The 265,150-nt window shown below is 40.6% G+C and overlaps 14 protein-coding genes across 30 annotated transcripts; 5 read left to right on the forward strand and 9 right to left on the reverse strand.

The window, feature by feature from the left end:
• Positions 1-10,777: 10,777 nt before the first annotated feature.
• Positions 10,778-40,973, forward strand: tacc1 (transforming, acidic coiled-coil containing protein 1). Of its 4 annotated transcripts, none has more exons than XM_061042161.1 (14): positions 10,778-10,941; positions 28,636-28,745; positions 31,066-32,545; positions 33,032-33,067; positions 33,381-33,444; positions 34,059-34,251; positions 35,219-35,283; positions 35,686-35,829; positions 35,924-36,000; positions 36,137-36,180; positions 37,254-37,417; positions 37,509-37,615; positions 37,725-37,845; positions 38,909-40,973. In XM_061042161.1, the coding sequence occupies exons 3-14, from the start codon at positions 31,137-31,139 to the stop codon at positions 38,972-38,974; spliced, it is 2,490 nt and encodes an 829-aa protein (XP_060898144.1). In that variant the 5' UTR covers positions 10,778-10,941; positions 28,636-28,745; positions 31,066-31,136; the 3' UTR covers positions 38,975-40,973. The 4 variants fall into 4 exon arrangements, with proteins under 4 accessions (XP_060898144.1, XP_060898143.1, XP_060898141.1 ...); XM_061042160.1 differs by lacking the exon at positions 10,778-10,941 and adding an exon at positions 15,232-15,588; XM_061042158.1 differs by lacking the exon at positions 10,778-10,941 and adding an exon at positions 26,866-27,534.
• Positions 15,650-22,920, reverse strand: aggf1 (angiogenic factor with G patch and FHA domains 1). 3 transcript variants are annotated; one of them, XM_061042164.1, is made up of 16 exons: positions 22,846-22,920; positions 22,698-22,761; positions 22,338-22,525; positions 20,983-21,082; positions 20,676-20,884; positions 20,278-20,409; positions 19,983-20,183; positions 18,469-18,904; positions 18,203-18,314; positions 18,013-18,064; positions 17,811-17,912; positions 17,552-17,717; positions 17,348-17,427; positions 17,125-17,252; positions 16,945-17,044; positions 15,650-16,838 (listed from the first exon to the last, which is right to left on the reverse strand). In XM_061042164.1, the coding sequence occupies exons 3-16, from the start codon at positions 22,515-22,517 to the stop codon at positions 16,593-16,595; spliced, it is 2,244 nt and encodes a 747-aa protein (XP_060898147.1). In that variant the 5' UTR covers positions 22,518-22,525; positions 22,698-22,761; positions 22,846-22,920; the 3' UTR covers positions 15,650-16,592. The 3 variants fall into 3 exon arrangements, with proteins under 3 accessions (XP_060898147.1, XP_060898148.1, XP_060898145.1); XM_061042165.1 differs by lacking the exon at positions 18,469-18,904 and adding an exon at positions 19,705-19,774 and having other exon boundaries at positions 22,698-22,913; XM_061042162.1 differs by having other exon boundaries at positions 22,698-22,912.
• A 1,815-nt stretch (positions 40,974-42,788) lies between the features above and the next one.
• LOC132977535 (lysyl oxidase homolog 2A-like) lies at positions 42,789-72,289 on the forward strand. The gene is made up of 14 exons (XM_061042166.1): positions 42,789-42,992; positions 45,398-45,702; positions 48,891-49,066; positions 57,652-57,860; positions 60,334-60,550; positions 61,926-62,109; positions 63,867-64,018; positions 64,101-64,268; positions 67,151-67,316; positions 67,592-67,832; positions 68,086-68,201; positions 68,349-68,485; positions 68,851-68,962; positions 71,089-72,289. The coding sequence occupies exons 1-14, from the start codon at positions 42,838-42,840 to the stop codon at positions 71,157-71,159; spliced, it is 2,409 nt and encodes an 802-aa protein (XP_060898149.1). The 5' UTR covers positions 42,789-42,837; the 3' UTR covers positions 71,160-72,289.
• Positions 69,246-76,442, reverse strand: r3hcc1 (R3H domain and coiled-coil containing 1). Its single transcript, XM_061042167.1, has 8 exons — positions 76,045-76,442; positions 75,053-75,190; positions 73,594-74,080; positions 73,320-73,495; positions 73,081-73,151; positions 72,906-73,001; positions 72,605-72,731; positions 69,246-70,765 (listed from the first exon to the last, which is right to left on the reverse strand). The coding sequence occupies exons 1-7, from the start codon at positions 76,140-76,142 to the stop codon at positions 72,622-72,624; spliced, it is 1,176 nt and encodes a 391-aa protein (XP_060898150.1). The 5' UTR covers positions 76,143-76,442; the 3' UTR covers positions 69,246-70,765; positions 72,605-72,621.
• Positions 76,443-77,209: 767 nt separating this feature from the next.
• Positions 77,210-83,857, reverse strand: golga7 (golgin A7). The gene is made up of 6 exons (XM_061042168.1): positions 83,782-83,857; positions 82,860-82,982; positions 82,624-82,776; positions 82,414-82,515; positions 80,176-80,234; positions 77,210-79,418 (listed from the first exon to the last, which is right to left on the reverse strand). Exons 1-5 carry the CDS (start codon positions 83,788-83,790, stop codon positions 80,187-80,189), a joined length of 435 nt encoding a protein of 144 aa, XP_060898151.1. The 5' UTR covers positions 83,791-83,857; the 3' UTR covers positions 77,210-79,418; positions 80,176-80,186.
• Positions 83,858-84,448: 591 nt separating this feature from the next.
• Positions 84,449-87,030, reverse strand: rplp0 (ribosomal protein, large, P0). Its single transcript, XM_061042169.1, has 8 exons — positions 86,881-87,030; positions 86,480-86,587; positions 86,194-86,369; positions 85,872-85,959; positions 85,375-85,521; positions 85,079-85,264; positions 84,846-84,986; positions 84,449-84,668 (listed from the first exon to the last, which is right to left on the reverse strand). Exons 2-8 carry the CDS (start codon positions 86,531-86,533, stop codon positions 84,513-84,515), a joined length of 948 nt encoding a protein of 315 aa, XP_060898152.1. The 5' UTR covers positions 86,534-86,587; positions 86,881-87,030; the 3' UTR covers positions 84,449-84,512.
• A 5,493-nt stretch (positions 87,031-92,523) lies between these two features.
• On the reverse strand, positions 92,524-124,233 carry LOC132977540 (paxillin-like). 3 transcript variants are annotated; one of them, XM_061042172.1, is made up of 14 exons: positions 124,004-124,233; positions 105,070-105,242; positions 104,858-104,943; positions 104,441-104,580; positions 104,067-104,262; positions 103,834-103,981; positions 101,618-102,994; positions 100,424-100,693; positions 99,813-100,142; positions 98,054-98,212; positions 96,640-96,813; positions 95,233-95,314; positions 94,999-95,147; positions 92,524-94,912 (listed from the first exon to the last, which is right to left on the reverse strand). In XM_061042172.1, the coding sequence occupies exons 1-14, from the start codon at positions 124,014-124,016 to the stop codon at positions 94,646-94,648; spliced, it is 3,564 nt and encodes a 1,187-aa protein (XP_060898155.1). In that variant the 5' UTR covers positions 124,017-124,233; the 3' UTR covers positions 92,524-94,645. The 3 variants fall into 3 exon arrangements, with proteins under 3 accessions (XP_060898155.1, XP_060898153.1, XP_060898156.1); XM_061042170.1 differs by lacking the exon at positions 124,004-124,233 and having other exon boundaries at positions 105,070-105,273; XM_061042173.1 differs by lacking the exons at positions 99,813-100,142; positions 100,424-100,693; positions 101,618-102,994; positions 124,004-124,233 and having other exon boundaries at positions 105,070-105,273.
• A 4,283-nt stretch (positions 124,234-128,516) lies between these two features.
• myl2a (myosin, light chain 2a, regulatory, cardiac, slow) lies at positions 128,517-131,117 on the reverse strand. Its single transcript, XM_061042174.1, has 7 exons — positions 131,049-131,117; positions 130,439-130,531; positions 129,797-129,872; positions 129,528-129,632; positions 129,365-129,443; positions 129,096-129,144; positions 128,517-128,844 (listed from the first exon to the last, which is right to left on the reverse strand). Exons 1-7 carry the CDS (start codon positions 131,049-131,051, stop codon positions 128,740-128,742), a joined length of 510 nt encoding a protein of 169 aa, XP_060898157.1. The 5' UTR covers positions 131,052-131,117; the 3' UTR covers positions 128,517-128,739.
• Positions 131,118-133,463: 2,346 nt separating this feature from the next.
• On the reverse strand, positions 133,464-170,013 carry cita (citron rho-interacting serine/threonine kinase a). Of its 6 annotated transcripts, none has more exons than XM_061042176.1 (50): positions 169,899-170,013; positions 169,519-169,641; positions 169,253-169,394; positions 168,319-168,494; positions 167,035-167,136; positions 164,817-164,959; positions 164,331-164,424; positions 164,046-164,252; positions 163,667-163,820; positions 162,155-162,344; positions 158,217-158,322; positions 157,565-157,708; positions 157,247-157,366; positions 155,813-155,983; positions 155,433-155,486; positions 155,295-155,348; positions 154,874-155,014; positions 154,616-154,741; positions 153,984-154,079; positions 153,282-153,398; positions 152,493-152,602; positions 151,190-151,364; positions 149,286-149,483; positions 149,000-149,053; positions 148,265-148,462; positions 147,799-147,992; positions 147,546-147,681; positions 147,319-147,423; positions 146,973-147,113; positions 146,665-146,772; positions 146,351-146,546; positions 145,692-145,853; positions 144,892-144,915; positions 144,284-144,421; positions 143,545-143,725; positions 143,340-143,431; positions 143,116-143,220; positions 142,716-142,885; positions 142,291-142,335; positions 140,633-140,713; positions 140,404-140,539; positions 139,738-139,877; positions 139,485-139,577; positions 139,269-139,377; positions 138,938-139,066; positions 138,764-138,844; positions 138,594-138,672; positions 138,133-138,315; positions 135,889-136,276; positions 133,464-135,501 (listed from the first exon to the last, which is right to left on the reverse strand). In XM_061042176.1, exons 2-50 carry the CDS (start codon positions 169,618-169,620, stop codon positions 135,478-135,480), a joined length of 6,414 nt encoding a protein of 2,137 aa, XP_060898159.1. In that variant the 5' UTR covers positions 169,621-169,641; positions 169,899-170,013; the 3' UTR covers positions 133,464-135,477. The 6 variants fall into 6 exon arrangements, with proteins under 6 accessions (XP_060898159.1, XP_060898158.1, XP_060898160.1 ...); XM_061042175.1 differs by having other exon boundaries at positions 154,616-154,744; XM_061042177.1 differs by lacking the exon at positions 144,892-144,915 and having other exon boundaries at positions 154,616-154,744.
• Positions 170,014-171,181: 1,168 nt separating this feature from the next.
• On the reverse strand, positions 171,182-173,402 carry LOC132977544 (beta-crystallin B3-like). Its single transcript, XM_061042186.1, has 6 exons — positions 172,963-173,402; positions 172,516-172,597; positions 172,279-172,394; positions 172,057-172,189; positions 171,834-171,976; positions 171,182-171,662 (listed from the first exon to the last, which is right to left on the reverse strand). The coding sequence occupies exons 1-6, from the start codon at positions 173,241-173,243 to the stop codon at positions 171,356-171,358; spliced, it is 1,062 nt and encodes a 353-aa protein (XP_060898169.1). The 5' UTR covers positions 173,244-173,402; the 3' UTR covers positions 171,182-171,355.
• Positions 173,403-173,490: 88 nt separating this feature from the next.
• On the reverse strand, positions 173,491-191,466 carry tnks1bp1 (tankyrase 1 binding protein 1). Of its 4 annotated transcripts, none has more exons than XM_061042183.1 (11): positions 191,304-191,466; positions 188,285-189,217; positions 184,252-186,451; positions 180,177-180,470; positions 177,366-177,475; positions 176,402-176,510; positions 176,139-176,283; positions 175,859-175,989; positions 175,552-175,754; positions 175,366-175,451; positions 173,491-174,401 (listed from the first exon to the last, which is right to left on the reverse strand). In XM_061042183.1, exons 2-10 carry the CDS (start codon positions 189,205-189,207, stop codon positions 175,376-175,378), a joined length of 4,191 nt encoding a protein of 1,396 aa, XP_060898166.1. In that variant the 5' UTR covers positions 189,208-189,217; positions 191,304-191,466; the 3' UTR covers positions 173,491-174,401; positions 175,366-175,375. The 4 variants fall into 4 exon arrangements, with proteins under 4 accessions (XP_060898166.1, XP_060898165.1, XP_060898168.1 ...); XM_061042182.1 differs by having other exon boundaries at positions 177,366-177,471; positions 180,170-180,470; XM_061042185.1 differs by lacking the exon at positions 180,177-180,470 and having other exon boundaries at positions 191,304-191,464.
• Positions 191,467-203,041: 11,575 nt separating this feature from the next.
• Positions 203,042-204,727, forward strand: LOC132977313 (axonemal dynein light intermediate polypeptide 1-like). Its single transcript, XM_061041847.1, has 6 exons — positions 203,042-203,162; positions 203,408-203,547; positions 203,625-203,794; positions 204,012-204,190; positions 204,420-204,584; positions 204,692-204,727. The coding sequence occupies exons 1-6, from the start codon at positions 203,082-203,084 to the stop codon at positions 204,725-204,727; spliced, it is 771 nt and encodes a 256-aa protein (XP_060897830.1). The 5' UTR covers positions 203,042-203,081.
• A 2,068-nt stretch (positions 204,728-206,795) lies between these two features.
• Positions 206,796-211,159, forward strand: LOC132977545 (protein unc-119 homolog B-like). The gene is made up of 5 exons (XM_061042187.1): positions 206,796-207,240; positions 208,161-208,274; positions 208,476-208,575; positions 208,768-208,940; positions 210,339-211,159. The coding sequence occupies exons 1-5, from the start codon at positions 207,015-207,017 to the stop codon at positions 210,449-210,451; spliced, it is 726 nt and encodes a 241-aa protein (XP_060898170.1). The 5' UTR covers positions 206,796-207,014; the 3' UTR covers positions 210,452-211,159.
• Positions 211,160-221,755: 10,596 nt separating this feature from the next.
• On the forward strand, positions 221,756-245,873 carry LOC132977546 (RNA-binding protein Musashi homolog 1-like). 2 transcript variants are annotated; one of them, XM_061042188.1, is made up of 14 exons: positions 221,756-221,916; positions 222,492-222,532; positions 223,249-223,330; positions 223,485-223,569; positions 232,094-232,135; positions 232,640-232,732; positions 238,755-238,803; positions 239,497-239,579; positions 239,670-239,787; positions 240,922-241,002; positions 241,552-241,608; positions 243,085-243,144; positions 243,326-243,480; positions 243,559-245,873. In XM_061042188.1, the coding sequence occupies exons 1-14, from the start codon at positions 221,852-221,854 to the stop codon at positions 243,625-243,627; spliced, it is 1,080 nt and encodes a 359-aa protein (XP_060898171.1). In that variant the 5' UTR covers positions 221,756-221,851; the 3' UTR covers positions 243,628-245,873. The 2 variants fall into 2 exon arrangements, with proteins under 2 accessions (XP_060898171.1, XP_060898172.1); XM_061042189.1 differs by having other exon boundaries at positions 243,586-245,873.
• Positions 245,874-265,150: the final 19,277 nt, after the last annotated feature.

Consider the following 265,150-nt stretch of genomic DNA (forward strand, 5'->3'; position numbering starts at 1 on the left):
TAAGCTCTCAATTTGTACAAAGTTTCAGCGGTAGATAACTGAGAAATTCAATAATTCACCTTTTTTAATGTCAAATGAAGGCAGTCATCACTTCTAGCTCAAAGCCTGTTTTGTGACCAAAGAGTTCAAATCTCAAGCTGCTTTAAGTTGATCAACTCGTGACATTAAAAGGTTTGTCTTTTGGTTTTGGATGCAGCTCTATTCCAGATAGATATCCACTGTTGCACATCTGTTTGTGTATAATTTAATCTGTTTAAATTCTGTTTTCTGCAATAGGCTAAATGTTTCTCTTCCACTGTCAATCAATTCAGTATTCACTCTAAATCAACAAAAAGAGAAAGGAACAGAAACGTTCAAGCTGTCAGGACTCTTCAGAAGTAGCCTATTGTTCCTTTTTGTCAAAGGCATTATGGCAAAAAATTAAAATCAGCCTGAGAGATTCAAGCTGAACTTAGGCCTAGTGGTTTTAATGTAGCCTATCTTGGACTGATCTGTAAACAGTCATCATCGCGGGTACTGGTGACGATGACCGTTGAACTCTGATGTTTTTGTGCGCGATTTTGATCCCACAAACGGGAGATAATGAGGACGATGAAGAGGACTGTCTGAACGAGCTGAATTAATATTGTAAGTGAGCAACTTCTGTTTTGCTGTTGACTGTAGCCTAACGCTAGCTAGAATGTAACTGTAGGCAAGCTAGCGTTATGCATGCTGTTTCCATAGAAACGTAAAAGTTATTTTCAATGAATGCTGAGGTTATTTGCATTTGTTCACAGCTAAATGCTTTTTGTGGCAACTTTGATTCGGAATGTAATTGTTTGTGTTTTAATATAAAATGAAAAGGGTAGTTAATATAAATTAAATGAAGGTGTCGCTAAAGTTGCCGGGGCGGCTGTGGCTAGGTTGGTAGGGTGTTCGTCCATCAACCGGAAGGCTGTGAGCTCGAGCCCCACCTCCTGCGTCAACATGTCCGTTGTGTCCTTGGGCAAGACACTTAACCCATTAGTGCTCGTATGAATGGGAAAGTCACAATCACTACATGGTGTGAATGGGTGTGATTGGGTAGGTGTGACGTTGAGCAAGTGCCTAATTGAAAAACTAGAAAAGCGCTCATGTCCACTTATACCATTTCGTTTCAACCAGAAGAATTGCTATTGATAGTTTGATATTTTATTGAGCATAGGTGTCACAAGGCAGAAGGTTTTTCTGATTAATATAATGCAAATTTTTTTACAAACGTAGAATATATTTTGGGTTTTATTGATTGCCGTTGTGTTTTTATTAATACTCTTGGTTAGATTACCTGCACCTGTGTAGCTTTGTTTTATAGAAACGACGGAGACAGAGAGCCAGACGCTACCGAAGAGAGAGTGTTACGACATCTGTTATCATTGAGGAGGCGGGGTTTATGACCTATACTGCAGCCAGTCAGCAGGGAGAGCTCTAAAGATAAAAGCTTCACTCTACCGGGGAGCTTGTCACGTCCATTATGTTTACAGTCTATGGTTACGATGCAGAATACACGCAGCGGCAGAGTGAGGAGCTCTAACAATAAATGTTAAGACAAGTTTAGTAAAACTGAAAATCCAAATCGATTGTCTAAAATGTGTTTAAATGAATGGATTTAGAGGCTTATCTTTCCACTCTTAACAATTTTAGGACAAGTGTAGTGTGATCTTAAAGTTAGATCTTTGTAAGTAAGAACTTTGATTTCAAGAATCTCATTTAAAGTTTTTTTCTGAGGAAGAAACATAAGAAGAAAGTTAAGAAAATAAATATGAACTTTTTTCAGGAATTTGAAATCTTCTTAACTTTTGTTTTAAGACTGAAGTTAAGAAGTACGGAGCCCCTCTGGTGACATTGGTGAAAATTTTATAATTTGTGGCCACAAAAAAAAAAATTTGTGGCCACAAAATAATAATACAGTCGGCATCAAGGGGAACGGCCACAAACCGTCACATCCAGTTAGCGATGAGGGGAAACGTAATCAAACCGCTAGACACAAAGCTGAAGGGCTGCTGTATGCCCTTCATCACTACAAATAAACTGTTGTTTGTTTTTTTTCACAATATGTCCCCTTTAAAAACTTCCAAACCCCATGCTGAACCTCTGACTTGATTAGATGGCTGCTAGTCCATTTTCAAGAGTCCCAGTCAGTGACAGTTACTGACACATGTAGGACAGGGTCAACACAATAAACTTGACCTTCACATTTATTGATGTACAAATTGATTGATTGGTTTCAAAGAATTTAGAGTGTCCAATGTTTGATTGAAGGGGAAACCGGAGCACTCGGAGTAAACCCTGTCAGAAGTGGTAAGGAGGGCAAGAAGACAGAGGTAACCGCTGGGTCGCCGCGTCGTCTTCTGCACTCAGATGTTAGTGGAGTCTTTAGGGAGGTGTTTGGTGTCACGGGGTCAAGGTCGGATAAAGAACTCAGTGAGTGGGAGAGGGTCACAGATTTTGGGGGGAGATTCAGATGTCAGATGGTGGGAGTTCATCATCCTAATTGTGATAGGGCTTCACCTGTATGTAAGTGGTCTTAACCTGTGGTTCTCTCTTTGACAAAGGCATGGGCTTAACAAATGACATATACTGTGGGTCTGGTTTTTTGGAGTCCTGTGTAGGCGGTTCCATGATCTTTTCGTCCTTCGTGGACCTTAATATACTATTCCCCATTTCTTTCATGCGCCGAATGGACAACTTCGTGATTCCTGGCTTCACTTTGGATTCAGCTTGACTTTTTGTTGTCTTCTCCAATTGTACTCTTAGCTGATAGATTACCATCTTCTGCTCATCGACTACCGTCTGCTGCTCATGGCTGTGATTCAAGAGGTAGTTTCTGTCGGTATCAGATTTTTTAATTTGTTTGACCAGTTGCAGGTCCTTTATTTTGAGCTGTTTCTTCTGGACCGCAATAGTCTTTTGATAGTCATCTTCCTTTTTTTGGAAACAATTCATCATGAACTTGTGGCTCTCTTTGTCTTCATCCGTGCCCACTGTTTCATCTCCGTCAGTGTAACGATTACAGAGAGCGATGGCTGCTTTTCTCAGCATCTTTGGATCATTCAAATGAGGCTTGCATGAACTTATGGCCTCCTCCATTCTCTTTTTTATGGTCTCCAGTCTGTGGTTCGCATCCTTGAGCCTATTTGTTTCTGTCTGTTTGCCTTTCCCTCTCAATTGCAGAGTTTTAGCTTCTTCCTTCAGCTTCACGTTTTCTCGTAATGCACTCTTCAGCTCCACATCATTTTCTTTGAGATTTTTCTGACTCTTTGTGTAGTCGTCCTGTAGCTGCTGATAATTCTTGGTAAGATCATCATTTAGCACTTTTAAGATAGCATTCGTTTTTGCCTCCTCTGACAGTTTCTTCACTAACTTTGCTTTTTCACTTTTAAGTCTGAGTATCGTATCTTGGCGGTTTTTGATTGTGATTGCGTCCTTTGCTTGTTTTTTATTGAAAACCTCAAGCCTATCCATGAGATGATCCACAGTGTTTCTCTTGTCCAGTTCTTCTTTCATCTCTCTTAACTGTCTCTCAACATCTAGTTTTTCGCCCACTACAGTATAAACTTTTTTGTCCATTGCTTCCTGTGTTCTGGCTTTCTCGCCTGCAATGACCGTTTCATGATTTGTTATAACATCATTCAAGTGCTTCTCTTCTTTTTTGTACTTTTCAAGCAGCTCCATTTTCTCTTTCTTCTCTTTCTCCATCTTGATCACAAAATCTTTAATCTGCTCTTTGTACATTTTGACTGCTCTATGCACTTCCTCCTCCATCTTTTTGTTACACTCTGCCAGCATGAATTCTTGATCTTTCTCATGCTTCCTCTTCTGTCTATCTGACTGTTTCTTGTGGACTTCGTCCGTTTGACTTAACAACAGCTTTAAACGTTTAAGTTCACCTTGACTTTGTGAATGATGAGACTTGACAATTGTATCCCGACTCTCTAAGAGTTGCTTATTTTCCTTTTTCAGGATAGCAATTTGCTCACCTCTGTCCTTCAATTCCTTCCTCTGTTGATCGAATTTAATGTTCGTTTCTCTTTTTTCTTCAAGTAATTTGTCATATTCAATGGTCTTTTCTATAAGTCCTTTTTGCGTGCTTTCCTTTTCTCCGTCCTTGATGTTGATTAACGCCTGCATTTCTTTTCTGGTGTAGGTATTTTTCGTTTCCATTTTGTTTGCTTCCATTTCAAAAGCCTGTTCCGCACGTTTTGACAGTTTTGTGGTTGTAAACTGACCCTGTATTTAGCTCTCTCAGAACGTTTTGATGTGTGTGTCTCTTTAATAACCTCTGTGGTCTGTCACGTGACGTCATCAAAGCGCTTTGATGACGTCACGTGATATGATCACACGAAAGTTCTATGGTGTTTCGCTATTTTGTTATTTTACTATGAAATGGTTTTGCTCAGTGCTCTCTTTGTAAACCAGCTTTTAACATTTTACATCCACAGAGAGGAAGATGACCAGCCTAGGGACCCAACAATCAATAACACGTTATTTTCGCGTTAACTCATTAATTAATTATCGCCGACAATTATTTTATCTCGCATTAACGCAGTTTTTATTATTTATTTTCTTATTGTAAAAGTCTGTTGCTCACTGGCTTTTATTTTGTTAAATTCCATCGTGAGCGAGCCTAGTATGTTGCTTACTGCTGCGCATGTCTGCTGCGGCGCTCACAGGAAACAGTGTTGCCAATTTGGCGACTTTCTCGCTAAATTTGGCGACTTTCCAAACCCCCTTAGCGACTTTTTTTCTTTTTTCGACAAATCTAGCGACTTTTTCTTGTGTTATTGGAGACTTTTGTGGTGTAAGAAACTGACGTGAAAGCACGTATTGCTCTGCAGTTACTGTCCTCAACGAGCAGCAGGTGCTGCCGTGAGCCCCTCCCCCTTCCAAAAGCGCTCACAGGCTGTCAGTCAGAGAGCAGAGAGGAGACCCACACCACTCTGCGTCCAGACTGCAACGAATGCAATAAGCTTTAGTTTTGTATTTATTTGCTTTGATTACATTGTTTAAGTTGAGAAGTACATTTACAATAAAAGTGCGCTATACACTACTTTTTAATTCATTATTGGATTTTGCGTATAACAATGCGATTAATCGCGATTAAAACTTTTAATCGTTGCCCAGCCCTAATATTAACCCCAACAAAGATTTAAAGAATACCCCTAGATGAAACAAACTTAAACTGTGTAATTAAAAATAGACTTATAACAAGAAATGTACATAACCCGTGCAGGGATAAAAATATATGTGTAATTTAAAGCAAGAACCTACAAACAGTTGAGGAAAAAATCTGTAATTAGACCTGAATATAAAAAAATAAAAAAGTGTTGACCTTTTGAAGTTGTTTATATATGTACAGCAATGTTTAAAAAGCAGATCGTGCAGAGTTATCAAAAACAGACATTAAATAACAGGCAGTGCAAACATTAAATTACAGGTGCTATTTAAATAATTGAGGTGATCATTAAAGTGTCCAACTAGAGGCTGACTCTTGGGACAGCTGTGCAGATGGGAAATGGAAAAAAAGGAAGATTTAGTCCAAGTGTGTGCTTTCCCCCTGCCATAACCGCAAGGTGTTGTACAGACGTATGGCCAGGGGGACAAAAGAGTTCTTGAGTCTGTCTGTGGAACAGGATTGTGACAGCAGTCTGCCACTGAACACACTCCTCTGCCTGCTGAAGGTGCTGAAGGTGCTGAAGGTGCTGTGCAGAGGGTGGTGGGTGTTGTCCATGATGGAGAGCATTCTGTTCAGGGTCCTTCTCTCTGCCACTGTCACTAGAGAGTCCAGCTCTGCGCCCACCACAGAGCCAGCCTGTATTTTACACCTAAAGTTTTTCTCAGCAGTAATATTTCATATAACATATAAGATCAGGGTTAATTAAATCAACACAATCCAAAATCTGAACATACAGAACACAAGAATTTGGAGGGGGATTGTTATATTAGGCTGTATTAGTTTAACTGTAGCTTAATCAACTACTAAATCAACTCGCAAGTGCCTTTGTCATGTAAACTGTTCATCTCCTCTTTTTATCATTTGGTTACATTTTCAAAACATCAACATACCATTGTCATCAGATGATGTAAATTTGTAAGTCGTTCCAGGATCATATTATTGGAGAAAAGTCATCCTAGTAAGGCCTCTTGGGAGCAGAGAGGAACAGGGGACTGGAGCTTATCCACTGTGTCTGTAGCTGGAGGCAGTCTGATGAGTGAGTTCATCCTCTGTACACAGTCTGAAATGCTTGACTTGTGTGCTGCTTGAGTTAGACTTTATTCAGGTCACAATGACACTAAAGCTGTTAGAGAAAGCAACTAAGATCAGATAAACCTTAATGATCCTCAAAGGAGGAAATGTTCTTGTAACAGCCGCTCAACAGTAATGTTAAAGGAAAGAGAAATGAAGACGTATGAATATTTGGAATAATACTTGTTGAAAAACTATGAACACGAAACATACTTTTTGCTTATTTAGATAGGACTAGGATGGTTATTGCACAGAAAATGGAACAGCTTGAGGACTTCACCACCACGAGAAGCCCATGCAGCTAGGCAGAGCTCACATAACCCCTGAGGAGCATCTTCGATGCAGAAGGCCGGGTGAGTGCCTTTATTGTGGCATACTAGGACACTTTCTCTCCACCTGTCCCATTCAGCCAAAAGACAGGGCCCACCAGGAAGTGTGGGGGTACTGGTGGGTCAGCACAAGTCCTCCCCTGGAGGAAACTCACGACCAGCAGGTGGCGCTACAGGCTGGAATTAAAGTGGAACTTTTGGAGAAACCCTTGACAGCCTTAGCAGTGGATGGCAGACTACTAGCTAAGGTAACCCATTGCACTGAACCATTAACACTGATTCTGGTAACCACCGTGAAACTATCACATTAAATGTCATAACGGCCCCATCAACACCTCTGCTTCTGGCTCACCCGTGGCTGTCCAAACACAACCCTCAGATAGACTGGTGGTCAGGAAGAATAATGAGCTGGAGCACCCTCTGTCATTCTGTGTCTGCAATCCGCTTTATCTCCTCCAGGAAATGTCCCAACCTTCTCAGCCACTCAACCGGAACAACCAAATCTGTCAACCATCCCTGAGGATTATCACGATCTTGGTGAAGTTTTTAACAAGAGTAAGGCTTTCTCACTGCCCCCACACAGGCCATATGACTGCGCAACCTCTGCCTTCCAGCCGCCTATACAACTTGTCTAAGCCTGAAAGAGAGGCCGTGGAGAAGAACAGCAGGGAGTCCCTTGCTGCAGGTATTATCAGGCCTTCCTCTTCCCCAGTGGGAGCAGGTTTTTTTTGTTTGTTTCAAAGAAGGACTCCTCTCTCCGACCCTGCATAGATTTTAGAGGATTAAACAACATTACTGTTAAGAATAAGTACCCTCTGCCTCTCATTGATTCTGCTTCCTGCAGCGTGTCTACGTGTCGAGCGACTAGAGGAGACCCTGCGAGGGAAGCAGCAGGCGTGAGCAGTCGCAGATGATCGGGACAATTTGCTCACTGTTTTATTTTGTTGGAACTGACTGACTTTTAGGCTCATACGTTTGCTGGACATTTAGCTCTCCCTTGATTTATCTGACTTGTATTCCTCTCTTTTAGCCCACTTTTAGCATAGGTGATTTAGGACAATTTTATTATTTTATTTATTTTGAAGTAGGTTTTAATTTGGTGCAAAGTAACGATAAATAAATCAGTTTTGCACTGTCAACATTGCTTTCAACCCGATAACCCAAACGAAACCTGTCAATTAAATTCTTTACTCTTTTTAAATGACCACATTTCACCCCCTTTTACAGTACCTTACATAGGCTCCAGTTGAATGATCATAGTCATTATTCAGGTAAGGGGACACATGATAATTTAGAATTTGGCTAAACTGATGGAGATAATATGAATGAGCAAAAAAAATCCAATGTGAAAGAGATGCTACGAGACAAAAAGTTGTATTTTGTTCAGTTTTTTACACCTAAAGTTTCAAGAGAGAAACTTTAGGTGTAAAAAACTGAACATTGCAGCCTAGAAGAAGTTGGAGGGGGATTGTCATATTAGGCTGTATTAGTTTAATTGTAGCTAGGATTTAATCCAGTCGCATCCCATTAATGAAGGTGTACAGATTTATTAACGTATAATTTCTTACCCTAAAAGGACATCAATAGAGTACATCTTATGTTATATTCAATACATTACATTAAATACATTATAGTGTGATTCAAAACTATATACTGTATTACATTCAGACTATGGGCCTACATTGAAAACTCTTGATCCCAATAAACCTAGTCTCCTATAATCTCTGGAAAGAACGGGCTCCCTCTGCTGGAGAACAACATCAACTGCAACCATTAACCCTCCCTGTAATATCCCCGTGATTTTAACAGAAAGGAAGAAAAACATTCTCTGAGCCCTTAAAACTGCAAATCTCTGTACCCTAAACCTGTAACCCCTCCAAACACCTCTACCATCCCAGATACACCTATTATGTTGGCACTACTTAATGTGAGATCACTCTCAAACGTGAGATCAGCTGTATCCCTTTTCCTGCAGAATGCATTTTTTTATGGTGATATTCTGCAGTGCAGCGTGGACCTGCAGAACATACACTGGCAGCCCTGTGAGTTTACTATTTATTTGTGTCTTTATTTAGCTACAGTGTGAATGAAAGGGTGTTGAGAGAGGATGCATTAATGATGAAAGTCCAGTCTTTTAGTGAAAGAAAGAAAGAAAGAAAGAAGCCACTAAAGAGAAAGGACACATTTGTATCTCATCACATTGATACAAAAGTACAGCTCTTAACAGTCCACTAAACTCTACCTGACTTTTGCTAGAGCATTTGACAAACAGTGTTTCCCTGAGACTACAATATTTATCCACACTGTAACATTACTGATTGTAAGTCCACATCAAAATTGGGATTAAATGTGGCTGTTCAGCACTGGTGGTGAGCAAAAAAGATGTCAGGAGGCAGAAATCAATGCAAAATAAGGTGGTTGATTTATTAACCAAAAATAGCACAAAACAAAAGTCCCAGGTAATCTAATAAAACAACTAGATTACATAAATTGAAAGAAACCACAGCCTCACAGCAAGCTGCCACCAACAAACATTTTCCCCCCAGACTCTGGCTGAGTCTGGCTTTATACAAGAAAAAACCCAACTGGCCTCACTCTGTCCAATTAAGCTCAGGTGATTTCACTCAGCCTAATCACTCTGCAGGCCACAGTCAGTGTAGGGTAGGTGGGGGCAGGTGAAAGGTATGGGAGAACCTTCACTCACCCACATCACTCTGCAAGCTGTAGTCAGTGTAGGGAAGGTGGGGGCAGGTGAAAGGTATGGGAGAACCTTCACTCACCCACATCACTCTGCAAGCTGCAGTCAGTGTAGGGAAGGTGGGGGCAGGTGAAAGGTATGGGAGAACATTTTCACACACACATACCTGTTTTTGTCGCTCTCAGACAGAAACATAGAGTATGATAATGCGTTACAAATTGAATGGAAACGTTTTTGCATGTGATGCATTAAAGCTGTTTCAAATCAAATGGTTTCTGCTATCAGCAGCAGGAGAGAGACATGTATAGCAAGAGTTCTGCTGTAGTTGTCTTCTCAATAAAAGCCACTAGAGGGAGACATCAGTAACTGCATGATGATTCTTTTTTTTTAAGATTTTTATTTTTGGGCTTTTTGGGCCTTTTTTAATTCAGAGATAGGACAGTGGATAGAGTGAGAAATCAGGGAGAGAGAGAATGGGGAATGACATGCGGGAAGGAGCCACAGGCTGGATTTGAACCTGGGCCGCCCGCTTGGAAGACTATAGCCTCCATATATGGGGCACGCGCACGAACCACTGAGCCACCAGCACCCCAATATGCATGATATGACTCTTGTTTTAATCATCAACCTCTCAAGCAAAAAATGTATATACAAATTGAAGTTACGATACCATCGCTTTATCAGATGTGTACCTTTCATTTGATTTGTATTGTAGGCGACATTTTATTTTTCCATTATTTTATTTGAATTCAGTGCAGAGCAACATCTATTTGTCATCAAATTCATGTAGAGACAAGAATAATAATAATAGTAATAATAATAATACTAAAAATACTGAGCAAATGATGAAAGAAAGAATAAAAAATAAATTTATTCTTTTTGTTGCCCTTTTTTTTTTTTTTTTAAATTGTTGTTGTTGTTGTGTGTGAATGTTTTTGTTTATTTTAATTTTTTGTAGGCGACATTTTGATACTGAAACACCAAAGTATCAAAACTGCTTTAAAGTAAAAGTTCTGCATTTTATTGAATCCAAATTACAAAGAGTAAGCATTAAAGAACACTTACAGTATCAAAACTAGTCATAATGCAGATGTGAGGGATAAATGGGGTTAACCTATGATGGTACTTAAGTACAAAAATTAAATGAATGTACCTACTTCCCTTTGATGACTGAAAGAGGGAAACATTAATTTGAAGTTTAACTTATAAAGCTGCTGTATGAAGCTACTACAGTCTATAGCAATAAAACATTCTTAGCGAAACATGGAATTATGAATAGCAAAGGTGGAAATAAACGGAGCAGTATGCATGGGATTGATAAATAAAGCAGTTGAGAATGTCTTTACTGGTAACTTCCACAGCGTAAAGTGTGACAAAACCCTGTAATGCTCTGAAATCTGCTGTGTCTTTAAAACCCACTCTGTACTTGGCTCTTTGCCCAGAAAGTTCATTTCCCTTTTCCCATTCAGCCACATGGACTAAGCTCCAGCACGCAGAGAGAACAAGTATTTTCACTCGGAGAGAGCGGCACCTCCAACTGCAGTCTGAGCAACAACTCTCAAACAGGACTTTTACGGACCTCTTTCACTTTCCGAGGACTTTAAACATCCCAGCAGATCTGTCACAGCCCGTCAGCCCTCCCAGAAGTCAAGGTATGATTTACACTAAATGTGACAGCCGGTCTGTCTGTTTGTCAGGTGCCCCGTTACTCCTATCACAGTGTGCTCAGTGGAGTATGTGTGCTTTAGTAACTGTGTGTTTTCTGGTATTGATCTGCTGACTTTTGTACAAATGTCAGAAGATTCATTCAATGTGTTATGTTTGGTTTAAAGAGTGCTGCCGCCATGTTTGAACTTTTGTATTTTTGCATTAAAACACAAAAAAAATCTATTTTCACAAATCTCTAATTCCTGTCACAAGTAGATCTAGCAGTTTTTTTGCGGTGATAAGTAGCTGTTTAGCTGTACATGTTAATCTACTTGTGTTCATTCATGCTACTCTCCTGAAAACTCTTAAGACAAATGCCAGGTTTTTAAAAAAGTTTTCCCACATGACATTCGCCCTGGAGGAAGAGTTCAGCACAAATAAATGAATGGAAAGAACTTAGAATAAGGTTCAGACTAAAGTTTCCCACAGCAGGCAGCAGTTACCAGGCTGTATAAACAGGATGCTTGTCTGCACACACACACACACACACACACACACACACACACACACACACACACACACACACACACACACACACACACACACACACACACTTGCCGGTTGATGCTCTGGTTGAGTGAACATGCTGAGGTACCAGCACTGCTATCAGTGCTGTTGATGTAACGAGCAATGTGACGTCTTTGTCCATAAAGTGAGCGCCTTGTTGTGTATATCTGGCTCGGAGGCTGCATCATGTGACTAACTGTGCTGCTGAGGTTTCTGGAGGATTTTTCTCAGAATATGAGGTCATAGGGAGTGAGACACACCCAGAGGCCCGGGCTCTGAGCAGGAAGGGCCGAGGGTGGAAGACGTTGAGCTCTGACTGAGTAAGAAGAGTAGGAAGCAGTAGTTGTGTTGGAATTCCCATTCAGTTTTGGGGCACAATCATTTTAGCGTGGATGTGGTGTTTATACTCAGACACATGGCAAGAATGGTCACTTCACTTTCCTCTCAAATATAGAAACAAAAACCCCTCTGAAGGCTTTAAAATAATTACATAACATACTTTTTTGCAAGAGTTTTCTTCCTGCACATAGTGTAATTTCCTAACAGGAAAAGGACCTTATCAAAATGGGTTTGAACACTTGGCAAAATAAAAACATTCACACTGGAATGTGTCTGGAATGAGGATAATTTCCTCTCAGCTCAAAGATCAAGCTGGATGACTTTTGAACCCATGGAGGCATTTAAACCCCAACATCCTGACTTCTCACATGAGCATTCACATTCAGACAAGTGTATGGTTTGTACTAGAAGCTCTTCTGTTGGCTTACTGAGGCCGTATTCTGTGTTGTGACTTATCGTGGCTCAGTCACCAGTGTAGACACACATCGCTGGGAGGGCCGAGTGCAGCCCGGAAGTGAAGTGAAGTGAATTGGAGGGGGGAGAAGTTGAGTCAACACAAGGCTGTTTCTCAGACTTGTGGCGCTTCTGGTCTCGTGGCTCTCAATAGTCACAGACAGAGATTGCGATAACAGGACAGACGCAGACAGACAGACACAGTGAGGATAAATGAAATGAAACTAGCAGGGAAGGTTGATTTTCTGCCTCTGTCAGGAAAAAACAAAGAAGGGAAATAACTGAAACAACCTTCAAAAAGACTTTTGCTGCTCTTCATAAGAGATTTATTAGTTTAGTTTATTTGAATCTGGGACAATGTACAAAATAACTGATTAGTCTCAAGAGAGAGATGCTTTGTACCAGATATAGCTAACTAGCTCATCTCCATCTGTAGTCCCTGGGCAGATGATGGCAGATGTAAAATACAGATCAACCAGTCATCTATACACACACATGCACACAAACTTTATAAGAGAGAAAAAGAACACAGAAGAATATGCCGGTGTTAAAACATTATGTACATGTTTCACTGAGGTGGAGAAAAGTTGTCGAGATGACAAATGAATGCTGCCCAGAATGGTTCTTTAAAATCCATTTTCTTGACTTCATGGGAGAAAGAGTGGATGTTACAGTGTTTACTGGGTGTTTACATCAATGTAGGCTACAAAAGCACAAAGGCATCAAGGTTTTGTTTGGAAAAAAGGGCTGGTTCTGATCATCAGAAACATGCTCGTGTCAACCTTAATCTGATACGTCTTTCATCAAGATTACTTTCATAGATTGGATAGATTTCCCTTTTTTTCCCGGATGTCTCCACCACGTTTACTGTCCACATGGCTTTGACAAAACATTTCACTCAGTAGAGGGGCGCGGACTACAAAGAGAGGACTCCTTTTTGTGGAGCTTTTGTCTTCACTTTGTAGCACTCACATGACTGCTTTTGTGAACACGATATATTACAAAAGGTCAATGATATTTCACAATAAGCTGAAAATACAATACAATAAGCTGTGGTCAGCATGGGGCAACTCAGCACATAATCTCTTTACGCACACAACTGCAGTTCAAGATTTTAAATAGTGCAACCAACATGTTTCCTCGCTGAACCAAAATTACAGACTTCAGTTACAACCAGCCTAGCCCAGCCCCAGAGCACGATGGAAAGTAGTAGAAATGTAGAAAAGAATGACGTCTTGCCTTGTGTTGTAGGGAAAAGATGAGTGATGGTGATGGAGTCTCTTTCCTAATATCACTCAGTATCACTAGACAAAAGTCTTTACAGTCTATCAGTTGATGTCAGGCTCAACAAGAGGAAATGTGTGGAGAACTCCCCTCCATCCACAGGGCGGCACATGGGAGTAAGAGATTATACTGTTAACACTTCATTTCCAATCATATTCAGCTTCGAACGCCGAAGAATTGTGCAACCCAAAGCCGTCAAAGCATAGCTGGTTCCTACTGCTTCAATTGTTTCTTTTTAAAGAAATGAAGACACAATGCCTTATCACACAACAACTAATCTGAATACCAGATGTAGCTTCTTAAATGCTGATCCTGAACTCTTACCAGTTTGGTCTCCAAAAGTTGTAGCCCTTAAAGAAGTTCCAAACCCTGAGAAAAGTCCAAAGTAGTCCAGAAGACTAAATCACATTAAACCTATAGCATTCATTTATTATGTGTTCAGTTTATCTGAGTTTAATTCATTTAATTTAATTCAGTTACATTTGTTGTTTTATTGAACCCTTTTTTATTCAGTTTTTTTTATTCATGTTACAAATATAGCATTGTAAGCTTAAAACATTTAGCTTGATTTGATTACATTTTAATTATATGATAAATCATTTTATTTTGAGACTGACAGTGTGTTCACTTTGCATGGGTGTGATAAATGCTATTTATAGAAAGTCGATGCTTTCCTTACCTATACCGTCAGACGTATCTTGTCATCTGTCATGACATAAACCTTATCTATAAACCTGAAACAATCTTCTGACAACAGAAACATGCATCTGTTATCTACAGATAGGAGTCACTCCCTTCTTTTTTTAAATGCAGGACAAAACTGTTTTCACAAGTCTGTGTGATTGGCTTCATGTGTGTGATGCAATGTGTGGTATGAAAGTGGGTGACTCCTGCCTGCTCCTTGAACTTTGACCTACAGTATGTTGAGGTAGACAGGGTTTTCATTTTTAAAACATTGATCCTGATGTGATGATGTAACATGGCGAACCTATGGCTCCCTTTGTAAACTCCAAGTAGATCATTTTCCATGTTTATTTTGTTGAACAATAACATGCTGTAAACTTTTGTTTTATTGGCATCACGGCAGAGGCTAGCTGAAAATTCTCAATGATTTGTCATTTCTATGACTCTGTTTCAACTCAGAACCAAAAGTCTAAGAAAACATGCTTCCACTTGCCTGAGGGCCTGGGGGAAAAAAAGTTGCATTTTCTCACTGCAAGCTAAAATTAGGAATGTTCTCTGTGGGAATAATGTGTACTGACACTGATCATGTTATATTAACACTCCTGTGTCGAGTTGGAAAATGACATTTCAACAATGCCAGCCAACAGAAGAGATTGAATCACTGGTTTGGTATCATAAGCATGCAAGAGGTTAGGGAGGGAACTCAAATAAGCAGATTTTGGCCTGAGGGACTTTGAATCAATGCATGTTTCACTCAATAACATCTGAAGAAATTACATTAAGAAGAACCTGCACCTGAAAGAACAGTGGCCCAGTGTTTGCTTGAATGCTCCTGCAGTGTGTGGAAACTGGTCAAGCCAGATCTCTAATGAAAAGAAAAAGCCCTGAGCCACATCTTCACCCAATGTTTGAATTCACAATTTATCTCATGACTCTCATTGTCTTTTTACGGCTGAGACTTTCTACCCAACATAACCAGGCACAGAGGACGCAGGCTGAACCCACCCAGTTTTATAACTCTACAGTATCGGCTGCTCAATGTGTAATTGCAGTAAGAGCAGCTCAAGCAAGGGAGGAGACTTTAAAGAGGGAGGGACGGTAGGATCCACCTGTCAGGAGAGAAGAAGAAACCTGACAGCACAGTGACTGAATTTACTGACGAGTCCAAGAGGAACGCAGGAGCGTATGCCAACTCGCTAAAGGGAATGTACTGCTGTCATGTTTGGTTGTTGACTGTAGAGAGAGAAGATCAAAATGGGTGGAAATATAAGTCAGAGGAAGAACAGCAGGAAATCCAGCTCAAGGAGTCCCGACAACAGTGTCATGTGAGTCCATTCTCTCACCTGTTCGATGCTGACGTGATTTAACAGAAACTTGAAGAAAATCTGTTGACACTCACTGTTTATTCAGTGACTTCAAACAGAAGTGGAAGTTGTTATTCCTCTCTCACGTTCGTAGATAGTTACACACAGTAAAGAGTGAGAATATGAAACATAGTATACTCTGTTGTAAGCTACAATAACTGAGCTTGTAGCCACATTTGCATTCTTTTTCCGTTCGGTGCGACAGTGGCGTCTCTTCAAGTGTAAGCTTGCACACACATGCAAATATTCACACACCCTCGAAATGAACCCACAGATAAAAGACTGCACACTGATGGACTGTTTGATGTGTTTGCTCACTGCCCTTACGCAAGTATGTGGATGAGTCTCTCCATATGCTTTAGAGCAAACAAACCAAAGACTGTAAAAGAGGATGTGATGTTGGCAATGAATCAAACGAGAAAGTTTTCAAATTTCACTCTGCAACATTTACTTTAAAAAAAAAAGAGCGAGGGAGAGAGAGAGAGAGATGGTTTTAAGAATGTTACACACAGTAGTTGTGATTGGTTTAACATGACGAGTTAGGGGGTAGTCTAAACAGATCCAAAATAGTCTCTTTCATAGCACGATCTCATTATGAGAAATATCGCTTCACTGTTCACTGGAGGCAGTTCATGTTGTGTTGTGAGGCCCGGTGGCCGCTCTGCCCTCTGCAGGTTTAGACTACAGACACATGGACCATCCTCACACACAGCTGGTCTTCTTTTTGGACTTCAAGTGTTTCCAACAGTTCAAACAACACGTTCTAGAAATTGATTGTGACATCATTGTGGTCACGTTCAGTTCTCTTCAGCAATGCTTCCTCACGCTGAAGGCTGAGCTAAGCCTAACTATCTTACATTCTGACTTAGTTTGCAGACAAAAGAAAAAAACTCTTTTCCCATATCAAACATCCCAGCTTATAATTTCAATATGAATATGTACAGCGTAATCTATTACTAACTTTGTCATTCTGTATCAAAACCTGGTTGTGTGTCTGCCGTCCCGGTCTCCTCTGATCTGACCCAGGATTTGGCTGAGCTGTTCTGCGGTGTTTTAGGGGACAGTAGGTCAGGTTGGCACGTATCAGCAAATCTCTCTCGTGCTTTCTCCCAGTTCTTCTGAGACTTTGATTTGGTCAGAGAGACACTATCCAGGGACACGGCAGCAGCGGCCCCCAAACCCGACTGAGACTTCCTGATTTTCAGTTCAATCTGTCGAGAAATGAATGAGAAAATAATGAGACAAATACATTACACTGTTTCAAAATACATTTAGTCAAAACAGATTCTACAATAAGACAAAGGCAAATGGACTTACCGGGGCTTTCATTCCAGTCCCCCCTTTACCCAGTCCCTCCCCTTTCTTCCAGCCCATCTTTTCCAGCATTTTCCGTCCTTTATTGACTTCACTGATCTCCCTTTAAGACATCAGAGAAAATAATGATCAATTCATCCGTTGTTTTCTTCTAAAGCGGTAAGACGTTGGCAATATACTTACTTATGAACGGAAGCGGGTGCATCATCTCGCTGGAAGACACCCTCACTGCCCACCGTCTGTCTCCTAGACTCTGCTCGGTCCTGGTATTTTGGGTTTTTCAAGGCTTTGGTCCCCTCAAATTCGCTGCTCTGTTTACAGCAAAGCACAGAGGTGTTTGGCTTTGTGAGGACAAGAAGTGATTTCACAACTTAAACTTACTGCTGCTAGACAAGATAACACTGACCTGCAGGCCATATTTAGCCTTCATCTGCTTCAGCTCCTTTTGTCTCAGAGCTTCTTTATCTTCTTTGGTGAGAGTGGGGCCTGTAGGGGGATACAGAGGAAATAGAAATCTCACAGGGAGGAACGGTTTATAAATTGAGAAACATTCCAGGCTTTTCAAACAGTTTAGCAACAATATATTTCTACAGGTCTTTAGGTGGTTCACCTGTTGTCTCCTCTCTCTTGTGCTTGCTGAGGTGAGCCATCACCTGACCAGGCTCACAGCCGTCACAGGTATCAGTCCCAGAGTGTATGTGGAAGGACAGCACGGTCTCTCCCATCTTCACCTCATCCCCGTGCATCAGTGCATGTGGCTCACTATTTGTTTTTGGCTGTAGAGGAAAAGATTTGTTGAAGATGTCATTTCTGAGTTGAAGCTTTATGGTTTTTTAATAAGAGTCAGAAAAGAGAGACAAATAGGCCACCTGTAAGATCCTGTTGCCGTTGATGACGGTTCCGTTCTGGCTCCCTTGGTCCACCAGCATGTAGCCCTGCAGCTCCTGGTCGAAGTACACCTCTGCATGGAACTAAAACCAAACATTTCATAATTAGAGAAATATCACATAACTCTGTAAAACACCATTTAATTGTTAATCCCTGTAGAGAAATTAAAGAACAAGTGGATACCTTGCTGACTCCCATCTCTGGTATTCGGACTGCATGGTCCATGTCTTTCTCTCTGCCACAGAAAGAAAGCAGGTTGTCTTCAAAGCAGCTGGGTTAATGTTTCTCAATAAGGCAACTTGTTTCTAAACCCCACATTGCCACTTTCGAGTGGTAGGATCAAACCTTTAGTTCAAAACACAAAAGAACAAACCTGCCGATGGTGGCTGGAGAGTCAGCTGTGATGATGAACAGAGTGCCCACCTGCAGCACTGGAGATCTGACCACTGTCACTCTCACACAGGGTGGCCAGATGTCTTTGCCAGCTACAAAAAAAGAAGCCCACATCATAATCAAAGGTGCGCTTTCAGAGAGCAACTGATTTAAGTGCTTTAAGCTTCCTACCAGATTAGGTCACTGTGCCCAAGAATTAAAAGTTAAGATGTGTGCTCTGACCAAGCTCTGAATTGTTCCCCTCACCTTCCTGTATTTGAGTCTCCATTTCTAACTCGGGGCTTCTCTGTGAGGGCGAGCGAGAAGTTGATGAGACCGAGGGAGTAGACTCCCACTCCTCCCTCTCTGACTCTGTGATTTCACCCTCTTCCGGTTCACTGCTCCCCTCCGAGTCGTCGCTTTGGGTCGAGCTCTTTTTCTTCCGCTTTTTTGACTTGGATTTCTTTTTTTTCTTCCTTGATCCACCTCTATCTTCACTGGGTGAACCGTTTTTCTGTTTCTTTCTCTTTGAAGAGGATTTGTCTTTCCCATCACGGCGATTTGAAGTGTCTCTTCGTGGTGCCACATCTGGGCTGCGAGACCTTCGCTTCAGTTTGCGAGGTTCTATGGTCCTTTTGGTCGTTTGTTTTTCAACCCACTCAGTTTCTTCTTCTTTCACCTTAGCCTCATTAAATGCCAGTTCCTGCCATCAGACAGTCAACAGTGAGATCAACATCCTCAGTGATGGTCACTGACAATGGGCTTGTTGGCTTTGTAGTTCCCATATTCCATTTCATGTCTGATACTGTTTTGTGCACGGTTTCAGTCTTCATTCACTTTAGGCCCTCACCAAATGTAGTGATTTAATATGACTTTATATTATTTTTATAGTACAGGTTATGAAATCCAAAAAGTTCTGGGGACTTTTGGAAAGAAACTATCCACTGGGGAATTCGCTGAGAACTACATACCATGGGGACTTTTTTTCAGTCTGCAATTGCACCGCCATGAGACCTACTCTGGCACAGGAGCTAAAAAGGTTCCTCTAAACGTGGTTCTAGGAAAATAGTTCATAGTTTCTGCGGTGCAGAATCAATAAAAAAGCTGGAGGGTTCCAACGGTTCCTAGTACTATGAAAACATTCCTGGGAAAAGCCTATTGAGTCGTTGGGGTTCGTTACACTACACAGATTTTAACAGGTTTGATAACCTATGAAATAAATTAGTGAATAGATCATTTAAGTTCAACCTTACTTTCATAGTTTGCATGATCACATTGTGTTGCAATGTTATCACTTATTGTAGCGCTCAGCATTGACCGCATGACAAGCTTTTAATCATATTCACATGTTTAAAGTGTTGCTGTGTGCATAAACAATACCTGTCATGTTGAGTGTAACTGTGTGAGCGATATAGGAGTAATTATTCCTACAACTACTGTATGTTGACATAAATCTGATGGATTATGGCCAGATTTTAAAATGGTTTATATTAAAAGATGTACCTCTGTGGGAAGCAGTTTTCCAGAAAGAAGAAATCTTCATTTTAGCCAATGAGTTAGTCACCTCTTGCACCTGGGTCAGAGGATATTCTTTTAGTCAACTAGCTTTAAATTTATACAAAAGAAAAATAAGCAAATATTTGAAGACTGAGACCAAAACAAGCATGTAGATTTGACACATCACTGTTTTTAGGGGAACTACAAAGTCAAAAGCCAGCTGTCGACAATCAGTATAAAATGTATTTTTGAATGCAATCGTTAAAGATTAATGTGTAAGATACCTTATCATCCTGGTGTGAGTACTTCTTGGACCCTTTCTTAAACTTTCTGCCTTTCCTTTCAACGCCGCTGTTGTCTTCAGAAGGCTCTGCAGTGGTTTGTGCAGCAGGAACCTCAATCCGGGAATGAAACTGGTAACGTCCACTCTCTGCATCACAGTAGTAGTAAATGCCTGTGTTGGCATCATAATACAGCTGACTGGCCTAAGGTTAGAGAAAAAAAGAAAGTGTTCAGTCGTAATCCACATTTTCACTTATAGGCGGGGTGATTTTAATGAGAAGGGTGTTTGTGACAAACCGAGTCGTAGTAGAAGCCTGTGCTGTGGTCATAGTACATGCCAGTGGTCTCATCAAAGACAAACCCAGTCTGTGTCATGGCTTGTTCAGCGGTGGCCCTCAAAATATCAGCTATGGATCCTCCATCACCATCCTGAAAGAGACAATTGCATGCCCATTTACCACAGGCTCTAGTCCTTGAATTGCCGAGTTCAGCTAACACTCTTGCAGCTTTGACATGTGTCATTCCCCACTCCCTGTCCCCAACTTCCAACTCTATCCACTATCCTTCATGGTGGAAAAAGGCTTCAGAGCCAAACATCTTCAAAGAAAATTCCGACACATTTATAGAAACAATTTTAACATTTATATAAGCCCTTCTTCAAGGGACTAATAGTATAACTAACTCTTTAAACAAACCTCTGCTGAAACTGCAACACTGTTTCCAGCTTGTTCTGACACAACTGCAGCTGCATTAGTTGTCGACACCTCAGCTGCCTCACTGCCATCAGCAGCAACCACTGCTGCCTCTGTGCTCAGGACTTCCTGACTGTATGAGGCCTCTGTGTCCTGGGTGCATGAGGCCTCTGGGTTCTCAGTATAGCCGCCATAGTAGTAGTTGTAATAATCTAGAAAGGAAAATTGAAATATTTTGAACATCTTACTCCTTTTCTGGCTTAATGAGACATTCATTAGGTGTATAAATGTAGTTTAGAAATTAACACACCAGTTTCTGTCCATACATATTCTTCTGTTTGAGTTTCACAGTCGACTCGGCCCTTATCTTTCTTCTTCCGTTCATGAATCTCAGCACTCAGCTGGTCAACCTGAAACAATACATTTCAAATGAATTCGATAAGCAAACTTTCTTGAAAACTTTACAGTAAAAACATAACAGAACTCAGACTGAATTATTTCAGGGTGTACTGCAGTGTGACAAAGCAGACTTGAACCATAAAGCTGGAAATAGAACATCTTTCTTTAGTTCACACAAATACACTTTTATTCAATCAGTGTTAAGAAGAGCTTTCTGAAAACGCAGCACATTTGATGAACATGGATATTGGTTAAAATATATTATGAGGCTGTCTTCTGTCTTCTTTTAAGGTAAAACATCCTTCCTATATTTCTGAGCATTTAACCCCTTATGAACCAGGACGCAGTCTGAGATCCTCTGGCAGAGCACTACTGGCTGTTCCAAGGTCCAGGCTGAAAACTAAAGGGGAAGTGGCTTTTACTGTCACAGCCCCCAGACTTTAGAACAGCCTGCCAGAGGAGATCAGACATGCAGAGTCAGTCCCTCGTTTTATTTCTCTACTAAATATATTATTCTACAAAAAAGCTTTTACCCTATGGTTTCATTTTGCATTTAATCTTGCATTCTATTAGTCTCAGTGTTTCTCCTAGGTTTACAGTGTTGGAGGGGTGGGGACAAGCCGACATGCCGACACAGCGACACAAACACTTGAAGGAATCTTGGTGTTCATGTGTTACTTTTAATGACAGCTGTCCTTTACTATCGGAAAGGTATCCTTAAATGACTTCTTTCCCTGATTTCCGACTCTATCCACTATCCTATCTCTACAATAAAGGCCCAAAAAGCCCAAAAATAAATCTTTAAAAAAAAAGACCAATATAATGGTAGGGGAAACACTGCAGTCTGCTTTTATTGTCTGTTTTATTTTACTGCCATGTTTGCTTTTATTGTCTGTTGTGAAGCATTATTTTACCTGTATTGAAAACTGCTATACAAGTAAAGTATTGTTATAATTATACAACCTAAGACTTATAACAAAGTGAGATGTGTCAAGATCTGCTGAGCATTTTTCTAATACCTGACAATACAAAATAAAGTTATATTGCATAGCATAGAAGGTAATATTTCCATTTTTACCAAACTGATTTTTTTGGGGAGATTTATAAACTCTAGGTCTGATATTAAGAGTGTTTATATTGACACTAATGAAGGGCCTTTTCGCCCCCTTTTGTGTACATAAACAAACACACTGCCTTGAAAAGCTCTGAGCCACCTGCATAAAGAGGCCCGTCTTATTTATTATATAAAGGTTGTCGTGCGCTGACCTGTTTCCTCAGGTCCTCGTTGTAGCTCTCGGTGCTCCTCTGCAGCCTTTCTGACTGGTTCAGTTGTTTGTGTAACTTGTCCAGCTCGGCCCGGCACTCACTGAGCTCCTGCTCTAAACTCTCCACTCTCAGCCGGAGATCAGCGAAGTCAGTCTGCTTTTCCCCATCCTCCTTCTCCATCAGTTCAACTGGAGACGAAAACATTCAACCGTATTGCTCAGGCAGCGAAATAAAGTCTTTCGAAAGACGTAGCACTTGGGCAGCAAAACTTATAGTTCAGTTTATGAATGAATCGTTCAACGCAGGACACTAAACCAAGCTAACATTATCATTAGCTTCGTAACAGTAAGGTACATTAACTTTTGCTTCGTTTTCGTCTCCTCCTCGGCAGTGAGTTTTCGGTCAGCCCGGCACATGAACCGACCTGAAAGTTGAAAATAGACATTTTGTAACTGCCCTGTGTTTCCAGCAGAGCTGAGTACATGTTTGTTGATAATAAGACAGTTACAGTTAAAACTGATGTTATGTTTACTGTCCCGCCTGTTCGCTACCGCCATTTAGCATTACAGCTAACTACGTCATAGCGGAAGTGCTTCTTCCTCGGGTTTGGCGGACTTGTGTATAATGTGCACAACTCGGTAGTCGGAGAGCTCTGCTGCCCCCCATCGAAGCAGTAGAAACTTTATTGAATCTAGTTGTAGCTCGAAATTTGGACTTAAAATCTCTTTTTCAATTTCTAAATTGTTTCTGAAAATAACTATGGAGCCCGGCAAGCGTCACTAAACTACATATTGTACTTTGTCTGCTCCTACTGTTGACACTTGACTACCTAATTGTTTTTTTTCTGTTATTAAGGAGGGCATTTATGACATTAGCCTGTAATGCATGCTCGTATGATGGTTAGCTTAGCTTTGTATTGTCATTCAGAAGTGTAATTGGCTTCAAACTGTCTTTTTATTGTTAAATTTTCTTGTCAGTGGTAAGAAATTTCTAAGTGTAGCCTATCGAAATATATGCAACTTAGTAGCCTAGCCTATATATGTTTTACAGTGTAATAATAGCCTATTAAAATAACATGAATTACACAACAAGGGAAAATCACAAAAAGTTAGGCTATTCAAATAAGAACAGTAGATTTATTTATATTATTTTTTTTAATATATTCTTAATTTATTATTCAAATTATACAAATAGGTAAGCAGCATTTTCACAATCGCATTCGTTATTAACATGTCATTCTGCATTATCACCACTAGATGTCAGTGTGGCACATTGATTCTGCTATTTGCTCCCAGTATCAATTATGACGAGTCCTTTTTTTCCCTTATAGTAGGCAAAAATAACTAACTAACTGTTGAAAACATTGTCTCATTTGCTTTTTCTCCATTGGCATTCCTCTATTTCTTCTCTTCCTTAAACACGCACACAAATTCCTCTGGTCACTTTGTCATTTACTTCCTTCCTCTGCATGTGTGTCTTATTTACACCTCTTTACCACCTATTTACATAACAGGGTGGCTCCACAATTGGCCTTTGAAAATGAGTACAGTCTCTAACTATGGAAAGGATTTTTAAAAGTAGTGTTAACAGAGTGTAACTATATCGTGTTTGTGTGCTCATGTTATCACTGCATTCCTTCTGAATCATCTGTGAAGTTACAGAGCATAATTATTGTCACTGGATGTGAGGCCTGACATTGAGGCTTAAAATAAATGTGTCTTGAGTCATGTTTTACAGAGACAGGCAGAGTTTGAGCAATTCAGAATAACTTCACAATAGTAGAAAAGAGCCAGATTGCTTTTCTTTCCTTTCAATATTCGTGACTTTCTTTTTTTTTTCCAAAACGGCCTATGCCGTCCTCCCAGTGTGTTTGAAATCTGAGATCTTTTGAGTTTTGTTTGGATTTTGGTGGAGCATCAGGCTCCTTGGCAGGAGTTGTAGTGGTGGTGGTGGTGGTAGAACAGCTTTGAAGTATATGGGGCTTTATCTTGAAACACACACAGCTGCTTCGTCAAGCTACCTACTGATGTTTATTGATGCCATTTTTAGACTAGACATCAGACGTAGAGCTGCTGTCTGTGAGCATTGTTACTGTGTTTTGAAATGGGTGGAAAATATTTGTGTTGCTCATGTTTCTTTTTTTTTTTTGATTTACTCTGAGTAAATAGTTGTGATTTTATGTTAGAGATGGTAAAATGATCCCTTTCTTATGTAACCTACTGATCCCTGGCTACTGACCTCTGGCTAACCACTGGTGCAGAGAGCACTTCAGAATAAACAGCGACTCAGTGGAAACCAAGAGTTTAATGCTCTTTTCTTTGACAGACATGGAGAAAAATAACTTCTACAGATGCAGGAAAACAAACCTCTGTCAGACTTTCTCAGGTGTTGTTACTTCACTTATTTGAACGTGTTGATGAAGGATTATTGGCTGCCTATGCTGTGCATGTAGAAAATAATCTTTTGTTCTAATAAGCCTCAGCTCTCCTCTGTGACTCATTGACTTCAGAAGCCTGGTGATTATTAATGACAGACAAGAAAGAGATACAAACCCCAGAATAAAGGAAAAGGTTGACTCAGAGAGAGATGTGATAATGTCTTTGTACTACCTCCCGACTACTACTTGAACATAATAAATGCAAGCAGAGATTCCCCGTGCCTTAACTGTCGCCTCAAGCTCCACCAGACCCAGACTTTTAATAAGTGGGCAGAGGACGAACCCCACCCTTTCTGGTTCCATGTGGAAACTCTGAGCCTGACTGAGGCACGATTTTCTCTGCTTCTCTGGTGGAATTTGGGAGGAGTTTAGTTGCTGCATGGCCAAGCCAGACCTTGAAGGAGCTTCTGGAGGGGGGAAGAGTTTTATAAAAACAATACACAGAGGATGCATTATCAGGCTCTATGAACAGGCTCACAAAACCAAAACCCTCAGGTACACAATCCAGGTGGACTTATTGTAAATGTACTAAATCATATTAGCCTAAATGCACACACTTTAAATACCTGTAAAGGACCTCAAAGTGGCAGTTTTTTTTTTACTAATAATATCGATGTTAACTTCTGTGAATTTGCATTTACTCAAATACACTGTAACTGTAATAATATTCATAATGTGATTTATTTAGCAAGCATTTTTTAGCAAGCATTTTTAACAGATTAACTAAATTAATACAATAATATTATAATAATAAATAATAAAATCAGGCCACTTAAGTACAGATAATTAAAAATAATCAAATACTATACAGTAAGATTATGAAATAAGTTAAAAACAAGTTTGAAATAAAAAAAAAGCAAGGCATAAAATATAAAATTTTCAATTAACTTATCCATGTCATTAACCAATTTCTTGAAAGATGAGTTTGAATTTTTATTATTATGTCTCTGATTCTGCAAGCTTAGGTTGTTTTAGGTTAATTTCAGGCAAAAGCTTGGTATTCTCTAGTCTTAAGAGACCTAGGAACAACATGCATTGACCTGGATGTTGGGATGCACTGTGGCCCATAGGTGAACAGCAATTAAGAAAAATAATAATGATGAACTAAAATTAATTCTTCAAGTGTTTATTAACCAGGAACTACCAAATACTAATTAATCTGGGATTTGTATTCATTTGGCTTTAGGACATTTTGGGACCTCCAGCCCTGGATTTCTGAGAGATAAGACAAGGTTTTTCTATGCTTTTAAATGGTACATAGATCTGGATGTGATCCATATGATAATTACTTTAAATGCTGTCTTTGCAGTCTGAATGTCTTTGTATGATAGTGTGTGTAAAAAACAACAGCAATGGGCCCAGCATGGAGCCCTGGGGAACACCACTGGTCAGAGGGTACCAAATTGGTACCAAATTGAGAGCACTGATCACAAAAAAATGTAATTGTAATATCTGAACCAGTTATTAGCAATAGATTATTTTTAGTAGTTGTAACTTGTAGATGTTTTTTTCATGAAGTTTGTTTCTCTCACATGTCATAGATGATTTACACGAAAGTCCTCTGTTGACTAACTCAAGTTAATGTCTTTTGGCTTTATTTTGGTAGCATTTGTTTATTTAGAAACATTCTCTTGTGCAAAACATGGGAAGGGATGTGAGGCTTTCTTTCATTTCCTTTTCCTTGATGACTTCAAACAATTTATACCTGTGTCAGATGGTACAATGGGGTTTAAGCTTCCATTATTATTGTATTCAAGGCAATTATTCCCTGTCAGCGCTGTGGTTTGAACTGTTACCTCAGACAAATTGAATCCAGCCAGGTAGATCTCCCGAGGCTACCCAACATAACTGGTTCTCCTGGTCATGCTTGCCTGCCACTGGATGGGAGGGACCGTTAACTGTTAAACTGCCCGGGGGAGCAGAGAAGGCTTAAAAATCCAGCTCCACATTCCTATCCCCTCTTTGGGCTATAAAGTGTGGACAGTGGAGCCCCAACAGTTCAGCTCCTCCTCCTCCTGTGTTTGTTTTTTGACTCCCTCCTCCTGCTTCAGAGTGCACGAGCGGTTTGACAGGGACGTACCATTCTCCGACCACAGGGGAGCTCATTTGGTTGAGTGCGGAGAAGCTGTTTTTGTTTTTAGAGCTTCAAGCTTCCTGCCTCCCCTTGCTGTGCTTTCTGTCAGTGGATCGGCCCGAGGTGGAGGGGAACAGTTGGAGGGGGGTTTCAGAGGAGGAGAGAGTGAGAGCAGCATTTGGGAAGCCAGCTGATCAGAGCTGAGGTATTCTACCACTGAGGCAGAGGGAGAGGGGTGCGTGACTGGAAAAACAAGAGAAGATAGAGAAAGCAGCTGCAATTTCTTTTGAATTTATGAGCAAGCATTTGAAAATATAGGCGCGGAAGAGACATGTTTTCTCCTTTTCATGAGAAAAATAGAACTCACACGAAGAGAAATGCTCTTGGGAAAGATGTGAAAGCTGTTGGCAGTGTGGGAATCTGAGGAAGAAACACACAGAAAAAGGATCTTTCAGACTCACTCTGGAAACCCCATCTACTGACAACCTGAATCAGCAGAGGGTTGAAGAACCCCCTTGGTAAAGAAACGGAGGGATGTCTTGGCTGTCACCAGTGTCATGGGCCAAATGGACATGGACAGCAGTACGAGGTGGAGAGGAAGAGGAGGAGGCCAGCGGAGAGAGGGAGCAATTTGGAGAGAGAGGAGAGGAAGAAGAGGAGGAGGAGGAGAGATCTCTAAGCTGCAGGCAAGTGTTGTGCTGGAGCCCCAGAGACCACTAAAACTGTGATTCACACTGTCTGGACTTGCATATTCACATGTGTGATCACGTGTGCTTGTGTGTCCACCTGTCAGGTCGAGGAACCTCTTACATTCTGAATATTAGTTGAAAAGGGCAGATGGAAAAAAGGGGCATAAACGTGTCTGTTCCTTTTTTTCATCAAGGATTTGTGTTTGCATGCAGAAATGTCAAATGTGTTCTAGCTGATCTGACATGTTTCCGGCCTTGCTGTGGTTAAACTGTTCTGAATGTCTTCGCTGGTACATCCTCATTGCTGTGGCAGCACACACTCCCAACACTACAGCCAGGTAGTTTAATGATGTAATCATTGCTCACAAACATGGCACATGCCTTACTGTCTCTCTGCTCCTCGTGTTTGCTCGGATGTGATCTCCACCATTGTTTTCAACTCAGTAAACAAATCGTTCACACTTTCTAGGTTGATCAGCAGTTATTGAATCAGAGCCACGTGGATATCTGAACTACAGTGTGATGTGGCACCCTGAAGTGATCAGATCACACTGACTGTTGCTGCACTACGATGTTAGAATGTAGTTGCACTGTTATTGAATCTTATTTAAAGATGGATGTGCAAATAACTCGTATGCTGCTCAGTGTCATACCTCAAACTGTAAAGGGCTCATAATGTTACAGGAAGGAGTTGGCTGCTTCATTTCCTCTTTCGATTACTCAATCTTTATACACTAAACATGGTTGGCTTCAGCCCTCCAAACAGCTTTGTAAGGGAGCATCTGTCTCGCATGAAAGAACACATTCACTTTAAAGAGGTTTAAAAGGCTGTTAAACTCTGTCTTATACTCTGGTGCTCTAAATCTGACAGAAACTAAGGTCTTGTACTTGCTCACGTAGCACATGTCCTTGCTGTAAGTGCAGTTCTGTTTATTCAGGTGTTGTTTACAGTTACACTGCCTGTTAGAACTGTCTGAGTGTACATAGTTTCAGCATTTACTCCTCAGTTATGTAAGTATCAGTCCGTCATCCAACAGTCTAATGTTTTTGAATGTTTGGAAACTTCATGCTCTCTTTCTCCGTGTCTCTCCTCCACAGCTCTGACTCAGAGGGGCATTTTGACACTCCTGAAGCAGCAACTCCTGTCCGCGCCCCTCCCACCATCCCAGGAGAGCTGGAGAACAACAACACTGATGCAGGCAAAACTGGTGAGGCCACTGCTGAGCATAAAAGACACACTCTCACAGAGAGAGAGAGAGAGAGAGAGTGAGAGATAAACAGAGGAGAGTCAGCATACTCTCTGAGACGTAAACACACTACCTTGGAGTTGCAGAGAGTTCTCATTATAATTGCAGAATCTGAAACCGATTGGAAGACGTGCCTTTTCAAGCACACATAACATAGTGTAGACGGGGGGGTCCCTTCCTTGAGTTGCCATGGAAACAAGAGTCTTTTAATGTTATTGTGAGTGAACCCACATTACATCATGGTGCAGTGTTTGTCTCTCTTCAATGAAAGGGAAAACAATTCTAAATGTATCGTACGCCTAAGCCATTGTTATTAGTTAAAGAAAATGTGATTTGAACTTTTGGGCATTGTAAATTCTACTTCTGTGTCTGAACTCGGAATCAGGTTCTCCATGTCAGAGTAATTGGATACATGTGCAGTCTGACTGTTTTAGGAATGTATCAACCTGTTGCAGTTTAGCTTAAAAGGGGAATTTACCTGCCTTTTTTTAAAGCACTGTACCAATAAGAGAATATTGGATCTACTCATGGCTCATACAGATGTGTAATTTCAGTGTTTTATTACAGGCACCTAAGGCTAATGATTACCTAAACATGTCCTGCATGCTTGTTATGTGAGCTGGTATGCACCCTGAGAGGATTTTGGGTGCGACGATGGCGGAAGCATCACTGTCATTTGAATCACTAAGAGGCGGAGCTTAAAGTAGAGTCAGTGTGGGAATGGCCTTTGCTCTGGAATTCAACAGGTTCAACAAAAGCTTTGGTTCCCCCCCGTTTTGTGTTGATTACTGATAGAGGTCACAGGGAAGGGAGGGACTGAACAAAGCTTGTTATCTGACTCTTTAAGAAGCAGGAGGCCATTTGTTTATGTGGGGCAGTTCCTTATTTTCTCAAATTAAATTGTTAATGTTAATGTTAATGTTAAAAGGTTAATCTGTATGGAGCAATGAGGGAGTTCACTTTTGACTCAGCCACAAACATCTGCTTCTGCTGCGGGTGTGAAAATCCCAGCAGCGTTTTGTTAAAATGCCACTAAAGAAACTTCAACATGAACATGCTGATGGCTGTGTTTGTCTGAATGCATCCAAAGTCTCCGTTACTGCTTCAGCATCAGTGTGTATATTATTCAATTTATATAAATATTATTACGATTTATTGCAGGGTTAGAGACTATGATAGAAACAAAAAGTTAACCTTAATTGATAACACTGATACTTGGGTGTTGTGTTGTATTTGTCATGTAGTAAAAGCCACTCCACTGAGGTAATACATGTACAGTTTATACTGTTTTGTGATGTTTTGGTTTTCAAAAAAATATTCCAAATGTTGCTTTCAGCTCAAGAACATCACAATATAAATGTTTGTTTGGCTGAAAAAAAACCCCAGCTACAATGCACAGGAAGATGCTCTAGATTTAGACAACTTTATGTATCCCAGTAGGGCAATTCAGTTTACAGCTCACCAAGCGACATAAATACACACAATACAAACAGAGTGGTACTAGTCATACTAAAAACAAGAAAGAAAATGATGAACAAAACAATTTTATTAATTTTTTTTTAAGTTTATCAAATTTATATTACACCCCATGGTTGAGGTATTATTTCAAGGAAGCTGAGTGGCATGTCCCCGTGCTCTGACATGTTTTGCCTTTACAAACACAACAGTGAGAGAACAAAAAAAGGAATCTTATACCTGCCTATTGAATATGCATGTGGTGGATTTAGTGAGAACGTGTTTCTCTTGGCATGTCGGATTGCAGGAATACTTTGAGGGTGACACTCTGGCGACACACTGATCTGAAAGGAAGTAGGTAGAAACACAGCAGGCCGTGCTAGTATCCTAGCAACATAATATTACAGGAATATGGGAGTATGGCAGCCGTATTGAAATATGGTGATGTGTCAAACTGTTCCCTGGAGGCAATAATTACACAACCACCACCTCTGTCCCCTGTTGTTCACTTAAACAAATAAATCATATCTCTCTTTTTACTCTCTTCTTTTCTTGAGCAATACTTGGTTTAAATGTTGTAGCCCTCATAGTAAGACATCACCATGGCAACAGCAGTTACTGGATCAGTTGGCTGGCTTGTAACCAATCAGACATCACCTACATCTGAGTACAGATTGATTGGAGAGATGATCATTGGCAGAAAAAGTGTACATGCTGATTTAAATATACTTTACTTTATACTTTATTTCAGACCCATAGGTCCATATCATTATAAAAATGTATATATTTTCTGGTTAATGTTTTATTATCTCATTTCTTTGACCAGATGTGGATCAGGAAGAGCACCTGATTGTGACTGCTCCTTTCGAGGATCAGGATATTTTTCTCAGACACAGCATGGGTCAGGATGAGCCGACGGTCCCCATGGGTCGCCCGCTAGAAGTAAACATCCAGACCCTGGAAGCGCAGCAAACAGAGAGTCTCCCAGAAGCCTCGAGCTCTGTGCCAGACCCTGCTGCTGCATTCTCAGTGAAGGAAATGCCTGAAGCGGCTAACAAATGCAGAGTGCCAAAGTCTGAGCCACACCAAGCACCAGTCCCTGTCCTAGTTGCAGATCCTGTCCCAGATGTGACTCCAGTTCTAGCTCCTGCTCCTTCTGCTGCTGCTGCTCCTGCTGCTGCTCCTGCACCTCCTCCTGATCCTGCTCCTCCTCCTGCTTCTGCTCCTGCTCCTGCACCTCCTCCTGGTCCTGCTCCTCCTCCTGCTTCTGCTCCTGCTCCTGCACCTCCTCCTGGTCCTGCTCCTCCTCCTGCTTCTGCTCAAGTTCCGGAGCCAGACCTAATCCAAAGCAGTGAGCCTGAGTCCAAACCAGCTTCAGAGCCCACTGTTCAGAAAACAGAACCAGTTTGCATTGACCTGGAAAAATCAGAACCTGTTCAAAAGACTAAATCCAGTAAGTCCAAGCCCCCATCGCTGAAGCTGAAGACCTCTATGAATGAGCTCGCCCAAACCAATGAGGAAGAAGAACTTCCTGTTCCCCAGGCCTCGTACAAATTTAACCCTGACCAGCTGGATGACAGCTTTAACCCCTTCACAAGCGGTGGATCTAAAATACAGAACTCTCCCCCGCCTTGCGGTCCGAGCTCTCTCCCCAGACTAGAGCCTCTCGGTAGCTCGTTGTCTGACTGCGAGGCCAATTCAGCAGCTTCAGCAGAAGCAGAGACGATGGAGTCATTATCGGAGCCAAAGCCTGTGATGCTGGAGTTTGGTCTGGACAAGGAGACGGTCAGCAAGCCGCCTCCGAGGAACTTAGGTGGCAAAAAGAAAATCAGCAAACTTGCAGTTAAGAAGCAGAAGCCCAAAGGATCAGAGGCTTCCTCCAAACCTGCACCAGAACCCACAATTTCAGAAACAGATTCTCAACCAGCACCAGAACCGGTATCAGAACTTCCCCCAGAGCCTTCTTTGCCAGTTTCAGACTCTGCCGCACCTTTGAACCTTGACGACGTTCCCATTCCTAAAAAAGGAACATATAACTTTGATCCCAGTCAGTGGGACGATCCTAACTTCAATCCATTCGGTAGCAGTGGCAGCTCTCCTGGGCTACCTAAGGGCTCCTACAGTTTTGATCCTGATCACTTGGACGACTCTGTGGACCCTTTTAAATCCACCAAAACTCTTAGCGCAGAGGACTCGTCCAGTAGTGTCCCACAGCCGGAGGTAAAAGTGAAAGATGGAGGCAAACCGACAGCAGGGGAGAAGAAAGTGAGGCAAATTCCCAAGAAAAGCAAAGAGAGGACAATCAAGTAAGTCAATGTTTTGTTGTGCTGCTGAACTTTCAATTTTGTTTCATTTGCCCCCAAAAATACAAATGCACATTTCATTGTTATCTATATTCTCTTTAAATTTTCTCCAGAACTCATTATTTCTTTGGATGATCGTTATGGTTGGATGCATACTACACAATGCTTTAAGCACATGCCAGACACTTGCACATTGATGCAATTCCCATACTGGTTATATATAGACTTTCAAAAGGAGCTTCTAGCTGTCGGTGGTCGGCACTATATTTAGTTTTTCCAGGTCCGTCTGCATCTTGTGTTTCTTTTCAAACTTGAAACTATCTGCTGAGATTCTAACATGCTGAGCTGAACCCTGTAGTCACTCACACACTCTCCTTTCTCTGTTCTTCATCTTCTTCATCAATACCCCCCTCATCCTTCATCCCTCCTCTTCCTGTCTGTTGTGCAACCCCCCAAAACTCTGCTTTCGTCCTCCACTCTTGGCCTCAGGACATCTGAACAAGTCAAGTTTCTCTGTTTTCTGTTGTAAGTACTCTCTCACTATAGACGCTCTTTTTTTTCCCCATCGCATGCTTGCTTTCCATTTTACACTCATCGTGGCATGTGCTGCGTTAGAACTGCAGTGCTTAGGGAGAAAGTGAGGGAAATAAATGTCTGCCTCTGTGTCACCTCACCTGCTACATCTGCAACCGTCTTGTGTCCCTTCCAGAGGTCTGGCACATATATCTGTTATAGATATGAGAGGGAAGAAATTAAAGTATCTAAGGAAATGCTAAATCTGAATCTCTGAATCTCTATATTCTGACGGTTTTGTTTGTATCATGTGCTTGCCTTGTAGGAATTCCTGTAAAGTTCAGAAGTATGACGAGAGCCAGTCCTTGGTGCTCGATGTGTGCAATAAGGTACCGTGTGACTTTGTGTGAGAGTGTTGTGTCAGGCCGAAATGTTTCACCTTACTGCAGTGACGCCGCAATGTCCATTATTCAGCAGCTGTCGCACACTTTGGCCTCGCTTCTTTACACACACACACACACACACACACACACACACACACACACACACACACACAGAGGAACACACACATAAACACGGTAACACAAGCTGACAGGAGCATCAGCAGTGTCTCTGCAGTGCCTGTTTGGCATGGTGACAGATCTGTGACTTATCCATCTGCAGTCCATTATTAGAGAGCTGCTCCTGTGTGCCCTCCACATTATCACCTCTGATAAGATGTAAAAGATACAGGAGTTGACTTACTGTTACACAGATTGTGAAGGCAAACTATTGTTGTGACCACCCCACCATTATAAAAAAAATTGGTGATATCTCAACGATTGTTTTAAGTGACTTTTATGTATAAAAAGTACTGTATGCACTCAATGCTCATCAACATTTCAACTCTACAATTGTACTATTTTCTTTTCTTTAAAAAAAAGCAGTATTTTCATTTACTCAGCATGATTTTTTAAATGAAAAATCCAGGATTTATGTTAAACCTGTTGAATCTTGTCTCCAGGAGGAGGACGAGGTGGTGGTTCAGACGCCAGAGATCACTCAGCGGGTTCATCACGCCACAGATGAGGAGAAGCTTGCTTCCACAGGCATCATGGGTCCAGCAATAGACAGCGAGGAGGAGGAGAGAGAGGAACCTGAATGCTTCAAAGCATCTGCCACGATACAGCCGATCATTGAGAAGTCTGTTTTGGATGGTATGTGCTGGAACCCTTTTCATGTAGAGAACGAGTGTTTAGAGCTCATTTAGACTTCAGTGGAAGGACTTTCTGTTCTTTGTTATCTGTTCATGAAGCACTGCATGTTTTATGATGTGAAGAAAACAGCACAAGTAGACTAAATGATACTGATAACATGTGGTTTGTTTGATTCCTTCTAACTTTCTAACTTTACATTTGATTCTTTTTATTTAAGAAGACATTTTCTCTCTTCACGTCCTGTCTTCCATTCAGAATTATTTTATTGAGTATTATTTTATAGATAATCTATTTAGGTTAAGTGTTTGCATGAAGTGTTAAGGATGTAGCCATGGTCAGAGGAACAAAGAGACAAGAAAAGTCAGCACACTAAATGTCTTTCAAGTTTTCTCTATCTGGGTAAGAGTAGCGTACAAGACAATGATGGACACGTTTCAGCACTAGGCTTTCAGTGTGCTGACTTTTCTGTCTCTTTTTTAGCCTTGTTGCGGTCGTGCACCTGAAACGTTATCTATTGTTGAGTGTGCTCCTTTTTTTCTGTTTGTGATCAGAGGAATGCCTAACTGTAAAATGACAACAAGGAGACTGAGACTGTAACATAAGAAGTTCTGTTAGACTATTGGAGAAGGAAAAACAACCGTCGAGAGGAGGAGAAAAATAGAGCAAGCTTGCACAGCAAACCACCTGTCCTGGATATAGAAAGTTAAAAATATAACACTTGCAAACACACTAAACAAATGCTTCACACAGTTGGGTTTAAAAACCAGTCTGTGGCAAGTGTTGCAGGTATAAAACAACATTTTCTTATCTTGGAAACAAGACGATTCAAAGAGAAATGAGGCTCAGGTAAGCTTTTGACAGATAGCCTTCTTTGTTGATCTGTTTCTTTTTTTGTTTCTTAGGTATACCTCATACGTTCAATAAACATTTCTAAATCAATTATGTACTTTTTCTTTTCTCCTCAAAGGTGCTGAGTTTAAGACGTCAGATCACTTTGAAGAGAAGGATCCCTGCAGTCTGAAGGATGAGACGGTAAGTGGACTATAGAGAACACAGAGAGGGATCCCTATATGAATAATTCAACATTACCAGCTTGTTTTGCACTTATTGTGCTATATCTCAAATAGGAAAGCCAAAATACTATTTTAAACTCTTATACTGGTTGCTGACTTATCACCTGCTATTTTACCATCATACATTTTAAAAGTTGTGACTCACACAGTTTTTGTCTTAGAGAATCACACTTGCACCTTCAGGTTATCCTGAGGCTTGCTGAACAGAATAAATAAAGTTTAAAACTGTTTTCACAGAGCACTCCTTGCGGAAAGTAAAATCAGCAGCTGAAGCGATTAGTGACCATAAATCTCCTCACAAAATGTAAAGATCGTGGATGTTTTTGTCAGATCTCAAACTAAACATACACTATGCTTTCAGCATGATCTGCAGAGTGAGGTGTCCATGAGCCAAAAAGCAAAGGTGGCGCTCAGCGACACCACAGGCGTAGCAGCTCTGTCTCAGGACAACATACCTCTGAGTGAGATGGACAAGGCCGCAGTGCTCACCCTGATCAGAGAAGAGGTACATCACTGCCACACAATCACAAATAAGGCCTTCACAGCGTTATGCATTTATGTTTCTATACCTGGAAACTAACATCCTGTCTTTCAATCAGATCATCACTAAAGAGATCGAGGTCAATGAGTGGAAGAGGAAATACGAAGAGAGCAGAGCCGAGGTTTTGGAGATGAGGTATAAAGCATCACTGTTTCTTAAAAGTCTAGCTGCATATTTTAAGATATTGTAGCACAATTGTGAAAAAAACAACAACATCTGAATAATTTAGAAAAACATAGACGAGTGGTTAACTCTGCTTTAATCTCAACAGGACAATAGTTGCAGAATATGAGAAAACAGTTGCACAGATGATTGGTGAGTTGCGGCCACCTGGTGGTCATATTTTCTACATACATTTTTTTTTTTAAATACAGAAGGGTGAAGAATGTTATTGCTGCAGAAAGCCTCCTTATATCTTCTTATATATTATGTATTATTTTATATTATAAGAAGGCGTTCTACATACACACTGTTTTTTGGCAGTGGAGTGAACATTGTGTCAATGTAAGGATGCACATCAAATGTTTATCGCAACTGTCATGTCTGGCACATTGTGTAGTGCCTGTTACAGTACATAAGATATTAAATTAAATTGAACAAAGACCTAAAAGGTTTAGCCCTGCAGCTTCATTCTTTGGGTGTAAACATCATTGTCAAAGTTGAGTAAGTGTAGCCCTTTTCTGTTGATACATCTGGAAATATATTTTAGAAAAAAAAAGATTTTGGACCAAATTTATTGACATGATTTCTTCTATTGGCCAAAAGCACCAGAAAGCATTCTGTAGCGACCCTTGTGAAGTTCTGCCAGCCCTGTGATGCAACATAGAGGTCCTAAAATATTTAAACATGAGATCTAGATCTGTTGAACTTTTCAGGAATCTCACCTTTGCAGTGAGAAATAGTTATTTATTGTTTCAATTTATTTGAGAATGGATAGTCCAAGATGTTACATTAACATGATTTTTTTTTTTAAAGGTTAAATAGCCAAAGACTAGTTTTTCATCTGCAGTCTCTGGCAGGTTTATGTAAAAGGTTTCCTAAAATAAATGATTTAAAAAACAACAAATCAATCCTGCTGTAAGACACAAGACACAGTTATAAAAACTGCAGATAACTTGTTTTGCTTTTTTTTCGTATGATTTGGGTCACTATCCTGTTGTAATTTATTACTACTGCTTTTTATAAAAACATGTAAAAGTTTCAAGCCTAGCTGGACGTCGACACACAAAAAGTATCCTCTAGGCTCGTGCTTTCTTTTACACACAGCATTAACAACTTAAAGATACAAAACCAATTGTAGGATAACAAATGACTATTTCTAAAAAGCCACAGAGTAAGGCCTCTTGCTTCATTAAAATCTAATACTCTGACTCCCCTGTTGATTACAGAGGATGAGCAGCAGCAGAAGACTGTGTCCAGCAGTAAGTCTGTCAGGCAGTTGACTTTAGAGAGAGATCAGGCCATAGCTGACCTCAACTCTGTGGAGCGCTCCTTTGCTGACCTCTTCAGGAGGTACGAGAATATGAAGGGAGTCCTGGAGGGCTTTAAGAAGGTCAGCAGAGCTTCAATTTAAATGTCAAGACATGCTATGCAAACCAAAATCACTTAATAGAAAAATCACCATTCTCTTTTTATCTTTCCAGAATGAGGAGGTGCTGAAGAAGTGTGCGCAGGACTACCTGATGCGGATCAAGCAGGAAGAGCAGAGATATCAAACCCTCAAGGTGCACGCTGAGGAGAAACTGGACAAGTAAGCTTCCAATTCTGCAGTTCCTGACTCCCTTTAGATGATTCACAAGACCTGTTGTTAATCCTGAAAACCTATTTGCCTATCATCTTCTTCACTCCCTCTCCAACAGGGCTAATGAGGATATAGCACAGGTACGTGCCAAGGCCAACTCTGAAGGTGTCGCACTCAACGCAAGCTTGAGGAAGGAGCAGATGAAAGTGGAGTCACTTGAGAGAGCTGTCCTTCAAAAGGTAGGCTGACTGCAATATTATCACCTGTAAGATTTGTCTGTGTGTTTATTTCACTGAAAGGATTAGAGTGTTGTAGTTTTCCAAGGTGAAGACTAATGTACCTATACATTTCTCCAATACCAAAACCTCTGTTTTTCTGTCCCTTATTATAGTCTCCATTAGTGAAAGGGATGCAATTCTCGACTTATCAGCTTTTTACTTGTTGCACTTGTATAAAAATGAGAAACATTTTTCGTTCTTCTTGTTGAGAACAGCACAGTGGATTAGCTTGTTAGTATAAAAGTTGCATCTGCTGCAAGGCAAGGCAAGGCAAGTTTATTTATGATGCACATTTCAACAAGGCAATTCAAAGTGCTTCACACAAGACATCAAACGCATCACGACAGAGGAAAGAAACATTAAAATTAAAAATAAAAAAATCACTGAAATTATTAAATCTGAAAATATGTTCAAATAAAAATAATTCAAATGAAATTAATTGAAATAAATAAAGTAAAAATATAAAAAGAGTTTAAAGTTACAGTGCAGAGTTAAAGTTTAAAATCTGCAATAGATGCACAGATCCCTGCCTACAGATTCAAAGACTTAGATGATACCATTTGTTATCTAAACATGGATGAAGTCTCAGTGTCGTCACCCATTGGTTTTTGAAGCGGACTTTCGAAGCCCATCGATGGTGGTTGCCATATTGGAAATGCTGTCTCAAACTAACTTTGTGTAAACCTAGTAATAGACAAAGAGCTGGAGCTGAGGACACGAGTCGATATAATCAAAAGAGATGATTGTGATAAAATAACCCCCCGGTGAGTGCCGTTACATTTTGAGATAGTCAGACCTAATATATTTATTTCCTAAACCAGGCTGTATATATATTTTTATAACAAATGTAGAAATTGGACTGTAGGGGCTTTTGTAGCCAGCCTCCAGTGGACACTCGAGGAACTGCAGTTTTTTGCTCTTCCGGACGTCGCCTCTTTAGATGATAACTGTAAAAATTGGTGCTTCTGTTCTGTCATTTTTGCATTACCCTCTGCTTCTTACGCTGTCTCGCCGTCTCTCACAGAATCAAGAAATCGAGGAGCTCACTAAGATCTGCGACGAACTGATCACCAAACTGGGAACAGGATAAGAGGCCTTTCATCAACTTTAAAGATGTAAAATTCTGTACAGGATCACGGTCAAACACATGACAACTTTTCTTTCTTTCTGATTTTATTTTTCATACATTTAAACAGAGAATGGCTGCAGTCGCTCTTTTTTATAAAACATAAAAGTGAAACCAGAACAATATGTGATCAATGTGTTGATCGTGTAGTGGCAGTTTGAAGAAGCACAAAATGATCATGACAAAGTATTTTGATTCATTTAAAGGAGAAGTGCCATGACATGTGGAGCTTTGGTTCAGGGTGTACAGTAAAGGTAATGTTATAGATGATCCGTTTTTAGAAGTTGACCCTCTTGAAGGTGTATACATTCAAAAATTCAATTAAGCAAGTATGTTTCTTTAAAAATTCACATTGCCACTTTTTGGGACAGAGCACGGACATCTTTACCAGTGTGTTTTCTCTGTGTGTAACTGCTGATGATACAGTTTAAAGGCTTTATATGTGATTTTTTGATCCAGCAGATGTCGCCCTTGAGCACCAGCATGAAACCAAAACAACTCGCGGTGCATTGTTGTGTTAGCATGCTAATGCTAGCGATCTTTATTATGCTTGTATCTTCACACTGCATGTAAATTTACCTGAAATGAGCGTGATCTAGAAACACAGTTAAGCAGTGAGTACAGTATGTTATTCTTCTTTTCTCTAGTCCCTCAATTAAACAACTTTTATACACGAGGGGAGGAGTCAGCCGGCCGTCCGGGCGATGTAAACAAACTGAAGATAGGACTCTGAAAACTCTGAAAACATCACAGACAGTGGGACTCGGGTGTTACACCCATTGTAGACAGTCATGACTCACAGAGTTATTTTCAGAGGATATACTTGATTTATATTATATTTAAGTGTGAAAAATCACATATAAAGCCTTTAAAGAAAGAACACTTTTCTTAATCCAGTACCTGAACAGATCATGTAGGATTAGTTTTCTTGCCTTTACATTTTCCCACTCCAATTTCTTTTTGGATGCAGATTTTTTTTTTTAGATCTGCAGGTTATCTTCTTCTGTAATATTAGTCAAACGATTTCACATGTAGTCTTTGGCTTTTTTAACACAAGGTCACATAAACAACATGTGATAAAGTTCTCAGTCCTGCAGTTTGGATTTCATGAACAATATGCCCCCCAAAAATCAACGGGATTGTTAATATGAAGAGCATTTAAATGAATCACAATCTAAATGATTTTCTTTATTTTTAGTAATTTGATGGTTTGACAGTGCTGGTTGGATCTTAAGATCAGTTTAAAACTGAAGTAGTGAAATCTGCTCTTATTATTCTGTATTATTCAAACAGGTGCCATGTTTGATTTCCTCACTCTGTGTTTGAGTGTTGAAAAGTTAGAAACACATTCTGTCCCTGCCATGTAGATATACCGTATATTTGACTGTATTCATACTTGATCTTGGAGTCCAAATGTTGCTGCTGTGCCTCTATTTTGTAAAACTGTTGTTTCCAAACTCTGTTTGCCAAAGTGTCATATGAAAATATATCTTTGATGATCAAAGTATTCTGAACAATAGTTAACCATCATGGGTTTGCAGGTTACAGTTTATGAATGGGCATACTTCAGCCACATTACTTTATAAGGCAAAGCTCTTTGTTTTTGGTAAGCATGAAATAACATCTCCTTTGCATTTTCTGGTGTGATTGAACCTGAAGGAGCACTCAAGTGCACTTTTAGACAGAAGTGTTTCAAATGTAAATCTTCTTTTTCATCAGCACAATCAATTGCCAAATATCACTTTAAAATAAGACTGGTTTGTATGTGTCCCTGTAGTGCTGTTACATTAGTCTGAAGGTGCTTTTTAATGCAAGTTCATTGTCACAGTACACCATGTGTAAATGTTTATATTTTATCATGAGAATATTTGTAAAATGTAAGGAATAAGTATACCCAGATTGTATGTTAATGGATATATTTTGTGCATTTCTGAATAAATGGTAAAGATTGAGTGTTACTGAAGTTTCCTTCTCTGCTTGAATTCTTTCACATTTGAAACAAACAACATCTTTGTTGTATCCAAGTTTACTGTTGCTGTAAGCCCTGAGCATAAACAGAGGTAAACTCAGACATTGTTATTCCTACAGGTCAGCCAGAGGCCAAACTTCATCTTTGTTTTCTTGCTTCTGCATCCCATGTACTGTCTCTTTTTTTAAACACATCATTAGTGGCAGTTTGTTTGTGAGTCAATGGCCTGCAGTTTCCTCCGGCAGTGTGATAAAACAATGTAGTTAGTAAGTCATAAAAGTTTTCCGAAGCTGTCTCTGTTCGTGTGAACTAATCTACCACAGCGGCTTGGCAGTATTTGTAAGCAGATGTCAATTTCTAAACATTTTAAGGTAAATTTATAAAACCAAATTAAAATGAAAAATCACATCTAAGTGGATTAAATCACAAACTGGGACTCCTACCAGTGTTACACTTGCTCTTATGTGTTCAGTCTGGTTGTAACTTCCTGTACTCAGGAGATGTGCTTCATATTTTGTATTGGTTTAAAAAGACAAGCAAATTTACTCTAAATGAACAGTAGAACATGAAAGCACAGGAAGAGGATGACTGTTACTAATTGACTACATGTAAAACAAACACTGGCAGAACTAAACCTGGTTGTAGAGAAATCTAAAAATGTGATACTTGATCAGTACCCTATTCCTATATCTGCTATGAATATGCATTAGACGTTTAAAAAATAAACATGCATGGTGATGGTGAAATGATTAGAATTATTAGACAGTTACGTTTCTTTTAATAGGCCTATCACTTAGGCTATTTAAACTAACTTACATGTTGTGTGTATATAGCTCTATGTTTTTAAATACACGTACAGTCTTGACATATTTTTAAGAGTTTTATCAATTTTTCCATTTACTCTGCCCTAACTTTCCCAGGGTAAGTCTTTGTTGCACCTTTTCACCACATGGTGGTGTCCTGATACACAGCTGCACCTCAAACACAGACCCTGTCCTGCTGAGACCTTCAGGAGAGATTTTCAAACCAGATGAATCAGAGGGTCCTATAGACATCACAGAAATGCAGTTATTCAATCTCTTTTGATTTGTTTTGTTTGCCTGTCATTAAACATAATGTCAGTCATAGCATGATGTGAAGATATCAAGTGGATTTAGATGGGCTTGGTTGACAGAAATCTCGTTCACCGTTCTCGTGAGTATGGATAAACAATGATACATGTAACGGGAGGCAAAAACTAATAGAGTCACAAGAGTTGATGTTCAATTAAATCAGCTCTAACACGTTACAGCAGTCACTTGATTCCATTTGAATATCATTGATAATGTTGATTTAACTTTAAGGACACCGACCAAGGACCCTATATCACTTAACCTTCTTACACCCCTTGATTCAGTGTTAATTATAAAAAAAAGTTCACAGCCAACCTTAATGTGCATTGACTTTGTGATGTTTTAGAATGTGGGGCCATTTCCCGATGTTCACATCTTCAACTTTGAACACATTATATTGTTTTATAACATTATATTGTCCCTTGTCAAAGAGTGTGCCCTTTACATCAAAACTAGGGTACACTTAACATATGTATAAAAACAAGGGAAAATCCTCAGAAGACAATCATATATTAACCTTTTGATTAAAAAATGTAAAGATACACCATTATCTTATCAGTGTCAGTTGTTAGCCATTATGCCTATATTTCAGTAAATAAAAGTTATACAGATTTTAAATGTTTCACAACCCACACATGCAGTCTACTTTCAGCTCATGTGGACTGTTTTTGTAACCCTGGTGATTGAGCAGGAGTGGGCGGGTCCAGGATGCTGAGGCGAACTCTGATTGGCTGCACTGTTTGCCGATGAGTGGGACGGGCCTGCCAGCTGTGAGGGGAGCAGAGTTAGGGGTACTAAAGGGGACAAAGAAGCGCTGCTTCTCATCTCATCCCCTGCAACAGGTTGGAAACCTCAGGGTCTGCTCTTGGAAAGGCTGTGCTGCTTTTTTCCGTCTGTCAAAGTAAGTGTTTTATTTCACTTTATAAGGTATTAGGCTACTATATGCATATCTCAGACTTGTCCTCCATTGTTGTGAAGTTGTTTCGCAATTTCATAAATGTGTAAAACATTAAGACAGCAAAGTTCCTCTAGAAGATGTACAAAATATTGACATTTGTCTTGTTTAAAGGTTATATTTTTGGTTTTCTATTTTCTATTTGTCTGCTATTTTAGTGTCGCTGCTGGCTAAAGTTAGCATAGTTATTACCTAAATGTTGAACAGAATAATCATCACTAAGCTCTTCATGTCGCTCTCATAGGCCTACTGATATTATCATGATTTCCATGAGAAGCAAACATTTTTTTTATTACTCCATGTCAGTATTGGAATCAGTGTTGTTCAAGGCACTTCATTTTTGATTAATTCTTTTCCAAAAAGAACAATGGGCTATACACTGTAAGAGCATTGGCTTTGACTGAGAGAGAAATAAATTCAGCATGTGGAACTTCGGGTTTTCCCCTTGATTTGACAATCTTGGCTAGAGCTTTCACTTATTGTTTGGCAGCTTTGCTCTTGTGCAAGACTTCATGTGTAAAATTATCTGCAGCAGTCACAAAGGCTACAAGCTGGTATAGGCAAAGTTTCTGATCCAGAAACTGGAGTTATTGAGTAACAATCCATTTACAAGCTGCTATAGGTAGAAATCAAGTTTTTGAGCCAGATTAAAGTGTAAACTGTTAACATTCCTCTGCAGGAAAGTGGGTGTGTCTCCTCTGGTTTTGTAAACTGTGTTATATGTAACATACATCCAACAGATTCAAAAGAAGTGTTCACTTTTCATAAACCATTAGGCCTATATGAAGTTGACAGGTGTGGACCAGAGGGACGATTGCACCCTCCAAGCTGTTTTAGAGTAACCTCTGAACCCTTGTAGGTTAGTTTAAAACCTACAGCAGATCCTGTGACTCTAACTGCTGTAAGTAGAGGCACTCTGAGAGTAAATATAAAAACCCATCTGAAAGTTGCTTCTTGCCTCTGCTGAGCTTGTTCCTTTCATGGGAAGATGAACCAGATGTTTCAGATGATCACAAGTGGCGTCTGGCGCACTCTAGGGGTGTCCTTTCAAGCTTGTACAATCTGCAGTTTGTTTGGCTGTTTCTATGACGTCAACTATGAAAGAACAGCCCCCCCCCCCCCCACCCCCCCACCCCAGACTCAAGACGTGGAGGTCTCCTTACTTTCACTGTCTTCCTCCCCTCCCTTAACTCCAAGAACATTCCTCCCTCCGGGCTTTTGGTCCCTCCCTCCTTTGACACTTTCATGGTTTGCCATGAAATATTAAGGTAGAGTCAACTTTTCCCTCCGACCCTCGGTTAAACAGCCTCCAGGCACAGATCAGCAGACAAACGAGAGGGGCAGCACCCACCCTGCAAGAGCCCACGTTTGCTCCTCCATTTGGCTGTCAGAGAGGCCCTAACAAAAACTTTTATTTTTCTTACTGGCAGTCAAATGGATTATTACTGTTTGCTCAAAATACTGTCAAGCTGTGGCGAGTTCTCTACGTGTTTTACAAGCTTCTACTTGTGGTTGCATGGAGGCCAGTTAGGGGTCCTTGGAAGTCTGATGATGGCCAATCCAAAATGTTACTGCACAAGACTTCATACTGAAACTGCTCACTCGCTCAAATGATGGACTACCCACATACACCACAAATTACTGTCTGCCTGTCTTTTGATAACATTCAGCCCACGGTTAAACTCTTTGGACTTGGAAGAAGTTACCATTAAGTCAAAGTTTTAAACGCAAACTGTAAAACAAAAATAAAGGTTGAACTGCTCTTATTTGTTGTCACTTAAGGCTGACTAACTCTACAGAACAGAATAGTCATAAAAGCCTAGCAATACCTGATAATGCTTCTGGAGATTCTTTATTGTTTGCTCTGAGAAGCTTTAGTGAATATATCAATAATGTGTTCTCTCAGCTTTGAATGCTTTTTAAATTGTTTGTTTTTCAAAAATGACCTTGGAGTCAAATTTACTGTTGAAAGCTCACAGTGATGTATTTTGAAATCAACAGCTTTAAACATTTTAGTGTGTGTGATGTACATACACCAAAGCAAATACTTTTTGGATAAAAAAAATCAATAACAGCAACCGAGATGTCAGCTTTATTAAGCAGGAGATTTTTTCTTCTTGTAATTGGAGGATGTTATTTGTGTGTTTGGAAATGTAAATGTAACAAGTGTCAGTTCATCAGATATATTTTGAATATTTTCTTTTGACAGATAAAAATACGCGAAAAATCAACAACCAAGCTCAGCTCTTACTTTAGCTCTAGCTAGTTTTAGTTCAACGCAGCTTTTAAACATCCTCTATTTCTAATCCTCCTTGTGTGTGTGTGTGTGTGTGTGTTTTTTCTCCCCCTAGATCACTGCCCCTGTCCTGCAACATGCTTCGCCCAATCACCATCCACTTTCTTGTGTCCACCTTGATGTTAATGTGGCCGCTGTGCAGCGCCCAGCCAAGCTCTGGCACTCCTGTTATCCAACTACGTCTAGCCGGGGAGAAGCGGAAACACTACGAGGGTCGTGTTGAGGTTTTCTACAATGGAGAGTGGGGGACGGTCTGCGATGATGACTTCACCATCCAAGCTGCTCAAGTGGTGTGCAGAGAGCTTGGCTTCATTGATGCCGAGTCCTGGTCGCCCTCTTCCAAGTATGGACAAGGAGAAGGTAAGAAAACTAGTATCTTATTCATTCAAGCGCCTGGTCATTTTAAGGGTCGGATTTTAAACTTGTATAATTGAATCAAAACCCCCAAGGACAATATTAAAGTCATCTTTCCTCCAATAAGTGAGGCAAGAGTTTAAAGTTTTCATCTCAGCAAACATTCAGCTGTTCAACCACCAATATCAGGGAAGAATATCTTTAAATACAGTTCCTTATTTTCCATTAATAGCCTTGAATTTGGAACTCAATTACTCCTGCCTGACAGCTTATACCCTCTGGCACTGGTTTCCCTATTATTGGTGAACTTCGACACTCCAATCAGGTCTGAACTTGAGTGGTTGGGGGGTGGGGTGGGGTAGTGTGAGTGGAAACACTGAGTGTGAAAACCAGACACACACACAGACGTAATCTCATCTCCTCCTGCTTTGTCTTGAATAAATTCCTGCATCAATGAAAAAACACTGATGAGATTCTTGACAATAAAAATGATGGCTGCTGGCTGCTGCTGGTGAATGTCAGTTTGTGTCTGTTAATTAACTCTGTGTCCCTCGTTAAAAGCACATGTTTTCCCACCGGGAACATCGGCCACATCCAGGAGGCTGCTAAGTAATTAAATTAGCTACTTGCTTCCCATTGCAACAGCTCCAAGAATCCCATTTATGAAGTAATATGAACTTGAATATGTACAAAAAAAGCAATTAATAAGCAGTTTTATGTCTTCACTGCCTGTGCCATCACACAGCTGTTTGTACAGCTTGTTATCAATGCAGCTTAAAGATTTGGGAGCTTTAAGATACATATGTTTATAAAAGTGGACTACAAGACTCTTGTGTCTCATTGAATGATGAAAAATTGCTGTGACAGGCGGGGCAGGAAGTTTAAACTGAGTATTCAATGTGTTCTGAAATAGCATGCAGCCATTTATAACTAAAATTACCAACCGTTTAAAGGCTGATAAATAAAAAGCTTTTCCTTTTCCTGACAAGTAGATGTTTAACTTGTGGGAGGATCATAATGAAAGCAGAGTATGTTAAAGGCCAGATTAGCTGTGAGCATGTTCATGTTCTCATGCTGTTCTTGGAGACACATTTTCCATTCCCAATTATGATGACCTACACGCCAGTGAAAGAAACCACCAAATGTTTTTAATTGAAGACATCACTACCTTACTAGTAGGAGGACATCCTTTTTGGATGCACAGTGGTTTTTCCTGCAGGCATGTTAGAATCTGCTCCTCAGCTGCCTTTAAACAACTATGATTTGCAATTGTAAAAAGATTTGTGCAATGTGTAAAAAATACCAGAAAGCGGAATACAAGAGCAACAAACTAATATGCATATTATTTCAATGTTTGGAGGAACACTGTTGTGTCTAGTTTGTTTTCATTTTAAATTAAGTCTATGTGGTTGACTTCAAGGGAACATAAAAGCTCTATTTAACTGAATCATGGTTCCCTGTGGGCCCAAGTGTGGTGGAATTTCTGTAGTTATTTAGATTATTAATGTCAGTCACACCTGACAGAGTTCAGCTATTATTAGAACACCAAGCTTAGACAGTGACAACTGTTCTTCCTGATATTTGCAAGGATGTTTGGTAGACTTATTGTCTGCTCCAGTGTTATAGATGTCACAGTTTAGTCTAGGTGGGTCAATGTGACACGACCCTGATAATGATAATGTCTTTTAGGATATATGCGATGCCTTTCGAAAAGTTCTGCAGATGTTATTGAGGAAGACACGAGAACAGAAGTGTGATGTTGAATCATGTCTCCTCATGAGTATTCATCTGATGTATAAACTTTCATCAACGTAAGCCATCTGAGTCAACTGAGTCTTATTGTATGGAGTCAAGTCTTAATAATTTCCTCGACACTAAGTTGTCAAAAGTATCTTTCCCTTTCAAAACCACATGTTTAAAAACGATGCAAATGGTTTTATTTTAATCAATGGCATCCAAAAGTAGCGAAGCTTTAAACACTCTTGAGATCTTCAGTCATATTTTTAACTATAAGCTGACACAGGCGAAATAGAGAGCACTGTCTAAATTGCACAAAGACGTGTGCAGGAGACTTCTTTTTTTGTTGCCTTGGTATCGAAACCGGTTTTGATTTGATATCGTTTGATATTTGCTAGTATCTTTAAAGCTAATATTTGAGTTTGAATTCCCCTGATTTATTCACTGGCTTGTGAACATTCCCATGAGGCCTGCAAATGGTAGATATTACACAGCAATCCTGATGAATTCCAACTGGAACTGCTGAGTCATGGTTAAGAAAAACGTGAGACCATTAAGACCAAGCTGGTTCTTACTTGGATTCAGCTCCTGAAGTCTTGGGGTAATGATCTGTCTGCCAAGAGGAAACAACGTGACCAAATGACACGCAGTTACTTCCTTGGTATGATCAGGATGTTGTTCAGGAACGTGTTGAGACTGTCCCAATGATGAGCAGCCTGTTGGTTGTTACCATGGCGACAGGACTGCGGTTCCCCCCCCCACGGCTAAGTCGGGACAGACAGCTGGAACGCAGATGACAACATTACAACATTTATTTGGCTAAATTTTAGCTGTAACCAATGAGCCAGTTTAGGTTGGAGACCAAACACATCTCCATGTGAATACGTTTACCGTGTCTGTCAATGGACTTGAGTGGAAATGCTGAATTAGATTTCAAAAGAGGATTACACAAAACTTCCCACCGTCAACCAAGTTACATATTTCCGCATGATTATTTCCCTTATAAGGGAAAGTTCGGACTGAGACTTGGGCCCCTTATAGCTCAGTGTTAAAAGATTGGCTCTGCAAGTCCCAAGAATTTGATTTAATTGCCTGATAAATCAACATATTAGACCACAGTGAGAAAATCAGGGCATACATAAAAAAAAAGTAGATGTCCTGCCATCCAAAAAGTAGAAAACAACACAGATCTAGGGTTGAAACTACAGTATAGTGATTATTTAAATGGATGTTATTCTTTCTAGTTCAATTTGGTAAACAAGGTGATGCTCCTTTTATTAAAAAAGTAATCAGAAAAAACCCCAATATGGCCACATATAAACCTCATGCTAATCTCCTTCATCCACTCTGACTGAACTAAACAATGCAAAACAAACTCCTCACTGGATCTGCTTCAAAGACAATCTGCATCTCTGCGTATTGCCATTTTCACATAGCTTCGTCTCTTGCCATTTCAGGCCACATCTGGCTCGACAACGTGCATTGCACTGGTGGAGAGAAGAGCCTGGCTCAGTGTGAGTCTAACGGCTTTGGAGTGTCTGACTGCAAGCATTCAGAGGATGTCGGAGTGGTGTGCACGCAGAAGCGCATTCCTGGCTTCAAGTTCATTCGGAACCAGGCCAACAACGATGAGGTATGTAACGTTCTCATAAAGAAAGTCACTCTCAAATAAACCTGCACACCGTAAACTATGGACTATAGGCTTTTATACTTAAACTAATGTAAACACCCAGGGTGGGATCGCTTGATCACATAATTAATAACACTCCAGTAGCAACCACACCTGGTTCAAGTACACACGTGTAACTCAAACAGATGTTAGGAACAATAAAAGAGGAAGAAAGGATAGGCTTAGGATGAAGGAAGGAACTTATCGGGTGCAGACATTGCGAGGCTGAGCAGTTAAAAGTGTTTTCTTTAAATCCTTCCAATTTTCCAGACTGAGCCAGACAGATCAGAGGACTGAATGTAATGTCTGTCTGATTTTCTGTAATTATTAAGAGGAGCATTGTAAAATAAATCATAGAATCACGTTTTTGATTAAATCAATTACTTTCACACCCCTGCTCTAGATCTGGCTCTCGTAAATTAGATACAGATCAAGACTCAGCTGCAGCAGCCGTTTTTCAAATCTATCAATGAGTCTTTGTTAAAAGTTCTTAGTTGTTTCTAGCATGTTTCAAAGGAGGGGTTTGCTAAATCAGGTTGCTACAGCTAAGCCTATGAGGACTTTTTTTAAATTGATTGCTTGTAAACATTGTGGCACAGTCGATTCAAATCAGTTGCTAACCACGTCAACGGGTGGTTCCTGTAGCTTCATTAGCTGTAACATGCTACTACTGTAAAAGGACAGTTTCAGGGTGCTTAATTATATAGCAAACTTAGTTAAAGTTGTTTGAAATTCATTCACACAACCGTGTTAATCGGTCAGATAATGAATTACAGTGACCAGTTGTTTCGTAATTCAAGGTATATTGTGCGGTACATTATACAATACAATTTAAAATATGATTTCCCGTGTTTTAGGCAATTAAGCTAACTAATTAGCTAGAGAAAAAACAGTTTAAACTTGATATTCAAATAAGTGTCTTGTAACATTTTATCCCAATTGACTTATTAGTATGCCTGCAAACTGTCCTTGGTAATGTATAAACCTGTACATCAAGCCAGTGGAATAGTTATCCTATAACAGTACCCTCCAAAGTTTGCACTAATGACTTTACCAGGCTTCTATTAGTCTAACTCGGCCCACACTAGACCCCCACTCTGCCGCCGGGGAGATTTTGGAGATGACTCAGAGAGAGGGAAGACCATCCTGTCTGGCTGCAGAGAACGCCTTTGTACCGGATGGAAAGTCAGTGTGGGTTTGTGGACGTGACTGGAGAAAGGGAGGGAAGGGAGAACAGGGCTATTATTCAGGCTGTCAGAGAGCAAGATATTTAAACACGTTCCCATGAGGGGTTTCCCTATTAAAACCAGACAGACAAGAGATGAAGCAACATTTCTTTGGAAGCTAACAACACTGTGGATGTTTTAACACCATGACTGCATTCATACCAGAGTGCTTTGCTTGTTCATATTAGAAGGCTGGTGGGAGTTTAACTCTGTTACAAGAGCAGAGCCTATGTTTTTTTACTGGATTCAATTAAGACAACACACATCTGAAATCCATGTGAAGCCTGTCTTTCTCATGCCTTGATGTGTCAGGAAGAAAAAAGAAGATTGGAGAAGACAGGAGAAGTTTTAATCATGAACTACTGAACCCATATTCACAACTTTCTTTAGTTTACAGTCATGTCAGCAGCACCCTCTTGTTCCCTATTGGTCTTGTGTATTTAGTGTCTCGGGGGTGTTAAGTCCCCCACCCTGTAAATATTTCCACAGTCTGGTAAAAGCCATTTAAGTCGCAGGGGAGAGGAATGGTAAAGGTGCAGCTACACCTCTTTAACCATGCTTGAGCTGACGTCAGCAAGGGGCAGCACTGTTCCTTTAATCTGTTTACTCACAGCATGAATCGACATTTTGTATTCGCAATCTGGGAAGTTAACACCCTCTCTGAGTGAGCACTACTGTCCAAGTAAAGGTCAGTGCTAAAAATGTTGAGCAGCTGTTTGTTTTACTTAAATGAGAATCCTCTTAACGTGAACATGATTAAATGTATATGTTTGAAATATGACACGTTCAGCTCAACAGCACATTATATCTACTTTAGGCTGTTCTATAATCACTGATGTTCATGTTGATATATCCTGAATCCGAGTGACAGAATTTGGAGTGTCAGCTAGTTCTTCTTGTATCAATGAGTAGTAACTTTATATAAAGATGGACAATTCCATCTCCTCCCATTGTAAAAAAAAAAAAATGAAACTAAATATCCCTTGCGACACCATCCCTATCTTGCACTGGTGGCATCATTTGGCCTGTCAGAGTCTGCGCAGTAGTAATTGTCTGGTTGAGCCGCACTATTGACATCCTGCAGTTAAAACACACATTAACCTACAGATAAAACAGCAGAAATGCCTCAAGTTGATACAGTTGACAGCAGAAGGCATTCTTGAAGCAGACATTCATGGCTATGTAAAGTTGAATGGCTCTTGTGTTGTGTTTGTTACATTTTCTTTTGATGTTCCTCCTCTACTCTGCTAATCCAGAGCACAAAGCTGTAAACATGATGTAATTTTTTTTAAGCATTAAATAGCAAATTAATACTTATCTTCTGAAAAGAACTAACTTTAACGACAGACACCACGTATGAGAAATGTTTATTCAACGTGTATTTTAGTTTTATAGTTTCACCCATGTCCCATCTGTTAGGATGAGAGGGTGGAGGCGGAGCTTATGACCTATGACTGCATTCAGCCAGTAGGAGGAGCTCCAAATGTGTTTGGCTTCACTTTCGGGGAGCTTTCATCTCATCCATCTTTTTATACAATCTATGGTGTTGAGTACTTTTTCTATACTGTGAGGCAGGATAATTCTTAAGCTCACAAAGTTACAATTATTTTGTTTTTGTGAGGGAGACATCATGAGAATACTTTGCAGTATATGTGAATTTGAGAAGATAGAAGTTCAGCTTTGACCACAAATGATATGTCTACTGAAAGCACCAGTCTGTCATTAATAAAAAACATCTGCTTCTCCTGCCAAGAGGTGCAACTAAGGACATGAGCCCCAAATGTCATCAGGGCATCAGCTTCACAAAATGTAAAGAGACTTCTGCCGCAGTAATCCTGAGTGTCTTTTGCAGTCATTTCAAGCTCCTTTCAGAGCCGCCGTTTAGCTTCTGACCTCTTTAACCTTTGTCTTGTCTAAGCAAAAGCTGTCTGCTACTGACCCCTTCTCTGAAGATAAAAGCCATGCCTCTCAACATTTCAACCTCTGTCTCTGAGAGTTACGAGAACATTCATTCCATTACAACAGTCCTCTCTGAAATCTGTTATATTGGAAAAAATAATGGGAAGTTTTGCTTCTATATATCTTTTCTTGACTCTAACCAGTTTCTTTATTGTTCAGCCTGTGTGTGTTAGTGTCAGATGGAGGAGATTATAACAGATGCAGTCTGTGAGTCAGTAGTTCTGGGAGATTACATTCGACAGCAGAACCAAACCCTACGAAGCCAGGAAACTTTGTTTATCATCTGCTAGGGACTTTAATCCAACTCTGCCATGTCTCATTGGGATTCACGTGTTAATGGAATGCTGCATGTGCCATCAGTGCCCACAGGATGATATTTTCATACAACCCTTTAATTAGAAGATGCCTGAAGTTTTATTCTCTATATGTGAGATGTTTATGAGAGAGGGGGACGTGTTATTTAAGGATAGTTACATTTTTATTAGGAGTCATCCCAGGCCGTCTCACTCTGTGGGTTTTCCTAAAAAGCTGTCACGTAAATACATAGTCTCAGACGGAACTGTCACACAGGTAAGCATGAATCCCTCTTATTTGAAACCTTTTGTTTGACTTTTAAAATAAAGTTAATCAGCTTGCAGAAGCTCTTGAAGGTTTAAAGTGTAAATCCATCTCCTATAGAAGGAGGAAGTTGTGAAAAAGATTGAGCCCCTAAAAGCAGCTGCAAGTTGCCCAACACTTGGCGTGTCAACTTTCACCCAAACATTTAGATCCAGATTCAACACAAAGACGTCAGACGCCAGTTGTGATAACAGAATGCAGCAGTTAAAAGCCTTTCCATTCTTTACACTTCTACACAGGGCAAAGGTCGCACTTCTCCATTAGACGCAACAGTTTCTTCTTACAAGACGTCAGCTCTTCACATTCACTCCTGAACAACAAAAGGAAACCCGAGCCAAAGGTGGATTTTGCCTCCAACATGATGTATGTGTGAGGCTTGTGAGGAGGAGAGGGAGTGAGGGGAGAAAAGGTTGATGCGATCTGGAGGAGACAGATTCACCACATGTTCAACAGCTGGATCACACTGTGGCCTCAGATCTCCTTTTGGGTGCTGAGTGCCCAAAATCCAGACTTAAATCATACATAACTGAAATGTATGATTAACCATCTGCACATTGTTCTAACGGATGTGCATTAAACATGTGCTCTGGGACTTATGTTTCAGATATTACATAATAAGACCGTTTGAATTTAAGATTTACTTTGAAACAGTGTCTAAGAGAGAAATGTTACTTTAATGCAGTTGGCATCTGGTTTATTGGAGATGCATTAATTATAACCTGCAGTCCACAGTAAATTGTACAGTTATTTTATGTAAAGATAGATATAGGGATAGCTATAGGGGCTATGTGTATGAGTATGTCTCCCAGTTTGCCATCACAGTGACACAATGTCTTTAAATACCTGTGTTTGGATCAGTAGCTGTTCAGATTGAACTTATAAGATAACACCTTTTTGGTTAGATGGGGCTTAGCTACTTCTACTTCATGAAGCTTATTGTTGCTCTAACATTTTCTGTTCAGTGTTATATTGAAGGGATAATCGTTGACCAAGAATACAAATTATCTGTCATTACAATCTATTGAACTATTAATTCAAACACGTTAGGTCACTTTGAAGGCAGACCGATCTTTTGAAATAAGGCTACTACACATTTATTTATGAATTAAAAGTTAATTAAATTAGGGCACTGGTTGGCTTAGTTGGTGAACGGAGGCTGTAGCCCTCCAAGCAGGTTTGAGTCTGACCCATGGCTTCTTTCCCCGTATGTCATTCCCCACTCTGTCTCTGGTTTCCTACTCTCCACTGCCTGATCAAATAAAGGCATAGAAGCCCAAAAGTAAATCTTTAAAATTAAGTAAAAAAGTTATTATACTATAATAATAATTTTGCATTCTAAGTAATTTTTACATGCAGTATGGCTTTTTATAATACAGTCAGTTTTAGGTGTGTGTGCTTGTATGTTTGCACATCTGGTCTAGTCTAATGTCAATAAAGAGTCTTTACCTTTTCATTTCCATGATTGGTGCACTACGCTAGCTGATAGGTATTCCAGATGCAAAACACACAGATACACACACACACACACACCCGTTCTCAGTCACTTCAGGCAAACGTGGGGCCAGTGAGGCAGAGAGATTGGGGTGGAGCAGATGTGAAAGTCATTTCAAAGAGCCTCGCTGTTCTCCTGCTTTTCATCTAAACTGTGGAGTGATTATCATTCATACGAACATGTTGTGTAGGGTGGAGAAGGGGTAGGTGGGTGTGTGGGTGGGTTGGGGCACGTGCAGATAAACGTGCAGCACGACTGGGAGGCTGAATAAAGCAGAAGAAATGCACAGTAGTGGAAGCATTAGTCAGACACTGGCTAGACCACAGGCTCATGTTCACACAACTAATGAGTGAGAGGACCCAGTCTGAAAAACAAGTCTGATCTCCAGTTGGAAACAGTTCAGTAATGGTTACTTCACACACTGTGAAAAGAGCTAAATGGAGGAGGATTCCTATTTTTGTAGGTCACCACAAGTCTAAGAATGTGGGACTTTATTTACTTAATAATGACAACATTTATTTAAATAAATAAGTCATGAGTAGTGTGTTTAGTGTGGGTTAGGGTTTTCCTTAATTCATTATTTCCGACACAGCCAGTCATGCTGAAGTCATCCAACTTCACATTTTTCATGTGAAATATTGGCTTCCTAGGCTTTTTACAACATATAAAGAGAAATGTCTATGAGCTCATAGAAATGTCCAGGTAGCCTTAGCTTAGCTCAGCTCAGCTTGAACACAAAACCCCAAAAGAAAACAGCTAGCATGGCCACAAATGTTTACTTTATTTATTTTTCTTTTTTTTTTTTTTTTTACAAATAATACATGATGATAAAAGAACATCACACATGCTGGTTGAAGGATTGTGTCACCTTTGAATGACCCCAGCTACCTGTGTGTCCCTTCATAGTCTTTATGCTATGCTAATTAGAGGCATGTGGTTGCTTCATAATTACTATGCAAATATAGAAGTTAGATTAACAATCCTGTGATGTAGGCTAACTCTTGCCAAGAAGGCAAAGTATTTTTCTAAAATGTTTTTTTTCCCTCTCAGAACATGTAGTACTGTTTTTTTGTAACATCATGGGTTCATGTTCTTTAGGCTGTACAGTAACTTTCCATCATTTTTCCATAAATAGAGCTAAAAAAGTGACCAGTGTATAGAACTGGGCCCCTGCCAAGCAGGATTATGCTGAATGTATGTCTGGTGGTCTGGGTTTGTGGAGGGGGGAAATGTCTGGACTGATCCCAGCTGTGGATGTGTTAGTCCTCTTCCTTTAGCTCTCACACATTCAGACGGCGAGTTTCCTCCGTCTGAGCCAAGTGTAACACTGGTCAGACACATCTCTGTCCCCCATTTCAAACTCACCTCGTGCCCTTTTTCCTGTTTTTTTTTTTATTTTTTATGGTCACACCTGACTGCACTTTGATTTCTCACGTTTTTCTTTTGGATTCATATTTTTTATAAGTCTAGCCAACTATGTTATGATATTCAAGTTTTTCTAATTGTTTCTTTGAAGTTATGTGTCTAATTTACTTTGAGATCTGTATATTGATATTATCTATGTTATTTTCATCTCGTTTTTGTATTCAAGCAAAAAACAAAAACAAATGACCAAGATTGTTGAGGTTATAAGTTGAGAACACGAGATCCCTGATCACGATCACGTCTCCTCACCCTCGCCTCCTGCCAAGCACAGACGGAAAACACTCTGTCATGCTATGGCCTGCAGGAATCTGTTCATGAAAGAGTGGTTTTTACCCGCTCTAACCGCTGCGGTCAGTAGGAGGACGGGGGTCACTGTAGAAACAGTCTGACTTAGTCTTGGCTCCGCCTGTGCAGCAAACTTTGGGGTATAGAAACCCTGAAGCCTTGAACATTCCCTCAGGCTGACGCCACCTCAGGAAACCACCCTGTGGGCGAACGTTTAATATTTCTGCCTGGATGTCCTTTTTTTTTTTTTTTTTTTAAGCTGGCTGTGTCAGCAGTTACATACCACGGAGAAGCTTAGAGTTTTGGCTCTTTTTGGCACCCATGGTGCAGCCTCACACCCAGCCAGGAACAAACTATATAAGCTCGGGAGGGAAATAAACAATGGCAGGGTTATGAGGTAGTTGTTTTCCCATAAAGCCATGGGGGTCATAGGTTACCATTCCTTATTGATTTAGGAGTCTTCAAGACACGTGATATCCTAAAAACTGTGGCTTGTCACCCCCGGTCTTGCCAACAGCCCTTTATAGTAGACTGTGGACCACCCACAAACACTCACCTGACCGCTGTCACCAGCTTCTGTCTGAAATATCTTCTTTCACGATCAGAATTTCAGCGACAACATTTTCTCTTTCTAAATTCTAAAATAAGTGCAAGTCTTCCAAATCTTCCAAGTTATCCCAGCTCCTCTCTGACATATTCAGTCTTGATATCTTCTAAACATCCGTGTTGGAAAAATAGTAACAAATCTCTTTTTGTGCTTTAGGGGCTCACTTCAGCTTTTCAGTGTACTTATAAATAAAACTAAAATACATTGACATGTTTCACAACATATAAGCACAATATTTGGTAACTTTTCACAAGGAAAAGCCAGAAGCAACAAAAATGGTGGAAAAATTCTAGACATTCATGCAAGCCTTCAAACGTTCAGCAGATAGGATCTGCAGATTATTTCACTTTTCTTTATGCACATGTGCAAACTGTACAACCCCTTTAAGACGAAACTTGTTAGCATTCCTTCACAACACAAACCTCATTTATGACTCATAGGCTGTACTTTATTTACAATAAATCAAGTGGAACAGTCAACGCCAAGTGCAAAGAAAACTACATCCTGTCAGTGACATTCCTGTCTTTTAGACAGATCGTTCTTCATTTGAGAGCATGTTTACTGATTATATAACAATGTTTGTAAAGCAGTGCCTTTCTGTCAGTGTGGTTTATGGAAAGTTGAGCCTATCTCTGCACGTTCATGGAAACATGATTTAGAGGGAAATGAATGAATCACCAAATGTATTATAACTCATCCTGCAGCTGTGTCCCACTAAATAGAAACTCAGCTGTAGAAAGGGATTTGGCCAATGGATGACTGATGCGTTTCCTGATTCTGTGAATAAAAATAAAAGTACCTCTAAAAAATTGAATTCAACTCTAATGTTTTGAAGTCTTTGTGCACTGCACGTATCTCCAGATATTCTAAAGGTTTCTTTCTGTACATGATCTTTAAAGCTGAATGATGAAATATTTTCTCTGCTGTGCTTTCTCAGGGCCTGACGGTGCAGGTGGAGGATGTGAGGATCAGGGCCACTTACTCCCACAGGAAAAGGATTCCCATCACGGACGGCTTCTTGGAGGTGAAAGACGGAGGCAAGTGGAGACAGATCTGTAACGAGGGCTGGACGGAGATGAACAGCAGGGTCATCTGTGGCATGCACGGCTTCCCCGTGGAGAAACGCTTGAACACCCGACCCTACCAGTGAGTAATGGTAACAGCAACAGTAAGGTTTAAATGTGGCCTATTAGATATAATGAAATTCTACACGAGTTAAACTTTTACATACAAATTAGCTTTTGGTTGAGTAAATTACAGTTTAGGTAATAGGAAAATAGTAGTGCTACATAAACAATGAATCATTTCAAGTTTTGACCTGTTAACAACATAGTCCACAGAGTCCTCTATTACACCTTTGTGTAAAGATGTCATTCGTTTTATGGTACATTTTTTAGCTGTTGCTTTTTTGTTTGAGTCTGTTTGGGAATGTTTTGTCGAAAACAAACTGACACTGGTCATCACTCAACCCTCCATCCACTCTGCACACTGAGATTAAACAGACGTGAGCTGGAGATTCTTGTCAAGCAGCCAAACACAGCCAGAGGAAGTTTTAGAGGGTGAAAGATGGCTCTTTCTGGGAAACGACTGAGTGCAGAACGCTGTGAAACAGTGGCTTTTTTGGCTTCATCTGATTGTTTCCCTCTGAGCACCAGTGTTAACACGCTGTCCTTCTTAAATGTCATAACTATGTAGCCTCAGACAAAGCCAACTGTTTCCTAGAACACTATATGTTTAATCTGCTCACATGGGCGGTGAAGTCTAAAAAAAAACAGACTCTGACTGCACATTAGATCAACCATGCAGAAAAAGCTCCTGTCCTTGTAACAGCAGAAAGACAAAGACATGTTCCTTTTTTAAACGGCTGAGTCTGAAATATAAACTCAATTCATTTCTAGAAAGAAATGTGGCTACCTGGCGTACAAAAAGAACATCCCTTGGTTGTAGATATGCAACTTAGTTATTTTTTAATCAATATTTAACAATGAATTAATTGTTTAGTTTTTAATATGTCAAAAATGGGGGGATGCTCATCATAATTTGTAAAGCCAAAGGAACCTCCTCAAACCTCCTAAATCCAAATGTGCTTCTTTGACTATCATAAATGACATAGAAACTCTTTATATCTGAGAATCTTCAACCAGAATCTTGTTTTAAATTTTTATGCTTGAAAAATGGTTCAAGAAATTGTTCATCAATTTTCAGCTAATCGATTAATTGGAGCTCTGCTGGTTCAGAGAGGTATACTCAATTAATCAGTTTATTTTAGTTCATTAGGGTAAGGGTCCAGTCCTTTTTTTATCTTCTGGAGCCGCTAACCATCCACAGTCAAAGTCAACCAGAGAGCCATCAGAATTTAGCTGCAAACATTTTAACAACAGGGTAATCATGCAGGATGTGGCTGCACAATCATCTTTAATGTTTTGGGCTTTTCGCAGGATGAAAATGAAGACTAAGAAGCTGACTTTGATTAAAATGTTCCTGCTTTTATAGCTATGGGAGACATGAGCTCATCTGAATCAGTGCAAATAATACATGTGGTAGCATTTGAACAAAGGGAAGTATCAGATGCATTGCACCAGCAGAGAATACTTTTTTGTTGTTTTTTGTTTTTCTCATTTGAAAGCATGTGATGTTGCTATGGTCCTACATGGTTTATTGTTTTACCCCAGAGAAAGATCTTATTGAATCTCTAATCTGCAGATCAATCTTTTTACTTAACTACTAACAACAGTCCAACTAAATTAAAAATTCTTAATCAGACACATCATCTCAATTTCACCCACACAAACTTGTTCATGTTTTCAAAACATCTCAGAGCTACATTCTGTTTTCAGCATCTGGATAAGCTGCATGAAGGGCTATAAATGAAGCTTATGCTGGTTTCATTTCATGGTCTGCTTCTTCTGAGGCCCTGACCAGCTTCAAGACCCACTGTTATTGGGGTCTTCAATGACCCCGAGTTGATGACTTCCATTCAAGTATGGAGGTCACAGGGATGTTAAGGTATTCTCACAACAATTACCCCCATTGTGCTTCACAGAATAGGATGGACATTGTTCCTCACACTTTATGGCAAAACGTCTCTCTTCCAATAAAACAGCTGCTTCATTTTTAGGTGCAGTGTGAGAAAGAATGGTCAAATATTTGATGTGCTCTTTCTTTCACATTGAAGAAACAATATCGCAGGCTGACGCACTGACATGCTGTAAACCATTGCGTTTAGATTTTTTACATTGTCTTTCTTTGCCATTGTGCAGAGTGCTCTTCAAACTGTCTCGACATCTGGATTGTAAAAGTGCAATGAAACTTAAGTGTTAGATACCAAAGTCTTCCACCTGTACTTGAACACACCAAAGGGAACATTTCAAAATAACATATGCTGCTGAAACTCCATGCCACAAAGACATAACATAAGGTAATAGAGAAGGATCAAGATGATTCATGTCCACTGTGTTGGATTTTCTCTCTTACGCAAGTTTCCAGTCAGCAGGTTTTGGCTTGAACATACACATATACAAATTTCTTGTCGTTCATTAACCCTTTCAACATGCTATGTATTACGGTGTGACAGTGACAAGCTAAAAGTGAAACCTGTATTTGTATTCTTCCTTCTCAGATTGCTGGCCAAGCGTCGTAAGAAGAACTACTGGGGTTTCTCTGTGAACTGCACGGGCAACGAGGCCGACCTCTCTGATTGTAAGCTTGGCCCGGAGATAGAGCTGAAGGGCAACCTCACCTGTGAGCACGGCATGCCTGTAGTGGTCAGCTGTGTGCCCGGACGTGCCTTTGCTCCCAGCGTCAGCGCCGGCTTCAGCAAGGCCTACAGGGTGGAGGTGGGTTAGATTATGCACACTTAGGGTTAGCGATTTTTTTCTTCACGGAGAGAAAGTCACTTGTACTTGAAACTAAGCTCCTTTGTGTGTGGTGTTTGGATAAACAATTGTTTAGTGGTCATGTTCAGGGATGTAGGTTTAGGTGAATGATTTTCATTGGATATTGGGGATTTTGTTAGACTGAACAGAACCAGATGCATGAAAGAGTGTTTTATATCAGAAGAAGACAATCTGTTATCTAAGATTATTTCCATTTCAAGTGTTACCTTGTGAGAGAACAACAACAAACTAAAAACTCTTCAACAGGCTGAGAAACACTTTTATGGTGCCATATGGATGATGTTAGTTCCACACAGTGCAGATGTTTCACTTCTCGAATACCTTTTTGTAGCATAGGTCTGAGTGTGTTCAAATGAAAAAGCTGCTGTTGATTCCAAAGGGCTCATTTTAATCTCCAAATCAAAGTCTGTTTTCTGTTCTGACATGCTGCTACATCATTTAACAAAGCACGTGATGTAGCAGCTTCTTCTTTAAGGTGGACACAGACGTGAGTCAGTATGAAACATTTTCCTATAATTAATGTAGATTTGAGTCCAGTGCTGGATTACAACATTGCCTGCGTATTAACAAAAGGGCTCTGTAGACAAACAGCTGGAAACATTTGAGTGGATGAATGCTAAACATCTGTCATAAAGTATTTCAAATGTATTCAATCGAACTGTTGTTTTCCCACTTAGTATTTATTGTATATTAATGAGGTGTTGCTCTGGTAAAACCGCTTTTCTATCCAACCTGCAAAACATGGAAAAATCTTAACATGGTACAACCAGATAAGACACACACAGTGTTTTTATTCCTTTAACTTGTTTTATTTGCATCTTAAAAGAACATGCAGCAGTGTGAGCCTGTGGCAGATTTTGTTTTTTACTCTTGATTCATTATTACTTATTCAATGTATGACAGTTTCAGAATAGACTTTTTTATTTTACTGAAGTTGTTGATGTTACATCTATAGCTAGTCTCAGCGTCGCTTATTGCAATATAGTGTTAAGAGAGGACGAAATGCTCATACACTTGCTCAAAAGCCAAAATATTTATTTAATCAGAACATTTCGACCAGAGGTCTTCTTCAAGTGATCATTTTTGGTTTGTAAAAGTTTTTTCAAAAAAATTGGAGCATTTGAGCGAGTGTGCAGGCATCTCTTCTTCTCTCTGCTGTTTGTGTACTGCCCTGCACCCGCTGTATGTGATGTGTGTATAACTAGCCCTTTTTTCTAAAATGGAAGTTAACCAACCAAAGTAATTATACCCTAAAGATGAAACATATTTTTTTCTGTTACATATTTACCAACTTTTTCTTTGACTGTTTCCATAGCAACCCTTGGTGCGTCTAAGAGGCGGAGCTATGATTGGCGAGGGGAGAGTGGAGGTGTTGAAGAATGGGGAGTGGGGAACAATTTGTGACGACAACTGGAACATTAGAGCTGCCACGGTGGTGTGTCGGGAGCTCGGCTTTGGGAGCGCCAAAGAGGCGTTGACTGGCGCCAGACTGGGTCAAGGTATGATCTACAGATGAGTCTCTGTATAATAATACACCTTTATTCAGCTGTACTGTGATAGAATGGTATAATCATTTAAAAGTAAAAGAAAAATGTAAAAATACTTTTGAGAAGGGATGAGTCATCATTTATAGGTCCTTCTATGGTGTAGAAGTAATCTTTAAAAAGTTAAAACGCTTTGGCCTCTTGGATAAATTGGCTTGATCTAACACTTTAAAAAATGCCAAAGATTATTTTAAAACAGTCATTTACTAAGCTTACAATTTACCATTCCAACAATCTTTTTAGATTAAAGGATCCTTAAAATGTGTGTGATTATCTATTTTATGAATTAGAGCCTCAATAATCCAGATTTTTTTGCGCTTCAAATTAAATCAGGGAGTTATTCTGTTAGCTCACTGCTGACTCCAAATACTGTAACAGTGGTGACCACAGTGACCTTCAGTAATCATCTTGCCTTAATCACATTTCACATTTACAGCATGTATCACTCAACAAAAGTCCAAACAAAACTTGAAGCAGAACTCATTTCCAGCTGTGAAAATGAAGGTGTGGACTTCAACCAGCCACATCCACCTCCACCTTATCGTTGGCCTCTGTGTCCCCACCTGTGTTTGTCCACTTCAATCAGTCTAGAGCCTAAGTCAGCACATAAAGACATGGGGAATGTATGGAGTAGCACATTAATGTTTATACCCTGACCTAGATCCTGATTCTGGGAAATGTAATACGCCACAGCAATATAAAAATCATATGTGCATCGGTGCAGTTGTTCCCTCTTAGGCCTAATTCTCACAGCGAAACATAAGAGTGCACACAATGTTCCAGCAAAGAAGAAAAAAACAGCCTTTATGGGTTCCAGAGGAGGAATTCTGTTATTTGAGCTCGCACAAGGTTATTCCAGGACTTTTCTGTATGTGCTGACAACTGGTTTCTAAAACTGGTGTCACATATAGACCGAAGACTTGGAGGAGCTGATTCTGTTTGTTTTCAGAAGTCACTGAAGTGGACAAATCAGGAATGTCAATGAAACTTAAATGGTGCTTTGTGATTCCCAGATTTGTGGGAGTTTAGTTTCCAGATGTAGCTTTTATACGGACTATACATTTCTCTTTTTACATGTTCTCTTATTTCAGCTTCAAAGTGATACAAACTTAGGCTGAGTTTATTTAATTATTGCAATACTGGTCATTCATTTAATACTTAGGATATATATATTTGTCCTTTTTCATCAGTCAAAACAGGAAACTGGCTATGAGATATCGGCAGAACTGATTTCATCCCGTTGTCATTTTATTTTCCTTCACTGGCTGCCACTCAGGTTCAGTCTCTGGCTGTCGTCTCAGAGACTTTCCTCTCCAGTCACATTTGAATAAAAACCAGCATGGAGGGAATACACACGCATGTTCTTGTGGAAAATCTGCTGGCACACCCTTTATTTTTTATCTCTTGAAAAACAAAAAGGCTCAGAGGGGATTTTTTATTTTTTATTTTACAGGCCTCTTGTGTCTCATTTTCATCTGACATGGCCGACTGCTTGTTTCCTTTGTGCTGCACATCTAGAAAAGAGAACATGTGAATATGCCCAGACTTAAACACACACGTGGGCTGGGCCACTGCTTTTGTAATTAGGGAATACACAAACAAGATGTTAATGCTCCACCTGTTTGTCCATTTTTTTGTCTCAGAAAGTTTAGTCATGAGTTGAACTGAGGGACCTTTTCTTATATGTGCCTGATGTTTTTGTTTCCCTGCAGGGATGGGGCCGGTCCACATGAACGAGGTAGAGTGCTCTGGCTTTGAAAAGTCGCTGACAGAGTGCTACTTCAACCGTGACGCTTTGGGCTGCAGCCACGAGGAAGACGCAGCAGTCAGGTGTAATGTTCCTGCCATGGGCTTCAAAAAAAGAGTGAGTGCCTCTATTTACATTACCAAAAAAAATAGACATTTTTTACAGAACTCGAGAACACATTTGTCTTCTCTTTCCTTAGCTGCGGTTAAATGGCGGCCGTAATCCCTATGAGGGTCGTGTGGAGGTCCTGGCAGAGAGGAACGGCTCTCTGGTGTGGGGCACAGTGTGCAGTGACAGCTGGGGCACCATGGAGGCCATGGTGGTGTGCAGACAGCTAGGTTTGGGCTTTGCCAGCCACTCTTTCCAGGTCAGTTCCTACAGTATGAGTAAATGTTCATCTCCACACTCACTTTCAAGAATCATCTTTAAAATGAGCTTATCTTTGTGACAGACTTAAAGGAGATAGTTTGAGAGGCAGTTAAAGCTTTGGCACTCCTTTATGCTTCCATTACGGTTCATTTCATAAGATTTTGGACAAAACACTTTGAAATGAAATTGTATGAAATTGTGTTGTGGGAGACTGTTCCCTGCAGAAACTGAGATTTCAACAACAGAACAGCAGGTATGAGGTTAGCAGTGAAACTTTATGCAAGATAATAAAGGGATGATACACACTTTTTAAACGTAAAGACACAAAGAAAGAACATAAAACAGACTTATCAGTAGAAGGTCAGAAGCCATACAGTGTATACTTTGGCCCTCCCCTTCATTAGCTGGAGAGAAAAAGTACTTTAATATTTGTATATACAATCTTAACTTCAGGACTGTTAGAATCTTTTAGGAGTACATCAACCGTTAAAAGTATAGGAGATAAAATTCAGTTTACAGCCATGTGTAATACGGACCATAAGAAGCCACTATGGCATTATTGCTATTTCAATATTCATGTTTTGGGGAGGCCATTAACTCTCACTCTAAAAGGCTTGAGATTTATTGACCCCAGAGGGCAAAGTAAACATGTGGCTGTCTTGGAAACATCAAAAACACACAGTCGGTGCTGAGTGTAGGTCAGCGATGGTAAACCTATGACACAGTTGAGCTTTAAACTCCTCAGCAGGAGAGATGGGGGAAGCCTTCATTAGCTGTTTGAAGTTTGATGGAACTTTCCACTTCTTAAGCCTTTGGGCTTTAGTGGAATATTTTGGCAGCGTCACAGTCCTGTCCTGCTTACGTTTCCTCTTTTTATCTCAAAGGAGACGCCAGTGGTTCCTTTATGTCACAAGGTGACAGGCTGGTAAAGTGAAAGCCCCCCCCCCCCCCTTGCATTCTTTAAATATTCTTATTGAAAGGCTTAAACCTGTGTTGTTGTAAGTGTGGTTAATAGAAGATGATATAGGTCTGGAAAATATGTGTGAATCATGATAACAGCAGGAGGTTTTATGAGGGGAACCTGGACAGGATCTGTTGGAGGCAGTTTGTCTCTCTAAAGAGTGTTTAGGACAATTATGGGCAATGTTTTTCTAATGGAGCAATACGTAAACATGTCATTATATGTTTGTGGTTGTGGTGGAATTTCTGTAGTTATTTAGATTATTAATGTCAGTCACACCTGACAGAGTTCAGCTATTATTAGAACACCAAGTACAGCTTAGACAGTGACAACTGTTCTTCCTGATATTTGCAAGGATGTTTGGTAGACTTATTGTCTGCTCCAGTGTTATAGATGTCACAGTTTAGTCTAGGTGGGTCAATGTGACACGACCCTGATAATGATAATGTCGAGTACAGAAGTGTGATGTTGAATCATGTCTCCTCATGAGTATTCATCTGATGTATAAACTTTCATCAACGTAAGCCATCTGAGTCAACTGAGTCTTATTGTATGGAGTCAAGTCTTAATAATTTCCTCGACAGTGGTCACTGCTGGAGCCCTCGCCCTTTAGTCAACTACAATTCAACCTTATCATTCTCTGAAGAGCTGTGAAATAAAGTGTCTACTTGTGATTCAATTATTTCCCTTTAGAATAAGTAAATTCTGTGCCGAGTCAAATAACCAGGTGATCACATCATAATAACACGTCCCTTTGTCAGTACATAAAAGTTCTTAACAGGAGGCTCAGGAGCGATAAATGTCTGCTCTTTGTTACCACAGCAGAGAGGCTTCAGCCCCTCCAGAGACTCTTTCCTGTCTGACTTTTAAATACTTCTGCAGGCGAAACCCACCACCACATGGAACAAATGACACAGAGCTTGAGCTATACCGCTGCATGTCTGTCCACCTCAGCCCACCATCATACCTCCCACATCCATATCCCTCAGCTCAATGTCTTCCTCATGAATCCCCTGCTTCCATGGAAGTTGATGGAAAGTCTTCTCTCACAGGTCATTTCCCTGAAGTCTGCGAAATGCTGTAATAAGGCTGAGTCAGCAGAATATCTCCTGCTCTCTGTCTGTGTGTGTCTGTGTGTGTGTGTGTGTGTGAGAGAGAGTGTGTGTGAGAGAGTGATGAACTCTGATTAGATTTTCCTTGTGGGACATCTGACATTAAATGTCTGCAAATTAAATGTAGGAGAAAAAAAACAAGTTAATGTTTGGGGTTGAAACGCTCCCACACAAACTTCCAAAACAGCTTGAGCATGAGATGCTCATCTTTTTGATTCAAATCAGCTGTGGTAAACAGAAAGGACCTACGAAATGAAACTGAAGACATTGCAGGATTAAACTGATCAAAGACGTTTAACTTATTAGTTTGGGTTATGACCTTACAAAGCAGAACAAATCACATTTTCAAACATTTTAAACAAACTTTGCCAGCTGCTGGATCTATACGTTCCCTACCAACATCCAAGTGATATCAATCTCCCTATTTAAGGAGACTCAACTTGGACTCGATCACTCGGCTGCCCTGAAGCCTTGGCTAGTCTTCAGACCTGAAAGGAAAAAGTGACATGACCTGGGAAACCCACAGATCAATAAGAATAGTGAAGAGAGCAACAGACAGGCCCCGCATATCCCACAGCTTGAAATGTTAAACCCATCAGGCTTTGCATTAAAGGATGTGAGTAATGACGAGGCAGTTCTAAAAGAAAAGGTTGAAATAATGCTGTGATTTTTTTTAATTGTGGAGTTCTCTACAATGCATTTACACTTTTTCTCTACAGTTACAGTTCTGTCTGAACCCGCTCAGATGCATTTGGTCGATGGGCTTCATCTCACTCATATTTGGTAACTCTGCTTCTCTTTTATCAGGAAACTTGGTACTGGGCAGGAGATCCCACAGCTGATGCCATTGTGATGAGCGGAGTGAGGTGTTCAGGGACAGAGCTGACTCTGGATCAGTGTCTACATCATGGGAAACACGTCGACTGTAAGAAAGGAGGGGGACGCTTCGCTGCTGGGGTCTCTTGTACTCAGAGTAAGAAGCTTTAAGATACAATCCCTGTGTACTTTAAGAGTCTTTTAATTTTTCATTAAAGACATTTAGAGAAGTCACATTATGAAAAGCATTGGTGTATATGATCAAATGAATTATGCACGAGTTACATTAGTTTCTCCACTTCCAGGTTTCTGGTGTTTTGTGTGAATACGCCAGAGAGGACCTGGTGCTATTCCGCTACTTTGAAAACTTTTAAAGTTTGCTGATTCAGTCTGTTCCTAACCACCACATTTCTTGTTTTCTCTCCCTCCCAGCGGCCCCAGACCTGGTCCTCAATGCCCAGGTTGTGGAGCAGACCACCTACCTGGAGGACAGACCAATGTACGCGCTGGAGTGTGCCCAGGAGGAGCACTGTCTGTCCACCAGCGCAGACAAAGCCGACCCCAGGTCTTACCGTCGCCTCCTACGCTTCTCCTCCCAGATCCACAACAATGGACAGTCAGACTTCAGGCCGCGCGCCGCTCATCACTCCTGGATCTGGCACGAGTGTCACAGGTGAGACTGCAGTTAAACTGTCTTTAGTTGGATGCAAATAAATGATGGTATCCAATAAATGAACAATCTAGTTTCCTTTAAATTCCTGCATTCCTCTGACTTTCAGGCTTATTCCTGCTTTAGTCTTTCTTTAAATGCTGTCTGGGCTGTTGTCATGGATTAGTGCATGTCAGTTATTATGAAGCTTCTAATTATCGTTATAAATATATACGATGTTTGAAGATCATGGTTTTCTTTCCCTTGTTAAATCCAGACATTACCACAGCATGGAGGTTTTCACCCACTATGACCTGCTGAGTCTAAACGGCACCAAAGTGGCCGAGGGTCACAAAGCCAGCTTCTGTCTAGAGGACACATATTGTGAAGAAGGTAAAGACACCTTTCTTACTTCCTGGTTTATTTTTTAGGACATACTGTGCTTCGTGTAGTCCTATTCTAGTTCCTTTCTTAAAGTAAAAACATAAATAAATCAGTCTCATCCAAAATATTCACAACGTTGTGGAATGTTACCACCAGGTATCCAGAAGAGGTATGAATGTGAAAACTTTGGAGCGCAGGGCATCACGGTGGGCTGCTGGGATACCTACAGACACGACATCGACTGTCAGTGGATTGACATCACAGACATCAAGCCAGGGGACTACATCTTGCAGGTAAGACATGTTGTCTGCCAGTCTACACCTAGTAGATCTACTACATCTGTGCTGGAAAGATCATCTCATCTCCAGCCAGCTTAGACTTACAGACCAAACATATACCTCAACTTTCCACCTCTCTGCATCTGCTTGAGTTTGGCATTCAGCCTAAGCACACTCTTACTGAGACATAAATAAGAGAGCAGGGGTTGTGGAAGGACAGACACTAAATTTACAACCACCAGATTGGAAGACATAGCCAACAAAGAAATATCTCTATTAGTTGCGTCATTTAAAACTCACTACCAGTTAAATCTGAACTTCTATTACTAACTCTATAGTGTTGCTCTCAGATGTTTGACAAACATTTTTGATTCCCCCAGGTTGTGATAAACCCGAATTATGAAGTGGCAGAATCAGATTACTCCAACAACATTATGAGGTGCCGCTCCCGTTACGATGGACATCGGATATGGACATTCAACTGTCATATAGGTGAGAACTTTACCTGAAAATGATCTAAATCTGACAGAAACATACATAGCTTGATGATAAAGAACTTCCAATCAAATGTTAAATATGACTTTTGTTTGTCCCCTTTACATTGGGTTGTTTTGATTCTAGTCACTGGATACATTTGAGTGGAAATATGTTTAAAGTGAGTCACAGCTGACACTTTGTAAACTGATATTTGCCAAGGTTTTGTTCTAAATAAGAGTCAACAAGATACAGAATGTCCCTACTCTCCTAACACATTACTGACTGCTGTAGACGTTCATAACAACTGAACAACTCTGAAACTTCATTCACACAATTAATCAAGTTTAAAATAAACGTTTCAATGGAACAGTTCCACATTTATTTCTATAATCCACACTTCTTTTTCCTGAAACTCTTCAATAAATGCAGTTCAATTCTACAATATTGGACGCAAAACTGTCCTGTCACTCTCACATCAGGCACATGTACATAAGAGCATAACATGTAAACATCCTATTTCAGTGTGACAAAAAAATGAAACAGTTTACATCTTCTACTAGATAACAAAGTATAGAATTCTCTCTGAATAGCGTTGTCCCTTCAGAGTCTTACCTGTGCATGAAGAACTTAGAGGTAAGACTTGTGTTAAGTCAATGACAGCGAAACAAAAGAGAGTATAGGAACAGATTCATACTGTAGGCATCCAAAGCACAAACTTTAGTTAGTCAAAAACGGTTAAATTTGTAATGAGGAGAAAGACACTAAACATTCTGCCTCTAAGGAAACAATGCAGAGTTAATTGTGACACAAAAAAAAACACTTGAAAAATAACTTAACATCTTAGAACATGTTTACAAAAAATAAGAATCTTTAAAATGAACTACAAAATTAGAAAATAACTATTGAGTCCAGTATGACATTAATGTGAAACGCTGTCTTACCTTAGTAACAGATCTGATTCTGTTAATGAAACTAGCTTACATTTATGAATTGGAGTCGTTTCCTTCCTATAAAATCTGGCCGTGACTCCAGCACACAGTGTGATCAAACATCTTTAACCAAGTCCTGAGAATCAATCCTTAAGAGAATTACAAACTAAGAACCAGTCTGTAGGATTTAGTGACATCTAGTGGTTGCAGAAGGCAACAACTCCTCTAATACCTAACAAAGAATCACAAAGACCGCCGGCTGAGCTAGATTTGTCCCTTTTGGGCTTCTGTAAGTACATTAAAGTGCAAAAAAATGTTCTCTGTTTAGGAGGACCCACTAGGTACAAAGGCTTGTTTAAATTTACCCAAAACACAACTATTCTTGTTTTTAGGTTTTGAACTAATAAACATTTGAATAACTATTAAATTAATCAGTGCCATAAGAAACCCTAAATCTTACACAATGATGTGAATGAATAACTGCTTGTATAGATTTACTATATCAATCCTACATCACTTTGGCAAAGAGGAAACAAAAACCTCTTTCTGGAACACCCTTGATACACCCTTCACTTTCAAGGCAACACGTTATCCAATCAGATCAGAATAAGCTATGTACTCCGATTTTATCCAATGATATCAGAGTAATTCATATTTACTTATGTAACACTTGTGCACCATCGTTTTATAAAAAGTGATAGGAATCACATTTTGAGTTTCCAAAGGTGTCTGGGACAAGCTGCATCTTTGAGGCTGTAGTGATTTAGTGTTCAGATCGAGATCTTAGACTTCACCAGGATGGGTCTCGCCTATCAGTTATAGTCACTCTCTTCACACTCTGGAGCCTCTTCAGAGTTAGAGTGAAGGGAGGCAGACCTCTACTGGATCCCTGAGTAGAAAAAAGAAAGACTGTTGGAGGCAAATCTCAAAGTTACATTTCACTTTTAGAAACAAAAAGTTGGGCTGACTAAGAGAACACTTACGGGTAAAGGAAATAAATTTGCTATTAGAAATGATAGAAACATGGAAGGATTTCCAGCCCTGGATACTGTCAGAACTTCTTGTTCAGATGTTACGATGTTGACAGATCAAAAAGGGATTGGCACCGTCTTTAAATTTTGATTTCTGATCAGCTGCTTCAGCATTTGATTTGTGTTGTGAAACAAAGTATCGCTGTCGTTTTCATCTTTATTTCCCCGTCCAACTCCACAGGTGGCTCACTGGGTTCAGACATAGACGACATGTTCCCTGGATTGCTGACCAATCAGCTTTCACGCAGGTAGACCGAAGATGGACAGCGCGGACGGATATTAGGGGAGTGAATATGAATATTTGACAACCACTAGAGGAGCGGTGCTGGATTGTTGTTGGGCTCAGGGCTCAACCAGTACAATGGACAATGACTTAATGGGAGAACAAAGTGCTTGCTTACTGGATCTACTACATTCAGCTTTACCAAAGTGTTCTTATCTCTTCACTGCTTCATGCCTTTGTTGTCAGTGAAATGAAGGTTTTGATATGGTGCTTATCAGGAGAGACAGGTAGCAACCACATAACTTATTCTATTAATGATGTTAAAAGTTGCCTTCAAAGCCAAAGTGTAAGGAGTCTGGGAAGAATCTCAAACCAAAAACCACCCTCATACTTTGACTGAATTTTCTTTTGATTGATGCAAACAGTCTTCTCCTGAATTTTGGTGCTACAACTGACTGCACTCTATGTTTTTCCTTAATTCTTCCACAAGATTAGAATTGAAAACAAAGACAGTATAATCTTCATTATACGAGCTATGATTCGAGAAAAAACAAAACCTCCTTTGTTTATAATTCTGTATTAAACTATTAATGGTGCTGAATTGAAACCCAAACTGCAGTATGGGCTACCAGAAGCTGGATTCATTTTGTCATACCTGTCAGAGGGCCTCGAGTGGTGAATGCATTAGATATTTAGAGATATTTATCACAAGTGCTGGTTGGATTGGTTCCTAATTATGATTTTCAGTCATAAATTGTCAAAATTGAGCTGAGTGGGAAGGTGCTTCTATTCCAAAGATTTTGCGTTCCACAAACTTGAGCTTCACTTTGCTAAATCTTTTATTTATTAATGTTTCATTCTTGGTTTCCTTGGTAACATGCTTTGTACATCCAGTCAGCTTCTTCCTCAGTGTTGTTACATCATTACCATCAGGGACTATGATTATATTGTGGTTGTTCTGTAAAAGCCACAAATGTATGTGAATATGCCTCCTCATTGTTTTGTAAATTAGTTTGTTTTTAATGGCGCAAATTCAAGAGTCCTTAATTTTGAAAGGGTACTTGTTACTTGCTTGCTGCCTGACTGTTTTATTTTGTATGCATGGGTGAATGTGGGAAAGTATTACATTTTTTTAAAATAAAAAAATGGTCAAAGCAGATCCCATTTATGATGTTGAGTCTTAATGTTCCGGGGTAGAAGTGAAACAAAGACCAAAGGTCATGAGAGACATAGCAGCGACATAATAGAAATGTACCGAATACTACAGTAAATGGTGTTTCACATTCTGTTAGCTGATACATGTGTTATGTGTCATCCTCAGATCATCAGCAAACAGCGATAATAGTTATAGTTGAACCATCACCACATCTCTAACAATGTCAGATTTGACCTTTCCTGGTTTCTTTTTAAATTCAATAGTGTGTTGATTTAAAATGCTTATAACTTTATTTGAACTTTGGTTAGTCGTGTTTACCTGCATTAGCCGACACTTTAGTATTTCTGCACTCTGCTGCGTCCCTGCAGCCCCAAGGCTCTGCTCACCATCCGCTGTGCAACAGCAGAGTCTGTCCTGGGACGTTCCTTCACTGGCTGGATAAACTCTGGAAGACAGCACACCCACAACCATTTGATCCAAATCCTCCAGTGCTAAAACTTAATTATTCACAGAAACCCCAGAAAGGCTCCTAAATACTAACAAAGATATTACTCCTTAAGATAAACGTTCTTTACTACATCAAGCATTACATGTCAAATAAGTTAAGTAGATTCTCTACCTGCATGTCGAAAGGCTTTGCCTTTGGCTTTTCTACTCCCTTTAGCCAGAGCTCTTGCCTTTAGCAGCGGATGGGAGATGGAGAGGGCATGAAGTGCTGTAGAAGACATCGCTATATGTGAGCACAGTCATTCATTATTTAACCTCAATCTGTGCACTGTAGTGAGTCTTTTTACCTGCTGACTCACTGGAGAAAACCCCCAGGGCATGTGTGTTATCTATCCACTTGATCTTCATTCCACCATCACTGTGACAGACAGGGGAGTCATTAGTAACTAGATCACCTGTCTGAGATCATCTAGATAGGAAATTCATTAGGGTTTTGCTTAAAGCCACAGATGTAAAGTGTTAATCACACACATTAGCTACAGACACAAACTGACAGCTGGCTAACAGGTTCAGGCTCTAAACTTACCTATACTCAGCGAAAGCATCCAGGAGGTCATCTGTTTTGAACATAGGAGGGAAGTTGTAAATCTCGATCACATGGCGAAACTCATCCGGGTTTATATACACGTTCTCATACAAGGAGTAGTCGTTGTGAACATGCTCAATGGAAAAAGCTACAGCCTCTTTTATATGTGCCTTGATCTGTGGCCCAAATAAAAAAAGAGAGAGAAAATGAAATATGAATGTTAATCCAAAAACACTTTAGCACAGAGCTGTGGACAATAACTCTATGATCATACCAAACTAGCAAGATCTTCAGTGTCCTCATCCTCCTCCAGAGTCATGTCAGCAAAGCAGGCCACAGTCTGGCCCCATACGAGGGGCTCAGCGTCATGAGGCGTCTGCAGAATCTGAGGACAAAGCTCTGAGCTGTCAGAAACATGACTGAGGTTACTGTCTGATGATGCACTGGGGGCCGTTTCCTGACTGGCTGTGGGGGAGGACATGGTGTTTTCTGTAGTTTCAGGCCTGGAACAAGAGTCAGGTGAGCTGCTGATGCAGCTATAGCTACTTGAAGCTGGCACAGGTAACTCTTGGTCTCCTGAGGGTATCTGGGAGTTTTGTAAGGACAGTCTCTTGCGAACTGCTCTTGGCATGTAAAGTGGTTTGTCTGGCCTCTTCGATGCTTTGCTTCGCGGTGTGCTCGAATGTTTGGTCTTGAGAGTGCTCTCCATCTCACATGGGCTGGTGTTGCCTTCTGGGTCACTTTCTTCCTCCCCCTCAAGCCTACAGGAAAATATCAATGGTTTTACAATGAACAACTAATAAAAGTGTTCCACAAAAAGATCTTCATTTAAACTGTGATTTAGAAGATTAGACAAGAAAAATCTTAAACAAAACACATCAAATCTAAAAAGGGGAAGTTCAAATACCAAGCACTGTGTCCAGGATGGTTATCGCACATCACATACAGAAGATTTATTTTTTCAATAAAAATTGTGAATGATAAGATTATCATCATCATTATCTACAGTGAGGTGATCGGGCACTACTACTACCCGACTTCCCTTACACCCAGCCTCTACCATCCCACTTTGTCATCCCCACAACCACCGCCGCCCTCAGTCATGCACAGCCTGCACCGACCTCCACCTCAGCGGCGAGGAGGTGTGAACAACAGGAACTCGAGGAATACAAAGAAGAAATCCTTCCTGCGTCTTATCACATCTCCTACGTCCCCATTTCTCTTAACAACGAGTATGCTCTTTTACCTGCTATTTTGTAAAGCACCCGAGATAACACACACTTAAATTGGCGCTATACAAGTAATGATTGATTGATTGATCATTATCTCTGGATAATATATCTGACTGTTCACCAACATAGGCATCAAAACCAACTTTGAATTTGCAAGAAGTTTAAATAGTTTGCTGATAGGGGCGCTGGTGGTTCAGTGGTTAGTGCGCGCACCCCATGTACGGAGGTAATAGTCGTCCAATCGGGCGGCCAAGGTTCGAATCTGACATGTGGCTCCTTTCCCGCATGTCATTCCAAACTCTCTCTCTCCCTGATTTCCAACTCTATCCACTGTCCTATCTCTACAATAAATGCACAAAATACCCCCAAAAAATCATCTCAAAATAGTGCTGATAAATTTGAGTCTATAAAGAACTGTAGCATCAATACAACTCAACAGTATTTTGTTTCTTTTAAAGGGTTAAACGTTTGAAAATTCAGTGACATATTTTTGTTTGGTACCTGAGCTCAGAATAGCAGACCACAACCTGACGACACCAGCTGTCTCCTACTGAGAAGGTAGTCAGGTCGGGTAGGTCCTCAATGGTCTGGTGGATCAGGTACCGTAGTGTGCTGGGTAGAGGGGGGAACAGGAGGACCCTGGGTAGAGACACAAAAGGTGTTACAGCACAGAAAGAAAATAACAGCATATTTTACTTTAAAGGTTTTAAAGAAAGTTTTAGATAACCCAAACTTTGTTTCAGCATCAAGGTGACTTAATCATTGAGTTCAAAAGTCGTAGACTAAAATATCTAAAAGCACAAGACATTATATGATGTGTGAAATAAAGAAGTATATGATAGCATGCACCATTTCTATATCAGAAGTACATGTAAGCAAATGTGTGGCAGTAACTCACACTGCAGTGAAGCATGAGTTCAGATGACCCTCACTCAGGTGCTTCTGATCTCATCATCAGAGGGTCGTCAAATAAATCAACTGTCACCTAGTGCCTACATGTTACAAATATGTCGGGGTCCCAAGCTTCCAGGGAATCATTGCTTATGATGTAGCATTGTGACAGTCATCAACATAACACCAGAACTATTAGAAAATGTCAGAAGTCAAACTGCTGTTCTGGGCAAAGAGGAGCTTTTCAGTTTCAAATCATGGCAACCCTCAAGGTTTCAATGAACTAAATGAAGCTTTGCAGAAACTGGAGGAGTTGTGTCCACAGCAAGATCACTGAACGTCCTAACACCATCAGAAAATCAATCATCTTTGTTCCCCAAGAGATGGAAAAGTAACTCTATCACAGGTACACTTTGTTAAATAGAGAGGGCCATAATGATACACTGATGAGAATATTTCTAGGGGGTGTTTGTCTAACTAAAGGAAGATAGAAGAGAGATGCACAAATGATTTTAACACACTTTGCCTAACCAAATAAAAAAACACAGTACACACACATAAAAGGCTAACACATTACTGTTGTTATTAGGTGTAAACCATACCTTTTACGGTCGCTCTTCTGTTCGTATATTCCCACCTCTTCTTTGACATGATGCACAAATTGACACTGCTCCTTTATGGAAAAACTGTGAAATGCCATCGAAACAAGGAAACGGGTCCTGAGGAGGACAATGTTCGGACAAATATCAAATTATCTTCTTAATTTAGTGGCAAAACATGTCCATCACTTGATATTTATAGCCTATGATACAGCACAAGCTTATTACAAACAGTACAGTATGACCGGCTAGTAAGCAACCATAGTTAATAAAACTACGCTAAATTAATATATCTTCGTAAGTTAAAGTACATTTGAAATGAAAGCTATGTTTTTTATTCCCTCACATAATGTTACACCAAACGATACTAACTTTAAAACAAAGCTAACAGGCTTCAGTAATCGAAATTAAATTGAGTAGGTACTTGGCAATTCGGATACAGCCACTGTTGAAGATGCTAACTAGCTGTTTTTTTTTTACCCTCCGGAAACTCAGGAAACAACCGGCTATTTTGGAATTTGCTCATATCCGGTGTGATTTTTTCAAAATAAAAGCGACCTCCCCAGGGGTGTGTGCAGGGCATAAGCCTAATGTCATATTTACAGTATATGGTGCAAGGGTTGTAATGGGACACTGTGGGACACCCATGAAATATGGTTGAAGAAATAAATACTTCACAGACAGTTCTGTAAGAGAGAAATTGGTTTCCGAGAGCAGTCAGACAATGGAAACTGTAGAACACCATATCTCCATTTGCATTACATACACTTTAGATAGGGAGAAAAACGATGTAAGGAATACAAAGACTAGGGATGTGAGGAAGCGAATTCAGGATGCTTCATCATTTTTTTTTTCAAGGGAGACAGGGTTGATTTTTTTTAGAAATATACTATATATAATATATATATAATTAAATACATTTAATTTGAACAATGTAGGACGAGCTGACTGACTCTGAATGAAATATGGCAATAATGTGTTACAGGAGTAGAAGAAAAAGAAGAGTCCATACAGAATTGAAAGCAAACTCCTGCATATTGATTGAGCACTGTTTTGTTAGCAAGTTTTCTTCTTTTAATGTCATTTTTGGGGCCCATGCATGTTACAATATGATATTCTTTCATTGCCTTATGCACTCTGATATTGATGTGAAACATACACATAGAGATTTAAAAGAAAAGGGTTATTTAATCAGAGAAAACAGTATTACACATGTAAGAAAGTACATCATTTGTATCAACTGCACTCTTTCTCAATTCTCAGTGGAGTTCAGAGAGTTTAAGGTTTCTGTGGTGTTTAGTGATGATGGAAAGGGAATGACATTCACGATAAAGACAGTGATTAATGAGAAATATAACACAGGGCTGTTACATGATTGGTGAGATCTAGTGCAGAGCCATGCCATTTATTTGTGATAATATAATAAACATGCTCCATCTTTGAAGTTACCAAAAACTGTGTAACAATGTGAGTTCAGAACTCCCCCCCACCCCCAACAAGTCACATTCATTCACAGGTAAGATAACATTTGCCTCAATGAAGGCTACAACCTCTTAATGTTAATACCTGCACTGCCCAGAACATAATCACTGTTTACAGACTGTGCTAACCCCTAACTCCATCCCAACATATTCCACGTACATTTCTTGGCGACTACAGATTGACTTTATATCATTTGCAAAAAGAGAAAAGTCCAATCACTCATATTACCCATGGTCAAGAGTACCCTTAAACACAGTGGCCCTCACTTATCAAACATACGTACGGCAGAAAAATGGGTGTACGGTCATTTCCACGCAAAGTTCGGCACTTATCAATTTGGACGTGAGCGGAGGGTACGCTCAAATCTCACACCAGGTCTCAGTTCGTGTACGCACGTTTTCAACTCAGTGTGGACTTACAGTGCAGTGAATCTGTCTGTGTCGGAGAATAATTAGATCGTACTATAACAGTGCTTGTTAAGAGGGATAGATAGAGGTTCACAGATTTACTGTTAGATAAGATATCACAAATGAATTTTATATTACGCTTCACCTCAAACGATCTCTGTAGACTACATCACTTTTTAAATAATGTTGCACATCGCGAGCTGTCAGGTGATTTCTTTAGTTGTGTGTTTTATTTGATGAATTTTTGTTTGTTTAATCGATTTACTTTAAAGATTAAAGATTAGAGAGGCTGCTTTTGGTAAATACATGTTAAACGTTCATGTACACAGGAATATCACTGCAGAAAATACTGAGACAAATTAAAACAGAAAAACTACAAACAGTTACTTTAAAAGGACAGAAAAACTTCCAGAGGATAGTAAACACAACTTTTAGCCTCTGAAGTATGAAATATTTAGGAATACAGAACATTAACATTAATTAATCGGTATGTCCGGAGATTAAAATAATAAATACGCTGATGTGCCACATGCGTAATTGCGCACAGCACATAGGCCAGAGACTACATGTGACATAATAACAAATAAAGAAATCTGGAGGCTGTAAGACGGAGTCAGGACCTTCTTTTATGTAAGTGTTAAATTCTTATGTTTGGAAAGAAGGCTAATCGGATGAGAAGTGCACATTGCACAGCGTTTGATCAAACACTTTATTCATGTGATGCAGGATGTTTCAGGTTTCTCTTCTCGTTTAAAGTCTCATAAATGGCGAGCTGCCAGTGCAGCCGACGTTATCCGACACAGATGCAGGTTCGCCTGTACAACTTGTGCCTGATATTGAGGCTGAACCGATGAAGGAAGCTACTCGCTCCACGATCTGGGATAATTTCAGGTGAGGGACGGCTGGCGTCCTCCGGTCTGCTCCGGGAGCTGCTTCTTTTAAGACCCGCAACACTAGGATATATTGTAGTGATCGTATGGTCTGACCAGGTTTTTTAACTCTTTACCGTATTAAGTATATCCATGCCGTAAACTCTGGGGGCGAGGACAGCTGAGCCGTGAATACATAGGGGCGTGGTATTTAAATTACGATCGTTTCCAGCCGCCACACTTATCAACACCTGATCTTGCGTACGCTGTGATCAGCCAGATACGCACGTTTCATAGATCCCACATGGACTCTGTCGTATGATGATTTCTACACCCAAATCTGCGCTGGTTTCTACACCAGATTGATAAGTGAGGGCCAATGGCACCATTCACAAAGTCTTGGTGAAAGTCATCAACTGGGACATAATTGATATATCACTGCATTTGTAAAAAGACGTAAAGACACTTTTATAAACTTAAAAGGAAAGGCAGACGGTAGAGTATTTATAAATAACAGAGAAAAGGATCAGATCAACATTATGTACATCCATTCGGGTGGGGCAGATGTCTGGGTATGTGCTGCCACTGAGATGTAGAGTATCTGGTCAGAATCAGAAGCCTATACAGAGAGGAGGAGAGAAAGGAAACGGCTTTACTATGGGTACAGACAACCAGGGCTCCAGTGTCATCATTGCATTTACCCATCAGCTTATCTTTTGCAATGCAATTCAACAATTCTACCACAAACTCTTCACAAGGTGTTCCTCATATTTTCCTCACTCTGTTAACATACATGAGAGGAGAAAACCCTTTAAATATAATGCACCTCCACCCTCACCTACTATGATTTCAATATGAAGAAGAATCTCATTGAGATGTCTTTTCTGACAACGTCACAGATTGTCATAATGTCACAGATTGTCATAATGTCACAGCTGATGGCTGATTGTTTTGAGAGGATGGTAGTAAATAATCGAGCTGAATGATTAGTGCGTATCTTACAACAACTGTGTGGAACTTAATGTTGCATCCTTTGTGGTGAAGTGGTTCTGGATGGTTCCTCTATCTCTTGGTAGTGTGTAGAACTATCTAACCAATACTGCTACAAGGACTATGCACTTTGAAACTTTATAGGGAATTTAAAGGAAGGCTTTTATTTTGTGAGCTGAATGCAGCCCAGTCACAGAGGTGACACCCATGTAAATGACTTACAGAGATAGTCAGTCTTCAGGAAAAATGTTATTGTTGACATACGCATTAAATCCCTCCTAAGAATTCTGGTATTTTTATATTATAAAAAAAAAAGTCAAATTCGAGCTGTACAGACCTCAAGGCGACCTGACTCGTCATTAATAATACATCAAAGAGAACCATACCTCAAATGTCTTTATCTTCCAGAGCCAATACTTCTGTCTTCAAAGATGGTGATTTCCACCTAAAATACATCAAGTTGAGGAAAATAATGCTTCATTCACATCTTTGACATGTATAAAACACTAAAGGTGGAGTCAATAGAATTGTTTAATTCTATTTAAAACATTTAATGTTTAAACATTTAAACTGAGCTCCTCGTCCCGGCTCATTGGCTCGAAAAAGTACGTACCTACACTACAAGCTAGGCTAGCACCCTCATTTTAGAACGAACTCTATCAGCTCGGCGTTCCGCCTCACTATGATTATATTTTCTCTGCATTGACACTGAGTCCACGTCCGTCATTTTCGCTGGTTTGAATCGCGTCCAATCTCTTAATCATCTGCTAAACTCATGTGCGCTGACAATGGCTAATGGAAACACACCAGATCCCCGCCCAGAAACGTCCCACAGAAAAAACTACTGACTCTATCTTAAACATTTTTCTACCCCTCTGTTTACTACCACGTCATCACATGGTGAATCTAATTGAACTTTTCACTCTGTTATTGTGAGACACACTACACACACATGGCCCAAAAGCAATAACAGGACCTATAGATACACAACAATGGACAGATGTCAGAGTGAGGGGGAGCTCAGGAAGTAGAGTTGCATTTCTCCACTTCAACCACTTCAAATTCCATACTTGGTCTGAACCAGAACTTGAACAAGAAACCCTCCGGTCCCAAACCAGAGTTACTACTTTGGCCAGGTCTGCTTTGGAAAAGAGGTTCTTAATCTCAATGGGACAAAAGGAAAGAGAGACTACAGACTGAGCTACCGCTGCGCTAACTACGGCTGATCTAAAATACAGACAATAAAAAACCTCAAAACTGTGAGTAGATTAGTGTCATTGAGCCTCATTCACTAACTTATGCGTAGAAATGTCTTTACTCTAGATCAGTGGTTCTCAAACTTTTTAAACTGTGTACCACTTCCGAAAATATTTGGCTCTCCAAGTACCACCATTATGGTAGATGTTAAAATACACTGGAGGCCTATTTCTACACACTTTTCACGCAAGAGGCAAACTAATTCATAAAAAGAATATTATTTATTATTGACTGTTGGCAGCCACACTATAGGACTAATAAGGGCTAGCGCTAGAACTGGCACTTAAACTCCACACAACTCTGACATTTACCCAAATCAAAAAAAAGTGCAGAACAATAAAAATGACAACTTTATACCAACAACCTGTTTGAGAATATTTAATCTCCAGTGTTTCCCACACAAAGACGATACCTGGGCCCAAGTATATTTCCGACCTGTTCTTATTTATTTTTTCATTTATTCATAAAATTGCTGCGTGCGCGAGAGAGAGAGCGCGTGAGAGTGCAGGCGCGCGCTCCGCAGGCTCTGTGCAACCAGAGCCGCTGTATTATAAGTCTCTGCGTTCAACATAGCAAAACTGCCTTTTACAAAAAATCTCGACTCCTGCGGAGTGTTAAGACAGCAAAATAGAGCAGAATCACATCAGCTTCAGAGCGAGAGAGCGAGAGCGAGAGGGTGAGCGACTGTCCGTACATGCATCAAAAAGTGAAGCTTCTCCTGGCTCCGTTATGTACAGCTGCTTGCTTGCTTGTGTGCTGAACTCAAATAAATAACAGAATATCTGTTAATGTAGGCCTACAGCTGCTTGCTGTTGTTTCAGTACTGAACCATAACGGCATATCGAGTGGAACTTTTCAAAACGTGAGGCGAACTCCTGTTGTTGTTTATGTCTGTGTGCGAGCATAAATTGAGCAGATTAAAGTTGTTTGTTGCAAAAACTAGATTAATTTAGAGGGGAAAACACATTTGATATAAATACAACTCAATAGATACAAGACAGATAAGATAAGAGTATGACAAAAATAAAAAATGTAGTTTTATGCTGAAGAGGGTTTTTTTTTATATTGTGGAAATTTCTTTGCATACCACCACAAGAAGTCCGCGTACCACCGGTGGTAAGCTGGTCAGTCTTAGGAAGTTCTATTTTTGTTTGCAGAATAAGAATAAATTCAAGTAAAAATATATTTATGAATCTCAGATTTATGCGGTGAATGTTTGTACTAACGGTTTAAGAAAACAGATTTGTGCGTGCACACTGTTTGTGAATGAGGCCCATTGTGAGTCAATGCAGTCATGTCGAAAATCCCTTAACAGACTGACTACACTCTATTTAGTAAGTACATGAATGTAGGCAGGTGAAGGATACGACTCTCAGGCCTCTCTCTATGGGGTCGGTCAACAGCAAACCTCTGGGAGCGTAGATCTTCTCATTCTGGTCCTTAATGTACCTGCCGATCTTCTTCAACACCTAGACAGATGAAGAGTAAAGCACAATCATGACATGTGAAGATCTGTCTAACTCACCAGAGACAACATATATAAAATGATGATAAACTCAACATTGAATCAGTTTTACCTTTTCGTAGTGTGTTTCCATACAAAGGAAGATTGTGTAGGCAGTTAGACAAGCAAGACAGCCCTCTAAATATGACTTCCCCCCTAGTTTCTCAGCCTCTGCATACAGATTGTTCAGAGTCTGGATGGTTTCCTCAAACTGCTGCTTATCTAGCTGAAACCACAGAAAAGACATTGTGAAAAACATTTTTAACATCCAGTCAACAATCCAAATAGCCAGGTAAACACTGTAAATACCCTTGACTCCAGTTCAGAGGGGAACTTTGTCTGAAACTTAGAGAGGGTTCCTGAGCTGTAGTCTCTCTGGACATACACTTTGGAGGAGACAGTAGGCTGCTGGAGGTCCTGTAAGCTGTGGGTCTGAAAATCAACAAAAAGTAACGCAATTAGGGGAATAACTTCAGAGTTAGAATCAGATCAGAATCGGGTTCAATGCTAAGTAGGTTTACACATACAGTAAAAGATAGTTGTCTTGTTGTTTTGATGCAAGAACAATAAACACAGAAGTAGAATAAAAAGTTAAAAGCTAGGAATGTCAAGGAACTTAAATAGAAAATAGGATAAAACATAGAACCTGCAAAACAAAAACTTAATGTGTTTTTAAAAAAGATGCAATGATGGATTGGTATCGTTTAGCAGAAATGTGAAAGATTATGATGAGTGGGAATATACTGGGAGTCTCCTGACAGCAGCATCAACGGTACACACGCCGCTTCTGGTAATGACATGTCTTATTATCTCAAAATACAAATAAATAGCGTTACAGATGTTGTGTCGATATCTGTTCCCCGGATGTTGGTGTTAGGTGTTAGGTGTTTCCTGTAGCGGCGCCCTCCGCCAGCGACCACATTTGATTTCCCTCTATCTCAACTAATTTGATTTACCGTCTATGTAATGTTGATACATAGCTGGTAAGTTATTGCCCCGGTTGTTTTTACAATATGAGATATTAGATATATAATATTAGATCAGCCAGCTGCATCGACGATAGCGTTAGCTTACGTTTGCTAATCCCTCGACGACTCTATAAGGTATGGATATGTTGATACGTTTTTATACTATCCAAATATCAACAGACCACAGTCAACATGTCATCAATAATCAGCTGTCCAATTACGTGGGAACCTTAAAAAAAACAATAAACCTCACTAAATCTTACCTCAGCCATGGTGGACTTTTGTCCTGGAGCTTCAACACACCCAACTACACTTTAAAACATCCGGTCCATTATTTTCAAAATAAAAGCATATTTTTAACCATGCTTTGATAAAATACCACCCCGTGCCACTTACATTTGTGAATGTGTTATTTAATCGACTTGGACCTGCGTATTATTTATTTAAGTATAAAATAACCATAATTTTATAATAACCAAAGCAGATGCTCACTGGCTTTGTACTGCGCGATAAAGACAAAGATTCGCTACTGAAACATAACGATCAACACCAGGAGTTTACTTGTAGACATTGAAACTCTAATCTTGAGATATAGACCAGCCGTCAAAGGCTTCAGTGAAATGATGGAGGCCTTATACATGTAAGCACTTCCGTATTTTGTTCCAGACATTTATGGTCTAGCATCCGCCATTTATTATTTATTTTTATTATGAAAGCAGACACACCCATACAGGACATCTTGTTCATCTTTCCCAACGGACGTGAAACCAAGTGTCACTTCCGGTACACACTCGCTCAGCTTTATATTGAACCATCTTAGTGTCATACAAATGGTATTCTTTAATGTCATGATCAATAAGTATTGCACTGATAATAAGAGTAAACCCTGCAGTCAGTCATTTCATATAAGATACACACAAAACAAATTAACTCATTGAGATGTCTTTTATTGAATCATGGTAGTATTTCAATGTTTCTGTTCGCTGTAAGTGTATTAGTCGAACAGACCGAAGCCCATGTCATCATCAGATTCCTCAGACTCTTCCTTAGCCTCCTCCTTGGCAGCAGCTGGAGCAGCAGCAGTCTCAGCAGCTGCTGCAGGGGCTGCAACAGCAGCGAATGCAGATGGGTCAGCCAGGAAGGCCTTGACCTGCAAGTACAAGACAAAAGTTCAGCCATTAAGCAAATGATTGCTGGTTTTGTAAAACAATAACATCAAATATGAGGTTAAGGCAGAGATATGCATCCATGTACAATTAAGACATAACAGGGTTGTCTGAAAGGAAAACATGCAGACAGCTAAGACAATGTTGTTTGATGTGCATACCTTGTCTGCCAGGGGGAAGGAATAGTCAGTCTCAACTGCAACAGCCAGGACTCTCTTGTAGCCGTTGATGATGGTGTGGGGCACAGATGCCAAAGTTGGGTAGCCAATCTCCAGGCACACACTAGCAATGTTCCTCACACCCTAAATTAAACAAGTTTTAAAGTAGTGAGAAAACAATAAGCACAAACATGTGTTGCAACAAATCATAGTTCAAGACTTTATGTTCATCTTACCTCCAGGAATCTGGCATGCAGGGAATCCTCTGTGATGTCAAGCACCTCAGGGCTGTATACACTGCCGTTGTCGTACACCTGCTGGATGTTGAGTCCATAGGAGAAGGGTGAGATGTTCAGCATGTTGAGCAGCGTGGCTTCGCTGGCACCAACCTTGTCACCAGTCTTGATCAGGTCGACGTCACTCTGTGGACAGAAGCGCTCATTAATTTCCAATGCAAACATTAAATTTTTCTAACATTCATAGTTTCAATAGAGAACCATTTTCTGTAAACCATTGTACAGTTCAGACTCACCAAGATTTCAATGGTTCCCCTAGAGATCTTGGTGGTGATACCCAGAGCCTGGAAGAAAGAAGTCTTCTCAGGACCCAGACCAGTGTTCTGGGCAGGCACAGTCACTTCACAAGGGGCGATGGCTCCAGCACGGGCAGCTGCAGGTACCTGGGATATTAAATACAGTCATGTTTAATATGGCTCATGCAATCTGAAAGAAACGATTTGTTACAAGTTGAAATTCAGCTTGTATTCAGTGTCTGAAACCATACGTCCCTGGCAGTCAAGTGATGCTGACAGACAGGGATAGCGAGGAAACACGTTGCTGTTTGCAGGGGGAACGACAAAGCAGTACCACACAAGCTGCATTGTAACTTATCCTGCACATCAAAGTTGAAGAAATCTGATGTCTACAGAGTCGCTTACATCTGCACTCTCGTGAATAAATTAAATTTAAGTGCAAGAGTAAATGTGTGTTTCATGCTATTGTCATCTTCCAATAGGGACATTTCTGTTACCTTGTTGGCCAACAGCAAGTCCCTGACCTCTGCCAGATCTTCCTTGGTGAAGACAAAACCCACATTTCCTTTGATGTGGGGCAGGAGCCTGTGAAATCACGGCATCAGCTGTTAAGACACGTAAAAAGGTCAACAAGGGTATAAACGTTTGTTCATCATCATGTGTCTGAAACCTTGCGTCCCTGGTTGTCCAAGGATGTAGACAGACAGGGATAGCTGGAAACAAGTTATTGTTTGCAGGGGGAACGACAAAGCAGTACCAAACCAGCTGCATTGTAACTTATCCTGCACCATGAATCTGAATCAAGAACATTAAACTCACTTCTCCAAAGCAGGGTTGTTCTCCAGATGACCACGGATGGCTTTGCGCATCATGGTGTTTTTACCCATCAGCACCACAGCCTTCTCCCGCAGAGACAGACGGATGGTCTGCATCTGCTTGGAGCCCACATTGTCTGCCCCCACAATAAAGCATTTTGGATAGTCATCCAGGAGTTGCTACAAGAGAGAATAAAATACACCGGTGAATATCATACAATAGAGTATAATATGTTGCTTATTTTAATGGCATCATACATTACACTGAAACACTCAATAGTCTTACTCACGATGATCTTCAGGAAATAGTTGGACTTCCACGTGGCCCTGTCTTCCCTGGGCATCTTTGCAGTGCTTCCAAGGATCGCTTAACAGCTGTTTTAAAGACAAGGTAGTACCTGCGAGAAAATCATTCACATGGTGAGAAACTAGTTTGAGACAGAACTATTCTCCAAGGTATCGTAGGACTCGACATGTGGTCGACAGCTAGCGTTAGCATGCTAACAGCAACCTAGTGGTATTTTAGTAGGCCGCGCTACGTTATGATACAGCGATATATTTAACAGGTAATACCACATAGGTATAGAAACAGTGGTTATTTAAAGACGTTTACAGCTTAGGCTTAGATGTGGCATAAATTCACCGTATTGCAATAACAGCATTACCTAAAAGAGAGGAGAAAGACTCTTACCTTGAACTAAAGGGTCCCGTGAAAGAAAGAGACCGACGAGAGACGTTGGGGAATATATATACTAAATATCTGACCAATCACAATAGAGTCCGTGTCGTCAGCTACATAGCTATTGGATGGTCGATGTGTCAATCACGAATGTTACCGCGCCTTCGTTACGGGGGGGGGACCTCTTTTTAACTCACATCTCCCAAATTAAGTTTTGTAATCAGTCGCTGAAATTAATCCTCAGCGGGAAGCACAGTGATATATATATATAGACATAGACATGAACATTTAAATCGGTAAAGACCCCAACTTTTCCATTAATTCATTTAGATGGAATGGTTTCACCCAGAAAGGGGAGGGGCCGGCATCGTTTGGGCAAAGTACCCGGAGTAATGGAGGGCAGCAATACGCCATGGCTGCGTAAGCCTGTCGGGGATGTAAAATAACTATCCACTTCACCTTAACCCCGGGGAAAACGTCATGAGGTTAAGGAAAGATGTTAGGAGAATTCATAAAGGACTTAGGGAAAGGCGATCTCGTTGCTCTGACAATCCGACCACATTTCCACTAGGCTACGTCATTAAATGCGACGGGCCGGCGGAGGTTAATGACGTAGGTATGTCGTGTTGAAACTACAATGTTCAGAAAATGAACTACAAAAAAACGCATCTAAAAAACTTTCCCCTGTGCCTCTTACCGGTGAAATAATCCTAATCACCACAAGGTTGGGATTGAAATAAAAGAAATATAGACTACCAGGCTACAAGTAAGAAAAGTGAAACCATCAGCTTCCTGTCCACTCAGAAATCAACATCAAAATAAATATGATTGTATGAAAATAATTGTTACATTTATGTAAGAAATAGCCTACACATAATATTTTAAGCATACAAATGTACAACTGCACATAACCGGCTTCAAGGTGAAAGGAAATCAGGCAGAAGGTAGTCAGGAAAGGGCCAATGAGATGAACGTGTTCTTCAATAGGTTCAGCACGAGGCCTTTGGCTACCTCCCCGGCCCCTGATAGCCACACAGACCCTACATCCTCCCCCCTCACAAAGGCCCCCCCCCCCCCCCCCCCCCGCAAGTTACCTGGACGGCACCCACTGCCCCCCAACATGCTCTGACCCCCACCGTGCCCCACCCCTACCCCACACTTCTCTGGCCTGTCTGTCTGTCTCCAGTAGCCAGGTGAGAATGCAGCTCGAGAGACTCGGCCAGAACAAGGCAGCAGGTCCAGATGGAATCAGCCCCAGGGTTTTGAAAGCCTGCGCAGGTCAGCTATGTGGCATTCTACAGCATCTTTTCAACCTCAGCCTCAGCCAGGGGAGAGTGCCAGTGCTGTGGAAAACATCCTGCCTTGTTCCGGTCCCCAAGAAACCCTCTCCCTCTGCCCTCAGTGACTACAGACCAGTTGCCCTAACATCACACATCATGAAGGTACCTGAGAGGCTGGTCTTGGCCCACCTGAGACCACAGGTGACCAGCTACCTGGACCCATTGCAGTTTGCATACTGCCCAAGGGTGGGGGTTGAGGACGCCATCATCTACCTACTCCACAGAGCCCACTCTCACCTAGACAAGTCTGATAACACTGTGAGGATTATGTTTTTGGATTTTTCAAGTGCTTTTAACACCATACAGCCAGTACTGCTACGTGAGAAGCTGGAGCTGATGCAGGTAGACACCACCACAACATCATGGATCATGGATTACCTGACTGACAGACCACAGTTTGTGAGGCTGGGGAGGTCTGTGTCTGAGCGGGCGGTCAGTGGTATAGGAGCGCCACAGGGGACTGTGCTGTCCCCTCTCCTCTTCACACTATACACCTCAGACTTCCAGTATAACTCTGAGGCTTGTCACTTACAGAAGTTCTCAGATGATACTGCGGTAGTAGGGTGTATCAGTGGTGGAGAGGAGACAGAATACAGGATGCTGATGGATAACTTTGTTGCATGGAGTGGGAAGAACCACCTGGTGTTAAATGTAACAAAGACCAAGGAAATGGTGGTGGACTTTAGGAGGGACAGGCCTGAGCTAAGCACCATCTCTATCCTTGGGGATGAGGTGCAGGTGGTGGAGTGCTATAAATACTTGGGGTGCACATGAACAATAAACTGGACTGGAAACAGCACACAGAGGCCGTCTACAAGAAGGGTCAGAGCAGACTCTACTTCTTGAGGAAGCTTAGGTCTTTTAATGTGTGTAGCAAAATGTTATCCATGTTTTATCAGACTGTTGTGGCAAGTGCCATTTTCTTTCATCAGGGCTTGTGACTCTAAAAAGCTTAACAAGCTGATTAGGAGGGCTGGCTCTGTGCTGGGGACTGCTGTGGAGCCCCTGGAGGTGGTGATGGGGAGAAGGATGATACAGAAACTGTTGAACATTATGGACAATAACATGCATCCCTTACACAATCTTGTGTGTAAACAAAAGAGTGTTTTTAGTGGGAGGCTACGGCAGCTAAGCTGCAAAAAGGACAGATTTAAAAAATACTTTTTTACCTACTGCTATTGCACTTTATAACGACTCCCCTTTAAGTAAGGACAGAAGACATTTAAACTTTTAAACTTTAGCCTGAGTTGCATATATCATATATCATATATCAAACTGTATTGTGGGCTCATGTTTTGTGTATGGGTGGGATATGTTTGTATATATGTGTTGTGTTGTGTGTTTGTATGTATGCTGGCTGCTGGAACACATACATTTCCCTGCTGGGATGAATAAAGTATATCTTATCTTATTTAAGTGAATGAAATATGTTGGATAAAACATCATCTGGATAAAAATGTCTCTTATCTTTTATCCCTTGATCTGTCACTTTACGATCATCGTTAATGTTCGTGAACGGTCGGATGCGCGACTCGCTTTAAATGTTGCAGCCAAAAGGAATTGTGGGGCGTCATATCTCATCTCCTTTGGTAAAGGATGGTCCAGTGTATCCTATGCTAAAAGAGGGTAATTAAAAGGAATGGCTGGGCAACCTTGACAAGCTGGCAACCGTTGTTGTCGTCGAAGGCCCTCCTGTTGAGGAGTTTGTCTCCTCCATTCCAGCTTCTTCGTCTCACACTGAATATAGTGGGATTCTCATCAGAAGACCTGGCAGCTGTAAAAATGCAAATCTCCTCCACCTTCACATAGAATCTCACTTGCATTGCACAGTTCACACAATCTTTCTCCAAAGCTCAGAAGTCTTAAACTTTACCTTGACCTCCATGAACAAGAGTTTTTTAAGCCTTCACTTGCTGCAGGACCTGGAATACTTGGAAATTCTGCAAAGTGCAGTTGATACCCCATAATCCCTCTGAACTCTGTGACAGACTGCGAGCACTCTCAAGACCACAGGCTTCAGGTCATAACCTCTCCCCACCAGAAAGATGATTTCTTGTAACTGTCTTTGTGCCTTGTATTCAGATTGCTTTCTCTTAGCAGACACACAGTTCTCTCTCCCCCCATCTATATATATATATATACATACACAGTGGGTACGGAAAGTATTCAGACCCCTTTACATTTTTCACTCTGTTTCATTGCAGCCATTTGCTAAAAATAAAAAAAGTTCATTTTATTTCTCATTAATGTACACTCAGCACAACATCTTCACAGAAAAAAAACAGAAATGTAGAAATTTTTGCAAATTTATTAAAAAAGAAAAACTGAAATATCACATGGTCATAAGTATTCAGACCCTTTGCTCAGTATTGAGTAGAAGCACCCTTTTGAGCTAGTACAGCCATGAGTCTTCTTGGGAATGATGCAACAAGTTTTTCACACCTGGATTTGGGGATCCTCTGCCATTCTTCCCTGCAGATCCTCTCCAGTTCTGTCAGGTTGGATGATGAACGTTGGTGGACAGCCATTTTCAGGTCTCTCCAGAGATGCTCAATTGGGTTTAGGTCAGGGCTCTGGCTGGGCCAGTCAAGAATGGTCACAGAGTTGTTCCGAAGCCACTCCTTTGTTATTTTAGCTGTGTGCTTAGGGTCATTGTCTTGTTGGAAGGTGAATCTTCGGCCCAGTCTGAGGTCCTGAGCACTCTGGAAGAGGTTTTCTTCCAGGATATCGCATTCATCTTTCCTTCAATTGCAACCAGTCGTCCTGTCCCTGCAGCTGAAAAACACCCCCATAGCATGATGCTGCCACCACCATGTTTCACTGTTGGGATTGTATTGGGCAGGTGATGAGCAGTGCCTGGTTTTCTCCACACATACCACTTAGAATTAAAGCCAAAAAGTTCAATCTTGGTCTCATCAGACCACAGAATCTTCTCTCTCATAGTCTGGGAGTCCTTCATGTGTTTTTTGGCAAACTCTATGCGGGCTTTCATATGTCTTGCACTGAGGAGAGGCTTCCGTCGGGCCACTCTGCCATAAAGCCCCGACTGGTGGAGGGCTGCAGTGATAGTTGACTTTGTGGAACTTTCTCCCATCTCCCTACTGCATCTATGGAGCTCAGCCACAGTGATCTTTGGGTTCTTCTTTACCTCTCTCACCAAGGCTCTTCTCCCACGATTGCTCAGTTTGGCTGGACGGCCAGGTCTAGGAAGAGTTCTGGTTGTCCCAAACTTCTTCCATTTAAGGATTATGGAGGCCACTGTGCTCTTAGGAACCTTGAGTGCTGCAGAAATTATTTTGTAACCTTGGCCAGATCTGTGCCTTGCCACAATTCTGTCTCTGAGCTCCTTGGGCAGTTCCTTCGACCTCATGATTCTCATTCGCTCTGACATGCACTGTGAGCTGTAAGGTCTTATATAGACAGGTGTGTGCCTTTCCTAATCAAGTCCAATCAGTTTAATTAAACACAGCTGGACTCCAATGAAGGAGCAGAACCATCTCAAGGAGGATCAGAAGAAATGGACAGCATGTGAGTTAAATATGAGTGTCACAGCAAAGGGTCTGAATACTTATGACCATGTGATATTTCAGTTTTTCTTTTTTAATAAATTTGCAAAAATGTCTACATTTCTGTTTTTTTTCTGTCAAGATGGAGTGCTGAGTGTACATTAATGAGAAATAAAATGAACTTTTTTGATTTTAGCAAATGGCTGCAATGAAACAAAGAGTGAAAAATGTAAAGGGGTCTGAATACTTTCCGTACCCACTGTATATGTATGTGTGTGTGTGTCTTTAAATACACACAAATTGTAAATTATCAAATGTATGACCTAGCAGTGCACACCAAGCTAAATCTTAGTCTGTTTTATTCTGATTTTGATTTGGGCCTTGCCATACATGAAGTTCAGCCCAGAGAAATGAATGTGAAATAGCTGAGAAATAAATATAAAAGGCCCCAAGATAATGAAAGGGATAGAAAATGATAGAGCATTCTTCTGATTAACACATGTAAACATTTGTACCAGGTTTGTCTTTAATCTGGTTTTTCTCTACTTGTCTTTGTTGTAAAAATGTCAACATTTGTTTCACACAGTGGTGCAACTTAATAGCTACTTTTTTACTTTTAAAAACATGGACTTTCTAATACCCTAACCATTTTCTATAATTCTATGAATAATAAGTCGCTGATTCCTCCCACCCAGTATTGTGAAACATTTGAGTGCCAAATATCTAACTAAATGGCAAAAAAAAAAAAAAAGTAAAGTAAAGGTACTGGAGAAAAGAGAAACAAAATCACTTTTTGGACCAAACAATGCCAGAATTAAAGTTCTCGTTTATTTGCTGCAGATATCAGTCAGAAATCAGGACAGACACAGTCTTACACCCCAACCACACAGGGAGCCCGGTGAAAATTCAGATGGTAAAAGATCTCCATGTGCAGAGCAAAGTTCACAGTTCTAATGTCATGAACAGAAAAGACGTTTATTTATTTTCACGATTTCTCTGACAAAAGTGACATTTATAAGGCGATATTATGCAAGTGGATAAATATATATATGGCAAATTAACCCAGAACGTTTGTTAATTTCCCACTGCTACTTCCTGTAAATCTGAATCAGCTACAAGTGAACACTATACTGTCTGCTGAATGACTCTGTATAGATGATTTTTTTTTTAATCTTTGCTCTTATTACAGTGTAAACCTTTGGGTGAAACCACAGCAGACAAAGCCTCCCCCAGCCTCAGCACAGAAAGAGTCAAATCACAGGAAAGATTTACAACTCCACAGTGTATAAGACCTTATTGCATTGACACATTTGGCACAAAAGCAAACATCTTCTCAAAGTAAAACAATCTGGATGTGTATTCACTCGTTGCACACTTAGTGATCCAAATGAAAGACAAACACATTGTCAGAATAAGCACATGATCTCATGTTGAAATAAGGCTGCAAGTAAAATCAAGTTGAAAAGACTGTTTACATAGATTTTAAAAACCTGGCCCTGGCTCATTGTCTCATTCGGATTCCTGACCAGCTGTCAATAAGATGGGCTTTCTTTTAAAAGTCTGACACTGGAATCAAAGCTGGTTTTTGTTTAACAACACGGTCAACTAATGTTGGCCTAAATGCCAATAGAGCCAGCTCTCTGCATATCAGTGTGAGCCCAAACAGCTCAAAAATATATATTTATTTTCATAAAAACAGCGACAAAACACAGTTCTGTCACAAAGTCGAGCACACTGCAGCTGTAGAAATGCTAGAGTCTGATTGTAACAGCGGCCGGCAGCGAGTGCTGATAAAACTCCACATAAAAGAAAGCATGCTTGAAATCCAAATGCACAACAAATTAAACCCTGAACCAGCCATATTGATAGATTTCATACAGTGATCAATTCACAATAGTAGCAATAATAAAAGAAGGGAAAATGATTGGACTGAAACATTCAAACATTATTCTGACATGATTTTCTTAACTTTAAAGAAATCCAACTATGATTTGGCAGATTTGATTGCACTATAATTCATATATTAATAACCATTCTGCCTCCTCATTATCATAGAGCCACTTTTTGTCATCATGAATTGCACCTATTCAGATAAATGGGTGCAAAAACAAAAAGGTCTTGTTACAAGGATGTTACTGATGTTCGATTTCACTTTCAGTGTTATATGATGAATTTACAAGAGCACAAATGTGAATGTCATATAGGCTGATCTTTTTCATTGTAAAATAGTAGAAAAATAATAATCTTGTTGACACCTGCAAAATGCACCTTAAGACGGTCTCATCAAGAGATCTGTGGTTGGAGTGTGCAAAGAGTTTGAACCGCAGCTTTAGAGAAATGAAAGAGTTCAGTGTATGTGTGTGTGCATGTAGATATGGAGTATTTCAATGGCACCTCAATCATTTCCAAAGCTAGAAAAATACATCTTTTACACAGATTATTCCAACACTCAGTGGCCAAGAAGTAGATATTAAACACTCAAAGGATTTTGAAACTGCCAACGTTGACCCCCTGGTCCATGCATAAAACCTCCACATGGTGCAGGGTCTGGCCCTGTGAGGGGGGAATAAAATCATTTACAAATAAGGTCTTACTTTGGCCTGTGTATGCTAGTGAATGTACACACATACAAGGACAAATGGACTTATTTTCTTTGTTGCACAGAGGAATAAAAGTTGAAATAAAAATCTCTTTGGGCTCTGTTAAAAATGTCTTTAGCAAAAGTGTGAAATGCCGAGCCTGAGAGGTCGGACAGATGGGGTGAAAAGTCAGAAACAACATTTATCCCCTTTATGATATAATCCACACCCTCAGACTCTGTAATCACTTCACCCACTCAAACATGCTAGACATGTGACACACACCCACACATGCACTCAGTCATGTCAATAAACGTGTAGACTTGTGCACACACATTGATACACACATGGCCTAGCTGAAGAGTTTAACAAAGCAGCCCTGGCAGTACGGCTTGTCGTTCTGCTCCTTGAAGGTGCCTTTGTTGAGCTGCTTGAGGCAGAAAGCACACACAAAGTGCTCCGGGTGGAACTTCTTGCCCATGGCCGTGATGCAGCGGCCGGTGATTGGCTTCTGGCAGCCGGAGCACAGTGAGCCACGCCGCTCGTGGTAGTGAGCCTCGCAGTATGGCTGTCCCTCGTGGTCGAAGAAGCTGCCATTTATGAACGGCGTGAAGCACTCCTAGGAAAAAAAAAGAAGATATGAAGTTAGAATTGATGACAGCAAGTTGACAGAGAGATTGGTTACAGATATGTCAAATAAGTCACCCTGCAGACGAAGCATTCTGGGTGCCAGAGTGAGTTCAGAGCAGAGATGTAGTTCTCCAGGATAGCACGGACACAGCCGCCACATTTAGGGGCAAACATGTCAAAGTAGTCTTTCCTGCAGAATGCCTTTCCATCCTTCTCATGGAAACCTAGAGGGCAGCAATGACACAAAGTGAAATGTTTTTCTTCTACACAGGTCAAGTACTGTGTTATTAAGAAAGGAGCATTAATTACCTTCTGGTCCAAAGAAGGCTCCACACTGGGCGCAGAAGAAATGCTCCGGATGCCAAGTCTTGTCCAAAGCAGTCACTACTTTCTGTAAAGCAAAGGAAAACCACAATAACAGGTTTATGAACTTAATACAAAATTCTATCAACTGTTATGTTGTGGTTTATGTTATTGAATGTTGTATTTCTTTATGCACCGCTTACCCAAAGGTCCAACTAGGGACAAAAGTTGGATATCAGCTATAGCTATAAACTCTGTGCAGAACACACATTTCATGTTTTGTAGTGAAACTATGCAAAATTCCATATTCCAAATATGTACCTAGTAAATATTAATCAATCCAATTCAATGAACAGTTATGACATTTCTGCTGATAGGTGTGACACACAGTCAGAGAAATGGTGGCTGCCCATGTTGTTCTAAGCATCATAAACGTGTTTAAGAGACATAGCAGGAGAAGCTCACACTTCAGAAAGTCAGAGGCCAGGAGAGGGCACCAAAGTCCACAGAGGCAGACTGGGAGGTGCTGCGATCTCATGACTGTTACCTCATGTTTTCCAAGCATGATATCATTTCTATACAGCTTCAGTGACAAGCACACTTACAGTCTATTTAACACAAACATTTAAACATCTTATACTCGTACATTTCAGCAGCAGGGCAAGATTTTCTTCACTGCAAATTGACATCATCATAAAAAGACAAGTGATACTTAATGTTACCACCAGGGTGTGCAGTGTTGAAAGAGAGAGAGGTTAAATCAGGGGAGGCTATCTTGACATTCATCATCCTAACAGAAAAAAACATCTCGAACATAAGTGTAAAAAAAAAAGCTGCAAGAAAATGAGCCTAAATAAAATACTACATGAATTTTAAAAATGGTTAATACAAATGGATAAACAGATAATAAGGGAGACAGAAGAAGGGATTTAGGAAACCTTGACAGTGACTCATGTTGGCTTTCCCCGAGATTAATGTCCACTGTTCACTTCCCTTCCAGTACCTCTGGCAGAGTGTGTGTCAGTGTGTTTGTGTTAATACCAACAACTGAAAATCCCCGATGGGAGTGTGTCGCTGTGCGGATAAGTGCTGACAAGTGAGAGAGGAGAGAGGCATGCAGTGAGTGTGACATCTGGCAATCTGCATGCACAATGCAACTGGAAGTAGCTTCACTTCTACTGCCTCTAGGACAAGTGTGTGTGTGTGTGTGTGTGTGTGCACGCCTTGGTCTGATCAACCACCAATGTCTGCTTGAGAAATAAAGCTATATCCGACATGTAGTGATTTTTCCAGTAAGGACTTAATCCATTAAGTTATGAATAAATAAATATCATCATCCACCCATTGTGCGTGTGTGTGTGTGTGTGTGTGTGTGTGTGTGTGTGTGCGTGCGTGTGTGTGTCTATTACTTACATCCAGTATGGGTCCGTTGCAGTAGTGGCATCTCGGCGAGAACAGGCTGTGGTAATCTTTCTCACAGTAAGGCTGCCCCTCACGCTCAAAGAAGTTTCTGGATCCAATCTCCTCCTGGCAGTGGGTGCACACAAAGTGCTCAGGGTGCCATGTTCTGCCCATGGCTGTCACCACCTGGTGCAGGGAGACACAGTGCGTTAAATAAAAATGAGGTTCTGAGGGCTAAGACCAGGCTGAGCAGTGGAAATCCCTGCAGTTCTGCATGGCAGAAGAAGAAGAAGAGGCATTGCCAACAGCAGCAGATGCAGGTTTCATAACTGTATGCTAGAAAAAACACAGATAAAATTGTGTTTGTGCCAGTTCACAGAGGTATCAGAATTATTGTAAATGTAATAAAACACAGAATTAAATTGTTTTCAGTTTCTCCACTTACTGCGTGCCAATTAATAAAAGCTGAATTATTGACTGGCTTGGGCCTTAAGCATCAACAAAGCCTGAGATATGAGGAACATGAGCCAACACTGCACAACCCCTCCAACTTGGGATACAACTTGTGCAGTTGATTCTTAATCCCAACAAAAATGTATCTCAACAAAAGAGCTATGATGATTAAGATTAAGATTGATCCCGCAAGGGGAAATTTCTGTTTTTACACTCTGTAAGTCATGCAACACACACATGCAGAAACAGGATCCTCTTGACATGCACTAATGGAGAGATGTCAGAGTGAAGGAGCTGCCCACAGCGGGCGCTCCTGAGCTGATGGTGGGGAGGGAGTTTGGTGCCTTGCTCAAGGGCACCTCGGCAGTGCTCAGGAGGTGATCTGGCACCTCTCCAGCTACCAGACCAACTTCAATATTTGGTCCGCACCGGGACTTGAGCCGGCGACCCTCCGGTTCAAGTCCCTACAGACTGAGCTACTGCCGCCCCCTAAGCTTATCTATGATGATATTTTTTAAGCCATTTTTGGTATTATGTTTCACTTGCAGCTATATGTCTAATGTGTCCTTGGGCAAGACACTTAACCCCAAGTTGCTCCCGCTGCTTCCTCTGTGTATATGTACGAATGGGATTAGTTACTTCTGATGGTCACTTTAAATATCAGCCTCTGCTATCAGTGTGTGAATGTGTAGGTTTGACCTGCGGTGTAAAAGCACTTTGAGCAGTAGAGTAGAACAGCGCTAAACAAGCTTAAGTCTATTTTCCATTTACTGCAGTGTCAAGCCCTGAAGGATCGAACCTTGAGGGATCGAACCCTGAACGTTCCAGTTGAGAGGACTGACTCTACCAGTGAGCCACAGCCCCCCCGCCCCCCCCCCCCACATTCAGTTTTTATTTCAGCATCTGCACCAAAAAATGTATGTTGTTTTAGTACTGAAATGTTTATGATTCAGTGTTATTTTGTTATCATCACCTGTCCAACAATGGGTTTCTTGCAGGCTCCACAGACACCTTTAGCCACCGTCTGGACTCCGAGTCGGTTGAGATCGGACTGCAGGCTTCCCAGCATGTTGTCCAGCTTGTTGGCAGGTTTGGGGGGGCCCGTGGGAGAAGTCTTTCCTTGTGACTGGATCTGACGGAAATGGGAGACCAAAGTTGACAAATAAGTTGTATGAAGGGCGAACAGAAAGACCTTTTGATAAATACCACTGTGGTTAACACTTCAGATAAGTTCAGAGCATGGAGTCAGAGGTTCTAAATCAGAAGTGGGGGTTTTGTATCATTGTCTATATTTCTCTCATATACCATGTCCCTCTTAAATACATCAATGTTCATGTGGTTTGAAAATGTTCTTTTCATTTGGATTGTAGTTTTTTTTATTTTACGGAAGCCCTTAGTGGACATCTACTACATCCATACATCTTATGTACTCCATTTTCCCGTGATAACGAGTAAGTTCTTGTTATTTTCTCGAGATCTGATTTTATTTATCTCATTAACTAAGAATTACAACGCTGGTTTTCTCACAATAACGTGCTCATTTTCTGCAATCTAGAAAACAATACAAAACAATATGCTGCACACTGTGATAGGCCAGACCGCGACATGTCCACACTAAAGAGGTAAGTTAAGCCTATTTCTGTTTGTTATTATGAAAAAACAAAAACAAATAGTAAACAGATCTGTGGTTGTATGTCAGCTAAGAGCCTCGGTAGTACTAAACGTATTGTTGTATTACATACATTTGAAATACAACATTTGTAAAGTTGCCTGAACTGCTGAGAGCTAAAAAAAAAAAAATGTCTTGTCCAAATATAAAAAAATATATATCTATATAAGCCATTTATATACACAAAATGTGTTCTATCAACTCTAACCTATATCTGGAAACTTTCATGATAACTTTTTGAATATCAATATTGTGTGTGTGAATGTCTCTGGCTCCTGAAATGTAAGCAAGCGCAGACCCTTCTCAGATGGTGTGGTTATTGGAGCTTCATGACTCTTACATTCCTGTGAGAGAGAAAATAGCATCTCTGCTACATGTATTCACTCACCCTCACAACACACAAATAAAAACAGCCACTGGCCATGACCTACAGTAGGTGCAAATTATACTTTAACTAGCATATTAATAAATAACCTCTTGCTCTTTACCAAACCTACTTTAATAAAGACTCTATGATTCTGATTGACGGGATGTTATTTGACATTCAATCTCAACATTCTGGTATGTAACCCAGTGGGACCAGATGACGGAAGTCCTGTAGGAGATGTTATAACTATGCTGGTAACTGTGCTGTCATGTGGAAGATTAGGTTTCAGTTGCACTGTGAGCATACCATTCCTGCTCATGGCAGGAAAGTTAGTGTAACTGGAAGATGGGGGTTACACTCTTCTTCCTTTAAGCTCTTAAACTCTTACTGGGCACTGAACACACAGCCACTGGCGCCGTCAGAAGTCAGAATTAGAAAAGGGTCTCATTCTTTCTAGCTTGGACGTCAGCATCACTCACAACCTGAACTGACTGGATTTCGAACAAAGCTTTAAAGAAGCTAACTGGTACCATCTACCATGAGGGGAAAACAGAGTATTTTCATGGTTAGGGTGCAACTGCTGAATGAGTAAAATTCTCAAATAAGGCAGCCAAAAGCAAAAATGATTGTGGTTGATAGACAATAGAGAGAGTGTGAGGTGAGACAAATAGAGATATGCAGAGAGGCGATCCGTGCCTGCATCGGTGGAAAGATGGGGTCGTACTCAGTCTGACAACCCACTGATACATAGACCTTGGGGGGTGGAGGAGGAGTGACGGGCTTGGGAGGGGGGCTAGGCGATGGAGAAGGCTGGACAGGGGGAGGTGTGGGCTCCCTGGGGGGAGGAGTAGGCTCCTTGGGGGGAGGAGGGGTTGGTTCTCGAGGAGGGGGAGGGGTTGGAGGGGGGGGAGGTAGTGGTGGAGGAGTCTGCTTGACTGGGGGTGGCTTTTTGGGTGGTGGAGGAGATTGCGGAGGGGGGAGAACTTTTCTCTGTGGGACAGGTGATTCTGGAGGGATGATGATTTTCTGAGGGAAGGAAGGAAAAGGGAAACAGCAGAGACATAAGAGCAAACAGATAACAGGGAGAAACAGGTGCCAGAATGGAGAAGAGGAAATGATTCAACAGAAAAGATTGGCTCAACAAACTGCAAAAGACCAATAAATTGTCTCTTCTACCAAATATTCACCAATTCATCTATTTCATGTTTAAGCCTTAGCTCAGCCATCCGGGGAACATTTCATTTCCAACTCTTAGTCTAATGTTGTCCAGGGATATCTAAACAGCAAATCCTGCTTTGTGCCTCTACCTTATCCACAGCAGGCTTGGCCCCTTCTTCCCGTGTTCGCAGTGGGTTGGACATTACGATGACTCCCTCTGTCAGCCAATCATCTGAGTGCTGCTTACGCATGCGCTCTACTCGCCCAATTCCCAGCTTACCCTGCAACTCCTCAATAAGTCTGTCTTGAGAGTTGCTCTTATTCACAATGACCGGTCCCATTTTACGTCGCAACATTCCGTCCTTGTACATTGGATGCACATTGGAGGTCTCTTTGGTGCGGCGGATAACCGACTTGAGCTGGAGAGTACATAGTGCATAAGCATGTGTAATTGCCCAGAAAGTCCACGTTGAGTTGCAAACACACGCAAGCCAGGCGAAGAGTGTCTCATTCAGGTTGGAAATCCACTCAAGCACTGGCTCAAGAAAACTATTTTGTCACCATGCTCCAGAGGTTTTTCAGGCACTTGTCTACACAATCAAACTTGCCCACAAAAGCTGAGCACAACCGTCCTCTGCATCTAAATTCATTCTCTACTTCTACTCAAAACTATGCAGGAAAATCTGACACGGCATGCCGGACAGTGAAGTCAAACCAACACAGGCCTCTCATAACTTCTTGAATATACTGGAAGTCTGCAAGTGCGAAGCAGGGCCAACAACTTAGAAGCAAAGTTCATGTTGGTTCTTTAAACAACATATGCCGATTACGCTACGTAAATGACACCATCAGTGGTTAAAAACACATTTTTTGCATCATCCTGGGGTTGCATCAACATTACAGGCCAATCCCTGTGACTAACACAGTGATGTCTACTGAAGCAAGTAGGGGCGTGCAAAAACATCCTTTCAGCAAAGCTTACAACATCAGCCACAAATAGTCTCAACAGGGAGATTTTCTCCCTCAAGGCATTTTGGAATTGCTATGCAATGACACCACATGCATCACACCACAAAGATGGAGGAAATTCTCTCAACACACAGTGTTTTTGTAGGATTTCACAGCTCCTTGAATTAGGAGCTGCTCTCCCAAAACAAGCTTATTAAGGCAACTAGAGCCACACTGCCAGAAAAATCTGACCGAGCGGTTCTGCCCTTATTGTCAGAGATAATTAATGTCTTAGGCCACATGGCCAAATAATAGACAGACCCCATGGGGTAATAAAGCCTCTTTAGCTGTATGCCAGCAGCTTATTTTGGGAGAGTCAAGTTGATGTGTCCTACTTGGCCAGAAGCAGATAGTCGCTCAACAGCAGAGAGCTGCTGCATGGGCAGGTCCAGCGTTGCATCTGGTGTCCCGGGGCAGGAGGAGGGGGTCAAACACTCATCTATCCAGCTGGACTCAGTCATGGGTGTCAGAGTTCCCTCTCGGCTGAGTTCAGGGTAAATTCCGTCTTCTTCCTCCCAGGATCTGTCTTCAACTCCAGGCATAACATTGGCAGATGGCTGGTTGTCACTCAGTTGGGTAGAGTCAGAGGCTAAAAGTTTGTCTAAAGTATCGTCCAATAAAGGCTCCCGGCATGGCCAAGTTAAATCCATTATTTCACCCCCTTGCTTTTCTGTTAGAGGGGGACAGAGGCTTCTTGAAGGAACAGCAACTGACGAAGCACTGGGACTGCTTGTAGATGGTACAGTATAATTGTTTCTGATGACTGACGCAGGACTCTTAGGAGCTGCGGTTTCAGTATTTATGACTGGTACTGGACTCGAAAGCCTTGGGAGAATTACTGGGCATGTGCTCTTTGACAATGTTTCAGGACTAGACGTTTTGGGTAAATTACTTGCAGTCTTTGGAACTGGACTTGAAAGTCTTGGAATTGACACGGGACTAGCACTCTTGGGAACTGTTTCAGGACTAGTACTCTTTGGGATGGTTACAGGACTAGAGATAATAGGGACTGTCACAGGACTTGCACTTTGTGGAACTGGACTTGATAGCCTTGGAACTGTGACTGGACTGGTCTTAGTGGGTGATTCTGGACTATTACTGATACGGATTGGACTATAGCTTTTAGGGACTGGGCTTGGACTCTTGGGGCATTTCAGATCAGGGGGGCTAGGACTTTTGGCTCTAAGAATGGGACTGGGTTTTGATGACACAGTAACAGGACTAGGGCTGTTTGAAACAACTGATGGACTGGAGCACTGGGTGGTGGTTACCGGACTGGAACGCTTTCCAACATTAACTGGACTTAAGCTCTTTCCAGGTGGACTTGAGAATTTACCATCAGAAACTTCAGATGGACTAAGAGGCTTTCTGGTACCAGAGATACTAATGGTCTCCACTGTAGAGATCTTAGAAGTTACACTGACACTATCGTCTATCTGTTGAATCTGGGAGTACTGAAGGCTCTTGGATGATGACATTACTACAGCGGACCCAGCTGAGGACATGGGGGCAGAACAACCATCCTCATCTATATGCAGCTCCAGAGGAAGAGGGGTAGAGGAGGGAGTATCGTAACTTAAAGGCAGAGGAGTATCAACTAAATCAATGTTAGGATATATAGATGGGGTGGTTACTGCTGGGACAACTGGTGAACCAGAAAGACAAGAAGGGTCTCCAACTGGTTCTTGATTCACTGACAACTGAGAACCAGACTAAATCAGGTGGATAGAGGTAACGGTTGCAATGTTTAAAGACAGGACACACAGGGGAAAAGAAAAGAGAAAGACAGCAGGAAAAACACATTGAGAATGAAAAGAATGAAAAGAAAGTTGTCTCAAAGAGAAAGTACAGAATGGGTCGAGTTTACTCAAATTATTCTCTTTTCTAAAATACAACAAAAAAACGACACAAAGTTTCATGTGTATTAGCCCACGCAGGGAATAGCTACCAATTTGATATATTGAACCCATTTCTACAAGGTCTCTACAAAATCATCGGCCGTGAAACACTGGATATTTACCCTCATAATGTTTACAGAGGAGGTAAGTGGTCATACACATGTGAAAGTCTGTGAAGGAGTCTATGTTGTGCTAGAGGCCGGTCGTTTATTTGTACTAACAGATTCCATATTAGATTCATTCTCCATCCTACAAACGACAGTCTCCACAGGCTGAGAGCAGGAGTGTGTGATGAGTTTATACTGTTGATCTCTGTAAGCGGAGCGGAGTGAGGAGGACGTTGAGAACACGCATAAAATGTCACTTCCTGGAGCTTTCGCGGAAAATACGATCCGTGGAAACTTTTTATACAGGCAACACAGATAGACAGTGAACATCTACTTTTTCACATCAGTTAACCGTTCACTTATTAATGGGCGATAAGTTACATATAGAACCTTTAAACATCACAAAAGCTAAAACAAGGAAAAGTCAGTGAATAGAATTAGTCCTATTTTATTCATTTTTTGTAACAAAACAGTTTCCAAAACAGAGCCCTATTCCATTAGGTGTGAAAATGAAAAGAAATCTACCCACTTGTGAAAACTACTCACATTGCTTTGGACCTTAAAGTCAGACAGGGAGGCCATTAGCTCGTCCAGCTCTCGTGTGGCAGAGGAGGCAGACATCCTGGCTTGCTGTTGTGAAGGTGTTTCCTCTTGTCCATCTGTTTGTTCGTCTGACACAACCAATGGTGTGGGACTTCAGACAAAAAGGACATCATTTATGGACATCCACACTTAATAAAACTCACTTGCAATTCATTTTTCTCCAATTTGTCACTTACACAGGTGAGGGAACAGAACTTTCCAGCTCATCTAGAAGACTCTCTACACTCGGTCGTACATCCTCTATTCCTCGAGCTGCTACACCACGTTTAGGCTTCAGTAACACAGGTGGAGCCACTTTGCCAGCATTAGAGATTCCATTCTCCTGGATATGGTGGATGATGCTGCATGCAGGCAGTGGTGGTGCTGTTTCTTCTATTAAAGAAAATAATTACACAATTAATTTCCCGTCATATCCATAGTGAATAGTTTTAATAATTGTAAACACCGAAAATAGAGCCAGGTGTCAAAGAAACAGATATGTCAAATATAGACTGTGATATCTGAGTTCATGCAGAAAAATATTAGATTGTAAAATAATCTCCTGGTATACCTTCTGTGGGGAAGGCAGGGGTGCTCTGCTGGACAGCATTGAGCTCCAACAGCAGGCGGTCGAGCTCAGACAGGTTGCTCCCCAAGGACGAGTTCATGGCAACAGCTGATGAGTCACTATTCTTCTGCTTATTAGGGAAGCTGAACAGAGCAGAGAGAAAAAAAATCATCATCAACAGACCTGGACATGGATAAAAATGCTGCTATATCCTGAGACAGATAGTATTTAGATGGGATTAAAGCGTCCTTCCTTAAGGTTATGGTTTCCTATAGTTGAAACAATAAAGTGGTTGTTTTTTCTATTGTTACAGGTAAACTAATGTCAATTCCTTAAGAGTTCCTGTGCATTAAGGGGTTGCAAGTTATTGTAAAACTTTTTATAAACTCTTGATCCAACTACAATGTTCCAAAGTCTTGCCTGTAAACGTGGTCCTCTTCACCAGTGGGTTGGGTTGGACTGCTGCTTTCTCTAGACCAGGGACTTCTCTGAGCTGAGCTGAAGGACTGAAGAGAGGAAGTATGTCACTACATTTTTTAGATGCCATTTCACAAATAAAGCAACTAACTTTGGGCTTTGGGATTTAATAATTCTTTATATCATTCACAACAGCATGAATGGACATTCTTTACCTCTGTTTCATCTAGTCCGTTTAGCTCAGAGGTTGATGGGACTTGGGGTGGGGAGCAGATGTCTTGCTGGATCTGACCCCCAACAGGGATGGAGTAGGCGGTGTCGTCAGACAGGAAGAGTGGGCGCTTGGAAATGTGGGATGTTGTGGACTCAAGGTCCGCCAACAAAGCATCTATAGAAATAGAAAAAATAAATTTTCTCATCACAGGTTTGAAGCTAATTATATTTAGAGATAGCGCTGGGTGGAAGAACTCAATATTTTGCTATATCGTTTAAGGTATTTTGTTGTATCAAGCCAATGTGGACAGTAAAGCAATATTAGATAACAAGTATTTAGCCCAAAGGGTTAAAGTACCATCGTTTTTTAATGTTTATAATTCCCCAAATTAGCATAAATCAGACAATCCCATCAAGTTATTTGATCAATATAGGAAGAAAATACCATAAGATAGGATACCATACAATATGCTGTAAGATAAACTTGTACTTCTCCTTAAGGAAATTTGTCTTACACTCGATGCTAGTTCTAATAAATTAAAAACACATTAAACATTAAAAACCATTAATATGCAAACAGAGTAGCGGAGTTACACATTTAAATAAATACTTCATATTATACACATTGCACATCATCCACTTAATACATAATTAAAAGTCATAACATATCAAAATGTACTAATGCAAATGTATCACATTGTAATATTAAAATAATACAGGTCCACTGCGTATTACATTCAAATTTACTTTCTGAGTATTAACATTGCAAATGCCAAGCAACTCAAGTTCCATAAACACAAGATGAAATAAAATCAGCCTGTTTGGCAATCAAAGCTCCATGTGCAGTGACATCAGGTGAGGCGGAGTTGTAAAAGTTGAATCATGCAGGCTGTCACAGCCACTCCTTTGGTTACTCATTGACCCTCGTCTGCCCGGAGTCCTGACATGTCTTAAATCCAAGAGTCACTGTCAAGTCTGTGACCAGGTCTACCTGTTTATATTTACCACCTGACAGCTAACATCCCTGCATGAAGGGGTCATTAAGTATTTTGAGAGGAAGAAAACAACTACTAATTCAGCAGCCATAACCAGTAGGTAGAAGGACACAAGACATTACAGGGGATTTAACTAAGAGCTCAGACTGTATTACTGAATACTTGAGCTTATTTTAGCACGCTCACTCACCACAGCAGTGTTGCATTTCTCTTGCTGAACCTCACGTCATACAAAAAAAAAAAAACCTCACCATATCGTGCAAAAAAAAGTAAACCAACGTAAGAACAACATTTCAACATAATTGCAAATGTTCTATTAAATGTATATACTTGAGGCTGTTAAGGACAAGAGAGATGTCAAAGTTAAAATAACGGTAAGTTTCCAGACAAATCCAAAGAAACCAACCTTACAAACAGGTTAATAACTTCAATGCTACATTTTTGTTCCTCATTGCAGCAGATCCTTCAGAAAATGGAAGCGACCAACTGGAAGCGTTTTAATATTGTTGACACACTACAACACCAACCACATTAAAATGCCACCAAAAACACAAAGTAATGGGTCAAGAAAACGTAGCTATAGTAAGACAGAGATGGGACATACCTTAGAAGAAGGCAAGACATTAGACCGATGGAAGTGGAGAGGAGATAATACAGAGAAATAAGAGGAAGCTAAGGAGGAAGAGGGCAACCCATACAGATTGCCTACCAGGCAGGAACTGCCTTTCTTAACTCTACCATCAGCATGAGAGAAGAGCAACGAGAAGGAGGAGGGGAAGGGGGATTCGATTGAAAGCAGAGGAGAGAGAGTCAGGACAGAGTGGAAGATGAGAGGTCAAAATTAATGCCAGCTCCAACCTACAGTAGCTGCCTGAAAGCATAAGTGTGAGATACTACTTACACAAAAGTCTCTGCGCTGAAAACAGTCTCTGAGGACAGAGCTGTCCAACTTTGGCCAGCTAAATAACGACACAGCTTTGAAGAGCACACATGGTTGTTAAATGAGGAAAGTTGAGAGCAAGCACAGCTCTTATCAACAGAGGCATGCCCTACGAAGGGAGTGGTAACACAAAGGTATATGAAGGTACTATCAGCCCCTCCTTCACAGTGTCGGCACACACTCTGCTTTGGTTTCTCATGACTCACACTCACTTTTATCATATTTTATAACATTATTGTCTGCCAATACAACTATGATTGCAAGCTTCAACCATAACTGGATTGATTGGTTAGTTGTCAGGTAAAACATTAACTTTACAGAGCCTTTTCTAAGGTAAAAAAGAACGAATTCTCTGATTCCAGCTGTTGGTAGTAAAAAATATCTTGGCTTTGTGGACCAAACAAAACATTTCAGGATGTCTACTTGGGCTTTTGGAAACACTGGTTGATGTTTAAAACCATTTTCATTATTTTGACCGAAAAACATATTGATCACGAGAAAAAAACGACAAATTGATGTACAGTAAGAATAAGCTAGTTAGTTGTTTCCCTGTAAGGATTTAATCTCTTTTGCAGGTCAATAAACAAAAGATTTCACCAGGAAACAACCTACATTAGTCCATCTTAAAGGGATAATGAATGCTTGGTACTGCATACCATAGTATCATCAGTGCAGAAGATATTTGGACTGTCATGTTTCCCAGACTGAGAGGAGACACATCCGAACCAGAGCAATATCAATACCAGACCCACTTGGCCTAACTTCACATTAGCAAGATTAGCATAGCTGACATGCCAGTTGACTGAGTTTCACAGCGGAGACTCCGTTCTGGACTCAGAAGCCCAACACATTCCTCTAAGCTTCATTATGGATACAGCACAGCGCACTGTTTACACTACTGCAGCCAGCTCTGTGCTGGGTTGTAGATAAAACAAACCTGTTGGAGTACAGAGGCTATCAGTCTTCAAAGCTCCTACCAAGTATGGTGTATGATGAAACCTACCATCACAGATGTTTCAGACCATCACACGGACAGGTGCACTCAGAGCTACAGTCTCTAGGCTCCACTTTTGGTCCTCTTTAAGGGGAAGTCTGTGAGTTTGGGAACTTATTTTTTAGAGGTTTACCTCTTTTAAACCCTGAGGTCAAGACTTCTTCTTTTAAACATTTCCCAAGATGCAGCTGTGTTTTGATCACATCAGAGAAAACAGGGATGTGGTATTTGTTTTTTAGGTAAAAGCTACACAACATGTTCACACATTAAGGTACTAAAAAAGATAGTTCAGACAAGTTACAATTCACTTTTATCCAAAGCGACGTACATCAGAGAGTAAGCACAACACCAATCCATTCATACACCACCACAGAAGCAGCGGGAGCAATGCGGGGTTAAGTGTCTTGCCCGAGGACACATCGGACATGTTGCTCGACTGAGGATTGAACCCTCGACAAGTCTAACCATTTTTGTAGGATAAAGTGAAAACAGGCCACCACATAATTGAAATATCAGCAAATATTTTATCAGCCGATACTCCTCTGAAATACTGCATAAATAAATAAATAGCAAGGCTTCAATACACTTCTACTGCTGAGGTCAGAACAAAGTTTTCCTGCAGCTGGTGGAGACCTCAGTCAACAGATGTTAGTCCAGATGGTTTACACAAGAGATGTTAATCAACTTAGCTCTGGAGCTGCACTGGCTTTAACCCCGCTGATAAAGAATCTGCTGCTACTAAACAGAGTTACGCTAAAACACAAACCTCCAGGCTATATGAAATACATACCCTGTAAGGCAACGGCTCTTGTGAGATCTGTCTATCAACTTTAATGTCTAAAAGGTCTAACATCAAAAGATCAACAGCTCATTTATCTTCAACAAAGTGGCTTGATTAGAGTCCCTTAGACGATACGGACTCAACATTAAATATAGAAACTTGCAGCTTAATGGCTGCTTTTGTTCCCTGAATATGGAGTGTTAGACATGCTCTGGCCCATCCACAAACTGCACAAACACACAGAGGTGTGTCAGCCCTCCTCTGCCAAGGGAACATACCGTGACACTCGGGTGCACGGCACAGACACGTTCCCCAGTGACCAAAAATGGAACTACAGTAAAACGAGGAACTGAATCTTCAAAACAAGCCTCCTTAATCTTGCTTATCCCTTTCACAGAGGGGAAAGAACCCTTTGGAGATAACTTTATTTCAGAGCATACTTTAGTATATTTTGGGAAATGCAGGTAAGAGGCTTCCCTGAAAACCACTCTTTGATGTGTTCCGAGAATAAATCCAGGTAAAACCGGAAGAGACCCGATTTCCTTAAAAGTGCAGCATTTATGACAGGGTGACAGATACACTCCTGTCTATCTAAATATGTCTACATCCACATGACTAACACAGTCTGCCCTTATTATTTACAGAGAAGAAACACTCGATACACCAGCACTGTTAGATTTAATGTCCACAACACTAAATATGACATAGCAGGGCACAGCTGGGCTCAAACAATGAGGAATGGCGGTGGGAGTGGCGAGAGAGAGATAGCGGCTCAAACTAGGGAAGTGTGTGTGTGTGTGTGTGTGTGTGCATGCGCACGAGCAGCGGGGCATATCCTCAGAGGCTAGAATGTGGGTTGACGCAGATTAAGGAGACTCCCTTCCTCCCAGATGAATGGTGTGCATTTTAATTACACAAATGTGGCTCGGCACGGGGCTCATTACTGGAAAGAGAGAAGGAAAGATAGAGAGAAGAGAGAGATAAAAAAAAAAGAGGGACTTAGAAGATTGGGGTGGCCGAGGAAGGGTTGAAGAAGACAGGAAAACAAGACGTGGAGGGAGGGGGATGCAGGAAAAAGAGGGGATGGGAAGGAAGCCATTTGAATAGTCATTTGAAGTATGTAAACAGCAAAGGGGAGAACAAATGTTGGATCAGCAGTTAAATTACAACCAATCACAGTCAAAACCAACATTAAAAATGTAAATATGACTGATAGAAAGAATCCTAGAAAACTTAACGGACTCCGTGAGATTTGTCAGATTAAAATCCTTCATGTCAACAGCAGCAAGCTGACAGGACATCCTGCCTCGTTGAGCCCCTATCAGTGCTGACCACTGCACAGAGTGAATCAATGCTGTCGACAACTCAACATCTCTTGTTTATTTAGCCGAGCTGGTGGTGGCTCATATCAGGGAAACACAGCCTTTAACAACCTGCAGGGGGGGATGTTAAGTCGCGTGTGAGAGACAAGCACACCCCTGGCTTTTTTTTCTCTCCCCTTTTTCAAAGGCTGGTATACAGAGCAGGCTTTATCTTTGTGAGGTTTATAAATGTCGAGGTATTTACTGAGATATGGACTGACACCAAAGTGAAGCTAACAGGAGGAATATCTCCTTCAAGATTCTGTGAGTTAGTGCTTCACCTGTGTTTCCTGACCTCCTTTCTGCATCTCTCTACCTCTCATTCCTTTAATTCCTCCCCTCTGTATCTGATGTGTTTCAAGGTGCATGCAGGCTGATATGAATTCCTTACATGCCCCAGCTCGTCTCCCAAATATGAGGAGAGAAATGCGATGTGCACACTAGATGGTAAGATAAAGACAGAAAACAAGGTACTAGAGGCAAGATAGAACAGATTTTTTTGTAAGTCAAAATGTCGGCTGTTAGACAAATCCATTTTGTATATAATCAGTCTGAAATAAAAGGAGTTCCTGAATGTATAATTCAAAAAGTGAACATGTAAAAACAATCTCCATTGTAAGAAAAAGCTTTTGGTTCCCTGTATGGACGTCGACATCAAGTGGCTTTCATGTTCAGCGGGAGAGATGGTCTTTCAAAGGGAGACGAGCTGACGGACCATCACAGAGATGATGAATCCCTCTCTTTGCTCCAACCAGAAGGAAGAAAAAAAATCAGGACATATCGGGCTCACATGCATTTATACTTTACTCCCCTCCAGGCTCCTGTTACACAGCAGAAGGTATGGTATCTGTGCTCATTTGGTGCGCTTCAGCGGGCACACAGAATTAATAAGACTAGAAACACACACAAACAGTCACACAGGTGCAACAGAAGAACAACAAGAATGCACACAGGTGCCTCTCAGCCTTGCTGCCTACACATACCAGAGACACACTGGGGCATCTAGGTCCACTATAAATACCTTCGCGCCCAACCCCAGCCTGGGGGAACAGACACATACAGGAGGTGATGGATGACCAAGCCGGTCAAAGCAACATTACAGACCACCCAACCAGCCTATACTGTGTATTACATTACATTTATACAGTATCATATCACACACTTCTCAGCGAGAAACTACACCGAGGCTCTGCTGTAGCGTCCTTATGTTAAGATCAATGAGGTTCCGCTGCAACAAAAGCTTTCAAACTAAATGAACCACAGCTCACACTTGCAATTAAGTCTTGGAACACAGATGCTTACACGGCAGCATGTACTCCACTGTAAACCTTTCAATACAATTACAGCAAGCTTGTGACTCTGCTCACACAAGTGCAATCTAAAAACTTCATACAGGAGAACAGCATATATACGGAAACTACATTTTAGAAACTCTTTGATTTGATTTTGTTGGTCACACTTCATAGGGTTATCGCAATATTGAACATTGAATCGCAAATTCACTCATTCAATATTCAATTCAATCGTAAAATTCACTCATATTATGAATGCCTCAGTGTTTCCCCTACCATTATATTAGGGGGGCGGCCTGCCCCCCTTGAAGGTCAAGTAAAAAAAAAAAAAAAAAAAAAAATAAAAAATTGGGGGGGGGCTTTTTGTGCCTTTATTGTAGAGATAGGATAGTGGATAGAGTCGGAAATCAGGGAAAGAAGTCATTCAAGGATACCTTTCCGACAGAAAAGGACAGCTGTCATTAAAAGTAACACATGAACACCAAGATTCCTTCAAGTGTTTGTTTGTGTCGGCGTGTGCTAAGCTGTTTTAATAAAGGACTGAAGAAACGTAGAATAACATAGCCTACTCACTGCTTATTTGGATGTCACGTAAGTGTCTATAGATCACGGTCATTCTGTGTCAATTTAAATGCAACATGAAGCTATGTGTTAACCAAAGCGATCTAACATTAGCCTGCTAACACAACGATGCAGGTCACGGGCAATTGCAGCTCGACAGAGGACAATGTTGTCCGCCGTGCGCGCTTAATTATGGTGCGTTCTAATCAATGACTTCTTCGTGCGAAGGGGAGTGGAGAGGGGTGTCGCTGGAGGAGAGCAGAGGTTTCAGAATAGGGAAGGTGTCACCAAACAGCAGTTTCTTTTGGTTTAGTGTTGGTGCTCAAGGGCAACATCTACTGGAGCAAAAAGTCGCACATTCTTCCTTTAAGCATGTCAACAATTATATTAATATTATAAAGGTAACAGTTCATTTGATGTTAACCAGTCTGGTTATTGAGTAAACCACAGTACAGAGACCGCCCTGGTCAAAGCGGTTAGCAGTCTCAGAATTAGCTCAGATAACCATGAAGTTTCAATTCTGGTGCTTCTAGACGTTAGAGCAGCCTTTGATACAGTTGACCAACAAATTATTTTTCACTGTCTTGAGCACTGTTCAGGCCTCATGAGCACAGTTCTTCAAAGATTTCTTCCTATCTCACTGGTCAATCTTTCTTTGTTTTCATAGATAACTTAAACTCAAATAAAGTGGGCGGTCCATATGGAGTTCCACATGGCTCAATTATTGGTCCACTGCTGTTTAATCTGTATATTCTCCAACTGGGGTCCATTATTCAGCAACACACCATTTCCAATCACTCCTAGGTGGATGATTTAAGGTATACATATCTGTTTCCACAAACTACCTACAACTTTCTACAGCTAATTGACAAAACAGAAACTCTATTATTGGGTCACAAGGCTCTGAGACACCAGCTTCTCCCTTTATTATCACCCCTGCATGTAAAAAACCTATACTGGACAATGATCCCAATTTTCAGAAACATATCGCTAATATGCCCAAGTCAGCCTTTTACCATTTCCGAAATATATCATAAGTTAGATGCTTTCTGTCACAGTAAGATTCTGAAAAGCTAGTTAATGCTTATTTCTATTAATCTGGATTATTTTAATGCACTTTTTGTTGGTTCGAATAAGAACATGTTAAACTCCAGCTCATTCAGAATAGATGTAGCCAGAATTTAAAAATAAAACCAAAATGTATGAACGCGTCATTCCTGTTTTAAACACACTCCATTGGCTCCCTGTTAAACTATGATTTGATTTTAAAATACTTTTAATTTTTCTAAAAGCCCTTGACTGCCTAGCTCCTTCTTATATTGCTGACATGCTCACAGAATACTTCCCACGGTCACTTAAATGGATTTGAAACAAGTGCAGCCAGCACACAGATGTTACGGGTGACTTCAGAAATAGTCACAACCTTCACACCTCACTGTCAATATACACCCAGAAAGTAACACCCCCTCCGACATCTTTTAAGGAAGTTTAAGTTTCGTGTTCGACTGAGAAAAAAAAGTTTAACAAAGCTGGGGCCTACAAGGTGTCAAAGGAAGGTTCATTTGACCTCCTCTGTGGTTGTAGGTCTAATCAAGAAAACCTCATAAGCTCCTCAAACTGAAACTGACATGTGATTAGACGTGGGAAAATATGAGCAATGTAAAAAGTTTCTCATACAACTTAGGAGCATCATCTCAATGTCTCTTTGGTCAATATAATAGCAACAATATATATATGTGCCAAGATGGCGCCGCGGATGGTGGCCACGGTACTGCGCTCTCTACTACTTGTCGTGTTTTTGTTTAATTTAATAGTTTTCTGCGCCTCTTCTCTGGTCATATATACCAGAGAAGAATTACTAAGCATCGGACTGTCCTCTGCCAAACTTTTTTCACCGGTTCTCATTGAAGCAGAAAGTTTCGCAGAGATTATTGCCGGAGGAGCTGCAGCTTTCAGCTCAGCTCAATGTTTATTGTTGATATCTCCTTGGATCCACAATCTCTCGAGACCTGAAGAGAGACCTCCCACATAGACACAATCAGAAAGAAGGCCCAAGGACTGCAGAAAAAATCATTGGTGTCAACCTGCCCCCCATCCAGGACTTATACCAGTCCCGGGTCAGGAAACGGGCAGGTAGTATCACTGCAGACTCCTCACACCCCGGACACAAACTTTTCAAACTCCTCCCCTCTGGCAGGCAATACAGATCACTGTACGCAAAAACAACCCGTCATAAGAACAGTTTCTTCCCCCAGGCTGTCACTCTGATGAACACTAAACAGTCACAGAGTGTCAGACCTGTCGCGTGAAATGACTCTAAACCAACCGTCACTGTGAATATATATATATATGTATATATATTATTTAATTTAAATGATCAATCTACGCACACTTATTTATGTAAATACTGTAATTGACATCTTAATTGACCCATCTGTCACATAACTGCATTTTACTTATCATCATGTTACTTCAGCATCTTTTGCACTATTCACCACTGCACTGTTTCATCATGTAAATATTAGTCTTTTCAAGCATGAACAGCCATGCACCATCATTTTTGTTTACTTGTTTTGCCATTCTTTGCAGCTCTGGAAAAAAACATTATCAAACTGGGACACTCACATTATTTTACATGCCTTTTTCTTCACATCAGCCTTATTGTGCTGTTGATGCCTGTGGGTCGTACCGTATTTTTTTGCCTTGTGGGGCCAATAAAAATTGACCAATCTGCATCATTATATTTGAGTAAAACCATTCCTCAAAATTTTTTTTTTGTCAGATTCAATATATCAACCTCTACAGGACTCTAAGAATTGGAGAATTGGTATCTAAAATAAAATCATGTAGTCAAAAGATAAAACACCATTATCTTGCTGCCTTCCACCCACCTCCCCCTATTGGCCACAGTGGCAGGCTTAAAGTCGAACATGAAAGAAGTTTGTGGGCGTTAAAGCTTTCCTCTGGTTTTCTTGGTACCCCTGTGGTTATTTTGAGCATCTGTGTGACTGCTGCAGCGGTGAAGGCACTTAAGTACTGGGGGCACATTTCTGAAAGACAGTTCTGTGAACACCAGCTTCTTTGGAATTTTTGATGAAATGAAAGCATAATGAGAATAGATTTCAATGGACGATGATATGTTAAATCTTGCACAATTTTCATCGTTTGCAATCAACTGAAACACTTTATTTTCCATTTTATTTTGTATGAAGTAGATTCTATATTTACATTAAATACAGTCATCAGATGCTTTGTCAATGTTGTTTTTAAATGATCATTATATATACACAGTTACACGCCTGTTTATTCACTTAAGTGTACATATACAGTATAATAGTAATAAGGTAATTTGACCTACCTTTGTCCCTGTTTTTAGTTGTAAGTGCTTGTATATCTTTCAAACCCAGCTACACTCTTCATAAGTTGCTCAGCAAAGGAAGTTTTAGCTGACGTTGCTGACAATTGCTGGCTACACCAGAAGTCCCAAACGTTGTGAAAAACATCAATAGTTTGTATCATTCTAAGATGAGCTGATTGTTAGATTTGTGGACACAGAATTGGCATTTTACACAGATGCACCATTGTAATTCTACTGATTTCAAGTATTCATTGCCTCTCCTTTTTCTTATGCATGCTTCTTTTTTTTTTTTTTATCAAAATGATTATTCAGGAAATACAGTTCCCCATATTTCACTTTCTGCTATGTTGTGCTGCATGTTTGGCCCTGTGACAAATGGTTGTATAGTAACATTGTTGTTATTTTGTAAATGCTTTGGTCTTTATAAGTTACCTTAAGGAAAACATGCTCATTAAAGTGTATACACTTTATAACAATGGTCATCACAAGGTCAATGTACAGGTCTCTTCTTGGACTTTAAACTAGACATGCTCCATCTGAAGACTTTAGGGGAAAGAGGATCTTGAACTAAGACTTTTCTTTGTCAAACCTGCTGTTATATATTTGAGCTCATTGTTTGACTTAAAAACATGGCAGGTAAGAAGGAAGGATGGATTGGCTGATTCTTCATTCCCCTTTGAATCAATTCTGTCTGGTTCTGTCTTTTCTGGGTTGAAGTAGGTCACATCACCAGAAACAAACAGCTCTTTGTCCCCCTACAGCAGGACGAGCACAGGAAAGAGGATGGAGAGGAGGGACTGGGAGGTCTGCAGACTAGATGATTCCACTAAACAACAAAATTGGATCGTGGGTGCCACAACCTGCATATGTGTGTGTGTGTGAATATGTGTGGACTCAGGCTAAGCTCACACCCCAATAAACCTGACCTAAGAATCACTGATGCTGTCATTAAACCAAGTGGGGTCTAGATCAACCATCGTAAATTATCCTCTTTAAAAAGCCAGATGCTGATTACAACTCTAACTAAATCGCACGCACGCACGCACGCACGCACGCACGCACGCACGCGCACGCACCACCCCCTCCAACTTCCCAATTCATCAAAGGCCTTCATTGTGGTGGCTTTATAGCCCAAATAGGGCAGTAACAGCAGTGTTTTTAGACTTTTTAGACCTGCACTGAGGCAAGAGGAAACTCGCTGGGCTCATTTCCTGGGCTCATTAGAGGGAAGACTGCAAAACCCGGCAGATGTGTTTGAAAGGCAAACTGACAATTTGACAGCTCCATTTAATATGACAAATAAGCACAACATGGTGGAAAACATTTATATAAATTCAACAACAGTTTCCTTTTGAACCACTGCTTGAATCCTGTTTGTGCCACAAATAACATTTTGCAACTACTGTGGCATAATTAATTCGAAGCAGAAAGGTTACACCAGCTTGTTTTCCTATTACAGTTTGCAACACAGGATCGCATCGACTGAGCTGTCAGTCACTGTCAGTGTAGGGATGATAATCTCTTAAAGTCAGCAGGGTTCTCAATTCTTAAGAGCAGGTTGATGACAGCTTTAGGCATACACACATTTAGTATAAGAAAACACTACAGAATTTGTTAAACCACAACAATTTTTTTATTTTGTTGCTCCATTTTTTCAATGACCGCATGCTACATCAAGCTAATGAGCAGTTTTGGTTGCCTGAAAACAATGTTGAAAACAGAATATACAACATGAATTAAATTCCAGTTTTAAAAAGACCTACAGCCAACTAGTTCCATCTGGTCGCATAACAGAAGTGTTCAAAAAATAGGACAGGATGAGGCATGTCCACAAGTGATCATGACTAACATGATGTCTGCAACCTACAGAAGGCTATTTCACTGGTGAGACTTTCTGACTTCTACTTCAGCAGAGCGGTCACTTCCTGTCCTGAAACATGTCTGACTGGAAGAGAAGCTGCTAAATAAAAAAGGCTCGTTGTGCTCTAGAGCACTACCTGTTAAGTTTGTCAAAGTTTTCAATTCATCAATACTTTTTGATGACGCATTTTTAATACGACGACACAATCATTATCTAAAATAACTGGATTTTATCAAGTGTTTGAAAACTGCAATGAAGGGATAAACCAAATTAATGTGTATATCTACATCTATCTATCGCTACAGATTGAAGACAGATCTAACAAAGATTTCGGCCGATATATCAGATTTATTTTCTCTCCCTAATATCGATATCTGACCCAAAAACCCCATATTGGTTGGACCCTAGCTTTTACCTACCTATCTACCTTTATAGGGGACAGTGGAAAGAGAAGCAAACAGGAGCCATTTTCACATAAGCACTATGGATAATATCTAGATATTTGCAGGAGGACTTCTCCAGAGATTTTCCCGACCTAGCCGTTCACATATGCTCCTCACAGCGGGGGACTTTCCCTGTCAGAGGGGAGGGGGGGCGGGGGATTTCCTGAGGTAAGACGTGACGTAAATAAACAACGCGGAAGTAGCGGCCGTAGCAACAGAGTCCGCTACACGACGTTATAATGAGAATATTTGTCTTTATATCAATGCTATGTTTAATCCAATGGAATGACAACATCCACAAAAGAGTGGAGAACAACATACTGAAGAACAGAAAACAGAATGGAGACGTTTAATTACGTGCACGGCGATGTAGCAGACACTTTAGCTGGTCACTGTATATAACCGTCACTCGGGTCCCATTGGCTCAAATTGAAATCTCCCAAGTATATGCGGCCGCATTCAGACATCAACTCACTCAGACTTTCTGCGGATAAAATACTAGAGGTCTGGCCGGAGAAACTCCGGGTAAAGTCTGCGCGAAAAATGCGTTCACACATAGCCTAAAGAACCTCCGGGTAGCCAAATCTCCGGAGTTTTTCAGGAGATTTCCATATGTGTGAAAAGGGTTAGGGATAAGAGAGTCATGCAGCAAAGTGCCAAGGGTCGGAAATGAACCTAGCACGTCCACTTCAAGGACTATAGCCTCTGTACGCAAGGTTTGCGATATAACAACTAGGGTATACAGCGCCCCCTTCGGTCATATTTTTAACCAAAAGCTGCTGCAAGCCAAAGAAAAGAGAGCACTGTCTACAGTTCACAAATATATGTCATTGTATTTATCCAATTTAGACAGAGAGCAGTCATTTTCCTGCATTTATTGGTGACCAAAAACAAGAAAGTAGATAACACTAGGATGTCTTTTTTGTTGTTGCTGTGGTTTTGAAACAGTTATTGATATCATTTCATTTGTACTAGTATCATATCCAAGTTTAAAATTCTGGTTTTGTGCCAGCCCTCAAAACTGTAGGGATCCTAGTCTTTCATTTAAACTATACACTGTTCCTAACCAGTCATATTTTGCTTGAGCCCCCAAGAGCCTAAATATGTTTTCAGCTTGAAGGCCTTTTTCCACATAAACACTGCCTCCAAAAACTTACAGTAGCTGTTCTTATATCGACCCTGCAGGCTGCTGTTATGCTGCGCTGGGCCTGTGAGAGATGACATGACGGTTGGCTGAGTGTAGAGCTGTCGCTGCTTAGTCAGCTTCCCCTTCAGAGCTGTCTGTCCACACCAGCAGCCTGCGATCAGAGGCTTGTGCGAGTGCTTGGTGTGTGTGTGTGTGTGTGTGTATGCATGTTTTTGTGTGTGGATGCACCATATGTCTCAAAAGCCTCACAGCATTTTCATCTTAAAGTCAAACAGATGGACAAATGCTGGAGGAGATACAGAGGATTTTCTCAAGCCTTCAGATGCTACATTGATTGTGTGATTTATATGCATGTGTCACACACAAGAGACTTATCATCAAGTGCAGACTTGCCCTTTGCTGCATTAAGTCGAGGGTTACTGAAGATGTCATTTGCAATGACAAAGTGTCAGGCTTTTCAGCTTAAGTGAAGAGGAAGTTAACTGAAGAGGGTTTTTTCCCAAATCTGGACAGACTTTACACTCTAAATAGTGTAGCAGTGACATATTTTAATAAAATTGGTGGAGTAACAAGAGAGTAAAAACATAACAAAATGACAAATGATAAATCTCTGACATGGAAAACATGGAAACTGATCTTTTCAAATCAGATTTAGGGCCAATTTCATATATATGTGGAACCAAATCGCGTTCGGGTCTGATCTTTTGCAATGTGACTTCAGTCTGAACAGCGAGGATGGAATGTGATTTTGATGTCACTCTTTGGCAGCACGAGAGGGGGCTTACATGACAAACCATGTTCATCAGACCCAGGCTTCCATGATCATGGACAGGTCTGCCATCAGCAGATTGTCATTTTTTACAAACTCAGGGCAAACTGTGCTATTAAAAAATTACGAAGAAGTTCAATAATCCAAAATAAAAACAAAAGCTGTACCAGCGAATTCAGGAAGAACTGAGAAAAAAAAGTCTGACAGTGAATGAAACGTATGATATTGTTTACTGCACAATAAATCTGAAAAAAATAATCCCCTTTTCTAGACTTTAAATAATGATTTATCATATCATGTGTATATCACGTTTGAATTTTAAAGATGTTATGTTTTAGCTGCAGCTCCGGTGTTAAACAGAGCGGCGTATTTCTTGTAAAAATTAATGAGAAGACTTAGCAGAAAACAGCAAGTACGCTTTTAATCCTCGCTTTCTTTAGCCTCTGTTGTAGGATGACAACCGTGAAGCCTAAAAAGACAGCGTGTTTGTAGGCCTCTCCGTGATCAAGAGATCTGATTGTCAGTAAATACAGATCTTGCAAGCTTGCAGGATCAATGCAGACTAAGTTTAGTGCAAAGATTGTAAACAGGGGGATACAACTATCTTGTATCCAACCAAAAGAATCAAAATCAAACTATCAGAACCTCTGAAGTTTCAGGGTTCACTGGTTAGGTTTTTATTTCATACATACAACAATTAAAGAGTAAAGTTGACATGTTTGGGCTATGAGGGATATATGTGTTGAACTATTGCTTGGCAGGGAGCAGTAACTTTGAGTCTGCTGCCAGCTGAGGAATATGGCTCCTGTAGATCACAAATGTATTTTTTACGGTTTGTTTATTGCTTAAATAAATAATGAGTATTTCTGCTTTTTGTAGTCCTTATGCTAAGATCACCAGTTACCAGCTGTAAGTTTAGATTTAGCATACATGAAAGTGGTATCAATCTTCTCAACTATAGGCTGCAAATAAACATGTTTCCGAAGATATTATCAAATGATTGAATTACAGTGTCGCTCTGTGACGAGCACAGCAATCATTTGTATCCATGTTAACAAACGTCATTAAAGATATTTGAAAGTCTAATGATTTCACGTCAACCAAAGTTGGACTTTCTTTAAAGGGTTGTAAAAACAAAATGACTTCATGAATCCTAAACCGTTTTCTTTAACACTTGAACAAATTTACTATTTAAAGAACTCCAGGGACTGTAGAGTCACTGCAACATTGCTGAATTATTATTAAAATGAAGATGAAAGCTTAGAATTGCTGTAAATAACACTGACTGATAAAGCTGAGCTGCTAGCAGACACAATAAGCTTATTATTCAGATAGAATGTGACTCGGATGTCGTTTATGCCTTTTCATGTGGAGGAAATGTCAAATGTCCACATGTGAGCTGTCTGACGTCTCTTTTGGTGTATCAACAATGAACAGACCTAAATTTAGACTGGGTAGAGTATCTAGGCTACATCAGATCTCATTTGGAGTTGGTGAAGAACTACTTCACCCACGCCTACTTCATGAGTGACATTTCCAACACTACAGCTGCCGTACTGACGCTGCTCTGGGGAATAATTTCACATCAAATGATGCTACTAGAGAGCGACAGTAAAACAAATCAGAGACTGGGAAACAGGAGTTACTCCGTTTGCAGACATGATAAGGGAAATACTGGAAGATATTGGAAGGTACTGCAACTCAAAGTCACTACAGAGAAGTTAACTCGGGAGGCTATTTGACATTCATGTCGTGTTGGTGCAGGCCCAGAGCAGTGAGGCAAGGAGCAATGCTTGGCAGAGCTGATAGCTGAGGAGGGGAGGTCAAGGAAAGTTTGCCTCAGAACAGGCCACAGCATCAAGTCTGCAAGATTGCATAAATAGAAGAAAACAACCATGTCATGCAGAATAAAGAAGTTTTTCCTGTGTTGTTTCCAGTTCTGACTTTGATTACTGGCTTAATAAGATAAAAAAAATAAGACTGATGTTTGAAGATTAAGCAATTGCGTCCAAGCATCACATCCGAATCTTCCTAATCTGCTCTTCTGCAAATTCAGCCAGCTTTAAACTGTCGATAGATTGCAGCCTGCAGCTTCCTATGTGGTTTACCACAGGAATGGTGGGAAGTGCAGAGGGAGAGAGAGAGAGAGAGAGAGAGGGTGGGGCAGTGCAGTGTTTAAGGAGGACAAATTTTGGCCGAAGCCCAATCCCCTGCATGTGGGATCTGATCCACCCCAACGCCCTGACTGTGAGCAGCTCCCTCTGCTCCCACGCCTGGTGCTGAAGGAACATGAGGATGAAGAAAAGTGAGTGAAGATCACAGGAGAAGTGGTTTAAGGGGAAAGCTGGCCTACTGCTGCTTTCATGTCACAGCTGTAAGGGCAGTTAAGGAGCGGGAAAGTGTTGGAGATATAGGAAAAGAGATCTCTGCAGGGTTGGTTGAGGGTTTTTGAGGTGCCACTGCTCGCACTCGAGATGAAGTACTTTTGCTAAAAATACATCCAGGCTTTGTTGTCCTCTCTGAAATCTGAGGTGGATGACTCGCTGCTCTCTCAACTCTCAACTTTTTTGGAAGGGGCTTCCTTTGATCCACAACTGCATTAAAACCCACTTTCAAACTTCAGAACATTTATTTTGTGGATTGATCACATACACTTTTCCCTCTGTGGCTACAATCCAATACGTGGACAGCATACAGACTTGGAAAAAGATGGCATTTGACATTCTCTTAGTTTAAGTGACATGTTTGTACAGGTCTCTGCTAAAACGATGACAGAATTTACAACCCTGAGACATGGTAATCACACAGGGTTGTGTAACACTCTTTTTTTAAGCAGCTACTTTAAGGAAAGCCCTTAACCTGTGTAAGCTGAGAAGGTATCCATAAATATTGACTGGATATAGAATGACCCATATTCTTAGCGCAGTCTCACTTTCACCACCATGATAACAACCACAGAACTAGGTTTTGGCAAAATCTACATATATCCAGATGTTTTGCTGCACCAAAGTCTATTTTTTAAGCAACACAAATGTGCAAGTGTTAACAGCATTACTCAACTCTGAATGCGAACAATATGTTATTACAAAGTTGTGTCTCTGGTTGCAAGTCCACCTACAGAGGGTGGTAATACTTTTCTTGATGGCTTTTGCAGGAGATTTAACATCTTTGACTTCGCAAATGCAGCTGGGTGTTTTTTTTTTAGCAGCCAATGAACCTGACTCCTTCATGGATGTCGAGCTAAACTTAACCTTACAGTTGTCAGGTTAAAACTCAAAGCCTTGTAAACACAAACTGGCCAGTCCATGCTTGTGAATGATTACAAGAAAATCCTCTGATCCTGATGGCATTGTGTGAGCTCCATTACTCCAGCGGCTTCCCTCTGTTTTTAATTAGGCAGCACACTTCTACAAAGCTGAAGGAGGTCTCGATAGCTGCTACATAAATGATTCTTCCACATTGAAATAAACTTGTGAAAGATCCCGCAAGGTGTGTGGCGGTCTTATTATATCCACTTCTCACAGTGCCAGGCTCAAACAAGAAAAGAGAGTGTGTGGCTCATTGCAAGAATTTAAACAAGAAAACCTGGAGAACCAGGATACACTGTGCATGGGGAACATAATGCTGAGCTCTGCACACCCTCCCTGTCACTACAACCTACCCCCAGGCTATACTTTTTCTCCTGCCACCAAATGTGCCATAATTCACCGTGTGAAGCTCATCTTATAGACGGGCCTCCAGGTTTCATCTAGTAACGCATTTATGAGCAAATTCAGCAACACACACCTGAAACCACGGCTGAATTCAAGTTTAAATTGGTGTGTTAAATGGGCTACAGAGGTAATGATCATTCAATGGGATCACTCTCTCTATATTGATTATGTTATGCCAGAAAAGCAACTGTATACATGCAGTTAAGACCTGGCAATCTGCAGGTAGGACTCAATAGGCCAGTGCCTCATCAAAAGTCAATGAATGTATTAGTGACTGGAGGGTAGTAGAATAAGGAAGTTAAAGGAGCCTTGCAGCTGCCTGGCATGTCTAGAGATGTGGAGGAATTGTACTCGCCTGAATACACTGACAATAAACCAGCCAGAGCTCTCAGTCTCCATGACACGATTTTGCTAAACACACAACAGCTAATACACAGGTCAGTAAGGCTAATTATCACAACACAGCCGATGCCAGTGCTTCTTGAAGCCAGCATGCGGGGCCCTTCTTTGAACCTTACATCGCGCTGTGCTCATCTGAACCTGAATAACTTAGCCTTACCTTGACATTACAAACTCAAATAGACAACTGTTATCGAAAAACCTGCTTTAAAACATTTCGTTTGGTAAGAATACAGCTTTAACACTAGCGTTAAGTGTTCACGCTAACACCACAAACACACCCGCGCTGTGTAAATGTTGCGTTCAGGGCGGGTGAACTTACCTAAATCATCCATGTTGGCCGGAAATCGTTCCAATGCTGAGAACCGGGGACCGGGTCCTCCTCCGTCGATCACAGCTGGACTGAAAGCAGCCGAGTCGGCTCCTAAACCGTCAAAATCTCCGGTCAAAAATCTCCCTCGTTGAGTTGAACACAGTGAAGTTTCTGAGTTCCTGCTGCTCGGCGAGCTTTAACCACACTCACAATCACACACATACCCTACTACTGCCCCCCCGGAGTCTCCTGCAGCCCACATCCAGCCCCCTGCCTGCCCCCAGCACCTACACACAGGGACCAGCGACATCTAGCGGCGGAGAGTGGTACTGTACCATTTCCTTTTCTTTTTTTCAAACATTTTAGATGGCTCAATCATTGAATGAAATAGATTGGATTTGGACATCTACCTCATCACAGAAATAATATGCAGGTTAATGGCAGACCTGTGTGTAATCTTTTAAGTTATTAATTTATTACTGTACTTTTTACTGATTTTATTCCTTAGTAGATTTTTAGGTATAGGTATTTATGTGTCTATGTAACATGTTTTTCTTGCAGAAAAATGACAAATAAACGAAATCTTGAATCTATTATTTTTCAAACTCTTTTTAACGAAACATATTATGTGAAACAAACAAATAATAATAACATGAAGCATGAAAGCGATGCAATTCATTAAAAATAAGAGCGTTTCACTAAATACGTTTTTGTAATTTTAATAAGAAAACTACCGTAAAAATTGTTTTCATTTTTTTGCAAGGGGCCAGTGATAACTCCAATGTCCAAAACAAGGACAACAAGGAATGAGGTTTGCAGTAAAATTATCAAACTAACTGCATAATTTCGATTTTTTTATTTTCAGAATCAGAATCAGAAATACTTTATTAATCCCAGAGGGAAATTCGGTCGTTACAGTTGCTCCAAAATATACAATACAGCAGTAGAAATATAGTAATAAAAATATTAATCAAATAGAAGAGGAATATAAGTAAGGTTTCAATAATAGGTACAATAAATATTTACATGAATAAGAGTAAGGTGGAATATATACACACATTTTCAAGATTATTGCACTGTTTTCTTCAATATTGCACTTTGTTATCATGGACAAAGTTATCTCTGATTGTCATTATAACATACTATACCTTGAAGGGGAATACACATTGCAGCATTTACTTTTTAACTTTAATTATTGCAGTTAATCTCATCAACCAATGTCATTTTGCTATCCAATTTCAGGGAACTTGCAAGACAGGAATTTATATTTCTTGACATATATGTTCACACAAACATTCATACAATCAAAGGTTTTACAATGTGCAGTTTTATATTTATTGCGCTATTATCATTTCATATGATGATATTCAATTGTACTCATTTCATTTCTTACCTCGTAGGCTGTCTTTTGTGTTCTGCCTCCTTAGTCCTGTCTTGTCATATTGCAGCTATTATTTCTCCAAATAATTTGATGCAGCCTTGAATTAGCCAGGACAGGCTCTTTGCACTTACATGTAAGGTTACCATGTGCGTACTAAAACTAAGCTAATCTGCATGTGGTGAGAAAATTATTTAAACACAAAGTTACTAGGAATAAAAACTGTTTGTTAGTTTGTCTTAGACTTGGTGACAGAGTCATTGCCACCCCTCTTTGTGGATCTTCTGAGTAATAACCTGACTCCCTGCTGGACTAGAGCGTGCACTGATATGATCAAGGCATAGTTTCAGAGTCTGCTAATTCTGAAGGTTAGCAGAGAAATGTCATGTAACACTATAGTGTTATTTGTCTCCCTATTACAAAGGATGGATGACTTGACTGGCCGCGAAGGCACAAACAGTGTTCCTGAAACTACAAAGGACCCTGTGGAGATGTTCAGGAGAAAAACACTGTTGCAAATTCCTCTGCCAGGCCAACAAGGCCTTCTTCCAGAAAACAAAGGCATCTGTTAAAAAAAAATACAAAATACCTGAGGAAACAGAATTCAATGACCTGATCAGCCAGAAGACACAGGCATCTAGCATCTTGGTTATAACAACAGCCACACAGACTCATTGAGAAGTACTTGTAAGTTCTGTCATGCAGGGAGAATACAAGAATCTGAAAAACACCGCAGAGGAGATATGGCTTCCTAAAAAGGCAAGTTACTGGGATTGCCAACAAACTCTTCCTGCAAAGGAAGGAGGCATGGATTAGAGAATAAGAAATTGCTGCAGAAGGGTGAACACCATCCCCCATTAAAGTGAGGAGTGTGAGGTCCAAGATAGAAATAAGGAAATAAGACCATGCACATCACCAAATCTAGTTAGAGATAAGTACAGGAGCAGTTTAAAGATGAGGTCTTCTGCTTGTACAGGTTACTGGTAATGAGTAGTAGCAGGCTTTGGAAATGGCTTCACTGACAAGTAATCTGGTTAATCTAGTTCTGTTGCAATTTTTCAATAAACCTTCACTGAAAAAAAGAACAGATTAATTTACTGGCCAGAAGAGATACAGACAAAGGACCTCTGCCGGAAGAACAACCTTTTGATATTATGTGAAGACACACACACACACACACACACACACACACACACACACACACACACACACACACACACACACACACACACACACACACACACACACACACACACACACACACACACACACACACACACACACACACACACACACACACACACACACACACACACACACACACACTACTTTTTATTTCTCAATGGGGGATAGAGACTAAATGCCACTTAGAGCTGTATTAAATCTCAATATCAACCTCTGTGGGAGATTTAATTGCAGCTTCAGCAGAATGTTCAAAGCTTCCACGGATCAATAATTGGTGTAATACTACTTTAATATTCCTGCAGGGATTTGTGTTTTATGTGTTTTCACGTGTTATTAGCTGGATTTGGGTATGAGCTATCAATTTAATATTGCTGCATGATTATTTATACGTTTTCTTGCATTGTATTCATTAATTTTTCACATTGAAATTGTATTGATAATTTTTGGTTGCTCATTTGATTTATTTCATCTCATTTTCTCAGTGGCCGCTAGGGGGTGCTCATGTATGAATGCTGCTCAGAATCATTATGGGCTACTGTTCATTTGTGTAACAGCTTTTCATGATCTCGTTGAGTTAAACTGGCAGCCCCTTTTGTAAATGTCTGTTTCACTGGTTTTTTTTTTAGAAATGCTGTAGCAGGATTCTCAGGTGTTTAGTTCAAATATATCTCTGCACAATACGAGACCAGCAGGGCAATCTTTTCAGAGAATATCTTAGTAATCGTAGAAATACAGATGTGCTTTAAAAAAGCAATGGTCTTCTCAGTTATGGTCAAAACTAAAATAAAACTACAGATTAATACAAAACGACATCTGTGTAAAAAAACCATCCTCCCATACTGACAATAATTTCAAGTCAAACAAAAAAACATAAAAAAACAGGAACAGGCCCAAGAAGCCACACATCCAGTCTAATGAGTGTAAACAAGTCATGAAGAGCCATTCATTTACTACAGCATCAATAGTCAAATGATCCCACTTCTGTAAATGTACAAAGCATGGGGTCTTTTTTAAAGTGAGAAATAAGCTAATTTAGCCCACAGTTTGGCACTATCAGAAGATAGTTAAGTTAGTGATTTTTCTGAGATATCTGGAAAAGCCAAATGTTTTATTTAACCAATGAATGAAAACATGTTGGTATCAACAATTTGATTTTGCTTTTTGTGGGAAGAGGAACTCCATACCAAGCCCAAACTTATTTTATTAACAGATTTTTAAAGTAGAGTTTGGTGATTATTCTCTGTTGGGTTGTCACTAAAAATGATCTTTCATGTTTTTTTTTCATTGACATAGTCGTTGGCTGTGCTTTAGGTACAACTACTGTGAAAGGGATAACGTGTTTCCAATAGCTCACGTTGTTTTCCATCTGCAGTCTTTCTCAGAGATGGTTAAAACAGGAAACATAAAAATGAGCTCAAAAGTAACTTAATCCAAGCAGTTATCCCTCACCACTCCCTACATGTCTCAGAGATTTTTACCCCCGACCCCTCCCTCATTACTCCACCAAGGATTGGCAAGTGGTCTCGGTGAGGGTTGAAAGGATCACTCGGTGGCATCCTATTGTGTGCCTGACATCCAAACACCTCAGCATAGTATCCCCCTCGTCACATCATCAGAGAACTAAAATAACAACAGGGCTTTGTCTTACTGAAGTCCTCTGTTTCAGTAGCCAAACATTTTCACGTGCACACAAATACACAAAGGCACTCTCACAGACAATGCTGCACATGTGCTTTGGATGAATCTCTTGGGGATTTTAAAGAACCTCCAACTGCACATTCACTACCTAACATGGACTCACAGGACTAGCTGGTATAAACATGTGTTCAAGAAGTAATCTGATGATCCACCACTCTCAGCAACACAACTGCAATTGCATAGACTCAGACTGTACACTTTGGAAACCCTTTTTAATTACAGAGTTTTAAAAACTCAGAGATGGAAGGAAACACAGGTTGGTTTCTGTTTTTGCACACTTTTATTAGACAAACATGCACAGCCATAACAAATGGATAGTTTCTGTAAAAGTAATGGTTTTGAGTGTTGATTGTCTGATTTTTGGGGCTTGCAAATGCAGCCAATATAAAGCATGCGACACACACTCACAGCCCTTCAATGGCACTTTCAAGCCCTGTACAGACAAGTGATGGACTTTCTATCTGATGAACATGTTTTTCATGTTTTACTCCTGGTCCTTCTCCTCTCCATGGGTAATGATATGAACCAGGTTCTTGTAGTCCAGATTCCCTGCCACATCTGGGGGGAAGGCAGTGAACATCTGCTCCATCTAACCAACAAAAAACAACTTTTTTTAAAAATCTGAGATTTAGTGCTTAAAAACATATCACATTGTGCACACTAAGATTTAATGAATCACTGTTTTTTTGGTGTGAAAATGATTCTGACATGGATGTAAACAATCGTCATGGAGATTTCCTCTTTTTTTTTCTTTTTTTTTTTTGGTCTTTGCAATCAACCCAACACAAACAAAGCAGTCACACATCGTTTGGATAATTATTATGAACTATTAAAATGTACCTCTTCAGGCGAGAATCGGTCTGCTTGTGTCGTTAGCATCTGTGTCACGCTGAACAGGAAAAAGTCAAAAACATGAGATCTCAAAGCCTGTGTTCGCAATGGAAGAAAATTGTGCAGTTTATTATGATCCCACTTGTTTTGGTATTGTTCTGGGATGAATGATTGCAGGAAGACTCGGTCATAAATTGTGAGTTACAGCTTATCACTTAAATGAATTAGCATTTTGAAAACAGTTTTTTATGATGAGAGGAATGTGATGAGTCACTTACTAGTCCTTCCTCAGCACTCCTTTTGCCTCAGGGTCGAAGACTTTAAACGCGTTGAGGATTGTCTCCTCTGGATCAGCACCTACACACGTTTGAACAGTTCATACAGTTCTCCAAATATATATCGTAGTCCTTAAAATGTCATGATCTTAATTTTCATTCTTACCTTTCAGCTTCTCACCGAACATGGTGAGGAAGACTGTGAAGTTGACTGGGCCAGGAGCTTCTTTAAGCATCTCATCAATCTCCTCCTGTTTCACATTCAGACGCCCTATTGGACAATAAATATAAAAAAAACATATGGCACAAATTAATCAAACAGGTTGAAGAGAATACAGAAAATGGTTGATTTTGAATCTTGTTGATGGAGGACCTGTTCTTTCATTGACAACACTAAAAGCAAAATAAAAACAAATATGAATGATATCAGCATACCTAGAGCAGCAAAAGTGTCCCTCAGATCATTCTTGTCGATGAAGCCATCTCTGTTCTGGTCCATGATAGTGAAGGCCTGAGGACAGAGTACAGGACAGTATATAACAGTGAGTCTCTCAGCATGGAAAAGATGAAGATGTAGTAGCAAATACAAAAGTAGAACTCATATCAATCAAACAGTTTTCTCTTTCTCCTCTTAAATATTTTGTGTTCCATGTTATTGGTGAACACAGTTAAGTATTTATAACCTGTGAGCCCCCGGGGTTTAGCCCGGCATCCAGTGCATGCCCAGCAGTTTATCTGCAGCCTAATCACTGCTGACACAGTCTGGATGTCTGGGCACCACTGACTGTCATACCAGCATACCACTAGCACAATCTGCTGCCAATCCAAGGAAAGGAAAATAGACAGGTGGGCATACTCCAACCATGAACAATGGAAACAGAAAGACAAAGGAACCCGCGGAGGAAAGGGAACAAAAAGACCTCTGTAGGTGTGTATTTTAGAGATAGAAAATTCAAATCAAAACACTACACAAAGTGTGCCGACATCCATATTGATGTGCGATTGTGATGCTCTTATAATGATATTTTTTAGCAAATTGTAATAAGTAAAATCAAAATGTATTTAAGTAGCTTTCACCTCTTTGAATTCCTGGATCTGAGCCTGCTCAAACATGGAGAAAACATTGGAGTTGGCTCCCTCTGCTGTCCTCTTCTTGGCTTTCTTGGGGGCCTTTTGGAGAAGAGATGAGACAGCATGCCAGTTTAGATCAAGGTATATGTCATGAGACAATAATATAAAGGATAGATTGTTTACAAAAGGGAAAATATAAACACAAAACCTATAACAGACGGATAAATGGAACACAGTGCTCAGAGATTAAACTGCAAAAATGAGATGACTGCCAAAGCCAATATGATGGCAGTGATTTTTATTTGAAAGCATACAATAAATCAGTCTAGATGGCACAGCAACATGCAGTCACCTCTAAAAAGACAGGCAATTTAAACTTTGCAATATCAAACTACTTCCCATGTATTTTAAGGGGTTTAAAATCTGGTAATTATCTTAATCAGCAGTTCAATTTTTCAAAAAATATTTAAATTCATTGGAAAAAACTGAATATCTGTAGCTTTAAGTTATATCAATATCCATCATACATACACATGATAAACTATTGTACTGACATCCTTAAAGCCAAAGTAGTTCTGTCATTTCTCTGTCCGTGCATCATCAAACATTGACTTACCATGGCTGAGCAGCTGGGAGGTCAGACCAACAATGATGCCAGTGAACAATGGGAAGATTGTGGGTATCCTTTTGTAGCCCCAACCCTCAGCTTCACTGGATGATATTTATAAACTATGTCCTCTTTAGGAAGTGACAGGTAAATGATGCTGCATACAGCCGAACAGCATTACATGCTCACAAAAAAACAACATACACCCCCCCCCCCCCCTCAGGGGTAGCCAGTGGCACCGTGTTGTCACGATCTACGTGGGACAATGAGATTGGAATAACTGGTTTAGTATATCAAGAGCAGACTGAAGGTGAAATCACTTTGTCGCTCTGAACTCCTCTCTGTCTAAAGACGCAAGACGAACTCTAGGAACGTTTCAAATGCAATGTGTGCTGCCCAGGTAGAGCAAAATGTCCAACACAGATGAGATGATTCACAGATTTGTTCTTAGTATGCAGGTTTTCTTTCAGCGTGCTCGTTATAGGACACTTGAACTACTCCAGTGAGCATTTCTTAAACAAACAGAAATCCGCTTTGACTCATTCTGTCATGTGTTTTCTTTTAATCTGATAAGTATAACCCTTTTATTGTGTTTGTTATGGATAATGCAGTAAAGTCTATTTTTTTTTCCAAGCATCCGAAGAAGGGCGTGAATACTGATAAGTACAACAAATAACATTTAAACTATGTGTCGTAATAGTGCTGATGTAGGTGAAAGGAATTATGAAGAACTGAAACTAAAAATGTAAAAAAAAGAGTTTATAGTACATACTTTTAATGCAGATGTCAGCTTAAAGAGTAGAGTCTCAAAGTTTGGGATACCCAGCTCTCATTGCCAGAATCCTAAGGAATTTAAAAAAAGGTTTATTAAAGGTTTATTTTTGGGCTTTTTAGAGATAGGGCAGTGGATAGAGTAGGAAATTGGGGAGAGGGAGAGAGGGAGAGAGGGAGAGAGAGAGTCTACATTATATTCAATCTGGATACCAATCATTGTTCCCAAAGTGTTTAAATGAAGCAGTACAATCACACACCCATCAACCAACCAAGGAAGTGGGAAAATATAATTTGACCAGCAGTCATCAACTGCATTTGTTTCCGGTGGAAAGGTAGAGCGTGTTTAAAGTTATTTTTAAATGTCCCACAATGTTTAAATGTGCTACAATGGGTTTGAAATGACATACATTTGCACACTCAAGTCAAAAAGACAGTTCGGCCTTTTCATGCAAAAAGCAGACATTGAAGTATTTTCTATTCTATTCTCATTGACTCCAGACACTTGGAGATAGCGTAGGTTTGGTTTAAACCACCGGCTCATTGAGTCAATTTATTGACCTGTCAGGACCTGCGTTACCACCAGCCGTAGTTGCATTTCTGTCATGCTTCTTAACATGATTGGTGCCATTGTCCTTTCACCTATAAGATCATAGAACCGTAATGTAATGTGGCACAGCATGTATAACACACACTATTTATGTGACTTCATTTATTCCTAGTAAAGCACTTGCTAATGTGTATACCAATGAATCAAAGGCTTAACTGCCCCTCCTCCTCTTGTCCTCTTCTTTACCTTGGCTCTAATTGTTAATTCTGTCCATTAAACAAACTAACAAAGAAAAAATGTTCAGTCTCTAGATTATTTAAAAAAACAAAACAGTTAAAACAGAGGATACAGGTTAAGGTGGGAGTCATTTTAAAAGAAGTCTTTGCACTCTATCCTGGTGTTGAGCTTTTAAGAGCTCGTGAAACTAAGCTCCGAGTTGTTAGCGGCAGTAGGTGTGACATACTGAAGTGGAACTGTGCTGACAGTGAACACGTCCTTACAATGTGCCATGTCTCTGCACCATTAACAGGTCATCCTATATCACTTGTGGCTCTCAGGTCAAGAAAAGTGACAGTCTGTGATAATGAGGCGAATGGGCCGGGGTTAGAAGGTGAGGCGAGGCTGGGTGGTCTATATAAAGAGCAGTGCTGAAAGCCCCTCTGCGCACACTGACAAATAAAATGCTTGTTGATGAACGAACAGCAGATGTCAGCGGTGTCATCTCACAGTGTGTACAAGGAGGTCAGATTTATTAGAGTTATTGTTAACCAAACAGAGCAGAGGCTATTGTTGAAAACTCTTCTTCTCCATCAGCTCCTCCCAGCTCGCTGCAGCTACCGTGACTGGAATGGCAGGCCATCGTCGCATCGGCTTAGCACAGGGATCAGACGCCTAAAAATAGACTATCCGCCTCGAACACAATGGACATGGACAAATGGTCAGAAATGGCCTCAAGTGTGAGCAGTGAGGAGAAAGCATATGGGGGGGGAAAAGGCTTCACAGAAGACCAGGACTCTGTTGTGGTCTGTCGTTTATAAATCACTACATAATAAGTAAGAGTTGCATCAGAGGGAAAAAAAAAATCACAACATAAGGAGGAGAAGTGAAAGACAATGGTTATAATATTTAATATTCTGTGACAAAAATCTCTACAGGGAACGCTAATAAAACATTTGTTAGCAGACATCAATATCATATCCAGCGTTACAGCATTATGATTCTGGATCATGTGAACAGAAAAATCAAGTTAAAAAGAATAAAAAAATAAAATTTGAAGATGAGAAATCCTTTTTTATAGAATCTTATAGAGACCAGTGGGAAACTTGTGCAATCTGTAGCACTGAGTGCTTTCAATAGATTCATTAAACAGCTCCATCTTCTTGGCTTGAATACATTCAGGAAGATATATTTATGTCTTAAATTAACCCTCGATGTCGAAGAAGTCCTTGACCCTCTATTGAGCATACAACTGTTAAGAGACACACTCAGCATGTGTCATCAGAAAAAAACATGACTAAAAACCACCAAAATGTTTTAATTCCGTTGATCAGACGATGATGTATATACATATCATCCACTATTTCAGTTGTTGGCATGTTGACAGTGAAAGTAAAGATATATTTGGACTGACTTAAGCGACTTTTAAGGTTGGACTGGCTGTTGGAACATGCCAAGAATGCCTGGGTAAAAGAAAGAGTGTAACTATACTCATAGGAACTTGCTGTGCAAATTTGTAAGAGTTAAAAGGAAGGAGATGTTATTCACGTGCTTCGCTGTTAGATGGTGGACTAAAAATATAACCCAGATGAGGCTGAAGCAGAAGACAACACTCCATTTCATTTCAGATATACATATCCATGCCGTTTACGAATCAGGAATAAAAACAAAGATTATTTTCATCTTCACCTTGCACAATTTTGGGCTATATACAATATTAGGGGACATTGTACAAAAAGAAATGCTCAATTACTACGTGTAACCTTTGAACATGATCTTTTTTTCTCCGGTCGTTTAGTTCAGCACTGAGGTTTGGCCTTAGACGGGTGGAAGTGCATACACGAGTAGGATCCAGATACAATCACTCACTTGATAAAGAATGTTTGAACATGTTAAAAGAATATTTATCCGACATTCGAGAGGACACGTAATCACTTTTTTTTCTTTAACAAAAATAGACATGGCTTATCCAGCCTTGAAATTCCTTCTCAATATATATAAAATTATGTCTCGTCTATTTACAGTCAGATAACGTTCTGAAGGATTAGAAAGTCCTGCTGAGGATTGTGGGTAGTGCAGCTTTTTTTTCTTCTTTTTTTTTTTTTCCTTTTTAGTGTCAACCTATCCCAGGGCGGACAATCATCGGGTGTGTGGTTCAACAGGGCAGACAGGGCTCATGTACTTCAATATTATTTAAATGTATTTGTGCTCCAACCAGGTCAGGTCTCAATAACAAACCTCAGACTGAGATATCAGTGGAGAATGATTGTAATCAGCTGGTAATGATTGTGTGTTGACATGTCGGCGCATGGCTGGAGCCAGAAATGCTTTTAGATGTACAGAACTCTCCTGCCCTGATCTGTAGCTAATGTGTACAGAGCATGAAACAAGGCTGGATGTATTAATACTATTTCGAGTGAACCTCTCTTCGCTTGTGACTCACTTTGTAAATATTTAGGCATCAACTTGTAAGATAAGGTTGCTACGGCTGTGCTTTTCTATCATAGTCACTACTGTCTGGAGTTATCTTAAACCTAGCAAAACCCACTGAGGACAGTCTCAAGTTGAGAACTCCTATCCCATATTTCACTTTGGAAAAAAGTCATATCTAATCCCATCTACATCCTTAAATACATGGCAAAAAACCCTGCTCAGAAAGTTTTTAAATATGGCATTTTGTTGACCTTTATTGACTCGGATTGGTTCATTGAGAAAAATAACCTGACTCTAATGACATCAATTTATTTCTCTCTTTGCTGTGACTGCTACAGTGTTTTTCCTCCGTGTGGGTTTGTCAGACAAAACTGATGTGTGGCAGTGTTTCATCATGAGTAGGTGACCTTCTCACTGGTTTTTCTGCTCCATCTTTTTCCCTTTCCCAGGATGTGACTCAGCTGACTCTCAAACAGATGATTGATCCCAAACCTGGAGGATTAAAAAATTTAAGATTTATTCAAAAGCATGCATCAACTGGCAGCTTGATTGTCAAAATGATGAAATATGTTTACTGAAAATCAGAACTAATACACAGAATAAATAAAGCAGGACTCTGAGTGTAAAGGCATTTTTAAGTTTCTTGGCTAAACTGTTCAAGCATGTGCAAACAGTGACAATGCTAACATGCTAATTTAAGTAGAAACAAACAGGCCAGCTGAGTTTATCCTGTTAGCATGTTTACATTTGCTAATTATTAAATGCAATCCACCGGTTGTTCAGTCTGGGCCAAAATGTTGGACCATCTGATAAAAAGTTCTTGTGACAATAATTGTAATCTTGTAGAGTAGTTCAGAGTAAACAAAGGCGATGACTGACCTTGTTGACAGGGTTTATGGGCGTGCGACCAGAGCCAGTATGAAGTCTTTGGCGCTCTTCATATCGTCCGGGGGATCTCTCCCTGTGAACCTCCATCATTCGTCCAGGGGAGCGGTCCATGCGAGGGTCTGCCATGGCCCTTCCTGGGGAACGCTCTAACCGGGGGTCAGCCATGGCCCTTCCTGGAGACCCAACTATCCGACTCTCCAGCATCCTGCCTGGAGACTTCTCTCTCTCCAGCGGACGGCTCGGGGACTTGTCCTGTCGAAACTCTGTGCGTGCCTCTCTGTAGCGGTGAGGTGTGCCCGGGTCTCCATGAACCATGGGATTGGCTGCCAGTCTTTTAGAGATGTGCTCATTGTAGGAGGGAGGCCCACGCTTGTTGGGGCTGTAAGGGGGCAACCGAGGCATAAAGACGGGCAGGGAGCAATGGTCAATAAAAAAAGTGATTTTTTTTTTAAAACTGGGTCATGGGCTTTGCTTGGCACTGCCAGGTCAGTCGACAGATGTGTTGAGGATTGTGGACTACAACCACGATTGTATGCTAATCTAAGGGTATAGTTATCCATATGTAGAAGATGTCTACCCATCAACTGGACGTTTTTCTAAGTGAGAACAGGTTCAGCAGATGTAGCTACTGAAGAGCAAAGCAGTCATAGGTTTGCAAAGAGTTCTGCTATCAGTGAGCTTCATAAATAAAGACATCATTCTCACAACATAAAAGCAGAACGTGAGTCTTTATTTGATTATTTATTCTCTACATTTGACAAGACGCTTTTAAAATCTTTAAAAAATTTAATTCTGAAAACATATTTCAGGATTTGCTACAGATAAAAAATGAACTCCTCCTCCTGTAAAGAACAAAATGAAGGTGTTACTGTCCTGTCTGGATCGAACATAAAGGCCAAAATGTTCACATTTTCACCTGTGGATGTTGACCTGTGCCCAGCAGTGCCTGCTAATCCCAACGACCCTTCAATAACACCAGTGAACGTGAGAAAGGAGTGAAGAGTGGACTTTGCTTAAAAAAAAGGGAAAACCTCACAAAAAAAAACAAACGTGCAAAATAGGCAGGATTCTTTAGTGAACTGAGATACGAGGCAGAATCTTTCAATCAGTGGCTGTGATCGTTCATGTAGTCCTATTCTGCTTTTCTCCCTTAATAATAATATAAACATTTAATGTATAATAACAGCTAAGAAAGCTTATTTCTGTATTTTTGTTTTTCTTTCTGTGTACTTTGAAAACCTGAGAGCCTTTAAATGGTAAAATGGCAAATTGACTAAAGCTTGTGTAACGCATTTCTAGTCTTCTAACTACTATAAGCTGTTTTTACACCGCAGGTCACATACACACACTGATGCAGTGTTAATCTCGTCAACGAAATAAATGACGAAAATATTCGTTGAAGAAGGTCTTTTTAAATTAGTCAACTATGACGATGACGAGACGAAACTCCGCTATTTGGCGATTTGATAAATAATATTACTTCATCACCTAATTGACGAAAATGTGATGAAACGAAAACTACATTACAAGTGACGATTATCACTTGATAAAGAAGTGTTAAACCCCCTCAGCTGTTCTAAAATCATTGTAAACCATAGCAGACTTCATCAAAGCTGTGCGTGAGGTGAGTGCAACAATGTGCAGCCTGGAGCCTGCAGGTCTGTGAAGCCCCGCCCCCTGGAGCTTCTGATAATAAAAATAAATGCTGATTTTGTTGACTAAAATATATTTCGTACAGGAGACTATGACTACATTAGAAAATGGTGTGAAGATTAACACTGCACTGATGGCAGAGGATGCTTTGTTAAGTGTCTATCAGTATTAATTAATTTCATACACATTCACTCATTGCTGACACATCAGCGGGAGCAATTTGTGGTTCAGTGTCTCAACCAAGGACACTTCAACATGTGACTGCAGGAGCTGGGGAATCGAACCCCCGACACTCCCATTGAGAGATGAACAACTCTACCACAAAGCCACAGCCTTGCCAATAAAATAAAATGAATATCCTTTGTTTTAGATACAAGCCTCTGAATGCGAGTCCAAATCACAAAAAATAATCAATATATAACAAAGATATTAAGAAATGTGTAAAAGTTAAAGATTTGTGTGTCTTATAAGAAAGTGAAAGTGTACAGCTAACAACCAAAACAGACATGTTTGGATAGGAGTTAGGAGTAACTCTGTGAATAAATAATGAAGAGGACAGACAGTCGTTGTGCTTGTTCTCACCTGCGACCGGAGCCGTTCCGCTGCAGGTCTCCTACACCCTCTTGACTCTGGACCAGATTGCCCTTACAGCAAATGACCCTCAGTTTGTTTTGGTAGGAAGAAGCCAGGTAGATGGCCCCGGAGGAGATGGCTGGGCCAAGGTAGCGTGGATTAGGAATATCCAGGTGTGCGTATGAATGGGGTCTGTGCAGATAAACATTAGACAGCAGTGATTAAAGTGGATGATGCTTGTAATGGCTGAATTATGTTTTTGTTATCTGGTTTATTATGCCTCGTAGTAAAGCACTTTGGTCAGCTGAGGCTGTTTTTAAATGTGCTAGACACATAAACGTGACTAATATGAAATGTTACAGTAATGTAAAGGTGTATACAAAATGATGATGTTTACTGAGAAAACAATTTATTATCATAAAACCTAACAGGCGCACTGCTTCTGACAAATGAGCAGAAGGCGACCTTACCCCAGAGCAGCATGTCCCAGAATTTCAATAACGTCCAGAGAGTTGAAATAGGTCACAAATAGGTATGGTTCTCTATAGGCTGAAATGAAAAAAAAAGGTAATGTTATTAATCGTATATGTAAGAGAAACATTTGACAAGTGATGAAAGAAAACAAAAGATTTACACTTACCAAAGGAAAGAGGCAGGCGGCTCCATTTGATGTCATCACTTCTACTCCTGCGGCCATATGCGTCCACAAACACACCAAACTCTGTAAGAAAACGCGATTTATAACTCTATCCACTATTGGAATAAATGCACATTTTCCTTTCTATACACGTGCAGATGAAAAATCTGGGTTTACCATGGAAACAGAGCAGGTATTCGTCTTTCTGTGGAGCCGTGGTGACCTGGATGATGGAGATAGGGAAGCTGTGGGAGGACGCGGCAAAGACAGCTGAAGCTAGCGTCACATCGTTTTTATCAAGGAACTCTGTGGACAGAAATCAAATCAACATTAGTGAGCTCTTTCAGGTGTGAACATTTGAAGCTCACAGTCACAGAAACTCAAATGGTGCAGACTTTTAAGAACACCATCTGGATGACAGTATTTTTTTACTTTTTAAAAGTTACATCAAAACAGGATTTGTTTGCTGATGCCTACCATCAATACATCACAGTCTTGGTAGACCTACCTTCCAGTACATACTGCTTCATCTCAATCTCATAGAACTTGTTGGTGCCGATAATAATACTGTATCCAGTGAAGTGGATACAGCTGCAGGGCTCGGATGTCTCGATCTCCTGCAAATAAAAAAAAGAAACATTCTATGTCTCCCTGAAGAAAAACAAAGCATGTACTATCTTCATGAAACGGTCTCCTATATATCCATCTTTAAGGCCCCATTTACCTTTCTGATGCAGAACTTGTTCAGGCTTTCATTGTGTCTCAGGATTGTGATCTTGTTAGGCATAGCAGCACAGATACAGATGCCATTATCTATCTGTAAAGAAAGAACAAGACAGCAATCAGGCCAGCAGTAAATACCTGCAATCAGACAGCACACTGCTATGCTATTAGTGTTATACACAGCTCATTAACTGACTAAAAGGAGTCTACTCAGAGGTACTTTTCTCTGTTTAAGGTAAAAAAAACTAACACACCTTTCCAGAGGAAAACAGGTGGCATCCCTTGACTGTCTCAAAGATGAAGGGGTTCAGGTCAGGTGGAGCGGGGAGGTGGGACTGAGACAAAGACTGTTTGACCTTCTTGATCTCCACCAGACACAAGGCCCTGTCCTCTCCTGTAGGACACATAAAAAACACATCATGAGGAATCAGAAACACAAGAAATCTCTGATTCACTTCAGACAAAAATTAATAAATATATATTTTACTAGAAAGTCTTTAACAAGGCGAGACAACATGCAGGTATTATCTGATTGATTAAGACCATATCTCCCAAATCCTGTAGACCAGACAGTAGGGCTGTGCTCCAAAAAATCAATAAGGCAAAATATCGTCATGTGCTACTTATAAATACGTACATGTATCGCTGCAGATGTTACAGAATCGATATGGCTGCAAAGCTGTCCTGACAGTTTTGAAAGACAATGGTGCAGTTCACAATAACACCATAGCCATGAAGTATTTGAAGTTGTAGGATCCTTAATATGCTTCTGCTGTTATTCTAGTAGGACATGGTCATTATCCAAAATCAATGTATATCACGATATGTATCATATCGTGGGGTTGTAGTAGGGTGTCTTGAAAGATCATTTATTATAGAGAAGGTCAGAGAGTCAGGATCAGGTTTAAGTTTTTACTGACCAGTGATCATCAGAAGCTTGTCGAGGTCCTTCAAGACCTGGATCTGAAAGACGGAGGTCAGGCCGGGGATGTGGGTCAAAGAGTTCTTTATGACGTTGAGAGCATACAGACCCTCCTCTGAGCCGACCAACACAATCTGAGAAAGTGATCAAGTGAAAAAAAAATAGCCATAAACAAACAGGCAACGTATTAATGTCACTGTTCACCGTATATGTTTTTGTCATTGTACCTGGTCAGTGAGAGGCAGAGTGCAGTTGATGTCCAGGCGGTCATCACCCTCCAGCTTCAACAGAGAGTTGCCCAGAAGTTTCTATTGAAACAAGAGGCAGAAAGAGGGAGAGAGGAGATACAGAGCAGAAGGAGGAGGCAGGTCAGGCAGATCTCATACAAATCAATTGATTCTAAACAAATAAGAATACCCAGCAACAGAGGACTGCCAGAGAGAGCTGATACCAACTTAAACGCAGAGACTTCTGAAATCTGAATGACTGAATCCACCACCAATATAATATGTTATATTTATATGTAGCCAAAAAAACAAACACATTTTTCAAATGTAATTCTTACATATCAAACAGTATGTCAACAAGACTAGGAATTGACCAGGTACAAGATGCAGACTGTTTGAGTACTTAACAGTGTCTGATACTAAGGGCTTTAGACTAAATTCCTTCAGTTTATTGAACGCTGTCGAATTGTTTTCTGTTCAGCTATAGAAAAAAACACCAATCCAAATCAACAACAGTTGTGTTAAGTAGTTAAATTCATAGAAACTTGTGGATTACCACTGGTAGTGTCTAGTGTTAATTCATTATCAGCATTGAAATAGTTACAGTATGGGTGCTGTTCCTACCAGGCCATACAGTGTGCATGACCCTTTTATACTTGCAGTGTGAAACAGACCAGTTAGGTTAAACGAAGTGAGACTACAATTGTATACAATATAATATATGGGTAAATATTAAACATGAAGTTTTTGGACAATGTTGTGTTTCCAACAGTGCAGATACTGTTCCGAGCTTTAGAGATAACACTTCTTCTTTTATTTTAACTGCTACTATCAAGTACGCAACATTGTGGAATCAAGACGCACAAAACTTTTAACGTTTTTATTCTCAAGAGACACAAGGCTTTTCTATACTCTGAAACAGAGAACTGTGTTATTAAAGTTTGTATGTATTAGTTTTAAACTGTAGCATTGTAGAAAAGAGTTGCTCTGAAATGTGTCGTAAGGCCTCTAATGCAGCCAAGACGTCAGGAGGAGAATTAATCTGAGCTGATTCAAATCATTTTGTTTTTAGGATTTCAATTTGTGAACTGACCAGGTCGTCACATCTGTATCACATCTGTACAGGGTAATTAAGGTACATACTTTAAGAGGTGCAATTTAGAGACAATCTAATATAATTTTCCAGGGTCATTTATCGCAGAATTTAAGCCCACGGGATCCTGATTGTAAAATGGCAATAAGCACATAAAAACACCAACAGCAGAAGCCTGCAGACTGAAGTTAAGCTCAGATTTCTTGAGGAGCGTGTTCATGTGTCTGTAATGTTTCAGTGAGTGGGGCTGCAGCAGTGCATGGTGTTTGCAGATTCATGCAGGAGACAGCATATGACACCAGACCAAAGGTGCACAGCAGTGTCTATTCACATCCATGCACTATGCACATTTACAGTTATTTGCTATAAATGCTGTGCCTGTTTGATCACTCATGTTTTCACAGAGAAGTTAGCTCCATGAAACATTTTCAGTGACTTGTGACTGTGTCGACCTGCACTGATCACTGAGCAGCATCAGTGCCACTAGCTCAGATGTGTACAGCCACTGCATGCTCAGCCGTTCGGTTGACTGAAGCCCAAGCGTTCGTGCAGCTACTTACTGTACCTGAACCAGAGGGGAAAGGTTCTTCTGTCTTTTAGAAACACCTGCCTATAATATGATCCACACGACCGAGTTGAATGGAGATACAAAACGCACACAGTATAGTCACATCAACAAAGATGATGACAACACACAGAGAGGAGACATGTATGATGAGAACATGCAGAGAGAGAAGGAAGAGGGAGGGAGAGAAAAAGAAGTGAAGGCACTGGCTGATGTTTAATGGAAGCATTCAATTTATTTATGCCTATTTACACACCAAACAATACAGCCACCCTTGGATAAAGCTACTATTTGAAATGTGCATAACAAGTGTGTTTGTCTTGAAGGAGACATTGGGCTATCTTTCATACACATCTGAGAGGAAATCTTATATTTGTTTACTTAATCAAGCAAAAATTAATAATTTATGCACAAATGGTACTTACAGCATCAGCATCAACTTTGTCTCTGGATCCCCGGCTGCCGGCCACCACAGACTCCAGGACAGCCACCCAGCGCTGCTTGTCAGGGAAGCTAGGAGCCATGAAAAAGAGCGACTGGCCTGGCCAGCAGGTGGTGTGGGGATGTGACTCCAGTTTCAACACATACGGGATGTCTGTACATGCACACACGCGCACACACACATCAAGAAAGAAGGATTTGTTGGCTGTATTGCTCACAGCTTAATTTCACAGCTGAGCAGAGGTGTCAACATTTTGTTGTATTTTGAGATCTGAAGTGTAGATGGGATACAAGGAACCAATTTAAAACTTGGGGAGAGGATGATACACTTGAAATCTGACAGTAGGCCGAGTGTAGCGTGATTAGGTTGCATTGATCTGGTACCTGACTTAGCGGTGTTGATGAGCTCAGAGGCTCCGACAGCTCCGTGAACGGTCACCTCTCCATCAGGCAGGCAAAGCTCAAACTCATCCTCAGCTTTAATACAATCTAGAAGAAAGACAAAGCCAGCTTTTTAAATTGGATACTGCTGCACTGATCTCATAGCCATTTAAAGATCTGTCTTATAAAGAAATTAAGCAGAAATACAAAAATAAATAAGTCCTGACCTTCTCTGGGCTCAGTGTCATAGATGGATACTCTGGTTCCATCGAGCACCACATATTTCCTCTCCCAGCCCTGCTGACCTCGTTTTCCATTCCTATGTGAGTAAACAAACAAATTCACACTACTGTCTGAGATGTAAAAAAACAAACACACAAAAAAAAACAGTGTATGATCAATGAGGTCATGGGGGCCCAGGTCAAAGGTTACCTAGGTTGCTTCATCCATCCCTCCAGGCGGACATGCCCACTGGCCTCTTTGACCTGCAGTGCTGGAGAGTTTGCCTTTTCTCTGCACAGAGCCTCTGAGAAGTGAGTAGCATACTCGGCTGGCAGTCCACAGGTTGCCGGCAGACATGGTGAGCATTTAGGGTGACACAAGGTGTGACACTCTATAATACAAGAAAGAGAAAAAATTGTTGACACAGGTGTATTCAAAAGCTCTATATGTGCATTGTAAGGTAAGATAATTAGAACAGAAGAACTATGCCATTTTAAAGACTTCTAGACTCACAACAGTAGGAATTATATATATATATATATCACAGCCAAAACCAGGCAGATCTGATTCCATCATAAGAGGGAGAGAGTTAGGCTGCAGGCAAAAGTGACCTGAATCTGATAGTTTTTGCTCCTATGTCACTCATATCTGACTTTTTTAAGGCAGTGTAAACAACACAGATCACGTGGAATCTGATCTTTTCAAATTAGATTTGGCCACTTCCACATGTGGAGTCCCACAGGAGTCTGATACAGGCCACATTTAAAAAGCAGTGTGAACAGCCAAACAAGAAAGCATTGAGCATTAAGGCTTGCTGTGTGAATGCAGCCTAATATGCTGGCTTCACGACAAGAACAATTTTTTTGTTTTTTTGTTAAGGCTGATCAAAAATGTGTCCTTTTAAATATCTTCACATTCAGCGCCGCCAGCCAGAGTGCAGCCTACAAACCTAGACAAGTGGCAGCCTGTCGTCCAAAATGCACAGTGTCCAGGCAGACGGCACATTTGGCAGCCCTCATGTTCAGGCCCACAGTGAAGCGATGAGGGATGTTATGGTGCATTCTCTCCTTTACACGACGACCAAACTCTGCGGTGAAAAAAAGAAAGAAGTAGTGGACAGAGGTGCGAGTTAATGAAGAAAAATAAGAGATCCTCAAAATATTTTGTTCTAAGCTGAAATATCCCCAGAAGTCAGCAACAAGGCCACGAGATTCAGAGGGGCAATTTGAATAATGAATGAATAACTAGATATGTAATAACATTATCAAAGTTCTGGTCTACTAATAAAGTCAATCAGAATCATTCAGATTATGCATGCCAGTGAACATGGGATGCATTTAAATGTTTCGGGGTGAAAAACAACCAATTAAACCGTATTCAATCTAAACCATGATTCCAGGAACGCCAGAACCTGACCTTCAAGAGTAAAGTCAACGTTTCAGTTTAACAGGACAAGACAGATGCACAGTATAACATGAGCATGATGTCTACAGTAAAACATGCATGTGGATGACATCATGCATGTTCTTAGACACTCTGTGATGACTGCTAACTTACTTTCAAAGGTGACCCTCCTCTTTTCTGTGAGGAGCAAGGGAAAAGAGACAGAAAGGAGACAGCAGTCTAACAACAGCTACATGAAACCAAAGAGCACAGACAGCGAGCAGCCTGCATCACAAAGGAAGTAGCCACAAACATGTGTCTCTGATAAATCATACATCTATGTGCCCGCTATGGCTAATACACTTTTTGGTTTCGTAATTTTTTTTTTTTTTGTGATTTAAAGGATTCATCTTGAATAGTTATTCCATTTATTAAAACAATTTATTAAAAGAAATGGGATGTTTGCACATTTGATTCAATTCACTGAACTTGCTACCTGCTAAATGTTCAGTTGCCATAGTGATCAACCTTGCAGAAAAAAGCACTATAGCTTTGTGATACAGGAAAGTCTGGATTAAGACCGATGTAACCTGGCTAATCCACTATTCTTACTTTGTGATTCAAGCCCAAGCAGGATTACAATGTCAAATGGATAAATGCACAGTGAATGTAACCCGAAACTTAAGTCAATTCCCTTTTTTGGAGCGAATTTCAGGTTTAACATGTGCATAGCTGAATTATCCAACTCTTTTAAACCTCATAATCCTGCTGTATGAGACAGGCCATAGATAGAATACACACATAACACATCACACAGACACAATCAGTGAACAGAGAATTTGTTTGTGTTGACATTGACAGTATAAATGGATCACTGCTGTGAGAAAAACCTTACACCAGGAAGTCATTGGTTCAATTCAGGCTGGGGGAAGCATTAAGTTCTGTTTTTTTTATTTTGTCCGTGTGTGACTCACCCTCAGGGGTGGAGGTCTCCTTGCAGCGGGTGGAGGGGTTGAGAAGGCTGCTGGGGTTGGGTTGATGTTCTGGAGATTTGACAATAGCTGACATTAGGATTTGATGTCGAGCCTGAGCCGGCGTGGAAGGAGCCATATGTTCCTGGGCTTTGAAATGAGCCGCTGTATCACCATAAACAAATAAAACAACCTAATATTAGATTTGTGCAGCCATTAAGCTGGAAGTATCTGGCTCCAATAGCAAAAACATAATAGATTCTGAAATGAATCTCATAGGACCTGGCGGGTGTAGGTAATGAGCAAGAGGCTGCCATGGCAACAATGTTAAAAGATGTCTGGGAAAAGATACGGGAGGAGGCACAACACAGGGTTTCTTCAGCTGGCTTAGGTTGTTATTTCTCATCTCAGAGGGCAGATCTAGTTTTATTGTGTAATGAGTTTTCATGGAAAAATGATTACTAGGGTTAAATCACCTCTAACTTTGTGTCATTAACAGTTAAAAGCCAAGTTTTACAGTAAGTGACTGATTACACAAGAGATATTCCCCTCTCTGTGGAAGAATGATAATCCCGGCTAAGCTGCAGAGTATATTCTAGGGCCAGCAAGAATTGAGATGATAGAGCCTGTCCCTTATCTGCCGCGGTAACACTAAGACTGACCTTCTTCTCTGAGGGATCGTAACTCTATCCTCATCTTCTGCAGGGCCTCTTCCAGCTCTGCACACCTTGAGCGCTCCTTCTCAAGAGCCAGTTTCATGTCACCATACTGCATGGGAACAGCTGGCTGAGCCTGTGGAGCCAGCGCGCCGTTAGTCGTGGTGCCCACATCCTCTCGACGCCTACCAAATATTCCCTGCTGAAAGTGAGGAAAAAGTGAACGATAAGCAAAAGAAAATTCCACAAGTTATTCTTTGATTCAAGCTTTTTTTCCCAGACATTTTTGGCTAAAATATATCATAATGTTTTCCCCAGACCTTCTTCTTCTTTGTGGGCTGGTCCATTTTGGCCTGAAGGAAGTCAATGAGTTTGGTCTGCTGGGAGATTGTCCCCTCCATCTTCACCTTCTCATGGGAGTATACAGCCTGCAGCAAGGGGGGAAAAAGAGAGAAAATACCTCTGAAGGAAAGTTTGAAAGAATTCTGTGTAAGAACAGAGAATGTCCCCATGAGACACCTTGCTACTTGCCAAAATCAGAGGCACTATTGTAATATCTAACTAGGACTCTCTCTTTCCTTAAAGGCGGCTGTATATCATCTAGTTGCAAAAGAAAGACATTGAGCACCTGTATGTTCTCCAGCTGGTACTCCAGATCGGTACGCTCAGTCTTGAGCATGTCAGTCTGGTCCAGGGCGTCCTGCAGGCCTTGGGTAAGACGGAATATGTGGCTTTTCTGGAGGTCCATCTGCTGCTGCAGCTTTCCTTGCTGTTGAAAGAACAACAAACACTTGTTCAAATGAGGTCTTTTAAATGATTAAAACAGAAAACTTTTAGTTAATGTATAAAGATGAGCTGGAAGAGCAACTCAAACAGTCCAAACAGGAAAGCATTTTTAGCTGAAAAGTATTTTAAAAACCTCAACAGGTTTCCTATTGAGTTGTATGTTTATGCAGTTTTGTTTCACTCTCTACCTCTTCCATCAGCCTCTGTTTCAACTCTCTCTCTGTCTCCAGTTTCTGCTGTAAGCTCCGGGCGTTCATTTCCAGCATGGCGTGCTTCTTCTCTAGATCATTGAGCTGTGGGAATATGTAAAAGCTTGTACATTATTGATTTTCTCACTTTTAGAATGTAAACAAATATTTTGTGCTTCACTTGAAGAGATAAATGTTAGATTTACACATAAACACTTGGAACTCACAGTATCAGACAGACTCTCAGCCTTCAGTCTCTGCTCCTTTAAGGCCTGCTGTAAGGCTAGTATCTCAGCATTGTGTTCTTTAACTGCCAGTTCCACCGCCTGGCGAGATTCAGTGCTGCGCTGGTCTGCACGCAGCCTGTAAATGGAACAATAACATGTTTCACAAAAGCTACACAATTAAGTGTATTGAAGGGTATATTCCAGGCATTCTCAAGTCAAATATCTGAGAGTATGTTGTATGCGTGACCGATACCTGTTCTGCTTCTCATTGTCCAATATTCTCTGCAGGTCTCTGGTTCGTCTCTCGGCTTGGCTTTTTTCATCCTCCAGGGCGCCTCTCCAAGCCTCCCACTGCCTCTCCTTCTCCAGAAGCTCGTCGTTTAGGGACTCCAGCTCCACCACCTGCTCCTCCAGCATGCTGCATGTGGTCTTCAGGGTCTCAATGTTCTGGGAGAAAAAAAACAAAAGAGCAAGACTGATGGGAACCTCTTTCACAGCTTTTGGGTTAAACCTCAAGATTGTTGTCTTTCTACATTTTCAGAAAGGGAACACAGTTTCATCATAATGATGCTCAAACATTACAGAATACAATCCTTAAACCTGAGGATAAGTAAGGTAAAAAAGAAAACAATATCTAACAATAAAAAGGGCCTATAGGTATCAGGTCATATATGTTCCAGAGACTTCAAGCATATTTGTGTGTACAGTACGTGTGTTACCTGTTTCTGGTTGTTGAGGTGCATTTCTCGGTCAGCCACCTCCCTTCTCATCCTGTCCACCTCTTGGCTGAGCTGCAGCTGGTCCTCCCTTTCATCCGACGCTTCATCAAGCTGTTTCGACAGGTAAAAGTTCTGGCGGTTCAGCTCAGCATTTTCCTGACTCAGCTGTGTGAGCTGCTCTTCCAGGTCGGTGATCACCTGAGGCAACACCAACAGGTGGAGAGAGGTGTTAGTCGTCCGTATGGAAGTTAACCGATATTTATGTAAGTTTTTCACAGCTTTAAAATTACACTAATTCATGTGTACACTAAAGGTGAATGTTCAAAATGTCATCAGTTAGTGACTTTCAAGAAGGAATATGGTCAATCATATTAATGTTTAAAAAAACACAAAAGACCATTTTATATTTTATTGGAAAGGTAAAGGGTGGGATTTGTTGAGTGTATTGCATTAATCTAAACAATCTATATGTAGATGCATAAACACACCCCTCTACAAGTGCAGCGCTGATAAACATGAAACAACATATTGTGTGACTTTCACTGTTTGTGTTGTTGAAACTGTGTGTTGCTGCTATTCTTGGCCAATTCTCCCTTCAAAAAGAGATCTCTGATCTCAAGAGGACAAACCTGGCTAAATGAAGGTTATATAAATACAATTATTTTTTCAAGGGTTTTGCTAAACCTTTTGAAAGTTTCTTTTGCAGCAGAGACTAAATGCTTTGGCAGAACTTACTGAGCAGCTGTCTCTCAAGGCATCAAACTTGCGCTGAATTTCATCTCTGTGATTCTGTGAGAACAAGAGCAAATGAAAAGCAAATTTACAACTACATCTGCAACTACTACATTCAACGATGAAGAATGGTGTATTGCCTGCAGCGTTATTGAAATCAGAGTGAAACATATGAACTTTCCTTTCTATTGCATGGATAGTACAGATTACGTCTATCTAAATCAACTTTTACATATGTAAACATGCACCTGTGTTTCTATGAGTCACTGCTACCATCTGTTTTTCTTACCCTGAGGGCGGTGATTTCCTCCTCAGCCTCAGCGGTGGTCTCCTCCAGCTCGGTCTTTGCTTGTTGCAGCTGGCTCTCCAGGGCGAGACGTGCAGCCTGCAGGCTGCTAATCTGAGACTCGCGCTCCTGCAGGGAGAGGGTCAACTCTGACACCTGTCTCTTGATCTCCAGCTTCTCCTCTTCATGTTCTAGGCCCATCTAAATAGGATAAGGGTTAATACTGTGTGTTTATCACGGAGTCAATAAGACCTGAAACAGATTGTGTTTGCATTTAATATTCAGCTTTTTTTTAACCTCTCCATGCCAGATGGTAGGCGTTTTAAAACATCAGAGTGATTCAGAATTTTGGAGAGAATGGAAATACTGATTTAAAAAAAACATGGAGGACTGCTTGAAACAATATGACCTACATCTCTCTGTTTATAAACTGTATAACTACATATAAGCGTTCTTTTGCTTTCAAAAAGATACAGCCAATATATATACTTTTCTTTTTAATGCTGTGTATTTAGGACCAATTAAAAGAGCAAAGTCTGAAATAGTATCCAATTAAACTGAGGAACTACGAGCTGAATGGGCAGGAAGAGGGGAATAATTAGAGAATGTCAGGGGACACAAGTCGAACCAGCAGATACAGATAGCAGATAATAAGAGCAGAAATGAGACAGACCAGAGAGAGCAATAAGTGCATTCTGAAAAAGAAGACCTCTGCTAATTTGATTTAAAAGATAACACATTTTAAGACCTAAATTATAAAATGATAGTTATAATTATAGTCAAACCCTGTTTAAGCTTCTTTAAAAGGAAGTCAAATCAATTCTTATTACAAGTCTTAAAACAAAGAAATAATTATAATCAAATAATCCATTTTTATTTGCGGGTGCATTTCAGGACACTCAATGTCCCCTTACAGAAACAAAACAATAACAACAGCAGTATCAGGACCTAAGGAAACAAAATGCCATAAAAGGCTACTTTAAAATGGGAGATAAGGGCATGGCCACGATGAATAAGCATTTCAAATCAAAGTACAGTTAAGGTACACAGGGATACATGTACCATCTCTTTAGGTGTCTGACTTCTACAAAGATGGAACATCTCATCTCAGAGGACACATTTATTTGTGGGGGAGGAAAGTGTGTGTTTATAAGTGAGGGTGCAGCAAGGCCAGCAATTAGTGCCAATCTGTGAATCACATCTCAGTGGGGAAGCATGTGTGGCGGTAGAGATGTGACATCCAGCAAGCAGGTTGTCTACCGGGGAACATCGGCACATCAGCACACCTCTGAGGCGGGAGCTCGGTGTCTTATAGGATAGATTCACTTTGGATGCAACTAATGGATTTTGTGATGTTTTATAGGAGGATAAAGAAACTGTATGGACTTTAAAAAACTTTAGTTGAATGCAGTATCAAATATTTACAAGTGAGTGTTCTGCTAATAGGCAAAAAATAAGCACTTTTCCTCTTAGCTTTAAATGAATGTATGAGCGTTAGGCTTCATTAAATCACATGGAGGTCAGACTGCAGACACAGCTATATGAGGCGTATGCTGGAGGACATTTCTGCAGGTCGATTAGGGCGTTGACCTAAATGACTTGCTGTATTTGGTTATAGTTAAACATTCTCTCACCTGTTACTAGCAAATAAAAACACTTTTTTCCAGAGATAACGAATGAAAGCTGTCCACACTGTGCTTACATGTGTAAGGGTCCAGTGGCAATTTTGTAGAGAATCCATTAAAGATCTACATGATTTAATTAGCTGTTAATCTGATAGGGATCTGGGCGAGCTGATCCAATGCTTTAATCCCTTTTGTGGATAGTAATAATGTCAGGATACACTGTGTGATAGTTAAAGTGAATTGCTTAATCTTGAGCAGTGGATCTGCTTCCTATTGCCTTACCTCCCGCAGCCTGCTCTCCAGCTCCAGCAGCCGGGTCCTCTTGGTCTGCTCCTGCTGACTCATCTTCTCCAGGTGCTCCTCCAGCTTGGCATTTTGGGCCTCCAGCTTTCCTGCCTGAGACTCCAAATAGAACTTTTGTTGCCGAAGCTCTGATATCATCTCCTCCTGGGCTTTCCTGACCAAGAAAAAGACACACGTAGTAGGATTTTAAATTGCCTGCTCTGTAACAGAACACTTTCTCTGGAAAATGCAGCAAAACACAGCAAGACAGTTAGTTAAGAAAGTCAATGATGTCCTGTAGCCAAAACATCTAAGTAAAAATGATATTTCTTTATGCTACATAATCAGCCACTTAGAGTTGTGAACAAAATATTGACTTTTTTTTTTTTTTTACATTTTAAGTCTATAACATGAAGTTATTAGCAAAAAGTTGCTCTTTTACAAATTAAGCACCTAAAGTACAACATTGGCCTTCATTCAGAGACTTCATTCAGAGGTTTTCTTTTGCTAAGGGCTAAGGTTAGCTTTTTAACTCAGTAGAATGCCAAATAGAGCAACAAGAAATTCCGCCAGTCTCACAGATGACTGGAGTAGATCCTGAAGTATGTACTTATTCAAAAATAGACTTTGAATGTATGGATGAATTAATTCAGAATCGTATTGAATCGACAATACTGAATCGTGACCCCAAGAATCGAAATCGAGTCGTGAGACACCCAAAGACTCCCAGCCCTATTTAAGTCTAATATTCACTCTTCAGTACGGTTATAGCTCTTGTACAAATTTCCGAGGGAAAAGTGTAGCTCTTGTCTACTAAATGATCCGCCATGTTTAGCAGCTAGTTGTGTAGTTTGTTGAAATACTGTTTGAGTTTAGCTGATGGGGCATATTGAGTATTAGAGGCTTTCTGCTGTAAATGGTGGATGTAAACATGAGAGTGGTGCTAATGAAGCAACGTGACAACATTACAGAAAGAACATTAAGAACTTATTACAGTATAAAGCTCGGTAAATGTGGGGGGAGCAGCAGGTTCAAGTGATCATTCTATGAAAGTTCATTACTACAAGTCCCCGGTTGCACTGTCACACTGGTTTTACATTTCCATTTGATTGGGTTATTATGAAAATGAAAGTATATGTTTACAGCCAGTAAAACCAAGGGATGACACAGAGTGTACACACAGGGGAGACTGATCAGCCATGGTGCAGGAGATGTGAGTTCACACTAATGAAGCTATCGAGACAGTGTGGGTGGGGGACCTCATGAAAAAAAGCGGTGTGGGCAGAAGGTCTAGTTAACTCACATATTCTTCTGGGTGTAGATGCTGCTGTTGGCGGCCAGCTTGTTAGCCTCTGACAGCTCAGCAATGCGCTGCTCGAGGTTCTTCATCTTGGAATCCATAGCATTAATGGTCTGTAGGGAGAAGGAGACACAATGAGGTGGTGGGAATTGCATCAATGGCTCCAATTCAAGGATACGTTTACCTTTGATTGATAGCCAAATCCTGCTAAAAGTCATGGTGTACAGATAATTCCTCAGCATGATTTTTTATGAAAAACAGAATTTTATACTGCAGTGAAATCCTATTAGAGTCCATTAAGGTGTTGGCTGAATCTTCTCCTGTCAATGTCAGCTGACTGCCTCTAAAAGCTCCTTAACTGCCTCAATTCTACAACATTAACCAGATTAGGACTTGAGCCCAGGCTTTATAGTGCAACATGAAGTATACTGCAATTTAATCCAACAGTAGATTCCAATACATTTTATCTATGAAAACAAACGTAAAGACAGACAGTCAAATTGACTGAGTCTTGCTGTCATTTTTCTTTAAACAAATTCAGAAGGATGAAAAATGTACCAAAAGTTGTCACACAACTTCAACAAACTAAGACTTATACATCAACTAGCACTCTGACTGTGGCTTCTTCTATTGCATGATTGTATAAAATAATCTGTTGTTTAGACAGAGACAATATTCAACACTTTCTTAGTTGGTTTTAATCAAGTTTTCTGTCCACCTCTGCAGAACTTTACCAGCAAATAGCTGACATGAGATAAAGAATAAAATTAAAAGCCTGTTGTGTATTCTTACTGCTTTCTGTTCACTGATGAGTTTGCAGTTCTCTCTTGACTCCTCTTCCTGCTGGGCTCTTCTGACCTCCAGGCTCTCCTTGTCAGCCAGGTCAGTCTTCATCTGAGCCTCTAGAACCTACATCACACAGAAACAGCAAATATTACACTCACCAGTGTTGATATGATACAATTACACTGACGTTTAATTCTTCAAATATCTGTGATAAAGCATATTTTAAAAAGAAAAAGAAAGGTGAAAACAGTCATTCATGCGTTGTCAAAGCTTGTTGTGAAACGTGTGATAGCTCTGACTTCACAGAAACAACAACACTGATTTAAAATGACACGGGGTGCAAGGAGTTATGACACTTGTATAACCTTTAACTTAACTGTAACCTGTAAACAACTAGCTTAAACTGGTAATTTAAATATACTGTGCATTGTCCCTGATAAATATACTACCAAAAAATAAAAAATAAAGAGGTGGCGGCTATCCTAGCGGTTTTGTTGCACTCCCCATGTACAGAGGCTATAGTCCTAGAAGCGGGCTGCCTGGGTTACACTCGGCACTTGTGTCATTCTCTACTCTCTCACCCATTTCCGACTCAATCCACAGTCCTTCTTAACAATGAAGATATAAAAGCTCCATAAATAATAGTAAAACATCAATGTTAAGAATTGACCTTCACAGATATATACAGTTCACAGAAAACTGGCACACCTTGATCTTATCTTCAAAAAGCCGCTCCTTCTGAGTCAGCTGAGTTTCCATCCTCTGGGCGGTCGACTGTGCATCCCTCAGGTTCTCCTCTAGTTCCTGCAGGGAGTAACATAAACAAATATATCACATCTAATTATGAATCAAAGTCACACTACAACATTCTTACATTTATGTTTAAAATGTGTTTTTGTTTTTTGTCTATAAAAAGCTAAAACTGTCACTGCATAGAAAGGTCAATCAAAAGCCCTTCATTTTCAAAATACATGAAGGCACAATCTACTGAAAAAAAGTTCAAGCTATTCTAATATTTTTACTCAAATAACAAATAAATTGAAATCAAAAGATAGGAGAAAACTTGCACTGAAAAGGCTGAAATCCAGAAGTCGACTGAAGCGTTCCCTGTTCATGTTGACACTGGTACAGTTATTTATATGTTGTTTGTAAAGACACAGGTTAACAAGAAGCCATGTGTGATTGCTCAGCTAGCTAGAGCTCTCTAAGTAGAAGTGTGTGCGTTCTAAGATAACTGGTAAGTTTGACTGGGAGAGGACTGGATGAATAGGAGGGGTGGCTGCAGGAGGGGGGGGTGAATTAAGGGTTGAGTATTAAAGCCTTATCTGCAGCTCTCTCACCAGGATCTTTTCAGCCATCTGCTGGATCTGCTGGGATTTGGTCTGAATGTCATCTTTCAGCTTATTCTCCCGCCGCTCCACCATCTCCAGCCTCTTTACCTGGTTCTCCAGGGTCTTCCTGCCCTCCTGCTTACACAACAAATAAACATAACGTAAGGCTAACCACACGGAAAGGGCTGACTCGTGTTAGTAAACTGTATTTTAAATAAAGCAGTCAACACATTTTTATACTTTATGACTGTGAGTTTACTCAGGTACCTCTGTCTCCCTCAGGCGACGTTTTAAAGTGTCACTGGAGTCGGTTTTGCCTCGCAGGCGCTCCAGGTCTCGTTCCAGTCGCTCTTTTGCCTGTCGAACATTTTGCAGCAGCTCAGTGGCTTCTGTGCTCGCTTTCACTGCCTGCGGGAGTTCAGGAGGTCATAGGCTGTTAGTGGATCCCAAGACACCTTATTGATATACTTGGGCAATCCCTATCCACAGAGACAATGAAAAACAAAAAAAAAGCTACTCTTGGGTATAAATGGCTGGATGAGAAGAATTTTTGAATTCTGTTAAACATATGCTATTTATCAAAGACACAACTAAGATGGATCCTCTTTGTAGATGATGATGCCTAATAACATTTGGATAAATAGTTCTCACTAAATAATAAAATTAACCAAGACAAGCACTAATTCACCTTGGACAGTTTGTCTTGCAGCTCCTGGATTTTCACCTGCTGCTCGGAATTGGTCTGGAAAAAAAAAACTCTCATAAGAGACTAAATTTCACATCAATGGTAAGCCTGTAGATCGATCTGAGAAATCCGATTTCTTACCTTCTCTAGTTTGGAGAGAAGTTCTTCCACGTCAGCTTTTCCCTGCTCTTTAGCCTGAAAAATTATTGGCATATATGTAGAGACTGATCAGAGACTCATGCAGCACAATACACCCACTTCCTGTTTGCAGTAGCTAAAGAGCAACACAATAGCCAAGGCAGCACTTTCCCCCAAAAAATCCTGAAGTTCCTGCAGAAGCATCCCCAAGAACTCTCAGACTGAGGATTTTTTTCTGTAAAAAGTGACTCTTAAGGACACCATTTCTCAATCCATATATGCTTAGTGTTAAAGCACTTTGTAAACCCTTGATTTTTAAAGGTGCTATAAAATTAAAGTTATTATATAATATAACCAATAAAGCATATCCGGTGCAATCATACCTTTTGGATTCTCTGCTGGTATTCAACAGCTTTCCTCTTGAGTTCCTCACTTGTTTGCCTGGAGTCTCGAAGTTCAGATTCGTAAAGATCACTGCGGCGGCGAGCGGCTGACAGGTCCTCCTCCAGCTGCCTGATGGTCACCTGCATCTCCTCCAGCTGGGCATGGTACTCCTGTGACCATTCAAAAACAGTAGACATCAATGTGGGGGAAACAATTGGTGAGCATATGAGGTTACGTATACTTACAGTATACCCCTCCTACAGCACTTTGTATTCCTGATACAACCAAATGTTGTCTATTGAACATTTTATGTTTTTAAACATGCCGAGGGACTTCAGGCTGTGATCACACTAATTCTGTACAAACTGGGGACAAATCACTGTTGTCTTCTTTGTGAGAGGATATGTTTTTTTTCTCTCTTCTTGATTTTTTTTTTTTTTTTATATAAGGAGAGGAATACGACTTAGTCTGAAAACATCCAGCGGGGTTTTATGTGTTTGCTTTGACAAGAAACAACAGCAGCAGGGGTTTTGTTTGGCACAGCCTGAACAGTGGAACAGGGCTTTTAACACAAGCAACAACTGCTGCCAACGCGATACACAGAGACATACTTCACAGATCTGCTGAATCTGTTTCATTGTGCAGTGATCTATAGGCCCTGCAGTGCCCTGCTGCAATGAACATTCATCCCTTAAAGTGTCAAAATCCAACATGAGAACTTGAGGATTACAAAGTTACAGCTGTAGCTACAACTTTGCTCTACTGAGATGTCAAGTGAAAGACAAATAACCGCTTTAGTCAATGGAAAACACTTAAGACTGATGTTAGGGTACCAGTCACCAACAACAATGAGCAGTAGGTAAATAAGACTACATGACTGGGTTTGAATCATCAGGGAAGAAATCTCTCATCTGTTACAGTAAAGAACGTTTTTTCTGTATAAATATTTACCTAATTAAACTATAGTCCATGACTGAAATCATTAGTGTTTATTAGAAACTGTAAATGCATCATTCCCCGGGGAAGATAGTGAACAAATCTCTTGAGTAAAGATCAAAGTCCTCTCCAGATTGTACCTTGCAGGAAAGCCATCTGCAGAGATGACCTTAATGTGAGCTGAGGACAGGGGAGTCCTCTGAGGGGAAGCCCTGCCTGTGTAACAGGGACGCACTGAGTAAAGTGTAATCTACCTGCTGTTTCAGTTCCTGCTTTATCAGCTATGATAGCCTGAATAGGAACCTGCAGAAAGTCTCTCCTCAAATAAGATGATGGCTTTGAGAATGTATCGTACAGTCTATATATTTTTTGCTTTCACCACATTTTTCAGCATGAAGACCTTTAAATGTATCTAGATTTATCTCTGCATGCACCATATCATAATCAGGATGAGCAGGAGGCGACAGTGTGTCATTGGAATGAGAATATTTACTTACTTGCTCTTTAATTTCCTGCAGCTTGTTGCTCTGTTCACGGATGTCGTGCAGCAGCTGCAAGGCCTTGTCATCCTCTCTGGAGACCTCCACACGTGCCTCCTCCAAGCTGCGCTTGAGGCTCTACAAACATACAAACAAACGTGCACACAAAATCAAGGCGGCTGTTTGTTCAAAACAATACTTTTTTTTATAAACATTTAGAAGGCAACAAGATGCAGGTAGACCAATGCAGCAAAGACCCAAAGTTTTGAAAGTTTATCGTTTCATTATATTGTTAAACCCTACACACACAGACGGCCAGTTGTTATTATGACTCACACTGCACTCGGTAATGTAGGTGGCTAGGTCTTGCTCCAGAATGCCCCTCTGAGTCTCAGACGCCTTCAACTCCACATCCTTCTGGTGGAGAACTGACTCCAGGTCAGTCATTTTACGCTGGAACCTGGAGATCTCTTGCTCCATCTGAATCCACCGGAGAAAAATGTATCAATTACCACAATCACTGACACTTTACTGAAGGTAAACAATTTACCAGGTTTGTAGATGTTAATTGGTTGATAGAACTGACACCTTAAAGCAAACAGAAACGACCTAACATTCTGATGTTTGATGATATACCCAACCTTTAAACCAACTCAGAATGTTTTAAACCGTAGTAGGAATGTTGAACACACAACGAGCTTAACTTGGCGTCATACAGCAATAACAGAAGCCTACTTGATCCATGTTCAGCCAGTCAGCCAGAATAAACACAAGACGTCTAGTAACAAATCCCAAGGAGGATTTTTATTTTTTAAACAAAGTGCTACAATATAGAACTACGAAAATACAATTCTACAGCTTCCATTCAGCCAATATTACATTTATTTCTTCCATCTCTGGCTTGACTGAGTGAGTTGCTTTTACATTTTAAAAAGCCTGCTTTGTTGATCATAAAGGCTTGTAAGTGAAGTGTACAGTATAACCTCACCTTGTGACATTTGTCTTGAGTGTCTTGTAGTTCTCTGCTTTTAATGTGTAATTTCTTTTCCATGGAGTTGGTCTTCGCAGGAGAGTTGAGGGCTGCTGACACTGCCCTGAGGAGAGCAACATGTTTAATATTCTTTATAACTCTTTAAGTCAGAATCTTTGTTCCTAAGTATCGTACATCAACTTGACAAAAGTCAAAATAAATATGGGGCACATGTTTGAATTACTGCCATAGACTGTCTTAAGAGGTCAGTAACACAAGTTCAACAAAATTAGATCGTGTTGGTCTTTAAAAAGAAATATATATATATATCCCTGTTTAAGAGAATAAATTCAAAATATCAGAAAATCCCTAATCACATCAGCTGAACAAGAAGATATTCAACAATCGCATATCATGGCATAGAGCTGTCAAATACAACAACGAGCCTCGCTAGTATAAGAGCTATAATTAATTTGGCTGAAATGCAGACACAACACCCACACATCAAAAATGAGCAAGAGACAGGGAAAGGGAGTGTTCAAATATGCATCGACTCCAGTTTCCTTTAAATGGAAAGTACTGTGAGGAGTATGTGTTCATAACAATATATCTAGACAATATTCAATAGAGCGCTTTGAAGTGAAAAAGAGGAGAAGTGAAAAAACAGACTACATGAGCAAAAAAGCAGCTCAGACCTTTAATAATTGCTGTTTGCCTGACAAAATAATATGACAGGAGAATTTTGGCAATGCTTTTGCTTTGGGTTAGTCTGCCCAGAGTGCTTGAGTGAGCACTGACGCACCCGTTTCTCTGGTTTATGTAAGGGGATATGTGATTGTGCTCTCATCCTTTGGTCAAGAGAAGGGTGAAAATTGACTGTGTGATCTTAATTATATCCAGAGTAGAGACAACTCTGAAATATAAGTGTTGAAAATAAATGAATGGGTCTGAATGGTTATGAATGAGTTCCCGAGTACCGCAGAGGGATCTTTATTAAACTTGACTCAGCCTGAGTCACAGTGTTAAAAATAATCATGAAAGCAAGCAGCACTGCTCTCTTTCGCCTCTGCATCGAGAAATAGCCCCCTGAAACACAAACACACACAAACACTCACACATATATATATATATATATATATATAGAGAGAGAGAGAGAGCGAGAGAGAGAGAGTACACACAAGCACATTTTTCTCATATTACAACAAAAACAGCGACACCATATTTGCAGTCTTTTTCACAGGATTTAAGATTAAACCACCAGGCGTTCCAAAGAGCTGAATCTGTGCCAATTAAAAATTGATGTTAGACAGCAAAATGTATTAAAGTTCTTCAGAGCCCAGCTGAGCAGTTTTGGGAGAGATTACTGTACTGTCTGATAATATGACAATTAAAATATCCTTAACTGGGGTTTTTCTGCATGAAGTCGGCATTTTTTCCCCTTATTTTTGTGAAAGAAGTGCTGAATTTAAACTCTGAGTGGGCACTGAGGATGGATGGATTTTTTCCCTCTCCTCCTTCAGCGATGCACGCTGCATTGTTGAAGGAGAGGCAGACACACAGAAAGTCTGAAGCACTGACCAGGTAAACAATGGAACACATTCATTCATCCATGAATAGACTAAAGAAAATGCATACAGAAACAAACAATTAAGACACAGAGCATAACCTCAATAGATTTTTTTATGTTAATCTTGTGTTTAAGCATAAAAATATAAAAACACAGAATCAGCCTTAGAGAAACCAATACTAGCCTTATAAACAACCCTTCTCATTAAAAGAACGTGGACCGCATTGGATTAAAGGACATTGATTTGCACATTTTAACAAATGGCTCCAAAACTGAGTCTGTGAAAGTATTGTCAGTAAATGTTTACACTTGAAGTTACCTCTAACACATCGACCATTTTAACATCTAGGTCACAGGTAAGGAACACATATGTTCCCTTTTAAAGATTGCTTTCCACTTTGCAAAAAGCCTATCAACTGATTTCACCTGACTTCTTTTCACTTTTTTAAATTATATAGTTTCAAAATTGTACATTTTCATCTTAATCGATTAAAGAGTTAAAACACAAACCTGACAACTTCAGAAAAACAACCTTTTAAAGCACCCCTACAAGAAAAACATATGGCCAATGTAACTGTTTACAGGTTGTATCATTAATGTCCATTGGGTGGTGCTAGATTAGGGACTAATGGTTGCTATATGTCGTAGGGGGCTTACCTGCTGTGGAGAGGAAGCAATATTCACAATGTCTTTGTCATATATACTTTTTTTTCCTTGTTTCTTAATAGAGATTTTTGACTGATGGTGACAGTGGAGGAAAGGCCAGAGAGGATGATTAAAAACAAAGACTCCACAGAGACCTTAAATGTTCCCTGCAAATTTGTATAACTGGTCAAATATTATTAGGAATCAATCTCTGGTGACTATGAACATCCAAAACCATCGCTATTTGGCAGTACACATAGATGGAAATAATATGGTCAGCAGATGCCAAGATATCCTGCTCTTGAGAAAAATGTTAAAGGACTGACCATCTGACACAAAAAACAAGGATATGTTTTAAATCTGTTAACGACCGCATATTCCAAAACACATTGAAGTTCTACTGTTTCGCCTCTAAGCCTTTAAATAATGTTGATTTTTATAGGAATTTTAAAGAAACAGATGTTAAAGCCAACTTCATAGAATGATTTTCTGACATTAAACGACAGATAGCAAACTGTTCAGAGATTTTGTTGTTGTGTTTTTTTTAATGAGGACTCAGACAGACAAATTCACAATGAAAAGAAAAAAATAAAATAAAAATCAGCAGGATCCCCCAAAACAAATGATTAGCACTTCATTTCTGCTGTGTTTGGGTTCATTCAGTTCTTTTTCCTTCTTTGTATTTTAATGAAGAATGTGGAAGCACACATGCATGCACAGTGCACACACACACACACACACATCTCACACGTTCTATGAGCTCTTCTTGATCAAATGCAGCAAAGGCAACGACTGGCTTCAGTTAAAAACCGTGAGCAGATGACTGATGGTGTAACAGCAAGGGACAGAGACATTAGAGAAAAAAAAAGAGAAAAAGGAGAGGAGGAGAGGAGACTGGTAAAGATGGGGGTGGGGACTAGGGAAAAAAACATCACGGTTGTAACCATAGAAATAGATTTTCTCCCCCAATCTGAGCTCTCATCCTTTTCCCTGTCTAATCTGCTAGCATTTTTTCTTCCCTTCTCTTACTGCTGCTGTCATGATCCGCATTCTCCAGGACCATTAACCTGCTAGTGCACTGCCACAGGGCTACACAAATGAAACCCGGTCTCATGCATTATAATCAGAGGTTAAAAAGCCAAACACCATTAGGGATAATTACCATCCCAAACGCACGCTGTAAAAGTCAGGAGCCCCATTATGCAGCACAGTGACAGAAAAAGCACAATAACAGCAGCGAGGTGGGAGTGTGTCTATGTCTGGGGTTCCACCTCTCAGCAAACCTCATTTACACACTCAGCCGCATACCAATCAGCGCCAATGGCAAGATAAAGACAGCTCACATACTCCTGTCCATTCACTTAATCTATCTATGCATCGGATCAACTTAGTGCCATCCTGAAGCAGAAAATAAGGAATCAAAGGAAGAGAGCGCCAGAGAACAGGGAGATCCCTTCCCTCCCTTGCTCCTTGTCTGACACAGCATATGGCCAAACCCATTTTGGCCCTTACAGGCACAACACTAATGACAGGGACTCACACGTACTGCCCAGGGCACAACACTAGGTCACCAAAAAAATAGCTCTTGCTATCATAATGAGGAGTAAATTAACATAACAGTGGTAAATCGACAAAGGTGTGTTGGAGAGATGTATGCAGCAGGTCTCTGCATTGCTTACAGGGAAAAAAGGGGTTGTATTTGAAAGAAAAGCCAAACAATACAGAGTAAACAGGTAGCACTTACTCAGTTTTGGCCAATGTCGTCAACGCTCTACTGAAGAACCAGCCTAAAAAAGGCAGATCCTTGCCCTGGAAGCCCGCTGGAAGAGCTCCTCGCTGGGCTGCTGAGGCTGGCCGGGGGGCTGCCTGCTCCGGCTCCTCAAAATTAGAGGTGTCATCTTCAGCATGCAATGCAGGAACAAAAGGCGGGAGAACTGCAGGAGAAGGGTTGAGAGGACGAAGTAAGAGAGGGTGAGGAGGAAAAAAAAGAAGCAGCAACCAATAAACTAGTAAGAAAATATTGGAAAAGAAAAAAAAACACAACAAGGAGAAGGGGGAGAGAAAGGAAGGGAGGAGGAACAGCGCACAGTGGTGGGAGCCTAGAGTGCGGTAAGTCGCGCGTTGATGCACATGCTGCCTCTCTGTCCCTCCTTCTCCCCTCCTTGCTTGCTCTCTCCCATACACATGCTCACTCACTCTCCCTCACTGCAGCAGAGCAAGCTAATCAGCTGGAGCAACGCTGAAGTAGAAAGCTCTATTAGTGTGTAATAATCAATTCACCAAGTCTGTATTTTGAAATAAATCATTCATCTTAATGATTCTGAATTGTATTTCATATCTATTAATGAAAGAAAATAAATCTAAATAATTAACATTCAGGAAAAAATAAATCAATAAATCTCCTCTTCAGCAAACACAGGCACAAAAAGCTCCTACATTTCATTCACTGTATCATAGTCTGGGCATAATCAGGAGGATTTTAAACAAACAATTAGATTAATTAATATTCAGCACTGATAGGAGCATTATATCAGAAAACAGCTCAGAGGTAGTGGCCGGCATAACAATGTTTGGTAATTGCTCCGGAATCACAAAAAAGGAGGTTTATTCATCTGATGCCATAAGGTATTCAGCACAGCAAAAATAAACACTCATCAGCCCTGCAGCTATACTGTTTGAGTCACAGAACCACTCGAAGGCTGCGGTTCTTTTAATGTGCCCGTGCTTCACTGAAAACACCCATAAATGTGAATGTTATGGGCGTGTTTTTCCACAGCTGCTCAGGTGAAAATGTCAAACTCTTTGTCATTCAGAGCAGTGTCTCACATTTGATGGCAACAATTACGTGCAACAAAAGCACATGTATTTCCGTCACGGTGAGTGTGGGTGGTGTGTGTCGCTGGCGTTAAAGATTTGTGCTGTATTCGATGAAAGGCAATGAGTTGCAGATCTTTACTCTGTCTGCATCGCTTCTCGTATCTGCCTCCCTCCCGTTCTCCTCCTCAGGAAAGAGCTGGCCTACCGCCAACAGCACACAGGATCTCATTATTTTACTACGTAGGGACAACACTACACAACTGCTGTTTGGTGGTTTTGTGCAAGCACACACACACACACACACAGAACAATAATGTAAATCATATACAATATATATATTTACATGATCTGTCCAGCAATGCAGATACAGCTACTCTGTGTGAGTACGAGCCAAATTAAGCGAAGAAAAAAGGATCTCAAAGGAGAAGAATCTCCTCACCTTGTCTTAAATTGTTCCAGTCTACACCAGAGAAGAAAGAGTGACAGCGGAGTCCCTGGAAACCCAGGCGCTCTTTAGCTCCACAGAGCAATCGCTGCAGCAGGTCTACAAACTGCTTACTGGCTCGAGGCTCCTCTGGAAACTTAAGGAACCGCTGGTGGCAAAAACATTGAAGATATAGATTCAATACCTTATGCACAGACTGAGCAGATACTTCTTCACCTTATTCAGACATTTTTATTTATTGAACTGGGGACGGGGAATAGACATTTTATCTAATTGAACTTATAGGATATAAGGATATATACTTATAGACCATCATAGATCACATTTAACCAGTGACACATGTCAGTGAAGGGCTAGATGACAGTTGATGTACCTGAAAGTTGAGAATGTTGTGGATTGTCTTTGCAGAAGTGCCACCAGAAAAGGGTGACCTTGCATAAATCATCTCATAGGCTATGACTCCAAGAGACCACCAGTCACATTCAACACCATAGGAGTTGTTGGAGCCCCCATTCATAGCTCCCAGAATCTCGGGCGACAAAAAGTCCTGAGTCCCAACAGGCATAGTGGAAACAGCAACCTGGATACACATTAATAAAACACAATGATGTCACTGTGAATCACATTGAAGTAACAGCAAACTCTGTAATCTACTTACTGTTTTGTTAGCAGTCAGCCTGGCAGCTGATCCGAAGTCTGCCAGCTTAATGTGACCCGTCCGATCGATGAGAACGTTCTCTGGTTTGACATCTCTGCAAGTGGATAGTTTAGAAGAGATTTGATAGTGCTTTTACAGAGCTGTTTGTAGCCTGAGTACTGTTATATGTCTGCCACTCTGATGATAATGGAATACATTTGTAAACTCCAGCAATGTTTTTGTGTTACATAACTCACACTCAGTGCTTCAGGTTAAATTACAATGCTTCATTTCTCATGTCCAGTTAATGTTTTTCTGATTTATGAGCATTTGGCCCTCAAGTGAAAACAAAAGGCAAACAAAGAATTATATTTAGGGAGGATTTAAGAGCACAAGAACCAAATTAGGATGTCTTGCTCCACTTCCATACTTCTGCTTTATTCCTCAAAGCCTTAAAATGTCAACCCTTCATCATTTAGAGGTTGAATTTAGTAGCTGGTGTTGTACCTGTGGACATATCCAAGCAGGTGAACAGCATGAATGGCCTCCACCAGCTCAGCCAAATAAAACTGGGCCATAGACTCATCAAACTGATCCTCGTATCGGTTCAGCAGGGACATCAGGTCGCCGCCTGGCAAGTACTCCATCGCCTGCAAACACATAAATATGCAGTGATAATTATAAAACTACGGCTAACACTTGAACATGGAATAATCATGTGATTTGTTTTTATAATTAAGTTATCACGTGCTATTGAAACATTTATGAATGCCTATAGATGAGTCTATATTTAGGAGTAAACACAAAGCAACAAGTGAAGAAGCACGTGTGTGTCTGAGGCAACATCAAAGCGCTATATTCAGCTTAAGCTCGTAGGGTAGATCTTCTCATTATGGATTCAGTTATGCAACACAGGCTACTATTGCAGATTTTTCAGTGATACTGCAGTCAAAGGATGGGTCTTCAGTGGCTAAACATACACCTACAATGACTGCAATTGCATCTGTATCTGTGATCATGAGTTAAATCAAGATGTTAACAGTAAGAGCAACATACCAAAACAACAACAAGAAAAAACTCCAAAAGAGACGTCATCAAGGATGTGCAAAGTTTTTTAAATCAACACATCAACCTTGAGCACGTTCTTTTTTCGGCTTTTTGCATTCTGAGCTGAAAGTCATTGGTCAGGCTGATTTGAGCTATATGGTTGCAGCCATACAGCCATAACAGGCGAGTGCCCCTGGTGCATGAATGGTTGGCGAGTCTGAATGAAGGGGAGCATTCTCCAGTGTTACCTAGCAACAGGGAGACTGGGTGCCTCTCTGACACACGGATAAAGATGGATGCTTTGTATTTTCCTCCATGCTCAGTTAGGGAGAAGGGTGAGACAGAGGGGGAGTGAAAAGAGAGGAGGAGGAAGAATTAGTGAAATACATGCGGCGGCGGCGGCGGGGGGGGGGGGGGCAAGAAGGGAGGCATAAGAGGGGGTGAGGGAATGAAAAACAAAGCACAGGATACAGTTAAAGGCTTGGCTGTGCAGAAAATGTGTGTTGTCTACAGGCCATCAGAGAAATTATAGATTCTTTGTGAGCTGAATAGTCTTCAGGATAAAAACACTGGATGCTCTCTGTGGGGAGGAAATTGACACTGGGTTTTATGGCTGACAATTAGGCTATTGTATGGACATTAACAGTTTGGTAAATCTGCCTGATTAGCTCCTTCACCAGAGTCAAATAAGCAGAATATTCATTCTGAATCTCCACAGTAACTACAGAGACCCATTGGCTGTTTTTATGTACGTGTGATATACAGGAAGCTTTGAGAAACATTAGCTCAGCTCTTGAAAGTTGTATTTTTCTGACTTCTTCAAAAGTCGTAGATTCTAGGTTTTGACACTGTGATTATGTTTGCAGTAAGCTAGGCTCGAGATCTGTGCAGTGGAGTGCAAGCAATGAAAGTGGTCAGGAATTTGAACAAAACCCTTGTGGCGCTTATCTGCCATAGTGCCAGCTAATACGAATTTAACAAAACTCCAAAGTTGCTTGAAGGTCTTTTGAAAGAAGCTTGCTAATGCAGATTTCAAAACACTTTTCCATCATACAAATTGTTCCTTTTCCTTGCTCACTTCATATCCCTTCCTGCAGCAGCTCATCTACTATTCTGACTGATCCAACTGTTCAATCAGTCTCATTATGGAAACCACAGCTGTGACAGAAAGGACAAAATACACCTTCCGACACAGCTGTCTTGTTCACATTTAATATTTAGGTGCAAAAATACATACAGGAACAGAAAAACAGGGAAATGTGAATGTAAAAACGGACAACCTGAGGATATTTGAGCTTTTCTTTAAAAGCCATAGCAGGACCCTTTGACACCAGCTTTGGAGTTTTGAAAGGTGGATAAATATGGTTTAAGATGTGGAATATAACAGTAACTCTTTTAAAGTACAGCCTTTGTAATACTTTATTCTTGGTTTAGATATTGACACCTAGAATATTACATCGTGGACATAAATGTATAGTCTGATCAAATATTTTGTAGAAGATAAATTAATAACACCCATCAAGTACGTCACAGTGTATACCATTTGCTCAGCATGATTATCTACACCTTACTTCTGCCTACAGGAATTTACAAAAAGCCCCTAAAACATTTTGCGAGTGTAAATCAAATGTAATGCAAGTCGCTCCACGAGGTCAGAAAAAAGACTCTACAGTCTCACCAGGTAGACATGATCTTCATCCTGGAAGGCATAGAGAAGCTCAGGGATCCATGGACTGCTGTTCAGAGCTAGAATCCTCCGCTCCTCCTCATGGAAAACCACCTGAGAAAGATTAACAAGGTCTACAATCAACATACCAACATTAAATAGGTACAACACATCTTTACTGTGCAGCTACTGTCTTGGGGGCTTCAGAAGGATGAACATGAAATCTAAAATGTACTTAATTTTTCTTTTTAACTGCATGGTAACTAAATTCACATTTCAAACATTTTAACAACAAGGATTCATGCACTCTTTGCCGAGCTTCAGTTCATGTTTTTAGTTTTAGTGGAAATTTGAAGATCAGTGACAGGTGGCAGGAGCAAAACATTTCTTGTTCATACGAGTTGATTATTGTATTGCTTTTTCCAGATCCTTCCCTGTCGCAGCTCATGTACTATTCTGACTCAGATTTGTTCTATTAGTCACATGCCAGAGTGCACAGCTGTGAAATAATGTACCCAGATTTCTATTTCAACCATACAGCACCCTCCAGTGGGCCTTTTGAAGACTGCAACACGGGACATCAAGTTAAGCAGCTCATGAAGAAAAGTGAAAAAGAACACCTTACACATTTGTGTAAAACTTTTTGAGTCCCAGAAATGCCGTTTTGTACATGCTTTTCTTTAATTTATCATATTCTTGTTATTAATCTTGATCAAGTAATGACAGTCTTGTAGTTTATATTTGGCAGTGTTGATGTTTTTTATTTATTCATCTCTAGTTCATTTGAATGAATTAATCAGGGTTTTCAGAAATCTGTCTTAAGTTTTTGATGATATTTTGCATTTATTTATCATGTATTTTTCAGCAATCAAGCTTTTCTTTTAGCCCTTGATACTGGTTGAGAGAAACGTTAAAACAGGGTATGCCTTCTTGCCCAAAAGTATTTCAAATGATCCCTGCAAGAAAAGCAGAAGTGGTACTAACAACATCAACAATGGCTTTTTGTCTCAGTAAGACATGACAGTGTGACAGCATGCACAATACCAGGCCCCTGTAACAGAACTATTAAACTGAACAGTCTTCTTCATTATTTTTACATTCGGTTTTCCTACTTTGATGTGTAAAAGTGATGTGCTACAAAGGCCAACTATTATGTAGATAAATAAAATCATAAATGTAAAAAATGTGGGAAAACACTTTCTTAATTTTCTGTCTAAAGTTCAACATTCAAACAGCATTTCATTAAATTACTAAAAAAATATGAATCTTACATTTTCTTAAAAATATGAATCTTACATTTTCTTGAGTGCGTAAGAGTGCCTTGTCCATAATTTTCAGAGCACAAACATCCCCAGTAGCCTTCTCCCGGACTACTTTGACTTCAGCAAAGTACCCACGACCCACCACACCGCACACTTCAAAGTCATGAAGCAAAGGCTGCAGGGATTGCAGCTCAGAGACCACCTCAGAAACTGTTTTGAAAGACACAAACACAGGATGAACTCTGTGAAATACATGCTAGGATTGTAACATTGTAAACATAGTAGGAACATTTAGATACACCATTTGAATGGTGTTGGAAATACAACAGTAATATTGTTAAAAGTTGATTTAAGATCAAGATTTACTTTACTGATCCCGTGAGGGGAAATTTCTTTTTTTACACTCTGTAAGTCATGCTGAAATATACACACATAGGCTGAAATACACACACATGCACAAACAGGATCCTATGGACATGCACTAATGGAGAGATGTCAGAGTGACGGAGCTGCCCACAGCGGGCGCTCCTGAGCTGATGGTGGGGAGGGGGTTCAGTGCCTTGCTCAAGGGCACCTCGGCAGTGCTCAGGAAGTGATCTTGCACCTCTCCAGCTACCAGACCAACTTCCATATTTGGTCCGCACCGGGACCAACCGGCGACCCTCCGGTTCCCAACCCAGGTCCCTACAGACTGAGCTACTGCCCGCCAAATTTGATTTGCTTATTATATAATCTGTATTTTATTTTTGAATTATCTTTATGGAGCTGTCAAGGTGTGCAATTCACATGAGAACTAGACACAGTAACAAAAAAAACCCAGCTAAAAATCATACACAGTACATCTGAAAAGCTGAAATAAATACATCAACTATTGCAATGCAGCCTGTTATCAGCTCATTTGACTGGCAAAATACTAACAGGCCGAACAAATAAACAAGACTCCTTTGGGTATGAAAATGTATGCTCACACTTATTGACAAAATTTGCCACATGATGTATCTTCATCAACTCTGGTGAGCTGCACTCTTGGTACAGCAGCAGTAGAGCCTCCAGAAACTCTTCCCGACCTAAAGTGCATCCTCCCTGCTGCCCACTCAGGCCCACTCGGCCCTGAGGACAACACAGACACACAGGAACAAGGAAGTCAGATACTTGGTGGTGGTGCTATAAACTGTGCAAATAGTTTGAGAGAGGCTCCGGGGCTTCATTACAGCCACACACTACTTTACTTTACCTGAAACACCTGATTGAGTCGTGAGCAGCGGATGGTGATGGGGTCCGAGGAGGAAGACATCGTTTTCAGGCTTCCCTGACTCACATATTTAAACTTCAACATCGTTTCTTAACAACAGGTAACCTAAGGGATTACAAACAGTAGGCCTAAGTGAAAGAAAGAATAGACTTAATGTGTAAAAATGACTACACCTCAGAATGTACAATTAGGTTTGAAGAAGGACCACTTGAGGATGTCAACAAATGTCAACAAGGGGTCCATTTAGCATGCTACGTTAGCTAGCGTTTGCTAACTTTACTAACAAACAAAACGTTACGCAACCTTCATGAGTGCCGTTCGGTTATGTTTACAGACACAAAACAGAACCATATAATACTCACTTAAGTGCCATGCAGGTAGCTAAAAACTGTATTTTATATTCTCGGAGACATTGACATGCTAAGCTCTCTTCCCTATCAACGTTGTTTCCGGTCAACTTTCAAATTTTTGCGCGTCCGTCGCCACCCTCTCGAGCCTGCTGAATGAAGGTGGAGCCTGATTGGATGACTGGAATTGTATGGGCGGGTCTACTTGTTGTTTTAACCAATGACTCATGTTTTGGCACTCCCTCACTCGTTTCCCTCAAAAAGGAAAGCCTGGAAGATTCGTGCAACGTAAAATTTTATTTATAGAGAAAACTGTAAACAATAAGGGATGATAAGGGATTTAATATGTAACAGTGATAACACAAATTCAGTGCCAAAAAAAGAATACAATTTTATTTCATTTCGTAAAAGGATTAGCTGTTAGGAGATATGTCACTAGTTTGACAGTAAAGTTCCGGTCATTAAGTTCAAACAACCCAGAGAGTCGGGGGACCCACAAAAGATGTAAGATTTAAGGGGATGACATAGCTTGTCTTTTGCACCTTAGTAATTAAAAGCTCTAATAGCCATTAACTCGCTGTGAGGCTGCAGTAGCTCTTTTTTACCCTCTCCTTGGTAATAACCTCTGTTTGCGTTTTGTTCTCAATTATCTCCGACTTCAAGACCGTCTTCTGAACCACAGAGGATGTAATACATGCATGCTGACAGCAGGGTGGGTTTTTTTTGGAAGTTATTATTATTTTCTCTTTATTCAATTTTAGTTCAGCCTTCCCTTTAAAAATACAATTAGGGAATTCTAAAGTCTAAAAGCTGACTGTCCGTGTGCAATGGCTTTATTTTTGTGATGACAATTAGCCTAAATCTAATATCTAATATCTGTTGAAAAATGATAAAAACATTCAGTATTTAATATTTTCCACTGATTTAATTTAGTTTATTCAGTATTTTTCACAATTTATTGGGGTAATTTGAAGAAGAGTCTTATGTAATCTTCTGATATCAAATAGCTTTCAGCATTATGTTGTCATGTTTAGATCATTATTTCAGTAAGCTTTTCAATAGATTTCTTTTGGTCTTTTTCATGGTCCTCTGTTTGTGCTGAGTTGAATTTGTGCATGACTGAGAGATGCAATAAAATACACTTAAAAAGCTTAATTATCATTTGTAAAAATAGATTTAACATAAATATGGCTCCTAACTGCCTCAAAGACAACCATTACAATACACATAATTCATTAAAACCCATTGCTTGATGCATAAATAAGAGAACACATGCAATTATTTTCAGACAACTAAAATCAGGGCCAAAACCTTTATTCCCAACAGATTTAAATGTTCAATTACTGTCAATTCAGTTCCAGTAGTCAGAAAGAGCATGTCAGATATTCTATAGACTAAGAGGTTGTGCAGGAGAGAGACTGGGGACTTTGGGTCCTGTCCCAGTTGGTGTAGGAGGTGCTGGAGTTCTGGTGCTAAGGTTGGGGTTGAGTTTGGGATTTGGGGTTGGGAGTGGGGTTAGGATTGGGTTTGGGTTTTGGGTTGGGATTAGGGTTGGGGTTTGGAGTGGGATTGGGATTGGGATTGGGATTAGGATTGGGAGGTGTAGGGGAAGGGGAAGGGGCAATATAGCACCCTCTCTTGTGCCACTGCATGTCCCGCACACGTCGGACGGACTGGATCTGAGGTGCAGTGGCTCCCCAATCATTCCAGTGCTTGAAATCTCCATGTTCAAACACATACTGGCGCCCTCTGTAGCCTGGATAGGAGTATCCAACCCACCTTCAGAGGGATGAGGACAGAGTCAAGGATTACATTTCTGGGACAGTGAAAGGGCTACATCATGTGCTGCATTTAGTTTTATGCTTAGAAAATACACATTTTAAATTCTCTTTTAAAAAAATGTGGGTATTGAAATATCTTCAGTAAATAGTATTTAAGGTTCCAGCTTACGTTCCATTGATAGCCTTAGCACTGGCCACACGATCCTGGAAACCATAAGCCCACAGACTGGGGACATCATCGTCAACAATCTCCATCTTTCTCCCTTCAAAGCCTGCATTCTCAAATAGGTGCAGCTTGTGCTCTGCACTATCCTGAAGAAGAAGAAAACAAACAGGTTTCAGCATGTTTGACAGAAAGTTTCATGAGCTCATATGACACTGATAATACTGACCACTTTGAGAGGCCTGAAGCAGCTCAGCATGAAGCTGCTCTGCCTGTTGGTCCAGGTGCTCCAGCGAGGGTACTCTCCTTTCTCCAGCACAAACTGCTCTCCTGCGTATCCTGGACGCTCATACCCAACCCATCTGACAATATGAAGGAAAAAAATTACATATACGGGAAAAAGCACATGTTAATCCTAATCATGGTAATGCAAGTAAATAGGAGGACTCACGGTCCTGACTCCACAATGATTGAGCCAATTTTCTGTGCCTTCTCCCATGCATCCTTACATTCACCAGACAACTCCACCTTCTTTCCAAGGAAGTTCTCGTACTCAAAAAATGTCAACTGCAAGGAAGAAAAATAGTTAAATGGTATTTAAGCCCAACTCATGGACTTGTTTTAATGTCAACACAAACATTCATTTGTGTTCATAACTCGCTAAGTCACCAGAAAGGTTGTTGTTCACCTTATATGTGGCTCCAGCTCCTCCTTGGCTCTTCTCTGCAGGCAGCTGGTCTGGAGATCCCTGTTGTTCTGTCATTTTCCCTCTACAAAGCACAACAATTGCATTGTTGTAGTGATATTATTGGACACATTTGATATATTTTCACTCCTAGTTTGGAGAAAAACTAAAGTGTTTCAAAAACACTTTAGTTTTAGGAAAAACTTGTCCATTTATTAGCAGAACAGTTTGGTTTGAATGTTTTTCTCAAATCCAAAGCATATGGAAGAGAATTTGCACATTCATACTTGTTTATTCAAGCTGTCCAAATGAGAAGAACATGAATAGAACACATACCAATTACTATTTAATAAGCTAGCCTCTGGGTTTAGATAGAAGAATGGACAGAAAGTGATAGAAAGTCGAAGACAAAGGCCTGTTGAAGGGAAGGAGGATCTACATTTCTTTTACCTGGATGGCTTGTGCTTCACTGCACCAGGTACAAGCCACGCTCTCCTTCTTTTCTCTCTCTTTTCTGTCCGTCTCAGTGTGAGGGTGTGTGTGGGTGTGGAGGCCTGGCGAGCGATCGGTGGAGGCCAGTAGGGGTATTTATGGTTTATTTCTGGCCACAGCAGCAAAAAGCCTGTTGATGCAGCAAGTCTGTCGCACCCATTGTGTCCATCACACTGCTTCTCAATAGGCATGCCCCTCTGTCCCTGGCACACTGGCAAACGCTGCCCGGCTCTGCCCATGCTGCCATCCTGACCATGATCCTATAGTGGGCACATGCACTGACTGGCTGCCAAGAGAATGAACAGTGATCAGTCTCACTCAGCACTATTGGCCCCACCCAGCTAACTTACCCTCCAGTTTCCTGTCTTCTACCTGTTTCTGTACCTTTTGTCTTCATCCAGCGTCCAAAAACCTGCATCCGTCATGGTCGCGCACGACTTGTACACTATAGAAGTTAAGTTTCCCACCAAAAATACACACTCGATTGCATTTCATAGAATTGTTTTTAATAAAATTCCCTCAGTTTCCTCTTATCATACAGTTTGTTAATCAAAGATGATTACAGCATTGATAGCGCGTCATTTTTTAAACATTAAAAAGGCACATAAAATAGTTGAGAGCATATTAAAAAATTTCGCTCAGTTAAACATTTTACAAAACATATTTTCTCATAGCATGCCAAAGAAATTTCCTCCAAGCTCATTGTTGCTGCCCAAACAAGCAATTGAGTTTTTGAATAGAAAAAAACCAGGAAGTTTTTATTAAAAAGATAAAGATACATTCCCTTGACCCTGCTTCTACAGTTAGGCACTTAATTCTGTTGTTACGAGGTATTGCATGGACGGTCATTTGTAAAAACAAAAACCCCCAAAAAAGAAAAGAAAAAAATCTTAAAGTGCTTCCATGATTACTTGGGATGATCTGTGATTAGAAAGATAATTTTGAAGACATTTTGTACATTTACAGTAAGTACACAAAAGGTGCAATGCATTATTTATATTCAGTATATTCTGTACAAGTGTTTTTATCGTGGATGTTGGACTTGCTGGATGCCTAGTGTCATCAGTCCCAGTCTGTAAATGATGGATTTGCACATTCATACAATAAGACAGTCTATGCTCTAAACTACGCTGTGGTTCTACCCCTTCACTAAGCCTCTGTACAACAGAAGATCAAATGTGTACTTTGAACACATCACAGTCTTGGCACAGAGCAATTGGCAACATATCTTATCAACAAGATGAACAAAGTTCTTGATGGCCTCTTGGCTCAGGAAAGCCTGATCATCCCTCCAGCGTTTCTCGGTAAAGGTCCAAATTAAGGCACTCAAAGTGTAAACACGAGCCATCACAGCAAGGTGTCTCACAGCAGAAGCAGCAGTAAGATCTCAGTGTGACCTAAAGAGAACAACAAATAGAATCATTCAGGAGGAAGTTTTGAAAACAGACAGGGGTCATCAAATGTATTGAATACTTCAACATCTTTCACTTAGGTTGTTAGATCTGTTTAGGGTAGGGTAGTCCAAATGGCACTGTAATCCATAACCCTGGTACATAGACACGTCCCTTTCACTTTGCTTTACATGCAACTAAAAGCAAAATATGAGAACGCTTTTCTTTTCATGGGCCATTTTTATCATGACAAGAGAAGAATTTTTAGAGATGTTTTTGTCTTTGCTGTCAGTTTAGTCACAGTTTGCATGAAATATATTCCTGATAGCACTACCCGAAGGTTTAAACCATTCGCTTTCTATCACCTCAAATGTATCCAGCTTTCGTACATTATGACTCACGAGCAAACTACTCCTGTAAGATACTCCCATCTCTCCGACAGCAGTTATTCTGGGCATAAGACAAATGTCAAAGCTTGTGTGCTCAATGCTCCTCTATGTCCGATCATCTCATGTCCAACAATCGTCCTTATTTCATGAGCAGTTTGAGGGTTTTATATCTCTGAAGTGCTTCTTATGAATTTGTTATATAATATGTTAATACAAAAAAGAGTTTAAATAACTTCATTGGATATATACACATTGACCCCTGCTAATTCATGTTTTGCTTGAGTAGAAATAAAACTTTTAAGGCAAGTTGTTACGTTACAATTCACTTAGCAGACGCTTTTATCCAACGCAACGTACATCAGAATGTAAGTACAACACTAATGCGGGGTTAAGTGTCTTGCCCAAATACACATCAGACATGTTGCTCGGCTGGGGATCGAACCCTCGACCTTCCGGTTGAGAGGCGACGACTCTACAAACTGAGCCACAGCCACCTGCAGTTGTTATGATTTTATGTTTGCAGAATAAATGTCTTTAGATCGTCAAGAATCTCTGTATTACATGTTTCATAATCAACCTACCTGATGCTTGCTACGCATCCCCGTCATACTGACTCAGACGTTTCTTTGACTTGAGTTCTTTCAACCAGGCAGGAGAGGCGACGGCACTGAATGTTACACCAGATCACAAATTCAGAGAAGTGTCATATTAAAAAGTACATATCCAATTTTGAATAATGGTTTGATGCAGTCAAACTCTTTTCTTACCCTTTGTCTGCACCACCTAAGGGTGGCAGCACTCGGGCAGCCCCCGCTAGATGAGCGGGAGAGCGAGGAGAACGTGACAGCAGAGAGGGAGATGGTGCGGTGTCTTCCTCTTTTTGGCTTTCCTTCTCTTCCCTTCCCTTGTCTTCCTCTGTTTGCTCTCCTCCTCCGGTCCGTCCTCCACTTGTTCTCCTTTTAAGCTTAGCCTTTGGAGAAAGTTAAATACACTTAGCTTAGTTCAAATACTTCTCATTTGTAGCATGAGATATGATATATTACATCTGATGTTCTTCTCAAACTCAGAACTTACAATTAGGGATGAAGGACTCAAGCCAGGGAAGACGGGGACTCTCTTAGAGGAGGGAGGAGTAGTACTGACTTTCTTCAGTTGAGGCTGCTCCTCCTCAGAGTCTGAATCCTTTTGATTTGCCTCCTTTTCATCTAAAAACATTGAAATAAAGCAGATCAGTCATAAGACTCAGTGAGACTGCTGTTTGCCTGGAGCAGAAGTGTTTGCTGACATTTTGAAATGAAAGATCCCATGAGCTCTATCCTTCAGTGAAGACAAGATAAGATGATGCTGTAATAACCTGTGGAGTCGTGACACCTCCAGTCAGGGCTCTCCTTCGCCGACAAGCCTGAACGAAACACCTTGGACGGACGTGACCGAATTCGCCTCTTACCGAGGTCAGCCTTCGATCTCTGCACGCTAGTGTCAAGGAGAGGATTGGAGCTCTGCGCACAGACAAACACAGAATGATCAAAACATACTGAATGCATGCAGTTAATGATACAGAAATAAACTGCCACTGCTCACAAAGGCGGGAGGATTAGAAAGAAAAGAATAACCCACCTCAGGGAATGGAGCTGGCTCTTCCACGGTGTGAAAATCTGTCATATCAGCATCTTCAGGGGAACCCTCAGGGGAGGCCTCAGGGGCTTCTTCAGGCACGGGCTCTGGACTGAAAAGAAAGAAAATGTCATTGAAATTATTTTTGAACCAAGATTAAAAGGAGCATTATAATTGTGCTTTATTTTGGATTATTTTAGTTTAAGTTAAATTAACTTAAACTGCTCTAAGCTCCACTCTTCTGTGTTGTGTTCTATGAACCACAAGAGGGCACAATGATCTCAACTCTCCAATATACTTGTAAGCGCTTACTATCAGTATAAAGTATGCAGCTACTCTTGGTTATGCTGTCACAAGATTTATGAGAAAAAAACCCATTACAAAACAGAAAACTGTTAAACCATTATTGTTTTCATTTTTTTATTATTACAAGTACATTTGCATATATCTAGTCTTTCTTTTCTTTTTTTTCTGATTTAATTTCTGTTTTAAAACCCTCAAACAGAATGTATTTATATTTGTGAGTAATTCAAACACATATATAGTTTTTAAGACGGTAGACTACGTGTCTCGTTATACTGAATGTTTAAGTTTTGACCTCACAAAGTTCAGTTCACACATATATTGGTTATCCGTGGTCACACTAAAGGCCACGCTGATCATTTTGAGAAACAAGGGCTAAACTTACACCTTTGGGTGATGCACTTTCACACTTTAATGTAGCACAGCTATACTGTCGGGCTTTTGTTTGTAGGGTATGCTCATTCTAAATCAAATCCCCTATATGTGAAGCCATGCTGTCAGTAGAAACACAAAAAAAGGATGACACTGTAAACCTGTCTGATCCTGCCTGTTGGTCTGTTTTTGGGAAAAAAAAAAAAAAGGAATGCACTTGAACAGTCATCTGGGAGGTCTGCTATTCACAGAGTGTGGAGTTTGTTTGGTGTTAAAAGTGCAACTTTCCAACCTGTCAATTTCAGACGGCTCCTCACGGGCCTCACGCTGCTGGTCTGGCTCATTGTCGATCAAGGCATCAGTGTCTTTGTCCGCTTCTGTTCTGCCACTGTTAACCTGTGCCTGAGAGACAGAAAACAGACAATTCAATAACAAACTGGAAACGGGCAGAAAAACAGCTTTCTCAACACAACCAGTTAGGACATTAAGCAAGTTATGCTTATGTGTTGGATAAAGTGCTTCGAAAGTTTTTTTTTTTTTTTTTTACAAAACTTGGCTTGCTACTCTTCCTCTCTCTCTTTTGGTTGACTTACATAGCGTATATAATCAAATAGTGTAAACGCTCTTTTGATCTGAAAGTCCTGCACATTAGGAGTTCACATGGTGGAGCTCAGGCCGGGAGAAAGTGGACCGTGTGCGGAGCCAAGATGACTAACTACAGAGGGCGAGAGGACTGAGGACCAGCCGAGCATGCATCTTTTAATGAGCAGGTCACAGAGGCTGGGCTGTCCTCAATAAACACCACGAGCGTGATTATGCACGCACACACAGGAACACACTGGCATACACACCTATATGCCCACAAGCAGACACACCAAACACACTCATACTCTCACGCCCACATGGTGGAATGCATCAGCACACACACACACACACACACACACACACACACACACACACACACACACACACACACACACACACACACACACACACACACACACACACACACACACACACACACACACACACACACACACACACACACACACACACACACACACACACACACACACACACACACACACACACACACACAACGCACGTTCCAAACAAAACAAAACCAACCACAGCTCACATCCTCATCATACACACATTCCTTTTAGCTCACTTCAAGTTTCGTCAAGGGGCACATCCCAGTGTTACCTGGATACAAAACAATCCTCAAATAAACAGCCCTTTCTCGGTATGATTTCACACACATCTCCTTCATAAGTACATTTATCTTTCACAGCTCACAGAGCAGCTTCATCTGCAGGCTTGTTCTCTGGCTACACCACAGCACCACTGAATAGACTTCTAGAGACAACCACGGGCGGTGTTTGTCTGCTAAAAGCAAAACAAAGTCTGTTCTAACACAGACACAGTCTACAGGTGGTGCAATTCCACAAACATGTATTCAGCCTTAATCTGTCTCACCTTTCTGACTGAAGTAGCTACTACATTTAACCAGGTTTTAACTTACATGATTTTTAGTGAAACATTCGACTCTAAAAATCTTCAGGTGATTTCCAAAAGAAAAAAACTCTTCCTTCTTGGAGTACTCCCTGTCATCGGTATAATGAGGCAACAGACAAGTGCATCTCTTTTTCACAGATATTCAATGAAAAAGGAAACCAAACTTTTCTCAAGTTTTAGAAATGTAAACATTTTCTCTTTGCAACGCCACTTTGAACATCCTGAAATCAACCTGGAGTCAGAGGAAATTGATTTAAAAAAAAAAATCCATATTATCACCATTTTAAGTTAGAAATTGAACATGTAGGCAAACTGTTTCCTCTATGCACACATACTCTATACAGAGCAACTTGAGTGTTCTTTTGGAGTTGTGATTCTGGCCATCTAAAAAACTATAATTCTATTCTATTCCAAACATTGAACTGAAAGAGGAACGTTTGCTGGGGGAACACAGATAATTTACTCTGCGTTTGTTGGTAAAACGATTGGTTTCCATCAAACAGGGAATTAAGCTGGTGGAAAAAAGTATCTACGTGCAGCTTTGACTTAGAGGTATACACATAAACAATCTATTGAGGCATGCTTATAGTTTCCTTAAGGACTGTAGAAATTAACAACTCAACAACCCCCAGCAATGCAGACACAAGAAACATCAATGTGTGTGTGTGTGTGTGTGTGTGTGTGTGTGTGTGTGTGTGTGTGTGTGTGTGTGTGTGTGTGTGTGTGTGTGTGAGTGTGTGAGTGTGTGTGTATGTGTGACTGTGCAGGTACAGCAGGCTGTGCAAGTCAAGACAGAGGCAGCTTTATTATAGTGTACGTGCAACACATATTTTTCAGGGTCAATGGAATGTATAAGAGGGGATGTTGTTGATGTGCGGGGGAGTCGGAGAGGATAACAACCCCGAAGATGCCGCAGAAACAAACACACACAAAAAAAATCTTAAACTGAAGATGAGGACTAATCAACAAAACATCACCTCCAATAACAGGAAGTGATGGATTGTGTACATGAAAGGGGAAACTGGCCTTCAAGTTACTTTCATATGGTTGTTAACTCACATATGCATTGACACAGACACACACACACATTTTCACACACACTCACATTCAAGCAGCAGCTGGTAAAACTGTTCAAATCGAGAGAAAGATTTCAGCATGTGAACGTCTCTAAACCTGCCTCCTCTCTGAACCACACAACAACAAGATACCCACTTGTTTTGCTCTCGTGCCATGCCTTTCTTGGTAGCATACCTCCTCTTCAACAAATAGGCAGTCACAGATGCAGAGGGCAGAAACACATGGCCATGGCTTATCTAACAAAGCCACACTTTGTTACAGTCCTCCGTTTTATCGCTGTCACACCACAACATGCATTAGCTCTGATAAAACACTAAATATGGGAAACTTTTATCACGGCCCTGCATCCTTCCTGAAACAAACCGCCTGCTGCTCTCCCCTTGTCACAATCGCAGTCATCTATTAACATGGATCCTTTATGTAAACTGTATAGAGCAGCTGAACTCTTGGGTCCCTTATTATAAACCTGCACATTGAAAATCAGCTGGATAACTGTGTCAGCTCTTACTGAGCAGCTTTCAGTGGATGTCCTCTGCAGAGTCTGGCGACTTCTGACAGAGAAGCGGCGCAGGGACCTCCTGCTGCGTCTGGCGAAACTACGGAGCGGTGACACGGCTCTCTGAAACCGTCCTCCGCCACCTCCACCTCCTTCTTCTTCTTCTTCTTTATCCTCCTCTTCCTCCTCCTGCTTCTCTTCTGCAGTGCCCCACACCAGCTCCAGAGCCCCTTGCAAGGAGCGTCGCATGCTGCCCACCAAGCCCGCCATTTGCAGCTGGGCAGCCGACAGTTTCCCTCCAAAGTACTGCATATTGAAAAAAAACAAAAACTCAAACTGATGGTTGTACAGCCACTAAGGACACCATTGGAATCCGGGTCACCACAGACGCTGAGGTGTGTTTGATGTTTGGGTGAGTCAGGAAGACGTGTCTATGATCTTGCTCTCATTCGTCATTTTGAGAGAGCCGACAGTAAAGGAAGCACAAAGTTTCTAAAGTTTGTGACGTCATCCAAAACGGCGGACAGTCCATAAGTTCATTGAACTGGATTCCTCCTCTATCTCCATATTTTTATAGTCCACAAAAAAACTTCCTGGAACAGTCTATTATTTGCTTTCAGTAAAGAGGTAAACAGTCTGAGAGGGCATGTGTTTACACTGTGACAACATTATTCCACTGCAGCATTCACAATGATGGATGTGACATCCTGAGCAGAAGCAGTCCATAAAAAGACTCTCCAATCATCACATATTAGTCTATTTAAAGACACTGACAGAGGTCTCTTTGCGTCAAGAGAAAAAAAAAAAGAAAAAAGTTTAGTCCTGCACAAAAAGTATCTCAACGGTTCCCTCTTTCATGTCTGTCTTTTGTTGAGACTTGTTTCTGCCTCAGTCAAGCCTCGTTGCTTGTTCAACTACATCCCTGCTCACATCACATCTCCATTTGTCATTCAGGAAAAAGAGAAAGGACAAGCAGCGTGAGAAATATCGGCTACTCCAAACATCCAAAGCAAGGTAAAGTAAAGTAGATCAGCCCTTTATCTCCTTTAGACCTGAGTGATGTCAGAGCATGTCAAAACAAAGCAGAGCACTGTGCTCCGATGTGGAAAATCCCAAAAGAAGGAAGGTGTGGTCGGCCGGGAAGAGCTGCTCTCTGCAACAGCCTTTCGGTGCTCCCCCGTAGGTACATGCAGGTAACTGGATGAAGCAGCTCTTTGTAAGAGGAAACGGCAGAGGGAGCAGCAGAAAACAGGAAGACTTTTTGGAGAGTTGAAATAAAAGTTTGATCAACAGCGACCACTAGATTACGGCAAGAATGGACAGTGGATGAAAACTATCTTGTCTGTGGTTTAGCCCATCCTCTTTTGTCTGTAAGTGTGGCAGATAGTATGTGAGGGTGGTGGTGGTGGTGGTGGTGGGGGGGGGGGGGGGGGGGGGGGGGGGGGGGGGTATGTTGATGGGCTCTCCTAGAACGGGGTGGAGAGATAAAGGAGAGAGAAAGAGACTGGGAAAGAGGGGCACCATGTATGGACATTTTGACACGCTGCCCTGTTGACCAGATCCAAATGAGGACATGATGACCACATAGCATCTCAGCTCTTCACACTATGAGATCCATCCATCTGTCTGTCTGTCTGTCTGTCTGTCTGTGTGTCTGTCTGTCTGTGAGTGAGTCAGTAGCCTGAATGAGCATGCATGGTTGGCTGCAGAGCTCATGTTTACCAAGCAAACACTTTCCTCATTCTGCTGTGACAAAGACAAAAATAAAAGCTTTCCTCAAAGGTTTCCATGGAGCACAGAAATTATTTCATGTTTAATGTTAACACACTCTGATGAGTGTTTTAATAACAGTGTAAGGTGCTCTATGGGAGCTAAAGGTGTTGTTGTCTGTAGAGTAGAACAAGGAAGTGATTTTTTTTAAGAGCAGCAGCAGCACCACCATGTGGTGAAAACAGGGTTGTACTAACACAAACATAGATTTAAAGACTCCGATACCACTGGTTTTGAACAATGGCCCTTTTACAGAAGCTCACTGATTTTGTGGGTCGGTTTATTTCCTGAAGCATGCACGCAGCAAACAGAGACACGTTATCACAAAGATGCACACAAACACTCACACACTTCGGGGGTTATAGAGTTTTCATTAACTTTGCAAAAATGTTGCATGTCCAAAAAGGTGGTGAACTGGTCCGTTCTGACTGGTGTACTGATGTCAGCTGTTCATTTACTATTAAGTAAAGACTAATAGGTGCTATCTGCAGCTCTGTTTGCCTTGAGCTGTTTGGGTCTGATGCTATCTCTCTTCTAAAGTAAAGTGCAGTCAATTCTCCGTACCACGGTCAGACTCAGATTTTCAATAATCATGTTTTTTAAGTGTAATCTTAATTCATATAGTCAATCATGTTGGTGTCTTTTTACTTGTTTGTAGGTCTTTTTAGGTGCTTCATTTTGTGTGTGTTAATTTGACCTTTGTTTTGTTGATTTACAGGTAGGCTAACACCGCTCAGGAGAAAAAAAGAATCTCCCTTCAACATGCGTAAATCTTTAGAACCCTAAAGTGATTAGAAATGCTTCAGTCAGACTGAACAGTGATGACGTTCTTTTATAGGTACGCCCAGAAGTTAGCCCAGACATGGTTTGTTTGACTGCTGCTGTACCATGGATACAATGGGCTTTTAAATGTGCATCAACTGAAACATTAAATAAACTCAGTGTTAGAAGAAGCCAACTTACTCAACATGTTTTATCATGCATATATAAGTGATTATAGATCGTGATCACCTACTTTGAAAGTTGTCAAAGACTTCAACACTCATACTGAACTTTAGATCTACGTTATACATTTAGTCACTGAAAATGAAACTAATGGGGATCAACCTATAAGTAGTAAAGGTCACTTTTCAGAAGTAGAAAACATTCATGTGTAGGCTTCTCCTACTTTAACAGCTGAAGAGGACTGTGCACTATTTGTTTCCTTTTATTTCTACGTAGACAAAAATCACTCTTTATTTGTTTACACCATTATGAAACTACCACCATCAAATGGAGAGCCAAGCTGAGAATAAAGCAAGAACACAGAAAACAAATCTAAAGGAAGTAGAAGTTAGATAAATAGAAATGCAGATAAGAGATAAGAGATTAGATTAAATTGTTGTTCCAATGGAAACGTTGCCTTTGGCACTAATGCAAAAAAAAAAAAAACAGCTCAGATGCAACTCGGAGTTCATAAACAAAATATATAGAATCTCAAATAATACATTTTCTTTTTCTAAATCTCTGTGATACCGATACTTCAATTATATTAGGTGCCATTGATTATGATGAGAGAGGCTAGCGACCTGTCTTAAAAGACAAAAAATAAACGCAAAGCAGGATCCTCCCTGAGATTGCTGTACTTTGTTTCAAAACGATGATCACTTACGAAACCGTTCTAGAAAGACTCACCCATAACTGCTGGAGATAACCAATCCCAGGTGTCCATGTCAAATAATATATCACACTTTCATAAAGCCATGCCATAATGGTCTATTTAAAGCGTTTTGTACTCTGAAAGTCAAGATTTTTTGCGTCAGGCACAAAAAAAAAGCAAAAGTGAAAGTAGCTACAAGTAAACTGGTTTGCACTTCACTTCCTGTTATGATATCTTTCTGTTACATACACACATCACATGACACATGAAGGGTTTATACAGTGTGGTCGAACAATTACGAGTGAAGTGACACAAATTAAAATCCATGCAAAATGAACAACAATGTCTTTTTTACTGTCACGCCTCCTAACGCTACACTCTTCATTCGGTAACACAGAGGTTTTCAAATGTGAGTAGATAGCTCTAGCTGTGAATAAAACAAGAGAATACCACTGACAATTGGCACGTAGCATTTCAGGCCGTGCTTGATTGATTACTCAGTGTCACACCTAGACGCACACACAAACACACACTCACGCTCTTAACCTGTGACTGATCCGGCCGAAGCAAGTAAAACAAGATGCTATTCACTGGAATTGCGATGTGTTAGTGCAGGTGAGGTGTGTGTGTGTCTGATGTGATTCATTGGTAGAAAAGAAATAAACAAGAAGTGTTTACCTCCTGCTTGTCTTCTTCATCTTCCTTTGTCGTCTCCTCCTCCGTTTCCTTCTCCCTCTCCATCACCATTTCCTCTTCTACAAACTTTATGGAGATGAGCTGTACCACCTCCTCTTCCACAGGACTTTTCTGGGTTAATGTGGGCAGAGGGCTGTCCGGTTCTTTATTCGCCCCCTGGCTGACCTCCATTGGCACCAGCGCTTCCACTTCTTGTTTCTCAGCAGGATCCTCTTCCCATCTTCGGGTGACCGGACTAGCTTCTGCTTTGGCCTGTGATCCCCATCTCTTTGGTTTGACGGAAAAGTCATCGAAATCCACATCCATCAGAGACTGCTTGACGGAGAAGTCATCATAAACTACTTCAATTTGACTCTTTTTTGCTGAGGGGGGAAGAGATGATTCTGCCTTCTTTTCTCTTTTTTGCCTCTCTTCTTCTAGCCTTAGCTTTTCTTCCATTTCTTGTGCTTGCTTTCTTACCAACTCCTCTTTCATTTTCCTCTCCAGCTCTTCAACTCGTTCTCTCTCCATCCGTCTCCTTTCCTCCTCCTCTCTTTGCCTCTCCATTTCTATTTCCCTCATTCTCTCCATCTCTTCTTTTTGTTGCTGCTCTTTTAGCCTTTTCTGCTCGTTCTTCTCTGCCTCTTCTCTTAGCCTTTCTTTCTCCATCTCCTCTTGTCTTTGTCTCTCCTCTTTCTGTCTCTGCCTCATCAACTCTGTCTCTCTTCCCCTCTCCTCTTCTCCTTTTTCTCCTCCTCCCAACTCTTCGGTCTTTTTCAACCACTCTTTCTCCCACTCCTCTTCTCTTTGCTTCTCTATGTTAATTTCCTCCTCTCTCAGTTTTCTCTCAATTATTTTTTCCTCCTGTTCACGAATGAGTCTCTTTTCCTCTTCTCTTAGCCTCTCTCTTTCTCGTTCCTCCCTCAGTCTCTCCATCTCTTCTTCTCTTAGCTTCTGTCTTTCTCGTTCCTCCCTCACTCTCTCCATCTCTTCTTCTCTTAGCCTCTGTCTTTCTCTTTCCTCCCTCACTCTCTCCATCTCTTCTTCTCTTAGCCTCTGTCTTTCTCTTTCCTCCCTCAATCTCTCCTCCTCCATCAGTCTCTTTTTTACACTTTCTTCCTGCTCTTGTTTGCTCCTTTCCTCTTCTTGTTTTGCCCTCTCTCTTTCCTCTTCCCTTTGTCTCTGCAACATCAACTCCCTCTCTCTCTCCCTCTCTTCTTCTCTGAGCTTTTGCCTCTCTCTTTCCTCCCTCAGTCTCTCCTCCTCCTTCAGTCTCTCTTTTTCCTTCTCCTCCTGTTCCTTTTTGAGTCTCTCCTCTTCTTGTCTTGCCTTTTCTTTTTCCTCCTCTCTCTGTCTCTTCAGCATCAACTCCATCTGCCTCTCCCTCTCCATATCTTCTTCTCTCTGCCTTTCCCTCGCTCTCTCTTCTTCTTTTAACCTCTCTGCTTCCCACTCCTCCTTCCTCTTTCTCTCCATTTCCTCCTCCCTCAGCCTCACTCTTTCCCTTTCTTCCTCCTCCCTCTGCCTTGCCTTTTCTTTCTCCCTCTCTTCTTCCTCTTTTCGTTTACGCTCCTGCTCGATCTCAAGATTCGCCTGTTCATGCTCCTCTGCCCTCCGTCTCTTTTCAAATTCCACGTGTTTCAGTCGTTCCTCTTCTTCCCTTTGCGCCTCATCGTTCTTCTTCTGAAGTGAACCCACTCTTCTGTAGACCGGTATTGATTCCGGGGTTTCCTCCTCAGTGTCATCCTTTGGTGCCTCTTCTTCCTCTCCTTCGCTGGAATCAGGGTCTGAGCCCAGGGGCACGGGGGGCCCTCCATCATCTCTCTCCACCACGCCAAAGGTAACAGAGCGCCGTTTGACTCCGCCCCTCTTCAGAGAATGCTGCAGACTTTGACTGGCAGCTGAGTCTCCCTCATCAGTGGCGGTCTGGCTTAAAGATCGGCTGCGGTTCCGTAATTGGACTTCCCCCTCGTTGGATTTGTTCTGTGTGCGCTCTTCTGATGTGTCTCCCAAGATTTCCGACGACTTATTTTCTGTACTAGCCCCTTCGGATGTTTCCGTCGGGGTGTCTGTAGGTTGTTCAGCAGGCGGCGCTCTTGAAGAATGAGCCACCTCCTCGCTGGACGATGTCTTGCTCGCAGGGGGCTCAACATTTGGTTTTTCAGGTGTCTCCTCTTCTGTTAGAGCAGTTCCTGGCTCAAAGCTGTGAGAGAGAAAAAACAAATGTCATCCTCGAGTTCATTTCTGAAGTATTTAAGTATGACACTTAAATTGACTTAGTCTTAATAGTTAAGCTGGGCATGAAGACAAAAAAGTAGGAAAACATCTGAAATGGCTCAGTCCAGAAATCAAGAAATGTACCTATACGGGCTAACTTCTGACTGTTGAATCATATTTTTATCATCATTGTGATATGAACAAAGACAATAAAAACGTCAGATAAATCCATGCTTTCAATCTAAATTTGACTTATCAGAATTATCACTGGATACACATAGGGTCATGTCATGTTCCCTCATAAGATAAAGCACCAGCTAGCCTTCAGCTACCAGCTAATACACTCAGGTAGAGAAAAAAAACATACTGCCAAAGAGAAGGAAATGAACTCTTAAGCTATTAAAGAGGACATATTATCCCCCTTTTCCATCTTTTCAAACAGTCCCCTGTGGTCTAAATGAAACATCTGTGCTGTGCTTTGGTCAAAATATAACATGAATCAAGCACCAGAGGAGGTTTGTGACCCTGTATAAACCAGCTCTCTCAGAACGCTCCATTTTGGTGTGTGTGTCTCTTTAAATGCAATGAGCCCCCCCCCTGAGTTTTCCCGGTAGACATCACTCCTCTGTAGGGAGAATAAAAATGGAGGACCTGCACATATTTTTTCCTCTAGGCTGGGGGTGGAGTCCATGGATGGAGATATCAGGGCAGGGTAGGGTATTTTTCTTTTTTTACCAGAATCCCACTGTGACATCACAAGGAGAACAAATTGGAAACAGAGCATTTTTCTCTGTGTTGTAAGACTTATTTCACATTTTGTGGGTCAGTAGACACTCAGGTTACCCAAATATATGTTAAAAAAAACACTGTAATAGTGGATTATTCATAATATGTCCCCTTGAAGCACATTTTAATATTAGTTTAATCGTGGCAAGTCATATTGACACTGCAATATTGAAACATATTACAATAAAATGTTATATAAATCATTCCCATCATAGATGTATCCCATATTGCTCAGACCTACTACTAGTCTGGCTCATCAGTCCTTTTTTAATCAAATACATACTCATTTAAAAGCTAAGATGTTGATGGGTCATTGTGGCTCCGTCTACATGTTGAAGTATCTTTAGGATAGACGCCGAACCCCTAGTTGCCCCCAAAGTCATATTGTCGTGTGAATGTGTGTAAATGTGATTAGTACAGATCCAGATGGTCAGTAAGCCACTTAGCGTAGCAGCTATCACACTGTGTGAATGTGACATGTGTAAAAGCACAGAAAACATTCAAAGTGTTTTATAAGCACTGTCCATTTACAAAGAGTGACAAGCTGACAGTCTATGTTGACCAGGCGCTCTGGCTTTCTAGAGTCTTGTCATCACGGTGAGGTTGTTGCCAGGCAACCAGCAGTGATTGCAGAGTCCAGGTGTTAATTATGAGTTTTAGACACTTTGAACTGAGTCAGACAAAGTTCTAGACCTGCACTTATCACTTTTTCACAGAAACAGAGAGACTTTTCTCTCTCGGTGGAAAGTGAAGAAAAAAAAGTTCCTTTCCACACTGCAGTGAGATTTTATCTGCTTCACCGAAGCACCACGTTCAAACAAAGAGAAGCTTTCAATCATCAGTTGCGATTGTCTAATAACAGAAGATAAATCAGGAGTGAAAATGGCCAATATCCAAACAGTACAACTCATACATGACATTTAAATAAATATATTGCGTGATTGCACTTGCAAGAGAATGTGTTTTCCTTTTATTCATGTCTCAACGCATCACCAAGTATGAAACATCAGAGTTTAAAGGGAGGAGAGCTCACCTCTTAGAGCGACCTCTGTGCACAACTTGAGGCTTCTTCTCAGTCTCAGAGTTAGTCTCTGTGACCCAGTTTTTAATTCTCGCTTTCACTCCTCCTGTACCATTCACAATTTCTGGCTCGTCTCTCTTTGCCATGACCTCTGGCCTCGATGAAGAGTCAAACAGGAGACTGATTCTGCGTTTTATACTGCCTCCTCCACCATAGTCCTCCTTCAGTCCTCCTTCTTCATTCTCTGTGTTTGATGGCTCTGATGCTCTCGGGCTCTGCTCCGGATCTGAAGATTCTGGCTTGCTTGCAACGTTTTTGATTGTTGGGATGTTTTTACTCGGCTGGGGGGGCAAACACGGGCCACCTGACTCGAACTTTGAGGTGAGCTCCGTGGGCAGGCGCTTCCTGATGCTACCCAAGTGATATTTGGGATCAACTGCAGATGAAACGTCACCATCTGATTCTTCGAGTTTCTTGATGACCGAAGTCTGAGATTTTTCTTCTTCTTTCTTTTTTCCATCTATCTGTTCAGATTCAGGCTCAATAACTGTGGATGCTTTGGCTTTTATTTGGATGACATCGTCCTTCTCGATTAGCTCAGACTCGGGTGTTTCTTTGGGTGGAGCAGTTTGTGAGGAAGGATCAGATTTTCCTACACCAGAATCGATAGTATCTGTTGTTGTTTTTTGTTGATTTTTGGTATTCAGCACACTTACAGGGCTCGGTTTGGAATCAGAGGCGGGGGTTTGCTGAGCAGGGGAGGGTATAGTCTTCTGCGATGTTTTTTTAGTGACCGTCTTTGGAGCATTGATGGAGCGAATGTTCGAGTTCTTCTGCAGAGAGAAGGGCTTCGGAGCAAGCCGAGGTTTGGGGGTCAGAGCTGGCTTTGTTTGAGAGATGCCAGCACTCGGGGAAGCCTCAGTGGAGCTCTCCATGACTGAGCCGCTAGAAGAGAAGAGGAGAGGAAGTGTTTACATACGGCAAATCACACATTTAAATTGAAAAACATTAGTACTCTCAGTGGGGACATATCAGTTGGTTTTTGTTGTTATAAAGATGACTGGACATGTCTGGTTGGTCTAGATTTGTTAAGCCTGTTGCTTCTGACAAACTAATCAATCAAAGTGAACAAACACCAGAAACTGAAAACATCAGGAAGTCTTCATGCTGTTGAGAAAGATCTATATATTTCTCTGTTTCTTCTTCTTAGTTAAATATAATCAAAAGTGATGGTCACACTTGCACATTAGAAACCATTAAAAAATGCCCCCCTCTTTCCTCAAACAATAAAGAACAAAGTATAATCTAACAAAGAATCAATACTTGACTTTTCCCATCAGGTTGATACTTTCAGGGTCATTTTTGGTTTAGACTGATCCAACTAAATGAATCAACATAAATCATAGATATAACTGTGGGAAACTGATAACATGTTGAAGTTTTTATATTGTCTAAATCGTCATAATTGTGAAAGTTAAACTCTTTCTTTGTGTTTTAAGAAACATGAACCAACCTCTATTCTATTGTTTCTATTCAACACATCAGCACTAGACCTTTGAAAAGCTGTATCCATAAACAATCTTTGTCATATCTGACTGATACCGGCCTCTGCTGTGGTAAGCAGCCTTAGAGTATTTGCATTTTTTTTTTAATCAAACTTTATGTGAAGCTACTAAAAAAAGGACTCAAAGCAGGCAGGCAGGCAAGAAGGAAACATGTTGTCAGAGAATAAAGAAGCCCTGATGAGTCATCAGCATCAACATTATGGTCTGCAGTAACACAATAAAACCAGATCTTCAATTGAAACAAAACCACTGAAAGCTGTTATTTAAGTACTGTCACGTGATCATTTTGGTGAAAGCTAAAAACCTTGACCGATGAAAGTCCACATTTAAACAGCGTGTGAAAAAGATAACAGTAACATTCCCAAATTTGTTACACTAGATACCAAAGGTATTGTATGCAGCATGTCATCTGGTTTGACCAGTACGACTTTAGTACAAACCGGTAACTCCACACCCTTTACACTTTTATATTGTGCAGTTCAGTGTGTCAGCAAAATGTTCACTGTGTCACTCTTAACATTTTTAAACTACAGCTACTGTGAATGAATCTATTCAGACAGTGTGTGCACTTTGGCACTTTATGCATGTGATATGTTTTGTAATAATCTTTGTTGCATTGCTCTAGTCTAACATAACACCTCTGGGTGTGCATGATGTTGTGTAATGGGATCAGAGCGGACTCCAAAAAACTGTGTGCACCGCCCACTAAGGATAAATAATCTGTTTAACTTTTCCTAACGTTGCATTCCTGAGAAACAAACCATGTCTCACAGAGAGACCTGCAGATGAAAGATGATTTGTGTTGCTTGTTTAGTTAAGGCAACATTCAACAAGCGCAATACATTAGTGAAAAATCACTTAGCTTGTGGGATATTTGTGTCTTTTTCCTGGTTTACCTTTCCGTGAATGTTAGCCACCCAAGGCTAACGTGAACTTATACTGGGTACTTTTCGTTTTGATGTGCAGGTGATTAATAATGTAGCCTTACTTCTTAGTGATGCTGTGAGAAGCTTGTGTGGATCACACTAGTCCTAAAAGATTCAATTATCGGGACATCATAACTCAGAACATAATAAAGGTGAGAAGTTACATCTGGAGGAGTATAAATGTTAAGTTACAGATTGTTAATAAGTTACTTATCAACACGTCAACACTGAACTCCCAGTCAATGAACCAGTAGTGTGACCAGTGCAGCTGGACAATGGAAAGTGAGATAAATTAGTTTAACTTTACATTTAATTCAAGCTTATGAGCCCATAAGCCTTGTGTTTGATATTATTAGTAAGGACCTACATGTAGGCTATGACAGTACTCTCATTTAGGATAAAATTACATTGAACAGACTACTTAGGTTAAAAGAAGTCATAAAGATGGTGCACCTGCTCTTAACATTAGCTTTATGAACTTTCACAACGGTGGGAATATTTGAGTGTCATTAGCAGTAACGTTAAAAAGTTGTCTTTTACCTTTTGTCTTCACGAAGTCATACAGGTGGAGGGAGAAAGGAAGGAAGCGGGAAGAAGTTACAAAAGAAAATTGTCTCTCAGTTTCCGCGACTGTCTCGCCTGCTGAGCTGTTGTCAGTGTTTTCTCCCCCCTCAGTCATTCACACTAACAAGACGTCAGGCTGCTGCTGCTACACCCAGCAGACACTCCCTCTCCTCCCTCTGCCAGCCCGCCTCAGGTCGAGCCACGCTGCTACACCATCAAGCTACGTACGGAAAGAACCGATTATAAACGAAGTGACGAATGGGTACTTCAAAATAAAAGCTCAGGGATATTGCAACGCACAGTTCATTAAAAAAAAAATGAGAAGGTCGTGTCCCCATTGTTTATCTCAGAGTCAGTGCCAGTATAATTTCAGTGGCTACAGTCTGTTCATCTCCAGTCTTGAATTGCAGTCAGCAGTCTGAATCACAACACACATAACACATCATCAACATACACCTTGCAATTTCAACACCCTTGTCTTACCCAAATACCAATCCCCCCTTCTAATATATTTCTTTATTTATCTTTTTAATCATTATTGTTTATTAATTTATTAATATTATTATTATGTTATCTTTTCCCCCTCTTTTCCAAACACTTTCCCTCAGTCGCTCTATAATGCTTCCTGGTCTCTACTGGTGACCTGGTACAAAAGTGTCATTAAGTAGTAAGTTTTTGTTCAGGAAAGTAAACAATGTTTTTGAGAGTAAAAGACAATATAGTCTGCATCCCAAAAGGTTTTGAAATATGTTTTTAAATGTGCTTTGTTAGTCACAAACTAGGCTAAATAAATAACCAACAAAAATATATTTGTATTACATTTTTTTTCAACTACATTCCTATTTTCACTTTCATTGTGTCGCAGATTTGCTGCTGTTAACAAACTTCTTAAAAAAACTTTTTTAAAAAGAAAAAGAAAAAGCGAGGCTTAATTGTCGTTTTATTGTGACATTTTGAAACGGTAAGGCTATGTAACTTTTCGAGCTTGACGGAAGCACTCGATTCATTAGACTGGATAAACTGGTTCTTACCCCGCAATGCCATTTAACCCACTGTGAAAGGAATCAGATCCACGCAGCTCTCACTCTTTTATGGGGAGTGCGGAGGCTACTTGAGGCTTCTTAATGGCAGGAAATGCCAATCACCCTTCACACAGTAAACCTACATTTGCATAACACCTGGGTCTTTCCAGGGTTCATTTGCGTGGAAGGAAACATCACACACAAGCCAGCAACTGATCCAAGGCCTGTTGCAAATCTAAGGAAAAAGACTTTGTAGGAGCGATTTTGTGTTTATCGTTGGCATGTTTTATAATTAGATTTATCTGAATATATTATTTTCCACTAGGGACACTGAATGCACAGGGGCGTGTATATATAGTAGCACAGGTGACAGGAAAGGGAAGGCACAGGTAGGGGGAGCACAGACAGTTCTCACCAGACTGGCATTCATGTTTCAGACCAGCACTCAGACAAACTACAATTCATTCATTCTACTGGCTACGCTTCACTGGAAATGCTATGTTTTTTGTTCTCATATCTCCATCAAGTCACTTCAATAAACCTTCAACTCAACTTTAATACCGGCTGGAAAATCATTGTTTGCATCTGCGGAAGACTTCACCCCTACCTGTGTATTAATGGCAATAATTGGAGCAAAGGAAAAAAATGGAAAATTGCCATTACAATTAAGTGAGAACTATGCTCTATGAGTGAAACTTGCAACGATTCAAACGGAATAAGATGTTGATACCAGATTGTTTTGTTTCTCGAACCTGACGCTGCCATCCCCAATCAACTGGACATTGGTGACACCTGTGCTACGCTAATTGCCGACGGAGGATTGGAAACCTCCGGAGCGCAAATGACTGGGTATGTGCAAACATTAAGCTTTATTGGAGAAGCTAAAATAACAGCTGTATTGGACAGCGGCTACTAGGATGGAGTCAGCTAACTGAAGGCTACAATCACGGAACACATCAGCTGTTTGAAACATTGTATCGTTGACGCACGGACTTTTCATTCACAAAATGTCTGCTGTCAATTCCGATGTTCAGCCACAGGATGGCGATGTTGAGAAAGATTCCGGAAAGGAAAAACGAATTATCAGACCCACTGCAAAAGGCATGGTTTTGTTCATTGAAACTTGTCAGAAGACAAGAAACTCGAAATGTAAACAAGCAAAGAAGTTCATTGAGAGGCTGAAAGAGCTCATGAAATTAAATGAAAATGCAACTGATGTCAAATCTAACTTGGATCAATTAATAAAACTCTGTCACGAAGCCAAAGAAAATCATGAGTCCTTGATGAGTTTGCCACTGCCTGAAAATGAATGTGAAAAGCAAAATCAATGGTTTAATCCAAAAATGGAAACATATGATGGTTTTATACAAGATGCAACTATGTGGTTATCTGAGGTCGGACTGAAAACACACACCACTGCTGAAAGTCACATCTCCACACAACAGAGTGATGTAAACTCAAATATTATTGGACCTGATGACAGTGTGGCAAATGCCTCTAAACCCAAATCAAACCATAAATCCAGTTCTTCATCACGTGCATCTTCAACTTCATCTGCTCGCATTAAAGCTCAGGCGGAGAAGGCTGCTCTCATGGAAAGAGCTGCTGCCTTGAAGAAGAAACATGAGCTTGACGCAGAGGAGGAACAATTGAAAAGAAAGAAGGAACAACTGGAACTGGAGACTGAACTGGCAGCAACCAATGCAAAAATTAATGTATTAAATAGGAGAGACGGTTCCAGACTATCTGATGGGATGAACTCTTGATATGACCCATGTCAACCAATACTCTCTTCATGGGAATAAAGTACAGATTCATATGGAAGGTGTACAAAAGCATGATCACGCTACACCGCCTGTATTCAATTCTGGGAACCAAGATGATATCTGTGACATAATTCAGAGACAAAATGACATTACTAGTCTACTGGTTAAGCAAAATCTGTCTTCTACCCTGCCACCAAGAGACATTCCTGTTTATGACGGTGATCCTTCGCTGTATGAAACTTTTATCAGGGCATTTGAGAGAGGAGTGGAACAAAAGACTGAAGACCACAGTGACTGCTTACATTTCCTTGAACAATACACAAGAGGGAATGCAAAAGACTTGGTCCACAGCTGCCAACATATGCCTCCAGCCCAGGGCTATCAAAGAGCAAAACATCTTCTGAAAGAGCATTTTGGGAACGAATATAAAATTGCTACTACATATATGGAGAAAGCATTCGCCTGGTCAACAATCAAATCGGAAGACATAAAAACATTGCAAGCATTCGCACTGTTCCTCAGAGGTTGCTGCAATGCAATGACACATCTCACCTACATGGAAGAAATTAATGTTGTTTCCAATATAAAGATCATACTTCTGAAACTGCCTTATAAGCTCAGAGACAAGTGGAGGAATAAGGCAATGCAGCTACAAGAGCAGCATGGACGACGAGCTAGATTTTCTGACCTGGTAGACTTCATAGAGAGAGAAGTGAAGGTACTGTCAGATCCACTTTTTGGAAACATCCAGGATCCTAAGCCAGCTGTAACTGTCAAAAGCTCTACTTCATTTAAACCAAGAGAAAAGTCAGGACCAAGAGGAAACAGTTTTGCAACAACTGTAACACCCATTGAAACACCAGAACAATTAAATGTGACAAGAGATGTATCAGCCCCCATTTATCAAAGTTGTTTGTTCTGTAATATGAGTGGTCACACATTGATGCAGTGTCCACAGATCAAGAAAAGAATGCACAGAGAAAAAATAGACTTCCTAAAGGGAAAGGGAATCTGTTTTGGATGCTTGAAAATAGGACACATGAGCAAAGATTGCAAGAGTCGATTGACATGTGATGTGTGCAAGCAAAATCATCCTGAATACTTCACACGAGAGAAGAAACTTGAACATTCAGAAATGAATGAGAGACCAACTGTGGGTACTGCTGTTCTCTCACCTCATACATGTGGGTATATTGGGGCCGGTGCAAGTAAAGAGCCCAAAGGGAGACACAGTGCTGCAAACATATGCATTCTTGGATAATGGAAGTTCATCTACGTTTTGCACAGGAAGTGAGAAGACTGAATATAACAGGACAAAGAACCAGTATTCTTTTGCAGACTATGAATCAAGTGAAACAGGTGACCAGTCATCATATCTCAGGTTTGGAGATATCTAATCTGGACAAAGACAATTTCTTCATCTATGGTCCACTGAGAGGAGACAACATCATCAGAGATGCAAATGGCTGTGCTGCTGCTGTCAATCGAATATCCGTTGTGAACCTGGAGGAGTTGTTAATCAAACAGTACAACCATGACTTCAGTGAAACCAGCAAGGAAACAGAGGAAATGTCTAGAGAAGAGGTCAAATTCTTGGAAATTGTAAATCACTCTGCAGAAATGACAGATGGACACTACTGTATAGACTTGCCTTTCAAACAAGAAAATCCCACCATGCCAAATAACCGTTGCATTGCAGAACAGCGCATCCAGAGGCTGAAACGCCAATTTGTCAAAAATAAGAACTTTCATGATGAATATACATCTTTTCTGACAGAAATGATAAACAATGGTTATGCTGAGATGGTTCCACTAGATCAGCTGAAGGGAAGTGATGGAGAGCTCTGGTACATACCGCATCACGGGGTGTATCACTCAAAAAAGGGAACCTTAAGAGTGGTCTTCGACTGTGGTGCAGTCTTCAAAGGAACGTCACTTAACTGCCAACTGCTGAAAGGTCCAGACCTCACCAACTCACTCATTGGAATTCTCATCAGATTCAGACAAGAACCGATTGCTTTACTGGCTGACATCAAAGCAATGTTTCACCAAGTCAAAGTAGCAGAGAAGCATATTGATTATCTGCGATTCCTGTGGTGGCCTGACGGTGATGTGCAGAATGATCTTGTTGAGTACAGGATGAATGTACATCTGTTTGGAGCCATGTCATCACCAAGTTGTGCAAACTTTGCATTGAGAAAGACTGCGGAAGACAATAAAGCTTACTTTCCAGCAGAGGTAACAAACACAATACTCAACAACTTCTATGTAGATGATTGCTTGAAATCTACATCTTCAGAACAAGAAGCAATTCAAATGGTAAGAGACCTGACTACCCTTTGCGGAAAGGGGGGATTCATACTGTCAAAGTGGATCAGCAACAGCCGTGCTGTATTAGCATCCATCCCTCAAGAACACAGAACAAAAGGGACAAAGGAGTTGGACTTGGACAAGGATCATCTGCCAATGGAAAGGGCACTGGGATTGCACTGGTGCGTTGAAACAGATGTGTTCAAATTCCAATTGACTGTACAGGAACGACCATACACAAGACGCGCCATCTTATCTGTGGTAGGCTCTATACAGTTGTGCTCATAAGTTTACATACCCTGGCAGAATTTGTGATTTTTTTTTTGGTCATTTTTCAGAGAATATGAATGATAATACAAAAACTTTTCTTTCACTCATGGTTAGTGGTTGGGTGAAGCCATTTATTATCAAACAATTGTGTTTGCTCTTTTTAAATCATAATGACAACAGAAACTACCCAAATTACCCTGATCAAAAGTTTACATACCCTAGTTCTTAATAGCGTGTATTGCCCCCTTTGACATCAATTACAGCTTGAAGTCTTTTGTGGTAGTTGTGGGTGAGGCACTTAATTTTCTCAGATGGTAAAGCTGCCCATTCTTCTTGGCAAAAAGCCTCCAGTTCCTGTAAATTCTTGGGCTGTCTTGCATGAACTGCACGTTTGAGATCTCCCCAAAGTGGCTCAATGATATTGAGGTCAGGAGACTGAGATGGCCACTCCAGAACCTTCACTTTTTTCTGCTGTAGCCAATGACATGTCGACTTGCCCTTGTGTTTTGGATCATTGTCATGTTGCAACGTCCAGGTATGCCCCATGCTCAGCTTCCGGGCTGATGAGTGCAAATTTTCCTCCAGTATTTTCTGATAACATGCTGCATTCATCTTGCCATCAATTTTGACCAAGTTCCCTGTGCCTTTGTAGCTCACACATCCCCAAAACATCAGCGATCCACCCCCGTGTTTCACAGTAGGAATGGTGTACTTTTCATCATAGGCCTTGTTGACTCCTTTCCAAATGTAGCGTTTATGGTTGTGGCCAAAAAGTTCCATTTTGGTCTCATCACTCCAAATAACTTTGTTCCAGAAGTTTTGAGGCTTGTCTCTGTGCTGTTTGGCGTATTGTAAGCGGGCTGCTTTGTGGCATTGGCGTAGTAGTAGCGGCTTCCTTCTGGCGACTCGACCATGCAGCCCATTTTTCTTCAAGTGCCTGCTTATTGTGCATCTTGAAACAGCCACACCACTTTTTATCAGAGAGTCCTGTATGTCAGCTGAAGTTATTTGTGGGTTTTTCTTCGCATCCTGAACAATTTTTCTGGCAGTTGTGGCTGAAATTTTTGTTGGTCTACCTGACCGTGGCTTGGTTTCAACAGAATCCCTAATTTTCCACTTCCTAATTCCTAATTTGAACACTGCTAATTGACATTCTCAAATCCTTGGATATCTTTTTATATCCTTTTCCTGTTTTATAAAGTTCAACTACCTTCTCCCGCAGATCCTTTGATAATTCTTTTGCTTTCCCCATGGCTCGGAATCCAGCAACGTCAGTGCAGCACTGGATGAAACATGCAGGGGTCTGTCAGGAGCCCAGAAACTCACTGACTTTTTATACACACACACACACTGATTACAAGCAAACAGATCACAGGTGAGGCAGGTTACCTTCAGTAGCCATTTAGACCCATGTGTGTCAACTTGTGTGTATGTTATCTGGCCAAAACCTCCAGGGTATGTAAACTTTGTATCAGGGTCATTTGGGTAGTTTCTGTTATTATTATGATTTAAAAAGAGCAAACACAATTGTTTGATAATAAATGGCTTCACCCAACCACTAACCATGAGTGAAAGAAACATTTTTGTATTATCATTCATATTCTCTGAAAAATGACCAAAAAATCACAAATTCTGCCAGGGTATGTAAACTTATGAGCACAACTGTATATGACCCTTTAGGGTTTCTAGCATTGTTTACTTTGCCAGCCAAACTGATTATGCAAGAGCTCTCTAAGAAAACCCTTGGATGGGATGAAAACATACCTCAAACCTTCTGTCAACAGTGGACAGGATGGCTAGCAGATCTTAACATGATGGCAGAGTTCAAAGTGGACAGATGTGTGAAGCCGACAAACTTTGGTCAAATCAGATATGCACAACTGCACCACTTTTCAGACGCCAGTGAAGGTGGATACGGTACGGTGTCATATCTAAGACTGGAAAACGATAACGATGAAGTGCATGTTGCATTCATATTAAGAAAATCCAGAGTTGCACCTTTAAAACAAATGACGATTCCAAGAATGGAGCTCACAGCTGCAGTCCTAGCTGTACGAGTTGACATAATGTTGCAAAGAGAATTACATCTTAAATTGGACAAATCCATCTTCTGGACTGATAGCACAACAGTGTTAAAATACATCAACAACGAAACAAAACGCTTCCAAACCTTCGTAGCAAGCAGGATCTCCTTCATAAGGGATAATACAGAAGTTACACAATGGAGGTATGTTAGCTCAAAGGAAAACCCTGCAGATGAAGCCTCCAGAGGACTAACAGCAGAGCGCTTCTTAAGCTGCAAGAGATGGATCACAGGACCAGAGTTTCTCTGTAAGCAACAACAAGAATGGCCAAAACCTTACTTGGAAACGACAATCTCTGGTCATGATCCAGAAATCAAACAGGACATCACAATAAATACTATTGTCACCAACCCACTGAATCCCACAAACACTCTGATCAACTATTTCTCATCATGGAGGAAGCTCACAACTGCTGTAGCTTGGCTTCTCAAAGTAAAAACAACCCTCTTACAGCTGACTCAAAAGAGAAAGGAGATTCAGACCACGGTGAGTGGCTTTGAAAATGACCCATACAAGCTAAAGGAGAAGGTTGAAAAGGAAATGCATATCTATAAAGCAACGCTCCACAGACATCATTTATGTCCTGAAGATCTTGCCCAAGCAGAAAATGCAGTCATTTCTTTCAGTCAAAAACAACAATTCAAGGAGGAACTCTCTGTACTCGAATCTGGTAAAAATTGTGTCAAAAGATGCAGTCATTTGTACAAACTAGATCCTGTGCTGGATAATGGACTTTTAAGAGTAGGTGGTCGCCTGAACAAACTAGCGATGCCTGAAGAGTCCAAACATCCAATTATTCTCTCAAAAGACCTTCACATATCCACACTATTGTTGAGAAACATCCATGAACAACTCGGACATGGGGGAAGAAATCATATGCTGTCTCGCCTCCGCAAAAAATACTGGATTATCAAAGCAAACTCCGCTGCAAGAAAAATCATAACAGACTGTGTTGTGTGTAAACGACAGCGAGGAAGAATTGGAGAACAAAAAATGGCAGATTTGCCCCTGGAGAGGATTCTGCCAGATAAGCCTCCATTCACAGATGTAGGAGTCGACTACTTTGGTCCAATAGAAGTCAAGAGAGGACGAAGTCTTGTTAAAAGGTATGGGGTAATCTTCACCTGCATGGCAAGCAGGGCAGTACATCTTGAAGTTGCACATACATTGACACAGATTCCTGCATCCATGCATTACGAAGATTTATCTGTCGACGAGGTCAAGTTTCAACTTTAAGATCAGTCAATGGCACAAATTTTATTGGAGTGGAAAGAGAATTGAGGGAAGCACTGAATTGCTAGAATCAAGACAAAATCAACAGTGCTATGCTTCAGCGAGGGATAAAGTGGTACTTTAACCCCCCAGCAGGATCCCATCACGGCGGTGTTTGGGAATGACTGATCCGCATGGTTCGACATGTGATTCGCTCTGTTCTTAACCAACAAGTTCTTGACGATGAAGGATTGCAAACTTTCATTTGTGAAGTGGAAGCAATATTAAATGATAGACCCATAACCAACATTTCTGACAATCCAATGGACCTGGAAGCACTCACACCAAACCATCTTCTTCTGTTGAAAACCAAGCCAGTACTACCACTACCCTAACCCTTTGTAAAGCAGGATCTATACATTAAACGCAGATGGAGGCAGGTGCAGTATATGGCAGATCTCTTCTGGAAGCGGTGGATACAGGAGTATACTTGATCCAAGAAAGACAACGATGGTCTAAAGAAAGAAGAAGCTTTTCTCCAGGTGACATTGTTGTGGTGGTTGATTCCACTGCACCACGAGGTTCCTGGTTAATGGGCAGAATCCTGGAGACTAAACCAGATGCACAAGGTCTAGTGCGCACAGTGAGACTCCAGACAAAGAGCAACATATTGGAAAGACCAATAACAAAGATATGTCTGCTCCAAGAAGCTATAACCTAGTTATAGCAAGGACTGGTGGTAAAGACCAGATCCCAACAGGTGCTATGTTCTAGAACCTCTGGCCCTAAAAAATGAAAAGACTAAAGGAAGAAACGAGGAGTGAAGAATCACTAAAAGAAGATTACATGCCAACATAGTACATAACTTTTTTGAAAATGTATAAAGAAAAAAAAAAGGAAAATGTTATGTACTGTTTATAGCTCCTTTTAATTATTTTTTTTTTTGTAGGTTTAATTGTTTGTTTATTTACTTATAACAATTAGGGGCCGGTGTGTAGGAGCCATTTTGTGTTTATCGTTGGCATGTTTTATAATTAGATTTATCTGAATATATTCTTTTCCACTAGGGACACTGAATGCACAGGGGCGTGTATATATAGTAGCACAGGTGACAGGAAAGGGAAGGCACAGGTAGGGGGAGCACAGACAGTTCTCACCAGACTGGCATTCATGTTTCAGACCAGCACTCAGACAAACTACAATTCATTCATTCTACTGGCTACGCTTCACTGGAAATGCTATGTTTTTTGTTCTCATATCTCCATCAAGTCACTTCAATAAACCTTCAACTCAACTTTAATACCGGCTGGAAAATCATTGTTTGCATCTGCGGAAGACTTCACCCCTACCTGTGTATTAATGGCAATAATTGGAGCAAAGGAAAAAATTGGAAAATTGCCATTACAGACTTCTTCAATTACAACTTTCCTACAATAGTCCCTAAAGCCACTGAATAGATATGCCTGCTTTCCTACAGTGGAGGACCTTAAGACCATACAGTATACCCTACTTCAATACAAGTGTGGAGTCTATAGTTACTGTACAGGTAACTACAGACAGGTATTTCATCTTTTTTTCTTCAAAGTTCATAGTTATGCCCCCTTTTTTAGGAAGAAATATAAAAAATAAAATTCATTACAATTATTTTATTAAACTTAAGTTTGGGCTATTGGCCTAGGCTGCTTTACACAATATTTTCTTGTATTCAGAATATCGTGTTTAAGTAATTTTCTCTTTTTACTTAAATAAACTCTCGTCTATAGGCCGAATATTATAATTAGAAAGAAAGAAGGTTAAACAAGATGTCTATGGGGTGCCGATTGTAAAGTTGCGCACACTACAAATAACAACAACATTTCTCCACATTTAGCCCTAAAAACATCACTTTTTATTCACATTTAGAGAAATATTTGTGAACTTTGTCATATTTAGTTTCGTGAATAAAAATGTAAGATAATTTCATTGGCAAATATAAATGTTAAATATTTTATCTAAATGTTGAATGTTTTATCTAAATGTTAAATGTTATATATAAATGTTAAAAAATACATGTCCTGATTCTAAATATTTAGCTACGTTTCTAAACATTTAGTTTACATTCTGTATATTTAGCTAAGATTGTAAATATTTATAATCAAAGCTAAATATATAGAATATAAACTAAATATTTAGCAACGATTTCTAAATATTTAGCAATGATTTCTATTATATTAATATTTAGAGTTCGTTGCTAAATATTTAGTTTATATTCTATATATTTAGCTTTGATTATAAATATTTACAATCTTAGCTAAATATATAGGATCAAAGCTAAATATTTAGAATGTAAACTAAATGTTTAGAAACGTAGCTAAATATTTAGAATCAGGACATTTTTAACATTTATATATAACATTTAGATAAAACATTCAACATTTAGATATAATATTTAACATTTATATTTGCCAATGAAATTATCTTACATTTTTATTCACGAAAGTAAATATGACAAAGTTGACAAATATTTCTCTAAATGTGAATAAAAAGTGATGTTTTAGGGCTAAATGTGGAGAAATGTTGTTGTTATTTGTAGTGTGCGCAACTTTACAATCGGCACCCCATAGATGTGGTTATCATCTAGGCAGGAGAATTTTATTTATTTATTTTTTTACATCTAAGCTAACGATATAGGCCTTTGATTAAAAACTAATAGGTTATATTGAGTAGGCTACAGATCTTTTTCTTCTATTTAGGCTATATATTAATAAAAAAGCGAACATTCGTATTGCCATTAGCTGTCGTCTTTTGTAGTGCTTTTTTTTAAAATAACATTATTATACCAAAAAAATAAACGATGCAACATAATACTCGAATGCATGTGTGGCACATTGACAAAAAAATAAATAAGATACAAAACCACTTACTAAATATTAATCTAACCACTGAGTCCAGACGGTCAAACTGAAAAGCAACGCTGGGACGCTGTTGCTATGATGACACAAAAAGTGAGCAAGAATAGCATCCTTCAAAACAGCAGCGATATCCCTGTAGCCGAATCACAGACCAAAGAGTTTCTGCTTTTATTTAGTTGAAATTATCAGATTGAAAAAGATGAATCCATCAGCCGAATCTCTCCTCAAATACGATCATCCAGTTTTGATCAGGAAAAGCACTGACAGCAAATCACCAAAGGTAAGTTTAGTAACACCAGCCGAGTTTAGTCGACGTTTAGTGGTCAAAGTTAGGCATGATGGAGAAAATAGTTTTGACCGTACAGATATTCCTGCTATAATGGCTGCTGTTTCTATGTTTTTTACCAACATCTTTCAATCCGCAAAGCTTTTTAAAGTTATTAAATGATGATGAATATACTGTATCATGTATTTCAGGCTAAGAAAGTTGATTCATTGTGTAACATGAAATACTTTTCACAACAGGGGCGCCCTTTAAAAGTGAGTCCACAGCAGGTGGGGGAATGGTCTACCCCTGTTCCACCATCTCCAAAATCCAAACCCACCTCTACTGACACCACCAAGCAGGAAGATAAGAAGATCCTAAACGCCATCCTTCCACCCAGGTACAGTTGCATCCATCTACAGTGTGTCATTCATTAAGTTCAATCCACTCAGTTTATCTAAACTTCTGTTATTGCAGGGAATGGACTGAAGGAACCCAGCTGTGGGTGCAGCAAGTGTCCAGTGCACCTCCTACAAGAACAGATGTTATTCACCTAGAGGAGCTGCTGGACACAAAGCTGTACCAAAGGCAGCCCAGACAGACAGGACTCTGCCCTGTCAGCAGGGAGCTCTATTCTCAGTGCTTTGGTGAGAAGGAGGCTCTGATATTTGTGATCACTGAGGCTATTGTGTTGACAAGGATTGAGGATCAAAGAACAAGAATTTGAACCAGTTTTTTGTGTCCACATGGCTTAAATTTAATTGCCATACAGCTTTCTTCTGAAGTATATTGTATACCACTGAAAGCACATTTTACTCCTCAAATATGTTACTGTTGCATTTACTCATTTTCTGTTTCTTTAAGATGAGCTCATCAGACAGGTGACCGTCAGGTGTGCTGAGAGGGGCCGGCTGCTCTCGCGGGTCAGAGATGAGATTAAAATGACTATTGCTGTCTACCAGACTCTGTATGAAAGCGGTGTGGCCTTTGGTATGAGGAAAGCCCTTCGGTCAGTGCAGGGAGAGGTTGACATGGAGAAAAAAGTAAGGAAATTCACTTTTTTGTTGTGTTTAGCAACAATAGATAGCATACAAATGTGGAATGTTTGCCAATATTGGCATCCATCGATAGAGAATATAGAGTATTTGCCACTGAAGGAATAACTATCGAATGCTATTCGGTTTAGTATCCAGCAGAGGGCAGCATTCCTCTAAAATAATGTTTGGTCTTAACATCACTGATCCTGCATTTTAATAAACTTCAAACACCTAGATTACTGATCTTGACGATGAGAAACTGGAGCTGAAGAAGCAACTGAACGAACTCAAGTCTCAATGTGATGTCATTAAAAAACGAGAAACTGAAAGGCGACAGATTGAAAAAAAGATGCACGAGGAAGAGATCCAGTTGCTCAAGAGAGTCAACCTGAAGCTCAAGGTGACGTTTCAAGGCTTCATACCACAGAAATATATCTTCCCCCTGCACTTGTTCCTGTAGTGGATGTGATTATGATGTTAATATTCTTATTTTGTTTTCCTCTTTAGACCCAACTGGAATTGACCCTCACATCAAAGAAGTAACACCACCATCAATAAGAGTGGCCATTTGACTGCACACAATGTGACATTTTTCTTGTTTCTAAATATCTATCAATATAAATTAAAGAACATCAAGAGAGCATCACACGTGTTTATGATGAATGAAAAGTCATTCAAACACAGTTCTTGGTTGAAGGGGAGAAAAAGTTGAGAAGGCAGTTTTTGTTCCGAGAGGGACACACGGTCAGGATAAGGCATCAAGTGGCTACTTGATAAAACCCTTTATACACACCTGTTATAAGTTCACCGTCTTTCAACTTCTTGATTCCATTAATATATCCTTTTGGGGGCTAATTTAAATAAAATAATCATTACATGTTGCCTTGACTGTCATATGTGTCAATAGCGTAATGAAAAATGCGCTCCAGGTACCATTTTTAAGTAGATTTACTGTTCTTGAGTACTTTGTTTTTCTCTTCCAATTTGACAGGGTTCTCCCAAGTTAAGGAATTACATCTAGAGGTGTTTAAAAAGACTCTTATGAAACCCGATAATAACTGTTGATAGAACTTCACATAAAGTGAAATCAAAGCTGAATCCTCTTCTCTTTTTTTTATTGGTATCCTGATAAGTTGTTGAATTTTTCATGCAATAATATCAGTCAGTCTCTCAAAATGTGGGAATTCAGATCTTCTGGTAAAATGAATAATATTGCAAATAAAATAATTCAGAGGTTTTTGGACCATTGTTTAGATATGTTTCATTGTATTTGAATTTTAACAAGCAGAAAATAAAAATATATAAACCTCAGTAGATTAATTAACCAAAGAAATCATTGATAATAAACCTATACCCTTAGATCCAGTTCAACAGTTAACATTTAAATGACAAATGGTTATCAAAATGATATTAAAGTATATGAATGAAAGGCTTTTTCTTTTTTAATCAAGCAATACTTTTATTTTACTGGTAATACGCTAAGTACTCTAACTGAGATGACATTTGTAATGGGCTCTTATCTGTACTTAACTTAAAGGATCTCAAATCTCATCCAACACGGGTGCTAGCTTGTTTTTACAAATGCCCTCTGTAAACACTTTGATTTAAACTGATACTTCCACAAACTTTTGAAACACTTTGGCTCCTATTTGTAAGATTGTTTTTCTTACATTATGTAAATGTCTGTCCGAGCTGTTCAAGATGCTTGATTGGTTTAAGATGGTAGAGAAGTTGACAGGGACTTTCCCCACTCCAGGAATATTCCCTAATGAGTTGTCATTATCTTAAAAACACCCTGGGGGAAACATAGCTGCATTATTTCTGCATAAGATAGCAGCAGTGATACAACCACATAAAGTGAGGAGGATAAGGTGTCCGTCCCACTTCTGGATGAGGACAAACATAATGCAGACACCAGGAAGCAGAAGAGAGAGTAAGGAGAGGACAGTTGCAGGTGCTGTGGTCCAGTCAAGAAGGAGAGACACATGACAGCTGGCTTGTCACACAATGACTTATTCTTCAACCAAAACACACACACACACACACACACACACACACACACACACACACACACACACACACACACAAAGCACTCCACACCAGTGAGCACTGTACAACCAGCATATCTTTAGTCAGCATGTGAACTAAAGACACTTCATTGCTTAACAAAACAACTTGTTATAATCCATGACAAGTAGAAAAAAACAACTTTAATAGATGTACCATGTTTGAGTACATTATAGTTTCGCTTTCAATCATTGCAACTGGAAAAGGACAAATTATCGCGATCGTGTTTGGCTTTATTGTGGAGAGTTGGGAGAGAATCAGTAGGGGTTCATACAGGGAGCAAAGCAAGCCCAAACAAGCAACTGCACTTTAGAAAACAAGCCTAAAACCCCACAACCCGCGACTGACGACATTTGCAAGCGACTTTACAGAAAAACGAGCCCAAAGTCGCTTATAACAAGCGGACCTGGCAACACTGCTAGGCCACAGTAGCAGTAGCGTCAGTATTTTTGGGGTAGAATTGCAGAGTTGAGGAGTTGCCCGTCGCCCCCTGGTGGACATGTCAGAACTACTTCACTGCTGCCTCTGGCTCCTCTGGACGAGTTGTCATGGCAACTGTACAGCATGTGCTGACAAAAACAAGCGCTTGACCGTTCACCGACAGTTCTCTCGACATTCGACATCTACGACGCCATCTTCTTCTTCTTCTTCTTCTTCTTCTTCTTCTTCTTCTACTTCTTCTTCTTGCATTAATCAGAGACGAAGAAGGCAGGCGATAGTCGGTCAAAAAACAAAGAGAAGGGAAGCCCTAAAAGAGCGAGCGATGAGCGGAGCGAAAGCCCGCAGCGACGCGCCTGTTGCTGAAAATGTCTCCAGCGGCGGACACAGCACTGCGGCTCCTCAGCGTAAGCCCGGCGGAGGGGTTCTGAAGAGGCTCAAGTCCCGGAGGAGTCAGGTGGACAGCAGGCCCGTCACGGAGGAAGACCTGCGGACACAGAGTGGGAACATCACGCCGGAGGATGTGTTAGGACTGCGGGTAGCTACGAGAGGTTTGAGTCTCTTATTTATGTGGACCACTGAAGCTTAGAGAACTGCCCATGCTGAATTAAGTAGCCTTTTTGAACATAATGTAACCGAATCCCTACACTAAAGAGAATATAGTAAGTTTTAGGATAAATCAAAATAGAGCCAATTACGTAAGCCTAATCAAAAATGGATGCACGACTTATAGGCTATATGGAATTATTTATAAAAGTTGTCGTCTAATTATCTGACAGATATAAGCCTACATATGACATCATAAAGTTAGACGTCATCGGACCATCTTTCACCTATGGAACAGCCCATAGGCCTCTACTACTGTGTCTCTTTAACTGTTTAAGATCCTGCAATGACATCGAAGTCTTCAAGAGTGCACTTCTGTGACGTCATAGGATGTATCAGGACGACCGTATATGGAAATATATAAACGAAAAAAGTATGAAATGAAAGTAGGTTGTCGCCATTGCTGTAGCCTACTTTTGCAGCTGTTGAGGAAACATACAATCTGATATGAATGGAAGCTATAGATTTAATCAAACACTTCATCTGCTTCTTGTAAGAGAATGTGGGTTTATGAAATTGAACTTGGAAGTTCAAAGTTGTGTTTTTATTTAATGTTTCTTATAAAACACACCCTTTGTCATTGTATGTTTGTAATTTCCATTATGACTGTATTGACTTAGTACTGTAGCTACAAAATGATAACAATGGTAGTATCTTATCTATTTTTATAGTGAGGATAATTAAAACTGCATGTGTCTTTGCATAAGCAAAACGAAGTGCAAGTGTTGAATAAAGTCAAGCACAGAGTTTTGCAGGTTGTCTTTGTTCGTGTCCAAGCAGACTGTCTACATATTGACTTAACTAAAATGGCTTGACAATATTCTCAGTATTTATGACTCTCGTCTCCTGTCTATCATTGCTACAGGGTACCTCTGTAAACCTGAGGAAAATATTTACAACATCGACTTTGTACGCTTTAAGATCAGAGACCTGGAGACCGGCACTGTCCTGTTTGAAATTGCCAAGCCCCCACATGCAGGTACTGTATGTTAATAATGAAAATCAAGATGTTGACTGCTAAGAATCTTCTCTCTGAACATTGCTGTGTTCTCTGCTGACTACTTGTTCTTAGCTTCAAAGTCTCAAAGCATTTTTGTAATAATCAGAAACAACAACAACATTGCTAGATGTTTGGATCATAAAAGAGTCCTCAGTGTGAATCGTATGTTGTTGGTCTTAGACGATGATGAGGAAAACAGAGAAGCAGACACCAGCGCAGGCCGGTTTGTACGCTACCAGTTCACCCCAGCTTTCCTGCGCCTGAGAACTGTGGGAGCTACGTGAGTGACTCACACACCACCGACGCACACCTAGGGAAAACACACTCACCTGTTCCATTCACAAACAATGGATACAATTGCAGCTCTCTCTGTCTCTGTGTTCGACTGTAATAACATTAGTATTGCACACAATCAGAGCTACAGTGCTGTAGTGACATCTCAGTCTACCCTCTCTCTGTGTTCATCAATCAGGGTGGAATTCACAGTTGGAAACAGGCCTTTAAACAACTTCCGCATGATCGAGAGACACTACTTCCGCGATCACCTGCTGAAGAGCTTCGACTTCGACTTTGGTTTCTGCATCCCAAACAGTCGGAACACCTGTGAGCACATCTATGAGTTTCCTCAGCTGTCCGAGAGCCTGGGTGAGTCGTCTTCTTCTAGCTCACAACAGTTAACACTTTAAAACTAGTTTAAAACAGGTATTTTAAACAAGTGTACATTACATCATATCATTATTTTTTAAGGTCTTGTATAAAGTAGTAGGAGCTTATTTTATCCGTCCATAATGCAAAAAGCGAAGAAACAAAAGTTCAGTTGACATCTCGTTAATGGAGATTGGTGATGCTTCCTTTGTCCTGAGTCATAGAGGAAGACTTTACACCAAAACTTTACTGTGCAAACATTTTGATCAAGTACATTCAACCCACATTAGCAACAAAATCTTTTATCTCTATGCAAGTCGTGCTTCATTCATAATTATGGACAGCATCACATGTTGTGTTTATGCTGCATGGAGGATTCATTTCATCCAGCCCCATTTTTGCATTTTTATGACAAAGATCTGTCAAAGATTTTATTTATATTTTATAAAGGTAGTGAATGCAGTTCTGTCTGCATGTATTGGTGAATTCCTCCAAAAACAAAAACCCTTAAAAAATAATGGATACTAACTTCAAATGATCACACTCTAGACTGGATGATCCCATTAGATTTAGTAGCTCCTTCCTGCACTAACTTACATATAATCTGGGAATTTTATTGGTTTTCATAAAAGTACTTTACTTTCCTAAAGTTTTATAAATTCAAAGCTTGATCCAAAGGCAACTGGACTTGGTTGGAGATCTTGGGGGCGGTTACCATATTTCTTCCATGAAAATTTTGCTCCAGAGTTCAGCTAAAGCTAACATTAGCATGAAGGTAACTTGTAACTTTTTGTCCTTCAATGTTTATTGTCTGGGTCGCAGCATTACCCACATACAGCCACCAAGACTGCCAGGGGGGAAACATAAAAAGGCATATCATCATGAGTATCTAAATTTGGATAACACTTACTTGATCTGGACAATTCAAACTGCTGAGCTCGTTTTTTTTTTTAAGCTCAGACTGAACTGCTACATGTTGCATTAGGAAACAACTGTGTAAAGGCAAGTACAGCAAGAAGTGGAGGAATGATCAGTAAAAATGATTTTTTTCAGTGTGAATAATCTGCATGTCAGTACAGCTATAAATACATTTCAATCTGTCCTTTAATATTCCTTGAATAAAAAGTGTTCATATTTCTAAATGTTGCATTATGCCTTCCAAGCACCAATGACTGAGTTTGGAAATGTAATGTTATTATTGAGGTACATTAGTGTCACTTATTTGCAATAGTGGCCCAAATCAAAAGTCAAGTTTTTTCCACTGAGCAACATAGGCACCTTGCATTTGTAGTTTAAAGCAATTGATCAATTGTGTCCGGCTTGTTGAGTTGTAATTGCTTGGAAACTGAAAAGGCTTCTGTTTGCATCACTGACATGCATCTGTTGTCTGTTTTCCAGTCCGTCAGATGGTGGAGTGTCCTTATGAGACCCGGTCAGACAGCTTCTATTTTGTGGAGAACAGACTGGTCATGCACAACAAGGCAGACTATGCTTATAACGGAGGACAGTGATATCTGCCAACCAGAAAGCATGCAAACACACACAAAAAAACACATGCACAAACATGTACTCACACTTATAGATACACACATACATGCATATCTGAACATACATGCAGTTCAGTCACTCTCATGGACACAAGCTGCAGCAAACACAGTTCAGTGTACTCCCTTATCAGGGGGTGTATTTGATATTAGAGGAGGACTGCTCTGCTTTACTAACAGGACACTACAGTAAGCAAAAGGGTTAAAAAAAAAAAGGGGTGAATTCATCTTCTTTTAATTATGAACAGATGTGTTTAATACCAAAAGAGGATTCCTCTCTCTAGTGGCCATGTGACGTGTGTCTCAAACAGACCAAATGGTTATTAGAGAGTCCCTCTTGGCAATTTTAAAAGTGTCCTACCACCCCCTCAACGCACATCCACATAGACACACACTCAAACACACTCAATCCCCAAGTGACACACATAGTGTTTATGCAGTGTGTGTCAGAAGCAGCTGTTCTCAGAGCTGCCGCCTCCACAATCCACTCCAGACAATATCGGGGGAGAAAGGGAGAAACCATCCACAAAAACACTCCTGTCAAACACACATGGTCACTCCAGCACCCCCCCTTCCCATCTCCCCCTCCTCTCTGGCTTTCATACAAACACACTTAAACATATAAACAGAAAGAACTGTATAAGAGTTTGATCAAAGGTTTTTAAGTTTTTTTTTCTGATAGATCACATTAAGGTTATCTTCTAAGGCTATCTCCGTACACTGAAACCACTTCAAATGAGCTTTCAAAAGGACATTTTAAAGCTGAATATGCCCATAAGTTCTGAGAGGGACAGAAATGATCTGATATCCTGATGCATGTGATGACAAACAAAAAGGCAATATATTTGTAAGAAATTATCTGGGTTTTAATATGTGAAAAATAAAAAAAGAAGTGTACTTGGGCCACTAAAAGTGTTCTTGTAAAGTCACATCAGATATCCCTCCTCCTCCTTCTGAGTTTTTTTTAATTGTATTTTTAAATCATGACTCTGTCACGCATGTCTTAAAAAAAATCAAGTTGGAATTTGTCTGGATACAGAGTGGTCTTTCTCCTAGCTAGATGGTGTCCTCTATTTGTACTTTGTAAACTTTGGTGTTCAGGGTTGAAGGTGATGTTTGTAAAAAAAACAAAAAACTATATATAGTTTGTAAAAAGTGATTATAAGAAAATAAATGTACATTTTCTAATACAGAATGTCTGATAAGATGTGTTATGTTTGAATCATTTCTGAAGAGGAAACAAGTGGAAGGATGTTCCACTGACTTGGATGAAAGACAACAATTGAAGTCCCAAAAGTGGCCACTAGGAGGAGTCATATTATAACTAAGCTATCGCTTGCCCCTAGTTCAGCTTCATGTTTGGTTTTTGAAAAGAAGCTGCAAGTGTATTTGTTTTATAATCATGTTGGGTTGTGTTGACATTCATAAACGGTATTTGCTTCAACCTTCAGATAAGGTCATGATCTGATCACTCGCTATTCTACTTTGTCTATGGTTTCATAGGGAGAGGACATATCTGATCACATCATTTTAATCCACATCATTAGTTCATCTACAAACCACATGTGATGGGCTAGCGTAGCAGAAGATACGTTTTACAATTTATTCTGAATTGTTGATCATCCATTTTTGGTGTCTAGGATTTTAAGCCAAAATCTGATCCTCTATTTATTCTGTCTCGGCTGTTAATCGCAATCTCTGTGTTCCTCTCTTGATCTCTCAGCCTCTCTCCATTTCCTTTTCTCCCTCCCTCGCCTTTTCTGTCTCTCTCTCCACACCTATGCATCGCTCGCTCACTCCCTCCCTCACTCTCCTCCCGCTCTGTTTTTCCCTTTTCTTTCCTCCTGACTCACCTGGTAACCAGACCTCTGGAGAGGGGTGTTAAGTTTCCACTTTCCCAGAGAAGAGGACAATCTGAGCCACACAAAGTCCCACAATGGACCCCCTTTGCTCTCTCCTCCCTTCACTTTGTCCCTGCACAGCTGCACACACAGACACACACATACTTTCTCGTTGCATGACCCCTTTCTTCATATTTTCTGTGCTTAAAATCTTATTATTGAATTCCTGACACATTCCTGTCCTTTTACCTTTCATTGTTCACGTGCACATTACGTTGTTTACAGGACCAACAGTTGACACTTCCTCTCTTACATTACACACTTAACAATCTAATTTAAACGTTCTTACATTGACAATTTTATCAGTTCAAATTGATTCCTACTATCCCTCTTAAATATATCCTGGTTACATCTGATTCAGGCTCGAAGATGATTGGCCACTGAGAGATGGTCACATAGCAGGATTTCCAATAATGCTAACATTTTGAGTATTACAAGTATACAAGAATATTATATGTTTTATTATTTTTTTTTTTTAAAGATTTATTTTTGTGCTTTTTGTGGAGGACAGGGGAAAGAGTAGGAAATCAGGGAGAGAGAGTGGGGAATGACGTGCGGGAAAGGAGCCACAGGCTGGATTTGAACCTGGGCAGCCCGCTTGGAGGACCACCGCCCCAAATTTGTCATAACATAAACATAATTTGATATAATTTTTTTTTTTTTTGTCATAATTGACACTCTTGGGCAACAGAATTTAGATATGATATATATATATATATGTATATTTGCTAGCATGTTAGCAAACAGTACTATACAGGGCATTTGTTTTGTTTGTGATCACCAGCCAAATGTAATATACATTAATTTGCTCTACACAACACCTGAAAAGAGTTTCTTGCGTTGCTTTTTCTTCTTTTTGATTTTTGGGCTATTGTACCAGAAATCAGGGAGAGGCAGAATGACATGCGGTAAAGCCCCCACAGGTTGGACTCAAACCCAGGCTGCCCGCCCCGACAAATGGGGCACGCAAACCACTCAACCACCGGCGCCCCCGTCTTCAGCTTCTTAATGTTTTTGTTTGCTTGCTATTTGCTACCTTGATCTCTTTGCTATTTGGTAATTGGGAAGTAGTGTGCAGTGGGTTGCTTTGACTTACATCCACTCTGCCAAGTAGGACCGAATGCAGCAGGGAAGGTTTGAGATGTTCACCTTAAAAAAAGGGTGACACCATGGCTTTCTACAAAAAAAAAAAAAAAAAGAGTTAATCGAGTCTCTGCTTGAGGCTGGCTCCGGAAACCTAGGAATCCCCATTAAAGATAATGAAAGTGCCTATTTTTCCAGCAGAAATGAACATGTTTACAGCCTGGTACAAAAAGTGGTTTTGGTGTCAACAACATTGTTAGAATATTAAATTGTTACAATTTTATTTAGCAGATGCTTTTTTTCAAAGCAATGTACATCTGAGAGTAAGTGCAACAACAGTGCCAACAACCATCATCAAGTCAGGTCGGACTCAGGTGCAGACAGACAAAAGAATAGCTTTTTCTTAAAGGTGGAAATGGATTCTGCAGAGGTTGGTCATTTATTCCACCACATTGGGACTAAAGAGGAGAAGAGTCTAGCTTGCGACTTGTTGTGAAGATAGGACCAGCTATCTTTCATTGGCAGAGAGTATACTGGGCGGGAGGGAGAGTACACCTGGATGAGGAAATTCAGGTAGGCAGCATCCGTGTTTGCTGCTGTTTTGTAAGCAAGCAACTGGGTTTCCAATTTGAAGTGAGCGGCAACTGGGAGCCAGCGGAGGGAGATGAACAGTGGAGTGATTTGCTGTTTTGGGTTGGTTGAAGACCAGCTACGCTGTTGCGTACAGGATGGTTTGAATGGGCAAGGGGGACCTACCAAGGAGTTGCAGAGTCAATATGTGATATTACAAACGCCTGTAGCCTACCAGGAGATGCTCTGATAGGTATGTTCTGATCTTTTTGATGTTGTAGAGGGCATATTGACATGTCTGAGCGATCAGGGTCACATGAGCCCTAAGGGTTAGCTGACGCCAATCATGAACCCTGGGTTCAGATGGGTTAAGTTTGGTTGGTCCAATCTGGATATTGATCTGTGGTTGTAGATGGACTAGCTGGGATAACAAGAAGATCAGTCTTAGAGAGGTCATAGCTCATTTTTTTTTATTAATAACTGACGGGGTAATGCTTTTATTATCAAGCAGGTTGTTGTAGCTGTTTGACAGGAGGCTATAGGCTTCCCTTTACCTAAATCCTGTTACTGACCTTTCACAATCAGCTTTGTTCAAGTTGTATTTGTTTGGAATTTACTTGACGAGGGAGTCAAGCGAAATGGGAATGTTTTTTAAGCAACTAAGATATTCATTCACTCAACTCCACTCTTTGCCTGCTTCTTGGTTGGCCAGGAGTTGGTTGGAAATCAGCATATTGGTCAGAAACCAATGGGTGGGTGTTGACACGGATACTCGCACATTTTATACTGTCTATGGCTGAAATGGCAGAGTTGGCTGTGTGATGGCCTCTCAGGTAAAACTTGCCTTTTCTGTTATCCATTGTTTATATTAAATATGATTAGTTCAGCTTTAATGGGCTTTAGTAGCAATATTCAAAACAGAAAAATACCCCAAGACAAGATTATTTTGACTAGCTTACTATCTTTGGAGAACTTTCAATTTCTATTTTTACTTTATTCTTTCTGTTTTACTTATTGGTGTCAACTTAACATAGAAGACAGAAACCCCTGTTTTATTATCACAAGCTTTAAACAGCCTTTAGACATTACACAATTTTACATCAGAAAGTGAGTCACTCCTTTTGAACACATTAAAATGAATGGTGTGAAGATCTGATGTGTCAGTTGCTGATTAGAGCACAAAGCAGGGCACAACTGTGAGCTCATAAATCAATAACCACTGCCTTCCATCAGGCTGTCGGGCCTGCACAATGCAGCACGCACGTAACGCAGCTGTATTGCACTGAACCACGTGTTGGTATCATACAAATCCCAATATATCCAGTCCAGAGTGTTTACAATGAATGAAAGCACATGCACAGACACAGTAAAGGCAATAAATGCACACACTTTTCTGGGATGATTTGTGTGTTCCCAGGCCTTGTTGGAATACATTTCAGCAGTCAGTCATGGATCGACACGCACGCGTCGGAAACAACTGGACAGGTGGGATAAATCAACCTCATTCTCCCCCTCCCCCCTACACACACACACACACACACACACACACACACACACACACACACACACACACACACCTATCTTTGTGATTGGCTTTCCCATATATCCTGTTCGGTGAATCACACCGGGTTGAGATTAGGAGTGAGAAGCACTGCTTTATTGAGGTCCCCCTGAAACACACATACACTCTCACTCTCTCTCTCTGACACAAACACAAACACACACACACACACACACACACACACACACACACACACACACACACACAGATGTACACTCAGGCGGGGACAGGGGGGACAGTGGTCGCCTATAAATAGTAGCAGGAATGGCGTTGATAGGTCCTGTGAAAAGAAATGGAGGGGGGAGTGGAAAAAGGATTAAAAGAGATACAGGGACACACTGCTACTCCACTGATTCATGTGTATGCGTGTGTCCGTTAGTGTGTGTATGTGTGCCTTCTAAGATACTTAGAAAAAAGGTGGTATGGATTTCTTTCTACCAACAAAACTCTTTCTCTCTTATACCCCCCCTCCCTTGACAAAAATACCCATCACCCATCCTCTTTCTTTCTTTCTTTCTCACACTTACACTACACACTTCCTCATCCTCTCTTTTTCTTCCTTTCTTTGCGTGGCGCTTCCTTTTCTCCCCTTCTTTTTCTTCCTCTTCTCCGATTTGCTCCGAGGCCCTGGTGTGAAGTCCATCATGTGTAAACACTGCATTACCCCGCAGTACGTCATCCAACAAAGAGATGATGAGTCACGCCACAGTCCTGTCTTCTAGGTCGCCACGACGATGGTCTCAGAGATGGTCGTGACTCCGTCTGTATGTGTCATCATGTCATTTCCAGCAATCGTTTAGTGACATCATGTCAGCCCTGAAAAGAGGTCAGGTCTCACACAGAGGGTGGTGCATGTTAATATAAACATCCACTTCAACAACATAAACATAACTTATTTTAAAACACTCATAGAGTGAAAGCTATTTGAAGTCTCTTTTGAATGAACGTCCTTTTTAATAGATTTAGTAATTTAGTGTCATGCCATTCAAAGCTTATAGATGCGACAGACGATAACAGATAATTAGTTATCAGGGGGTTAATAATGCACTCAATTCTACAGTGATGGATAGATGGGCCTTTAACAGACTGTGATTCTCCTACCAATTTTCATGGTGGCAAGAGCAGTATTGACAATCTGTCTTTAAGTGTTAGGTCTCAACTGATTTGTAACCAGACGCTTTTGTGCACCTTCTGTGCTGTGTGTGTGTGTGTGTTTCTCTGCGTCTGTCCGCCCTACCGTCTGTGTGGTATTACAGCATAGCCCTTCACTGCTGCTTACTCTCATACAGCAGACAGACAGAAATAGTCCTGTGTCATCCGGGTAAATAGGTTGCCGTCTGTTTGCGCTTGCAGGAAGCCCACAGCCGCCTTTGGAAGCCTCTCAGAGACTTCCACCGTCACTCCAGCTTGTCTTTGTGTGTGCGTACGATTAATAAAAGGTTAACACAACCTTCAGTCAACTTTTCGAAGAGGCCTGTAAATCTCCCCCTCAATCTCTTCCTTCCTCTCCCTTTCTCTCCTCCCTTTGTCTGTCTCTCCCTTTGCCACACCTTCCCCTGGGGGATGGAGGGATTGTGATCGGAGGAACGGAGGTGGGGCTGCTGGTGCAACCACAGGTGTGCTTCTCTTCTCTCATGTAATGATTTCTTTGGCTCGCCACCTGCCAGGTGGAGAAAAAAAAAACACCCACAGCTTTAAAAAAAAGGCCTTCTGGCTTCCGCTTTAAAAGACTCTTTGCTTTTGCTGTTTGTCTTCAACTAAAAACACACTCAATGTGCTCCTTATTTATCAACCATTGCCTGAATTTATTCCAATGAGAGCTTCCTGGAACTACTTGTTGCTGGTTTACATTTTGCATCACATGCAAATGTTGGCTTTTGCCTTTAAAAACTGCTGCAGCTGAAGCACACAGCTGACACAGCCACAGCCTCTAGCCTTTCAGATGGTCAAAATTTGCCTTTCCACCTCTTTTATTCTCTCTCTCTCTGCTGCCCTCTTTCAACTGCCTCGAGGGTGGTGGAGAACAGGTCCCAGGCCCTTGCTGGTCAAAGGTTGCTCACAGACAAAAGAATGTTCCCACTGTGGGTCAGCTTTGGTCAAGGAAACAAAAGCACTGAGGATTCGGATTCAACAAACTAAAGCAGTGTTTCAAGGTGACAAAGTGACAACAAGACAGAGGGGGGGAGATGAGAAAGAACAGGATTAAAAGTGCAATGAGAGCATAGTGCACAAACATTCACACAAAATAACCATTTTAGCTTTTCATGCACTTTACCAGAATTGAAAATGTGAAAAACTGTTGCTTTAGAAATAAGCCATATTTTCTAGGAAGAGCTTGACACCTTAATCACAACTGTCCATTCACATTATTGTATTTGTTTAAATGTGCTTGTTTTAGGGTCATAATCAAAAGTTTTTTCAGTTCTATCTACCCGTATCTTTTCACGTGGCTCTAACTTGCCCTCTCCCCTCCCCCATGCCGCTGTCTTTCTCTTCTCTTTTTTATTCAGTGCCATTGATCATGCATGCAGAAATTCAGCACGCCCAGCCATGGCACTAGCCAGGATAGGTTAGCAAGGCCCTGTCCTACATACTGTTCTCTCGCTATGGTCCACCAGGCCAACGTCACACCCTCCCCCTGTTCTCCCACCACTGCCACACACACACACACACACACACACAAACACACACACACACACACACACACACACACACACATCTACACAACACATCTGAGAACATTCACTAGCAGAAATCATCATGTGGTACTGGGAATGTTAACTCATCCTCTCCAAAAACTTTGTCAGGTGCAGAGCGGCTTGTTTCTGTCTCTAAATCAGTCTCACTTCTTCCTTGTTTCACAAACGAATTAATGATTAATTCAGTTACATTACGGTCATATTAAAGTGTTCAAATAACCTTAAAATAAAAAAGAAAGCTTGTAACGGTTTATCATCACCAAAAAGAATATCACTAAATAACCTCTTTGACCCTTGTGTTTTAAAACAGCCAGTATGTGTTAGCTTTGAGATTTAAGTTTTCTGTGTATCAAGGTTAACCACAAGCAAGTGCATCTCATTATAACTCTGGTTGCACTTGGTTCACTTTTGTTCAAGCCGCTGAGGTATGTGACGAAACTGCTCAGCTGACCAGGCTTGCCCTGGCCGAGAGAGAGAGAGGCTGACTTAGAGGTAATGCTGCTAATCTTCCACTTAGCTGGTTAGGTTGGCCTTGTCACGTGGGATGAAAGAGAGAGTGAGTGAGGGAGTGAGTGAGTGAGTAAGATCAGGTTTAGATGAGGGGTTGAGCTGTGATTGGGTAAGAAGAGAATGAATGGTGTAGAGTGTCGATCACAGCTGTTTGGGGTGTGATGGATGAGGATGAGAGCTGGGTAGAAGGAACAGGTGGGCTGAGGGGTGTGTGAGCTTGGGACCGGGCTGTAATGATGAATGGAAAGTGAATCAAACAGAGAGTCGCTTATAGGTTTTTAAAGACCATGTGGGTGTTGAGTTAAATTTGCTGATGATGACAAAAAGTCCAGAAGGTGACTAAAACAGAAATGAGGTGAAAGCTCCTGGGAGGAGATTTTTTATCTGGTTATGAAACAGACCGAAAAGAACACTAAGAACTAAGAACACTTTGTTACCTACAAAAGCAAACAAGCAAAAAATTGTTATAATGTCTTTATAATTTTTTTATGCTTGTATCACAGCCGCCTGGTAGCTGATATAATGAGTTATCAGCAGCCTGCAGAATCAGCCTATATTGATATTTTCCACAGCAAAGCTTCACAGTGAGTGATACGTTGGACTGTTAAAAGACAGCAGGATGAGACTTCTCATCAGAAATCGGTACATGTTATATACAGAACCAGAAAAGGATTAGCAATGGCGTTAGAAGTTCTTCTTTGACCACAAGGGGCACTACATTGAAGTAAACTAAATGTTTCCTGTATAGGAAGTTTAATACATACAATATTATGAATATGATCTTGCCAGAATGAAGTTTGATTAGAGGGGTTGGATTGTACAAAGGTCATAAATACACATACTTCGACATTGTCCTATTGTGAACATGAGCCATATCACATCTCATATCATAAAACAAATCCTCGCTGAATTTCATGATATAATTTTTGAACATGACACACATCATCATGTAGGATTTCATTGTGTATTACAAGTTAAACCACATTAAATCAATTACCCACAGTCACAGTTCACATTACATTCCTGTGTATTCAATCATGTTACATTAAAGCATATATAGGATCAGCACATTAGAGTCATATGACGTCTTTTAGATCGATTCACAAAAACCACATAAGATCACATTTATTACGCCATATGAGATCACAGAGCATCACACCATATCACATACATCATGCACAATCGCATCACATTTAATGAAATTACATTGCATCTTAAAGCTCCAGTTAGGAACAAATTTGTGCCCATTCTTTGTGACACCTGTGGACAAAGTGGAACCGCTTCTCTCATTGTGGATCTTGTCCTGTAAACACTCGAAAATCTTTGCTGTTGAAAAGTAAAAAAGCTGTTTCTGCACATGCTGCTAATCACTTCATCAGACACCCACCCCTCAGCAATGATTTCTGTCATCAACAATACAAATATATAGATAACCAATATTGTTGCTTATGGTATTTTTGCTTTAATATGTCATATGGAGGCATCAGCATTCATTTCAATCTTTTTCATAACCAGCTATAAACGACTCACCGGCTGTTTAAGGGGTCACTTCCTGGTACATCGCTGTGACTATCATTGTATTCATTTTTTTGAATCACATAGGTTCTCCATTACATTGCACAATAAAGGGTTTTCATCACGTTACATCATAACAGATTATAGGCTACTGTAAGGTCAAATCACATTACAAATATAGGGTCAAATCACAGCTTATTTACATCATACAGTACAAGGTCACATCACAGTACACCAGATATTGTAAGGTCACATCATATCATGTATACAGTTACATTACATCTAATAACATCATACTAGGTCACATCACATTATATGCTACTCTTTAGGGTCATTACATTACTCAAATAGGGTCAGATTATATTGAATCGAATAATGTCATAATGTCAATGTTTTTATAGGGTTCTTAACACACCATCTTCTGTATGGTCACTACACATCATTGAGTCACAGCAAGTCAAATTAAATATTATAACATTGTATAAAATGTTATACCTATGGGGTCACATTATATTACAAGATATAAAAACACATCACATGCTAACATTAGATAGTCTATGAATAGATCTCATCTCATTAGATTATAAAGATGACAACACTTTACATCATAAAAGGTCACATCACATTACCTCATCCTCATACAGACATACATCACAATTTATCATGAGCATCCCCTTTTTTCACAAAACATGACCTCAATGACCTCTATGCAATGGATGACTTCATAAGCAGCCTGCTGCTTTTATGTAATCTGCTGTCTGGCTAAATGTGCTGGGAGCCAGTATCCTGGTTACAGATGTCTCATTTCACCTGAGACCCAACCTGGAGCAACAGGAAGACATCATTTCCCATCATTCAATACTTCAGATTCTGCTATGAATTTACTTCAAATGGGGGCAAAAAAAAAAGAACAAAGAGATATATGTCAACAATGAAGAATCTATTTTCAGGGTGCATTCAATAAATGCTGGTTCTATTGATTTAGCCCATGCCTTCTGTTTTTTTTTTTTGTCAAAATGATTTTGATCGTACAGCATAGATAAGAGGGAGAAAACTACTGTGTCTCTATAAACATTCAAATGCTTTAATGGGCCATGCTGCTATGATCAACCAATGACAAGGACGGCGGGGAAACACTACAGTGAGCGCCAGTGGCAGCATGAATAATGGCAGGCAACGTGCAGGAGGGAGGGGGGTGGGAGGGTAGGAGGGGGAGGTCCGGGGCCGGGGGTAGGCTACGGGGGAAAAAAACGAGGTAGGGGGCGGGGCCTGTCTCTGCGCGTGTATGCATGTATGTGTGCGTGTTTCCTCGCTCGACCCCTCCTCTTTTTCACCACTCCGCCCCCCACCCCCCACCTTTCCTTCCCCCACTTCTCCTCTCTCCCCTCCCCTCTCTCCTCCCCCCTCCCCTCCCCTCCCTCGCTCGGCTGCCCGCCCCTGAGTCTGGAGCAGCAGCAGCAGCAGCAGCAGTGGAGCTTCACTGCCTCTCCTCGCCTCACAGTGCGGGAATATAGCAGCGGAGAGCAGAATGGATACGGAAGGGAGCCAGAGCAGCCTGTCCTCCGGCACGGACAACTCCCCCCACGACCCCTGGTAACAGCCTTTAGCCCGACAGCACGCTCTTTCGCTCGGCTCTCGGCCCGGTTTGAGTTCACCTTGGACTTTAGTTGAGTTCAGTGCGGGAGAGGAGCCGCGCCGAGACAAAAGACAAGCACGCTGTGTGTGTGTGTGTCTGTGAGTGTGTGTGTGTGTGTGTGTGTGTGTGTGTGTCTGTGAGTGTGTGTGTGTATGTGTGTGTGTGTGTGTGTGTGTGTGTGGGATGTATCCACTCAGCGGAGAGGAGACACAGACGCGCGGCTGCTTCCTCTTGTTTTGTTTATTTATTTCCATTATCCTCCATTGCAACTTCTCTTCCATCATCTGGAAGACCCTCTCCTATTCCCCTCCTCCTCTGGGGGATTATAACGGCCCGACTGGCCGATCGGTGACTTCGCAACATGGCCGATGCTTTCTTCTTACTTTATTGATGCTATTTTAAAAAAATATATAATTTCCTCCCCTGGTTCCCCCCCCCCCCACCACCACAATTTAGCCACTGTGTATGTGTTGTGCATGAGCGACGCGTGTTTTCCCCTGTGTGACTTACAGCTTGTATTTCTCTCATTCAGCAAAATGTTCATCGGGGGGCTGAGTTGGCAGACAACACAAGGTGAGCTGTCCCGCACGCTACTTTAATAAGTCTGAAGAAAGCCTCGTGTTATTCCTCTTTTCTTCTGCACACATTTCAGTTTAAAGATCGCTGTTCTGAACACCCGTGAAGGCTCCGTGAAGTTACCGAGAAACACTGTAAATAGTTAAATCAAAGCCTCCTATTCAATAAGGATCAGCTTCTGGGATTTAGACTTGCCGAGACGCAGGGAGATTAACAAGGGGGAAATGCATGCACATTCAACCACTTTGTCTGCCTTTTTTTTTTTTGCATGTGCTTTCATGACACTGAAGGGCACATCTAGTGAGAGCCATCGATTATTGAGCGTTAAAGCACAAGTTGGGCTCATATTGATGCCTTATTGTTGCACTCCGATGAATCCATTCATTTATTTTAAGAGGCTGGTGCATGCAGACAGTTTATTCTTGTAAGGATTGGCCTGTGTTATTATCTCACTGCTGCACGCTGCTGTGTCAAAACGGCAATCGTCACCAAGTGTAGCTTTGTTTGTGGTCCGCAGGGCCTAATGGGCTATTATGCTGAATGGCCAGATAGCCTACAATCTCAAGAGGGGGGGGGGGCACACACATAAACACAACGTGGTCTGCTCGACCCTATTGTCTCTTTCCAGCCCACCCCACCAAGGCCTGGAGAGAAATTATTCTAATTTGGGGCATACTTAACGGTTTTCTTTGTTTTTTTTTTTTTTTTGTCAGAGGGCTTAAAGGAGTACTTCTGCAAATTCGGCGAGGTGAAGGAGTGCATGGTGATGCGGGATCCCGTTACCAAGCGGTCGAGGTAAGAAGGAGGCGTGTGCGCTCCACCGTCCTATCACTGGATGCCTCATGCTCTGCTATGCTTTTTTACACTAGAGTTTGCGTTTGATTTTTTTATTTTTTTTTTACCGGAGCTAATTTGTTGTTGTTTTTTTTTGTTCATGTTTTCTTTCCAGGGGCTTTGGATTTGTAACATATGCAGAGCAAGCAGGCGTTGAAAAGGTTTTGGCGCAAAACAGACACGAGTTGGACTCCAAAACGGTGAGTTTGAAGAGCTGGATGCTGCCAGTTGAGCAACTTTTCCCAAATCGGCTTCTGTGTTGCATGTTATTTGCCTTCTCCCCTCTCTCGGTGCATTTTGCCTCCCACCGTATGGCTTGTAAAGTTGAGGAGTTAGGTTGTGGAGCACCCCCTCCTCCCCCTCTTTGCTCATTTCCCCCTCCAAATCCCGGTTCAGGGCGCCAACATGAAAGCGTTCTTTCTTGGTCTTCATTGCCATGGTTACCTGGGGGACCTGAGTGGGGTAAGGAGCCCCTTGCAAAAAACCCTCAAAGGGTTTATGCAGAGAGAGAAGTTTTTCCCTTTTTTTTTTTTCTCTCATAGAAAATAACAGCAACCGCTTTCTGGTGGCAGAGGTAAGAAAGAAGTTTGAGGGAAGGAAACAGTTGTGTTTGTGGTTCTGAAACTGATGTCAGGGGGAGGGAGACTGTGAGGTCCGAATGAGTCTTCATTTAAGTTTTGATGCAGAGGTTTGTTTGAACAACTGCTGTGATCTGGGGGTTTCTCTGTGATTTTCCCTCCTACACTTCTACACTCACATGGAAACTTAAATGTGGGCTAATTAAAAAAATAAGTTACCAAATAGAGGCCAGAGCACACGGTATTTTCTACACATATATTTGTGGAAGTGGATTTAAAACATGTGTGATCATTGGTCAAACCCAAGGCAGCTGGCTTGGATTTAAATATCTATGAGTGTGTTAATGTTCATGTCTTGGTCATGTAGATTGGTTGTAGCAGTGGGGCCTGGGTGTGTCTTCATTAGCTTGTGGCCTCTCCTGACACACATCAGTATACACACAGAGTTCAAAACACACACACACACACACACACACAATAGGATCATTTGAGAGTGAAAATCGGTGGCACAGAAAAGGCAGCAGTGCCCAGGGGTGGAGAAAAGGTAGAGTTTGTTAGTTGTTGGAGAGAGCCTGTTGCTGGGGGTGACGCCAGCCACCGGAGACCGCGCTGTAGCTGCATGGCCTGATGGGATTTATGTCTCCATAACAACTTCTCAGCTATTTTGCATTAACTTAAAAACACTCTGCTTGGTTGGGAAGCAGAGCTGGGGCTTCATATACATCGTTTTCTTGTGTGTTGAAAGGTATTATCTGTGTCATTTTATGTTGGGTTTTTTTTTGTCTGAGGTGAGAAGTTGGATGTGTGTGCACTGTTGCTGTGATTTTTTTTTGTCTATCTTATTTTCAGTTAGCATGGAAGTAGGTTCTAAGCAGCTGTGAAGTGTTACTCAGTAAGTCATATTACCTATTAAAAGAAGGCACCGTGTTGAAGAGCCAGGCTGTCTGTGTGTCTGATGTGAACACCGGTTTGGAGGCAGAAGCTCAGCCTGGCAGGCCGCTGGTGGGTTGAGGCGTTGCCCTATTATAAACCAAAATACAGCGTAAGGCTAAACAATAATAATATGAACCGCTCAAACGCTGCTTTGGTTTGCTCAGGTTGTTGTGGCACCAGTGAACATAGGAAGTTTGGTATTATTTATTTAAGTGGGGGGGTTTTCGTATCCATTTTGTCAATGCCATTTTTTTTTTTAAATGGGCGCAAATTTTCTCTCCCCAAGTGTTTTTTTAAACATGCTCTATCTTTGTTATACTTGTTAATACCACAGAGGAAAATGACAGAAGGTTGTGCAGCAGTAAAAAAAAAAAAGAAAAGAGAGAAAGAAGCTAACCTCTTGTTCAAGAGATTGCTTTAGGTGACTTGATTTTTAAAAAAACTTATAGATACTTCTTAAGAGGCTTTTTCAAATGAAGTAATATCTCTTCATCCCTCAGCTTTAAGGTCATTCTAAGGTCGAATTCTGTGTTGTTGACTTATCTGGAGCAAGTTCTGCATCCGTTTGGGACTAGCCGCTTCGTAACACCTGCTCCATTTGGACTATTCTTTAATATTTATTTATTTAAATTTCTCCGAACACCTGGACTCCCTCCCTCCCTCCTCCCTCTCTCTCCACAGTGAGACGAGGATAACTATTGTTTGATCAGCGTGAGTTGTGAGAAATGACATTCCTCTCTGAATTTAGGAGGAAACTCGCTTCTCTGATTTTTTTTTTGTTTTGTTTCTTTTTCTTTTTCATGCCAAGCCTTTGTGTTTTTTGTTTTGTGAGCGAAGACACCACGATGGCTGAAGTAGAAAGGATAGAGAAGGAAGGTGAATAAAAAGGATTGAACAGAGTAACAGGGTGTTTGAGGACACGCAGGGTGAGAAGTAAACTACATTAGTCGGTACAAGGTCCAAATCCCCTGCTGCAAGTGATTTTAAACATTTACAGTCCTGTTACGTCCAGCATGGTTTTATCCAGACATAGAAAGCAAACCAAACACTTATTGGACGCTATAGAGGCTGTCTGTACCTGTGGGCCTAACATTTAGATGCAACAAATGAGAGGTTGTCTGTTTTTTCAGAGCGAGGTCTGCTGGGGTTTGTTGTTTTGGTTGGAGGTTAGATTTCCTGCCCGGCCACAGTTTTTGCCTTAGGGCAATGGTGTGCTGTTGTGTTTCTCTGGAAAGAGAAGAAGGCACAACTGGTATTTGTTTTCTCTAGAAGGAGATTCTTCACTGGAACCAGTTGTGAGGAGAAGAAAAGACCGGGCCCCGATATTCTCTGAACCCTCTCATCCTCTCAGATTAGTGTAGGGTGATTTCTTTTTTTTTTTTTAAGATTAAGGCACGTTATTGTTTGTGGTGCAGATCTGAGAGTTTTCAGTATAGGGGCAAAAGGTCATTTATGTGATTTGTGACCTGGAAATCGTCAGCGCAATTTTGCATCACTGATTCAGACAAATAAGGGAGGGATTATTGTTCACATTTTTGTGCTTACTATGGTGAGTAAGCAAATCTTTCTTGCTGTATTTAAGTGCAGAAGACACCACTTGAAAAGCTATTTATTATGACCAAGGATTTTTGATATTTGTGTGGAAATCAGTAGCTCAAATAATGAATACAGTGCGCTTCATGTACGGAAGCTGTAGTTCTCTAAGCGGGCGGCCTGGGTTCAAATCTGACCTGTGGTTCATTTTCCGGCATGTCATTCCCCACTCTCTTTCGCGCCCCCCCGTAAGTAAAGGCATAAAAATCCCTGAAATAAACCTTTACAAATAAGGAATATGGAGAAAACACATTTTTAATTTTCATGTGAACTAAACAGAAACCTCCTTTTTCAAGGTGTGCTAAAGTAGGTGTTAATTGCTGCTTTTTTCCACCACTGCCTGTCTGCCTGCTACAGTACAGTTGTAGCAACCAGCATGGTGCTAATGTAGCTGTTTTTGTTTATAGCTGTGCACTGTAACAGCATATGTTGGCACCAGCCTCTGTGGACTGTTGCCACCACAGTCTGCCACCTGCTCGCCGAGACTTTCTTCAGATGCTATAGTGCTAGTTCCTCACTCCTGACTGGAGATTAGCTGTAACTGCTGACGTGGACAAAACTGGAGAGAGAGAGAGGGGGGATGGAGAAGGTGGAGGAGAGGAGAGGGAGGCCCCGCTCCAGTGCTGTAATTAGTATAGATCTGAAAAGCAACTAATCGGATTGAAGAGAGCAAACTGGATTGGGCTTCTGAAGGTCCATGCGTGGCCTCAGATCCGGGGGTTAAAGCCGGGCCCTGCTCTGAAGGTGGATCCAGGTTTTCTCTCTATACGTGTGCTACAACCACTACCTCCCTCACACCACCGCCCTGGTGTTTGTGGAACCCTAGCAGGGGTACAGGGGCGGGGGTGTGGCGGGGTTGCTCATTAGTGGGCTTCGTTAACTAATTACTGTGCCATTGTTTAGCTGTGCGGACTGACCCTGCTGGCCTGTACCCAAAGTCTCTCTCTGTGTGCATGCTCTGACACGCCAACTCCCCTTTGTCCCTCTCCTCTGTTTATTGCTTTTTGTTTAGCTTATATTGATTATTGTGTCATATTGGGGCAGCCTGTGGTGCCTTTTATTTTATTTTTACCAGCGTGGGTGTTTGCCATTTTTGTTTGCAAGAATGTCTTGGCAGGTTGGCAAACGTGTCCGAGCTTGAACATCAATATATGACTTGTTGTGAGGAGTCTGGAAAGGGTGAATTACTACAAATGTTTGTGTTTTATTGTGTCTCCTTGCCAGTTTAATTACATATATGTCACTTTGTATATGTGTGTTAGTGTCTGTGTAATGTGTGTGTGTGTGTGTGTGTGTTTGTGCCTGTGGGGGTAGCATGGGAGCCCCAGATCCTCTACAGGCCCATCTGTTTTGTACTCTTTGTCCTGTTAATTAATGAAATCAGAGGGGCTGCCTGCTGGGACGGCCCCACTGCCCTGCTACACCGGACAGGCCCACTTTCTCAAGAGCTGACTCTGTTTTCCAAATGAATGCCTTCTCTTTCTCCCCATGCTGTCTCACGTCTGACACTCTGTCTCTCTTTTTTATCTAGCTATGGATTTTTTATTTTTTTTGTTCTGTTTTCCAGTTTGTAACACTGGTGGACACGCTGGGCCACGTGAGGTGACTATTGTTCGTAGATTAGTCTTCAAAGCTAAACCACCTAAATCATATCGTAGGCTCTATACTGCCGTCACTTTGCTACCCTAGAGTGAGCGGAGGTTGGATGTCATGAAGCAGGATGTTAGTCAGACCGTTTCACCAACACTCAGTCATAACTCCTCTCTGCCGGTCTGGGAAGAACAACTTTCTTTCTTTCCATAGAAAGTTACTTTTTTCTCCACTGCTGATTGGGACTTCTCAATGTCACGCTCCAATGAGAGCTATTTCTGAGTGTTGCAAACAGTGACCTGGCTAAGTCTTTTTTACTTTTTGCTTTGTGGCCTATCAGTCTTCCTCCAGGCTAATCTGCCAGTCTGATAGATGCTTTAGTTCTCATGTACAGCCTTCCTCTGAGTACAGCCAGATGTAGAAGTTGCATATTAGATATAATCTCTTATTTTTCTGGAGTGGAATGATTATTTTTTAACAGCATGGCATGTCCGTAGCTATAGTAGCACCTGTACAGATATCGCATTAGGCCTAACCTAGTCTAGTTGGTCAGATTAACAATGTATTTTAAGCTCTTTTTAAAGAGCTCCTGATAATGAAGACGCTTTAAAAATGTGTGTGTTTTGACAGTATGTGAAAAATATATGATGTGGGATAACAATGAATACATACTGAAAAGAGATTATTAGCTATAACTCACTGTTTTGTGACTATTTGCCATTCATCCCGTTTTACACAATACCTGTGTTTGTTTGTTTCTCCTGAATCCAAAATAAATCCAAAAAGCATTTTTTTGTGTTCATCTCTAAATTGGCAATAATTACTACGAGGGTAGCTGATAGTCTGAGCTTCATCTGACTGCATCAGAATGGTTTGAAAGCATTGCCATGATAATCAGGCCTTCAGCCACCAGGAAAAAATATCTAAAGTGATGTGTTTATTGCAAATTCTAACATCGGGATAGTGATGTAATCCTGCAGCCCCTATACCAGCATTAAACATATAACGTCAAAAGGTTTTTTTTCATACACTTCTTGTCATATTATTTGTTTCTTTACTGTCCCTGATTACACACCTTAATTCGTCAGGTGTTTGATTTAGCAGATTAGTCCGGTTGTTGTGTCTCGAGACAGTTTTCCGACTGTGAAAATGTGCCTGAACACAACAGTTTATGTAGATTGATCTCTCACTCCTGTGTTAAATTGAATTGGATCCAAGCTGGAGAGGGAAAACAATCTCACAGACGCATTTAATAGAAGACTGAATTTCAAAAAATCACCACAAACTGGTGGACTCAAAGACATCTTTTTTGTCTGGACTTTGTCAAAACAGATATTTAAATGTGTACACTGTCTGTGAGAGCTGCTTTTTCTGACCGCTGTCATTGTCAGCTCATTGTTTGTGTGTCTCTGCCGCACACTCGCGCCTCAGGGCAGCACCTGTCCTCCCATTCTGCGAAAAAGAGTTAAAGGCAGGTGGGCTGACCTGAACAACACGAGAGGCTGTTACCTCTTGGCACTTGCAGTTTGGAGGGAACAGTGGAACAGTGTTGCCTTTGCGAGGAAACAGCAACAACACCAAATTTAATAATGACTAGGCACATTACTGCCTGCTGTAGTAGTGATTCTGTCATTGTGTTCCGCTTCAGAGGTCACTGCAGGTTGGCGTTTCCATAAAGTTTGTGCTTGTTGCTATAAATAGCCTTAAAATATGATTTTTAAATTCAGGAGGTACAGGTGCGCTGGTACATGTGCTGCAAGGAATAAACAGGGAGACTTATGGCTACGTCTGCACTATTCATTTATAGTATTTGTGTATTTTGCTCTCATATTTCATTAGTCTGTTGAAGTATTAAAGGAACGAGCACAATACATCATGTAATTAATCACACAGTACTAGGCCACACATCTATAATGTCACATTTGGCCCACTAAGCACAGACCCCAGAAGAAATGCTGTGTTGTCGTTGTCCCTGTGAGTGGCTGTGCTGGTGCACTGCTGTTGCCTCCAATCGCCGTTGGCTTCACGTGTCCTTGTCACCTTTGTCTTTGTGCTCAGACCAGCTGGAGGTGACACGACTCCTCTCGTCTTTGTGCCCCACTTCAAGGTGCAAAGTCCTTCTGCGATCCCTCCCAAGGACGCTGCAGCTGCATCTTGGTTACACAGCGTTTGGCTCTCGAACGCAGTGTTAAATCTGAGGTTCTCAAAGGTCCTCGAAGGGTATTTTGGTCTGTAGATTTGTCATCAGAAGCAGGGAATTATCACAGGAAGGAGATGAAAGGATTACTTGAATATTGAATGAACTACCACCCGTGTATTGTGTGGCTTATTCACACGATAAGTGCTTATTTCTGGCCATTTGATAGGCTCCTTTTAGTTGCCAATATCAATCCAATACCTCTGATAGCGGCTGTGGGAGACACAAGGGGTTATGCTTCACACATCCAATTATTAGAACAAAGATGAAACTCTAAGACCATAATACACTACAAGGTCCTGTGACCTAAAATCATCTCTCTCCCTCTGTCTCTTCGGCTTGAGTGAGAATAACACCAGATTCCTCACAAATTTAAAATGCCAGGCTGGGCTTTGCATATTTAGCATTATTAAAGGCCAGCTCATTCAAAACTCATTTGCTTCTAATTTTATCTGTAACCTTGACCAGTGCTGAGACATTCCACTTGGGAGGAATATGGATACAGTCAAATCTGGCTAATCCAAAATGGAGGTTGTCTGGATTTATGAGATTTATAAAAATATACATCTGTCTGAAAAGTATTCCGAATATGAAACGCTCAGTCTGGATCCAGGCTGCCTATCTCTGTCTTCTTTGTGGCTAAGATGCAATTTAGTTGTGTCTTAACATACGATTTTTGAGTGTGTACACGTTTATGTCTGACTGTGTATTCTGTTCCCTGTGCCTGCTTGTTCGGCTGGTGTGTTTGGGTTTTTTGGGGGCTTGCATAAACAAGGGTCTACTATACATACTGGCAGATTAGCATACATGCTATTTTTGGACATGCAGGCCTTCAGAGGGGTCCAGACTTAGAGGCTCTGTGTTGTACCTAATTCTAGTTAGTTAACAGTGTGATAATTCATCAGTGCCCGGAGCACCATTCAGTTCATACAAGCACAGGATCAGCTACCCAACAACATTCTGGAGCAGGTAGAGATTTAGTGTCTTTACTCATAGAAACTTAAGCGTAGGGGCGGTAGTGTTTTAATGATGGGTAAGAAGAGGTTTACCACCCTGGCTAAAAAGAAACGGGGAAAATATTTGTTCTTTTTTAACCCTTATATAACCGTACCATCCATTTGGAGTTCTTGAAACCCAGCGCCTGCTTTCACAACTTAAAACATGTTTCACCTTGTCTTTTTTTTAAATGATTCTTTGTTTCATTATTATTATTATTATTTATTATAAATGTCTCACACAATGATTTTGAAGTTATATCATGCTTGAAAATAAAGATGCATTACTTCCTATATTTGGGGTCTCAGGGACCCCAGCTGTAAGAATTGGTTACACAAAATAAATTTTTTAAGCCTTACTGAAGTTCTTGATTCTAAATGAGTATTTTGTGATTTCTGTTATTGGAGATTTATAAGAGAGTAGATGTTTATGTACAGAATCTAATATACACGAGTAATGGATAACAAATGGCCCTTTTTTCTGGCTCTGACAGGCTTTTTTTAAATTAAAGAAATGTGTATTACTTCATAAATAATTGTAGTGATTTATAAGATATGAAATATTTGTGTTTGTGTTTATTTATACAATGTCTTTCTATTGAAGCACCTTCCTAAAGGATAAAGCATGTGATAATGGTGGTCAATTTAGTACTACTTTCAGAACAAAGAGAAGTAAAAGTATCCTCTAACTTTCTGTAATAGCAGCTCATCACACTCATAGTTTATTAGTCATCAAAGATGCAAATAACCAACAGCAGAATGTTTCAAAATGTCAGTGTATTTTTTATTTTTTGCTTTTACCCCTGTAAACTTATCTTCACTCATCTCTCCCCCACAGATCGATCCGAAGGTAGCGTTTCCTCGCCGGGCTCAGCCTAAGGTGAGTGCGCCCTGAAGGGGTTAACACTGAGGAGGAGCGGTGATGCTGTCATGTGTCACCTCTCATCACTCAGCTCTGGTTGGCTGGGATTAGAGTCAAGGCACGTGACCAAAGAGGAGCAGCAATCCACTTGTCCAGCCTGACCCTGTGACCCGCTAACCTGACCCCACCCAACCCCTCCCCATCCCCACGAGCAGCAACCAACATCTTACACGCACACACATAGTGACACACACACACACACACACACACACACACACACACACACACACACACACACACACACACACACACACAGTACTTACCTGTATCCCTGCATACACCTCAGAGACTTACACATGACAGACCTTTAACTGAGGGGACATTGGATGAATGCTCAGAAGAGCTTTCAGAGATTAGATAAACAAAAACAAACACAAAGTCTCTTTATCACCCTCATCTTCCCCCTGCCTAATGTGATTAGTGGTAAACGATGCCTCCTTCTTCTTCTTCTTCTGTTGCTAGCTGGTGACCAGGACAAAGAAGATCTTTGTCGGAGGACTTTCAGTCAATACCACCATTGAAGATGTGAAGCATTACTTCGACCAGTTTGGAAAGGTAAGCTATACACAAATCACAGTCACACACAGTGATTGGCTCCTGTCTTTATGATTCTGTTGAGCAGTGATTTCGACATAAAGCTCACACAAAGTACTCCCTCAGCAACAACACTCCTAACATTATGTAACAAATACATTCAAAATGAACCAACTACAAATTGGATCTTATATTTAATAATAACAAAATGAATATAATGGTGTATTTTTTGTATTATTTTCATGTAAACTAACTGCTCATTAGGTTGTTTGGGTATGCTAGCTTTTTTTGTGACAGCAGTTGGATGTTTTGCTACTCTTTCAGTAAGCTAGCTTTTTCACCTCCCTGTTACCTTTTTGCTATTTGACAGCCTTTTTTCGTAAATCTACTGTGTATGCCTTATTTTAAGATAACTAACTTTGTCTATAACGTTCAGCCAGCTATATTCCATTGTGCTTCTATCCCTGACGTTTAGCTAACTTTAGCTGTTTTGCTAAGTTTTACTGAATGCTAATTGTCACTTAACGCTAATTGTGATACACTTTTGGTCACAAATATTGGTTTCTAGTTGTCAAATTGTCTAGTTTTGTAAATATGCTTCTTAAATAAACTATTTTATTCGATAACTTGAGCTTCTAAACAATATTTCCACTTACTTCCGGGCGGCTGCAGAAGCATCCCCTTAGGTTTAGGTTCCCCTTGTTAGAAAACTGCTCTAAAGTAACGTTGCTTCTTTTATCTATCTATTATCTGAACTCTATCCCTTTCTACATCTTTTAGATTTAGCTTGTTTCCCTTCTCTTGTTTGAATACTTTTCTCCTTTACATTTGAATTGAGGCACAACAAAAGGTGTGAAATGTGCCTTAAAGTCAGAGTGAAACACAGCAGAGAAAAAAAGAACTGAAAAGGAGAAAAGAATGTACTATTGTTAGGATAAGAAAGATGCTAAGTCATGGATGTTGTTCATATTCTAATGTTTGTTTGTTAGTTTATCTCTTTTGTAAGCTATTCTGCTCTTTTCCCGATCACATCTCTGTGTTTTTGGCTTCTTACACATGTCCTGCTCAGCTCCTTTGAATGAAATTTGGTGAAAGGCAAACACATGCTGTGGAGACAGATGAGTGGCCAGGGAGAGGGAGGAAGAAGAAAAAAAGCAGGGGGAGGAAGTGAGGAGAGGAGGGGAGATGGCGGGGGGCTGAAAGGGAAGAAGCAGCCCCCCATGGAGAGAGAGGGAGGGCAACTCAGAAGGGTTGAAGGGCAGAGAAAAGGAGGAATGTAGAGATGGTGAGGAGAAAAAGTGACTATTAAAGAGAAAAACACCAATCTGATGAGCAGTAAATGTGTCCATCATGCATGAAATGTTGGGTTACTTATTAGCTAGCTACACTTTTGGGGGTTTGGGAGTGTGTGTGAGAGGAGTTCCGGCTCTTCAGTATTAACTAATCAAATGCAACAGCTGCTCCTGTAACAGCCCCCCTCACCTTACCCAAAATCAGTCCCTCACCTCCCCTCCCATCCCACATATACACACCCTGTTCCACTCCCTGTCTTGTTGCCGTGGTGACCTGCTTTTGCCCATTGTCCTGCTGTAATCCAGAGTTTTTTTGGTTTCCTTTAAAATGAGTAAGAAGTGTGTATTTGCATGAATGAAAAGAAGGGGTGTGCGTGCAGGAAAAAAGTGTGTCGGTGGTTTCGGAGAGGGAGCCAAGACTGCATATATTTGTGCAGACTGTGACACTCACCGGCAGAGATGCAGTTGTCACAAACATTAAGTGTGGTGTTCTGCTGTCGTAGAGCAGGAAAGAGTCTGAAAATGAACTTGCTTCAGGATGTCGGCCTAATGGGTTGGAAGAAATTAACAGCACGAACCTCCTTCTGCCTCATGTCTGCCTATGTTTTCTCTCAGTTGCCCTCTGACTCATGTTTTGGTTATTACCATTTTTCAGGTGTTAGCTCAAATTGAAATAACCCCATTAAACATAAACTCCATTTGTGGGTCGTAAACCTGGATTACATGTGTGTCAATTACATTGTTTAAAGCACCGTGAGGTGTGTTGTGACAAGTGTCTTGCATCCTGCCTGTGTTTTCTAAAATGGCAGCTCTGTGTCGAATCAGTTCTCCCCGGTGATCACACACACTCATATCTAAGACAACACTCCCTCCGCAGGATGAGGGAATATTTGGACTGTTTGGACACGTGAGACCAAAGCTGGATCTTGGATAGCGCCAATCCCACAGTGCATTCCTGCTGAGCAGGAGGTATTTCTTGTTTATTATCTGAGCCTGGTTACAAGGTGCACGTTGGGATGGAGTCGGACTCAGTGTCCTGTTTATTTTCATACTGTGGCACCGCCTCGCAAAGGAAAACACAGAATGCACTATGCATTTTCTGCAAGGCTTTGATACAGGCCGGCGTTTATGTTTTTGGAGCACGCTTCTGAAAGCACACCTACACAAACTTCATCAGACTGGATTGAAATGGCTGCTCAGCTGAAACATCAGGTGTTTTGGAACACACAAAGTAGATGCAAAAAAAAAAGTAAATGTGCTAAATGACGTGTAGATGCTCCTTTAACACTTAAAAAAATGTATCACCTGAAGAAGACCTCTGGTCAAAACATTGTGATGGAATAAAAACTTTTTATGGTATCTGAGCAAATGTGCGGGCAGATCATCTTCCTCAATCTGCTCGTTTTGCACTGCCCTGCACCTACATGATGTGCGTATAACTACCTCTAGATGCTCCTTTAAACCCAATGTTTGTCAGTGTTTATGAAATAAATCAATGTTCTCTTGCACTCCAAACTCATATAATTTACCTCCTTAGGTTTATAATTAAAATCAAAGCAGGGTCAGTTACATAGAATTATGGAATAGATGTTCCTTTTTGGTAACCAAGAACATTCACCATAGTCTCACCATATTCTACACAATATTAAATTAAAAAACACTGCATCATGCTTTGCCATTTTATTAAAAAGCTGCTGCATAATAAGACATTTAAGGCTGCATCAATACCATCCAGCCTCTAGTTTCTTTAAGTCACCAGAGAGAGTTTGTGTTGGAAATAAGTCTGAATCCTGAGGTGACGAACTTCTAATCCCTCCAACCTATAGTGGAGAGTTTGAACAACTCTCTTTTTTTTTTTGCTGAAAACAACCAGAGTCTGTGTGGAGCAGAGAAACAAGCTGTATATTTATCTTTATCAGGCATGTTGTTAGGTAATTCCATAATTAGCATCTCAGGCATTTTGGTCATACAGTCAATTATAACTAATCCAGAGGAAATCCCTGGTTCTACATTCGTCCTGCCTCTCTGTACTACATTCCTGAAAGTACCTTACATGAAGAACTACCATTTCAAATCCCCATTTTTTTTTTAAACTCAGCTGAAATCAAAGAGAGAGGGAGAGAGAGAGAATAGGGCAGAGCAGTGAGCAAAAGGGAAGGAGGGGATAAGATGAAAAATGCAGGATGGACGGGGCAGACGGGGAAAAGTTGGGACTCCACTCACCCATGTGAGCTGGCGATTAGGAGGCTTGACTGAACACTTTGTCTGCTGGCCTGTTTAGAGAGAGATGGCCAGAGAGAGAGAGAGAGAGAATGAAAGAGGGAGATGTGAGGAGACAGAAGGGGGAAAAAAATGTGAATGCCACCTTTCATAATCTCACAAGTAGTGTAATGGACTTGTCAGCAAACGCTTGTTCTTCAGACAATAGCTGCACGCTTCACTAAAAACTGGATATTTTTGTTGCTGGATCACAGTCGGGCCTTGTTTCTGGTACATCTGAGAACGTCAGAACTTCATGAGAATATGACCTTAACTTTTTTCCTCTTCTGCTCGCTGCATGCATGCGTGCTGACCAGTTAGCGACTGAGCTGCTGCTAAGCCAATCTCAGACCCCCACAGCTATCCAATCAGATTGTCTTACAGCACCCTGGGCAGTGGACATCGGAGATCGTCTTCTGACTGGGTTTGGCAAGGGCAGGGGGCTAGTGTGCGACCACAGCATAAGCTCACACACGTGACGGAATATTTCTCAAGTCATCACACCATTATCGTCCAATGGGGGACAATTAGATGGACCATGTTAGCATGACCGTGCAGCAGATTACCTCTGTTCTGTCCTTAAAAATAAAAAATGCGAGGATAACTGTCAGTCATCTCCTTCAGAATAGATGTTAATGCTAATGCTAACAGGGGGGGCTAGCTGTGCATGTAACTCTACTCTTATGATAACATGTTGGCCTGCAGCTGTCTACTTACTGTCCTGTTCCCTAGCTGGCTGCTGTGTCATTGAGTTTGGACGACAGGAAGGGAAGAAAAGCATGAGAGGAGGAGGAGGAGGGGAGGTAAAATCTGAATGAAGGACAGAAAGAGGAGGGGGGGGTGCTCTGTGTTTGTGTGTGTCCGAGCTATTTAGTGACAAGGATGAGAGTTAAAAGGTTCAGGGACTATGAAGAAGCGTCTCTACGCGAGGATCACTTAGCAAAGAAGAATGCTGAAATATCTCGCCACACAAGACACATTAGAAAAATCTCAGTCAGAATAGAGGACATGTTTACCGTCTGAGTAATCAGATGGCCTGGTCATTTAGAGGTTCTCTGCCACTCGTGTTACACTGGTTTGAGTTACAGTGCTCGTTGACTCATGAAAATAGAAATCTAGTCATGCTTCTCATGTGTTTACATGCTGTGTTACAGAGGTTTCAAGAAGTCATCATGACGCTGTTTTTAATTTCCCTTTTTTTGAATTAAAAAAAAAAAAGGCAACAATGATAAATGAAATATAAAAACATGATTCCCGCAGCGACCCCAGGCCTTGGCTTCCCTTTTCTCCCTCTTCATGCTGTCGGAGTTGGAGCAGAAGCTGCTAACTTTGCTGCCAGTGAAAGACAAGTGAGCGAGGGAAGGGAGGGAGGAGAGAGGGTGAAAAGAGGAGGAGCAGGAATATGAATAGGGCAGTGGAGTGAGTGCAAAAGAGAAAGAGTGGAAGGAGAATAAAAGAAAGAAGCGTGTTGACAAAGACGCGCGCTTTCACTTTGTTCTTCACTCTCTGATCTAAAATATTAGATGACAGAGTTTTTTCATCCTTCATCAAACTTTACCTTCGATGTTTTTTTTTCTCTTCCTAACAGCCCCCCCATTATTCATCAGCTTCTCCTTTTTTTTGTCATATGCTAACTCTCCTTCTGTTTTCTCCTTTCTCTGCGTTCTATTCATTGAAAATAGCCGGGGTGGACTGGGGGGCAAGTTCTTCTAATTGAAATTCTTTACAGCGTCTCCATGGGAACAGTAAACTTTGTGGAGAGGGAAAGAAAGACAAGCAAGGGTGAACGAATGAAAGGGGGGAGAAAAAGAGAGAGAGAGAGAGAGAGAGAGACAGAAAAGTTTGTGAGAACTCGCAAAGAATGGGGAAGAATTTGCTCCAGCACCTTGTGGACCTGCAGAATTTAACTTCTTTTTCACCTTTGATAGATGTACTTCATTTTGTTTAATTTTTACACACCATGCCTTCTCTCCCCCGTTCTCCCTCATTTCCCCATTCCTCTCCTCCTTTCTCTCCCCTCTCTTTCTTTCTTTTTCTTTTCTCCTTTGTCACCTGTCACCCCCTCCCTCTCTCCCCTCCACCCTCTCCATCTGTTTTCCCCTCTTACTCCAATGCTAAAGAGGGACAATGGCACCCCATGCTGTGTAATGATGTGTGTGTTTGCATGCATTTGTGTGTGTGTGTGTGTGTGTGTGTGTGTGTGTGTGTGTGTGTGTGTGTGTGTGTGTGTGTGTGTGTGTGTGTGTGTGTGTGTGTGTGTGTGTGTGTGTGTGTGTGTGTGTGTGTGTGTGTGTGTGTGTGTGTGTGTGTGTGTGTGTGTGTGTGTGTGTGTGTGTGTGTGTGTGTGTGTGTGTGTGTGTGTGTGTGTGTGTGTGTGTGTGTGTGTGTGTGTGTGTGTGTGTGTGTGTGTGTGTGTGTGTGTGTGTGTGTGTGTGTGTGTGTGTGTGTGTGAATATGTCGAAGCTCATCTATTCTCTGCTTTGTTCTCACAGGTCGATGATGCCATGCTCATGTTTGACAAAACAACCAACAGACACAGAGGTACGTGCGCACAGTTTTGATACACACACATTACAGTAATGTGTGTAGACATACTAAATGAGAAATGAAAAAGGGGCACCGCGTGAGAGAGTCATCGGGTGAATCTCAGCAAAAGAGCAAAAAAAAAAAAAATCTCCAATCATATTCTTTTGTCTTTGCGATGCTCTCACCTCCTTGTGTTCATTTATCTCTGTCTTCAGTCAATGCAGAGCCCGCTGAGGGTCACCATGCAGGGTCAGCACTGTGAGGATGTTACTTAATGAGACAAGAGAGCAGACAGGGAGAAGAGACAGGGAAGTGGTGGAGATGGAGTTGGAGAAATTGGGTGTGATAATCGGTAGAGGACAGTGAATCTAAGCTCGCCCCACCCCTGCTCCTCCGGATGATTGACAGGCGAGCCGAGCACAGCTTGTTCTGATGTTGTCAGCTCCTCCTGTTACAAATGGTTCATGTTGGTGAAACTATATCCACCCAGAGGCTACATGTAGTGCATCATCTGGGGTATTAAATCGATTTAAATATTGAGAATATTCCTTTTTTCTTTCTCTTTGTAGAGAACTTTAAAAGGAAAATCTGTTTTTCATCAGTTTATTTGCCAAGTCTGGGGTTGTCTTTGCCACACACTGCAGGATATCACAAACACAAGCAATGAAAGTGTTGAAATATAATTCATTGTTTATTGTGTGTTTGCAGGTTTTGGCTTTGTTACATTTGAGAACGAGGATGTGGTCGAGAAAGTGTGCGAGATCCACTTCCATGAGATCAACAACAAAATGGTACGGACGTCATCAGTGAATATACTTTGATATTCTGTATTCTAAATGAACTCTTTGAATGCTCATACTCATTGGGCTCCTGTGCTTTAGGTGGAGTGTAAGAAAGCTCAGCCCAAAGAGGTGATGACGCCGACAGGCTCAGCCAGAGGACGCTCCAGAGTGATGCCTTATGGGATGGACGCCTTCATGCTGGGCATCGGCATGCTGGGTAAGATACACAATCAAATATCAAGAGGAAGACAATACACTGGATAACAGCAAATATGAGTACAGTAGCACATGCAACAATACACATAAACAAAATACCCTGACAGGTCTTCTTAATGGGCAGTGAGTAGCGGAATCTAAAGGGCCTTCATATTATTTAACAAATATTTTACTCACTGTTATAACTGTAATTAAAGGGCATTTTTGCATAATGTATAAAAATGCTATTTGAATTACTGGCCTTTTCTGTAGCTTATTAACAGTGTCCATGGAAAACTACCTTCCTGAGTCGTGAATGTTTACAGATCATTTAGATGTGATTCACTAATAACAATGTTTACGGGCAGAAAGTTGATGGAGACTAACCACTTCCTCCCAGGATATACCTCATTTTTGAAAATAACATATGTCTTTGTCCATACCATTCAACTGTTCTTGTCTTTATGCTGAAATGTAAGGCTACATTTAAAATGTCCACCATGAACATCTTTACTTGTAACATTTCTTGTCCTAACAAATGAAATGTGGAAGAATAACGTTGACTTGGAACTGAAAATGGCTCCTTGAATTACTCTGTGCTGATTCTCCTGTGAAAAAACAACAACAATGTATTGTAAATTTAGAGGTCACACGCTGAAGGGCATATGATTTTCACACACTGGAGTAAAAATATGGTTCGGAAGGATTCTCATTGAGAAAACAAACCGAGGGGCTGCATGTTTTATTTGTCGTCGTCTGGCTCCTCCTACTGGACATGTGGTGTATTGTACAGAGGTCAAAATAGGGCTGAAGATGTGGGAAGCCAGACAGAATCAAATACAACCCGAGTGCCTAAATGTCTGTTTGTACATCCTTATGAACGGTCACATCTGGTCATTGTTTTACATAGATTGGCCACATTATTACAACAAATGATGATGTAATGATCACAAATGTTAGACAGGAACAGTTGTTTGTTGACATCCTTTACAGCAGGTGACTGTATGATAGCACATGTAAAGAAATGAATGGTTGTGAAGGATCAAAACACTGTTACTTAGCAGACAAGTTTTCATTCGATAGAACTGGAGTAAGCAGTTTTCACAAAACTTGGCACAAATTTTAAAACAATTGTGTTTTCTATGTTTTCCATCAGGTTACCCAGGCTTCCAGACTGCTACCTACACGAGCCGCAGTTACTCTGGCATCGCTCCTGGTTACACTTATCAGTTCCCAGGTACGTCCATGTACAACCTTTATTTTGAAGCTCTCTCTTAAGGTCTTTAAACAGGAAGAGGAAAAAGGTTAAAGAAAACAAGCTGTGACATGTACTTGATTCACGGGGGTCTTGAGTGCAAACTACACACACACCAGACACACACACACACACGCACACTTACACACTTTATGCCATTTTAATATCAGTAGGGTCTCAGGCTGTTTGTAGATCTATGAGTGAGACTTTTGAACTCTTCCTGTCTGTCTTTCCAAACCCTGCTCCTCGTCTCTTAAACCTGACTGTTTCCTCCTCTAACTTCTACAGTGTTTATTTGATCTACTTATGTAACGCGCCTTTGACTGTATCGGCGCTCCGGTTCCTTTGCTCCCACCTTCCTGCCTGATGTCACTGTAGATTTGTTTTCTCTGCTTTTGTTCTGCTGTAGCTAATTGTCTACGTGTATGTGGCTTGGTGGTGTGGCTGGTGTTTGGTGACTGTATTTACAAAGCGCTCTCTCTCTCCCTCTCTCTCTCTCTCTCTCTCTCTCACACCCTTCTCTGTTTCTAGAATTCCATTTAGAGAGGACCCCCCTCCTGACATCATCCCATCCCCCTGAGCTGGCAGGTCAGTGGCACCTAGAGAGAAAAAAAGTGACAAAAAGCCAATCCGTGTATTTTTGTATTCCATTAAGTTTTCATTGAAGTGACTTGCAAACTTTACACAGAAGATGAAAAAGGCAAAAACTGCAGGCAAATGTTTATGAGCTGTTGTGAAAACACATTTTCTGAGTAGTGTGTCATCGTCTCACTCTAGAAAATGAAACTTTTAACTCACAGCTTGTAGTGAAGCGTTTGGCTGTATTAACAAATTAGAGCCTGAATTGATCACTGGGAGGTCATCTGAATCGTGATTAAAGTCACTAACAAGTTTCTTTTGCGTGTATTCAGGTTAGATGCTCTCTAGTAGAAGTTGCTCTCAGCAGCTCAGAGGATGCAAGTTAATAATTAAACAAAAAATAACAATTTAATTTAAAACCATAGGAAATAAGGGATTCACAATAGGCTGATACTTGACCTGGTAACAGATGTTGGCATATTGGCAATCCAATGCAGTAGCCATGAATTACAAGATGTTAAAATAGTCAGCTACATGTTGTAGCCTGTAAGGTTTTGACTTTGGAAAACAATAAAAATGTTTTTTTATAATGTTTATTTTCAAAAAGGAAGTGTTTGTGGGCTGTGTGAATACTGAAAATAGCTTCTTGCTGAGATTGTGATTGTAAAGCTGCCTCAAAAATCTTTAGATTTGTTTCCCCATGCTTTCATGGGAAAGGTTGACTTTTAAAAAAAAAACCTCAGAGATAGTGTCATAAAGGCCTGGATGGCTTTAATATTTTTACTCATGTTTTTATATTGATGATTAGTTGTGGTCATTGGCTCACATTGGGTAATTCATATAGACAAAAAAAAAAAAAATTTTATTAAAAAAACATTATCAACCCTGATTTTCTCAATTGGTGCATCCTAGGAAAAAAAAAGAATTTATTTAAAAATCCAGTTAAACTAATTCAGAGTAAAACATATTTTGGATTGAGTCAATCTAAGGGAGCTGCATTTGACTCATTGTGAGCAGGTCTTTCGTGACTCAGGACTCCTCTGTTCTGCCTCTTACTCTCAGACTTATGTTTGACGTCCTTCAGTTAGGACAGACATGCCCACCCCTCATTTTTTTCTGTTTGGAGCTAATTTTAGATCAAAGATGTTTTGTGAATATGACCCCTGCGTCTCTAGCGCAGCCTTCACACTGCCATCTAGTGGCTCTGAGCTGTAATTGCACCTTTGCTTGAAATGTTCATGCTTGGTTTTATGAAGAGTATTACTCTGTTCCACATTTAAAGAGTGTAAGGTCACATCTATCAGATGTTATATCTTTGGCACTGTTTTATCTATTCTTTGCATTTTAACCCCTCCACCTGATGGATTTAAAAAAGATGACAGATGTTTGAGCAGATGATCAGCCGATCGTTACTCACATTCTTATACTGAGGGATCCACAATGACTGTCATCAGTGCATTCATTCTCTCTGTTTCTATCCCTCAGCCATTCCCCTGACTGCATATGGACCAATGGCAGCAGCCGCAGCAGCAGCAGTAGTTAGAGGTATGTGTGTGCGTGTGTTTAAGTGTATGTGTGTGAGAAAGAGGGACAAAAAATGGTGTATACATGGCTAGATTGTGTGTACAGTCCTGGCTGGACAAATGAAGGTATATTTTTAGATGTGTGTGTGTGCGCATGAAGCCCTCTGGTGTCAAGCCTGACTACTGTCCTCTCTCTCTCTTAGGCTCCACCCCTTCACGCACAGCTGGTTTCCTGGGAACCAGCAGCCCTGGACCAATGGCTGACTTATATGCAGCAGCCAATCAGGACTCAGGAGTCAGCAGCTACATCAGCGCAGCTAGCCCAGCCCCCAGCACGGGGTTCGGCCATGGACTAGGGGTAGGTCACAGCCCCTGCTGACAAACAAACACTTTTAATTGCATGAATGGGTGCATATATTCTTAACAAAACTCATAGAAAGCGTATCCCCTCATGTATCCTCAGGGTCCGCTGATTGCTACTGCATTCACTAACGGCTACCACTGAGAGGACCCAGGTCACTGAAGATGGGAGGGCTTCTCCTCTGCTGACGAGCCAATCAGAACGCTGGCTGCCCACTGATGGCAAATCCTGATTGGCCGACCACAGGCTCTTCCGGGGTCTTCCTGGCTCCCTGTGGCTCCACCCACCGACTGAATATCTTTTTAAATCCTGAACTCTGTTTTTTGCTGTACTAATCTCACTTCAACATAACTTCCCCCGTCTCTCCTCGTTTGTCCTCATGTAGTCTAATATCTAGACCCCAACTTTATCCATTATTTTCTTTATTGAAGCTGAGGCAAAGAACTGCAAAAAAAAAAAAAAAAGAAATTCTCTGAGGAAACATTTGTCATCTTTGACAATGACACAGAGGACTATTTTTGATTTTTTTTAAATTCTTTTTATTTTTTATTTCAATGTGATATGTCGCTTCATGATGAAATCCCTCACAGCTGTTACCGATGTGGACAGATAGAGATGCAAGATGGGTCTTTGACAGAAAAAAAAATGTTTTTCACAAAGGAAGAACAAATCCAACAAAGTCCTTTTTTAACTTTGGCATCACGGAAACATGAAAAAAAACAAACTAAAATGTATATTTTGGTAGTCTTTAAAAACAAAACCTTTGTAATATTGTTATTAATATTGACATAATAATGATAATCTGTAAGGTATTTTATTCTGTAATTGGTTTTAAAGCAATGTTTTTATGTCTTCCTGTAAGATATTGTACATAAACGTTAGGGTGAGTGGGGAGGGGGGGAGGAGGGGGTTACTGAACCGGCTGGCATGTCATTGGTTGGTTCTGAAAGGGTTGACAGCATTTTGACTGGATGTCATTTATCAGTATGCATATTGTTTATGTGTACCTTTTTGGCCAGTCCGCTCCAGCGACTTCAGTGCAGCGCTGTTGACGTAAACAAAACTTACTGAAGTTTGTTTTGCAGATTCGTTCAGTAAAAAAAAAGAAAAAAAAAAAAAAAGAAGCTCTGTTCCAAAAGTCAGCAACTTGTTTGCAACTTTGACTTTGTCATTTTCCCACCATTGATGAACCAGATCCCTTTTAACTTCATACACACAATAAGACGATGAAGACTGAAAAACAGGAGAAATCAGGGGTTCTAGGGTACTGAGCTGACTTGACTTCCTCTTTTTTTGAAAATATTATATATTTTGTTTGCGCAATTTCACTTCTTAATGTTTTTGTTTTATTGTTTTTCTTTTGAAAAATTTCTTTTATGCGGTGCTCTCCACCGTGGAAACAAATGAAGGACATTCTCAGAGAAGCAATTGTAAAAACATCACAATCATGTTCTGTCCTCTTATCACTATTGAAGGTGCATGTGAATGCGTCTGAGTGTGTGAGTGAGTGTTTGTGCGCATACATCAAGGTGTAATATGGAACTACTTTTTGGCAAACGAAGGAGCATTTTGTTTGCATTTTTTTCGGTACTGAAAAAAAAAAAAAAGACTGCCCTGTTCCAGTTTGGCTCCCCTGCCTCCCTCCTAATTCATTTTTTAGATTTCACACATTTGTCTCATCTGGAACGACTTGTTATTGTTTCTATACAGTTGCTGCTCCGTGTAGTGATGAACACAGGGGGTGTGGGCAGGGAACCAGAAATGGAACAGGGTCTCGCTCCCGGTCGGCTCTGATATAGGACCTCAGTCCAGACGACACTGACTGGCAGGAAAAGTCTAAAAGCTGGATCAAAGTCAACATTTGCAAACAAGAGAAAGCCTGTTTGTTCAGCCTCTTCTCACTGCAGCCTGTTTGATGTTCAGCACAGCAGAAAACTTCCTGATCCAGCCAGTAGTTCCTCTGTCAGAGCGCCTGGGACACGACAAAAAAACTACTGCTGGACACCAACACTGTAACTTTTTAACTTACAATAAAGCAATAAGTTATTTTTTACCTTACAAATGAAAATAGTACTATTATTGGTAATAGCAGACGCTGTGTGGATAAATCTGCGGCATTAAGACTTATTTTCAGAAAATAAGAAACTATATTTTTCTGTTTTGAGATCTTGTTCCCCTTGTATATTGATTTTAATGATGTATTTTGTTGTCTTGATGTAAGGAAAAGGGCCAATGCTTTGGATGGGGCTTGTAGCTCTATATGAGCTCAGTTGAAGTTTAACATTTGGGATGTCCCCTGCCAAGCTTTATAGCAATGCTTTTCTTTTTTCCTTGTTTTTCTCCCCCCTGATAATTTCAATTTTAAAATCCTAATAAATTATTCTAAAGCATTTGAATGCGGTTGCTCTTATTACTTTTTTCTTTATGCATATACACACTGGTGCCAGATTGTTTACCCTGTGATCGTAAGAAAGCTCTAGTTAGAGTCTGGCATTTATCAAAGGCAGACATTAAAGCATAGAGGGTATTACATTTCAAATGTACTGTTTGCATTCCTTAATTCCCAGGGCTAAAAACTTGCTGATCATAGTCGGATTTCAGCGTAAAGCTGAGCAGAAAATCTCAGCAACGACGAGGTCACAAGAACAGCAGAAATATAGTTTTTCATATTATGATGTTCTGGTACTAAAGGTTGGTCAGAAAACAAACACAGATTACATCAGATTTCATCCAGATTCTTTTTTTCCTAAATTCCTTTTAAAATGGGTTATATTAAAATTCTTAGAAGTTGCTGTTCTGTCTCAGCTCTTTTTCTGATTCTTTCTGAACCTTTGTGACCATGTGCAGACTGAGAATATCCCTGTGTTTCAACTGACCAGTGACTGAACCAAATGCATTTAAAAAGAAAGGAGCTTAATCTCTGATTCTAATACATATAGGATATCAGGATGTTGTGTTTGTGTCTGTGAGGTGCTTTCAGTTGTAAACAGAGTCTGATCCCTCACACTTGTCCTGGAGGGAGGCCAGCAGGGTTAGTGATCCTCTTCCATCCCTCTCCTGCTCCCTCCCTTCACACAAACTTCCTCAAAGAGGACTCAAATCATTATCAGACATAACCAGACTCTGGAGCTCCCGGCTTCTTGGTTAAAACTTGGATTTCTGACAGTCTTTCTGATTCTTTGTAACTTTTCTTGTAATTTGTTTCTTTTTTTTTCTACCACCTGTGTTTCACTGCTGTCAGGCACCATCATGTCTCTTGGAGTTCTTAATTCACAAGTGAAAAATTCATTGAGTGGGAGTGTGTTTTTTGACCACGGTTCAATAGAAGAACAGGGACCTCCACCTCCTCTCCGTAGCTACCTTTGTTTGACTATTTTCACCTGCTTTTGTCCTGCGTATCCGGTCAACATTGTGGCCCTGGTCTTCTCTATCATGGTGAGCATGTAGCTTAGCTAAAGCTAGTAGCATGTCCTGAATAGTGGTATGTTTATGTACTGTATATGAGGGATATAAGTGTCAGAGAGATTTAAGGATAGCTCTCTATTCAGGGTTTTGACTTTGTTTTAGTTACACACTGTTCTGATATGTTGTGCTGTAAGGAAGTGTTGGACACTTAGATATAAATGAGTCACACACACCTGTTCTGCTGATCAAACAAACCAGCACGATGTTCCGTTTTGGGAGATGACACCAGATTAACCATGTAGAAAACTGATATTAACATTACACAAACCTGACTACAAGTACTGTATTTCATTACCATACTGGTTATCTGTCTGCAGCCCAGGCAAGTGTTGTTAAGGTAGCTTACTATGAGAAGAAATGTAAATGTAGGCTTAATAACTTGTCACCTCACCTTTAAGATCTAATTAAGAATGCCCTGCACTGTGCTCCTGCATGTTGGTCTACACAATGCCAGGACCTGATTGTCCAGAGTTCACATGGAAAAGCAATTTAAGGTATTGACTCTTGATAGTTGTTGCAGAAAAATCCTAATATATGACTTAAATGCATGCATGAGAGATTTGACTCTCTTTATCTAGTGCAAATAGTCTGCATAAACACTAGCTAACAGTAGCTAACATTAGCATAGAAATGGAGGCCGCTAATGTTGACAGGCAAACTTCACCCACCACAGCACAGGGTCCAACACAAGGCAATCATGTATTCATGTCACATAAAAGTCACCAGGGTCATAAATACTTATTGCTATATGAAAGATTTATATGGTAAATTTAAAGATGACTAACTAAACTATTAATCGTGATCATTTTTGTAAATTTCACTCTGTTATCTTGACTCCTCATTTATCCAAGTTCAGCAGGTTTGATAGTGTCACAGTTTTTTTTTTAGTAGAACAACACTCAAACATAACGACAACAAACATTTCTCATTCACAGTCAAGGAACAGCTATTATCAGCGTGACTATGATGGCTCGAGACGGCTGGGAAAGAACGCCCTTTATGTCGCTGTTGCCTCCATCATCATTGGCCTTCTTATCATCGCTATCTCCTGCATCGTTCATTTTACTACTGTAAGACTCACACCAGTATATTCATGGTTCATCAGCATGGGTTTATTGCATGTAGGTTGACATTTCTGACAATTAACCCTATCAATAGGTCATTAATAAAGACTGAAGTATTTATCTATTAACAGGCACACATCTAACCTACTTCAAGGTGCCATTTCTGAATAAAACAATGTTGTGTATTGAATATCTGTATTAGGAAACATGAACCATAAACAACCCCATTCAAGTGATCCTACATCACTTTTTATTTATTTATTTATTTTTTATTCATCACTTGTGCTGCGGCATAATTCAATAAAAAAAACTGTAAAATATATGAAATATTAACATATGTATCCTAACCTACTTCTCTCTCTTACTACAATTGTATATGACCAACACTGATCATCAAGTCATCTCACCTCTGTGCTGCAGATGGTTCAGAATGACTTTGACATTGATGTTGCTCTAGCTAACATATGCTAATTGGTGTACATCATGTGATCAAAAAATGTTTTCTTCAATTATGTTTTTTGTGTTTTTTGTGGTTGTGTTTGTGTTACAGATGGAATTTTAATGCTTTGGAAGTTAAGAGAGGTGAAAAGTGAAAAAGGATATTGGAAGAGAGACGATCCATGTTGTGAGGATGGGCTGAGGCGGTTGGTTAACCATCTGCTGATGAACGGACTCATCTTGACTTCGAAAGTGTTTCTCACTTCCTCTCACATCTTCTCTTCTTCATATTGGAAAAAAAGGACTATAACATCGGTTTAATGTATACATTATAGCGTCTTGTGTAAATGATGCTTTGAACCAAAATGGCAGCTTTTGACAAAGTGTGAGAACACTCATGGTTTACTGCGAGTCTTTGTTTGGCTGTGAAGCCCATGTAAAGTCTGTTTTTTCACTGTTTGCTGAAACTGTTTATAGAACGATCAGTGTCCATAACAAATCCATATTTGTTTACAAGAGGGCTTGAGAAATGACATTCAAAAGAGTTATTAGCTAATGCCATTGATATTTTGTGCCCCAACATTTATAATAATTACGTTGTGTCTGTAATTAATTACATTAAAGTAAGTTTGTCATGTACAATCCAATTGTTTTCTGTGTTGATCTAAAGTGAGCGTTTTAGAGAGAGAGAGACCCTGCCTCCACCCTTTAAAGAAGAAACAACAAATCATCCTCTTACAGATTTTAAATTGAATTCATCATCAATCAAATTAACCCTGATTGTAAAATCCAATAACGTGAGGGGCGACGTCGGGAGAGAACACACAAATATGTTGCCTAAAACTGAAACAGCTACAAGAGAAAAAATGAAGAGATGTCTTCACATTTGTTTTTCTATGGGGAAGTTTTTAAATTCCTTCTTTTTATCCGTCGACTTGTTATCAAAGCTACATTATAGAGGTCAACACAAACAATAAGATCCTGTTCCTAATATTATTGAGATTTGCTTCAACTTCTGCTTTTCAGGCCCTCATACCCCAACTCCTTGTTTATCATTCTATAATGGGGATTTATTGTATAATAATCAACAGAGATCTTGGCCTACATAAAAAAAAGATCTATTTCCCAATAGTTCACTTAGAAACTTCTGGTATACCGTCTAACTTGAATCTGTCTTGCTTGGACGTGTTCTTGAAGTCTGATATGTCATAACACGCTCTAAAAATAGAAGATGTCTCCTTCAAGTTGTAGGTTGCCCAGAATGTCACATGAGCCGGCAGAACTGACCCTGCTGCGAGGTAACACAAACTAATCAAAGTATCATAGAAGGTAAAGATAGATATACAGTATATATATGATTTAGATTTGTCGAAAAGCAGGATGATCCTTGCTGTCCATTTTAATTTAATCGCAGATCTCATATTAGGTTTTCTTTTATAACAAAAAACAATTTCAGCCTGTTGTCATACATTCCTTTTTTAGAAACAATCCTTTTTGTGCACTCTTATAATATTACCATTACAGATTAATGCTTTGCCCCAACACTAAATAAAAATGTATTGCTTGACCTAGTGTATGTTCTGTACAAACCTTTTCTCTCACACCAATCTTCTGTGCAGGTGTACTTGAAAGCTATGTCTCTCATGTAACCTCAACGGCTACATTTCAGTAATTCTTCACTGGCACTCACACAAATCAGTTTTGGCAGTAATCTTGTACGATTATGTCCCATTAGTTGAGAGAGAAATGCAGTGTGTTTGTAGTGTCACCGCTTTGATGTCACACCAAAGCAGAGTTTGAGAGAACAAGATGAAGAATGAAATGAATGCAGGGATTAGGGTGACTTGAAAGCAACCTCAGATAATGCAGGGATCAGAGCAAATCTGTAACAGGAAAATGATTACCCTATTATGTAATGAGGCTCCTTTGTACACACAAACATATTAAATTAATAGTTTTCAATCAATTTCTCATTTTTCATGAAAAGTAGATGCTAATGTTGTGAGACAGCTGCTGTTTTTCTTCCTTTAACATCAATGAATTATTTTCTTTACAAAGTCACAGTGTTGAATCACCTGTAGCTGTGCTTGCTGCACTACAGCCAACACATTCTGAGAGCACTCCATGACTCACATGAAGTACTTATAAATGGCCCTCTCTGTTTCCATTAGCACCAGATACAGCCTCCATGTGTACGTATCCTGTGACGCATTCCTCCCTGGGAGCAGCGGTTTGTTCCAGTTTGAATAAATGAAAGAGTGTAACTGTGGGAAAGAAGGAGCCCAGGCGGGGAAATATAAACATGTATGAAGGAACTCGAATCCCGGAAAGACCAAACCTAAGTCCCTGAAAGAATCTGAGTTATAAGGCAGAAAAGACTGAATAAATGTTCAATAAATAACAAATGTGGCAGCAAGTACAGATTAATTATTTCCTGGCAGAATGCATCTAATTGAATGTTTGTTTCTTATTTGACTGACAAGAATCCTTAATAATCATTTTAACACATGTACACGAATTCATTCATTATTATTGGAAAGTGGGACGTGGCCATGGTTAGATCAAAAACCTGTGAAAAGTTGGTAATTTCTCTCTCTTCAAGAATAAACAGCAGAAAAAGGAGCACACTCAAACAGTGACAAATCTTCAGGTGCACGACCGCAGAAAGACTGACAAGAAAACAGAAAGCTTGGCAACACTCAATGTTCTTTAAAGGGGTCATATTCTGCTTTTTCTGGGTTTATATGCTCTTTAGTGTGTTTTCCTGTGCATGTTTAGGCACATCTATGTGCAAAAATTCAAAGTCCGCGGAAACGCGGCTTCTCCTACGTCCTCCTGTTAGCTGTAACATGAGCTGCATGTAACGCTCGGTTCTAGCCCCCCTCGAAAAAAATTTGCCAGTGTGACGTCTTGTCAGTGTGAGATCACTGATCTAAGCCCGTTGGCTCGTCGTGGCAAGCCCAGCAGCTCATGTTGCACGTCCGTTAACTTCTGTAGCACGCCCACGATATGCTGTAGCCTGCGGTAGCACAGTAGTGCTAAGGTGCTAATGTTTATGCTCCCCTTGGAGCCAAAGTGGCTGCATTCCCAATATGGTAAAAGGGGTGTGACATTTCCGAGAACCGTGCTGAGCGACTGACCAATTACGGCAGAGCCGACAGGCCGACCAATCAGATCAGACTTGGCACACGTGGGGACTCTGAACGTGGACACTTCAGAGCCTTAGAGAGAGAGTCAGAAGCGAGCCGGTGCATGGAGCGGCAGTACATGAAAACAGACACTTTTTTATAACTTTAGCTATTGTGAACATACTTTAGTAGGTACATAGATTAAATATATGAACCCCAAAAAGGGCATAATATGACCTCTTTAACATTTCAACATAAAGCCTCCATCAGCGTACGTCTGCTCTACCCAGATTATAAAACATTAAAGGACATTGAGTGTGCTGGCTTTCTTCTGTTTCCTTTAAAGTTCAAGAATAAAATATTTTGCATTTAAGGTCAATGGCAAATGGACTTGAGCTTGTGCAGTGCTTTTCTGGTCTTTTGAGCACTTAACACACTTATACACCTCAGGTCACACCTACCCATTGACACACTGATGGCAGAGGCTGCTATGTAGTGTCCATTATTTACTAATCATATTCCCAGTATCTAAAAGTTATCCCAGAATTTACAAAAATCAGTTGGATGAGAGAGAAAATATCAAATCATAACAACCAAAAACACACGCTCCCCTAACTAAATAACACCTAGATAAGGGTAAAGTACACAACTGCTGCCGAGCAGCTGACTAGAAACTAAAATCTAAGGGAGATCAAGATAACACACCAAAACCAGAACACAATGGCCACCAGGCCTGCCTCAAAAAGAGAAGAACAAAAGGCTGAGTTAGCGAAGACCTACGTATCAGTGACACATTTAGTGCTTCCAAGAAGCAGGAGGGCAACTGCTGTCCACCATGGTGTACTCTCTGTTGTTTTTCAAAATCTCTTCATTGGTTTGCACAGAGGATAAGAAGACATACAGTTGGCATAAGAGTTGACATTGTACTGTGGTCATCTTTTGTAAACCTCATTCCCGCCTTCTCCCACCCATCCTGATATACCCCGCTCCCACCCATTAACCCAATACCCACCCACCCACCCATTCAGGAATCCTATATTCCCACTCTGAAGGTGGTCTGTTTTCACAGTAGTCTACCAAGGAGTCTCATTCAAACTCATGCATACTAGGACAAGAACAAAGAAGAAAGAGGAAATAATAAAGTAAATGAAGAAAAACCATTAAAAAAAAACAACAAAAAAAAAAACTTGAATATAGTTCCATAAATAATTCACAGGGTAACCCTAACCCTAACCCTTGAATCCATCTATTATGAGTAGGTGGTGAGGAATGTATCCATTTGAGTATAAGTCTCCTCTTAGTAGAGTTGTGAATGCAATAACTTGTTGTTCAGTTTTAGGGGTGTTAGGCATAGAAGGCATTCCGAAAATGGCAGTGAGGTGGGGTCAAGGTCTATTGTTCTTTCTAAGACAACACTAAGTGTGTTGAATATTGCAGACCAAAACGCTGATAATCTTGGGTATGACCAAAACATATGCATATGATCAGCATGTCATTGTTTACATCTGTTGCATGCATCAGATCTGTCAGGGTAAATTACTCTTTTATTTAACCACCAGATGGAGCCAAATTTAATCCTTGATAATAGCCTATATATATATTCAGTATATTTTCATCTGTGTCATCAAAGGTTTGGCGATAATCAGTTATTAATTGGTTATATTGGTTGAAAGGACTCCCAGTAACACAAAACAACCTATTAGATTAACTTTAAATGTATTTACTTTACTTTTTTTAAAATAAGGAAAATCTAATGTTAGGTGTTAAGAACCCTTTCAGTAGATCACAGACCCAAAAGCTATCATCATGAAAATGATAGCATGATCTTGCCCCATCAGAAAACCACTGTACGCAAACCGTGACGTTAAAAGTATAGGCCTAATTAAATGTTCTCAAAGGTTAAATAGGGGAGTAAAATAATGCTTAATCAAAGAAACTCACAAATATAAATGGACTCGATGTGTTTGTGCCCAATGAAACAGATATTGCGATTAAGGTTTCTAAAGATAAAATAAATTGTTTCACATTTATGTAAATACAGTATATACATAAATCAGTTTTATAACATATGTCATTAGAATTTGTGTCTGTGACTGAAGTTCTGATGAGAATTCAGTCAACCAACCCTTCATAGCATCAACAGTCCAAATCAGTCAAGTACCCCGCCAGGACAGACTCAGTTTACTGCCCACGTCAGTTAAAGTTTTAGTTCAATCAGGCTTCTACAATAGTTTCAAAGACGGGCCTCTGTTGTGGAAAGGTACGTTTTGTAGATAAACTCCACTACACATTACCACTACTATTTTAACAAACAAGATTTTAACTTTACAGTTCAACGTAGACTTTGTTTGTATAAAGTTGAAATCCTCATCAGATTTTATTTATTTTTCTGTACAGAGTTCAGTACCTGTTGTAGAGGAGAACAGACCAATAAACAGCTCTCTGAACAGGTAAGGGCATCAATACCTGAAAAATCATATATTTATCTGACGATTTCATCATCTTCATGGCCTAGTTTATATCTTCATGGGTTATTTTTGATGGAAAAATTGAATTCAAAGAGCTGTAGTATAACCACCTTTTAGAAAAAATAAAATAAAAAGAGATGGAGCATATTGGCCATGTCTCCTGTCAAACATGAATCAGTTGTTGCTTGTTATTCAAGACCAACATCATCAACAACTTAAATGTATCTAATATGGTTAGAAAGTGACCACAATGCAGTGAATGTAGTTGATCTCAGTTATTATTATTGTTAGTTATAAGTTTTTATTAAGATCCACCAAAATGTTTTTTTTTCATTTATTCAAAGCATTCAGGCACAACTGAAAAAACTTGTTTCTCTCTCTTTTTTAACCAGTGTCAAGCTACCTGACCCTCCACATGCCCCCCTCTCAAAGAAAGAAAAGACATCTCAGTGGTCTTGGCTCTTCGGACACATTTCAGTATGTGACATGAAATATTTCAATCCTGATGAAATGTTAAATGGTTTTCAAGAATAATATTTGAGCCATTGTTTTGTAAATGTCTTAAAAAGATATTGAAGATAAGTGATTCTCATTCTAATATTTTTTGTTTCCAGAAGCAGAAAACGGTGGACGACCAAATCACTACTGACCAAACAACCACTCCTAAAATGTCCAAGGAGCCTTTTTGGATTTTTGGCAAGGTATGTTTGACACAAAGTGCAGCATTAAAGATGAACCAAACATCAATCTGTTCATTAGTATATCTTTACATGATTTAACCAGAGTATTTCTTTTCTCCAACAGAAAAGAAATCAGGTCCACCCAATTCAAATTGACAAAACCTCTAAAAAGTGTCTTGGGTAAGTACATCTAAACAATCATGTTCACACAAGAAACAAATTAGTTTCAACAAATAAGGAACAAAAAATGAATCCATCAAAGTAATATTCAAAAGTACTGACAATACAGCTGTGTTTGTTTTGTTCTGTTTGTTTGTCAGGCTCCCCAACCCAGCACAGTTTTGCTATATAAACTCCTGCCTGCAAAGTCTTCTGACACTTGAGGACTTTGTCAACACAATCAGCTGTCAGGAGCAGGTTTGGGGTTCAATCCCAGAAGCAGCACTGCTAAGGTACAGCACCCATCACATGCAACCATCATTGTTTTCCTAATTTGTACATTCACTTCCATGACATTTGAAATACAAATACAATACAATGCCTCTGAACTATTTTCTCTCATTTTTTAGATCATTTATGGGTGTAAAGAAGGCATACACTTCCCCGGACCTTCGCCAAAAGATACCACTCGTCTCCGCCTTCAAAGGAGCAGTATCAGTCCATGCTCGAGAATTCCGAGATCTCAACCAGAAAGTAAAGAAACTGGTTTGATTGTATCTACTTTCATTTATTAATGCTTGTTTGCTCTGTGTACTAACTTATTTTGATTGTGTTTGGGTACCTGCAGGACGCATTTGAGTTCCTAACCTCCATCTTCCAACAAATGATGGATTTGGCTCCACAGCTGCACAGGATGGCAGCCAGCATGGACAAAAGCTACACGCGTCCAGTGGAAAGCCAAATAATAAGATAAGATATACTTTATTCATCCCAGCAGGGAAATTTAGGTGTTCCAGCAGCCAGCATACATACAAACACACAACACAACACAACACATATATACATACATATCCCACCCATACAAAAAAACATGAGCCCACAATACAGTTTGATATATGATATATGCAACTCAGGCTAAAGTTTAAAAGTTTAAATGTCTTCTGTCCTTACTTAAAGGGGAGTCGTTATAAAGTGCAATTGCAGTAGGTAATGTTCAAGATGGAGAACACCAGGATCTGCAGAAGGTACGACTTCACAGATACACACCACACAGGGTGTATTCTCTTTAAGAGACAGTTCCTGGTATTAAAAAAACCCTCCAAACTAAAAAGTAGCACAGGTATCAGGTTATGTAGATAGTAAGAAGGTATGTTGTTCTGAGGTTATGCTGAACTGATATTTTATAGTTTAAGGTCAACAGAGACATCCACATTAGGTCCTGGTATAAAGTCTGTTGCTCTATTTTAACTCATTCTTTTTATCCTTTGCAGATGTGCTACAGGATCCAGCAGACAGGAAATATTCACTAGCCTGTCACTTGACCTGATCCCTGGATGCAGGACAGTGGATGAGTTGCTCTTGAGCTACCTTAAGGTAATATTTATATACTTCTCCTCATTCATACAATATGACACATCACGATACGACACAACACAGCACTGCACAACGCAATATGACGCACATTGCATTATGACACATTAGACCTTTACATTTTTATTGACATGCTGGAAGGAGCCTCAGGTGGACTTTGAAACCTGGGCCACCCTCTTGGACTATAGTCTTTATACATGGGGCTCGCTCACTAACTACTAGGCTTCCAGCACCCCATAAAGCTCAATTTGAAGAAGAATTGCTGAAACTATTCCACATCATTCATATCATTATGGCTTGTGGCTGTCATTTTTAAAATCCAGTACAAAATTAAAACATTTTTTTCTTTGCTGTTTAACAGGTAAAGGATTTGGAGTTCAACTGCTGGTTCCATCTTGGCGGGCCAGCGCTCTTCATTCGCCACCCTGCCAAGGAAATTGACAAAGTCCATCAAAAAAGACCACACTCTGATAGTAGTAAGTACTTTAACATTGGTTAACCGAGTTGTATCAAACTAGGGTCCACTGACCCTAAAGACTAAGACTGCGTCTGAAACCACATACTAACAAACAATAGTGAATACTAACCGGATGTTAAGTATTCCATTTGAACCTTACTTTAAGTCCTCTCCACGTCAAATCAATTCATCAATCCCAAATATGCAGACCAAGCTATGCTGAATGAGCTATCACCAAGCTAGCTTGACTGACTGGCCGCATGGATAATTTAACATGTACATTCAGTACTTGAACAGCTATGCTCTTATTTGAAAATAATTTGACCACATTTAAAATGTGTTCAAATGTGTTCCTTTTATTAGTATGTCACTTACACATACACAAATTAACAATTTATGATTTCAGAAGCTACTACGCACTAGCTTGAAAAGTTTTTAAAGGGGTCATATTATGCTTTTTCTGGTTTTATATGCTCCTCCTGTTAGCTGCAGCATTAGCTGCATGTAACGCTCGGTTCTAGCCCCCTTTGAAAATTTTTTGCCAGTGTGACATCTTGTCAGTGTGATATCACTGATCTAAGCCCATTGGCTCGTTGTGGCAAGCCCTGCAGCTCCTGTTGCACGCCCATTAACTTCTGTAGCACACACACGATATGCTGTAGCCTGCGGTAGCACAGTAGTGCTAAGGTGCTAATGTTTATGCTCCCCTTGGAGCCAAAGTGGCTGCATTCCCAATATGGTAAAAGGGGCGTGACATTTCCGAGAACCGTGCTGAGCGACTGACCAATTACGGCAGAGCCGACAGGCCGACCGATCAGATCAGACTTGGCACACGTGGGGACTCTGAACGTGGGCACTTCAGAGCCTTAGAGAGAGAGTCAGAAGCGAGCCGGTGCATGGAGCGGCAGTACATGAAAACAGACTCTTTTTTAATAACTTTAGCTATTGTGAACATACTTTAGTAGGTACATAGATTAAATATATGAACCCCAAAAAGGGCATAATATGACCTCTTTAACTTTTCAGAAAGCACATATCGATAGTCTGATGCAGCAGGAGGGTCAAGGGTCAGAGTTTGCTTACTTGTGCGCACATTTTACCATCAGGTTTATTCCTATACATCACAGACTTTGCGTGTTAAATGGCGTACGCTAGTTTCAGGCCCGGTTTTGTGCATACGCAACGGTTATAAATATATCTGTCTGTCTGTCTGTCTTTCTTTCTGTCTTTCTTTCTTTCTATAGAGTGCTGGTCCTGCACCTGAAACGCTCCAGGTACACATCATTTTACACACTCGAGAAGGTCTGTGACCCAATCCACCTCAAGACTGTAACAAGACTGACTAGTGCTGATATAAGTCAATGTGCAGACTGTGTGAACTAACTTTAACTAACCTTTTCAGGATGGTTGCTGCTACAGCCTGGTTAGCATGATCAACCACATTGGCAACAAAGCAGTAAGAGGTGAGATAATTCATAATTTTTTCCTTTAATCAATTAAAATATAAGCAAATATCTTTGACAGCAGCCACAATGTTCTGCTTCTACCTCTTACAACAATTTTCACTGTTGTCAATTAACCTACATACCTTCATCCGAATCTTTAGACAGCCCAAGTAACAATGCTGTCTCATCTGTTAGGACACTACATCTGCGACAGGGTGGACCCAGATCTAAAGGTGGAGGATCCGACAGACCGCTGGTTCACCTATGACGATGAAAGGGTCACTAAAACCAGTGGTGCCTCTGTTTGCAACCAGCGGCAAAGGAGCGCCTACATCCTGTTTTACAAAAGACAGGTAAGAGCTCTATACCATTACATGTTTTTCAAATATATTTTTTATATTGTACTTTATTAATCCCCAATGGTTTACACTCTGTTACTTAGAGACATGCTACATGCTACTCATACACACATAGGCACGAAACACTCGCCTGCACAAACAGGACCTATGGACATGCATTGATGGAGAGATGTCAGAGTGGGGCTGCTTCACAGGGACCACACCAGAGCTGTTGGAGGCTCGATGCCTTACTCAAGGTCACATCGGCAGTACTTTGGTATGGTTGCTGGACATGAACTGGGGACCCTCCAGTTCCCAACCAAGTCCCTGCAGACTTTACTATGCAGCCCCCGAATCTATTCTTAAGATAACACTGAGAACGGTTAAAAAAAGGCTGGCTAAGAAATACCTTATACTAAATTTACTGAATGATTTATTCTCAGGTCTAGGTGAGCTGCGGCTCCTTTGCGACTTTGGCCAGAAGAGAAGAAGGGACTTGAAATATCAAAACATCAAAGTCCAAAGGAGCATTCAAAGGACATTAAGGTAAGTGTCGTCTTCCCCTGCAGGAAGGACGATCCCCTGAGCAAAATTTGCCGACAACACCCAGCAGATGATTGGACAGGACCACCCCCAGCAGAGGATCAGCTAGAAACCACCAGCGAAGGATCGGATTAACCATCCCCAGAGGTTCGTTCAGGATCATCCCCAGAGGTGGATGGAGAAGAAGGATGCCCAGCAAATGGTTATTTGGGATCATCCCCAGAGGTGAATTGAGGAGGATCATGCCCAGCAAAGGATCGGTCTGGATCATCCCCAGAGGTGAATTGAGGAGGATCATGCCCAGCAAAGGATCGGTCTGGATCATCCCCAGAGGTGAATTGAGGAGGATCATACCCAGCAAAGGATTGGTCTGGATCATCCCCAGCGCAGGATGGAGGAGGACCATTCCCAACTAAGGATCGTTCAGGATCATACCCAGCCATGAATTTGGGAGGACCATGCCCAGCGATGGATCAGTCGGCATTGTCCCCAGCAGAGGATCTAGGAGGACCATTCCCAGTGAAGGGTTTGACAGGACCCCCCCCAGGAGAGGATCAGACAGGATCCAGAAGATGGGACTGGACCACCTGCAGTGGAGGATGGACAGGATCACCTCCAACAGAGGACGGAAGGGTATCGTGCCCAGAGGAGATTCTAACAGGACCACCCTCATTGGAGGATGGAAGGAGCAGCATCTCCCAGCCCACAGGAGAATGGGCTTTACCCCCAGAGAGCCTGGTTTCTTCCAAGGTTCCTTCCTCTTTTTTTTCCAGAGGGAGTTTTTCTATGCCACAGTTGCCAAAAATACCAAATTATAATTTTAGTAACCAGGCCAATCCAAAAATGTATTTCAAGATATACTTGGCCATCATTTCCAAATTAGTTTCTAGATAATTTGATCACTTCGGCTTGCTCACTGGGGAATGTTATTAAATCAAATTAATAATTAATAATTTCATTGTATATTAAAAATACTGATTAATAAAAGCAGAGCTGCACGGCGGTGCAGTGTTTAGCACTGTCGCCTCACAGCAAGAAGGTTCCTGTACAAATCCATGGTTGGACAGGGACCTTTCTGTGTGGAGTTTGCATGTTCTCCCTGTGCATGAATGGGTTCCCTCTGGGTGCTCCCGCTTCCTCCCACAGTCCAAAAACATGCACGGCAAGTTAATTGGGGACTCTAAATTGCCTATAGATGTGTTCATGATAATTATTTGTAAATATGTAATAAATATGAAATAATGTTGCATAAACGTTTGTAATAATATTTAAAAACGTAAATAAAAACATATTTTGAGTTTTTTTGTCTGTTTTATTTATTAAATTACAGCTTCGGTATGAGTGTAGTTGCATTAATTTGATACGCTAGACTTATTATTGCTATGGTTAGCTTATCACAGCTATCTGTTCACATGGATACAATGTTCACCTTTTCAGTTCAAATAGATTAAAAAATGCGTCCTAATAGTCTAAAATAATGTAATTATTTCCTTCCTAAATTAATTATTAATAATTGTATATTTTACCCATTTCTGCAAAAATACAATAAATAAATAAGAAACATAAACCATGTCATTAAGAGACATTTTCATTACTTAAAATGTAAGTTTGCCCATGACAGCAACATTGTATGTCTTTACACATAAAGATGGACACACCTCATCTAATAATTAAGCTTTTTATGTCCACTGTGCCAGTGCTAAGGTCTATAGCACTGGGGCTGTGCTTTACCTTATAAAGGCTACCTTAACCACCTCCAGGGACAGAGGGGGTCCCCAGTCTCTGGCACCCTTATTTTGGGGGTTGTGACCTGAACATTTAGAAAACCCTGCACTAGACAACATCTACGTTAGTATTCGGCCCCTACAAGCTACTATTTACTTCAACCAGAAAGACACTGAATGCTAGCATTAGCGTATCGTATGGTTATGATGGCTCTACATTAAAACAGCTGGTACTCCCCTGGGGTCTCATTTATAAAAGAGTGCGTAGAATCCATACTAAAAATGTACTTGCGCCAAAAACCCGGAAATGGCGTGCGCACAAAATGATTCAGATTTATAAAACCGTTCGTACGCAATGTTCCCTTTATAAATCACGATCCACCTTGAAATGTGCGCATGTAGATTAGTCCCAAGTTCCGCCCTCTACACGCCCACAATCAACCATAAACGGTCAATGCAAAGCAGCTTGTGAATGAAAATGCATACAAACGAGGGGGCAGAGCAAAGGTTTCCAGCGCTGGATCCCGGAAGTTTAGACAAAGAAACGAAACTTTCTGACCAAGAAACGGAAGAGGATGTGAATGAAGTGAAGGATAAAATGGACATGTCGATAGTTTACTGCAGCAGGAGGATCACAAACTGAAGAATGTACTCAATATGTATCTGTAGGCTTCAATTCACCACTTCACCGTCTGTGTCACCAATTTCCCGTGCCTCCAAAATGTACGTATGCCTGGGTCAGAGTTTGCTTACCGGAGCGCACATTTTACCGTCAGGTTTGTTTTTATAGATCACAAACTTTGCGTGGGAAAAGGCGCACGCCAGTTTCAGACCCCGTTTTGTGCGTACGCAACAGTTATAAATGAGACCCCTGGCCATGTGTGTTTTGCTTGGTACTGTTGTTCTTTTCTGTTTCAGAGCTTTGGCTTCCTCTAGTCGTTGGTAATGGTTTTCCTACTGGTTACTGGAGACCTTGCCCAGCTACCTGTGATTGCTGAAGGCTTCACCTGATTGGAAGGGCACTTTCTTTCTTTCACCCCCTCTGGATAGCCAAGCCAGACAACCTTCTGCCATGGTTTTTGGTTTGTTTGTGAATAAAATTATAACCTTAAAAGCGAGTTTTCTGTGTGGACCTCCCTTAACTGTCATAATAGTTACAAGCTGGTCATAACACAGCGATGGGGGAAATTTTTAGCTTATGGTGATTGAGCAGATTTTCAAGTTAAAACAAGATATATATAGAGCGCTACAGGAGTCCAAAAACCCTGAAGTAAGTTAGCATTTGAGGGTCATGGGGTCTAATGTCTAAAAGTCAATGGGGATTTTGAATGGGTTTGTGGTTAGACGCCTGAAATAAGGTCTGTGGTTAACACAAGCTTAAGAGATGTTGGCGTTTTGTTAGACCACATAAACTATGTTAGGTAATACCCCCACTTGTGAATTTTGAAGTTTTTACGCGTCTTTAAAAAGGCAGTTGCTGACAAGTGGCTAAATGTGACTACAGTGGTTGTCGGGGACATTAAACGTCATCACGCCGGACACAGAGGCCGGGAACTCTCTCACTAGTTGGAGAAGTCTCCTGTAGGTTTAATCTTTAGGTTAAGGTGAATATTATGTTAATAAACAACTTATTAAGCTATGCGGATTAGTTTATTGGAGATCGTCTGAAGCATAACTCTAGTGACGTCACAATCATCCGACCGTGGTGTAGTTAGCTTTAGCATAACGTTAGCTTTTTACTTCTGTCAGCCGCATTAACGCTTCAAACATCATAAAAATGGCGTTCAACGGTGAAGATTATCCTGCGCTTCAGAAACGTGTGTTTGCCACAGAGCTGATCCAAAATTCAATGCAAAAATCCCATAGGCGAATTCTTGTTCCCATGGCGATGCTACTTCCGGGTTGGCCTACAAAAATTCGTCATATGGTTTGTTCTCTATTAACCCATTTGCTACCACTTGACCAGTTGTTCCAAAAGTAGAGGGTTCTAGACCCCCGGGGTTTGCAAGTCCTCAAGAGGGTGCCGCGAGATGCCTTCCAAAAAAATAAAAGAAAACAAATTTAAATTAATATACATTTTTATATTGTAGACTTTATTGTACAAATAAAAAAAAAAAACATATCCTTAAGGGAAATTAAAATGTAAAAATACTTAATATGTAAGTTTGCACATGACAGCAACAACGTAGGTGTCTGCTGCGCTTTACACAAAAAGATGTACACACCTGGGTGTTTATTTATTATGTTTTTTATGTCCACTCATTTCTATTCTTCTAAAACCAGCATCTCATATTAATGTAATGGTGAGGTGGTTTTTCCATGAGAACCATTGAGAGTCATTATTTTCCCAGATCCTTCTATCAGATCCTCGCAATGGCACTCAGAGCTGTATGCCTTTCTTCCGCTCTGCTCCCAGCTGTGTCTGTGGAATCTTATCTCTACGCCAGTGAGAGCAGCTCAACACCATCACCTCTTTTATAGATGCAAGCATTGTATACGGCAGCTCCACAAACATGGCTTCGATAACAGATGGATACATCAGAAGAACACCACATCGTGCTGTCATGCTGGTGAGAGAGTGAATGTATTGAGCTGTCTGTTCAGTGAAGCCTTCACTGGAGTTGTGAATTGAGCGCCAATATGTCTGGATTGTCGTCACTCCCTCAAAGGGAAACTGACTTTTCTGAAAAACTGTCGTTGGTCCAGAATTATGTGTGTTTCTCTAAAGGAAATAAAAATATATAATTTTCTGTCACTGAGATAAATCAATATTATTAAAAATTTTGGAAGGACATTGCTAACAATACTTCTGTCTTGGCTTCTCACTTACAGTGTCAGGATGAAGACAACTTTTCTTGTGAGGACTAGTTGACAAAGAGACAAAGTGAACCTGTCTGAACATGACAGTAATAATACTTTGGGCCTGTAGAGGGGCCTCAAGTAAAAGGTTTCAAGTTTTCATGATACGATCCATGACTTCCTGCAAAAAAAACAACAGAAAACAAATGATGGTTTCAATACAAAAAAATACATTAATGTTTTTTGATGCCATCATTAATAAGTCAGAACCGAAGCAAAACAATAGCCTCATCCTATGTTAGCTTTTTAGGTATAGTAGGAGAAATTAATACTAACCGTGGAACTGGAACTTCTCTCAAAATAACACAAATTAAAATGTTGTTTGCAACAACAATGAAACACCTCCACTGACAACATTGAAGTTGAGCTCAGCCCCACAGATATCTTAATCCCAAAAAATATAACTAACATTATATGCATTACCATCAACTTATCTCGGCCTTTGAAACTTCACATACCAAAAAGTCTTGATTCTTTATTTTCATTTTTACGTCACTGTATTATAGCTGCCCTGTTTGCTTAAAAAGCCAATAAAAATGTTCAATTTTGTTCAGCGTCTTACTTTTTTTCTCAAAAATATCCTAAAAGTACATGTCATTTTTGTGTATGTCAGCATTTACAGTGTATTATAAGAAAACAGGTCTTTCAAACTTAATCTTCACTATAAATGTAACATTTTATATCAGTCTATGACATATTTCGAGCACCAGCAGAAAGAGTAACTCAACATTGTGTTACTCTGAATCCTCAAAGTCATCCTCATTAGACAGTGTCATTAGATTCCCTAAAGAGCACTAATCCTATTATTTATAATCATATCTTTAGCACCATATCACTATGATCAGCACTGGGGTTTACATTAAGATGAAACCCAACCATTTGTATTTATTCTAAAACGAATTACTTTCTGGAAAGTTATGAATTTTTTTTGCATTGACGGAATTAAAAACGATTCTTTAGCTTTCTATTTCTCCACACCAGCCTGCTGTGTGTTCATGGACTAAGGCCTGGACTAAATCCTAAACTGACGTACCTAGAGACAGCTGACGACATCACAGATGGATAGTTTTCACAGCACATACTGCTCTTCTCATTTGCCCTCATATAATCTGGAAGTAAGAGCAACTTCAGCTGAAGAAGATCCTATGAGAGGAATTGTAACTGATCCTACATTCATAGCATTTCCATTTGCAAAAAAAACAAGACAAAAGGCCTCCCAGTGGAGACATTTTATATGGGTCTCCTTTCCAATGGTGAAATGCCAATTGTACCTGCTGTGTCAGCTGTTTTCAGTTCTGAGGACATCTCTGCACTGGAAACATTGTGAGCAGCTCAATTAACGGCGTGGAAAACCTGCCTCAGGGCTAACTTTGCTTGCTTATTTAGATGTGAAACCAGTCTCTACATTAGGGTATTGATAAGAGGAGGTTTAGATAAGATAATTTAATGACTGAGTTTTAACGAGTTAATGAGTTTTGGATGTGATTATTATAAGTTGTGAGCTTGCAATAATTCAAATGAATTGATT

The sequence above is a fragment of the Labrus mixtus genome, chromosome 7 (assembly GCF_963584025.1).
Source record: "Labrus mixtus chromosome 7, fLabMix1.1, whole genome shotgun sequence".
Classification (NCBI taxonomy): Eukaryota; Metazoa; Chordata; class Actinopteri; order Labriformes; family Labridae; genus Labrus; species Labrus mixtus.

What these genes read in the sequence shown, in the direction of transcription:
- aggf1 (XM_061042162.1), bottom strand. Translation starts at nt 22,821, where the DNA reads ATGTACTCAGCTCTGCTGGAAACACAGGGCAGTTACAAAATGTCTATT. An exon ending in ACGAGGACCTGAGGAAACAG is followed by an intron (nt 21,083 to 22,337) that starts GTCAGCGCACGA and finishes GTATTGTTTCAG; the next exon opens with GTTGACCAGCTGAGTGCTGA. An exon ending in ACGGCAACAGGATCTTACAG is followed by an intron (nt 17,718 to 17,810) that starts GTGGCCTATTTG and finishes TTTCCTCTACAG; the next exon opens with CCAAAAACAAATAGTGAGCC.
- tacc1 (XM_061042158.1), top strand. Translation starts at nt 27,383, where the DNA reads ATGTCTTGGCTGTCACCAGTGTCATGGGCCAAATGGACATGGACAGCA. An exon ending in AAGTTTCTCTGTTTTCTGTT is followed by an intron (nt 33,068 to 33,380) that starts GTAAGTACTCTC and finishes CTTGCCTTGTAG; the next exon opens with GAATTCCTGTAAAGTTCAGA. An exon ending in GCTGAGGAGAAACTGGACAA is followed by an intron (nt 37,616 to 37,724) that starts GTAAGCTTCCAA and finishes CCTCTCCAACAG; the next exon opens with GGCTAATGAGGATATAGCAC.
- LOC132977535 (XM_061042166.1), top strand. Translation starts at nt 42,838, where the DNA reads ATGAGTGGGACGGGCCTGCCAGCTGTGAGGGGAGCAGAGTTAGGGGTA. An exon ending in TTGAACACCCGACCCTACCA is followed by an intron (nt 57,861 to 60,333) that starts GTGAGTAATGGT and finishes CTTCCTTCTCAG; the next exon opens with ATTGCTGGCCAAGCGTCGTA. An exon ending in ATCTGGCACGAGTGTCACAG is followed by an intron (nt 67,833 to 68,085) that starts GTGAGACTGCAG and finishes TGTTAAATCCAG; the next exon opens with ACATTACCACAGCATGGAGG.
- r3hcc1 (XM_061042167.1), bottom strand. Translation starts at nt 76,142, where the DNA reads ATGGCATTTCACAGTTTTTCCATAAAGGAGCAGTGTCAATTTGTGCAT. An exon ending in CTGAAGATCTTGCTAGTTTG is followed by an intron (nt 73,496 to 73,593) that starts GTATGATCATAG and finishes TTTGGGCCACAG; the next exon opens with ATCAAGGCACATATAAAAGA. An exon ending in CAAAGCCTTTCGACATGCAG is followed by an intron (nt 72,732 to 72,905) that starts GTAGAGAATCTA and finishes GCTGTCTTCCAG; the next exon opens with AGTTTATCCAGCCAGTGAAG.
- golga7 (XM_061042168.1), bottom strand. An exon ending in CCTCTGAACTGGAGTCAAGG is followed by an intron (nt 82,777 to 82,859) that starts GTATTTACAGTG and finishes CTGTGGTTTCAG; the next exon opens with CTAGATAAGCAGCAGTTTGA. An exon ending in TAGAGAGAGGCCTGAGAGTC is followed by an intron (nt 80,235 to 82,413) that starts GTATCCTTCACC and finishes GATGTATTTTAG; the next exon opens with GTGGAAATCACCATCTTTGA.
- rplp0 (XM_061042169.1), bottom strand. Translation starts at nt 86,533, where the DNA reads ATGCCCAGGGAAGACAGGGCCACGTGGAAGTCCAACTATTTCCTGAAG. An exon ending in ACTATTTCCTGAAGATCATC is followed by an intron (nt 86,370 to 86,479) that starts GTGAGTAAGACT and finishes TCTCTCTTGTAG; the next exon opens with CAACTCCTGGATGACTATCC. An exon ending in CCTTCCCCCTGGCAGACAAG is followed by an intron (nt 84,669 to 84,845) that starts GTATGCACATCA and finishes TTGTACTTGCAG; the next exon opens with GTCAAGGCCTTCCTGGCTGA.
- LOC132977540 (XM_061042170.1), bottom strand. Translation starts at nt 105,273, where the DNA reads ATGAGAAAATTTATTTTTTCTATTTCTATAGATGCTTTGTTGGCGGAC. An exon ending in CCAAGCCTGCTGTGGATAAG is followed by an intron (nt 100,143 to 100,423) that starts GTAGAGGCACAA and finishes TCCTTCCCTCAG; the next exon opens with AAAATCATCATCCCTCCAGA. An exon ending in AGAAACCCATTGTTGGACAG is followed by an intron (nt 96,814 to 98,053) that starts GTGATGATAACA and finishes TCCCTGCACCAG; the next exon opens with GTGGTGACAGCCATGGGCAG.
- myl2a (XM_061042174.1), bottom strand. An exon ending in AGATCCAGGAATTCAAAGAG is followed by an intron (nt 129,873 to 130,438) that starts GTGAAAGCTACT and finishes CTCTGTCCTCAG; the next exon opens with GCCTTCACTATCATGGACCA. An exon ending in GGACACTTTTGCTGCTCTAG is followed by an intron (nt 129,633 to 129,796) that starts GTATGCTGATAT and finishes ATTGTCCAATAG; the next exon opens with GGCGTCTGAATGTGAAACAG.
- cita (XM_061042175.1), bottom strand. Translation starts at nt 169,620, where the DNA reads ATGTTGAAGTTTAAATATGTGAGTCAGGGAAGCCTGAAAACGATGTCT. An exon ending in AGGAAATCACCGCCCTCAGG is followed by an intron (nt 149,054 to 149,285) that starts GTAAGAAAAACA and finishes TTGTTCTCACAG; the next exon opens with AATCACAGAGATGAAATTCA. An exon ending in CATCAACACCGCTAAGTCAG is followed by an intron (nt 142,886 to 143,115) that starts GTACCAGATCAA and finishes GTGCATGTACAG; the next exon opens with ACATCCCGTATGTGTTGAAA.
- LOC132977544 (XM_061042186.1), bottom strand. Translation starts at nt 173,243, where the DNA reads ATGGGCAGAGCCGGGCAGCGTTTGCCAGTGTGCCAGGGACAGAGGGGC. An exon ending in ATCATTGTGGAGTCAGGACC is followed by an intron (nt 172,190 to 172,278) that starts GTGAGTCCTCCT and finishes TCATATTGTCAG; the next exon opens with ATGGGTTGGGTATGAGCGTC. An exon ending in GCTAAGGCTATCAATGGAAC is followed by an intron (nt 171,663 to 171,833) that starts GTAAGCTGGAAC and finishes ATCCCTCTGAAG; the next exon opens with GTGGGTTGGATACTCCTATC.
- tnks1bp1 (XM_061042182.1), bottom strand. Translation starts at nt 189,207, where the DNA reads ATGGAGAGCTCCACTGAGGCTTCCCCGAGTGCTGGCATCTCTCAAACA. An exon ending in ATGAAGAAGACAAGCAGGAG is followed by an intron (nt 180,471 to 184,251) that starts GTAAACACTTCT and finishes TTCAATATGCAG; the next exon opens with TACTTTGGAGGGAAACTGTC. An exon ending in TGAGTCCTTCATCCCTAATT is followed by an intron (nt 175,755 to 175,858) that starts GTAAGTTCTGAG and finishes CTTTCTCCAAAG; the next exon opens with GCTAAGCTTAAAAGGAGAAC.
- LOC132977313 (XM_061041847.1), top strand. Translation starts at nt 203,082, where the DNA reads ATGAATCCATCAGCCGAATCTCTCCTCAAATACGATCATCCAGTTTTG. An exon ending in CTGACAGCAAATCACCAAAG is followed by an intron (nt 203,163 to 203,407) that starts GTAAGTTTAGTA and finishes TTTTCACAACAG; the next exon opens with GGGCGCCCTTTAAAAGTGAG. An exon ending in AGGTTGACATGGAGAAAAAA is followed by an intron (nt 204,191 to 204,419) that starts GTAAGGAAATTC and finishes TCAAACACCTAG; the next exon opens with ATTACTGATCTTGACGATGA.
- LOC132977545 (XM_061042187.1), top strand. Translation starts at nt 207,015, where the DNA reads ATGAGCGGAGCGAAAGCCCGCAGCGACGCGCCTGTTGCTGAAAATGTC. An exon ending in ACTGCGGGTAGCTACGAGAG is followed by an intron (nt 207,241 to 208,160) that starts GTTTGAGTCTCT and finishes TCATTGCTACAG; the next exon opens with GGTACCTCTGTAAACCTGAG. An exon ending in TCAGCTGTCCGAGAGCCTGG is followed by an intron (nt 208,941 to 210,338) that starts GTGAGTCGTCTT and finishes TCTGTTTTCCAG; the next exon opens with TCCGTCAGATGGTGGAGTGT.
- LOC132977546 (XM_061042188.1), top strand. Translation starts at nt 221,852, where the DNA reads ATGGATACGGAAGGGAGCCAGAGCAGCCTGTCCTCCGGCACGGACAAC. An exon ending in CTCGCCGGGCTCAGCCTAAG is followed by an intron (nt 232,136 to 232,639) that starts GTGAGTGCGCCC and finishes TTCTGTTGCTAG; the next exon opens with CTGGTGACCAGGACAAAGAA. An exon ending in TTACACTTATCAGTTCCCAG is followed by an intron (nt 241,003 to 241,551) that starts GTACGTCCATGT and finishes CTCTGTTTCTAG; the next exon opens with AATTCCATTTAGAGAGGACC.